Source organism: Sturnira hondurensis, unplaced genomic scaffold, assembly GCF_014824575.4.
Source record: "Sturnira hondurensis isolate 20B ecotype Veracruz unplaced genomic scaffold, ASM1482457v3 Scaffold0022136, whole genome shotgun sequence".
NCBI lineage: Eukaryota > Metazoa > Chordata > Mammalia > Chiroptera > Phyllostomidae > Sturnira > Sturnira hondurensis.
Window position 1 is genome coordinate 5,460,412 of NW_028094767.1, and position 288,358 is coordinate 5,748,769.

General features: G+C 37.7%; 1 protein-coding gene across 1 annotated transcript; it reads left to right on the forward strand.

The window, feature by feature from the left end:
- The first annotated feature begins 4,545 nt into the window (after window positions 1-4,545).
- Window positions 4,546-117,562, forward strand: LMBRD1 (LMBR1 domain containing 1). Its single transcript, XM_037034282.1, has 16 exons — window positions 4,546-4,720; window positions 13,072-13,248; window positions 20,946-21,006; window positions 40,728-40,825; window positions 43,806-43,873; window positions 49,865-49,953; window positions 53,260-53,333; window positions 65,059-65,184; window positions 73,406-73,558; window positions 80,660-80,724; window positions 81,070-81,172; window positions 81,711-81,815; window positions 83,519-83,668; window positions 87,559-87,637; window positions 116,528-116,619; window positions 116,754-117,562. The coding sequence occupies exons 1-16, from the start codon at window positions 4,646-4,648 to the stop codon at window positions 116,868-116,870; spliced, it is 1,632 nt and encodes a 543-aa protein (XP_036890177.1). The 5' UTR covers window positions 4,546-4,645; the 3' UTR covers window positions 116,871-117,562.
- The last annotated feature ends 170,796 nt before the right edge of the window (window positions 117,563-288,358 follow it).

A 288,358-nucleotide genomic window follows, 5' to 3' on the forward strand; every position in this document is an offset into this window, starting at 1 on the left:
ACTGGGGGGAAAGGAGATAATGTAGTATTAGGAGGAAAAAGCATGCTGAAACCCTCACTGGCCCATGGTGATTTTTACCCTGGATCACTGTTAAATCCTTTTGACAGAAGATTTAGTGTAGGTGGTACAGGGAGAACAACAGAGAGCTAAATTCTAAATCAACTCATAATGGATCAGGATAGACATGTGCAAAGTTACTAGGATTTTGGGTCAGCAAGGCTTAACTGTAACCCGTCTGAAGGAATTAAAATAACTAAAGAAAGAATTTGTCAATCAAAAGGAGGATTATCCGTTAGCAATAAAAGCACAGACAAAATGACAGAAATAAAAAATCTGAGGTTTTTCAAGTGTTTCATTTGGATGGACCATCTTTTAAAATTTCAACAGATAAAAAATAAGAAAACATGATGTATAAAAATTGGCTATTTTTAAAAACAACATGTTAATATCCACTGGAGTAATATACACCGTTAATTTGAATGTATAACTATACTTTCCTATGGTCTAAGTGTAATTTCAGTTCCCCCTACACGGTTAGTTCAACTCTTCTGTGACTCAGTTTTGAGGTCGTTTCTATGGGGTTCTTTTAGATTGCTGACCCCTCCACTGGGCCCTGACCCTTAGGTGTCTCTGACTCATCCTCCCTTCGAGCCTTAGTTAGGCCTCTATGTCCTATTTCCTTTATTTATTTGCTTTACCTCCTCTGTGTCCCATTGACATAGATTTTTCTTTCAGCCAACTCTTTCCCCTTAATTAATTAAAACTTTCAATTTTCTTTTTTATATTCCTACTAATTCCTACGCAAGAATATTTTTTAAAAAATTACCTCTGAGTATATGTTCTTTAATCATAATGCCACCTCTGGTTTCCCAACACCACCTCACATGGAGACATGAGAAGCCATTCTCAGGCCTCATGCTTCTCACTGCAGCCCCCCAACCCCCACCCTCCGCCTGCCACCATTTCCCATGCCCAAGCTCATGGAGGGTAACCTCCTGAGTACAACTGGGGTTAGGGGTGAGAGAAGTGACCGTCCTTAATTCGTGAACTCTGTTGAAAAGTTTTGGCATCTGCGTGCATGTAGTTTTTTTTTTCCTGGTTTGGGTGTCAAGGTAACCTTTCTGTAGGTCATTGCTGTCTATGTGTTCCTGGTCTGGGCTAAGAAAACTCTTAGGAAGGCTGCCTCCAGGAGAGGCTGTTGCATTTCTTTGTAGCCCTGCATGGGAACACAAACTCCTGGATAGGGTGGTTCTCGGGCGCAGTTCACCAAAGCTTTCAGGGTGAATTTAATGGGTTAGAAGAGGAAGATGGGGAGGAGCTAATCCAGACCCTTTCCAGGCCAAGATGTTCCTTAGCACAGGTCTTTATGCAGACTCAGCAAGGATGGTATCCTGCAGGTCTCATGCAGGATGGTACCTCTGTTGAGTCCACCATCTTCAGCACTCGTAGCAAAATGCTGAACCTCTTCCACAACTCAGGTCACGCTCTTTAACCTTATAGGAGATTCTTCTGTGTTTGCTCTTCCCAATAGCCTTAGGGAGGACTACTGAAATGTGATGCACAGAGGAATGAGGGGAGGATAGTTGCTTCCGTACAAACATTGCTTTCGCTTCTGGCCATCTCAACAAAGTCAAAGGGTCTATGTTTTGATAGATTTTCTGCAATGTCTTCTTATTAAACCTCTTGCAAGTGGTGGTAACTTCTTTGAACTTAAAATGGAACAGAGTCCACAGAAAACTTGGTAACTTCCTATGAGTTGTTGAGTGGGGGGCTGTAGTAACTCCAGGTGTCTTAATCTGTTTGGGCTGCTACAACAAAAATATCAAAAACTGGTTGGCTTATAAACAACAGAAATTTATTTTTCAAAGTTCTAGAGGATAGGAAGTCCAAGATCAAGGTGTTGACAGATTGGGTGTCTGATTACAATTCTCTTCTTGGTTTATAGCTGGCTGTCTTCTCACTGTAAATTCACATAGGATAAAAGGTTAGGGAGCTCTTTGGGGTCTTTTCTATAAAGAGGGTTCCACCCTCATGACCTAAGCATCTCCCAAAGGTCCCACCTTCAAGTACCATCACCTTAGGCTTTGGGATTTAATATATGAAGCTGCTGATGGTTGGGGGCACATACAAATATTCAGTCTGTAGCATCCGTAGGGTAGAAAAGGACTGTTTATTGGCTTTCTGCATCTTCATGGGATACGTTATAATGTGCACACAAAAAACCTTGAGGCTCCTAAGGTTCTTAGGCTGAGGAGAATTGGGTCAACTTATTAGGGCCATTTTGGTTTCTAAATTATTCAAATTTGAAAATTTTATAAATAAGTATGTATTCTTTTATCATCATAAATAATTATTATTTTATCATCAGTAAAGATTATTATTATTTTTAAATAACTTTGGTCTGTAATTGGAAGCTTCTTAGATTTAAGAACATCATTCAGGAGAATTTACTCAGTCCTTGCTGGTTTGTTGTATAAATGAGTAATATATCCTGACTAGGTAGAAGGATGAAAAAAGTATTGATATGCACATCTGTATATGCCCAATTGCCTCACTTTCTCTTTTCCCTCTCTTTCAATTCTCCTGATTTGAAGTCCTACTTTCCTTGTAACTAGTCGCTTTCATCAGAAACACAGGTTTGTAAGGCTTTTCAATCTGGTAATCAAGCAACTGCCCAATATTATCCCAATGCTTAGGTGTTCAGAGTCAGCAAAAGGATGAACCCACTTTATTAAATGAGCTTAATTAAATAAAGAGTACATCAGATACTACAAAGGTTCAGTTCAGTCATGGTAAAAGCTCCAATTTTATATAAAATTCAAACTGTGTAGAAGATTATGGTCTTTAATTCTTTGTCTCACCCCTAATCACGAATTCTGTTTATGTGCAAAATTAAAAATGAATGCCAGAGGAGTTCATTCTATAACTCTTGAGCACTTCAGCCAAATAAAATATCAATAAATGGGTTGGAGTAGAATAAAAACTGGAGAGATTTCTCTCAGGAGAATTGTTGCTGGTCTGGGGACCACTACTTCTAACCCCGAGGAGTGATGTGTATTTAGGCGCTAAGATTGGGGTGGGATGTTACCATCTAAGCCCTACCTTAGGACAGGAGGCCTCAAAGGAACTATTTGGAGAATTTGAAATACAGTCCTTGCAACTGAGAGGTACAGAGGGCTGGTGTCTGATTGAGAAGGGCAGGCTGACTCCCTCAGAGATATTGAAGAACGGCTGATTGCTTTGATGCTAGAACTAGGAGAATACAGCTACATTGAGATTGGCCTGTGCTCTCAAGGTTGTTGGTGCAAGGTTATGTATGATCATTTCTGACAGAAGAGATTTAGGTCATGTGGGGGAACAGGGGAAAACTGGCCTGAGGTTAGATCTCTTCTCCAAGCCAAGTGGGCCTCTAGGAAAGGGTCAGGAGACCTTAGGGGGTAGAGGCAGAAGTAAGTACTACAGCATGCCCTGCAGCTGGTGAAAGAATGATAAATGTCTCTATTCACTTTAAGACAACTACAGGAAAGAGGTCTCCAGAGAAGTGAATATGCCACAGAAGAATCAGGTTCAAACATTTGCAGATCCACTATGATGGTACCAATACATGTTTAAAGCTGTCTTCTCTATTTTTTCTTTCCTCCTCATTTTGTCCTAGCAGGTAGACAACTTCACTTTCCCTACTATAGGATTCCAGCCTGAAATAGGTTCTAACTAGGGGATAACTTATCAACACATAATAAATTGTAAAAAAGGTGGTGGGATTCGCTCATGAAGTTGTGTTTTGATTAGAGTTATGTTTGTTTAATTCAGTGGTTAAATACATATCCACACTCTAGCGGACCCACCCAGGAGCGCCATCCCGGGAACTACATCCTTCTGCTTCATTATGGACCTATGGCAGTAAGTATCTGTTTTGATTGCATATGAATATTATAAGAAACTGCAGTTTCATTATATGTTTAGAAATTCAAATACCTTTGGGGTATGAAGTCACCATGGAAATTCACAGACATGTATTGCTCTAGAAAGGCCAAAACATCACATGATAACTTAGCATCCAACAAAGCAGCTTTTCAGGCCAGGCGTCAATGCCAGCAAAATAGAAAGTCAATTGGGTTGCTGGTACAATAATTTTTTTCCTCAGAGTCAGCCATTCCTGTAACTTGGTGAGGAGTTCTGCTAATCACACCATTCTGCCATGGACACTGGAAACAAACTTCCTTTTGGCAGACAATGGAAACACCTAACGTTGGATCTCCAGCTACATCTGGTCCAACCCTTGTGCCGTTTCCTATCTTTTCCAGTCCCTCACCTTACACCGAATCAAATACTATTTCAAAAGGTTGCGTCGCTTTGAGACACATTCTCACTTACAGGATCGCATCACCTCCAAAGTTGCCAGCGCGGTGACGTCACGGCGTCCCCTGCGCGCTCCGCCCCCGAGCGGTCCTCCCCGCTTCGCCTCTGGTCCAGCCAATCGCCAGGGGACGCTCTTGGGCTGGGTCTCCTTGGCAACCACTTGCTCCACCCACTCTGTCCCTTTAACCTTTAGGGTGTGAGGGCGCCGCGTTCACCACGCTCTTTCCTCTTTCCCCCTCCCCTTTCCCCACCCGCCTGGACAGCCACAGCTGGGCCGGAAGTGAAGATGGCGGCCGACGCTGCCGGCGCGGCTTCGGCGGAGCTGGTGACCGGCTGGTGCATATTCGGCCTCTTATTACTGGTATGGGAGGCGCTTGGAGTTTTCCCAGTGTTTAGAATGGGGGGAGAGGGGGAGGGGCCGGCCCTGCTGCTGGCATCTCCCGGAGCGCTAGACCCTCCTCGCACCGCCCCGCCCCGCTTTTAGCCGGGACTGTGTTTGTGTGTATTGGGACGCGGGAGGCTCTGGGCGCCTGGGGCTGGGTCTGCGCTGGAGGCTGGAGAACACGACACTGATTTGCGGCAGCTGTGCTGTCTTTTTCCTGATGACGTCTAATATTGCAGGTTTCCGTTCTCGAAACTCTTGCCCTCGTCCCAGACTTGGGTTTTGCGGCAGGTGTAGTTTGGGGAATAAGACCCTTGGGGTCTAGAAGGGTGTATTGGCCTCAGCTACTCTGTACAATGGGAGCACAAGCTAGTGGGGCAGCAGCGCCTGATCTTTGCCAGTCTGGTGGGCCCTAGCGTTTTTAATTCAGAAAGGGGGCCTCTCAGCTTCTCTTTGCTCTTGGGGTTATTCATTCTACAACTTTTCTCAGCCCATTGCGTGCTTCTGCCTTGGTGATGTGAGTTGTTCCTCTGATTTCCAGGTTTCACATTCATTTCCAGTCTATTGATAGGTGTAGAAGTCTGCGGGGCTAGTTGTAGTCCTCTTTTACTGCCCACATCAGGGTATGTGTACTACCCCCATCTGACCTCAGGTGCCTTCTTTTCCCAGCCACCTTATTCCTGCTTATCCCATGTGTAAAACGTAGACCCTAATGGCCCAGATGACTTAGTGTTTACTTTTCTACCTGTGTTATTAAAGCCCTTGGGCCGTTGTATGTGGGAGTTCAATTTGTCTTTCTACCTTTCCCCATTCCCACTGTTTCCTCATTATCTTCACTCGTTCCTGTTGTTGCTTTCTATTCCAAAGTATTTTAAACATTTCTCATTATGAAACAAATTAACAACAGAAATTAAGCCAAAAAAATCTTGAACTTCACTTCTGGAAATTGACTTGTTTAATTTTACCTGTTAGATGCCACACGGTGTCTACAACCTGTGTAATATGTTTTGCTGGTAAATGCTGCAACTCTACCAGAAGCTATCAAAAAAAGAAAAAAAGTGAAAACTTAAGGCTCTTCTTGCTATTTGCTTTTACAGAAAATAATACTGCCTTTACACCGAAACATGCTTTACTCTTTTTGGTGGAGAAAATGGAAACCCTAAAGCTTGGCTCTGATCTCCAAAGCCCATCCAGTTCTATACTTGGAGAGTTCACTAGCTTTTCCAGACCACTATATTCAGTTGTTTAAGAAGAAAACCGAGCCCTGGCTGGTGTAGCTCAGTGGATTGAGCGCGGGCCTGCGAACCAGACGATCGCGGTTCGATTCCCAGTCAGGGCACATGCTTAGGTTGCAGGCCAGTTTCCGGCAGGGGCCAGTTCCCTGCAGGGGATGCATGAGAAGCAACCATACATTGATGTTTCTTTCCTCTCTCCTTCCCTTCCCCTCTAAAAAGATAAACAAATAAAATATTTAAATAAAAAAAAAAGAAGAAAACCGAGCATGTAACCAGTATTAAACTCTAGTGGGAATATCTTGGCAGTTACCGATTAATGAACATTTCATGTGTAGCAGCTATGCAGTAAGCTGTAGCAGGATGCAGGCAAAACAAAATACAGTTTTTATGAGGACCTGAAGATAAGTAGGAAAACAAGAATTCTTGAAATAGGTATTTTAAGTATTGAAAACCAAAGTATGATTTTATAAAACAGGACTTCAAGGAATAGAGAATATTGGAAGAAGTTGCAGTTGACACTCACTTTGGATAGATGAAGATGTGAACGTATTTAAGTTGGTGATTTTTATAGCAGGAACAAAATAAAATGAGACATGAATTGAGTTTTAAACTAGGTGTGGAAGTAGAAAAAATTAGTAATAAGGGTCATTGTTTAATTTTCTGTAAGTCTAGCTCTTGGCTCATTGGAAGAGAGCTGGATTCTTGTTTGTTTGTTTAATTTTTTTAATCTTTATTATATGTTTTTCCCATTACTATTTAGTCACCTTAAACTCCCTTCCCCCCCCAGCAATCAACTCTGTTGTCCATGTCCATGCGTCCTTTTTCCTTTTTGCTCAATCCCTCTAGCCCTTAATTGTACCCTCCACTATTAGCTGTTCATCTGAGTCTGTCTCTGGGAGCTGGATTTTCATGTCTGCTTTTGCCTTCAGTCTTTTGAGATATGTTATTTTAGTTGAGTTATATGAAGAAAATTCAGTTTTAGTGAAATGTAGTTGGAAGCAGAGGAGTACTTTTTAGATAATTATGGATGTTGTTCTTTAATATGACACCAAAGCTTTTTAAAGTTAGTTGCAATATGGTATCTGAAACCTTATCAATGATTTTTTTATTTTGTTTCATTAAGATCCATTGGTCCATGTTGTACATTGAATGGGTCTTTTCATCATGCGTGCCTTTATAATATGATGCTTTTGGTCACTTAGAAAACACTGGTTCACTAAGTTATGCATGTTCCAATATAGATATATTTCATTATACATTGGGTTGGCCATAGGTTTTTTTTCCCCTGTATGATGACTCCAGTAGTGATTGTCTTTAACTTAATTTGAAACAATTTTGTTAGATTATATTGTGGCAGCTGTCATATCAATGTACATTTTAGAAAACTTAGAAAAATTGGTAAATTTTTGTGCAGCCATTTTAATATTGAAGATAGAAGAAAATACGCAACAATTTTGGCTTATTATGCTTTATTATTTTAAGAAAGGTAAAAATGCAACTGAAATGCAAAAAAATATTATGCAGTGTATGGAGAAGGTGCTGTGACTGATTGGATGGGTCAAAAGTGGTTTGTGAAGTTTCTTGGTACTATTAACATTTTGGCCAAATTAATTCTTTGCTGTGAGGCTGTCTTATGCACTGGAAGATGTTTAGCAGCACCCCTGGCCTCCGCTCACTAGAAGCCAATAATGGGAGATAGCCGACATATTCAAAATACACAAATCAGTAACGCTATTGTTGAAAATGAAAAATATATCTTTTTTTGGGAAAAAAACTAAATGGACTTTTTGGCCAACCCAATAATATCAAAACTCCACATTCATTAATATCACCACTGATCTTGTCAGAAGAAATCCCAGAAATAAGTATTGAGAAACAGTCAAGTTCAGTTTTGGTTATAAGTTTTCCAAAATTCTAATTTTCATTTGAAAGCTTGAATTTTATCATTGGCAACAAAGACAGTCAGTTGTTTTTCTTGAAGTGATAGGTTCTCTTTGTTTATTTCGACAAAATCTGCCAAATATCTATGTTTGAATAACTATAGTCAGTCGGTTGCGTTTCAAGTAAAAATGGTGTTCCTTGCAGAGTGCTGAGCTTGGCTTTTAGCTCCTTGGTATTGAGGTATCACCTTTCTGGAGACAGCCATTGCACCTTGGTTCGCAGCAGAACTTAAATACATACTTCACATTTTCCCCCACAGAGTATTAAAAAGACTTAAGGGTTGAAGTTTAATAAAGTTAATTTTTATTGCTTTGTTATGCACAGTCTTAAGTTTAGTTGGCTTTTTTCTTCTGTGAGTGTGTGAGGGTGAAGAATGTAACTACTGGCACAAGTTTGGTCCCATTATCTGAACTCATGATCAATTTGCCAGCAGTTTTATCGACCATGGCTTATGCACCGTGATTGCAAATATCCACATAATGGAAAAGGCGAATGACATTTTAGTATTGTTACCAGAATAGTTTTCAAATTGCAGATCCTCAGAAAGGGTTTTGGAATTGCCAGAGGTCTGGGAACTTACCACTTTGAGAACACTGCCAGTCATCTAAAGAATCAGAACACTTGGATTGATGACCTTTGCAATCTTGGGCAAGCAGAATGGACTTCAGTTTCTTAGCCACACAAAGAGTTGCTAGATCTGGTTCCTCCAAGCTGATAATCTATCTGTGTTTACTGTATCAAATCTAAACCCTTCTACCTTGTCTCCCCAAGATCCTTAATAATTTGGCTTAGACCACCTTTCAGATTGCATTTTCCATTATGATAAAAGACAGAGTCTCCATTTCTGTACAGCAGGTTTACTGTTACTCAAAAGTGGGGGCATCACTTGGGAACTTGTTAGATACACAAAACGTAAGACCCCAGTCCTACTGAATCTCAGTCTGCAGTTTAACAAGATCCCAGGCAGGATGTGTGCTTGTTAGTGTAACACTCACTCACCTATTCTCAATCCCACCTCTGCCCCAGTGCTTCTCAACCTTGACTACTCATTTCAACCACGTAGGAGTTTTAAAAAATCCTAAAGCCCAGACCATCTAAATCAGAATGTCTTGGGAGGAACTGGGGACTGCTCGAAACCTTTCCTTATAATTGTTAATAAGTTATATGTTAGATTCTTTTATGAACTGTTCTAAGATGTTATTTTATGTGACACTTAATAATAATAATTGTTGCTGTTTGTTAACCAGTTACTATGGCCAGGCACTGTGCCAAAGTCTTTACATCTCATTTAATTCTTTTAACTTGCTATGAAAGAATTCTTTATTTTATAGATGAGGATTTTGGTTTATTTTATAATATTGTAACCCCTTATAGATCTACCCTGCATAAACAAAAGGCCTTTGGGGTTCCCAGTTTTAAAAGTGTAAAGGGATCCTGAGAGCAAAATGTTCTGGAACCTCTGGCTTAACTATTTAATATTTTGTCTGGGCTTTTCTTTCAATCGAAATGTAGCTGGTTTTGGCAAACTACTGCCTCTGCAGTAATAACTATCACTTTAAATTTTGTAAAAGTGTGGATTTGCTTGAAAACCAACCAAAATTTTATTGAATATTTTGTGTTAGGTGCTGCTAAGGAAAGAAAGATGAAGCCTAGCTTCTATGACTTAAAAAAACAACAACTAAAAACAGAAAAACTTGAGAAATGTTTTAAACATGTGTGAATTTATTTAAAAACAAACCATTAAAATATTAATGTATAACATTTTACAAAAAATAATCCCTCCTAAAGAAATTAGTAAATAGAACAGAAATTGAACCTAAGTATTTTTTCCCCTCCAATATTCAGGTTCTAAAGTCTCCATTCTCACTTTATTTTTTCCTGCTGTTCTGACACCAACTAAAATATTAGTAATATTATATATTAAGGATTACATGTATAATGCTTAGTGAGAGAAGCCAGACTCAAAAGATGACATACTGTATAGTGAATTATGACATTGTAGAAAAAGCAGAAGTGGTAGGAACAGATAACAGATAGTGGTTGTCAAGAGATGGAGATTAAAGAGAGGGGTCAACTCTAAAAAGGGGATTTTTCCCTTGTAGTGGGAAAAGTGTTGTGTCTTGAGAGGGTAGGAGAATTTGGAAGCTGCAGAATGAGGTGGATACTAGTTAGGTGGATAACTGGGACACTCGGAAAGGAAGTAACAGTTGACTCTGTTGAAAGGAGTGAAAAGATAAAATAATGACTTTGATCCAGAGTTCTTATAGACCTTAAGAAGAGTGGTTTTCAAGTTTGGCTGAGATTGGAATTCTCAAGCATTTAGAACCTGGAGGAGCCTCACGTTCTGATTAAATTGTTCTGGGGCAAGGGCATAAAGGTATTTAAAAAGTGCCCTGGTGATTCTAACACACAACCAAGGTTGAATAACTGATTCAGTATCTTATCTGCAATATCCTGTTGCCGAGTAGAGCAGAGGTTCTCAAAATGTAACTCAGGGACAAGCAGCAACCTCACCTGGGAAGTTGTTATAAATGTAGATTTTCTGGCCCTACTTGAATCTGAAAATCTGGAGTAGAGCCCAGCAGTCTGCTTTTTTTTTTAAATTGCTTTTATTTTTTATTTTAAAAAATATTTTATTGATTATACCATTACAGTTGTTCTATTCCCCCTTCATTCCCCTCTACCCGCACACTCCCTCCCCCACCATTCTCCCCCCCTTAGTTTATAACCACGTGTCTCAAGTTCTTTAGATTCTATATTTCCCCCATTATTCTTGCCCTCCCCCCATCTGTTTTCTACCTACTGTCTATGCTATTTTCTGTGCCTTCTCCCCCAACCTCCTCCCACTCCCCTGTTGCTAACCCTCCATGTGTTCTTCATTTCTATGGTTCCACTCCTGATCTAGCTGTCCTCTTGGTTTGCTTTTGTTTTAGGTGTGGTTGTTAATAACTGTGAGTTTGCTGTCCTTTCACTGTTCATATTTTTTATCTTCTTTTTCTTAGATAAGTCCCTTTAGCATTTCATATAATAAGGGCTTGGTGATGATGAACTCCTTGAACGTGCCCTTATCTGAGAAGCACTTTATCTGTCCTTCCATTCTAAATGAAAGTTTTGCTGGATAAAGCAATCTTGGCTGTAGGTCTTTGGATTTCATGACTTGGAATACTTCTTTCCAGCCCCTTCTTGCCTGTAAGGTCTCTTTTGAGAAATCAGCTGACAGTCTGATGGGTACTCCTTTGTAGGTGACTGTCCCCTTATCTCTTGCTGCTTCTAGGATTCTCTCCTTCATTTTAGTCTTGCCTAATGTAATTATGATGTGCCTTGGTGTGTTCCTTCTTGGGTCCAACTTCTTTGGCACTCTCTGAGCTTCCTGGAAGTCTATTTCCTTTGCCAGACTGGGGAAGTTCTCCTTTATTATTTGTTCAAATACGTTTTCCACTCGTGGCTGTTTCTTTCCCCCTTCTGGTACCCCTATAATCCGGATGTTGGAAGTTTAAAAATGTCCTGGAGGTTCCTAAGCCTCTCCTCAAAAATGAGGAGAAAAAAATTTGAATTCTCATTTCTTCATTCCTTTCTGGTTGGATGTTTTGTTCTTCCTTCTGGTCCATTCCATTAATTTGAGTCCCAGTTTCCTTTCCATTGCTATTGGTTCCCTGGACATCTCCCTTCATTTCAATTAGTTTAGCCTTCATATGTTCCTCTAATTTGTGACTATAATCAACCAATTCTGTGAGCATCCTGATAAACAGTGTCTTGAATTGTGCTTCTGAGAGGCTGGCAATTTCTTGGTCGCTGAAAGTTATCGGCTCTGGGACTTTGAGTTCTTCTTGCGCCATCTTTTGGGCTGTTCCTGCCTGTTCCGTAGTAGGATTGGAGCCCTAAGGTGTTCACTAGAGCAGGGCAACTAAGTTGCTGGGTTGTGACACTGTATGTGGGGGCGGGGTCAAAGAGGAACAATGATGTCCCGTCTGCCACCTGCCGCCTGCCTCCGCCGCAGCCCTCACCGGTGCTGCAGCTGCTGCTGTCACCGGGCCCACTCGTTTCATCTCACTGCATGCGAGTGTGCCACCGCTGTAAACCTCGCCCCCTGGGGCCTGCGTGGTCTGTCTCACTGTGCGCGAATGTGCGACCACGGTCAGTCTGACCCGCACCCCAACTGGTTCCGGGCTGCCTGCGCACCTAGGTCGGGGGACCTGTCCTGCCTGACCCTGCTTGCTGCTGGCTCCGCCCCTCTTACTGTCCCCGTTTAACGGTTAGATGTAGTCGGACTTCCGTATAATTCAATTTTTCTGTCCTTTGGCTGTGTCTTTGTTTCTCCAAACCTTTGTTGTATTCAAACTTGGTTGTGGGAGAAGGCACAGTGTTTCCACCTATGCCTCCATCTTGGCAAAAGTCCCCCAGTCTGTGCTTTTAATCAGTATTCTAGGTGATTCTGATGTTACCTGAAGTTAGAGAATCAGGAGACTGAAGTCCTCCTATATTCCGTTAATTAGTAGAAAGGCATTGGTAACTATTAAGAGCACCTCTCTGAGTTTTTTCCCCCACTGGAAAGTTTCTTGCATTGCATATGTATCTATTTTCAGTGAGCACTTTTTTTTTGTTTGTTTAATGCACTTTAAAGTTTGAATTATAGTGTGAGTCAAGTTGCATAGTGATTATTGGCAATTAGTCTTTAGCCAAATGGTCCTCTTGAACTGTCATAATGGGGCAGAAGTTAATTTCAACGTGAGTTATATTCTTTGATGCTTCAGTTTGATAGAGTATCTAGTTATATCTCCTTGAGGTTGGAGCGTACTATGGGACAAAGTATACAACCATGACATTGTGTAATAGTTATAACCATGACATTGTGTAAAACCATTAATTGTTGCACTGTGTTCTGTGAGGATATATGTAACTGAGCACTGTTACTGTTAACTTTTATTTGTTTTTGTGTGTGTGTGTTTGCGCATCAGTGGGGTTGTACTGCATTCATGAGGTAGGCTTTGAAATATCAATCTTATGTTTACAAGGGCTGGTGGACCTTTTTCACACATCTCAAAGAGACTTGACTTGATGTAAAGTCTCCCATTGGGAACTTTCAAAAACATGCTAAAATCAGCTTTAGAGCTTACATAGGGCAATAACAAAGCATTTCTTTTTGTTCTATTTCAGGCTATTTTGGCATTCTGCTGGATATATGTCCGTAAATACCAAAGTCATCGGGAAAGTGAAGTTGTCTCCACCATAACAGCAATTTTTTCTCTGGCAATTGCACTTATCACATCAGCACTCCTACCAGTGGATATATTTTTGGTCTCCTACATGAAAAATCAAAATGGTACATTTAAGGTAATTCCAATTTTATTCCTTTCACATTCTTGGCAGTGAAGTGTTTACGTATATCTGTACAGTGCACACTGTGCTTTCTTGCTGTCTCGGAATAAATGAGACAGCAAGTGTTTACGTATATCTGTACAGTGCACACAGCTTTCTTGCTGTCTTGGAATGGCGATGCAGTGTGGGGCTGCAAATGCGACACCCGAAATGGAAGACTAGAAACAGACTATCGAGTGGCATGGAAGTCATAATTTCAGAACCTTCAAATGTGAAGAATGCCTTCTGTTAACCTGAAAATGTATTAATTGTAGGAGGTTTTTATCTTGGTGCCTCTCATAGCTTGAAGTTTATTTGGCTTGGCTTGCATTAATGCACCAAATTAATAATTTAGAAAGGCTTTTGTTAGTGGCGTATCAGCATTGTAATCCTTACTTTATATTGAATACTTTGACTCAGTATGGTATAGTGAAAAGACCTCTAGGCTGTGGATGCCAAAACCTGAGTTTTAGTTTTGGCTTTGAACTGTCTGTCATGTGTCCTTGGCCAAATCCGTTAACTTTTCTGTACTTTAAATTCTCCTTTTTTTGGCAGAGGGAGTTCTCATTTTTAAATGAAGGGTTTTGGACTGGAAGGTTTCTTAGTTCCCCTTTTAGTTATGTAAATTACTTTAAGTTTCTTATTAGTATAAGATTCAATGAGGTGGGAACTATGTCTTATTTATTGTTGTATGTCCAGTGTGTAACACACATGTAGGTAGTTAAATATTTGAATGAAATATTATTTCAATGATCTCAATAAAGCATGGTTCCAAAATAAGTTCCTGAATTCAGCCAACTGGGCTTAAATAATTCGAAACTGTTTTGTGGTTAGGTTTAGATATATTCTGATTTTTGTGAAAACTAGTTATTTTCTGCAGGTCTTCCTTTGGCAAGTGTTTAATTGAGCACTTAGTATGTGCCAAATACTGTAAAAACTAGTATCTGTTGAGTATGTACTATGTGTCAGATCCTATTCTAAATGGTTTACATATATTAACTGCCTTTACTCTCCCAAGCAACCCTATGAGGTGGATAGTATTATCCATGTTTTTATGGGCAAGAAACCAAGGTTTGGAGCGGTGGCATTACCTATCTACAGCTTGTAAGTGCTGCAGCTAGGACTTGAAGCTCTGAAGTCTGGCTCCAGAGCTCTTTGTTCACTGCGATCTTTATCTGTATCTACAGCTTAGTATTGTCCCTTGTATAATTATTATTTGAATAAGAATTCACCTACTTAAGAAGCAAGAAGCTCTATAAAAACTTAGAACACTTGTTTTATTAAATGTCCCCTTAGAGAAGAAAATGCATAACTGTAGTCAAAGTTCTTATTTTGTATATTTTTTCACTTTTTAAAAAGATTTTATTTATTTATTTTTAGAGAGAGGGGAAGGGAAGGAAAGAAACATCAATGTGTGATTGTCTCTCATGTGGCCCCCACAGGGGACCTGGCCTGCAACCCAGGCATGTGCCATGACTGGGAATCAAACCAGTGACCCTTTAGTTCGCATCCTGTGCTTAATCCCCTGAGCTACACCAGCCAGGTATTTTATATTTTTTAAGTCTAAATATGGCACCAATGCCCTGGGTAGTGTCCCATACGTTGGTTGCAGCGTCCCATAACTTAAGGGTTGTGGGTTTGGTTCCTAGTCAGGTCACGTGCCTGAGATCTGTAGTCTAGGTAGGGGTATGGGGGGCAACCATACCCCTGCCTAGGGAATCGATGCTTCCTTCTCTCATCAGTGTTTCTTTTTTTCTCTTCCTCTCTCCTTTCCTCCCTCTCTGAAAGCAATGAAAAAATGTCCTTGGGTGAGGATTAAAAAAAAGAGAAATGTGGCAGCAATACTTAAAAGGGAAATATTCCATGTTAATTTTTTCTCCACTTAAAAAAAAACCTTTTTTCTTTTATTATTAAGGGATTTCTTTTTTTCTACTTTCCATTTACTAGTTTTCATTTACTATTTAGTTTGCTTTCAGCCAACTCAGAGCCTAGATAATGTATGCCCAATACTTTGATACCTTTCTTTTTGAAATTTTAAAACATCTTTTTTTCGGAGTGGGTGTTAGCGAAATTCACAAGTTTTCATTGAAACTGGTCTATGCTAACTCTCAGAGGTAGAACTGAAAAGACTTTTCAATAACTTTTTCTTGATAGACTGTAGAATGTATTTTCTCTAAAAGGTTATTGATGAACTCATGTGAGGTGCTTAGGGAAAGACAAGTGCAAGTGTTTAAGAACCAATCCTTCAGTCTTTATGCCACAATTGTAAGTTTAGAGTCAAAGTATGCCACAATGGCTTTAATGTCTCTGACCTGTATTAGTTAGGCTAAATGTATGTGACATAGTTTTTCATGGTGCATTATGTTGTACTCTAATTACAGTATGCATGTCTTTATCCCTAGTGGATCTATGTATTCTCTTTCTCCATTTCCATCTCAAATACTGAAGCCTCTGAACTGAGTATGGACTTGCTTATAAAGGATAATTATTTGGAAAACTCAGATGTCATTGATAACTAACATTTGGCTGAGGAGAAGGTGCCCAGGATTTTCTATGCATAGGCAGTCCACAGTATTTTCTGTTTTGTCTTAGGTACTTACCTTCCTAGCTGTCTCTCCTCCTTTTGGCAGGACTGTGTTGTAATAATGCTTGAGTTTCCTTTGACTTTTTTCAACACATGGCACTATGAATAATTGTAGCCATATAAATTTTTTTTGTTTCTAGTTTTTCTGTGTGTGTGCATGTGTGTGTGTGTGTGTGTGTGTGTGTGTATGTGTGAGAAGTAACTTCATAGAAAAAAAAACAACTTTAAAAACTAGAAGTCTCTGGTCTTCTAGAAGTGTCTTGCATAGTTGGCCAATAAGTTTGGATAGTGATATACACAAAGTATACTAACCAAAGGAAATAAAAAATTGATAGTAATGTGAACAACTATTCTTTATTGTATTTTTTAAAAAGATTTTGTTTATTTTTGTTTAGAGAGAGGGGAAGGGAGGGAGGAAGAGAGGGAGAGAAACATCAGTGTAAGAGAGAAACATCAATTGGTTGCCTCTCACATGTGCCCCAATGGCACTAACTGTCAATCGAAGCAGTGACTTTTCACTTTGTGAGATGATGCCCAGTGAACTGAACCACACTGGTCAGGGCAAATATCCTTTATTTTATACAATGTGTAAAATTAAAATTAGTAGTTAAAATATGGCATCAAAACATTTAATGTCTTTGTAGCTAAAATGTTCGTATCTTACTCTCTTGCCCTAATGGTTAATCTCTTCATGACCTGTTGTTGGTAAATATCGAGATTCAGTCTTTCCTGATGTGTCAGTTCTTTTCTCAAATGGTGGTAGTTGTTTCCTGAGCACTTTTTACTTTTCATTGCATCTAAATTAAATGAATATTCATTCACTTAATATTTATTAAGAATGTAGTATGTACCTGATAAATGTGAATATTGGAGAATAACAATGAAAACAAATGAGGCTGCCACTCTCATGGAGCTTACTGTCTGTAAAACCAGACCAAGAGCAAACAGCAAAACAAGCTAGTGCTATACCTCATAGTGCTAAAATCTATGAGGAAATATGGTAGATAGATGCGAGAGTGTAATTAGTTGTGGGTGGTTTGGATAGGATTGAAGGCCAAATTGCTGAGGTAGGCCAGACTGCTGAGGTTACTGGAGACCTGAGTGAGGAGGGGCCAGGCAGGTGGAGAGCCAGAGCCAGTGCCTTTAGTGGGAAAGCATCAGCAGATGTAGAGCCTTTTTGGCAGAGATGTGTTTGGCCTATTTGCCTAAAGTGTGGTGTTTGGGGTTGTGTTTTGGTACTAGCCGAGATTAATAGGGAGGTGGGGACCAGACTGTTTATGACTTTTAAGTCATGTAATGGGTTTAGGTTTACTTCTAACTGCAGTGTGAAATTAATGAAGGTAAAAAAAGATGAAGGTGAATTGGATTTGACTGGTACTAGTGGAGAAAAATGATTAAAATTGGTATATATTTTGGAGATAGAACTGCTTGGATTTGCTGATGGATTAGATATGGAGGGTGAAGGAAAAACAAAATTGAAGCGCTGATGCCTAGGTTTTGGTACTCTTTAAAGAAATAAGGTCCTAGCTGGGTGGCTCAGTTGGTTAGAGCATTGCCTCATACACCAAAAGGCTGTGGGTTCAATTCCCAGTCAGGGCACACGCCTGTCCTGCAGGTTCGATCTCTGGTTAGGGCACATACTAAGGTTGCAGTTTTGAGCCTTGGTCAGAGCATGTGCAGGAGGCAACCAATCAATGTTTCTCTCTAACATCAATGTTTCTTTCTCTTTCCCTTCCTCTCTCCCTAAAATCAATAAACATATCCTTGGGTGAAGATTAAAAAATAAAAATTAAAAAGTAGAATAAAATAAATAGGGAAACCAGGACTAAGCCCATATTTGCACATGGGCAACTGAGGGAATGTATTAAAATAGTTTATTTAGGGTAAGTTGCCTTTATAATTCCTCTTACATACATTCAAGTGGAGGTGTCAGATTGGGAGTTGAAGCTTCAGGGAGACTTTAGGGGTGGAGAGAAGTATTTGGAAGTCATCAGCATATGGATGTTCTTTAGAGCTATGAACTGACTAGTAACTGGGGAGACCGAGCGCTCAGAGAAGGTATCGGACCGTGGATTAGAGTGCTCCTTATGCACAGGCCGGCTGCAGGGGGAAGGCTGCAGTCTCATAATTAGGAAGATAAACAGAAGAGGGAGGCATATGACACTCAGGAGGAGGTTGTGTTTCCCTCCTGATAGCTTTTTCCAATGATGAGGGAATGATAGGTTTTTGCAGTGATGTTGAGAAGTGAAGCGAGGGAGTAGAAAAGTGAGGCTTTGGTCGAGTTGGGTCGGTCAGTGTTTTTATTTGTGGTGGTTGAGTTTGGACCTCTTTGTTGTTTAAGGGAAATTACTAGAATTTGTGTAGTTAAGCATTCAGTAGAGTTGGAGAAATTTTTGAGAGCAGAGAGAGGTTATTATTGCAGGTGCACTGCCCTTGACAAGGGAAAGGTGTGTCACAGTGAAAGGGTTAGCTATAAATAGTGCGGCCACCCAGCAGAAGAAGATCTAACACTTGAATACAGGTGAATTCTAGGTTTTAGGTCTGGTAGTAAGTTGAGTGAGCTTTTTTCTTTTGACTTCAAATTATTTTAGATATCTCTAAGTCAGTGTTTTTTAACCATTGACATTTTGTGCTGGTTAATCTTTGTGGTGGGGGGTCTATTCTGTGCATTCTAAAATAAATGTTTAGCAGATTCTTCTTGCTTCTGTTGACTACAAGCCATTAGCATACTGACCTCCCACAACTCCATGTCTCCACACCTTGCCAAATGATGCGTGGGGGACAAACAAATTCACGCCTGAGTGAGAGTACTTTTGAGGTGAGGTTATCAGGTAGAGTTGAGGAGAGTCAAATGTACAGTAGTTTTGAGTCGAGCAGAGTGTTTCAGAACATCACCTGAAGAAGGGAAAGGGAATTTTATATATGTGACCCATTATCCTTTTTTCTGTGGCATTTATATGCTTTTCCTTTCTTTTGGAATGTTCTTTAATATTCTCTATTTAGTATTAGTTCTTGATTGTCTACATTTCTTTGGGTCTTAAGTGACTCAAGTTCTTTTTGGTCTCTGGGAGGCCGTAGTTTATAAAAGTATCAAGGGCATAGTGGTTCTCAAAATGTAGAAGAAGGAAGGTTTCATAAACTAAGCTCTTTGGGCAGTACATCAGATACCTTGGAGGCAAGACAGTGTATAAAAGTCAGATACACTAAAAGTTCTTGAGTGATGTTGTATACTTTACACATATTTTTAGCTTTAAAATAGTAACAGTAATATTCTCTTATTGGCACAAGATTTTTATAAACAAAAGAGCATTGCAGGGTAAAAGATACTAAATTTCAATGACTCTTTGGCTTAAATTACACTCAATCTCTCTACATTTGATTTTTTTCCGAGGTTAGGGTCTTGTTCAATTTTAAAGTTTAACTTTTAACAGATTCTCAATGGGTACGTTAGTACCTCATGGGGTTGTCTTGGAAATGGGTAGGGAGTTTGCATAGGGATAGATGTAATTATCCTGTTTCAAAAAATCTTCAAGTGTCAGAAATCTTTTTAAATCTCTTTTGATATATAAACAGTCCCTAAAGAAACACAGCTGTTAGGATCTGAAGCTTTGTTTATGTACATATTCATTTAGATACTTGAATCATGGATGAAAAAATGTCCAATCATTGGATAGAATTCTCCCCAGTACTTTTCCATTCTTATGTGGTGAGCATTACTTACACTTTCTTTCCATTTTTCTGTATATGGGTGTTTCTTGCAGTATGTTTTCAGACAAATACTGCATGTGTTAAAACTATTGGTTGTAACTTTTTCTGTTTCCCCCCACTCACACTAACTTCATGGATGTCCATCTATGCCAGTTTCTGTAGATTTCATTGTTTTCAATGTTTGTATGGTAGCCCATGTTATGACTGTACAGTAATACATTTCACCGTTTACCTCCAGGCAGTTTGTTTTACAGTCTTAGTTGCTATTGGAAATGTAGTATTTTTATTGTGCATTGTGTGTCAAAGTTTTGCATTTGTGGTGCTAAATTTGGATTTTCAACATTTTTGTTTTTTTAGGAGTTTATCAGTAAAAAATTCACAAATGTTCTTTGTTGAAGTATTCATATGTGAAAAAGCAAAAACAAAGAAAAAAAGAAGAAACCTGAATTATTTTATGAGAATTAAATGCAGATACCCTTCCTTAAGAGTCCTTTTAGGGGGATGTTTGTTGATACTGACTTCACCTCTTAAAGTATAAAGAAAAAAGTTGACCTGCATATACCACTTTGAGCCTTGCTACTTAATAGCAATGGCCAGTCACTTAGGCGTTCCAGGTTTAATTTTTCATATGCATAAAATTTAGAATATTCAACAAAAAGACTTGCATACCTCAATCCAGATTCATTAATGTACAGATTTCTTATTTGAAAAGATTAATTTGAATGAATTTTCTAAGTTAAATTACTAAATTTAAATTACTAATTCAAAAAACACTTGTATGCAATGACTTTAAAGAAGCTTAGATTGACTATTCTTTTAGGTATTTTTAAAATATATATATTATGCTCAAATATCTTTTTTCTAAAATGCAAATCATATTTGTCACTCTGTAAAAATTCATCATGATTTTCCCATACCTTTAGGACAAAGCCCAGAGTACTCAGCATCACTTGTTCTTTAAACATGTGTCCTTCCCTTTCTCCTTCACTCTTCCTGCTTTCTTACTGGTTCAGAAGCTCCGATGAATCTGTGTTTAGTTTATTGAGTTTTTTTCAAACTCTCCATGTATGTTCTCCTCTTTCTTCCTTCCTTCCTAGTGTTTTTTTTCTTTGTCCCTGAGAATGACCTCTCTTCCTTCAGTTCTCAGTTTGGGGTTATTTTGGGATGTGATCCCTGATCTTCAGTCTGAGTTAGGCGCTTCCTGTTGGTATTTGTTTCCCTAGAACTATCTCAGCATTTACTTGTTACTTGGTGAAGGCAAGGACCATACCTGTTTGAGTTGATACATTTATAAGTGATACTCAGTCATATTAAAACTTAATTATAATGGTTAAAGAATGTATGCTTTGTTAATATTTCTGTTGTTCCCTTTTTGTCCTAGGACTGGGCTAATGCTAATGTCAGCAGACAGATTGAAGATACTGTATTATATGGTTACTATAGTAAGTATCTTTCAGTTTCATTTCCTATTTAGCTGCTAACCAAAATGTAGAATAAAGCTACATATAAACTTTTAATTTTGATATTCCAATAGAGATTACTCCTCAACCCCAGGAATAAGTAATGTAGCACTCATTCTCGTAATCCTGAAACTTCCTTTACTGCTTTGCTTTATTCAGGGTCACTTGTAGCACCTCATCATGGAGGTTCAGTCAAATGACTTTAAATCTCAGATCTCTTCCTTTGTTACCATTACCAATTCCCCACTTGTACTCTTGATTTAAAGATTCTCAATTTCCTAGCAATTTTAAAAAATATTGGTACTAGTAGAGCATTCTCTCTGAGGAATTTGTAGGATCAACTTTACTGTTCTGTACATAGCCAGTTTAATCCAGGGGGCTATTGTGGATTGGTCCTTCTCCCCCTTACTTCCTCCCTCTTTGTTCCTTAATGTTGCATTATAAAAGCTTTATAATAACCACTTAAGTATTTCCAAAAGGTTTTCTTTGTATAAACATAAGACCTGAACTTTTTTTTTTTTTAAGATTTTATTTATTTATTTATTTTTAGAGGGGAAGTAGAAAGGGAGAGAAACATCAATGTATGGTTGCCTTTTGTGCGTCCCCTGCTGGTAGTTAGCCTGCAAGGAACCGGCCTGCAACCCAGGTGTGTGCCCTGACTGGGAATCGAACCGCGATCGCCTGGTTCGCAAGCCCGCACTCAATCCACTGAGCTACGCCAGCCAGGGCTAAGACCTGAACTTTTATAAAAATGTTTAAGTGATAAGTTAGGAAAGGGATTCTTGTTTTATTTTTTAAGCACTAAGTCAAGATGTTGAATAAGATTTTAGTAGAATACTAAATTGGAAACTTAAAAAACAGCTGCAGAAGTTTCTACTGATGATAATTTTTTAAAGATTTTATTGGATTTTAATTTAGCTGCTTTGGCTGTAACATTTGCCTTTTCTCTTGATGTAAAATTTATAGAACCCATGAAATTCTTTCCTGTTGATACAGAATTTGGAAATGTTTTTATGGTATTTTAGTATAGAATTTATGTTTCTGATGAATACAATAAAAACATATTATAAAACTTAAATTTGACCTGTAATGTTAAAACTTTTGAAATGGTGCTTTTTAAATGAAATGTTACCTTTTCAGTACCAAATCTTTTGGAAGGATATAAATCGCATCTTCAGAAACAATTTTTGGGGACGGAGCCTATCTCCTATGTGACAGTAAAGTATCCTTGTGCTGTAGAACACGTGACAAGATCAGCCAACTTTTATCTTGGTGTAGTCCAGGTTCACAAAGCATGTCTTATTGAACCTAGAGGGTACTGGATTAATCTGTTATAACTGAGGTTACAAAGACTTCTAAACTGTAGCCTTTAATTCATGCAGCCTTGTCTGTTGGTTTCATGAAGTTAAGCCTAAAGGAAATGATTTTAATGAGTGTTTTCCTTAATCTTCCTCAGGATATTGTGTCCCTAGTATCATTTTAAATGCATGGGAGCTAAGTTAATCATCATAAACCATAGATGACTCTTAGGGATATGGGTCTGATTCTCTGCAGAATGAGAGTTGTAGTGGGAAATCTAAGTACCTTGGGATAAGATAGTTGAGATGCTGATCTAGGGAAGAAATTTGCATGAAAAGCCAAATTATGAATAGAAGATTTCTTGGTGACCACAGGTTTAATTCAATGATATTTTGAGATATTAAAGATCACCTTATTATTTTTTAATTTTTAGCATATATTTTCCATTACTATTTAGTCCCCTATAACCCCCTCCAAAAGATCACCTTATTAGTGAGTGGCATGGTCTAAAGTGGATATTATTTCCTAAGCTGGAGCTGCTTGTCATTAAATGAATTGTGTTTTAATAAATCGTTCTGGGGGTGTTACCTATGGGAATGCTTAGCAGCACTGAACCTCAGGGCAGTTTCAAAAATTATCTAGAGACCTTTTAAATAGTACTGATGATACATCCAGAGAGATTCTGATTTACTCTTGCATTTTGTTAATATCCTTGCTGTTCTTATTTTTTTAAGTGTTTCTATATTTGAAAGATGTTAAGCTCAAGGTGGTGGATTCAAGTTTTTTAAACATTCTAATTTTCTCTTGAAAGCTCAGGTTTTATCATTGGCAAAAAATTCACTGATTTCTTTGAAGTGTCAGGCTCTCTTTATTCATTTGTTAGAAAGTTTGCCTAACAAGTCTGCCTTCAGGTCTTGCCTTCAAGTCTGGACAACCACTGTTTGTCTGTCAGTACTTTTTTCAAGTAAAAATGGTATTCTTTGGGGGGAAAAAAGTGACTAGTGTAACTCCCACTGAAACAGCACACGTGCTTCTCACAAGTGTACATTATGTGCACTTCCCTTCACACAGAATATTGGAAAGTTGTGTATTCAAGGGTGGACATCTAATAGAGTTACTACTGCTTCAAATAGACTTCTGCTGAATAAAAGTGCTTCCCGCTGGTGAGTGCTTGGTGATGAAGAATACAACGGCTGCTAGTGAAAAGGCAAACATATTATTATTATGAAAATAATGTTCATGTTGTGATACCCTGAAAGGATCTCTGTTAATTCTAAGGTGTGGAAACTATATATTTGAGAAACTTCTGTTACATTAGTGGAACTTGGATGATTTTTTTCTGGAAAGTTTGCAGAAATCAGGCAAACAGCTGCTTCTACCAACTGGGTACTTGCCAGCTGTTGATTGGCTAACAGTCCTCAGTTTACTGAAGGTGCCTCCAAAGGAGATAGTTTCCGAAGTTTGTGTTGGAAGAGAGGGTAAAGTCTTTTGTTTCTGTACCTTTGCCCTATACTCGTGGGGACCCTATTTTCAGAAGGAGACTCCCTCGTTTGAGGATGTTTTACCTGCCACACAAACATTAAGGACTCATTCCTTTTTTCTTTTTGAATTTATATTTATTTTCTATCTGTCTTCAAATTTCTCTGATGTTTTCTTGTAAAGAACTACTTTTCTATGACTTTTTTTTCTCACCCAAGGATGTGCTTAGAGAGAGAGAGGGGGAGGGGAGAGAAAGAGAGAAACATGGGTGTGAGAGAGAAACATTGATCAGTTGCCTCCTGTGTGCGTCCCAACCCAGGACTGAACCCTCAGCCTTTTGGTGTCTGAGGCAGCGCTCCCACCAGTGCTCCAGCCCCCTGGCCAGGGCGTCTCGGTTCTGTTTTGATCTTATGCTTGAGCCTCTTATACAATCTGTTTTCTTCTATGTATGTGTTTAACATTTTATCTGTTCTATTTTTGTTTCAAAATTATTTTAACTTTTAGATTCTTACCTTTATTGTAATTTATTATGAATGTTTATTTTAATGTTTTCTTAAACCTTAAAACTTTTAGTTTTAATTTTTTCACTATCTACTTTTTAAATTGTTAAGTGAATTTTTCTTTTACCTAATATTTTTTCCTAACTTCTGTTTTGATTCTGCTTGAATGCAGGGGTTATAGAAATAGGTAGGGCCCAAACCACCAGCAGGAATTATTCAAGGCTATTGTGTTTAGGTCTTTTGTAAGTTGTCTTTTCACCACCTCCTAGACACGTTTTCTGCTCTTGACACCAATTCTAGGACTACTATTTTCTTGTGTAGATATAAGTTGAATTATATAATATGTATTATTTTCTGTTCGGCTTAATTAGCACTCAGCGTTATATCTGAGAATTGTCGGTATTGTTGCAGGTTAAAGTGCTGTGTTGACTCTCATTGCTATGTAATAGTCCATTGTAATAACAGCAGAGTTTATCCACTCAAATATTGATGATCAGTTGGGTTGTTTACTTTTTGGCTATTTGAAATACTGCTGCTATGAGGATCTTTTATAGTAAAAAAGTCTGTTGCATTGATTTCCATTGTATGGGTGCGCTTATTCAAACAGGCCCAGATTATTATGTGTCAAAGTGTATGTGTATTTATTTCTATTCCAGACTTTTTAGCACCTAAGTTTCTCCCCACTCCCTATTGGCTCATTGCTCGAAAACTGTACCTGAAGTCTTTATTGAATTTAAGGTTTGCAATCTCTTTAATTTGAGAAGACTGCTATGGGACATCAAAATCGTTTAACTTCTCTGTGATTTCTTCTCCTGTGAAATGGCAATAGAATAGTACCTACTTCATAGTGTACTGAGAGTGTGAGATATGTGGATAGTGCTAAATGGGTGCTGTCTGCTGTTGTTTTAATTCAAATAAGCTAAGAGAGCAAGAGAAATAAATCTTTCCAGTGTATAGATATGGGAAAATTAAAATATTGAAGTAATTAATCTGGCATCTCATTAAATTTACATCTTTTTGAGCCTTTATGAGCAAAATTTATGAGCCTTTATTGTCTTGGAAACATCTTTAATATATTTCATTGTTTTTTAGACAAAATAGAGAGATTGGTACCATTTTGGGACTTGTTTTTTTGATTAAGGTTTGTAAAGTTCTTTTTGATGAGCTAACAGTTTATCCTATCCTGCTTTCTCTACTACCTCCCCCTTTTTTTATAAATCATTTTTATAATCCTTCAGTTACAGTTGACCTAGCAGTTTCAGATATATACCTAATCATATAACTTACTGAGTGACCATCTTAACAACTTTTGCATCCATCCCCCCTTTTTAAAAGAATGTTCTTAACCACAAGGGGAGTTTTCTAAGTGGTTTCTGCTTAGATTCGCTTAGGAGATTCTGTAGACAATGAATGACTCCTTGAGATTTAGTGGCCTAAGAATCTGTTTCCAAGGGGAACGAACTATTAAAAAAACAAGTGCTTTCTTGAACCTGAACTAGTATGTGTTGTACATTCTATCTCTAAACACACTACTAATTTGTCAGATAAGTATCATAAACCTTCCTTAACATGCCAGAGGGGAGAGACAGATGCCCTTGGTTTTCTTTATTACATTCCTGGTTGTGCTTTTTGAGCCTTTGCCAGTTCTTCTCTTCTCCGGACCTCTTTAATATCTGTATGGCCCAGGATCCAACCCTTGGAGCTATCTGAGATAGAAATATCTCAGTTAATCCCTTGGTGATATTATATTGTTGCTTAATTATAAATACTATGTGTATGCCAAACTCCCAGATTCAAATCTTTATGCAGACCTCTCTTCAGTATCATATTCCTGTGCCCAGTTGTGAATTTGACATCTTCTACCAAGAAGTAAAAGACATTTCAAATTTAACATTTCTAAAACAGCTGACCCTCAGTCTGTTACACTGTTTACGGTTACTTGTTTCAGTAAACAGAAACTAGGAGGATGGAGTCGCTCAGGCCAAAAACCTTGGGAGTCATCATGAGTCTTTATTAATTCACATTTTGTATCAAATATGGAAGAACATTTTCTTGTGTTTCATTTTCAAAGTTAATCCTGAATCTGACCACTTATCCCTATTGTCTTAGCTTCTCTCAATTCTGGAGGCTGGGGAGTCTAAGATCAAGGGTATCTGGTCTCTGTTGAGGACCTATTTCCTGGTGTGCAGATGGCTACCTTCTTTTCTGTCCTTACATGTCAAAGAACAAAAAAAGAGAAAGCAAGTTCTTTCTTGTCTCTTCTTAGGAGCACTGCTTCCCTGTTGTTAAGATGGAATGATCTGGGGGTGTGATTTTATACTTGGCCAAGAAAGAAGGTTGGTAGATCCTCTCCCTAAAGCATGACAAAATTGATTAAAAGAACAACTTAGTGTTTTGGAAATCAACCAGAGGTGTATAACAATCCGAGAAGTGTTTATACTTGAAAACTGGTGAGGACAGTGGTAGTCTATAGTATTTTAGACTAGGTCTGTTCCCTTTCCCCTTACCATGCCTACCTCAACCCCACCCCCCAACTTGGTTATGTTTTGAACTGATGAAAAATTAGAACGCAGTATCTCAAAATTTATGAGATGCAGCTTAAGCAGTGCTTAGAGGATAATTTGCAGCTTTAGATTTCTCTATTAGAAAAAAAGCCTTAAGTTTGTAAACTTACACATTAGGAAACTAGAAAAAGAAAAGAAACAGAAGAAAGAAAATAATAGAGCAGATATCAGTGAAATAAACAAAAACAATAGCAAAAAGTCAATTAAGTGAAAAGTAGGGTCTTTGAAAAATAATAAAATTGGTAAATACTTTAGCTTGAGAGAAAGGGAGAAGAATGGGGGGGAAGGGAGCGGACGGGCAAAGAGGAGGGAAAAGAGAGGAGAGAGAGAAGGGAAGGAGGGAGAAGGGAGTGGGAGAGAGAAAGGGGAAGGAGGAGAGAGGAGAGGGCACAGAGGGGCAGGGGGAAGGGGAGCCAGGAAGGAGAGAGGAAGATGCCAATCATCAAAATAAGGAATGAACTAAGGGGCATTACCATCAACCTTACAGAAATTAAACGCATTATAAAGAAATTTTATGAAGAATCTTATACCAACAAATCAAACAGTTTAATGAAGTAGACAAATTCCTAGAAAGACATAAATTACCAAAACTGACTCATGAAGAAATAGCCCTGTAGCAAGTAAAAAACGTTAGTTATTTCAAATCTTCTCACAAAGAAAACTCCATACCCAGATTTAGTCACTGCTGAAATCTATTACATATTTAAAGAAATTGTACTGATACTGTATTAGTTCTTTACATATGCAAATTCTTTGCAAATAGGTGAGGGAACATTTCCCAACTCATTCTGGAGGCCATTATTATTCTGACACCAATATCAGAGAAAGATATCACAAGAAAAGAAGACTATGGGCAAATAGCCCTCATGAACATAGATACAAAATCCTTAACAAAATTTTAGGAAACTAAATTTACCATCACATATATATCATGACAAAGTGGGATTTGTCCTCAGAATGCAAGGTTGGTTTACTATCCAAAAATTAATTCATGTAAAATACCATATTAATAGCATAAAAGACAAAGAGTATGTGATTGTGTCAGTAGATATGAAAAATGATATATTTCTACAAAATTCAGTGTCCATTACTGAGAGAACCCTCACTTGTCACAGAGAGGAATTTTCTTTATTTGAGAAAGATAATTTATGAATAAACTACTTCTAATGTGAAAGACAGAATGCTTCTTCTCTAAGATTAGGAACAAGGCAAAAATGTCTTTTCACTAATGTGTTCAACATCATGATGTGAGCTACACAGTGCAGTAAATCTGAAAATAAAGGCATTCAGGGATTGGAAGATGGAGGCATAGGTAGACACACTGTGCCTCCTTGCACAACCAAAAGGACAGCAGCAAATTTAAAAACAAAAAATAACCAAAACTGCCAGAAAATTGAACTGTGTGGAAGTCTGACAACCAAGAAGTTAAAGAAGAAACATACATTCAGACTGGTAGGAGCGGTGGAGAAGGGAAACAGGACCAGAGAGAACGTGAGGCAAGAAGATGGCTGGAGGACTGGGTGTGCGAGGCGGCAGATGGTGGACAAAGCGATGCCACATTTGTGCACAGATAACCAATAAAAACAACTGGGAGTGAGACAGACTGAGCAACCCAGGGTTCCAGCACTACAGAGAGGGGAAATAGAGCCTCACAACCTCTGGTGGTAAAAACCTGAGGGGGGATTTCGGTAGCTGGAGAAACTTCAAGCGTCAAAGGCGAATTCATTGGAGAGATCCACAGGGTCCTAGAACATACCCAAACCCCCACACCTGGGAATCAGCATCAGAAGGGCCCAGTTTGCTTGTGGGTAGTGGGGTAAGTGACTGAAAGCCAGCGGAGGGCTGTGCAAGCAGCACTGTTCCCTTTCTGACCCTTCCCTCAGAGAGAGTATCAGGGTTGGTGGGTTGACCATCCCTGGGGAATACCTAAGGCTCCACCCCTTAGAATGTAACAAGTGTGCAGAGACAAAAAAAAAAAATATGCCCCTAATGAAAGAACAGATCAAACTCCAAAAAGAGAACTAAGTGATGAAGAGATAACCAACCTATCAGATAGAGAGTTCAAAATACTGATAATCAGGATGCTCACAGAAATGGTTGAGTATGGTTGCAAAATGGAGGAAAAAGTGAAGGCTATGCAAAGTGAAATGAAGAGAAATGCACAGGGAACCAACAGTGAAGAGAAGGAAACTGGTATTCAAATCAATGATTTGGAGCAGAAGGAAGAAATGAACATTCAACTGGAACAGAATGAAGAAACAAGAGTTCAAAAAAACGAGGAGAGGCTTAGGAACCTCCAGGTCAACTTTAAGCACTATAACATCTGAATCATAGGGGTACCAGAAGAGAAGAGGAAGAGCAAGAAATTGAAAACGTATTTGAACAAATAATGCAGGAAGACTTCTCCAATCTGGCGAAGGAACTAGACATGCAGGTCTAGGACACTCAGAGAGTCCCAAACAAGTTGAATACAAGAAGAAAGACACCAAAGCACATCATAATTACATTACCCAAGATTGAAAATAAGGAGAGAATCTTAAAAGCAGCAAGAGAAAAGGACACAGTTGCCTACAAAGGAGTTCCCATTCAACCATCAGCTGATTTCTCAAAAGAAACCTTTCAGGCAAGGAGGGACTAGAAAGAAGTGTTCAAAGTCATGAAAGGCAAGGACTTATATCCAAGATTACTCTATCAGCAAAGCTATCATTTAGAATGGAAGGGCAGATAAAATGCTTCCTGGATAGGATCAGGTTAAAGGAGTTCATCATCACCAAGCCCTTATTGTATAAAATGTTAAAGGGACTTACCTAAGAAAAAGAAGATCAAAAATACAAACCGTAAAATGACAATAAACAACTATCAACAACTGAACCTAAAAAAACAGCAAAAACTAAGTAGACAACTAGAACATGAACAGAATCACAGAAATGAAGATTACTTCATAGAAACAGAGCAATGGGTTATCAGCAGGTATGGGGGTCAGGGAGAATGGGGGAAAAGGTACAGGGAATGAGAAGCATAAATGGTAGGTACAAAATAGACAAGGGGAAGATTAATAATAGTGTAGGAAATGGAGAAGCCAGAGAAATTATATGTATGATCCATAGGTATGAACTAAGAGGGAAGGGGATGTGAGTGGGAAGGAGGACACAGGGCAGTGGGGAATAAAGGGGAAAACAGGACAACTGTAATAGCATAATCAATAAAGTATATTTTAAAATAAACAAAGCATTCAAACTGGAGGGGAAGTTAAGATTCTTATTTTCTTAGCTGATGTGAGATCTGATAGGTAGAAAATCTCAAGGAATTATATAAAGACAAGAACCAATAAGCAAGGTTAGCAGGGACACAGGATGCAAGATAAGTATGAAAATTAGAAACCGACGATTCAAACAATTCCATTCACAGAGCATGAACAGTAAAAAAAAACACCTGAGATTACGTTTAACAGAAGTGAAAAAGACTTGATAGACTGAAAAATGGAAAGCATTATTGATCAAAGTTAAAGAAGATCTAAGTAAGTAAAGATTTATTTCATGTTAATGGATTAGAAAACATAATATTGTAAAGATGGCAATTATGGCAGTTTTCCATCGAATTGACCCACGGTCTTCTATTTATTTATTTTTAAGAAATTCATAGGTAGATCCTAAAATGTATATGGAAATACAAAGGACCCGGAGTAGCCAAAAGCATTTTTAAAAAAGAATAACGTTAGAAAATTACACAATTGGCATTTTAAGCTTAATATACAACACAGTAAACAACACACTAATACTGTAAATGGACATGGGTATAAAAAGGCATAGAATTAAGAGACCAAAAATAGGTCATTACATTAATAATCAGTTGATTTTTCAGCAGCTGTGGCAATTCAGTTCATTTTAATCAGAAATTGTGAATAAGCCCTGGCTGGTGTAGCTCAGTGGATTGAGCGCGGGCCTGTGAACCACACGATTGCGGTTCGATTCCCAGTCAGGGCACATGCCTGGGTTGCAGGCCAGTTCCCAGCAGGGGACTCACAAGAAGCAACCATACATTGATATTTCTCTCTTTCCCTTCCCCTCTAAAGATAAATAAATAAAATATATATAAAAAATTGTGAATAAGTTGGATAAACACATGCTGCAACAACAACAGTGAGAACAACATTGGGTCTTACCTCAAACAAAAAGTTTACTCAAAAATCAGTTATAGAGCTAAACTATAAGTATAAAACTTGCAGAAGAAATTGAAAGACTTACCTTCTTGATGTTGACACAGAAAAAGAGTTATTACATATGACATCAAAAGCATTATTGATAATAGAAAACTTAATAAGATCTACTTTATCAAAATTAAAATTATTGTTCCTTAAAATAAAGACACAATTAAAAAATTGAATATTAGAGACTTCTAGTGGTCAAGATGGCAGCATAGGTAAACAGCTCACCTCATTGTATAACCACATCAGAATTACAACTAAACTACAAAACAGTCATTATTCAGAAGTGCCAGAAATGGAGCTGAATGGAAGTCCTACAACTACAGAATTAAAGAAGAAACCATGTTGAGAACGGTTGGAAGGGTAGAGATGTGGAACAGGCTTGTCCCAAACCCATGTCTGGGGTATAAATATCTGGAGGGAGCCTTGGCTGTTGTGGCTCAGTGGATTGGGTACCTCCAAGACCAGCACAAGTAGCAGCCAACTGCATACTGCTTTGTAGCCTATGCTGTGTGGCCCCAGAAAGGACACAGATGGTGGCTGACCTTGGCCTATACCTCCTGAAAGGCCCCAAAGCCTACATAACCAGTGGACAGCTGTGTCAGAGCACCACAGGGAACCTTTTTAACAAGTGGCACACTCAAGGGGAAGACTCAGTGGCCACTAGATCCTTGCTGAAGGAAGTACTGCTCTATAGAGTGGGCCTATAGATATGCACAGCTGATCCTCCATGGTGGTTGGAGGTTGGTGGTCAGTGGTCACAGCCGGTCCTTCCAGCTTATTGGCCTGGGTAATTCCTCCCATTGACCTGCCAACAGCAGTCAGGCTCAACTACAAGAGGGCAGTGTACATGACCCGCACAGTAGGTGCAATTAGAGTATCCAGCTTGGATACTAAGTATCAGCACCTCCCAGCTTGGGTGATAGAGGACGTTGTGTCACTGGACCCTACAGGACACCTGCTACATTAGGCCACGCTACCAAGCCAGGGTGTCATAGCAGCTCTAACTAATACATAGAAATAAAAATGGGGAGGCTGCCCAATGAGGAGGCAAAGAAACATGGCCCAAGTGTAAAGGCAGAACAAAACTCCAGAAAAAGAACTAAGCAAAATGGAGACAAGCAATCCACTAGATGCAGGGTTCAAAACACTGGTTATAAGGATGCCCAATGGATTTAGGGGAAGAGTGGCAAAAATGTTCTAAAATTAGATCATGCTGATGGTTATACAACTCTGAACATACTGAGAACAATTTCATTGTGTACTTTAAGTGGGTGATTCGTATATTATAAATTATATCTCATTAATGCTTTAAAGGAGAATAAAAGGGTTTATAGTCAGAATATGTGAACAGTTCTTCCATATTCATGACCCCTAGAATGATACCTGGAACATAGTAGATATTTGTTGAGTTCAATATATTTTATCAGGGGCAATCGTGAGGTTTTGTTTTTTAAAATTTTTCAGCTGATGTATTACATGGATAGATAGTTCTTAAACTTTCCATTCCTAGGATATACAGATTGGTCATTAGTGTTGTGGGTTGGTTATTTATTTATTTCCTTATTTATTTATTTAATTTTTAAAGAGAGGGGAACAGAGGGAGAAAGGGAGAGAAACATCAATGTGAGAGAGAAACATCATTGGCTGCCTCTTGTACACACCCCAAGTGGGGACTGAACCTGAAACCTAGGCATGTGCTCTGACTCGGAATCAAACTGGTGACCTTTAGCATTTATGGGACAAAACCCAACCAAGTAAGCCACACCTTGGGCTTGGGTTTGTATTTAAACATTTTGCTGGATTTGATATGCTGCTGTCTTGCTTTGAATTTTTTAAAATACAAATTCATAGGTGAGACTGTTCTTTAATTTTCCTTTATCTTACTCTTGTCGGATTTGACTGTCAAAAGTGTACTAGCTCTACTCAGTGAACTTCTCAAAGTGCCCTTTCTATAATTTAGAGAATACTGTGGACCAGTGACCATTTGATGCTTCTCTTCATCTCATAGTCTATGCATATTACTGATAAGTAAGTGAGCCTGGCAGTTTGTAATATTATTCCTAGTAAACTACTCACAAGTCTTTTGCTTTTTACCATGCTACTGAAGTCTGTTAGTTTAGAATTCATAGCTTTGTGAGAGTATTTCCAGCAAGGATGAATGAGGAGGTGTTATTTCTACCTGACCATTTTTGCCTCCTTTTTTTCCATTGACTGAATAGACAGTACTGGTTACCATGTTGGCTGGAGTGATTTATGTTGACTATTAAGGGAAGTAGAGTTGCTGGTATATTACACAGTAGAGACAAGGAGAAGTGTATGTTAAAGCCAGGGTATTCTTTGTACCTCATGATTACTCTGTTCATTAGCAAAAGTTAATTGAGATCTGATTACACTCACTGCTCCCAGGCAGCACCTCCACCGGCTCAGGATAGCTCAGGAGTGAATGTTTCAGTTCCCCCAGAATTCTGTTTCGGAAAATATACCTGACTGCTATTAACAGATTGGCAATACGTGGCTTAAATAGTATAGTGGTTTTTTAGTCTCACTTAAAATAAGTCTAGGTGTAGGCTGTCCAGGGCTGGTATGGCAGCATCCTGGCATAATGAGGGTCCTAAGTTGCCTCTGCTTTTTATCCTTAGCATGTGATCTCCACCTTAAGGTCACTACAAAATCCAAAAAGGTGGTTGGAATTTGTAATGTATCCATTTCAGTCAGGAAGCAAGAGAAGGGGGGAGGACAAAAAGGGGAATGCCAAGTGAAAGGAAAATGGGTATTGGATATGCAGTTTAGAAGTCTTGACCCAGATTTCTTCAGCTGAGTAGATGGGATAATTTTAGAAGGCTTTTACAGTTCCCAAAATATCTTTATACTTTGACCCTCTAAAACAAAAAGCCTTTTAAGAATTAATTATACTATCATAAATATTGACTATTACTCTTTTTTAAAAATTATAATTTATTGATTACGCTATTACGGTTGTCCTAGTTTTTCTTCCTTCACCCCCTTTCACCCAGCACTCTGCACTCCCTCCAGCAGTCCCCACTCCCTCCAGCAGTCCATAGGTCATGTATATATGTTATCTGGGTACTCCATTTTCTGTACTATAATTTACGTCCCCATGGCTATTCTGTAACTACCTATTTGTATTTCTTAATCCCCTCACCTGTTCACCCATTCCTGTAAACCCCCTTTCCATCTGGCAACCATCAAATGCTCTTTGTATCAGTGATTCTCTCTCTGTTATCAGTTTGCTTAGTTTGTTTTTTAGATTTAATTGTTGATAGATATGTATTTATTGCCATTTTATTTTTCATAGTTTTAATCAACTTTAAAAAAATATTCCCTTTAACATTTCGTATAATAATAGTTTGGTGATGTTGAACTCCTTTGGTTTTTTGTCTTGTCTGGGAAGTTCTTTATCTGTCCTTTGATTCTAAATAATAGCTTTGCAGGGTAGAGCAATCTTGCCTGTGGTTCCATGCTTTTCATGACCTTGAATATTTCTTGGCAGTCTCTTCATCCTGCAAAGTTTCTTTAGAGAAATCAGCTGACATTCTTATGGGAACTCCCCTGTAGGTAACTAACTGCTTTTCTCTTGCTGCTTTTAAGATTCTCTCTTTATCTTTAACCTTTGGCATTTTAATTATGATGTCTTGGAGTGCGCCTCTTTGCATCCATCTTGCTTGGGACTCTGCTTCATGGACTTGCATGTGCTATTTCCTTCATCAAATTAAGGAACTTTTCTTATTTTTTTTTTCAAAATAGATTTCTGATTTCTTGCTCCTTCTCTTCTCCTTCTGGTACCCTATGATGTGAATGTTGGAATGCTTGAACTTGTCCTAAAGGCTCCTTACCATATGTTCTTTTTTTTGGTTTCTTTTTTCTTCTTGTTGTTCTTATTGATTGTTTCTTACTTCCTTATGTTCCAAATCATTGATTTGAGTCTCAGCTGCATCCAGTGTACTATTGTTTCCTGTAAATTGTTCTTTATTTCAATCAGTGCATCCTTCATTTCTGACTGGATTTTTTTATGCTGCTGAGGTCTTCGTTAAGTTCCTTGAGCATCTTTATAACCAGTGTTTTGAACTCCGCATCTGATAGATTGCTTATCTCCACTTAGTTTAGCTCTTTTTCTGGAGTTTTGATCTGTTCTTTCATATGGGCCATGTTTCTTTGTCTTCTCATTTTGGCAGCCTCCCTGTGTTTGTTTCTATGTATTAGGAAAAGCTGCTATGACTCTGTGTCTTGGTAGTGTGGCTTAATGTAGTAGATATCCTATAGTGTCCAGTGGTACAGCCTCCTCTATCACCCAAGCTGGAAGGTGCTCACTCCATATGGGTGAGGACACCATCCTCTTGTAGTTGAGTCTTGTTGCTGTTGGCAGATCAATGAGAGGAATTTACCCAGGCCAGTCAGCTGTAAGGACTAGCTGTGACTACTGACCACTAACCTCTGCCCTCTGTGGAGGATCAGCTGTTGGTGTGCAGGGCGCTGGTGCTCCAACAGTCTGTAGCTGTCCACTGGTTGTGGTAGGCTATGGGGTTCTTGGGAGGTGCAGGGCAAGGTCAGCCTTCACCTGTGTTTTCTCAGGATCACCCTGCCTGAGCTATAAAGCACTCTGAGATGGCTGCTACTTGTGCTAGCCTTGGAGATTCCCAGGAAAAGCCAATCTGTATATCTTGGCTGGCTGATGCTTGTGCCAGGCCTGGGGCCTCTTAACAAGAGGTAGAGGGGCTGTAGGCTCACTGAGGCTGGTTGTTGCTTGTTTTAGAGGATTTAGGAAGTTGTGAACCATGGGCCAAGATCAGCCATTCATACATAAAAGCAGCTTTGGTGGGCTCATAAGTTGGGTGGGAGGAAGTCTCTGAATGTCTCCAGGGTGGACCAAACAGTGTAAGCAATGTTGATGGAGTCTCAGATATGGCACTAGCCTGTGGCACTGTAGCTCGGTGGCTTGCTGGGGGAGGGTACAGAAAAGGGATATTGGCCAATGCCTGCCTTTCTGTCCGGGAGAAAGCTGTCCCCCAGCTCTCACCTCCATGCCAGACACTTCAGTTCCTTCCTATATGTCATCGGTGCCTTTCGAGCTGATACCCTGGTGCAGGTGCCTTAAGGGAGTGAGTCTGAGTAAGTCTGTGTGTGGGTTCTTTAAGGGGAACTGCTTGGGACTCTAGCACTTTCTTCTACTGACTCAATCCTCACTGGTTTTTACAGACAGAAGTTGTGGGGACGTATCTTCCTGGCACTGGAACCCTGGGCTGGGGGCCTGGTGTGAGGCTGGGACTCTTCACGCCCAAATGCCTCTCTTCAATTTTTATCCACTCTACGTGGATATGGGACCAGCCCATTCTACATCTCTGCCCTCCTACCAGTCTGGATGGATGTGGTTTCTTTAATTCCATAGTCATCAGTTTTTCATTCAATTCGATTTCCGATGGTTGTGAGTGATGGTTGTTCGATATTTTAGTGGTAAGTTTTGTGTGATTGTATGAGGAGGTGAAGTTTGTTTACCTATGACACTATCTTGAACAGAATTCTGACTAAGTTAGTCTTTGTTTCTGTTTTCATTGGTAGTTGGGAGGAATAAAGAATGTATACAGCCCTGGTTGGCGTAGCTCAGTGGATTGAGCACAGGCCTGTGAACCAGAGGATCGCCGTTCGATTCCCAGTCAGGGCACACGCCTGGGTTGCAGGCCAGGTCCCAGCAGGGAGACCCATGAGAGGCAACCATACATTGATATTTCTCTCCCTTTCTCCTTCCCTTCCCCTCTAAAGATAAATAAATAAAATCTTTAAAAAAAAAGAATGTATACAGGCTAAAAGCTTAATTTATACAAGTTAGTTTTCATATATAAACAGTTTTTAAAAGGTAGATTATTTGATTTGTGTTCATTTAAAAAATCATAATAATTATGTTACATTGTTTGCCACAGTTTTTGTCCATGTTCTTTTTTCCATGGTTCTCTGTTCGCTTGTTTATGTAAATTTTTGATAAGCTTTTTTTGAAGATTTTATTTATTTAACTTTAGAGAGCAGAAAAGGGAGGGAGAAAGAGAGGGAGAGAAATACTGAGGTGTGAGAGACACAGCTATTGGTTGCCTGTCACATGCCCCTAATTGGGGATCTGGCCTACAACCCATTGCCCCTAAGTAGGAATCAGACCAGCAAACTTTTGGATCATAGGTAGCACTCAGTCTACTGAGCTACACCAGCCAGGGCAATAGTTGTTTTGAAAAAGAATTTGTTTTATGAGTTTAATTTTGTAGAGGATTTTTAAAAGGGTTTATTTAAACCAAACTGACCACATATTCTAGGAGCCAGATCTCAAATGCCCCCATGAGTATAATTTTTGCCAATGTCTGTGGACATGAGGTTTTTAAAATTTTTTCTTAACACTACTTTGATGTCAGTAAAATAATTAAACCAAATAGTCTCTTTATCTTTTATTTACTAGTAGACTTTTAACAAAAACATTTAAAACTAAGCAAACTTTATAAAGATGTCAAGATGTGAATGTGTCATCACTCATATCCTGGAGTTAGGAATAATTTTCCCTTGAAAATAGCTATTAGTTTGAAGTAGAACTTGAAAAGAAACACTTTTCTCTGTTTCTTGGTAGTGGTAACAGCACTTTTTCCACTTACAGATATATAAGCCCAACTGATGTGAAACACACACAAATGTTGACTTAATTTTGTCTTTATAGTGTAACATTTGTGGCTTAAAGGCAGAAATCTTTACAAAGGACACTGGGGAAGAACGGTCAGGTATCTGGAAGATGGCTTAGGAAGTGGTGTCAGGGAAACGAAGATTTAGAGCAGTTGTTCCGGTCTTACTTTGAATCCCAGACCACTGAGGGATAGTACAGTCACTCAGAGTAGTGTGGTCCCCGCTTCTTCCAGGTGCTGATTTCTAGAAAGTGTCTTTTTCTGACTATTCCTACTGCACATATGGGAGCATTGCTTGCTGTACATATAGTCATGGCTCCTTACAGAGAGCTGCTGCCCCCACCAACCACTTTTTTGCCTTGTGTCATGGTCGGTTAGTTTTGCCAGTTTTAGAATTTTGTTAAGTTCAAAAACAGAAAAGTTACTCTGGTGTTTAGGGGTGTCTTACTCAGTATAAGATCCATCTTTGTCTTATGTATGTGTAACTTCTTTTTTATTGCTATGTAATAGTTAGTTTGCTTTATCACTTCACCTGTTGATGGACATTTGGATCATTTCCAGCTTTTGTCACTGAATAATGTTGCTATGAACATTCTAGTGGAAGTGTTACTTTTGCATATCTTCGGGAAGGCCTGCTTGTGTGGCCAACCCTTGAGTAACTCCTGGGAACCTAGTCCTTGAGCTGTTCCTTATGTTTCCAACTGATAAGGTGGTTTTGTACAACTGAATATGAACCATGCTGTACCAGGTTGTTTAGGTTGTGCAAAACATGATTTATGGTGAATACTTGCTTTGCCTCTTAGCAAGATCTGTAGTTTTGGTCACCATAGATTGTCAGCCAGACAGATGTGCCTGTATTACAAAGTGCCCAGTAAAAGCCTTGGAATCTGCTGCTCAGGCTCAGGCAGCTTCTGTGGGCAGAAACACTTTGCACATGTTGTTTCACTTCAATACTAGAGGATTAGAATTGTTGGGTCATATGGTAATTATATGTTCAACTTGGTAAGAAACTGCTTAACAGTTTCCTACAGTGTTGTGCCATTTTATACTCTCTACAGCAGAGTACGGGAATATCAGTTGTTCTACATTGTTGTTAACACCTGGTATTATATGGTTAATTTTAGCTCTTCTTGGGGTCTGTACTATCTCATTGTACTTTTAGTTTGTATCTTCCTGATGATGAACAATGATGAACGCCTTCTAAAGTATGCTTTTTGGCCATTTTGTTTATCTTCTCTGATGAAGTAGCTGTCTTCTGCCCATTTTAAAAAGAGTTATTTGTATTTTTGCATTATAGGAATTTTATACTTTGTTATGCTAATTAAATATGGTGGTAACTTATGCAGTTATAAGATCATTTATCACATAATTTCAGGGATACTAGGAATGTTTATAAAAGTCATTAGGCTCTTTGGCTAGCTAAAGGCCAAATCCATCGAGTAGTAGAGACAAGTAACATACTGACCTTGAACCCAAACCTTAGTGCATCTGTTTATCAGAGTTTCTGGCATGTGGTTATCAGCCCACAAACTCTGTTACAGTAATTCAGGGTTTATATTAAAATACACCAATTATTTGTTTATTTTAATTATAGTAGTGGTATGGCATTTAGGGTAATTTATAATCCTGTCTCTTTTATGTTTAAGTTTTTAAAGCTTTTAGAATAGTTATTTTACTTTTTTGAATGTGTTTATTTCCATTGTCTTAGATTTGTAATGGAAATGTTAATCATAACTACTCCCTGATCTGTAGTAGAAACACCAATATTCATTACCCTTAATGATTTATTGTCTGTTAGTTTCTCAAAACATTAAAATATTGCACAAATTTCACTAAATACCTGTAGTGGCAAAATTCAGTATGCTGACAGTTATTTTCTGATTGCTTAGTATAAATGAATTCTGACCTTTCTGTTGGTTATTTAGAGCTCTGTTTGTTCTGTGATTTTTAGCTATGTTGGGTTTAGTGAGGGCTGGTTTATAACTGGCCTCCAGATAAATGAGGCATAGTGCTAGCAAGTGTTAAGGTTGTGTTTAAAATTCTATGACTCATACAGTTATTCCTTCCAACAGAATAAATAATTGCGGTTTTACTATGCATTACTAACAAATGCTTTCTTTTACAAAGGAGTTTAATGATTGTCATCCTGTGTTTGGTTTACATAATTATATCGTTGCTGTGTTTTGCATGAACTTATATATAGCAGATACATTTAAATACACAGAAGATTTGAAAAACAGGTTTCTTAGGTAGGTTTATTAAGTCTCAAAAAGTTGTTTATGCTATTATACTCTGTCTTTGGCTGTTCAAATTTTAAGATCCATATGAATTAAAAGAAATATTTTGATTTGCTGCTGGTCGAAAGTATCTCAAGTTCATTACTTTACAAGAGATAAATAGTAAATTCATATTAGTTAACGTTGAATCTAATTTTACTGTTCTATTGTACTTACTTTTCTTTATCTTGGTTTATGTAAGATAAGTTTCATAACACTGCATATTTGAAGTTTAGATCAGGGAAATTGTTTTTATTAAAACAACAGTATAATTATAGTTGTTTGTTTAACTTGAGTGAGTGGCAACTGTAACAGTTGTGTCCCCTATGCTCGATTTTGAGTTGGAAGGAATATGAAAGTTTAAGTTCATTTGAATGAGATGGTTCACAAGAAGTTCTTAGCACTGTGTTGTTGAGTACATACTAAGAGCTCAGATTTTAGCTGCCACAAGTATTATTGGCAGAATTATTGTGATTATTATTCTTAAAAACTGCTCCATAGCTTACTTCAATTATGCTTTGTTATCTAATAGTGTTATTGATTTCTTGGGACAGGGGTCAGAAAAGGGTATTTTGAACATTACATGTACACATAGATTTAAGGGAATAGGGGTCAGATGGGAGAGTGAATTTGCTATGTGAATGTATAGATATAAATAGTTTCTAAGTTCATATATATTTAGTTGAACTCAGTGTTATTTCTTTCCACAGCCTTATATTCTGTTATATTATTCTGTGTGTTCCTCTGGATCCCTTTTGTCTACTTCTATTATGAAGAAAAGGATGATGATGATACTGGTAAATGTACTGTAAGTATATTTAGAGCTCTCATTTTAGAGGAGGGAATGATTATTTCTCCTTTTTTAAAAAACGATGTGACTGAATTTATTCTAGAGCAGTGTTATCTAGTAGAAATATAAATATTTATATACACACACACATGTGTATTTTTAAATTTTATTTTCAGAGAAAGGGAGCAGCAGGAAAAAGAGAGAGAAAGAAACATTGATGTGGGAAGGAAACATCTATCCATTGCCTCTTGCACGCCCTCACCTGGCAACCTGGCCAGCAAACCAGGCATGTGTCCTGACTAGGAATCAGAACAGTGAAGCTTTGATTTGTGGGATGACACCCAACCTACTGAGCCACACCAGTCAGGGCTAATATAATAGAAGTATATTTCGAGCCCCATGTGAATTTTAAATGTTCTAGTAGCCGCATTAAAATAAGTACTCAGGAACAGTTGAAATTATTTTAATGATACATTCTATTTAATGTCATACGTTCCAAGTATTATCATCTCACTTAAAATCAAAACATATTATTAATGAGACATTAAATTTCTTTTTCACACTATTTTAAATTTAGAGTGTATTTTACAGTTACAGCACATGCCAGCTGAATTAACCATATTTTGAGTGCCTAATAGATGCATGTGACTTGTGATAATTGTTCTGGAGCAGTTCTAGAGCAGGGGCCAGCAAACTCTTCTGTAAAAGGTGAGGAAGTACTTCAGTCTTTAGAGCCATATAATCTCTGTCTCAACAACTCAGCTCTGCTGTTGGAGTGTGAAAGATGGTACTTCATGAGCATGAGTGATCCAGTAAAATAGGAAGTGGGCCACACGTGGCCCACAAGATGTAGTTCGCTGCCACCTTTCAAGGGCACAAAGAAGTGCTTGCAGATTGTTCTCACTAATCCAGGAAAACACTGATGATAAAAACCTGATAAATACAGCACATTTGCACATTCAGAACTTCAAACCAGTATCACCAAGTATTGGTATAAATATCTTAACTAAATATTAGCAAATCAAATGCAAGGATATTTTAAAAATACTCTAATAAAGTATACCTTAGTTGGACCTATCTCTGGTTTGCATGGTGTTTAGAACTAGCACATCTATATAATTTTTAATGTTTACTTTTCTTTTAAGATTTGATTTATTGATTTTAGAGAGGGGAAGGGAGGGAGAAAGGGAGAGAAACATTAATGTGTGGTTGCCTCTCTCATGTGCGCTACTGGGGGCCTGGTCCTCAACCCAGGCATGTGCCCCAACAGGGAATTGAACTGGCAACCCTTTGGTTTGCAGGCTGGCACTCAATCCACTGAGCCACACCAGCCAAGGAGCACATCTATTAATGTATAGTAATTTAATAGATCAAATAATAAATTGTATTCAGAAAGGTATTTGCCAAAATTGAACATTTTTTCCAATTTAAGGAAAAAAATAACAGCATAAAAAGAATAAAATGTCCTTTTTTTGTATTGAGTTAGAGGAATTTGTTTTACACTATGTGTTTTGTAGTTAAGTACAAAAACAAATATATTGACTCAAAGGACAGTATTATGCTTAATCATGTTTATTAAAACCTTAAAGCATTTGCACTGAGATCAGGAGCAAGTACATCAACAATATTTTAAATGATCCCCAGAGTGGTAATCAGCGTAATTTGTTAGAGGAAAAAAAAGAACATGTTTAAATATTTATAAAGTTAAAATTATTATTTGCAGATAACCATTCAACTCTGTGTTTGAAAATCCAGTGCATGTAACGTGAAGTGACTGAATATAAATATAATGTTTAAACTTAATGAGATATAAACTCTCTTGATTCACTCTTCAAAAGTGCGTCTTCTCCAGCTTTTTGGTTGATCTTAGGATCCTCCTTACCTTTACTTTATGATTTTTTTTTTCCCTAAAGACTATTTCAACTCCTCTGCAAATAAGAATTTATCACATGAAGTATGAATTTAACTTTGTTTTAAAGAAAAATTTTAAAAGATTTTATTCATTTATTTTTAGAGAGAGGGGAAGGGAGGGAGGAGAGGGAGAGAAACATCAGTGTGTGGTTGCCTCTCACACGCCCCCAAATGTGGACCCAGCCCACCACCCGGGTGTGTGTCCTGACTGGGAATTGAAATGGCGACTCTTTGGTTTGTAGGCTGGTGCTTAATCCAATGAGCCACACCAGTCAGGGTATGAATTTTTTTAACAGTCCATTTTTAGAGATTTCAGAAGACTGAGAAACAAATGTTTTTTTCTAACTGATTTAACTTCTTTGAGATTAACTTTTCTTCCATATTCAGAATGTTCAGCTTGTGTTTTTCTTTATGTTTGCATTACATTATTGGCACCAAGCAAAACACAGACTTTAAAGACATGAGTTCCTCGTTTCAGGTTCTTGTTTAATCACTTGCCAGCTGATGTGACTTACAGCAAATTATTTAAGCTCTCTGGGCCTCCACTTCTCCAAGTCAGGATGAGAACATGTGTCTCAGGGTCATTGTGAGAATGAAATGAGTTAACATGTGTAAAGTTTTTAGAACAGTCCCAGTATATAATATGTTTCATATATTTCTATATGTTTTAAAATATACTTTATTTAAATAAGTATATATATTAAGTTTTAAATATAATGTATACATATATTAAAATGGGGTGGGGATATTATAAATTCTGATTGCTTCCTGTTTGGGGGAATATTTTATTAAGTATTCTAGTAATTTTAATAAAGCTGTCTGTTGGAGAATTAATTATGCTATAAGTGGACTGCTTTTCACAAGTCTAACCGTTGAAAAGATTTTAAGTCCAGTGTAGTTTGCAAAGATACTTAAGATGTAGCGTATGCATTGTTTTTGTTTAAAATGTAAGATTTTTTTAACAACAGAAATTTTACAGAGGGAATATAAGTATACATTTGATGTGAAAATACTGTTATTTTGTAGCAATGCTATTATATTTTAAAGATCTTACTAAATGCTATACTTTCCCCCCCTTGCCATCTAGCAAATTAAAACAGCACTGAAGTACACATTGGGGTTTGCTGTGATTTGTGCACTTCTTCTTTTAATTGGGTAAGTGTTGATTTTTTCCTCCTGAGAATAAAAATAGCAGTATTTTAATAATAAAGAAGAAGAAAACAATGTAAAAAAGTGAACCCAGCGCCTTTTATGGCACTGCCAAGCAGTAACCACAATGGACCTTTTTGCTCTTGCTGCTCTACCCAGACCTTTCCTATGTGCTAAGGTACATCAGTTGCCCCTCACCCATACGTACACCCTCCGTGTTGTAAGTTTACACAGTGCGATTATATTTTATGTAATTTTTGATAGTCTACTTGTTGAAATAGGGTAGGTATCTTTTTGGAATAATGTAGACCCATCAATTTTGTCCGTATTGCATTTCCTTAGGATATAACAATTTATTTGATCTTTTAGCAGTGATTACTTGGACATTTATGATGCTTGCAGTTGTACCTTCTTATAAACAATACTTTAATGAAAATTCTTGCCTGTGCATTTTTTTAGATTTGACACATCAGTTTTTAAATTGTTGAATTAATCTTTCAATGAGTTTTTCCCTTAGTTCTTTTTCCTTAACCTTATACTAATGTTAATAAAGTTTTACACATTTTTAATACATTTAAAATTTTCTCTTTGGAAAACATTTGTCCTTTTTAATACAAGGCATTCTTGTTTAAATAAGTCTTGATTCTTTTTTATGTTAGGAAATACATGAGGTGCTAATAAGTTTTTTCAAGTTTCTGTTTAATATTTGATCTTAGAAGTTTCAGTAAATGAAAATGTTCATTTATTGAATACAGTCCATGGTGGGAATAAAACTGGTCAGTAACTTTTTGTAGTTCTAGGTGTTCTTAGAATGCAGATGTCTTGTAATCAAGGCATATTTCCAATTCCCTTTGCTGGCCTGCATGTGTCATGAAAAAGCACTTTTTGAAAGGACACTTTTTAGTGGTTACGCTAGTTATTTTAGCCATTTAATATATTTTTTAAAAGTCATTTTTGGCCTTTCAAAGAAAGGTAAATCTAGTCATGTTCCTTTGTTTTGTTAATGTAGAGATCACTTGTCTGTAAACCCAAATGACCTAAAACAGAGGTTAGCAAACTTTTCTTTAAGGGTAGAAGGTATTTTAGGTTAGAGGTTGATGTGGTCTCTGTGGCTACTCTACTACTCAGTTCTCCTCTCATAGCTCTGAAGTAGTTGCAGACAACACTTAAACAAGATGACGTGACTTGAGTTCCAATAAAGCTTTATTTGCAAACACAGGCAGTCAATTCCTGTTGCCAATTCCTGATTTAGAGTGTGACTGAGAACCATTAATAAAACCATAAATCTGTACAACGACCAGAATATCTGTCTGAAACAAAAGAAGTGCTGAAGTTTATTCTAAAATTTACTGGTCTATTTTTTTATGGGAAATTACCTTCTGTTCTCATTTATGAAGTTTACATTTTGCACAATTAGAGTAAGTTTGAACTGACTCTGTAGATGATATTTACTTATTTAGAAACAGTATATTAAAAGTGAAGCAAATGATTTCTTGCAGATACACTAATAACAGGGAGAAGAAGTTTGATTGGATATTTTGAGCAATGTAACATTCACTTATTTTTCGTATATTTGTTGCGTACCTGTTACGTTTTGGACACTGTAAAAGGTGCTGGTGGAACAGCAGTTAACAGAAAAGACAACGCCTCCTTTCATGGCTCATACATTCAGGACGGGGTTGGGGGCAGAGAAAGAAAATAGACAAAAAATGGTTTGTGTTGGGGGTATGACATTGTAGTGAAGACAAGGCTAAGAGGGTGGTATTTGAGAAGACACTTGAAGGAAGAGAGGGGGCCATGAACGTATGTGCGGGAAAGAACATTCCAGTCAGAGAAAAGAGTGACACGCTCTTAGGCAGGACAGTGTCTGGTATGTTCAAAACAAAGTGAGGAAACTAGTGTAGCTGGAGTGGAATGTGAAGGCTGGAGTAGCTGGAGGTACGGTCAGAGGTTACTGGGACTGCCAAATTTAGTAGGGCATCAGGGGCCATTGTAAAGACTTGGACATTTTTTCTGAGGGAGCTGGGAAGCTGTTGGAGGGGTTTTTGTAATTGAGTGACATGATCTGACCTTTTAAAAGGATCTCTGGGTAGTGTTTTGAGATTTGTCTTTTATGGGATAAGGGTAGAAACATGAGATCTGTTAGGAAGCTATTGTGATAACCTAGGCAAGACATGATGGTTGCAGTAGTAATTTGTGCCTAAAATTTGGAGAGATAGATAGCAGGATTTTCTGATAGGCCTGAGGGAAAGAGGAATTGGGAATGTACCTGGAATTAGCCACACTACAAAGTTTAAGGAACACTTTTCTCACTTTTGATAAACAGTTGCAATTTTGAGGTGTTTATAAAACCACTCTCAGGTTTGATAGTTCTCTAGAAGGATTCACAGGACTCGCTGGAGGCAATTAAACTCATGGTTACCATTTATTACAGGTAAAGGATATCAGCTAAAATCAACAAAAAGAAGAAATGCATAGGACACCACCTGAGAGTATTCCAAATATAAAGCTTTTGTTATTCTTAGCACATGCCACCTTTCTGGCATCGACTTGTGACAATATGCACCTAGTAGCACCAACCAGGGAAGCTCACATGAGCCTTGGTGCTCAGCATTTTTATTGGGAAGCTGTTACGCAGGCATGTCTGATTTATTGGTTGTCTACATGGTCATCTCAGCCTCCTGCTCAGCCGATGCCACCTGATCCAGTCTTCCCACCCTAAATCACATGATTAGTCTTTCTGTCCCAGTACCTAAGATTGGGTATGACCAGCCTCTGCCCTAAAGGAAGGCACTCCTTATTAGGTGTGACACAGATTAACTCTCCGAACCATAGGCAAAATTCAGACCTCTTTTTAGGAAAGGCCAAATTCTCTAGTATGTAGGAAGGGCAAAGCCATCATCACCTGAGACAGGCAAATCTGAAGGAGGAGTAGGTTTGGTGGGAGAATATCAAAAGCCTAGTTTGGTTCATGGTAAGTTTTATAGGCATTCAGGAAGAGATATTGAGTATGTTTCCAGATCAGGCATTAGGAAACTCAAATTTTAGTCTGTGCTCTTCCAATAGCAATATCTATCTACAGGAAGTTTTATGTTTTGTAAAGTATGAGAAATAGGACAATGATTGCCACATGTTACTCCCTGTGTCTCCTCCTGGCTTTCTCAATACCAGGATTCTTTTGCGCTTGAAGTGAGAATGCTGGTTCTCAGTGTGTAACAGGCCAGAAAGAAAGGCATCCAAAGCACCCATGTAGGTGCAAGGCTTTGATGCAGGTTGGAGGATAGTTCCTCTATTGTTATAAGGGGGATAAAAATGAAAAGAGGTGTAGGTAGGTCATAAGTTTGGTGCACAAATGAAAGTTCCTCTCTGATTGGCTTCTATTTTCTCAGTGGTATTCGAGGTGGAAACATCAGCTGGGTCATTAATACAAGGGGAGGGTATATGTATTCCTGTATTTATTTCACAGTCTGAAGTTTGTGAATAGAAGATTATAGTGTTTTGGGTATCCAGGGTAGTGTTCTTCCCATTAACATATGTAAATATTTGAGGTAAACGTTTAGGTTAAGCGATTGACTAAATTTCCTGTAATTTTCTTGAAGGTGACATATTCCTAGTTTTTGTTAAATGGTACAGTTTTGCTAAAACAGAAGGTAATTTAATGGCACAAATGTGTTCTAGGTTTAACTAATTAGTGCAGCTAACATTTTTAGAACACTTGTGTGTTGGGTGTTGTGCAAGGTCTTAGGGTTGTGGTCTCTGGCCTTCATGTTCACGATGGGTAGACACGCAAATAACTTGAGTTGCAATATTTAAGTGCTCTAAGGAGAGACAGATACCACACGTTTATGGTGGAATAGTAAGTTTCTACCCTTGCAGTAGGAATTCTGTCTTGCAGAATCAGGGAAGACCAAGCGATGGTAGTATTTGGATTGAAAAAGGAGTGGAAGTTAGCAGACTAGAAGAAAAAAGATGAATATAGTGTATTAGTCTACTTAAGCTGGAATAAACAACAGACATTTATTTTCTCACAGTTCCAGAGGCTAGATAGAAGTCCATGATTGAGGTGCTGGCCAGTTGGGTTTCTGGTGAGAGCTATTGTCCTGGCTGGTGGACAGCCACCCTCTCAGTGTGTCCCCAGCTGAGATTACCTTTTCTCTGTGCTGTCACTCGGGGAGAGAGAGTGCTGTCTAGTATCTCTTTCTCTTAAGAACACCAGTTCCATCAGACTGAGGTCCTACCCTGTGACCTCATTTAACTTTAACTCCTTAAAGGCCTTATATCCAGATACCACCATACGAAGGTTAGGGTTTCAGCATATGCATTCTGCTGGTAAGGGACCCAGTTAAATCCGAAACATACAGTAACTTAGAGGCTGAATATGTGCAGAATGACATAAAAAATGTGAGTCCAAACCCTCCTTTGCCTCAGTACAATAACAAAAAAAGTATGATGTGATATTTAAAGCATTTGTGTGGACAAATGACAGACCATGACATACAATGTTTAAGAAATTTTTAGTTTTATCCTGCTTGGCAATTGAAGGACAACGAAAATGTGTATGTATTTGTGAGTGTGAATTGTGAAAGTAAATATATATGAATTTGTTTTAAGAGTTGCAACACTGTGAAGGATGATTCATTGAAAAGGGTCATTTGGGAGCTGAGTTGGAGAAGTGAAATATAAATGGTAGACAGGAAGACCATTTAGGTAACCATTACCTAATCAGTTTGGTAGTCATTGTAATAGTTCAAGTGAGAGATGAGGGTCTCAACTCCAGTAGTTGCAAAGAGCAGAGAGGAAGAGACGGGTAAGCTATTTGGAAGATAAATATGATTTGGTGACTGAGTGTAGGAGGTGAAAATCCTATTTTCGGTTCTGCTGAATTATTATACTTCATATCTACTGAAATGTATTAGCCTTTCCTTTGTCTCTTCCTGAAGAAATAATTTATATTAAGGTTATTCACTGAGTCAGATTGGGTGTAAAGTATTTTTACTAAGTAGTTTTCAGTTTTACTGGTTTCGAGAGTGTAGAAGCAATTTATAATTTTACAAGCCTCCAGCTCTTATCTTGATCTAACGTGTGTTTTTGAAAGCTGAGATACTGTATTCGTTTTTTCGAGAGGGGCTGAGAGTAAGAAAATATCTGTACCTTTCTACCACACAAATCTTATTATAGTGAGACTCCTTAACCATTAACATATTGTTGTGCTTATTATTTCGTCTTTACAGAAGAGGATAGGCCTTACTGCTTTGCTTACAGTTAAAATTAGGTTGAAGAGAGGTAGCACTAGAGTTACTTATGTTTCTCTTGGATTGTCCACATTTACGATGTAAGGGATATTCAGCCCTTCACCTTAATGTCTTGATTGATAATAGTGACTATATTCTTCCCTCCTTCCCTTCCATTTTTGCCTGGTCTAAGCTCCTAGAGCAATCCTAGGAAGCCAGTTATCTCTTTTATTACCATGGTGCCCCTTCACTGGTGGATTGAAGAATAAATAGAAACTACTTTCATTTTGTGTATTAGGTAGAATCTTACAAGATACAGAAAGTACTAAGAAGAAAGTAAAAATCATCCCTAATCCCACAATGAGATATTTACTGTTTATTCTGGTATTTTTCCTTTCTGTTCTTTTCTATGCATATAAATATATTGAACTCATTACGTATATTTATATTCAGGAGCTCTTTGACCACCTTTAGTCTATGACTCCTTCTTGAGATATTTTTGTGGAAAATAACTAGGATTACAAAGGATACTATACTGAATTCAGTAATAAAACTATTAAAACAAATTTGTGATATAGTAAACAAATAGGTAAGAAACTTTTCACACCCTCTGTATGTGGTACAGATTTGATTTGCTAATTCTTTTTTGGGGAAAGTTTATCTTTGTTTAACAAAATTACTAGAAATTGAATTTCAGACTATGTCTTCTTATTTGGCCTTTTATCTTTTTTAAAACTATTAAACAGAGCTGTTTTCTCCTTTGTAGTGCTTTTGTTCCATTGAGTGTTCCCAATAACAAAAATTCCACAGAGTGGGAGAAAGTGAAGTTCTTGTTTGAAGAACTTGGAAGTAGTCGTAAGTATTCTTTAAGAAAATCCACAATAATTCATATTTCACAACCCTTGGGGCTTTTTGAGTAGCCTATTTTTGCTCTGTTAAGAATTTTTCAGCCCTTGCTGGTGTGGTTCAGGGGATTGAACTCTGGCCTGCAAACCCAAAAAGGTCACTGGTTTGATTCACGGTTAGAGCACATGTCTGGGTTGTGGGTAGGTCACCAGTTGGGGGCATGTGAAAGACAACTGATTGATGCTTCTCTCCTTCTTTCTCTCTCCTTTCTCCTCTCTCTACAAAATAGATAAATTCTTAAAAATGTATCTAAAAAATAAATAAGTTTTTCAATTTGTAGTTAAAAGTATTCTAGACAAATTAGGAAGGAGGTTTATGTTGTTAAGATTCAGTTTTAGTCATGTAGCTATTAAGTAACTAGTCTCTTGACTTCTTCATTTTAGTTTGTTGAAAAGATCTTCAAAATATTTTAACAATGAAGATATAATTACTGCAGTTTGTAATCTGTTATTTATTTATTTTGAGAGAGAGGGGAAGGGAGAAAAAGAGGGAGAGAAACATCAATGTGTGAGAGATACATCAATCGGTTGCCTCTTGCTCACCCCCAACTGGGGACCTGGCCCACCACCCAGGCATGTGCCCTGACTAGGAATGGAACTGGTGACCTTTTGTGACCTTCTGGTTTGTACTGCAGGTCAAAGCTTAATCCACTGAGCCACACCAGCCAGGGTTAGAAAAATATTTAAAGAAATGTGCTAGATAATTGGTTTTTTAAAATAGTTATGAACCCTGTGGAAGAGCCCTATATTGCTATTTCATTGTGATTAAGTAATCCTTTATAAGTGGCAGAAATTTCCTGTGAATTAATTGATATTTTATCGATTTACCTCATCAAAACATTTTGGAGTTGCTTTTCTAGAAGGTTTCTTCCTTTTTTTTTAAAATTGTCGTCCAAGTACATTTTCTACCTTCCCCCCACTCCTCCCTACCATTCCAGTCCTCCCCACTTCTCTCCCATTTCCACCCCACCTTTTTATCATCCATGTGTCCTTTATACTTGTTCCTGTAAACCCTTCACCCTTTTCCCCCATTATCCTCTCCCCTCTGGTCACTGTCAGCCTGTTGAAGGTTCCTTTACTTAATCAACATGACCTAAGTTTTTATTTTTTATTTATTTTTTTATGACCTAAGTTTTTAGAGGACAACCAAATAGGTTCAGGAGGTTAGGTTAAGGAAATTGATCACCCATTGAAAAATACAGTTGGCATTGGAAACTGATATCAAATAAGAATTTGTACTTATTACTCAGAATTTTATGTGCATTTGAACATAATAACTTATTTTTAAAGAAAACTAGAATATTTGTCTTATAAACAAGCTTAGAATTTTTATTGCTTTTGTATTCTTTTTTATAGGCACCATACATCCTTTGATCAGCATTTCTTTCTTTGTACAGATATAATATTAAACAATGATTAAATTAAGTCTTGGAATCCTTGCTGTACAACTTTTTAATATTCTTGCTTTCCACTTAAGATTTCATCTTGTAAATTGTGGTCCATTAATATCTTGCTGATACCAGCAAGAATAAGGATAACAGGCCTGGCATGTAGTAATACTGAATTGTCAGGATTTATGCACCTGATCCTATTGCTGAGAAATAAATTGCTTCTTTTCTTGAAGTTAACTCTTTCATGTCTCTTGAATAGTTATTCTACTCTTCTGCCCTAAACATTTTTCTATAAGTTATCCTAGTTTTTGAGTATCATTATAACTTGAGTCACTGATTATATAGTAGCATTATTATAATTTCTGTAATACCATTCTCTTTAGCCTTAACATTACTTTTTAAATATTAACTCTTAAGACCATATTCTAGAGTACATTTTGCTTACCACTATTAGTGACATTAACTTTAAATTGGCTGAATATGTTATCATAAAACTCCATTTTATCAAGTCTAACATGCATTATTTTTACTTTTTATATCTTTCATTTGGGGATATATTTTATATGCGATGGTAAATATCTTAAAATTGCTACCAGCCAAATGCCAGACGTCTCATAGTTATATGAATACCTTCTGTTGATATTCCTAGTAGGATCAAGAAAATAATAGCATCAATGTCTTTGATTTGATAAAATGTAGGATTTACAGTTTAAAAAAAAATTAAGGCTTAAAAATTTGCCTTGCATCATTTGTGAATGTGTTAATATGCTCTCTGCAAATGTTATATACAAATTGAAATGTGGGTTTTAAGAAGGTAGATTATTCTAATTTTAATAATGCTACCTATATAATCAGTGACTCAAGTTATAATGATACTCAAAAACTAGGATAACTTATAGAAAAATGTTTAGGGCAGAAGAGTAGAATAACTATTCAAGAGACATGAAAGAGTTAACTTCAAGAAAAGAAGCAATTTATTTCTCAGCAATAGGATCGGGTGCATAAATCCTGACAATTCAGTATTACTAGATGCCAGTATTATTATTTATGAAAAGGTTCATATTGATTCACTAGGTTAATTAATATTTTATTTAGTTCCACAGCACTGACATTTTAACTAAATCAATTCAGAAAATTAGTACTACTCCCATTTAAGAATATTCAAATTTGCATAGTATTTTATTGCATAATTTGGTATATTTGTTGTAAAGTGTCACCTCTGCACTTCACTCATTGACTTTTAATTTCTGAAATCCAACTTGTTAACATAGTTTTTTGGTTTTGGTGTTGTTATTCTAGTTTCTGTTTGTTTGCTTTTTTTTTTCCCTGCCAGGTGGGTGTGTTATCTCCTTGCAAATTAAAAAGTGAAATACACTTTTGAATATTTTAGTTTTAGGCTATATATTAAACACTTATATGACAGTTTGTAATAGAGAAACTAGGAGTATCAAGATTGAGGGGAGAAAGAGTCAGTGTCAGTGGCTTTCCTGTGTAATGTCATTTCTCATGATCTGCCATTGAAAAAGACCAAAAAATTAAAAATTTTTCCTACCTTTTAAGTATCTAATATTTTGCTAATTTTACTTTAGGCTCAAAAATGAGTGATATCCCTCTTTAATTTTAAGAGGTAAAGGAAAGAAGATCTTAGTCTGACAGATCTTTTATAAATCAATTTGTGAAGAGTCCTTTAAAAATACTTTTCTCCACTTGGAGTTTTAGCACTTCAAGGATAAGGGAATAAATACGGGGTTTATTATTTCAAGATGTGTGACAAACCCACTTTTTACATTTTTATACTGATTTGTTGCATATAAACATTTGAAGAGTATATCTCTACTTTTTTCAGTGTTTTTTTTCCTTTGCAGATGGTTTAGCTGCCTTGTCGTTTTCCATTAGTTCTCTGACCTTGATTGGAATGTTGGCAGCTATAACTTACACAGTAAGTATTGTATGATGGTGATTTTTAAGTTAAAATTTGAGAATCACTTTATGAAGCAATTATTTTTACCTTAGTCATATACAGAGTGGGGCAAAAGTAGGTTTATAGTTGTGAATATATGAAACAAAATTTATTCTTGTATTGTTATTTGTTTTTTCTTGTACTTTCCATACAAAAATTGTAAACCTACTTTTGCCCCACTGTGTATTGAGTTTAATTCCTGTTTCTTTCTTTAATATTTTAGTGTTTCCATATTCATTTTTCTTGTTTACTTAAGAAGAGGGTTAATTGTTAACTATTAAGTCACAATAATTTTATCTGTATTTTTGAAATTTAATATTCAGAAACAAATGTTCTAACTCATGAACCTTGAATGTTATATACCACGCACTAATAGATTCCGTGGTTTATAAGCATATTAAAACTCTGAACTGTAGATCAGTATCTGTTACTGATTCAGTAGATTTATCCTATTTGGGGGTTATAAGGCTTTTAAAATCAGATATTTTACATAGCTTGATATTTTTCTGGAATCCAATCTTACACTTTCAGAGACTGATTTCTTTTCAGTCTTCCTAGAAATGATAAGGTAAGAATTATATAGCCTGACGAACTTGCATATAGACTGTTCTTTGAGATTTTTGGCTCAAATTATAGAGGAAAAGCCAGTAATAAATGCTTCATTAACTATCTCCCCAAAAAAGAGTTGTGCAGGAAGCTTTAAGTTATCTGGAATCTTTTCAGAATAATGGGTTTTATGTTTAGAACATTCTTGATTCTTGCAAAGATGGAAAATACTGGTTTTAAAGAAAACCTTTTTGATATTTTTAAAAAGATTTTATTTATTTTGATTTTTTAGAGAGAGGGGAAGGGAGGGAGAAAAAGGAGAGAAACATCTATCAGTTGCCTCTTTCACATCTACAGTAGGGATGTGTCTCACAGCCTGGGCATGTGCCCTGACCAGGAGTTGAACTGGAGGCCTTTTGGTTTGCAGGCCTGTGCTCAGTCCACTGAACCACACCAGGCAGAGCTCCTTTTTGATATTTTAAAAATATATCTTCCTTTAAACATAAAACAAATGGGCTACTAGTATAATACAATCTAGTTTTTTATATCATCATGTGTCATAATTTATAATGCAGTTTAAAATACATGCATGTTAATATATTTCTGGTGCTTAGTTGGGCACTCAGTTTTGTTATTCATTGTCAGTTTTAGTTTTTTTCATGTATTATTATACAAGGCATTTGCCATCTGATACCTGGATAATTATCCTCCCATGTCACAGAATATACGTATAGCACATGAGTTATTTGTCTTTTAAGAAGCAATCAACAATTAATAACAAATTAGAAGTTAGACCGGGACCGTAATTACTATTCTGTGACAGATTTGTTATGCTGAGCTTGGGGTTTGTCTTTTAACCTATCAGGTCAGCGTCTTCCCTATTAAATGGGAATAGAAAATGCCTCTTAGGATTTTTGAAGGGCAGATGATACTGTTTGTAAATGTGCTTTGAAAATTAAAGGAGAAATGAATATATAGCAGTTGCTAAGACATTAGGAGGGAAAAAATGGAAAAGAGGAAACCAATATGTAAGGTCAACATCAAGAACTATGAAGAGTCTGAGTTTTTACCCTACTTGCAGCCTGCTGGCCCATGATGTAAGAAACAAATAAGTTTTCATTAGTTATTGCAGCAGCGGAAGCCATAGGATAAGCGTTTTCTTCATATTGTCCCCTTTCCCATGGGGCAATGCGAAGAACACCAAGTTAAGACTTTCACACAGAAGAAGGAACTTTGAGTCTTGGGAAGCTGAATCCTTTATAATAGACAGTAAACACTCCTGTTCTTTGCTCCAGAGGAAGATGTTATCTTTGTCCTCCAAGGCTATTTGCAGTACAAATATCCTTGAAAAGATATTACAGGAAAAAAATAGAAAGGTGATTAGTGTCTGGCTTTCAAGATATGCAGAAATGAGACACTCAAGGAGAATTGCTTCCTTATGGTGAAATGGTAGATGCTAGGAAGAAAAATAAGGCCATGTTAGGGGACAGGCAGTAGTGGAGGTTGATTCTGCTGTAAAGGTCAGGAATGGCTTTTCTAACATTTGAACAGATAGCTGGGTAAAATGAAAGAGTAAGGGAAGAGTAAGTGCAAGACCCTGGGGTAAGCAAATGTGTGCTGTATTCAGATAATAGCACGGAGGCAGAGCCCATCTACTGGAGCTCAGTTAACAAGGGGAAGGATGACTGAAGTTTAGATGAGAAATACCAGAGGCCATGTTATATAGATAGAGCCTTATAGACCATGAATTTTACCTTGACTGAGATTAGAAACCATTGGAAGGTGTTACTCTGGTGGCTCTGAATAAATAAGCTGTGGGTGATAAGTGGAATTGAGAAAAATGTGAAATTATTAAAAATCTTTGGAAGAGATCTTCTTGTAGGAATAATATCATTGTAAAGATATGTATATTTCAAAGTAATACCATAATTTATATTCATTGAAACTGTGAAAATTATCATTTAAGCAATCAGTTGAACCAAATAATTATACTTAGTTAAGGTATCCCTAGAAGAGCTAGAACTTTTCTAGAACTTGGAGGGCTGGACTGAAGGACATGGATAAAGCAATCAGAAAGTCTTATGGTGGGGACAAGGTAACCAGGTAGGGAGGTGCCACTTAAGGCCTAAAACCAAGGGGGAGGGGCCAGTGTAACAGCATACCAAAATCGAACTACCTAGCAGTTATATATTTAATAAGGAATAAAATTACATCCTTTTTAGTGGAGAGGCTTAAATGTTGATCCCTCTTAAGTCCATGGGTCCCTTGAACCACTTCACCATCTAAATTTACTTATTACTACAATGAGGATAGTATTTAAAAGGTTGTAAAGATTTAGCCCTGGCTGGTGTTGCTCAGTGGATTGAGCACAGGCCTGCAAACCAGAGGATTGTGGGTCAATTCCCAGTTAGGGCACATGCCTGGGTTGCAGGCCGGTTCCCTGCAGGCCAACTCCCAGCAGGGGACGCATGAAAGGCAACCATACATTGATGTTTCTGTCCCTCTCTCCTTCCCCCTAAAGATAAATAAAGAAAATGTAAAAAATAAATAAGTAAACAAACAAACAAACAAATAAATAAAAGGTTGTAAAGATTTAATTGAACAGTTCACCAAGCCTTAGAATCTCTTGGCCATTTAATAGTCACTAGTAGCTCAAATTGTTGAATATTCACTTTCCATATGGTTTAAAGTTAAGTTCCCACCTCCTTCCTCTTGCAGGTAAAGTAAACCAGATGCTAACAGCAGTTGTTTCATGATCAGTGAAACTGTTTATTAGGAAAAGATAAGTCAAAGAGGCATTCACAATTGGTTGATAGTTACTTGGGTATGTGTGGAAAGACAAGATAAACAGTATTTAAAGAACACTACAAGATATGCCCAAAATTCAGTAGAAGAATGTTTTGTTACCAACCCATCGGCTGGCCAATGCGTAGAGAGGAAGAAGGGTAGGCTAGAGGAGACTCTGCTTAAGGGGCAACAGGGAATGTATAGCTGAGCACTAGTCATGAGTGTCTTTATGTAAAATCTTATGAACCCCAGCTTCTCCATCTGTAAAAATGGGCTAAAATATGTAAACTTTATTTAAAACTAGTTGAAAATCAACTGTTTATAGGTAAATGGTTTTATTATAGGTAAGTGGTTAATAGTTCTAAGTATTGTCTCCCAACTTGTTATATACAATAAAAGCTTGAGGATTGAACTTTTCATGGTGGAACATGGAACAGGGGCCACGTTCATGGGAAGTAGATGAGGATTCATTTTAATGAAGGTACCCAAAGTGGGAAGTTAATATTTAAGATATTTCGACCCTGAGAACAAAGAATTATTAAAGGTGAAATCATGTCTGTTACAGAATCTATAACTGTTAGTATTGAAACTAGAAACATTTTTGTAATATATGCCAGTTGAATATGTATTTCTTAGATGAGTATTGTTTAGTTTATAAACCAGTTGATTGTTTAAATTTTACCAAGATTCTATCCACTGAACCATGTCTTAAGAAATAGCCAGATAGTTGGCCACTCAATTTTAAAAGAAGAATAATGTCAAACACATTAGCCGTCCTCTATTATTTTCAGTTTAAATTGAAAGAGAATCTTCTACTTTTTCAATTAAAAAAAATCCATTAGGTACCGATATTTATGTAGATACTTTAATTTTTTGTTGCAATCAAGTGGGGACATGAATAGTGATATTTTCATAAAAAATGTAATATGTGGACCAGAGGATGTATTTACAGAAGCAGTGACTGCTGAGTTTTTTATTTTATACACTTATCAGTAAAAATTGAACCTGTAGTTTGGGATATTTGTGAATTTTATTTGTGTGTATAGGTTTATATACATTTTACATAAACTGAAAATCAGTGGGTTAAAGAAAAAGTGATATATTAAGGATTCAAAAATAGAAATAAAGACAGCAGTGGTTCACAACCTTTGAAGACACTAATCTCTTTTAAAAGTCAAATTTCTCAGCCTTCCAGGTGATAGAGTGTTTCACTGAGCTTGTGACACTGGTTGCGAGATGCACCTATGTTATATGTGCCTCTGTAAAGAAAAAATCCCTGCCCATGCTTTTTTTTATTTATAATTTTTGCTTTATATTTAGTGAGTTTTTTGACTTTATGATTACTTTAAAAATCATATCTCTCTTCTGCATACAAAACAAGGAAAATATAAGTGGAAGAAATTGGAAATGTATTCCTAAAACTTGACATCTGGAATGTGAAGCTTCTGAATCACTTTTTTGAATTAGTTATTCATGTATTTATTATACAAGATTATCTTTTATGCTATCCAGAGAATTGATGACATAGCTTTTCTTGTGAGCTCCGCTGTTTTTTCTGAGATTTTCTTTGAAGATGCTAACATATCCATTGTATAAATTTAAGCTTTTTCATTGTTGTTTTTTTTATATTTATTTATTTATCTTTAGAGGGGAAGGGAAGGAGAGAGGAAGAGAAACATCAATGTATGGTTGCTTCTTGTGCATCCCCTGCTGGGAACTGGCCCCTGCCAGGAACTGGCCTGCAACCCAGGCATGTGCCCTTACTGGGAATCGAACCGTGATCGTCTGGTTCGCAGGCCCGTGCTCAATCCACTGAGCTACATCAGCCAGGGCTCATTGTTGTTTTGTAGTTGTTTCTTATTTTGCCATGTGAAAGGCTTTTTTAAATGCATTTACCTAAGTAGCAAAATGGCTTTTATTTTGTGTATCTTCCTTTCTTAAGTTCATAAAATTCTTGAGGGTTGCTTTGTGAGAAAACATAGAATTATACTCATTGTTCCAGTGAATGTTTGCTTCATTTTTTGCTCTTTTGTTCATTTTTCCTCGCACATTAACATTTTGTTTCAATGTCAAACCATAGTACTATCTTAAAAGTCATTTTCAGTGGCAATAGTTTTACCACAAAAGCATGTAATTCATCTAAAGAAGTAACTGTTTTATAACCAGCTGTGATGAAATTTGTGAATGTGCAGGTAGTGACAACTATTTCATGACTTCTGCCCAGCCAGTGATTATAAGATGCATTCAAATTTCACTGATGTTAAATGTGAGAAAATCCACGTCTTAGAATCAGTGAATATATGGAAGGGAAATCTTATTGAGTACCTGTTAAATGAATTGTTTCATTAGTCATATTAGCACACATGTACTTGAATCATAGGTGTTATAAGCATATACAAGACATTTGGTTTAAAGGCACTTCTTGATGTTCCTTCTTTGCAATAATCCAAAGCTCATAGGTAGAAACCATCATTCCAGAGAAGAGATATATGTAGGGAAAAGGTGCTGTTTTAAACTTGATAGTGTAAGAAGGTATTACAAATATCTGTAGTTTATATATATGTATGCTTTCAAAATATCTTGGGTTTTAAAATACAGGTGGTGATTTATAATTGGAGGTTGGAATAAAATTGAAGGCAATTATGGGCAATTTAAAAGCATTTTAAGTAATCTAATCTCTTTAGCCTTGTTGGTTTTCTAGTAATTCACTAGAGGGCAGTAGTAAGCAATAAAAGTTTTTTTCTGAATAGGATAGTCTTCATACATTTTTTCCCCGAAGTCTGTGGTTAAATTTAAAAGATTGTTGTTTAAAGATCTTGAAGTTGTATCAGTAAAGATGAAATGTTTTGTATAATATGTTATATCAAGCTTATTGTAATCTAAATATTATAGTTAAGTTTCCTGATAATTATTGAAACTTAAACATGAAATCCAAAAACAAGCTAAAAGTTAGGGAACCAAAACAGTGTCTGCTTTCTTTTACTTGCTCTCTTTAGACAATTAAAAATTCACAAAAAGATGCTGAATTCTGATCCCACATTACCCCAAGGTATCCAGGGACATATTTTTCTTTTCTAAAATATTTTACTTTGAGCCCTGGCTGATTTGGCTCAATGGATTGAGTGCCAGCCTGTGAACCAAAGGGGCACTGGTTCGATTCCCATTTCGGTACATGCCTGGGTTGCAGGCCAGGTCCCCAGTAGGGGGTGTGCAAGAGGCAATTGCACATTGATGTTTCTCTCTTTTTCTCCTTTCCTTCCCCTCTATCTAAAAATAAATAAATAAAATCTTTTAAAAAGTAAAATTAAGTCTTTTACATTGAGCTATTTAGGAATTCAGTTCAGCTTTCTTTTTTAAAAAATAGATTTTATTGATTATGCTATTACAGCTGTTCCATTTTTTTCTCCCCTTTATTCTTCTCTGTTCTAAACTCACTCTCACACCAGCATCCACATCTCCCTTAGTTCCTGTTCTTGGGTTGTACATATAAGTTGTTTGGCTTCTCCATTTCCCATACTATTCTTAACTTCCCCCTGTCTATTTTTTACCTACCATTAAATGCTTCTTATTCCCTGTACCTGTTCCCCCCTCCTCCATCCTTCTCTCTGCTGATAACCATCTATATGGTATCCATTTCTGTGATTCTGTTCCTGTTGTAGTTCTTTGCTTAGTTGTTGTTTATTTTTTTAGGTTCAGTTGCTGATGGGTGTGAGTTTATTGTCATTTTCCTGTTCATAGTTTTGATCTTCTTTTTTTTTTAGATAAATCCCTTTAACATTTTATATACTAAGCACTGGGTGATGATAAACTCCTTTAACTTTACATTATCTGGGAAACACTTTATCTGCCCTTCCATTCTAAATGATAGCTTTGCTGGATAGGGTAATCTTGGCTGTTAGTCCTTGCCTTTCATGACTTTGAATACTTCTTTCCAGCTCCTTCTTGCCTGTTAAGGTTTCTTCTGAGAAATCAGCTCTTAGTCTTGTGGGAACATCTTTGTAGGTAACTGTCTCCTTTTCTCTTGCTGCTTTTAAGACTCATTTCTCTTCAGTCTTGGGTAATGTAATGATGATGTGCCTTGGTGTTTGCTTCCTTGGGTCCCAATTCTTTGGGACTGTCTGAGCTTCCTGGACTTCCTGGAAGTCTGTTTCCTTTACCAGATTGAGGAAGTTCTCCTTCATTATGTTTTCAAATAAGTTTTCAAGTTGTTGCTATTTCTCTTCTTCTAGCATTCCTATGATTCAGATGTTAGAGTGCTTAAAGTTGTCCTGGAGGTTCTTAAGCCTCTCTTATTTTTCTTAAAATTCTTGTTTTTTATTCTGTTATGGTTAAATGTTTATTTCTTCCTTCTGGTCCAAATCATTGATTTGAGTCCCAGTTTCCTTCCCTTTGATGTTGGTTCCCTGTACATTTTTCTTTATTTTGTTTTTCATAGCCTTCACTTTTTTTTTTCTCTATTTTGTGACCACACTCAACCATTTCTGTGAGCATCCCAGTGTTTTGAACTCTGCATCGGATAGTTTGGCTATCCTTTTATCACTTAGGCCAATTTTGGGGGCTTTGTTCTTTCATTTGGGGCATATTTTTTTTGTCATGGCACAGCTGTTACATAGTAAGGGTCGGAGCCTTAGGTATTCACCAGGCTGGGCAACCCATGTCACTGCCTGGTGGTGCTGTTATATGGGGGAGGGTTCCAAGAGGGAATAGTGCCACTTGTTCAGCTCTCATCTGGCTTTCAGTCACTTCTGCTACCCTCAAGCAAATTGGGTTCCCGGGTGTGTGGGTTTGTGTACATTCTAGGACCCTGTGGGGTCAACAAACTCCTGTGAAGCTGAGAGTTTCTCCCACCGCAACCCCCACAGGTTTTTATAGGCAGGTGTTTAGAAGCTTTCTTTTCCTGAACTATAACCCTGGGTTGTGCAGTCTGTCTTGCTCTCCAGTTGTTCCTCCTGGTATATCCTCATGCAAATGTGGGACCACCTAGTCTGCCAACTGCTATCTTGCCTGACTGGTCCTCTAGCCACTGCCTTGCCATCCATCCTCTCCACCCTAGCTACCAATCTCCGCCCCTCCTACTGGTCTGAATGAATGTTTCTTCTTTAACCCCTTGGTTTGGACTTCCCCACACTTCTATTCTGTAGCAGTTTTGGTTATTTTTTGTTTTTAAAATTGTTGTTGTCCTTCTTTAGGTTGTGCAAGGAGGCAAAGTGTATCTATCTACACTTCCATCTTGGCAGGAAGTCCCCAGTTCAGCTTTCTGATACATAAATTTCATGTAAGGAAATAGGTTTATATGAATAAAGAATTATTTTTAATGACTTTTGGTTAGATATTATCTTCTCAAAAATATTATTTTTTAATTTAATAAATGTTTGTTCTTGGAATAAAGGTACAAGAAAAAAGAATTGAGACCAAGTCCTTACATACCAGATTGCTACTGCATTTGTTACCAGTGTAGCTGAGGAATCTGTATTTTAAAGATCTTTCCAAGTGATTCTGATTGGCCAAATTTGGTAGATCTTGTGATAAAACAATTACCTGGACAATAATATTGATGTCCAATGTTGTATATTATAATTGAGTTATAAGCAAGGCACATATACACATCAAGGAAGTCTTCTAGATGTGGTGTAATTACGCTGAGCCTGAAGGGCATTGGAATTTGCTAATGAAGTAAGGTGAGAAGATAGGCATTTTAGATAGGGCACTGCATGTACAATACTAAAATGTGGATGCTGGATAAAGCCTGAAGTTGTATAAAATTAGTGTGCTTTAAGAACAGCAAACAATTGCAGAGGTATGACATAAGGTTGGTAGGTAGGGGTTTGTATGCCAGGGTTAGATAATTGGTCTATTCATAAGACCAGTGATTTTACCTTTCACTGAAAAACAGTGCTAAATAACATTTCAAACAATCTTAGATGAAATTCTGTTATGTAAAAATGTAGATGAACAAAGTAAATTTGCTCTGAAAAAGAAGCAGCAGGTCCCTGAATCACTCACTACCTGCCTTCCTCTCTTCTATAGTGGCCCTAAAGACACCTACCCAGCACACTCTGAAGACTACCTTTATTAGTCCTGGGGAACCTTAAAGGATGTTATTTAAAGGAATGATATAATATGATTTGGGTGTTGAAGAGAGATCACCTTGGAAACAGTATAGAAAATGTCTTTGTAGAAAGTGAGACCAGCAGGCCAGGGCACAGAATTTAGATGATTTTGCATTTGACATTGGGCTCTAACTAATGGCCACTTTGCTCCTTGGACATAAGAAACAAAAGAAAAAAATGAAGAATTTTTTTCAAACTAAAGAGTAGTAGTTTTTCAAGCTACATCAAACTAAAGAGTTTCTGCACAGTGAAGGAAACAATAAGAAAACAAAAAGGCAACATACTGAATGGGAGAAGATATTTGCTAACGATGCATCTGATCAAGGGTTAGTATCTAACGTATTTAAAGAACTCATACAATTTCACACACACACACACACACACACAATCCTATAAACATTTCTCAAAAGAGAACATAGAAAGGGCTAATAGACATATGAAAAGATGTTCAGCGTCACTAATCTTCTGGGAATAAACACAAATTAAAAGTACAATGAGGTATCACATGACACCTGCCAGAATGGCCATCATCAATAAATCAGCAAACAAGTGCTGGGGGGGTTGTAGAGAAAAGGGCATCCTCATGCATTTTGGGTGGGAATTGAGACTGGTGCAGCCACTGTGGAAACAGTATGTGGTTTTCCTCAAATAATTAAAAATAGATTTACCATATGACCCAGCAATCCCAATTTTTGGTATTTATCCAAAGAACCCAAAACACTAATTTGAAAAGACATTTGCGCTCCTGTTGATTGTAGCATTGTTTTCAATAAGCAAGTACGGATACAACCTAAGTACCTATCAAGATGTGGTACATATATAGAACAGAACATTACTCAGCCGTAAAAAAAATGAAACTTGCCGTTTGAGACAACATTGATATATTTAGGGGGTATTATGCCAAGTGAAAGAAGTCAGTGAAAGACAAGTACCATATAATTTCACTAATATGTGGAATATAGGGAATAATATAAACAAACAACAGAAAACAAGCTCATAGATTCAGAGGATATTTTGATTATTGCCAGATGAGATTGTTGAAAAGGGGGAAGGATCAAGATGTATAAATTACCAGCTATAAAAACAGTCACAGGAATGTAAGGTACAGCATAGGGAGTATAATCAATAGTGTTGTGATAACTATGTATGGTGTCACATGGGTATAGCTTACTGAGGTGATCACTTTGTAAGTTCCATAAATATCTATGGAGATTACTATGTCGTATATCCAAAACTAATATAATATTGCATGTTAACTATAACTGAAAAAGTTTTTAAATAAAGACTAACAAATACAAAAGATTAAAAAGATAAAGGACACATTGTACATATTGCCTAGTGCAACAGATTTTTAAGGAAATAGTATTGAGTACTCAGGTTGGTATGTTTTGAGACCCAAATCCATCCAACACAGAGTAGCAAGCAGGGGAGACTGGCTAAAGTAGTTTGGCTGTGTGCTGTGGAGGAAATGGAAGATACTTAAATACATAATGTTATATCTGCTCCAGATCTTGTTGCTGCAACAGGAGGTGATAGTTGTCAATTTTACTTATAAAGATTTAAGGTCAGTAATGATTTAAATAATGGTCCCTTGGCAATTGCCATTGTTTTTAATTGGTACAATAAAAACTCATCATTTGGGACTGGTTAATATAGATTTGGGTAATATAAAATATGTTCTTTGTGCTGAATAATAGTAAAAATTACTTATAGAAATATTTAAAATATTTAGCGAAAAGATTATAAATATTTAGAACTTATAAATAGGTTATATATACAGCTGTGTATACAGATAATTGGTATGCTAATGAAATAACTTTTTAAAAAATACTTACATTTTACTATGGATTTACTATATATGCTTGGAAAAAATTTCTTTTTCTCATAGGAAATAATTTTGTGAATTGTTTTTATTAATTCACACTATTTTTACCTCTGATTAGTCTGAACTTACAATTTATCTCTTTGATAAAGTATTATATTTACATTAGTTTTGCAACTTGCCCTTTGAGGAATAAATACTACCTATCCTGAGAATTGCTAGTATTGCAGCTGTAGCTCTGTAAGTGTGGAATAAGCAGGGGGAGCATTAATGAAGCAGTGTAATCATGACTTGCTCCCATATACCGTGTTCTTCAGTGACTGTCCCCCTTTACAATTGCTTACTGTTTCTCTGATTACTTTAGTGACATTTTTATGTGAAAATTGTGTGTAGCATATATAAAATATTACTAAGTCATATTTTAATTTTGTTCTTTTAGGCCTATGGCATGTCGGCATTACCTTTAAATCTGATAAAAGGCACTAGAAGTGCTGCTTATGAACGTTTGGAAAACAGTGAAGACATTGAAGAAGTGGAACAACACATTCAAACAATTAAATCAAAAGTGAGTCAATATTTTATTGTAATTGGGAAGCATAAAACTTCTTTATCTTTGATGTGCTTTCTGATGTGACTTAGACATTGGGGAACACATATTTTTGACATTGTTTGAATTGTTTTGTGACATATACTTCAAGATCATGCCCATATTTTAAAAAATTTGTCTTTCTGTGAAGTATAAGATATTGTCAGTTCGAGAATTCCTGTGTGTTCTAACAACTAAAAAGTAAAAGTTCTGCTTACATGTGACGAAACTTTTGCTAATTCTCAAGCATGCTGATTTCGTGTGTAACATCAGATTTTATTGTCAGTTAAAGTTTTATGTGCTAGTTGAATGAGCTAAAGATTGTATCTGCAGGGAGAGGGGTATGGGTAGGGGTGGAAGAGACTATACATGGTAATGGAAAAAATACAATAAAAATAAAAATTATTAACTGACCAAAATAGGATTATATCTGACCATTTGCCAGTTAAATGTGCTTCTAAATATACAATAAAAGTTTTTGTCTTCATCATCTTTAAGTAACAGATAAGTCTTTATAGAACATAAGGAAAATGGAAAATGTTCTAAATAATCCTACTAAATAGCATAATCCTGATACAGAAACCAAACAATAAGAGCACATGATAAAGAAAATTGTAATATCAGTATCATGGTAGAGTGAGATGCCTGCTTTGCTTCTTCCCTCCAATCTACAACTAGGGGGACATCTAACACTCAGCAAAAATTCCTTTTCTCAACACACTAGGATGCCTAAGAGATCCACACATCTGTTCATCTGAAAGTGGGTGAATTGAATGCATAGGGAAGATGGAACTGGGAAAATGGCAGGGATTGTGCTTATGACCTTGGTTCCCCAGCCATGGCAGCTGAGCCCACAGCTCTGCTCCCACACCACAGACCCTGAGAAGGAAAAGAAAGGCAGAAACTGCATTAGCACTTGTGACTTTGGCTCTCTTACCCTGCCATGGTGGTGCTGGAAGCACCAGAGAGCGTGGTAGCAGCAGTGGATGCGGTACACAGGACTTCAGCCTCCTGGCCACAGTGGTGCCTGCAGCCGCACGGAACTGGGCAGCAGTGTGGTAGAGCTTGCAACCCTGGCTCTCCTGCTCCACCTTATTCCCTCACCACGGTGGCAGTTCCTAAGACCCAGACTGGAGCAGCAGGGTCACGTGCTTCTTGGTGATTCCATTGGTGATGCTCATGATTGTAAGCAAAACCCATGATTGCAGTGACACTGGCAGCGTCCAGGTACCAGTGACCCTGGAGGCACAAATGCAGTGTTAAGTGCAGCTGCAATGCTTCTGGCAGATGCAGTGGAAGGTGGACGTTGCTGACTCTCAGATGTAACTATAGCCAGCTCAGGTAAGGGAAATCAGAACTTTGTGCGGTATAGCCACCTGCCAGAAAACAAAAGAGAGGCCTCTAAATAACCCATCTGTGGAATTGTTAAAGTGAATGAAGCTCACCTGCACTGGCCGGGGACTATCTATCAAACACCATGAACAATCACGGTGACCTGGTACCACAAAAAGAAAATGACAGTTCTCCAGAAACCAAAGTGAAAGTCACAGGAGATTGTTATCTAAATGACTGAGAATACAAAATAGCTGTCAGGAAGAAAGTCAATGAAAAGTCAGGCAGTTTAGTCTGCTCAGGAGTAAAATTAATGAACAGCAGTACTTCAAAAAAAAGGGGACCAAACAGAAATTCTGGAGCTGAAGGACTGAATAAGGAGATGAATAATGCATTAGAAAGCATTGGAAATAGAGCAGAAAATATGGAAGAGAATTAACTAGCTACAAGATAGAAATAAAAAGATATTCAGGTGAAAAAAGAGAGAATTAAGTGAATGAATGAATGAATGAATGAAGCCTACAAGTTGGATAACTTAATGTACAACTTATCTAACTCCATTAGAAAGTACAACATAATGGTATCCCAGAAGGAGAGGAGAAGGAGAAGGGGGCAGAGAGCCAATTTAAAGAAAAAATAAATGAGAAATTCCGAAATCTGGGGAAGGAGCTGTACTTGAACTTAAACGAGTACAAGAATCTAATAGACTACCTGATTATCTCAGTGGTAAGAAAACTTCTTTAAGACACCATTATACTAAAACTGCTAAAAGTCAATGATTAAAAAAGTGAAGAAGAAGAATTCTAAAGGCAGCCAGGAAAAAAAGGCAATAACCTACAAAGAAAATTAGGCTATCATCACATACCTCAGCAGAAATACTATAGGCCAGGAGAGAGTGGAATGACATATTCAGAATATTGAAAGGTAAAATTTGCCAGCCAGGAGTAATCTATCCAGCAAAGCTGTTCTTCAGATATGAAGGAGAAATAGAGGCTTTCCCAGTCAAACAAAAGATGAGGGGAGTTCGCCATTGTGCAACCTGCCTTCCAAGAAATATTTAAAGGAACTCTTCTTCTGGAAATGAAAGAGTGAAAAGTGCCCAGATCTTTGAGTAAGGCAGTAAACACAGAATCAGGAAATTGTAACCCTGTTACAGAATAGGGTTTTAAACAGTTATAGCATAAAGATTAAATGGGGGGAAGGATTAAAAGTAATTATAGCTACTTCAGTTTGGTAACAAACACAGCATAAAAATAAGAATTGTGACAACAGAAATGGAAGAGAAGGAGGAAAAGGATGGAATTTGTGTAGATAAACGAGGATAAGATGCTATCAGAATAAAAAGAACTATTTTATCTGTGTGGTATTTTATATCAATTTCAAGGTAACCACAAAACAAAAATCTAGATCACAAGACAAACCATAAAAAAGGCAGAGAAAAGCATTATAGAAAACCACTAAACTAAAATAGAGAAACAAATAAAAGGCAACAGTGGAGATACAGAGCAATCAGAAAACAAAAGATAATTTATTAGTAGTAAGTCCTTATATATCACCACTTACTGTAAATGTAAGCAGATTGATCTCACCAATCAAAAGGGATGGGGTAGCTGCATGGATTACAAAACAAGACCCACCTATTTGCTGTCATTGGGAGACACAGCTCAGCTCCAAAGACAAACATAGGCTCAAAGCAAAGGGGTAGAAGACGATACTTAAAGCAAAAGCTATCCAAAAGAAAGCATGTGCTGCTATACTTATTCAGACAAAGTAGACTTAAAGCTAAAAAAGGTACCAAGAGACACAGATGGACAGTATGTTATAGTGGGACAAATCATCAGGAAGAGCTAACATTCATTAATATTGCACCCAACTTAGGAACAAAATATATAAAACAATTATTAATGGACCTAAGTGGAGAAATTGACAGCCACACAATAATAGTAGGAGACTTTAATATCTTGCTTACACTAATGAATTAATTGATCATATAGACAAAAAGTTAACAAGGAAACACAGGCCTTAAATGACACATTAGATCATAGGGACTTACTGGATATGCACAGGACATTCCATCCAAAAGCAACAATACACATTCTTCTTAATTGCAGATGGAGCACTCTCAGGGGTATATGTTGGGACGTAAAACAATTTTCAATTATTTTTTTGGACCACTACAATGTGAAACTCTAGATCAGTTACAAGAAGAAAGCTAGACAAATCACAGATATATGGAGATAAAACATTGGATCAAAGAAGAAATAAAAATATACGGAGATGAATGAAAATATGACAGACCAAAACCTTGGGGATGCAGCAAAAACAGACCTGAAAGGGGAGTTTATAGCAAATAGCACTACCTCAAGAAACAAAAATCTCAAACTTTAGACCTTAAGGAACTACAAAAAAAGGAACAAATGAAGCCCAAAATAAGTAGAAGAAAGGAAATTATAAAAATAAACAGAAAAGCAAAGCAAAGAAAAAAAACAAATACTCATGGACACAGAAAACAGGATGGTGATTGCCATCCTGTTGGGAATGGAGGGAGTGGAGGCTAGGGAGGGTATAGAGAGTTATAAATGGTGAGGGAGGGAGACTTGACTTGGGGTGATGAACACACAATGTACAGATGATGTATTGTAGAATTGTGTACCTGAACCCCTTATAACTTAATTAATTAATGTCATCCCAGTAAACACAATAGAAAATAAAATTTTAAAAGGCTTAAAAAAGCAGTGAAATTAAGAGCTAGTTTTAAAAAAAGATACACAAAATTGACAAACCTCTGAATAGACCCACTAAGAAAAAAAGACTAAACAAACTCAGAAATGAAAAAGAAGTTAAAATGGATACCACAGAAATACAGATGACCATAAGACAGTGATTTGAAAGGGTATATAGCATTAAATTGGACAACTGAGAAGAAATGGATACATTCTTAATGTACAACTTTTCTAGACTAAGTCATTTAAGAAATAGAAATTCTGAATAGACTGATCCTTAGTAAGGAAATCAAAATAGTATTCAAAAATTGCCTCTTCCTCCCCCCAAAACATCCAGAGTTAGATGGCTTCACTGGTGAATTCTACCAAACATTAAAGATTTAATACCTGTTTTACTGAGTCATCCTAAAAATTGAAGAGGAAGATACACTTCCTAACTCATTTTATGAGGCCAACATTACCAGACAAAGCACAAACAAGAAAATAAAATTATCGGCCAGTATTTCCGCTGAAAATTGATGCAGAAATCCTCAGCAAAATATCAGCAAACCAAATACAGCGATACGTTTAAAAGATCACACACCGTGATCTAGAGGGATTTATTTTAGAGATGCAAGGATAGCTCAACATCTGCAGGTCAGTCAACATAATATACCACATTCAAAGTGAGAAATGAAATTTTGTTTCCATAGATGCAGAGAAAGCATTTGATAAGATTCAACATCCATTCATGATAAAAGCCTCAATAAAATGGGTATAGAAGGAAAGTACATCAACATAATAAAGGCTATATATGATAAACCCACAGCTAACATCATACTCAATGGTGAAAAACTGAAAGCTTTTTCTTGCCACTTTTATTCAGTATATTAGGACCTGAGCAGTTATCTAGAACATGGGACTTTCTGTGCTAAAATCGGGATGTTGGTCATTCTTGTTATCAGAAATGTGATAAATAGAATAACTCAATACCTTTACTTTATCCTTTAGAAATCTTAAATGTATAACTTTGTCAGGTGTGAATGAGAATTTGGGGATGGTATACTGTCAGAAAATAAAATATTAAGCTTTTAAAAAACTTAAATGTTGTGACATTGCTCGTCCACACCAACACATACCTTTTAATAATTAAAAGTTAATCTAACAGTTCACATAGAAATGGATCTTGCTGAATTGTATGTATGTACTTGGACCCATGTGAATGAGGATGTTCATGCACATTGTTAATGTCCCTCCCCTCCAAAAGAAAACAACTTAAATGCCCCCAAATTAGGGATTTTGTTAAATTGAGATACCATGGTATAATATGCTATGCAATGATGGAAAGGAATGAGGTAGATTTATATATAGCTTGAAGAATACGTCTTATAAAACCAGGGTATCTCAGTTCAAGTTCTGGCTCAGCGGATTATGCATATAATATCTATGAGCCTTATTTTCCTTATCTAATCTTGATAATAGTTTTACCCACCCCAAATTTTTATTCTGAAAATTCAAGGAGAATAAATGTAACAGATCAGTTTTAGGCACAGAATTGTGTTCAAGAAATGTTAGCTATTGTGTTTTTTTTTTTTTTTGAAGGTTTTATTTATTTTGAGAGGGGAAGGGTGAGGGAGGAAGAGAGGGAGAGAAGCATCAATGTGTGGTTGTCTCTCATGTGCCCCACACTGGGGACCTGGCCCACAACCCAGGCATGTCCCCTGACTGGGAATTGAATGGGCAAGCCCTTGGTTTACAGGCCAGCACTCAATCCATTGAGCCACACCAGCCAGGGCTGTTAGCTATTGTTTACAACAAAACTGTAAGTGTATTTCATATATGCATGCATATAAATACATAGAAAATGTTTAGAAGAATACTGATCAGCATGCTTCACAGTGATAACCGCAGGGAAGGGGAGTGGTAATTGGGAATACTATTAAAGGGAATCTTTACTATTTTTTTAAAACAAATGGTATGTATTTATATACTTTACAACCCCCCTTTTTTTCTTTTTGAATTGGATAGTTGGTTAACTGCTGGGTTTCTGTACTAGTGTTTGTTTTTCTGACCAAAATTGTTCATATATTTGTTTTGGTCAGTTGCCAAAGCAGACTGGATATCCATCCTTCACTGAAGCATTCGTAAAGTAGGCACATGACTTGAGTCTGTTTATATTGGACCTTTAAATCAGTTTACTAACTTTTCTTTCTGACATATTGAAAGCCAGCAATGAAATAATAGTACCTTATTGTTGGTATTTTTTTGATAAAATACCAACGTGGTATACCAACAAAAACGAAGGTTATGGTTGAGATCTGAAGTACTGAGCCCTTTTCATACCATACCACTGAAGTATTATTACCTAGATCTGTCTTCTAGAAGGGAGTTTTTATTTTATCCCTCTGTCCTTCAGAGACTACCTCTCTGAAAGGTTCCTTTTTGTGGGATGCAATTTGATAATATCTAATGTACTTTACTTAAAGGAGTGAAGATTAAATATAGTCCAGTATGTGCATAGTATGGTCTCTGGACCAGTAGCAGCAGCATCTCCTGGAAATTTGGTAGAAATGCAAATTTAGACCCTACCTCAGGTAGGCCCTACTTACCTGAGACCTACTAAATCATATTTTCTTGGGGATGAGGTTTAGAAATCTGTGTTTAACAAATTTGTCAGGTGATTGTTATGCATGATAAAGCTTGTAAAACAGTAAGATAAGATATGGAAGAGGATGGCCAGTTCCAGAAGAGCATGGCAGTGCCGTAATTTCAGGAGATCATTATAACTGTGTAAACCTCTTTATTAAAGGGTATTCAGGTATTGTTTTCATTATATCTGTGATTTTAGTTCATGGCTACATTAGGATATGCTGGGTAGCAATAGGTATCTGCTGAGAACCTATTTAACCTTAATAAGGATATTAATATTCTCATATCTAATATCTTGACATTTTGAAAATGCAATCTGATGTAAATATTTTTGTTCCTACCAGTAAAACAAACAAATTTACATTTCACCTTTTTTATATATGGCAGTTGCCTTATTATTGTTGTTTATTATTGTATCCAGTTGAGGGAGACTTAGGGGCAGGGGAGTTAAATGAAAAGTGTTATCTGTGAGACACTATGAGGAAGGTAGGCTCATGGTTACAATAAGCATCACAGAGAAATAGATGGGAATTAGCTTATTAGGTCGACCTAAGAAAACATGACTCATTTTCAAATGTACTTGGAGAACAAGGAAGTGCTAATTTTTAGCAATTGTAAAAACCTCTGCATACCACATACAAGTATTACATCTTACTGCTGCTGGTATTTGAGTAAGGGGCTGAGAAACATTGGTTTAGGCACACTGTAATACAGTCACTTGACCAAAGAAAGAGAAGTGGGGCCACATATGTTAAGGGATAGAGAAAGTTTGGAGGCAAGCAAGAATAATTGAATGCATTACATGTAATATCCCATAAAAAAGATGTTTTTAAAAGTATTTCTGTCCACATCACTTTATATCACACATTTGGAAAACAGTGATCAAAAGGAAGTTTAATATTAAATGCATGTATACCCACATTTGGATGCTGATCTTGGTTCAGATATGTGTATTGTCACTTCACAATTGTTAGTTATTAATTTCACTGTCTCTGGTTATATTTTGCTAGCTTGCTTGTTTTGTTGATTAGGTCCACTTATAGGTGAGATCATAGTGGTATTTTTCTTTCACTGCCTGGCTTATTTCACATAGCATGATGCTCTCCAGAGACATTGAAATGAAGAACAAACTGAGAGTAATCAGAGGGGAAATGGGAGGGGATAATGAGGAAATGGGAAAAGGTTTTCAGGAACATCTCTAAAGGACACATGGACAAAACCAAAGTGGGGTAGGATCGAGGGTGGGAGGTGGAGATGGCTGGGCTGGTGGGGGGGAAATGGAGACAACTATACTTGAACAGCAATAAAGAAAAAGTTTTTAAAAAGTTGTAACTTGAATTAAAACAATTAAAATAGTAAAACATAAAAAAATTTGTCAATTATTTTCAATTTTTAAATTTGCCCAAGGAGTTACATCTTACATAAAAAAGTTTTCATTGCTTGATCTGCTAAATCTGATGGGGTACTTTATTATGCCTTAATAGTGAAAACTTTTATTTTTATTCTGTTGTTTGCAGAGTAAAGATGGTCGACCTTTGCCAGCAAGGGATAAACGCACCTTAAAACAACTTGAAGAAAGGTTACGAACACTTCGGAAGAGAGGGAGGCACTTAGAATTCATTGAAAACAGCTGGTGGACAAAATTTTGTGGCGCTCTGCGGCCCCTGAAGGTAAATGGAATTTTAAAAATTATGCTGTCACTCTACTTCCAAGTTTACATAGTGTGTCTCAGAGAGGTTAAGTTCTCCTTGTGAGGTGTTACAGCATGGTACTTAAGAACATGGATTTTGGAGTCCACATAATCCAGTTTTGAATCATATCTCTGACATGATTCAGAACTCCATTTATCCATGTGTAATGCAAGTGTTAGAGCGACAGAGTTGTTAGGAGATTTAAATCAAAATATAGGTAAGTAATGTAGTATGCTGCTAGTGTATTTTGCAAGTCATACTTTTCTGTAAGTAGGAGATCTGGGACTCATAATAAAACTCAAGAGCCCTAACGGAAATGTAATAGAACATGCTTTACTGTTAGATGATATCTGGCTAAAGCTATGTAAAACGGTGTTATTTGAGATGGAATACTATTACCTTTTTGGGGTGGCCGGGGCATCATTTGTTGGCCGGAATTCTTGGGACTGTGGTTTCTAAACATAAGTATCTCAATTGAATTGAGCGTATCATAATATGACCCTGAGTCTAAAAAGTAACTAGGGCTGCTGGCTGTAAGCTTTTGTCTGTGCCCACTCTGTGTCTGGCATTTAAAGCACCAGAATTGTTTATAGCATGGGTATACAGTGCCAGTGTGATCAGAAAGTGCGGTGAATAGACTGGTCTGAGTAAAGTTAAGCAAAATGAAGCTAATAAGTGGGTTTTGGCGAATTTTTTAAGAAAGTGTTTTATAGGACCCTATCAAAGATCAGTCAGGTTGAGTTCCATGGTGCATTGTCTTCCTCTTATAATTAGAAAGGAAATGAGGAAATACAGTGACTGCTTACCCCAAAAAGCTCCTCTTTTGAAGGAGTTTTTCAAAAGTATACCACAATCAGTTCTATGTATCATATTTTAACCCTCTGTTAGAATAATTTTTTAAAAAACTCACCCAAATTCTTTTCCCAAAGTGATTTGTCTTCACAGTACCAAAGGTATGAGAAGCCTTCCCCAACCTTATCTTAATTGTAAATTGTTTGTAGCTTCTTATAAATATTTATAACCAGTCTGTAACATTAACTACCTTGTTTTAAACATTCTCTGCTCCATTTCACTGATCATATGATATGCTTAGATGGATTTTTAAATCGACTTTATTAAGTGTGCAGATTGACTCACCAAATACAGGTATGTATATATAGAATACCCACATTATCCCAGAAAGCTACTTTGTCTCTCCCTGCTTCCTTGAGCTCAGACTGCAGAAAACCACTAATGTACTTCTGTCATTATACTTTAGTTTTATGTATTTTATGATTTTGTATAAATGGAATCATAGAATTATAACCTTTGAAAAACTTATTGGGTAGTGCATAGTCTTTGTCTGGCTTCCTTGACTCAGCCCAGTGGTTCTGAAATTCATCCATGTTGTTGCATTTTTTGAAGTTGTTCATTCTTGTTTTATTGCTTGAGTAGCATTCCAGTGTGTGTCTGTGACACTGTTTATCCACTTACCTGTTAGTGGATTTGACTTGTTTCCAGTTTGAGACTATTATGAATAATATTGATGTGAACATTTGTGCGTAAATATTTGTGTAGATGATGTTTTCATTTCATTCATATTTTTCTGGGGTAAATAAATGCCTAGGAGTAGAATGGCTAGGTCCAGTGTTTAATACACGTGCAAGTTTATAAGAGATTGCCAAAGTATGTTCCAAAGTGGTTGTGCCATTTTGCATGCCCACAGCAATATAAGATTTCTACTTTCTTTGTGTCCTTGTCAACTTTTATATTGTAATTATTTGTAATAGTTTTCCTAATGGGTGTGTAATAGTGTCTCATTATAGTTGTGATTTGCATTTCCCTGGTGACTATTGGTATTAAACATCATCCTCTATTCTTATTGGCTATTTCTATACCTTCTCTGAAATGCCTCTTTGACCATTTTGAAAATTAGGTATTTACTTTATGAATGGGTTGCAAGAATTCTTTATGTATTCTGGATCACGTACTTTGTCAAATATATGTATTTTGAAAACACATATTCATACAAAGTAGGAGACAAATATATGTTGTCACCCACTTTATGACTTGGTTTTATGTTTTCTTAACACTGTCATTCAAAGAGATGTTTTTAAAGCTTTTATAGCAAACATGTTCTCCTCTGTTTTCTTCTAGAAATTTTGTACTTTTACATCTTGTATTTAGATTTATGGCTCATTTTAAGTTAATTTTATTGGATGGTATGACCTAAAGGTAAAGGCGTATTTTATTTTTCATATGGATATCAGATCATTTTGTTTTTCTGAAGACCATCCTTTGCTCATTGGATTTCCTTGGCAGTTTTGTCAAATCAATTGATCATATATATATATGTGAGGGTCTAATTTTGGACTGTGTCTTCAGTTTTGTTGATCTATATATATCCTTATATTAAAACTTGAGTACTGGAGATTTCAAAGCAGTCATGAAATCAGTTTTTTAAGTTCTTCAGTTTTATTTCCTTTTTTCAAAATTGTTTTAGCTATGCTGGAACCTTTGCATTTCTGTTTAAATTTTAGAATCAGCTCATAATTTCACAAAACACCCATGGGAATTTCTATTGGGATTACTTTGAATCTGTAGGTAAACTTGGGGAGAATTGATATTTAATTAAATTTATTTATTTATTTATTTATTGTCGGTCCAGTATAGTTCTCTGCCTTCCCCCCCGCACTCCTTCCTGCCTCCCTCCCCTATTTCCACCCCCCTTGTTGTTGTCCATATGTCCTTTATAATTGTTCCTATAACCCTTCACCCTTTTATTATTGAATCTTCCAATCTATGAACATATGTTTGCATTTACTTATGTTATCTTAAATTACTCTCAGTAGTCACTTGTAGTGTTAAGTGAAGTAGACTTGCAAATACAGTATTTTGATAAATTTGTAAGTATTTTTTCTGTTTTTTTTTATATATTTAATCTGTATTATATTTTTCCATCACCATTGCCCTCCTCCCAGCAATGACCTCACTGTTGTCCATGTGCATGACTCCTTTTTCCTTTTTGCTTAATCCCTCCACTCCCTCACCCCCCCCACTAGCTGTCATCCTGCTGTCTATCTTTGAGTCTGTCCCCATTTTCCTTGTTAGTTCAGTTTGTTCATTAGATTCCACATGTGAGTGAAATCATATGGTATTTGTCTTTCTCTGACTGGCTTATTTCACTTAGCATGATTTTCTCCAGATCTATATGTACAGTCACAAAGGGTAAATTTTTCTTTTTCTTCCTTTTTTTTTATGGCTGAGTAGTATGCCATTGTGTCAGTATCCCATAGTTGTTTTATCCACTCATCTGCTGGTGGCCACTTGGGCTGCTTCCAGATCTTGGCAATTGCAAACAACACTACAGTGAACATAGGGATGCTTATATTCTTTCAAATTAATGTTTTGGGTTTCTTTGGATATATTCTCAGAAGTGGGATTGCCAAGTCAAAAGCAGATTCATTTTTAATTTTTTGAGATGTCTCCATACTGCTTTCCACAGTGGCTGCATTCACAACAACAGTGCAAAAGTGTTCCCCTTTCTCCACATCCTTGCCAGCACTTACTGTTTGTTGATTTATGGATGGTAGCCATTCTGACAGGTGTGAGATGATAACTCACTAATCATTAGTGAGTTACATTGCTATCAGCAATGTCTGAGATTATGTAGCCATGTTTTCTTGGATTTTTATTGTTTTGCGTCTAACATTTATGTCTTTAATTTGTTTTGAATTTATTCTTGTGTGTAGCATAGAAGTGGTCTAGTTTCATTTTTGTGCATGCATCTGCCCAATTCTCTCAACACCATTTATTGAATAAACTATGTTTAGCCCATTGTATGTGCTGGCTTTTTCTGTCAAATATTAATTGACTATAAAGTTATATGTTTATTTCTGGACTCTCTATTCTGCTCTATTGATCTATGAGTCTGTTTTTATGTCAGTATTATGCTGTTTTGATTACTATAGCCTTACAGTATAGTGTGATATTAGATAGTATGATTCCTCCAACTTTGGTCTTTCTTAAGATCACTGTTGCTAAGTGGGGCCTTTTGTGGTTCCATGTAAATTTTTGAAGTATTTGTTTTAGTTCTGTGAAATACATCATTGGTATCTTGATTGGAATTGTGTTGAATCTATAGATTGGACATTTTAATGATACTAATTCTTCCTACCCATGAACATGATATGTGCTTCTACTTATTCGTATCTTCTTCAGTTTCTTTCTTCAGTGTCTTATAGCTTTCCAAGTACAGGTCTTTAACATCCTTGGTTAGGTCCGTATAGGGAACCAGTCTGTGTGGCAGTGGTGAATGTAGCCCAGCCCCTGATTCTGAAAACCAGCAGAAGCCAGTCGGCACATGGGAACTGAGCCCACAGATCAGTTTTCCCATGGGGAACCAGGCCATTGTACTTAGGCTGCTTTGAGGCTTGCTTTTTGCTAAAACTTCTTCACCCTGAATTGAGGCAGCAGATGTTTATTACATATTTTTTAAGTAACCTCCTAAAGTCTGTGCGAATAAACCTCCCAAGGATGGAGTGTGGCCAGTACAATTACTTTCCCCTTGGATTTGCAAACATCCTTTGAAGTATTTAGCAACATCCTCCCCTTCATTATCTGTAAAAGGTAACCACCTAAAGTGAAACTGTGCATAGTAAATGAGGACCATCCTCAATGTACTGTGCCCAGAAAAGCCACAAAAGCCTGTCCACGCAAGGGTTGGAGCCCTCTCTTACTTAGAGAGTGGCTGTGCCATCCTTTTTCTCCACAGAACTCTGTAGTCCACGTGAATTTGTTTGTTGCATCCACAACACACAGACCCTGCTGGTCAGAGTCCATGTCAGGTTTATTCCTAGGTATTTTATTAGCAATTGTGAATGGGATTGTTTTCTTTATTTCGATTTTAGTTATAGTTCATTATTGACATATAAAAATGCAACTGATTTCTGGGTATTTATTTGCATCCTGCTACTTTACTAAATTCACTTATCAGTTCTATTAGTTTCTTGGTGGAATCTTTGTTTTTCTCTATATACAGTATCAGGTCATCTGTAAATAATGACAGTTTTACTCCTTCCTTTCCAATTTGGATGCCTTTTATTACTACTACTTCTTGTCTAATTGCTAAGGCTAAGACTTTGAGTACTGTGTTAAATAAAAAAAGTGAAAGCAAACATCCCTGTCTTTTTCTCAGTCTTAAGAGAAACACTTGTAGTTTTTTCCCATTGAGTAGGATGCTTATTTTTCTGGCTAGATTAGTGTGTATTTCCAGCTGCAGTCCATTTCAGCCTCCCTCTTGGAGCCTGCAAATGGAGTTGAAGGGACATGGGCCATGTGGTTGTTAGAGCCACTTGGCCGTGGAGCGAACAGGTGAGTGTACTGTGCGAGTGCAGGTTCCTGAGTGAGAGAGAAAGCTTAGTCCTTTATGAGCCCACACCACCTGCTGTGTGTGGGTGTGGTAGCTGTTAGACCCACATGGATGTGTGGTTCCAGGCAAGAGAGCAAAGAAACAAACAGGCGAGTGCATCATTGGCAGTGGGGGGGTGGGAGGGGGAGATATTGAGAGATTGATTGACTGATTGAGACATTTTTTGTTGCAATGGGAGTATAACCAGAAGCTTGGGTTTAGGACAGATCAGACGCTTTCTCAAAATAGCCAATCAACTTTCCAAACTTTTGCAGATTTTGATAGATCCACCCTCTAATTAGACTGACAGGCCTGTATGGTTCAGCACCATCCCTGTACCCACCAACATCCCGGACTGGAGGGATGGGAAGGGAGGAGTGTTAATTCCTTTGGTAGAGTAAAGCTATGATCCCCTGGTTATCAGTATCTAGTTAAATACCAGTGATGATGTTGGAACTTGGACATCAGTGGCTCATCAATACATAACCCTGTTTTTTGTGTGTTTGTATTTAAGAACAACTTATTTAAGATAATATTGTTGATGCATCAACATTGAACTTACGACCAATAGCAATATAACTCATGTCTGGACAAAGCTTACCTAGCACATGTATTTTCTTAGTAATCATGGCCTTGGGTTTGTAGACTAATTAGCCTAGTTGTCCCTGGAACTTGGGAACGTGTCAAGAAAAAAAGAGCCTCAGTTATTAGTAACAGATTTTTACCCATTTTTTGTTATGAAATTTTATTTCTTAGGGACCCAGTTCCAATAATTTGTTTGCCTGTTCTATCTTCACTAGTGTCTAAAGTTTATATAGTAAAAGGAAATGGGTTCCACCAATTACAGTACTTAACACATTTCCCCACAGAAACATGGTTTCACATGAGTGTCTTTAGTGATGCTAGTACCCTGTTTCAGGACTATTGTCAGTTATATAGTCTTTTCTGGGCTGTGATATAGTTTTATATATTTAATTAGCATTTACAGTATATATGGTACATAGAGGTGTATATATAATATGTATTATGTATATGGCATATATAGGTGTATATACTGTGGGAAAATATTCCAATTCCATATTTTAACAAGTTAATATAACCTGATGAGTTTCTTGATTTCGCTTTTTTTGTATGTGTATATTAGTCTTAATACAGTCTTTTAAAAAAAATTTATTATTTTTAAAGAGGAGAGGGAAGAAGAGAGGGAGAGAAGCATCAATGTGTGATTGCCTCTCATGCCCTCTCCCCACACTGAAGACCTGAACTGCAACCCAGTCATATTCCCTAGAATGGGAGTCAAACCAGTGACCCTTTGGTTCACAGGCCAGCACTCAATCCACTGAGCCACACCAGCCAGGGCTTACTATAGTCTTATTAGTCTTTTCAGTTAATTTTGAAGCTTATATATGAATATAACTAAAGTACACCTTTTATTTGACCTAGCAAAGAGTCTCATTTGTTTATTTACAAAGTGAAGATTTCAAAGTGTTCTGTCTGTTTTTGTGTATGTTCTCAAACAATGTCATAATGAAAATTTAGATGACAAATGCCTAAGATTATGTACTAAACTAGAATGTATCTTAGATCATTATAGTTATATTATGGTCATATACTAGCAATTTGTATGGAACATAATGATTTCATGCTTTTAATATCAACTTTTAGAACTATATTTTAATGTTTTCTTTTAGATCATTTGGGGAATATTTTTCATCTTGGTTGCATTGCTGTTTGTAATTTCTCTCTTCCTGTCAAAGTAAGTACATTAGACATATTTTCTAAAGCACTTACATAAATCCTATGATAATACACATTTTCCTTGCTGAATTCCATTAGTGTAGTTAGTCTATTCATCTTCAGGAGCTATTTTACTTGAAGTGTTCTACAGCATTAACTCAAAGAATGACTAAAAAGTTTCAATAGTAGTTAGTATTTCTTTATTCTTTATTAATGAACAATACCTGTAAGATAGTTAAGTGAGGTTTAATTTGTTATTCGAGGTTTTCTTTGATTCAGTTGAATTTGCATGCTTAAGTTATAAATTAATTGAAAGTGTGGTCATATAGTATATAAAATCCCTCTATAATTTTTTTCTATTTAGTTTGGATAAAGCTCTTCATTCAGCTGGAATTGATTCTGGTTTTGTAATTTTTGGAGCTAATCTGAGTAATCCACTGAATATGCTTTTGCCTTTACTACAAACAGTAAGTACAAAAAAAAAGTCATTTTATACTCTAGCAAACATTCTCACACACTATCAAATTATTATGTTGAAAAACCTATTAATACCTGGCAATATATGCTTGTGCCCTCTGCTGATTCGGCTTTTTATTTATATGTAACTGCCACATTGATATGTTGCTTTAAGGGTTACTGTATAGATATTTAGCTGAACTCTTAAATTATATGTAATTTGACTTGATACTATATAAACCTTAAGGTGACCTTTTCTGAGACATTCCTGGTTTTAATTTTTGATGTTTTTCCTGCATATTTAAATGTAATTTTTAGCTTTATTTGTTACAGGATTTTTCCAGAATAATGGGAGTAAACAATTGGGAAATAGTTTAGTAATCATTTTGGGGGGGTAATTTTTTTTGTATTTTTATAGTAGCCTGATCTAAATCAGGGTTGATATATTAAACATTTGCCAAAAATGAATAATGAGGTTTTAGTTAATTTTATATGACTTCTAGAGCCCTGCTTGTGTATTGTATTGAATTTAATTTTATTTTTTTCCAGGTTTTTCCTCTTGATTATATTCTTATAACAATTATTATTATGTACTTTATTTTTACTTCAATGGCGGGGATTAGGAATATTGGCATATGGTTCTTTTGGATTAGAGTGAGTATATATTACAGTATTGCTATTTTCATTATGTGTATATCATTTTATTATTGAAAATTATCTTGGATTTATAATATAGAAGTTGTAAATATCTTGATGCTAGAAGTGATGGTAAATTAGTTTTTTCACTGTATGCTGACATAAAAGTGCTTTTGTCTAGAGCATTGGTATTAAACAGGGGTGATTTTGCCCTCCTGGATATGTTTACGAATATTTGAAGACATTTTCATTTGCTAATACCAGGGGGTGCTCTTGGCACCTAGTGGGTAAGAGGCTAGGGTTTTTGATAAACATCCCGCAGTGCACAGGGAGGCGTCGATAATAAGGTCTTATCCAGCCCATAATATCAGTAGTGCCAAGGTTGAGAAACTCAGGTCTAGAATTTATATTGTTTTTCTTAGGGTTTGGCTGCGTGGAAACACAGTGAACCACAAATAGATACACTGTAAGTCAAAAGATGGTCCTTCCTACTATGAGTTAAAGATCACTATATGATTTAGAGAAAGGGTTATTTTTTATGCTTATTTTGAGGTAAATTAAAAGTTTTTTAATGAACGTGTATCAAATGGAGACTACTTCCAGCTGTGAGTGAAAGAAAAGCCATTTAAATAGTGGTTTGAACTAGTGAATGACTTTTTGCTATAGAAAAAAATGTAACATTGCTTTAGTAGCAAAAATGACATTTGTTAGCAAAAATGTCAAGTTCAATAGTATCTCTAATCCTCCTCACTTCCCCCTCATTATTATAATTTGGCAGCTGCAGCTTCGCTTATCCTGCCTATGTTACAAAAGGAAAAGGTAGATGGCAGGCTTTGTAAAGCAAGACTTAACAGAAATCCTCAGTGGACTTGAACTTTTCTTTTGATGTTTAATATTTTATCACTGCTATCTACTACTAGGTGCAAGGGAAGCTGGGAAATGTAAAATTTTAGGTGATCATATCATCAACCCATCCAGAATTAGAATTCTGTTACTCTATATAGTACTACAATCTAGTCATAAAACAGGTAGGTGCTATCTTAGTTGCTAAAATAAAAGAATGCTCTGCCACTGAAATGAAGCAAGCTACCCAGTTCCTTGTATTTATTACTGTGTGCGTTAGTTTTGCTCTAATATAGCTACATATGAAAATATGTAGTCAGATTATCATAACTAGATTTTATGGCAGTATGAGAACATTATGAGCATTTTATATTTATGAGTATATATTAACATGTGACATGTCTGTTCTTGTGCAGTAATATTACATAAGATCACAAATATATTGTTAATACTTACAGTTTAAAATAATTCTTCTAATCTTTAGATAAAATTAGAGGTAGTTCACAATTCTCCTTAGCTCTATAAACTTCTAATAGATGCTATCGCATAATAAATTTAGAATGTTTGTCTGGAAACAAACCATGTAAATACTGATATATTCTGTAGGTCCTGTGTTTTTAAGAAATCATTTGTAGGTTCCTTTAGATATAGATGCTTTGCCATGGCTATAAAATAAACATACTAAACCTATATGCTTTACATGGAGAATTGTCTTTATTATTTTTATAATTATTTGGAATGATTAAGAATTCTCAGTGTTTATTTTGAATGAAAGAAAGGCATGGTTGATTGAACTCTGTTTACTACCCACATATGAGCAGGACTGAGAGTCTTGCCAGTAAAAAATGTTTCTGAGATGCTGTCTTCTTTCTTTCCAGTTATATAAAATCAGAAGAGGTAGAACCAGACCCCAGGCACTCTTATTTCTCTGTATGATACTTCTGCTTATTGTCCTCCACACTAGTTACATGATTTATAGTCTTGCTCCCCAGTATGTTATGTATGGGAGCCAAAATTACTTAACAGAGGTAAGTGCAAAACTTAAAAACTCATTATTTTGATATTGTACTTTTTAATTGTAACTTACATTTTATTGATTGTACTATATAGTTGTCTTGCTTTTTCTCCTTTTGCCCACCTACACCCAGCACCGCCCCACTCAACTCAGGCAATCTGCACACTGTTGCTCATGTCCATGAGTCATACCTAAGTCCCTTGGCTGCTTCATTTCCTATACTGTACTATACATCCCCATGGCTATTCTGTGACTACCTTTTTGTATGTCTTAAATCATACAAAGGGTCACCTCTTCACCCATTCCCCCACCCCACTTCCATCTGGCAACCATCAGAACACTCTGTACTTGTTTGCTTAGTGTGTTTTTTAGATTCAGCTGTTAGTAGATATGTATTTATTGCCATTTTATGTTTATAGTTTTGATTTTCTTTTTCTTAGATAAGACTCATTAGCATTTCATATAGTAATGGTTTGGTGATGAACTTCATTAGTTTTTTCTTGTTCTGAGAAGCTCTTTATCTGCCTTTTGATTCTAAATGATAGCTTTGTTAGGGAGAGCAATCTTGGCTATAGGTCCCTGCTTTTCAAGACTTTGAATATTGCTTGCCAATCCCTTCTAGCCCACAAAGTTTCCTTAGAGAAATTAGCTGACATTCTTATGGGAACTGCCCTGTAGGTAACTAACTGCTTTTTTGTTGTCACTTTTAAGATTCTGTCTTTATCTTTTTTTAAAAGATTTTATTTATTTACTTTTAGAGAGAGAGGAAAAGAAACATCAGTGTGTGGTTGCCTCTCACACATTATTGTCCTCCATACCGGTTACATGGGGACATGGCCTGCAACTCAGGCATGTGCTCTGACTAGAAATTAAACTGGCAATCCTTTGCAGGCCTGCACTCAATCCACTGGGCTACACCAGCCAGGGCAAGATTCTGTCTTTATCTTTAACCTTTAGCATTTTAATTATGGTGTGTGTATCTTGGAGTGGGTCTCTTTGCATCCTGTTTGGGACTCTCTGTACTTCCTGGAGTTCATTTTGAACTCAAATCCTTTTTATGCTGTTGAGTTCCTCACTAAATTCCTTGGGTATCCTTATAACTGGTATTTTGAACTCTGCATCTAATAGATTGCTTATCTCCATTTTGTTTAGTTATTTTCCTGGAGTTTTGATCTGACCTTTCATTTGGGCCATGTTTCTTTGTCTCCTCCTTTGGACAGCCTCCCTGTGTTTGTTTCTATGTATTAGGTAGAGCTGCTTTGACTCCCTGTCTTGGTAGCATAGCCTATGTAGTAGGTGTCCTGTGGGGTCCAGTGGCACAGCCTCCTCTATCACCCAAGCTGGGTACTTGAGGTGCGCCCTTCTTTTGGGCTGAGTACACTTTCCTCCTGTAGTTGAGTCTTCATTGCCATGGGCAAGTCGACGGGAGGCATTTACCCAGGCAAGTCAGCTACAAGGACTGGTGTGACCACTGAACATCAAGCTCTGCCCTTCCTGGAGGATCAGCTGTTTGGATGGAGGGTGGAAGTGCTTCAGTATGGTCTGTAGCTGTCCACTGCATACCCAGGCTCTGGGGTTTCCTAGTCATAGAGGTGAATGTCAGCCACCACCTGTGTTTTTCTCAGGCCATCCTGCACTGCCTCAGGTATAAAGCAATCTGAGATGGCTGCTAGTTGTGCTGGGCTTGGAGATTCTCAGGTGAAGCCAAGCTGTGAACCTTGGCTGGTTGCTGATAGTGCCAGGCCTGGGACCACTTAGCAAGAAGTAGGGGTTCTGGGGACTCACTGAGATTGGCTCTTGCTCGTTTGAGAAGATTTAGGAAGGTAGAAGCACGAGCCAAGACCAGTCATTCATATGTAAAAGCAGCTTGTGTGGGCCCTTAAGTTGGGTGGGAGGAAGTCTCTGAGTATCTCTAGGGTGGAGCAAACAGTGTTAGCAAGGTTGATGGAGTCTCAGGTGTGGCACTAGCCTATGGCTCCGTAGGTCTATGGGAGAGGGTTTAGAAAAGAAATGTTGCCATTTGCCTGCTTTCTGTCTGGGAGAAAGCTGTCCCCCAGCTCTCACCTCTATGCCAGACACTTCAGTTCCTCCTTGTGTGCCACTGGTGCCTTTCAAGCTGCTACTCTGCTGCTGGAGCTCAGAGGGAGTGAGTCTGAGTAAGTCTGTGTGTGGGTTCTTTAAGGGGAACTGCTTGGGACTCTAGCACTTTCTTCTACCCACTCAATCCCTTCTAGTCTTTGCATCCAGAGGTTATGGAGGCTTATCTTCCTGGCTTGGAATCCTGGGTTGGGGAGGCCTGGTGTGGGGTTGAGGCTCCTCACTTCCGAATATCTCTCCCAAATACTTTCAACCACATGTGATGTGGGACCAGCCCATTATGCATCTCCACCCTGCCTACCAGTCTGGATGGATGTGGTTTCTTTCTGTTGTTGTTGGACTTTGATTCACATGATTTTGATGGGTATGAGTGATGGTTGTTCCATATTTTAGTTCTAATTTTGATGTGGTTGTGTAGGAAGTGAAACATGCTTATCTGTGCTGACATCCTAACCAGAAGTCGTCACTTTTTTGATATTTTAAGGATACTGATATTTAAAAACAGTTTTTAATTTGTAAAGACTGGCATAAGATATTAGCTTTATCAGATTAAGTTTAATTTTGCCAAAGCTGTTTTTTCATTCCATTTGTGAACATACTTATATTTGTTTCATACCAATTTTTAAAAAATAACATACTAAATTTTATTAAAGTAGGTTTTTAAATGGATCCCATGGTGCCAAGCTACTGTTATTAAATTTTATTAGTAAAATTTAATAAATTTTACTAATAAAATTTTATTAAAGTTTAGCACTTTATTAAAACCTCTAACATTTCCTTTAAAATAACATTTTAAGAACTTTATTAACATTTTTGATCTTCAAAAGCTTTGGTGAGCAAAATATGTATGCTCATAAGTACCATTAATCCCACAGGAGATGCTTTATAAATATTTTATTTGTGGGTAATTGGGCTTTCTTTTAACATGATGGGTATTCTCTTACCTCTTAACACTGATTTCTTGATATTGATCTTTCAGATGCCAGCTGAGGTTCCTAGTTGTAATTGGGTAGCTAGTTTGGGTTTTTTGACACTCTGAAATCTTTTGACCACATCTGATATAACCTTTGTTTAGTTTGTTTCCTTTTCCTGAAATACCTCTTACTCTACTTCCTAACAATTCAGATCAAATCCATGCTTCAGGGTCGTGTTGAAGCCTTTCTTTAATAGAGTCCTCGTTATTGATGTAGTCTGCCCAGGTCACTGCTGCTTTTAGCCTATGCTGCTTCCTCCACTCTTTTTTACTTTGACATGTGATTAGGAAGCAAAAATATCTAACTAGCACATCAGACCTTCAATTAATACCACCCATAATATTGCTAAGTATTGAAAAGTAAGTTGATTGAAAAACGTTAGGAAACAATGTGGGTAGAACAATCATGATGGAGGTACAGGAATGATCTGTGCTCAGGAACCATAGGGCTAGAAGATCACCTGAACCCATCTCCCTTCTTACACCTTTTTACTCTCTTCCTGCCTCATCCCCTGCACCTAGTTCTCTAGGTCATGCTTTTTAAACAGTTTTCTGGAAATGACAATTGTGCTGTTGCATAAACCAAAGCTACTCTTTTCTTGTTACACTGTGGAAAAATGAGTAGGCCCTTTCTCTGGGAAGAAGCTCTGTTATTTAACATAGGACCTAAAGATTGTTGCAAAAAAGTCCTCATATTAAACTTATCTTAAGACTTACCTTTTAGAATATTAGATATAAGTTAATAGAAAAGAGTATAAAGTTAATGTGCTTACTTTTGAATCAAAATATAATTTTTAATATAGTTACATTTTAACCATATTTTCACATTTCAGACCAATATAACTTACAATGACCATAAAGGCAATTCAACCCTTTCTGTGCCAAAGAAATGTGATGCAGATGCCCCTGAAGGTAAATAAAACAACTCTTACCAACTGTTTTTAGAAATTACTACTCTGTAAGAAAAGAATTGCCTTGCATTTTGCTATTAATCATTTGATGCATTTGTTTTAACACGTGGTGACAAAGGAACTTTCAGCAAGAAGAAATTACTGTCTCTTAAGTAGGATTTCTTGATGACATAATGATTTTAATTAGGGAAAAGGCCATTATAAATTAGTTACTTATGAAGTAATAAAGGCAGTTACTACTTATCACATTTAGTAGTACAAGAAGTCACTGTTAAATGAATTGTTTTTTTCCTTGAGAAAGTCAAAAGTTTTGGTGGAATCTACAATTTTTAGGACCAAGATCAAAGATCTGTAACCTAGAACAACTTTTAATTCATTCAAGTGTAGTTATTTGAGTTAATAATGTTAACAATAATAATGGTAACTTTCAAAAGTATATAATTGGGTTCCAGGCACTCTGCTAAGTATTTCATGTGTATTCTGGGAAAAACCTCTGTGATCTTGTGCTGTTAAACTGTGTATTTTTAGAAAATCACTTTCTTCTCTAATTTGTTGTGTGTTAAGGTGATTTTTTTTCTTTCAATATTATAATATTTTGTCCTGATTACAGTTTCTGTATTCTTTCAAAATTTGCAAAGTTTTCTCCTACTCTGCTTTCAAATGCTTTTATTTCAGGGTAAAGTAATATGTCAAATGTAGTATATCTCTTCATAAATCATTCATGGGCGTCATTATAAAAAAGATAAATTCTGAGGGGTTTTTTAGCAGGGTCAACTACAGAATGTGATGGAGTAACAGGAATAGGTACAGAGTTTAGGGATAGCCAAGAAGAAGAAGGCATTAACTCTACCTGGAGGAGAGCGCTGTGGAATGGTAGTCAGAAAGAAGGCTTCAGGAAGAGCTATCAGAGCTGTCGTTCAGGGTTAAAGAATTGATCTAGTACGTGCATAAAGAGAAGACTTGTAGGTGGAGGAACAAAATGCGCACATCAAATGATCTTAAACTCCATGGATACGTGTCTAAGAGAATTTAAGACATTATTGTTTCATTTCTTACATTATGGGGTTAGGGGGTTGGAGAGAGTGAGGAAATGAGATTGCATAGTTAGGTGTCAGATTGCAAAAGATCTTGGAAAGTAATTAAAGAGCCAATAGTTATAAATAATAAAAATAATAAAGATGTTCTTATCTGATTTATTTTCAGTAACTTAATTATAACACTTATGTAGAGAGTAGATTTGAGAAACTGTGACCAGAACATAGAAATCAACTGGGAGGTATTTGCAGGGAGAGTTATTTATAGTAACCCAAAAGAGATGGTGAAAGACTGAAGTAAACAGTGGTTATGAGGGTGCAAAATGAAGAAAGAAATTTATGGGGTTAATTTAAGCAATTTCTTAGAGTAGTGAAAAGGGAAATAGGAGGTTCTAGAATGGCACTCTTGTTACCGAATAGTTTGATAAATTTTGGTTTCACTAAGCTGAGATAAAAATTCATACTAAGATCAGAGAAACATGAGAAATAATTAGGTGACTTGATATCCATCAGGAACATTCAGGTGGAGACTTTATATAGGCAGTTGAATGTGTACATAAGGAATTCTGAGGGTAGATAGAAGAGGATGAATATTGGAAGTCTGAGGACAATCTAAAGGCAAAACAGATAAGATACAGAGAAAAGTGTGAAAAATGTTAATGATGGAGATAAAAACTAGTTGCATTGAATAAAAAGGAATATAAAGCAGTGACTGAGTTTACATTAGTCTTCATAGAAATTCTTTCTAGAGATTGAGAGAGATTGGATAGAAACTATAGAAGGCAAGGACTTTTTTTTAAGATTAGGAGAGACTTAGGGATGGCAGGATAAAACTAATGGAGTGGGAGTGGTCAGATAAATATATCAAAGGATGAATGAATGATGGGCCAATATAATTCACTTTTAGAGGAGGTGATAATTAAGAATATCAAGACAGAATGAGGTATTATAGCCAAGATGGAGATGTAGGTAGATACACTTCACTTCTTTCTTCATAACTGAAAAAAGAAGGATAACAACCAATTTAAAAACAAAAAGAACCAGAACTGCTAGAAAATCAAACTGTACGGAAGTCTGGCAACGAAGGAGTTAAAGAGAAAACATTCATCCAGACTGGTGTGCCAAGACAAAGAAATATGGACTGTGGCCCAAGTGGAAGGGCAAACCAAAACTACAGAAAAAGAACTAAGTGACCAGGTGATAGATAACCTATCAGATGCAGAGTTCAGAACACTCGTAATCTGGATACTCACAGAAATGATCAAATATGGTCACAAAATGAAGGAAGAAATAAAGGCTTTACAAAGTAAAATAAAAGCATATAGGGAAACAACAGTGAAGGGAATGAAACTGGGACTCAAATCAAGGATTTGAAACAGAAGAAATAAACATTCAACCAGAACAGAATGAAAAAACAAGAATCCAGAAAAAATTAGGAGAGGCTGAGGAACCTCTGGGACAACTTTAAACATTCCAATATCCGAAGAATAGGGGTGACAGAAGAAGAGAAAGAGCAAGAAATTGAAAACTTACTTGAACAAATAATAAAAGGAAAGCTTCCCCAGTCTGGCAAAGAAACTAGACATGCAGGTCCAGGAAGCTCAGAGTCCCAAAGAAGTTGGATTCGAGAAGAAGCACACCAAGGCCCATCATAGTGACGTCAGCCAAGATTAAAGATAAGGAGAGAATCTTAAAAGCAGCAAGAGAAAAGGAGACAGTTACCTACAAAGGCGTTCCCATCAGACTGTCAGCTGATTTCTCAAAAGAAACCTTACAGGCAAGAATGAGCTGGAAGGAAGTACTCAAAGTCATGAAAGACAAAGACCTACATCCAAGATTACTCTATCCAGCAAAGCTTTCATGTAGAATGGAAGGACAGATTTAGTGCTTCTAGACAAGGTAAAGCCAGTGGAGTTCATCATCACCAAGCTCTTACTATATAAAATGTTAAAGGGACTTATCTAAGAAAAAGAAGATCAAAAATATTAACAGCAAAATGGCAACAAACTCACAATTATTAACAACTGCACCTAAAAAACAAAAGCAAAAACAAAAACAAACTAAGCAAAAAACTAGAACAGGAAAAGAATCACAGAAATGGATTGGGTTATCATTGGAGAGGTGGAGAGGGGAGAATGGGAGAAAAGATACAGAGAATAAGCATAAATAGTAGGTACAAAATAGATGGGGAGGTTAAGAGTGGTATGGGAAATGGAGAAGCTAAAGAACTTACATGTATGAATATGGACTCATGGACATAAACTAAGGTGGAGAAATGCTGGTGGGAGCAGGGGTTCAGGGAAGAGGGAAATAAAGGGGAGAAAAAGTTGGGACAACTGTTATAGCATGGTTAATAAAATACACTTGAAAAAAAGAGAATACATTTTCAAGGTTGCAAGGAAGGAAGCAATGAAATGGACTCAGGGTGGGCAAGAAGTTGGCATTTCTGTATGATTGCTTCAGTTTTCTGTGGACTCTTAAGCTTGTGTCATCTGCTGAGAACTGAAGGGGTAGGGGGCATAAAAATTGAAAAAAGCAAAAGTTTTGTATAGGCTGTGAAGGTGAATAAAAGATGGATCTGACTGAAGGAAGATAAAGTGGTGATAGGTAAATATATCAAGGGACAGAGATGAAATTATTAATTTGTATTTTTGTTTAGCAGATCTGTACAACTGGTATGATTATACTCCATCAGTACATAGTTGCCTGAGGAGAGTGATTTAGGATTGAAGTAGGATGGAAAGCAAAGAACAGGTTGAGAGGTCGAGAATAAAGTGACCAACCACAGAGTCCACCATGTATAGGGAAATAGAGAAGAGGCTAAAACAGAAAAAATAGCAAGAGATGGGAAAACATATGGTAGGGATACCTCTTTTTGCCTGAAGAAATAATAGTAAAATATTTCTAGTATAAATATACTTGATTTTCCAGTTCTGCTTTTAATAATTTTAGTCCCAAATATTTTACTTTAAAATGTGCATGCACGTGCAGCACAAGTAGGGTTCATAGTTAAAATGTCGGGCTCTCATTTTTTCACTGACTGCAAATAGAATGAAAAACTACTGCTGAGTTGGTTTGTAATTTTTTTAAGTAAGAGGATAGTGATCCTGAAGATCTAAAATAGATTCTGTTTAAGTTCTTGTAGTAGTAGTGAAACTTTAACAACAACAACAAAAATCAGGATTTCAGAATTATATTGCACTTACGTAAATGTGCTTTAAAGATGGCTTTAGCTGAGTAAATTTGTACATTACGGATCAATAAGCTTTAGTCCAGTGATACTTAACAATAACTTTTTTATGAATCACACTCAGCATTTTTCTTTTTCAATCTGATCTAATTTATAGTGCTTAAAGTGACTTCCCTTGAACTGTTTAATACTTAATCATTTCAGTTGACTTATCCTTTGAAATGTTACCTTGCAGTACAAGAACATGCCCTTTAGGTTTGTGGATTTGATTTATATTTTTCAACTTTTTTCTGTTATTGGTCTTATCTCCAGATTTAATTTTACTTGTGCATACTTGGAAGAGAATGATAGAAATATGGTAATTGAATTTGGAGTGGCAAGGTAGATTTGTGTGTATGTGTGTTTTATTGTTATCAGCATTTTAAAATATATATTTTATTGATTATGCCATTACAGTTGTCCCATTTCCCCCCTTCATTCCCCTCCACCTTGCACCCCCCTCCCACCCACATTCCCCCCCTTTAGTTCATCTCCATGTGTCATAATTTCTTTAGCTTCTACATTTCCCATACTATTCTTGCCCTCCCCCTGTGTATTTTCTACCTACCATCTATGGTACTTATTCCCTGTACCTTCTCCCCTCTCTCCTCCTCCCAATCCCCTGTTGCTAACCCTCCATGTGATCTCTATTTCTGTGGTTCTGTTCCTGTTCTAGTTGTTTGCTTAGTTTGTTTTTGTTTTAGGTGTGGTTATTAATATCTGAGTCTGCTGTCTTTTTACTGTTCGTATTTTTTACCTTATTTTTCTTAGATAAGTCCCTTTAACATTTCACATAATAAGGGCTTGGTGATGATGAACTCCTTCAACTTGACCTTATCTGAGAAGCACTTTGTCTGCCCTTCCATTCTAAATGAAAACTTCGCTGGATAGAGCAATCTTGGATGTAGGGCCCTGCATTTCATGACTTGGAATACTTCTTTCCAGTCCCTTCTTGCCTGGAAGGTCTCTTTTGAGAGAGACCAGTCTGATAAGAACTCCTTTGTAGGTGACTGTTCGCTTATCTCTTGCTGCTTCTAGAATTCTTCATTTTAATCTTGGCTAATGTAATTATGATGTGCCTTGGTGTGTTCCTTCTTGAGTCCAACTTCTTTGGGACTCCCTGAGCTTCCTGGATTTCCTGGGAGTCTGTTTCCTTTGCCAGATTGGGGAAGTTCTCCTTTATTATTTGTTCAAATAAGTTTTCCACTTGTTGCTGTTCCTCTTCCCCTTCTGGTACCCGTATAATTCAGCTGTTGGAACGTTTAAAGATGTCTTGGAGGTTCCTAAGCCCTTCCTCATTTTTTTGAATTCTTGTTTCATCATACTTTTCTGTTTGGTCATTTTTTTCTTCCTTCTGGTCCACCCCATTGGTTTGAGTCCCATTTCTTTCATTTCACTTAGCGTAGTCTTCATTTTTTCATCTAATTTGCAACCAAATTCAACCAGTTCTGTGAGCATCCTGATCACCAGTGTTTTGAACTGTGCATTTGATAGGTTGGCTATCTCTTGGTAGCTTAGATGTGTTGGCTCTGGGGCTTTGACCTGTTCTCCTCTTTGAGCCATTATTTTTTGGATCTGCTCTCACCTGCTAGATAGTGAGTAGCCTTAGGATCCTTAGGAGCCTTAGGTGTTCACCAGGGCTGGGCAACCCAGTTGCTGGGTTGTGACACTGTATATGGGGGCGGGGTCAGAGAGAGAACAGTGGTGCTTGCTTCCCCCTCTGTCGGAGCTCAGTCTCCTCCGCCGCTTGCCCCAAGCAAACTGGGCCCTTCTGGTGCTGGTTCCCAGGTGGGTGGGCTTGAATATGTTCTAGGACTCTGTGGGTCTCTCCAATGAACTCTCCATTGAGGCTGGAAGTTTCTCTTGCCAACTCAACCCCCACAGGTGTTTTCAATTGGTGCTTTTAGGCTTTATTTTTTGGTGCTGGGGCCTTGGGTGGCACGGCCTGTCTCACTGCCTGTTTTCCCCTGGTTTGTCTGGAAGTGAATGTGGGGCCACAGTCAGCCAGCTGCCTTGCGTGTTTCACTGGGTCTGCCCGTTGCCACTCCATGCCTGGGGTCTGCCATCCAGCACTTTTTTTCTGCCGAGACCCCTCTCTGCTGGTCTCTGAGTCTGCCCCTCCTACTGGTCTGGATGAATGGTTGTCAAACTTCAGTACAGTTCAGTTTTCTGTTGGTTCTGGTACTTTTTTGTTTCTAAATTCTTGTTGTCTTTAGTTTTGATTGTGTGAGGAGCCACAGTGTGTCTACTTATGCCTCCATCTCAGCCAGAAGTGGGTGGATTTTTTTTAAAGAGAATACTTTAAATAGGAGCAAATTAAGGTACAAGATTTGATATATGGGTGGACTGAAAGTGAAATGTGTGATGGACTCAGCATGAGTCCATGATGAACTAGGAAACCTCAGCATTCAGAGAATAAAAATCAACACTATTATTTGTGACACTTTGGTGGGAATATTTGATTTGAACAGATGACGCTATAATATAAGTACCTCTGGCACTGGATGGCATCTTTGTTATGTGTCTGTTGCAAATAACATAATTTTGGAGAATATTTTTAGATTTAGAAACAAAAGTTATAATTTACTTACAATTCACTTATAATTTAAGTGCTATACTTAAATTATTTCTGAAAACTATTAAAGCATGATTTCTAAAATTACATATATTGATGATCTCTTACCAGTTTTAAGTACATTTTAGAGACTTTTTAAGTAATATGTTTATGTAAATACTTGGGGTTGTCTGACATTTATTAAACATATGGAAAATATTACTGAAACCCTAGTTTTCAGTGCATAATGTTTATCATTCAAAAGAGAATTATTCATCTAAAAGTAGAGGTTCTTTGTGTTTAAAATAGTATCTTAAAGACTAGAATAATTTAGCAAATTTATAAAGAATGCCTATTATACTGTCTTTACAAAGTTCTCTTAAAATGAGAATACTTAATTTACTTTTGACAGGTAATGCATAGTATATATGTAAAAAGTGAGTCAACTGGGGAAATTAGAAATTATTTTAAATTTTATATGTCATTATAGCAAAAGGACGTTTGCATTTATAGTTTTATATTCTCTAATTGCTACTTAATCTGTTGTGTTAATGGGAATAAAATAGTTTTAAAAACAGTTATTAAAAATAACATAAATAGACATAATTATTTGAATCAAAATAGGAAGATGGAGGTCATTATTCCCTAATGGGCAAACATAACAGCTATTGTAAGTACTGGGGTGGATTTTTGGAGAGAAAGTGTGAGAGGAAACACAGCTTCTACCTTCCAAAAGCATGCAGCCTAATGGATTTAGATCTGAAAATAAATAATGGTAATAGCAGGAAAAGTAAATAGCAAGCTGTATTGAAATTATAAGTGAAATAATGTAGGAAATAAAAAGGGGATAACGATTTATTCTGCCCAGAAGATTTTAGCTGAGCCCAGAAGCATAAGATAAATCTAAGTAAACAAACTGAAAACACCGAGGATATTCTAAGCAGAAAAGAAACCTTCATTAACAAGGCATACAGACGTGTATATATTTGACAAGTTATTGTAACAATAAATTGTGGTTGGAACATTAGATATTTGGGGAATACAGTGAGGGACAAAGCTAGGTAGTATGTTCTGAATGATCATTTTTTAGAAATTCATGAATCCAAAGTGTTCTGTTCTATTTAATTCTTTTACCTTTTTTTGAAGTAAACTTGTCTTTTGTTTTTTAAATTTGTCCATTATAATTGACTTAGCATTTATATTAGTTTTAGGTGTACAACATGGTGACCAGGCATTTATATACCTTATGGTTATCACCCTGATAAGAAACTTGTATTTTCTTATTTGTATATTAAAGTGGAAATGAAATGGTACGTGTATATCAAACTTAATTTTGATAATTAAGGGAGGTTAATTCTGGGGAGGTTATTCTGATGAAATGTATTCATTAATATGTATAGATAGCCTTAGCAATAATCAGATGATATATAGCTTTAGATTTTAACTTTAAGATCTAGTTTTACAGGGACAAACGTTTAAGACGACTCAAGTTAGCAGATGATGCTTAAATGAAAACTGATGTGTTGAAGTACGTGAATTATTTAAGCAGACAGAAAACTAAAATGCGAGAGCAGGATTATAATCATATATAGGAAGTACAAAGGGGAAAAGTGAGAATTATTTTAAATGACTGTAGTGTTAAGGAAAAAATAATAAAATGCACATCAGTGTCTTACTTGGAAAAGAGTTGAACACTGAGTTCTGGAATAAACAAGCCCATGAGTGATTCAGAATACATTTCTCTATAAATAAAACTTGTTTGCCAGGTTGTTTTACTAGTGACAGCAGTAAACAGGTTGACCTGTTTCCACAGAACCTCTAGAACCTATCCTCTTGAAAATATTGCTCTGAGATACTATATCAGAGATGGAGAACCTTTTCCCTCTCATTTTCTGTATAAGAATGATAAAACTGGGAATAAAGGCCATAAAGAGATACACAATTTGTAAACAGTTTTAAAAATATAAACTAGAATGTGAAAACAAGAAAACAGAACCTAGAGAAGGCGATTTGAACAGTTGATCTCCCTTCCGTCAGATGCAGAAACTAAGATCCTAACACAGAAATTAAAAGTGCACAGATATGAAATTACTTTAATGTAACTGTCCTAATTCTGTGTCTTTTTTCTGCATTTAACATTTTAGTCTTTTGTTTGCATCATCTGTCCTTTAAATTTTAAAAATAAAATGGTATTACTGCTTTTTTAATGTAATGGAGGTAATCATTTCAAGCCATGAAGGAATGAAATTCACTGATAATGTAAAGGCAAACTAGAAGTCTACCGGTCATTGGAAAAACATAAGAGTCTAGGAAGCAAGAGAGAAACCAGAGTGCTGTAGCATTATAGTGTCCAGGAGTGGTGTGTGTCCGGAGGTCAGCAGTGTCAGGGACTCAAGGACAGAATTTGCAAGTAGCAAATCTTAAACCTTTAAGAATGAAACTTTTAAAAAAAATTGTATTTTATTGTATTTTTCTCCATTACCATTTGTTCCCTTATACTTCCCTCCTATCCCAGCAATCACCACACTATTGTCCATGTCCATAAGTCCTTTTTCCTTTTGGCTCATCCTCTCCATCCTTGACTTCCCCTCACCCCTTAGCTGTCATCCTGCTCTCTATCTTTGAGTCTCTGTTTTGCTCGTTAGTTCAGTTTGTTCATTAGAGTCCACATATGAGTGAAATCGTATGGTATTTGTCTTTCTGTGACTGGCTTATTTAACTTAGCATAATGTTCTCCAGATCCATCCATACTGTCACAAAGGATAAAATTTTCTTTTTTTACAGCCAAGCAGTATTCCCTTGTGTAAATATCCCATAGTTTTATACATTCATCTACTGATGGACACTTGGGCTGCCTCCAGATCTTGGTAATTGTAAATAACGACGCAATGATCATTGGGGTGCTTATGTTCTTTCAAATTAGTGTTTCGGGTTTTTTTCAGCTACGTTCCCAGAAATGGGATTGCTGGGTCAAAAGGCAGATCTATTTGTAATTTTTTGAGATGTCTCTGTACTGCTTTCCACAGTGGCTTCACCAATTCACATTCTCACCAGCAGTGCAAAATGGTTTTCCTTTCTCCTCGCCAGCACTTATTGTTTATTAATTTATCGATGATAGCCTTACTGACAGGTGTGAGATAACTCACTGTGGTTTTAATTTGCATTTCTCTGATGATGAGTGTCTGTTGGCCCTCTATATGTCCCCTTTGGAGAAGTGTCTATTCAGGTCTTTTGCCCAAGTTTTAATTGGGTTGTTTGTTTTTTTGGTGTTGAGTTTTGTAAATTCCTTATAAACTTTGGATATTAATGTCTTATCAGGTGTATTGCCAATTAATATTGGACAGAGGAAGCAAGCACATGCAATGGTCTAAAGATAGTTTATTCAATAAATGGTGTTGGAAAATTGGACAGATATATGTGCAAAAAAATGAAATTAGACCACCTTTTTACACCACACACAGTAATAAATTCAAAATGGATCAAAGACTTAAATGTTAGACCCCAAACCATAAAAATCCTACAAGGACACATAAGCAGCAAAATCTCAGACATTGCGCATAGCAATATTTTATGGGATATATCTCCCCAGGCAAGGGAAACAGAAGAAAATATAAACAAATGGGTCTAAACTAAAAACTAAAAACTTTCTGCACAGGAAAGGAAAACATCAACAAAACAAAAAGACAGCCCACACCATGGGAGGATATATTTGAAGAATGAAGTTTTAGTAGAGTAGTATGGGTTGTAGTAGTAGAGAATTAAGTGAAAAGATTTAACAATGAGGGAAATTCCTTATCTTCATGTAGTTTTTGTCTGGGATTTTTACCAAGCTTTCTAAATAGCTGTTAAGAATCCCATGTGTTAAGTGGCCCATAAACTAAAAACACATATATATTACTTTAAATTGCATATAAATGTACTTTTTAGTGTGAGATCATACTAAAATGCATTCAGAAGCTTGCTATTGGGCTAAGTCCTCTTGAGTCTTTGCAAATTGAATGTTTTTTTTTTAAAGATTTTATTTATTTATCTTAGAGGGGAAGGGAAGGAGAGAGAGAGAGAAAAAGAGAAAGAGAAAGAAATAATCAATGTATGGTTGCCTCTTGTGCGTCCCCTGCCCGGAACCGGGAACTGGTCTGCAACCCAGGCATGTCCCCTGACTGGGAATCGAACCGCAATCGTGTGGTTCACAGGCCCGCGCCTGTAGCTCAATCCACTGAGCTACACCAGCCAGGGCTGAATGTTTTCTTAATTCTACATATCTTTTTTCCCTAATTCATGCATTGAGGGAGGACAGAGTTCAGGTTTGAATATTTTTGGTTGAGTCATTCATTAAATATCCAGGTGGATGTCTTATGTTGGCAGTTGGATATGGAGGTCTGGAGAAGTTTATGCCGGATTGGTCAGGGGAAGACGGGGCAAGTAAAGCTGTGAGATTAGGTGAGAAACTAGGGAGATAACAAGTTTAAGTGAAGAAGAACTACAAGGATGAGTTCTGTGACTGATCATTGTTAAGAGGTTAAAAAGAAGAGCAACCAGCAAAGGGGAAGTAAGGAGGAACAACCAGTGAGATAGGAGGAAAAACAGATTAATCTAGTTTCCTGTAAGCCCAGGGAAAAATGATCAACCATTTCAAGAGCTGCGGTTTGGCAAATGAAAATGGAGAGATTATCCAGAGACATTATTACAATAGGAAAGGGGGGACTGTTGCAATAGGGAGAACTCTCTGACTGTGAGATCTTCCAATGTTTCAGAGATCAGACAGAAAGGGGCTTTTCTTCTTGAGGGAGGGGTAAACAAGGCCAGAACCAGGTGTTAGTTAATCAGTGAATGTTCTTCCCTGAGATCAGCCAGGAGGGGTTGTTCTGGAAGGGGTTCAGACTATGGGCAGGGCAGACTTCAGGGGCCTGGGGAACAAGAGACTTTAACAAAAGTTTAAGTCAAATCAAGAATTATGTTTTAATTGATCAGTGTGGAGAAATAGTTCAGCTAATCTTTCACAAAGCAAAGAATGAGAATTTAGAGAGCCTGTGCCCAGCCTTGTTCCAAGTAAACAGCCGGGGCACTCATGAATCTTATGTGCATCATATTGGCGGGGGGAGAAGGGGGGAGCGGTCTTTGCGGTACGCATGCAAAGGGTAATGGCGCGCACTTAACTCTTTATTATGGTGTCTGGGATCCCTGGGCTCTGGTCAAATTCAGCGTTGTCAGAATAAGTGGACTCAAACCAGCACTAAGAATTGACCCTTGTGGTGGTTAATTGGGTGACAAAAATAATTCTGATGGAGCATTGATGGAAGAAACTTAATTAGAGCAAGTTCAAGAGGGAATGAGACTTGAATAACCAAGAATTTAGGTGATATTTATGGCAAAAATCACACCCCATTAAAAAGCCAAATAAAATATCAAGTTTCTTAAAAGTATCAAAGTGCTGATAANTTTATTATGGTGTCTGGGATCCCTGGGCTCTGGTCAAATTCAGTGTTGTCAGAATAAGTGGACTCAGACCAGCACTAAGAATTGACCCTTGTGGTGGTTAATTGGGTGACAAAAATAATTCTGATGGAGCATTGATGGAAGAAACTTAATTAGAGCAAGTTCAAGAGGGAATGAGACTTGAATAACCAAGAATTTAGGTGATATTTATGGCAAAAATCACACCCCATTAAAAAGCCAAATAAAATATCAAGTTTCTTAAAAGTATCAAAGTGCTGATAAGGTATTAAATAAAAAATCTAGTTCATTTGCTTTTAGGCACCATTACTGGATCAGCAGCATCTGGGAACTTGTCAGAAAGGTCCATTATTAGGCCCCACCCTAAGCCTACTGCTCAGAAACTCAAGGGATGGAGCCCCACAGCCTGTAGTTCAGTGAGTCCTCCGGGTGTATCTGCTGCTTCTCTGGCCTGAGTGAAAGAAAGTACTTCAGGGCAAAAGGGGTATTTACCAAAGTTAGTGTTTTTAAATCCAGTTTCCACAGCCTTTTGAGGCAAAAAAGGAACAAAAATAAAGCCTAGAGTAGTACTGTTTGATGGAAATATAATGTAACTCACATATGTGAATTAAAATTTTATAGTAGTCATATTAAAAGAAAAAGAAACAGATGACTTTGATGGTATTTAATAGCATCATGTTTAACCCAGTATATTCCAAATATTATTTCAGCATGTAACTAACAAAATTTTACTGAGATACATTATCGCCTTTTAAATATTAAGTCTTTAAAACCTGGTGTATATTTTATACTTAAATACCATCTTAATTCAAACACTACATTTGTATCATTAAACGCAACTATTGTAGTTCTGTGAAGTCTAGTTCTACGAAAGCAGTAAAGTGGTGTTTAACAAAAATCTTTTACACTGCTTTAGTTTTCTATTTAAATAAATTCAAATTAAGTAAAATGATAAATTTAGTTTTTTATCTCAGTAGTCACATGTCAGCTATTGAAGAGCCACATGTTACTAGTGGCTGTCATCTGGGCGGCACAGGTCCAGAGCCTCCCTGCCTGGTGGCATGCTGGAGGGGATGTACCCTCTTGCAAAGCGGAGTCCCTCCCATCCCCCACCCAAGGATTGTCCTATCGTGTGAGGGTGTAGCAAGTAAATTTACATCGCTTCCAGAAAACTGACAGCAATGTTGGCCTTAGTGTCAAGAAGAATAGAAAGGGAAGAATCACATTCTCAAGCAATTGTAACTCCAGACAGAGTAGCTCTTTGTAGATTAGCCTTCCAATTACACATCACCAGAGTGAATTTGTTTCTCACTGGAATCTCACTGGAGTGCTGTAGGCACAGGGCCCAGGTAAATAAAAATCCTCACTAGAGAAATGCACTACCTTAATTCTAGGCTTTAAGGTATTTCCACAAAGGAGCACAAATACGTATATCAGGGCCAAATATTCAAGCACACAGGGAAACAAAGAGCCATGAAAAAGAACTATTAACCTAAAGAAAAAATAACATGACAGCAGAGACAGACTTGCAAAGATCTGATATGGAAATTACCAGCATGGATTATAAAACAGCTATGATAAGAGGAATATGACCTGATCAGAATATTGCAGGAAACAGCAATTTGTTACAGAATGAATGAAATTCTAGCAGATTTATAAATAAACCAAACACAATACATAGAAATGAAGATATAGTAATTGAAATTAAACTCAGGGAATTACAGGTTAAGACCATAATGAGGTGTCTCTACAAGATTATTAGTTTGAAGAAGTGGCAGTAGCTCTTGTAGATGTGTATATGTGCCATTTCCTAGTATCAACCAGATATCTATATCTATATCTATATCTATATCTATATCTATATCTATATCTATATCAGAGAAACGGGGCAATGTCTGCACCGGGTGAACAAAATAATCACTGTAGAGCAGTAGTGCGCCCGTCACATGCCTCAGGATAGGACATCCTGAGAAGAGTGGAGAACGTCTGATTATGAAAAAATATCAGACAAACCAAATTGACAATTGACAAAAAGTATAAAGTAACTGGCCTGTGTGCTCAAAAATGTCAACATCATAAAGGACAGAGGCTGAGGAATTGTTACAGATAAAAGATAGTAAAGAGACATGACATCCAAACAGATACTTGAGCCTGGATTGGCTCCTGTGCTGGAGGATGAAGTCACTGTACAGAGTGTACTGGGACAAGCGACAGAGTTGGAATATGGACTGTAGAGTAACATTTTAAAAGTGTATTGTCAGTGTTAAATTTTCTAAGTTTAATAAGTGTACCCCAGTTATATGAAAGTTAAAAGGTTAACCACATAATATGTGGTTCAGCAAACATAAAATATGTACACATTGAGAAAATGTTAAAGGAGGAAAGCCACTACGCACCACCGAATGATTACTCTTTGGCTGATGCTACTGTTTTAAAAACTGATAGTGCCAAGTAAATCCAGGATATGAAGCTACTGAAGATGACATTTCTAATGACTGTTGGGGGTATTATACATTGTATTATTTGTATAATACATTATTTATATATTTAAAAGTTTGCACTTACCTATGTTATTTTTCTTAAATTCTATAAATTTAAGTTTGTATCCTCAGTGATTTAGTGTGATATATTTTGCCCTACAAAATGACAACACATTTTGAACATAAGAGTTAGTGAAATCAATACTATTTGGTAAATTCCCTTAGAAATTTAGATGAAAAGTTACAAATTTTTATGAAAGTGAGTTAACCTTTTATGCTTATTTTTAATTTTTAATCTACAAAATAATTCATCTCTCATAATTCCTATCACTTCTGGTATAAATTTCTAGCATCAAATGCATCTTGACATAATTATAGATCTATTTAATCATGTAAAGTGAGTCATCCTTTTGACTAGGTTATGTGAAGCTTTTGCTTTGAAAGCTATGAGCTGAAACAGGTGGATTTTGTGATCTTAGTAGTTTCTTATGATAGTGTCAGCAGCCTAGATTTCTTCTTTCTGGTTATTTTCCAGATTTACTCTGTGAACTCCACCATGTTGTCCATTTCAGAGTAGCATATTTTACCAATTTCTAATAGACTGTCTAAAGTCTTAAACTATTCCCTAATACCGATCAGTAAATGTTAAAGTGTTTTAGTCCTACAAAAGGTGGGACTAAAGGTGGGAACTGACACCAAGATAATGTTGCTGATTTTGAACAGTTCTGGACATAGACACAGTTCCCTGTCTGTGGGTTAATTATACTGAGAACAAACAAAAATCATTTATCTACTTACTCCAGGAAATAAAAAATAGTTTACTTATCAAGATTACTTGCTCAATAAGACTTGTTTCAAGACATCTTGTTACATTGTGTCCATCAATCCAAAACTTGTAAATTTAGCTCAATTCTAACCAGTTCCCCACCTTGTAAGATACTGATTAAAGTGGTCCAGCCTACTCCAACCTTATAAGCCTTATAAGTATTCTGTTTTTCCTTATACTCCCTCGTTGCCATCTAAATAAGCTTGGCTCTGCCAGAACAGTGAAGATTTCTGGTGGTGGTTTGCAGAGTTGACAGTTGACAGTTAATAAGCCTAACTGTGCTGCCGAACAAAAGGGGATTCAATAATTTAATCAAATATAAGAATCTTAAATTTCTGTCTTATTTTCTAACGGCCAGCTGGTTTAGCTGTGTGGAAGTGCATGTCCTGTCAACCCCTCAAAACCAAGACTGAACTTTCCTTTCCTCCCCACTTACCCTCATGTCAGGGGGTGAAAAGAGAAGTTCTGTTCCTTTTCCTCCTCCTTTACCTCCTGCCACCTCTCCCCCTGGCAGTCACCACACTGTTGTCTGTGTCCATGAATGTTTTCTTCTTTTTTGTTCAGTCCCTGTAGCCCCCCACCCAGCCCCCCAACCCTACCCCTAACAGCTGTCTGAAATCTTCATATTAATGAAAGCCAATTTTAACAAGCTAAAAATGAAGATGGTCAAGGGGTTTCATTAGAAACTGAGCCTTAAGCATTGAGATTAAAAGGTACTTCAGTGCTTTGTGATACAGTATTTGTATCTCCTATGGTGCTATGTGTCCAAATGGATGGTCCATAAAGATAATTTGAAATAAAAACAGTCCTTGACTCTGCGTTTGTTTAAAAGACGGGTTTAAATGTGGATTATTAATTTTATACCTCCTACCTCATATTAAGTGAAGCTAATAATTTTAACTTTCTAGAACTTTGTAACAAGAAAGTCCAGTTCAGAGACTATACATCATCCTTTCCCTCAAACTCAAGAACATTGGGCAGTGGTCGTTAAAAAGTATTGTATGGTCTTTTGTTTTAGTGTTTAAAAAGTACTTTAAAAAGTACTGTATGGTCTTTTGTTTTGCAAATTTGGGGGTGGACATGGGAAAGTTAAAGATAGATTAGTTTATGAGATGAGGATAAATCAGCTTTGTTAGAATTGTGATAATTTTTGATAGCCTTGTTTATTTAGAAAATTACCCTGTTTTAGGAGGACAACATTTAGTAGTGGCTGTTGCAGTGAAGCACCACTAGAAGATATTTACGTATCTTAGTAACACTGAGAACCACAGGCTTGAAATTCTAAGTTAAATTTATGTCTTAATTTCTAGTAACCCATATGATCATTCACTTATCTGTTATTCTTGTGCTTTCTCATTTAACAAACCTTTTTTTCTGTCTATACTGTCAGGCCCTATTCTAGCTACTAGTGGGACAACAGTGAACAAAACAGTCGAATATCCCTTTCCCCGTGGAGTTTACTTAGTAGAAAGAGACAAATAAGTACATGCAATGGTAACTCTTGGGGAGAAAAAGAGCCAAAGGACAGTTACTGTTGCCCAGAGGAGGGATGGTTTGAAATTTTAAGTAGCATAGAAAGGAAATTCTTATGGAGAAGCCAGCATTTGAGCGAAGTGATCTCAACAGGTAAGGAAGAAAGGCAGCTGAAGCACTCCAGGCCGAAGTAACGGCAGGTACAGGGTGGGAGTCCACTGGAGGAGGCAGAGGAGCAGTGAGTAGTCGCGTTAACACCTTCAGCTTTTACTTGCAGATAGAAAGAATCTTGATAAGATTCTGAGTAGAAAAATGACATGCTGTGATTTATGTTCTCCAGGAATCACTTTGAGTACTGTGTAATATATAGACCAGTGATAGGCAAGCTTTTTCTGACAGACTAGGTAGTTAAAAAAAATATATATATATATTCTATATATATTCTCTGTATATATTTTATATATATTCTATATGTATATTTTATATATAGTCTATATATATATTCTATATAGAATATATATATAGTGGTGCATGCATTGTTCCCCTCTGCCGTGCAACACAAAAGCTGCTGTAGACAGTACATTGTGGATGTCTGTGGCTGTGTTCCAGTAAAACTTAGAAAAACAAGTGCAAGGCTAAATCTACTCTTTTGGGTTATAGCTCGCCAACCCCTGGGACAGATCATAATAAACCAAGGGCAAAAGTAAGTTCGCAGGAGGCTGTTGCAGTGTCCACGGGAGAGCTTACAGTGGTGGTGACAGTGGCAAGCGGTGGTCAGACTCTGGATGGGCTTTGAAGGGAGAGTCAGTACCTGTGCCAAGGGGTTGAGGACAGGACGTGAGAGAGATCAAGGGTGATGCCCTGTTTTTTTAGAGTTTAGATGCTGTGTTTTTTAGAGTCTTAAATAGAAAATGCTGCTTAATATTTTACGTTCCACTTTTAATATTATCTAGAATAATTGTTTTTAAAATCTATTTGCAGCTATTAAGGTAATACTTTGTTTTCTATTTTTTAAAAAATTTTGAGCCTGTTGGCCTTTGTTTTGTTCTTGGTATTCTTTCATAAATTGAGAACTAGTAAGATAACGTAATAATTTCTCAGTCCCATCATTGGTTATTGCACACTTTCTCATTAGATTTCCCCATTAGAGCTGAAAGCATGTGCATAGTTGTAATATGTGGTATGTAGGGTTAGGATACTACCTCATGGTCAAGGACTAAGGCAAAATAAAGATGTTAGCCTGTTAGCTATGTATGGGTAGCCCTAAATGACCCCAGTCTCATGAAAGTAATATACAGAGCCTTGTCTTATTTTGGTTATGTGTGTATGAAAGTGTTTAAAATGCATAGTTCTTGGGGAAGACAGCACAAAATGACTTTGGAGTATACTTACCGACTTCACTGTTTCTTTTACTATTCCTCAAAGCACAGTTACCCTCATTAATTCTTTCTCCACACCTAAGCAGTGTCTAAGGGATGCAGAGTCCATTTCCACAACAACCCACACATCGCATCTGAATCACATCTCACATGAATTACTGTGCCTTTCAACTAGTGCTCCACTCTAATCCACTCTGCACGGTGCTGTTCGCTTAACTGTTGTGAAGCAGTGGTCATCAAAGCATATGTATGGAAAGCCAAATTTATTGTCCCATAGTTTCTAGATGGGACGCAGTCAGAAAAAGGATCTCATTGATACTGACTGGAATTGTAACAGTGTTCAGCCAAGGGGGTGGGGCACAGAGAGGGATTTGGAATGGGGTCCAGAACTCAAGGTGTCCAAGAAATATTAGAAAGATATATTGGATGTCCTCCCCCCTTCCCCCCACAGGTGTGAGTTGGGGGAAGGGACACATGGAGCAGGAACATGCAGAGCTGTCTTGTACAGCAACAGCTTTGCAGATAATCCTTTGGATGGTCATTAACGTATCTGTAGCCTTTAACTGGTTGCATGGATATGTTAAGTAGCGGCAGTCATGCTCTGAGCCAGGAGGATGGAAAGGGACATTCCCCTAAAGATGTAACTGATGGCAGGTCCCCCAGGTGATAGCGCCTGTGTGAGAGTTTGGACAAGATTGGCTCCATGACATGGGTGACACCTGCCCGGACTCATGGCAGTCCAGTAAACTTGGAATAATACAGGAATGCTGGCAGGTATAACCGATTGTGGGTGAAGTTGGAAATGGGGGTACAGAGGAAGATTGGCTCAGGGATTTAAACCCAGACTTGACAGCCATTGAGGAGAGATCCATGCAGTTCGCCAGAGTGCAGACCCCTGCAGAAGTATGAGAAGAGGGAACCATGCAACTTTGCCAGAGTGGGGACCCCGCAGCTTGGATACAGCGAATCACCATGCAGCTTTAGCAGAGAACCACCACTCAGCTTTGGCAGAGTGGCAACTGCCCCCTCCCCCGCAGCTTTGCCGAGAAGAACCATGCAGTTTTGGCCAGAGTGGGTACCCCTGCAGCTTTGGTAGAAGAAGACCACATGGCTTTGGGGTGCTCCTTTTGGCCACGTGGCCTGGGAAGCAGGAGAGACTTTGCCTGGAAGAAGGGTGAAAGAACTCTTGCCAGTAGGCCATGAGGAGGTGCCAAATGGCTTTGGATTAATTAGAGATCCTGCCTGGATGGCGACACAGCTGATGGTGCTGGCAACCTGAATCACGGATGCCTATTTCTTTTTGTGAGGTACGGCACCCCAAATTAGGGCAGGGGGAGAAGGAAGCACTATGGGTGTCTTAAAGGATTTTGATATTTAATGAAGACATTAGGTTACTATTTTATGTCTGTATAGCATTAAATAAACATTTTGTTTCCTTTTCACAAATCTCTGGCATTGAGAGACCTCTTTCCTAAGGCAGTGGACATTTGAACCTAGTGGGGGATCCTTTTGGTAATAGTATGTTATACACCCCCCCCTTTGGCCTTGCCTTGTGTGTCTGTTTCTGTAACATTTTTTGGCATCTCTGGGTGGAACCCCCCCACCCCGGTTCCTGTTCTGTAACAGAACCACTGGTTGCAACAGCCTGATGTGTTGTGTCCTCTGTCAGGTGAGGCTGCCATGCAGACCAGAAAACTGAGTATTGATCAGAGCACCATTTTTCCTGCCTTTTCCTTGAGATCTAGAAAGTTACTCAGTGTTGAAGTTCTTTGCTAGCTGACATTTTGATTGCTTTGCTAAAAGTTCAACTAAGACAGTAGCGTGAAATTAATTAGGTATAAGTTTCCAAATTTTCTGGATTTTCCAAAGCCAACCCAGGTAATTTTGTGGAACTTCTCAGCCACTTACTTGTATTTATAGGTTCTTGCTTAAGGTTACTAACTCTTAAAAACATCCATGTTTTGTTTTTTTTTAATCACATGTAGATTTCTCTCAATTTAATTCTCAGAAAGCCAGTCTATCCTGTCACTATCTACCATAAGAATTATGTCAATATCACTTATAAAGACACCAATACTTAGAAGTTAAATGACTCACCCAGAATCTCACAGTATATAAATGGCAAACTCAAGGATGAAATCTCAATTTTCTGTTTCTAACTTTAATATTCTCTACCAAACCCCTTAAACTACTGTTATTTTATAAAACAATAAAGTAACAGAAAATAATTGTTTGATATTTGACTGGCCTACGACAGCTAGAATGATAAATAATAAATCTCATTAACTTAGAGTTCACTGATACAGTTTGTGTTGCTCCTGTAGGTGATGTGCTAGTGCCTGCCTTTGTGACTCCCTTCTGTAAGTTTTAGGTGGCCAGTTATAATAGATGTAATTAGAAGTATTTTTAAATATATTTATTGGTTATGCTATTACAGTTGTCCAATTTCACCCCTTCACTCCCCTCCACCCTACACACCCCTCTCCCACCATTCCCCCCCTTTAGTTCATGTCCATGTGTCACAAGTTCTTTAGCTTCTACATTTCCCATACTATTCTTGCCCTCCCCCTGTCTATTTTTTCCCCACCATCTATGCTACTTATTCTCTGTACCTTCTCCCCCCTCTCTCTCCTCCTCCCACTCCCCTGTTGCTAACCCTCCATGTGATCTCCATTTCTATGTTTCCACTCCAATCTATCTGTCCTCTTAGTTTGCTTTTGTTTTAGGTGTGGTTGCTAATAACTGTGAGTTTGCTGTCCTTTCATTGTTCATATTTTTTATCTTCTTTTTCTCAGATAAGACCCTTTAACATTTTATATAATAAGGGCTTGGTGCTGATGAACTCCTTTAACTTGACCTTATCTGAGAAGCACTTTGTCTGCCCTTCCATTCTAAATGAAAACTTCTCTGGATAGAGCAATCTTGGATGTAGGTCCTTGCCTTTCATGACTTGGAATACTTCTTCCCAGTCCCTTCTTGCCTGGAAGGTCTCTTTTGAGAGAGACCAGTCTGATAAGAACTCCTTTGTAGGTGACTGTTCCCTTATCTCTTGCTGCTTCTAGAATTCTTTTCTTCATTTTAATCTTGGGTAATGTAATTATGATGTGCCTTGGTGTGTTCCTTCTTGGGTCCAACTTGTTTGGGACTCTGAGCTTCCTGGATTTCCTGGAAGTCTATTTCCTTTGCCAGACTGGGGAAGTTCTCCTTTATTATTCGTTCAGATAAGTTTTCCTCTTGTGGTTGTTCTCTTCCGCTTCTGGTACCCCTATAACTCGGCTGTTGGAATGTTTAAAGGTGTCCTGGAGGTTCCTAAGCCTCTCCTCATTTTTTTGAATTCTTGTTTCTTTATACTTTTCTGTCTGGTCATTTTTTTCTTCCTTCTGGTCCACTCCATTGATTTGAATCCCAGTTTCATTTCCATCACTGTTGGTTTCCTGTGCATTTCCCTTCATTTCCCTTAGTTCAGCCTTCATTAGTTCATCTAATTTGTGACTAAAATCAGCCAGTTCTGTGAGCATCCTGCTCACCAGTGTTTTGAATTGTGCATCTGATAGGTTGGCTATCTCTTGGTTGCTTAGAAGTATTGGCTCTGGGGCTTCGAGCTGTTCTTGAGCCATAAAGTTTTGGTCTGTTCACACCTGTTATATATGAGGGGCGGAGCCTTAGGTTTTCACCAGGGTGGGGCAACCCAGGTCACCTGTTATGTATGTGGGGGCAGGGTCAGAGAGGGGCAATGGTGTCTGTACTGCTCTCTCTCAGATTTTGGTTTGCTCTGCTGCTTCCTGGAAGAAAATCAGGCCCCCCTGGTGCCAGATCCCAGGTGTGTGGACCTGTGCACCCTCCAGGACCCTGTGAGTCCTTCCAACAAACTCTCTGTGAGCCTGGGAGCTTCTCCTGGCACCTCGAGCCTAAAAGTTTCTCCAATTGGTGCTTTTAGGCTTTAACTCCCATCCTTGGGGCCTTCATTTGCGGTGGTCTGTCTCGCTGCTCACTCCTTTACCTGGTTTATCTACACGCAAATGTGTGACCTCGGTCAACCAGGTGCCTTGCGCCCTCACTGGGTCTGCCTGTTGCCATCCCACACCTGGGATCTGCCAACTGCCGCCTGTGTTCCTTAGTCAGTCGGCAGATTTTTCTTGCCCAACCCACTTTGCTGCTGACTCAGCCCCTCTTACCTGTTTGGCCGAATGGTTCGTTGTTGTCGGACTTCCGTACAGTTCAATTTTCTGTGTTTTGGTTGCGTTTTTGTTACTGAAACTTTGTTGTCTTTAAACTTGGTGGTGCAAGGAGGCACAGTGTTTCCACCTATGCCTCTATCTTAAGGAGTATTTTTTTCTTAAAGAAGCAATATGTATTTCAGCACTTTAGAAACAGTGTATTTTTTTTTAAAGATTTTATTCATTTATTTATCTTTAGAGGGGAAGGAGAGAGGGAGAGAAACATCAATGTATGGTTGCCTTTCGTGCATCCCCTGCTGGGAGTTGGCCTGCAAGGAACCAGCCTGCAACCCAGGCATGTGCCCAGACTGGGAATCGAACCGCGATTGTCTGGTTTGAAGGCCCGCGCTCAATCCACTGAGCTACGCCAGCCAGGGCTTAGAAACAGTTTAAATTTAACTTTCAGAGCCAAAAGCAAAGTATGCTAGCTCTTAAGTATAATCACTGTAAAACTCATTCTTCAGTGCAAAAAATCTGGCTAGTGCTATTTTTATTGACCTGATATAATTTTTATATTTATATTGGGTGGCCAAAAAATCCATTTAGTTTTCTCTGTAAAATAAAAGACAGATTTTTTGTTTTTACCTATATAATAAAACTATTTCTTCTAGATTTCTGTGATTTTTGATATTCACCAATCTTTTCTTTTTACCCAGCTTCTACAGTGGATTTAACAAAACATTGATTTAACTGTATGCTATTTGTTAAATTTTAAGGTAAATATACAATTTGATATTTATTACATATTTTAATTTTTTATTTGCACTCCCTTTATTTGGATGTATGTTGCTAGTTTCTCAAATCTTTTTATGTGTATATATTTCATAGGCTGTAAGTTCATTTGACAATAAAACCTGTGATTAACTGGGGTTTCACTTGCGAACACCTCTCAGATCCAACCTTCTGCTCTATTCTGACAGCTCGTGTTTTCACTTGGATTGTCTTCTGATTTGGTGGGCCTCTTACACCTAGTTCTCACTGTCGGTCTACATTCCATTCATGTAATTCCCTTTCTTAAAACAGAAATTATTTGATAAATAGTTTCTAATCATGTCACAATATTGTCCAAATTCTTTAGCCAGTATAGAGCTAAGATTTATATGTCTGTTACAAATATTCAGCAGGAGCAAGACCCTGATCAGAAACCAAAGTTCACATAATCATGGACAAGCGTGAGAAATGAAGTGACATTCTAAATAGTCCAGTTCTTCCTGCCAGTTTGTCACTCGTCAAACAAAATATTTGCTTTAAAGTGTATTTGCCTTGGCACATGAGTTTTCTCAAGTGCCTCTCTGTATATGCATATGTAATATAAGGATTGATTTTATAAATAAAGCACAGATATAGAGTATAATTCTAAGTTGATTTCAAGTGAAGATATAACATGATGATAACTTAGTTGTAGCTTAAAACAACACAAAATGCTGTTTTTAAAAATATATTTGAAATAGGTGTATTTATCGTACTTAATAACTAAAGGTGTCTCAGTAGCAGTCAGAATGCATCAACAATGACATACTAGTAGTCTAAAAGGAAAAATGAACTATATAAGATAACATTTACTAGGTATATTTATAAAAGCTGCTATTACCTGAAAGTAATGATTTATTTGCACTTTGTTACGTATCTAGTTTGATGATAAGTGAGAAGAAATGGAGGAAGTGTAGTGGCAGCATGATTCAAAAGTCTGGTTTTATTCATATCTTCTCGATGCACTTTCTAGGCTTTTAAAGTTTTTAGTTTTATTTTGTATGGCTATTCTTGTCAGTTAGAAAGGAAATTTTCTGTCTGAGCTCCTGTTTTTAGTTTTTCCATTGTTAACATGTACTCTAGTTTAATTGGAACTTTTGTATGTTTTGTGGAGCAACAGTCAGAAGTCTCCTGAGCACTTCTGATTTTAGAACACACTCCCTAGATGAAACGTCCAGCAAGTTAAATGTACTTTGAAGGTCAAAGTTCATAATACTCACTTAATAACTTTATCTAGATAACTGTAGAAAGACCTCCTAGATATGTGTGGTTCAGGTAAGCAGCTGGAAGATGGCAGATGGTAGGGAGGAAAGCTCCCCTCGATTTTTCACTGTAGAATCTTTGCTAGAGTATAAAGTATATGCATGGGGCTTATTAAGCAAAATTCTTCAATGGGCATGACACTAAATGTAAACATATGCACATATAAAAGTAACTATGAAGAACTGTTACACACTGGGTGTGTGGATTTATGGTCTAGTGTCATTTTTTCAACAACAAAGCAGAACACTAAATGATTTTACCCTTTTATTTTAGAAGGCTTATATTAAATCTATAATGTTAAAAATGATGAACATGTACTAGAAGAACCATGTGACAGAAAAAATATTTAGGGTGTGTGTGTGTGTGTGAGTGGTGGGAGAAGAATCGGTGGGTCTGAGGCAATTTAGCATGTCACCGAGTGGCTTATCAGACCTCTGGGGAAATCACTGGAGTTGACTCGCTGTGCTGGCTCCGTCTCTACTTGTAGTCCCCCATCCGGCCCTGAAATTTTGAATTTAGTCAATCTCTGACTTCCAAAATACTGTTAAGTATGAAAATAAGTAATGAAAAATTTACGTTTAAAGTTTATGGTGTTAGCATTGTTTAGAAGGGCGAGTAACTTTTTTCAGACAAGTTTATTCTTGTATAGTGGAGCTCATGTAATGCTTAAGCAGTGGGAGATAGTGTTCTTGATTTTTAAATAATTGTAAATGGGCATTTTTGCATTAGCCCCAGTTTGTCTTCATTTTTGAAATGTTCACATTGGTTATTTTTACTTAAAGTTATATAATAACTATTTAGCAGATTATCCATTACTAAATTATATACATTTGAATTTCAGTAAATTCATTTGTATCTGTTTTTACTGTAAAGAAAGAAAAATAATGAACATGTGCAAAATAGTCATGATACTAATGCCTAAGTAATTATTTTCGATACTGTTCTTGGATGTGCACTTTTCAAATCTTCAGATTAGTTGTTTTTCTTGCTACCATTTGAGCATCTTTTGAGAATTGTGTTAACATGGGTTAGTTATACCCTGAAGGAATAAAAAAGAAAATTAATCTTAACTGTCACTTTGCATGAGGATGTTGATATATAGTTGGCCTTATTTGTATTTTCGTATGTATGGATTCAACTGTCCGTAGATTGAAAATATTTTGTAAAAATATCATAGAAAGTTCTGAAATCAAAACCTGAATTTGCCATGCGATGAGCACTGTGCAAAATGCATGTGAACGAAGTGAGGTGTGGGTATAGCCTGCCATGGCCTACATGCAAATGCACGTTATATGCAGTACTGTGCCATTTTCTCTAAGGGGCTTGAGCATCTCAGATTTTGGTATTTGCAGGGTTCCTGAAACCAGTCCTCTGTGTTTACCAAAGGACAGCTGTACCTTGTTTGTTCTTTAGAATGACCCTGTAAGGAACTCTGGTGCCTGCTCGCAGGCCATTAAAGTGGCCAAGTGGTGTCAGACACCAAGCCTGTCACAGTCTGAGCTCTTCAAAGACCTCACTGTGCTGGACGTTGTATACTTTCATTTTTGAAACATATGCAGATGTCTTGTTTTGACACCCATGAAATCTTGTCAGTTTTTAGTCAAAAGAATTGGAAAATATATTATTTAGCAATATAATTTTTAAATAAAATACCCCTATTTCTTTTTCATTTTTTTGAATTTTTTATTGTTCAATTACAGTTGTTCCCATTATTTCCCCATTACTCCTCTGGCCCTACCCACACCCACCTGTCACATTCAGTCCTCTCCCCCTTCCCTGTTGTCCTGCTCCATGGTCCTTTGTACATGTTCTTTGACTTGACCTCTCCCCCTCTTTCCCCTAGTCTCCCCTGCCCTTCTGGGCCCGCCCCCTGTGGTCACTGTCAGTTTGTTCTTTAGAAATTTGGTTTGCTTCAATAATAATTGCATGTCAGTCACTCTGATAGGTTCTTTAGAATACACAGGCTTATCTAATTGAAAAAGTGTTTCTTTGAAGTGGCATATTACTATGAAGAAGGGTCTGTAACGGAGGTGAGAATAACATGCGGTGGGAGCAGGATAAATGCCTGATGAGTGTCCTGTCTGGGAGTCTCTGCTGCTGGACGGAACTCCCAGCGTAGTCTTGGGTGCTAGTCACTGCAGGAGAGGAGGGACACATTTGTTCAGCCACTGCTACATCAAGCCTTTTTGATTTTTCTTAGGGAGCTTTGAATATTCATTCTAGACTTTCTGTTGAGAAAGAGAGCAAAGAATATAAAGGAGGCCCTTGAGGGATCAGTAGGTCAGCATTAGATCCGTGGTCCTTGCGTATGAGAAGAAGTTCTCTATTACACTGTTTTGTACCATTTGATATTGAGCAGTAGAAGTAAATACTGAAGTACAGTAGAAGGAGTTCGAATCGGTAATATTTAGAGTTTCTAAATATTTCCATAATATCTAAAGCTTTACATAGCAGGTCTTGTATTTTGAGAGAATATAATCTAAATGTTACTTTTCAGAAAACCATGTGACAGCCAAAAAGTAAAGTGTGTTAGATCCCTTGTGTAATGAACTGGACTACAAAATTCCCAGTTCAATTTTGTTTTAAGAGAAAATAGTATTTATTTATTGAAACTAAGAAGAGATTCCTAAAATTAGGAATCAACAGTGCATTTTCTTAGCAATAAGATATGATGTTGGTTTCCTAATTACATATAAAAATTTTTGCCACTGTACATTTTGGATCAAAATATGCAGAAATTATAATCTCCTCTGTAATTTTTTTAAGATTTTATTTATTTATCTTTAGAGAGGAAGGGAAGGAGAGAGGGAGAGAAATATCAATGTATGGTTGCTTCTGGTATGTCCCCTGCTGGGAACTGGCCTGCAACCAAGGCATGTGCCCTGACTGAGAATCCGCGCTCAATATACTGAGCTATGCCAGCCAGGGCTTTCCTCTGTAATTTTTAAAAAAATATTTTATTTATTTATTTTTAGAGAGAGGGGAAGGGAAGGAGAAAGTGGGAGAGAAACATCAATGTGTGGTTGCCTCTCATGTGTCCCCTACTGGGGACCTGGCCTGCAACCCAGGCATGTGCCCTGACTGGGAATTGAACCAGCGACCCTTTGCTTCACAGGCCCGCGCTCAATCCACTGAGCTATACCAGCCAGGGCTCTCCTCTGTAATTAATAGACTGAAAAGAAATTGCTTTCTAAGATAAGGATTTTCTTCTTCTTCTTCTTTTTAAAAAGATTTTATTTATTTTTGGGGGGGGAGAAAAAGGGAGAGAAACATCGATGATATGCGAGAGAAACGTAGATCAGATGCCTCTCACACATGCCCAATGCGGTGTGGGGGACCTGGCCTATAACCCAGGCGCGTGCCCTGACCAGGAATTGAACCCGAGACTTTTTGGGTCACAAGCCACTGAGTCACAGTCCACTGAGCCACACCAGTCAAGGCAAGGATTTTTTCTGTAATGAATAAAGGCCTTTTGAAATGTGTGAGGTTGGAATCCTATATTCAATGCAGCATATATGATTTCAAATCAGTTACATTATATTGTGCCAGACCTTTATGAATGGTTTTAATAAGCAAGTATTTTCTTTGTAACCTGGCAGAAACAAAGTACTCAGGTAAGACCAGTATGGCATCTGACACAAATATCAAAATAACCAGCCTGCCACTTTTCCTTTAAGAGGTACATTTTTTTTTTGGAAAGACAAAAGTATATGATTTATTTTTAATTCAAGCTATAGTGTTACTTAAAATTCAGTATATAGTACTTTTTGTATTTTTTAGGAGAAAAAAAAGCTCAAAGAACCTTTCAAGTTTGAGCTGTTCTGAAAATTAGAAAAGTGCAGCTCACTACTAACCACATCTGATACTCTTTCTTTTAATGTTCATTAGGAAAACTATCTGTTTTGTTTTAGAACATGTCTGTCACTCCTGGTTGAAACACTATTTCTATTTTAAATGAATTGAACTAGTCAATATAATTTTTTTATATGTAAGAGCCAGGATTACATTGGTGGCATTACTTTTTAAAAATATACCATATTAGTTGGTAATTTAAACTATAATAGAGGATTAAAAGAGGGGCTTTGGTGATAGACCTCGATTTCAGTCCCATCTCTAATACTTTCTGACTGTTGTACCTTGGTTATTAGTTTTAATAACTTTTCACATATAGTATTAATAGCCCATTTCAAAAGAGAAATTGTTTCACAATAGTTTTTTATTTGCTTTTATAGATCAGTGTACTGTTACCCGGACCTACCTATTCCTTCACAAGTTCTGGTTCTTTAGCGCTGCATACTATTTTGGTAACTGGGCCTTTCTTGGGGTAAGTATGGGTATCCCAGGTGTTACCTGACCCCTAGCTTGTTTGTATCATAGTAATGCCATTGGATTTAAATTCAGTATTTTCTGCATGACTTTACATTTGGGAAATAACATACAGATTATTTAAACTTACAGGTCTTCTTGATCGGATTAATTGTATCCTGTTGTAAAGGGAAGAAGTCAGTGATTGAAGGAGTTGATGAAGATGATTCAGACATAAGTGATGATGAGCCCTCTGTCTGTTCAGCCTGACAGCCTCTGTCTTAGAGATTTATAAAGCTGCCTGCAATATCTCATGCATTTTTAAAGTGTTAAACTACATCAGGATGAACTGAATAGCTTTCATCAAAAATGGGAGCATGGGTATTAAAAAAAACTATATTTTTTATGTTTTCCGAAGTAACATTATTGTATTATAGATAAACATTTAAAATTGCTGTAAAGCACTGTGTAAATATAAAACTACCAGCTTTGTGAGGGAATGTTTGTGGAATTTTTTTTCTCTAGTATATAATAGTGTTAAATTGATTAAAAATCTCCCAGAACGAATATTCCCTTTTGTCACTTTTTAAAAACAATAAATCACTTGTGTCTGTGCCTTTGGATCTCTGAGTAATGTGAAATTTTAAAGTGTCCATATCTGATTGTCTAAAAATAATATGCACAATATAGCTGATAAATAAATGTTTCTCTCCTATGCATCTTGTTTTCTATTTTCCACATTAAAACACTAGAGTGATTCAAATAGATTTTGTGAACAGATTTCAAGCTACTTGTTCTCTAAGGTTATGACATTCCGAGATGTGTAATATTTTTATTGTTTAGCTATTAATCAATTAGATATTTTCTTACCACCTCTACAGTATATAAGGCATATACATTGCTATAGATAACTAACCTCAAAATTTGTATCCCTATGTAAATGAGAGTATTGTGAAGAATAATTAACCCTGAAAAAAATCAGCTTACTGATGAGTTTAAGATATGGCATGGTATTTTTGCTTTAAAGATCTTTTTCATTTTAAAGATTTAGTATTTGCAAAAGGAAAGGTACATGTTATCATTAAAGAATTTTGAGTACATTCTAAATAGGGAGAAATCATCACAAATGATAGCCAAGTTTACTAACTTAAGCAAATTAGAATTCATGAAAAGCAAGTGTTATTTTCTTTGAAATAAAATACCATTACGTTTCTGTAAAAGACTTAGGAATTAGCAACCATCTCTTACTTAATTCTTCTCTCACTTAATGTGTGTGGCACTTTGCTCTATTTGGATGTTTTGTCTCTCTAGATACACCCTCACAGACCCCGGGTTCGGCTTCTCCAGATGGTGCTCACCGAGGTGACATTCCCTGCTGCTCTTACTCTGCACTTTCTTTCGGGACAATCTCATATGCCCCTGGTTTCCATTTTACTTTTCCTTTTAACTAGAAATTACTACTTCAATTGCAACATGTTGAAAATTGAGCTTTTAACTTTCCTAAGCACACCAAGCCTCCTGTATTCATGTTTTTTGTTTTGTTTTGTTTTGTTTTGTTTTGACAAACAGTACCAGCACATACCACATTGCCTAAACCAAAAATCCAGATCTCCTTATGTCCTGTGTGTACCTGACTTGTCAACCAGTCAAGTCACGTTGATTTCTACTTCTTAACTGTCCTTCCATTTGTCCCCCCTTCTCCAATCTTACTGCCACTCACTGTGTTGCAGACTGAATTGTGTCCCTCCAGAATTCCTGTGTTTAAGTGCTGACCTTCTGCACCTGAGAATATTACTATACTTGGAGGTAGGGCCTATAAAGAGGTAATTCAGGTAATATGAGGCCATTAGGTGGGGCCCTAATCCAATATGACTGGTGCCGGTCTGTGAAGAGAAAGAGACATCAGGGATTTGCGCGCATAGTGAAAACACATGAAGAGGCAAGGGGCCGTCTGCAAGTGAAGGAGAAAGCCCTCTGGAGAATCCAACCCTGCCAGCAACTTGATAATGGACATCTTGCCTCCAGAACGATAAGAAAAACCAATTTCTGTTGTCCAAGCCTTCCAGCTTGTGGTGTTTCGTTACAGCAGCTCTCAAAATGTTGGTTCTTAAACTTCCCCACTGGACTTTCTGCCAAGTCCCAACTCCTTTCACTGTCCTCAGTGATGAAAATACAAATCAGAGTACTTCGTTACCTTTGTAGTGAGAAGCCTTCAGTTACTTTAGATGCAGTCTGTAAGCCATCACATCACGTATAAGGTCTTTCTGATGTGTTTTTTACCTGATCATCCAGCTTTCTCTGCTGCCCCTCACACTGTTATATGAGCCAACTTAATGACTGTCTCACTGTTATCCAAATGGCTCTGATTTCTCCAATCCCCGCTCTGCTGAACTGTTCCTTTTGCCTATGATGTCCTGCCCTTCCTCTTGTGTCCTAAGACAATCCTTGTTTTTCATATGTCAACCTTAGCATTGTCCCCTCAGGTATCGTGAAGATACCTCCCAAAGTTAGGTAGTTTATCCTATTTATAGAGCATCCTGTACAGTGTTGTGGTTTATTGCTTTCTTTTCTGCCTCCTTCCATGCCTGTAAGTCCTTGAACACATCTGTTTCATCACCTTGGGCCTGGTGCCTGTAGTAGCTGGGCACCAGGCCCTCAGTTGACAGGTGAACCTGCTAGTCAGAAGCTTCTAACCTGAATACTTGGGTTAAGCCTATACAAACTGCATTTAGATGAAAGGAAATGTATATTTAGCCTGTTTTAAGATTTACTTTGCACCCTAGAAATTTAGGAATGTTACCATATTTGTCTTGAATACTACATGTACATTTCATTACTTCTAGGAATAGTTATTTTTATTCGTTTTTGTTAGAACAGTCTCTTACGTTTTTATTTTGCTATTTACTTTTTACGTATATTTTTTCTTCTTAGATTTAAGCATATGCTTCCTCCTATTTAGAACTATATTTTCATTCTTTTTTTTCCCTCATGATCATATGGAATGGCTTTAACTTTTTATTTTCATGAAGCTAATTTAGGTATTGTCACTTCCACTAACGAGTATCTTTCCTTAGAAGTCCTCTCTGAAAATGCCGAATCTAGAGATCATTCAGAGTGATGGCTTTCTGAAAGGTCAAGGTCCTCGTGTTTCATGCAGACTTCCAACAGTAACTAGTTTCTTCAGCTGTGCAGTAAGGCACTGCCCAAAGGAGGACCCTGGAACTGACTTCTACTTTAGTGCCACTATACCAAAGGAAGTGAAAATGCATATTGCATAAAAAACAACAACAAGAGCTCCAGGAAAACAACAAGCAATACAAGAAAAGGATGTCTTCAAGGTGTACTGCTGCGTTCTTCAGTTAATGGTATGTGCACAGTTATAGTAATACACTGTGTTAGAATTCATCCATAGAGCACAGTAGACATTGATTATAGCACTGACTGTAAATACCAACATTGGCAAAATAAAAAGATGGGATACAAATTGGATGATTGAAGGAGGGGGTGTAAGAAGACAAGGGGAAAAGGGTAATATCCTCACTATGTGAAAGATGAGGGGAGTCAGGAAGAGAGAAATCAAGAAGAAAGGAATGAGCACATTGAAGTTATGAAAGGAGCCCTGGCCGGATTTCTTAGTGGGTTAGAGCGTCACCCCCTACTGCACGTGGTTGTGGATTGGATTCCTCATCAGGACACACACCTACCAGGTTGTGGGTTTGATCCTGGTGGAGGTGCGTGCAGGAAGCAACGAATCCATGTTACATCAATGCTTCTCTTTAAAATCAATAAAAACACATTCTTGGGTGAGGATTAAAATACAAAGTTATGAAAGTAAGCTAACAAAAAAAATAAAAATAAATAAAAAAATAAATAAAAATTTTTTTTAAAAAAGAAAGTAAGCTAACAAAGCATCAAAAATAGTAATGTGACAATGTCAGGAGATGGGGAGAAGAATGGGCGTAAGGGAAACTGTCAAGCAAGCAAAACCTACAGGAAATCAGTAGACATTTAAAACGGATGAGCTTATAAATGGTAATACATCAAAATGTAACAAAGACATTAAAGATAAAAAGATCAGATATTATTTAAAGGAGAACTTTTATCAGAAGATAAAGTAGTCATTGCAATTATATGTAAATATGGATTTCCTGGCAGCTGAGACAAAAAAGGAGACTATGATAATAGTTTTTACTTTTGTTGAAAGCACTCAAGTTGCTTAGAGATAATTTTTTTGACACTAAAATTTAGAAGGAAGTTACATTGTGAAATCTTATTAAAAGGATGTTAACAAGGAACAAATGTCTGCTAAAATTTAAATAGGAATGTATATTCACAGAGGCAGAATTTGGAATCTCCAGGAGAAATCTGGTTGGCTTTTGAGAAGTCTCAAAATGAATTGAATATTAATTCCATTCAGCAAGCATCTGAGCTCCTACATATCCAGGCATTAAATAGCAGCTAGTGATTTTCTAGGACTGAAAAGTTCTACTGAACTTGGTAATATCTGATGTCCTCGTCAGTTCCAGTTTTACATTCTGCTATGTTTCTCTGAAGCTTTTTAAAGACTTCAGGTTTGTATGTGTAAATATTTATAAACACACCTAAAATCTTAATTGATATGAGAAGACAAGTCTGCCCAGTAAAAGCGTAAGGAAATTTAAGTTTATTCCTGATGTGTACAATAACTCAAATGTTGACTGACAGAACTTTAAGTATGAAAAGCTTTCTCTCGGAGGGATTAGTGATCCATTAGCTTGAGCCAATATCTGAGTATGTAATATGCATTGGAAACTGCTAATGAACCAGAAACACATAGATAAAAAAAACAAAATGGTGCCTATTCTCAAATAGTACTATAGAAACCATGGAGCAAATAAATTAAAAAATAATGAATTATAATGTAACAAACTTTAAAGAGGTATTGAAGAATTCAGTGAAGCTGAGAGTGTTATGTTATTAAGCTTAAGGAAGAGTAAGACTTGAGGAAGCAAATGTTAAGGCAGTTAGTTACAGGCAATAAATTGTTCAAGCATAAAGAAACAGTCTTCTGTGTAGTGAGTCCATAAGGGCCTTAGACCTTAGCAAGGAAGCAGTGGTGGGAAGAGTCCTGAAGAGGCCGCATGAGTGGGATGCAGGGCAGTGTAAGAGGGACCAGTAACCCCGGGAAAAGAGAGGCGAGGGTCTGCCTTGGCAGTACCAGTGTGTGGTACTCTGACCATATTTCCCCGCCAAATTGGACTCAGCGCTGGGAGAAAGAAGGAAACCCTGAATTGACTTTAACTTTCAGTTCCAAGTAGAATGAGCTATAGAAATTAAGTTGTTATAGAAATACATTCTATTTCTTATATTCTTGAGGTTACAAAATATTTTCACCTGTGAAAGCTAACTACACTTAGTTACAACGTCAGTAAACTTTGATTTGATGCCATTTAATTGTTCTTAATTGTTCTGTAAATTAGTTACTCCATTAGTGGAATGGAGAAAGCAATCTCCTGGTTTTGTTGTGTAAGTAAAACCTTATGTTGTACTTGCCATTTCAGTGTTTATTTCAGGGGTTGACAAACTTTCTGCAAAGGCCAGATCCCAAATATTTTAGGCTTTGCAGGACCACAGAAAAGACTGCCATGCCATTGTCTCTTACATTCCTTTTACAGCCCTTAAAAGACATTCTTTGTTTCTGTGTGTCCTGTAGTTCACCATCCCCTGACTTACTCTGTTCATCATTTTGCTTAAGGTAGTTATGCTAAACAGAACTTAGCTAATGACATGAAAGGTATGAAATTACAGAAGAGAGACTTTTAACCAACATGAAAAAAAAACTTTCTTCAAATGTTTTTTAGCATGCTGTTTCATGGTTTTTTAACGATTAAACTAACTATTATTTTGAGTTTAAAAATGGTATATACTTAGAAAAGAATTCAAACAGCTCAGAAATTGTGACTGACCGAGAGATAATGAGTAGAATATGCAGTGATCTCTGAATTTATTTGACCAGGGATTTGTTTGTCCCTTACCTTCCATATGGGGTACAGGTGGAGAAATGATGGACAAAATGATCTCTAAAGGTAACTTCCACTTATAATATCTGTACTCTGTTTCTCTCTTTTGGTCAAAAAGAATTATAAATGTGGCTTCAGGGTTGAAAATTATGAATACTAGTGATTTTTCTCTCTGTGTCATAGTTGCATCATTTGTAAAATTGTGATAATAATACTATCCCCTTTGTGGGATTATTGGAGGCATTAAATAAGAATAAAGCGCTTAGTATAGTGCCTCTCAGGTGGCAAACTCTAAATATTTATTTGTCATTATTGTTATTTCTAAGATACTTTCCTTTATTTCATAGTGCTCTTTTAATCATCAAAGCTCCAAACACTTTATGTTCAAGAAATACTTCTGTACTTCAACACCTAGGTTAAGTACCTAAGAGATTCAAAACAAGCATTTAAGTTGTACTGTGAGAGCCAAGAATGTAGGAAACCCTAGAGAGTAAATATTTCCGAGATTAAGAAAAACTTTTGTAAATTATCACTGTTAATTCCTCCATTTTTTTCTGTTTAGATCTTGTTTTCTTCCAATTGTATTTCAAAGCTCCAGAGAGTGAAATCCAAGAGTAAAATCCCAATGGTTTTGAGCATAGACGCAGTGGGTTGTAGTTAGAACACTAATTACGAAGCATGAGCCGCCGAGTCCCACCTTCTTCACATCACTCTCTTGCTGAGTCGCCTTGGGAAAACGGCCGTGAAATCTCTGCCTTTCATGTGTCTGCTTTTCTGTTCACTTAAGTGTACAGAGTGAAGAAGTTCCCTTCAGTTCCTCATGGGAATGTTGTGAATTCAAAACCTAACATTTGTAAAACTTACATTTTTTAGGAGTGAATAAAAAAAGTGCGGATATACCATCATTGTAGAGCACAAGAATAAGGTAAAATTAAGTGAAACGTTTGCTGCCATTTTAGAGGCTGGACTTTGCAGTTTATTCTGTAAGCTTCTGTTTCTTACACTCACACTCCCAACAAGCTTGCTTCTGTCAACAGTGTGGTGAAAGCGGGAAGAGGAGACAGACGTGGGTCAAAAGCCAACCTGAGTTGCCATATTTTCGGACCATAAGACACACCTAGGTTTTAGAGGAGAGTAGGAAATTTTTGAAGCAAAAAGTGTGGTAAAATATTTAATAACATAAATAACATAATATTTCACCAATGTAAATGTAAACGGAACTCAACAGCATCATTAACAACCATCATTCCTCCCAAATTGGTTCGGGGGGAGTGTGTCTTATAGTTTAAAAAATACAGTATTTAGTAGCCATGTGAATTTGGGCAAGTTATTTTGCTTCTATAAGCCTGTTTCTTCATCTGTAAAATGGGTGCACATTACCTACCCTGTGGAGTTGTCAAAAGGGTTTACAACACCTAGAACATAGCAGATAATTAGCCGGTATTACCAAGGACCTTTATGCATTCCTCCAGCTTTAGGAAGGCACAGGGTCTTGAACCTAAAGTGAATTTGAGTGCTTTGGGGAGGGACATACATTCTCCAGTGGCCACACTTCCAAGCATTTGCATCACACATTTGCAGATACATGCTCCAAGGAGGCTTTTGAGTTTGGCCATGGGCCCTGGGTTCTGTCCCTAGAGTTCAAATGGATTTCTTTCCCTAGTCATTTGGTGAGACTCCCTGTGGGCTGCCTGGGAACAGAACCGGAGAGCTACATAGATGTATAAAGCATAGCCTCTGTCCTGAGAGCTTTGTCATTCAATGATACTTTTTTCTAAAAGTTGGAATTCAAGTCCCATAGTCTATTATGACCAGGGCAGATAAGTATGGCAAAATTTAAGGGCATGTAAATACCAAACTATAATGGATTAATTTTCTGTGTTACCTGTAACCCTTTTGATCTTAATCTTTTCCTGTTTCTCCTAATGAGTTCAAAACTGAACCTCTGTTTCTTTGATCTTTGCTACTTCAGGTGTCAGTTTTCAGTGGAAGAAATACAGGTGCAGACTATCAAAGATTAATGACCCCTGGGCCTGTCTCAACATGGTAGCTGCCTGCTATCTCGCCCTCTCCCTATTTAGTTGTTGAAGTAATTTCCTCAGAGGATTTTGTGCTTCTCTCTTTCAAACCTATTTTTCTCTTCCTTTTGGTTTGACAGAAAAAGAAGAAACTTCAGCGACGAGGGCTCTACATTTCCCAGCATGACTACTCTTCTACTCAGTAAAAGTGATTTCTCGCTGTTTCTAGTCACAGCCCACTCTCTCTCTCTCCCCCCTGAATGTTTTTATAGCCATTATAAACTTTTGCCTTGATACAGGTTGTTCGTATGTGAAAGGGCCATGGTTTCTCCAGTATAGTAAAACAATATTGGAAAATGAATTTAAACAGCTCAATACATTTTAAACCTAGATTGAATTTCTCTCCATATCATAAATTTTTGGATGAATTAATCAAAAACCAAACAAAAAAACTGGGTTTGCTCTCAGTACAAAAAAAATAAAAATCACAGTAACTTCAAAGGTGCACTGTCTGTTCTGACTGCCCTTTTGAAATAGAGGTAGAAATGTAATATATTTGTAGGATGAAGTCCTCTTTATAATCATTAAAGAGAAATAATTAGAACCTATAGAAATTTCCCAGAGACCCTATAAAAGGGAGGCTGGGGTCATGGGAAATCCCCAGTTACAGCCTCAGGAGCCCCTGGGGAGGAGGGGGTGGGCTTTCCAGTTCTGCATAGCTATCAACAACCTGCTCCAGGGACTTGACTGATTTTTATTAAGGAGAATGGGTACCTGTACCTTGTCATTCTTCTCAGACCTGGTTTTTGCTGAGCCCCCAGATCAGTCTCCATCTTTCTCATTTCCCACCCATTCCCAGCATCTTATCCCCATCGGTTGTTAGCTGCTGTTCAGCAGCCTTTCTTGATGCCCCTGTGCAAAGCCCCTTGGCTTTGCTGGATCAGCACCAGAGCGGTCCACCGCCAGCCTGCAAGCAAGGATTCGGGAGGTTGGCAGACCCTGGGCTTCATTCTGCTCGGTTGCTTATTAACTCAGTGATCTGGGCCGCTTGCTGTGAGAATTAGCAGTAGTGTGTGGAAAGTGCCTAGTATGACACCTGGCTTTCAGTAGGCATTCAATAAAAAGTAGTTGCTATTATTTTACACTCTAGTGTTTCTGAAACAACTAAATGTACCCCGCCATCTCTCGGCCTTAGTACTTGGAATAATGGCTTGCTAATTGATTTCATCCATCCACGTTCCTCCACCCCCTGGCTAAAAATCATGACTGTGGGAATGTTTCAGCATTCAGGCACAGCAGATGTTTTCTGTGAAAAGAAACTTTCCAATTGTTTCAAGGGTTATATAATTTTTGAGTGTATAGGGACCTTGCTTAGGCAGTTTCTTGCTCAACCTTCAATTAACAGATACTGAGGAGGCAAATCATGCTGTGGCCATGTTAACATTTCAAGATGAATCTTTCTTTGCCTTTACAGCAGCATTGCCCGAGAGTGGCTATTATTACAAGGAGTCATGGTGACTTACCAAATGCAAAGCTCTTTCAATCAGAAACATGTTGTGAAATTTTACTGTGTGCCAGACCCCAGGCGGTGCTGAAATTACACAGACAAATACTACCCGCAAGACAGAATTCTTTCACGCCTTCGAGAAAGTCACATTTTATAAATGGGCTTTACTCATGAGCTCTCAGAAAAGCAGATATTGTCTGACTCAGAATGACAAGAGCGTGCGAAGCTGATAATATCAACAGCCCCAGGGGCCAAGGCTTCTGTCCACCTTTGGTTGGTGGTTATAGACATTGCTTCCAAAATCTTCCAGCATCTTCTTCATAAATAATTTGTGAGCTATGCTCCAAAAAACTTGTTTTTTTACCTGATTGTGAGGCACTTGATCTGTACTAGTGTTTTCCAGCAGTCAACAGGCATTCTAGAGCCCGCCTGGTAGAGCACATGTATCCAGCTCTGTTTAAACTCATGACCATGCCCAGCGAGCTAGTAATGGGCACTTCTGATTTAGTTCATTCCATTTTATTTTGGGGGCCAGAATAACAACTGTGGTTGTTTATTCCACCTCACTTGTAATGAAGCATGAAAGAAGTTGGGATTTTCGCAAATAAATTAAAGTTGAGCATCCCTTTACATACAAGAAACCTGAGGTAAACACCCTATCAAAAGTAAAGGATTAGGAAATATTAACGCCGGGCTTTGATTTATGGTGCTAGGATTGTAAAAATAAATATTTACAAAGGGTGAAAAGATTCTTTCACACCATGGGGAAGCATGCTGCAGGAATTGTAAGCGTGCTGCAACCTCTGTGTGCCCCCTTCTCTCAGGCTTCTCAGCTCCCGGGGCTTTGTGACTGGTTCAGTGTGGCCTGTGCTTTACTATAAACGGTGCTAAAAAGATTAGTCAAATCTACTTTCCAAAAACACACCTTTTTCCTATGTGTTCAGTCTTGTATTTCATTTTTCTTAAGACTTGGAATCAACATTTTTTAAGTGGAAAGTATTGTCGGTGAAGAGAGTCAGTATTGTCGGGGAAAATACACTTTAGTTCTCAGGAATTCACTATGGACACATTTTGGAAGGGGTTTTTTTTAAGCTGTTTAGGGAGATGCATCTGGTCTACACATCAGCATCAGATTTATGCTTTTGACTTAAGAAGTAGTAGAATCTTGCCAACTTGGATAGAAGTCTTCATGTCAAATTTCTTGTAATGTGTCCTCACTTGAAAAATGAAAAGATTGGTTGGTATGGTGAAATTTGTTATTTTCATGATGAAATTTATTTCTATGATCTTTCTCAGTTTAAGGATCTTTACATTTTTACTTCTTATGTATGGATTTTGTGAGTTTTTATTCTTAAAAACGGAGTAACATTTACAAGGAGGAAGAAGCAGCTTTTGTGGTACTTTTTTGGCGCTCTGAGTTTTCTGGCTTTGCATTTCTCAAAGCTTGGTTCCCAGGCCAGAAGCATCAGCATCATAAGAAAAACAATGGCAGAAGGAAACTCTAAAGAAGACAGTTTGGGTCCAAGACAGATGGACCCAAGAAGATTCCCGCACTTCTCAAGGTTCAGAGCAGTCCTTCCCCAGTTTCTTCCCTTCCCTCCAGCCCTCTGTTTCTGTGCTGTATTTTGGGCTATTCTTTTCTTTGTTCCAGACTGGTAAACCTCTTCCCAGTTGCGACTATTTTCTCTTTTTATTTGTCTATTAAAAATTTAACTATTTATTATACAATAAATAGTTAAAATAGATGTTATGCAGTGTTATATAATAATTATATAATTTTAGTTCAATTATATATTAAAGTTTAAATGATTTGGTAAATATATTAAAATCTTTTAAAGGTGCTTATCTCAGCAGCACATATACTAAAGTCATTTAATCAAATTATATATAGTTTTTCCAGAAGTCTACTTTTATGCTTCAATATCATCTAAGATTTATTTTTAATTCTTTTATGTCTTCTGTTCTTCCTCAAAGGGAATGCTTTGTTCTATATGATGCCTTTGACCTTTCTTTTGGGGGTTACATGGTTCCTTAAGTACCTTGCTTTACTTACTCACTCATATTATGTTCCGTCAATATCCAGATTGTTCTATATTCTCCATCACTGTCAGCAGTGAATAGCTGTTCTTCTGGGTCTGTGGTGAAGGAACTGACTGATTTTTACCAGTTCTGGGAGAGAAGGGTTCTCTGCCAAAAGGGACAGGAAAGGAGGCAGTTAAGGCCACCAGGTAGTTTCTGCCCTCAGTTTCCCTCAACAAAGCAATTAAAATGTGGCAAACTCTCATAAGACCAAAGATAGCCAGCAAGGAAATTGAGCCCCGTACTGGCTGCATCCTGTGCCTCGCCTGGAACCATAGAAATACTGACATGCCCAAGTCCTGGAAAAGACAAGGCCTCTGAGCCACCTCTGGTACATCAAACTGTCTTAGACATCAAGGATAACAATGTTTTTTTCTAATATTTTATTTATTTATTATTAGAGAGAGGGGGAGGGAGGAAGAGAGAGGGAGAGAAGCATCAATGTGTAGTTACCTCTCTCATGACTCCCCCTGGAGACCTGGCCTGCAACCCAGGCATGTGCCCTGACTGGGAATTGAACCAGCAACCCTTTGGTTTGCAGGCCGGCACTTGATCTACTGAGCCACACCAGCCAGGAAAAGGACAACAATTCTTGTACCTGCCATCTCAACTGGGGATCATGCCCGTCAGATGTACCTGCATCCTTCTTCCAGTTTGACCTCCCTGCTTGTCTGTCTACCAGAAAAGAAATGGAAGGAAAATACAGTCAAGTCACTAGAAGGGCCACATAAAACAATTTTAATTGTAATAGCTCTTTTAGCAGATTATTTTCTATTTCCTATTATGCAAAAGTAAAATCTATATGTAATAATATTTTTTTCTTTTTATGAACAAGGTCTGAGTCATTCATTTTACTACTTTCTCAAAACAACTGTGGCTATTGGTCCTATATGCTTTAACTTGAACCCAAGTTTTGGATCCCACTTAAACAGGTCATTACAGTAAGAAGAAATGAAGACTTTGCATTGTATTTCTATGTAGGGATCAGATTTATGCCTAAGAGTAAGACAACTTTAATATATATTATTTTACATATAACTCAGAATTCCATAAATATAATCTTAAATACCTCACTGTTAAGTAAGAAATAGTTGTCACTAAGAGTCTCTCCCTACTAAAAATTGACTGACCTGGTTTATTAAAGAAGTAATAGTTTCTTATTTTATTTCATTTTTATAGGATTTTGATGTAGATATATGACCATATGAAGTACAGCTACATCCCATAACCACTCATGTTTTTGCCAGCCTCCCTGTGCTTGTTTCTACATATTAGGCAGAGTGGCTATATTACTCCCTGTCTCAGTAGTGTGGCCTAATATACTGGGTGACCAGTAGGGACCAGTGGCACAGCCTCCCCTCCCCTGTCACCCAAGTTGTGCTCAAAGTGTGCACTTCATGTGGGCTGAGTACATCTTTTTGTAGTTGAGGCTTGGTTGCCTTTGGCAAGTCATTGGGAGGAATTTACCTAGGCCAGTCAGCTGCAAGTACTGTCTATGACCAGTGACCACCAACCTCTGACCTCCTTGGAGGATCAGCAGTACAGCATCAGGATGGTGGTGCTCCAACATGGTCTATAGCTGTCCAATGGGTGTGCAGGCTTTGGGGTTTCCTGGGCGGTGCCCACCAAGGTCAGCCCCTACTTGTGTTTGGCCCAGGGTCACCCAGCATGAGCTATGAAGCAATCTGCAGATGGCTGCTACTGTGCTGGCCTTGGAGCTTCCTAGGTGAAGCCAAACTATAAACCTAGGCTGGCTGCTGCTAGTGCCAGGCCTGGGGCGACTTAGCAAAAGGTACAGGGGCTAGGGGCTTGCTGAGGCTTGCTGTTTCTTGTTTGAGTGCATTCAGGAAGGTGTGAAGCATTAACCAAGACCAGCCACTCATATGGAAAAGCCACTGTTAACCACTTGAGTGGACCTGAAATTTGAGTGGAGTGAAGCCTCAGGGGATCTCCAGGGTGAGGCAAACAATGTTAGCCAGGTTGATGGAGTCTCAGATACGGCACCAGCCTGCAGGCTCTGAGGTTCTGTGAGCGGATGATTCAGAAATAGAAAAATGGCCTCTGCCTACCTTTCTGCCTGGGAGAAAGCTGTCCCCCAGCTTGCACCTTGATGCCAGATGCTTCACTTCCTCCCTGTGTGCCACTGGTGCCTTTCAAGCTGCTACCCTGGTGCTGAAACTCAGAGAGAGCGACTCTGAGTAAGTCCCTATGTGCGTTCTTTAAGAGGAACTGCATGGGACTCGAGAAGTTTCTTCCACTGATTCAATCCCTGCTGGTTTTTGCAGCCAGAAGTCATGGGTGCTTATCTTCCTGTCACTGGAACCCTGGGCTGGGGCACCTGGTGTGGGGCCGAGGGTCCTCATTAACGAGATATACCTCCCGAGTTTTATCCACCACATGTGAATGTGAGACCAGCTCATTCCATGTCTCCGCCTTCCTACTAGTCTGGACATATGTGGTTCCTTTAATTTTGTAGTTGACAGACTTCCATTCAACTTGATTTCTGACAGTTCTGAGTGACGATTGTTCTATAGTTTACCTGTAATTTTTATGTGGTTGTGTGAGAGGTGAGCTGTATTTACCTATGCCCCATCTTGACCGCAAGCCCTCTCCTCATTTATTTGATAAATCTCAACAAATCAGCTGGCATATCTCTGATTTATTTGTTCTTTTAAAAGCATTTTGTTTATTTTAAAGTTTTAATCATTTTTAAAATAAAACTTTCATCTGTGAAATGTACAGATCTAAATGTATAATTTAATGACTTTTGGTAAATATACACAATCTTGTAATCAACATGTCAATCAAGATATTGAACCTTTTCATTATCTTGGAAGTTTCCTGAGTGGTACCTTCAAGTTCATTTTTTGGCTATTACTAATAAGGCTGCTACGAACATTCGCATATAATTCTTTGTGTGGATAAATGAATTCATATGTCTTGAACATGTGTATCCATTTATTCAACAACGCCTAGTAGTAGAATGGTAGGGTCACATGGTAGTGTCTGTTTAACTTTTTGAGAAGCAATCAACCTGTTTTCCAGAGTGCAACATTTTCATTCCCAGAAGTAGCCCATGAGAGTTCCAGGTGCTTCTACATGTTTTGTTAACATGTGGTATGGTCAGTCTCTTTCATTTTAGCCAATTAAACTCATATGGTGATTTTCATTTGCAGTTTCATAATGACTAACGATGGTGAGCAAATTTTCATATGTTTACTAGCCATTTGAGAGATCTTTATATATTCTGAACACAAGTTCTTTATGTGATTGGCAAACATTCTGTCTCACTCCAGTGTCATTTTTATTTATTTATTTTTAAATTTCCATCTCCCCAACCCTCCCCTTTGGCAACTCTCAGCTTGTTCTCTGTATCTATAGGTGTGTTTTTATTTTGCTTATTCATTTTTTTGTTTTTTTCAGATTCCCCGTTTAAGTGAAATCATATAGTATTTGTGTTTCTGTCTGACTTATTTTACTTAACTTAATACCTTCTATATTCATCCATGTTGCAAGAAGCAAAATTTCATTCTTTTTATTGCTGAATAATATTTAATTTTGTTTTCTTCAAATAAACACCTGTGGTAGAACTGCTGTATCATATGACAGCTCTATTTTTATTTTTTTGAAGGACATTCCATACTGTTTCTCATCATGGCTGCACAAACACACAGTCCTACCAACAGAGCATGAATGGTCCCTTTCCCTGCATCCCCGTTGACACCACTTATTTGTCGATTTGGTGACGATGGCCATTCTAACAGGTGTGAGGTGGTGTCTCATTGTGGTTTTAATTTACATTTCCCTGGTGATTAGTGATGTGGAACATCTTTTTATATGTCTGCGCTTTATCTCCCTCTTTGGAAAAATGTCTGTTCAGACCCAGTTTTCCATTGGATTGTTTGTTTATTTTGATGTTGTGTGAGTTCCTTATATGTTTTAGATATGCACCCCTTATCAAATATATAATTTGCAAATATTTTCTTCCATTCAGTAGTGTTTTTTGTTGTTGTTTTATGAGGGTGCTTTGCTGTGCAAAACCTTTTTAGTTTTTAGTTTGATGTAGTCCTATTAGTTTTTTTTAATTGCTCTTGCTCAAGGACACATATCAAAAAATATACTGCTACGAGCGATGCCAAAGAATTTACTACCTATGTTTTCTATAAGGAGTTTTATGGTTTCAGGTCTTATACTTAGGTCTTTAATCCATTTTGAGTTATTTCAATATGGTGTAAGAAAGTGGTCCAATTTTATGTTTTTGCATGTGTCTGTCCAATTTTCCCAACATCACTTGCTGAAGAGACTGTCTTTACTCCACATTGTATATCTTTGCCCCTTTGTTGTAGGTTAGTTGACCACATAAGTGAGTCATTTTCCTATCCTTGTTTTTTAAACAGAACTACTTAATCTTGTTGAAATCTCATTTATAGGTCTGTTCTTTTATATCTTAAATATCATACCTGAGAAATCTTTACCTAAACATTTTTAATGAACATTTTCCCTATGTTTTCTTATGAAAGTTTTGTAAGTTTAGATTTTACATTCAATTTTATGATCCATTTCCAGTTAACTTTTCTATATGGTACAAGGTATGAATTAAGTTATGTTATTTTGCATATTCAGTTCTTCCAACACTATTTGTTGAAATGGCTATTGTTTAGCTACTAACTTGCCTTTGCATCTTTGCAAAAATTCAGTTTTCTTACATGCTTGGGTGTATTTCTGTTCTCTGCATTCTTTTCTATTGAACTATTTGTCCATCTTTAGGCCAGCACTACACTGTCTTGATTATATGAGCCTTGAAGTAAGATACTGTAAGTTTTCCACTTTGATTCTCTTTTTAAAAAGTTTTAGGTCCTTTGTTTTTACATAAATATTTTAGAATCAGCATGTCAGGTTCTACAAGGACATCTACTGGAGTTTTCCTGATATTGTACAGAATCTATAGATTAATTTGGGGATGACTGATAGCTTAATAATATTGAATCTTTTGACCTATGAACACAGTACTGTCTTTCCAATTATTTAGGTCTTTAATTTTACTCAGAAATGTTTTATAGTTTTCAGAGTATAAGTATTCTGATACATCTTCTCACCCATCTATCCTTAGGTATTTTATATTTTTAATGCTATTGTAAGTGGTATTTTTGTTTAATTTCAATTTCTCATAGTTCATGGCTATACAAGTGATGTTTTATATTAACCTTGAATTCTTCAACCTTATTTAACCCACATAATTGTTCCATGAATTTTTTTAATTCCATCTTGAAAGACAGCTTTATTTCTTCTCTCATCTGGTACACAGGTGTACCAGCATACTTTATTTCATCTGGTACACAGGTGTCCGGGGTGCACATGTGCACAGCTGCTTTCTGCAATTGCTGTGTCTGGGTTGCCTCAGTGTCTTCTTGTTTACTGAGCCCCCCAACACCTGTGTACACAGTTTTGTGAGTTAAATTTTCTCTGTTCAAATAATCAGTGCATTTCATCCTTTCCAAAATGGATCCTAAGACACAATCTTGTAAAAACTTCCAGACCTTGATTTTTTAATGTATTCCCTAAACACTAGTTTGTACATATAGATTTTCCTATAATACTTAATTTTCTGTACATTGCAGTCTTTATAGTACACCTGAAATTAGTTTAGTTTGTCCTGAAATTAGTTTTAGGATTATTGCATTAGGGAAAGATCAAATTTTCATTTTATTTGAGAGAAATACTCATTTGAAATAATAGCCTTTCATTAACTAATACATCCTTTTGCCAATGAGTTATAATGTAACATTATTATGTTAATGATCATGTACACTAAGATGTATTTCTGCAAACTGACTAATTTTAGAATACTTCTGCTCATTCCATATTGCGTTATTAGAGTAGTTTTATAGTTCAATATGGTATTTTAAAATTTCCCTGTTCTAGTTCTAGATACTTATATCTATAAAGGTTATTGATATTTTAATATTTATCTAGTATTCAGTTTTAAAAATTAAGTTCTTTCTAATTTTAGGATTTTTTTCTAGGCTCTTTAGTTGATGGGCTTACAATGCACAAAGTTCAATTTGTATGAAAATACATATTAAAATTGTTAAAATAATGCTTTTGCTTTAAAATTTATTTCACCTCGTATACATTTGTATTTGTAAACTTTCTTTTGATTGGTGATTTTCTAGTATATGTTTGTTACCATTTACTTTACAATTTCTCTGTCCCTTTTAATATGTGTATGGCTGGATTTTTAGCTTATTTTTTGTCAGTCACTACATCTTATCTAATAAAAAGTTCAAGTTCATTTATATATAGCATGTGGAGTTTTCCTACATAGTTTATTGAGATTTTTATTTATCTTGATTTTTTGTTGTTGTTAATTTTGTTTCCTCCTCCTTACCTTCTTTCTTCTCTCCTTTTACCCCTTCTTGTGAATTGTTTAGGCTGTATTGCATTGGGAATTATAATCTCTATTCCTACTATTTTAGCTTATACACTGGAAATGTGAAGTCTAAACGTAGGCAATATCTTTATGGTTCCTTTAAAGCAGAGATGGTTAAACTTTTTTTGTAAGAGCCAGATAATAAGCATTTTAGGCTATTCAGGCCGTGCGATCTTTTTCTAATTACAGCTCTGCCATCATAGCGTGAAAGTCGCCATAGATACCTCATAAACAAGTCGATGTAGCAGTGTTCTAATAAAACTTTATTTGTGCCCTGGCTACTGTAGCTCAGTTGGCTGGGTGTTGTCCCACAAACTGAAAGGCTGTGGGTTAGACTCCTGGTTGGGGCCCATGCCTGGGTTGCAGGTCCAGGCCCCAGTCTGAGTGCCTGTGAAGGGCAACCAATTGATGTTTCTCATATCGATGCTTCTCTCCTTTTCTTTTTCTCTCCCTTCCCTTTCTCTCAAATCAATACATGTGAAAAATTTCTTTAAAACAAAAACAAAACTGAGGAGGGGCTGGGATGGGGGTACTTGAACAACAATAAAAATAAAAATAAAGCCCCAAAACTTTGTTTATAAAGATATCGATAGCTCTGGCTGGCGTAGCTCAGTGGATTGAGCACAGGCTGCGAACCAAAGTGTTGCTGGTTTGATTCTCAGTCAGGGCACATGCCTGGGTTGCAGGCCAGGTCCCCACTTGGGGGCACACGAGAGGCAACCACACATTGATGTTTCTCTCCTTCCCTTCCTCTCTCTCTAAATATAAATAAAAATAAAATCTTTAAAAAAAAGATATGGATAGATCCCGAGCTATCAGCGAGAGCCCAAGGGTGGAACAACAAGTCACAGACCCTAGTGAGTCGAATTCAGATATGTTGAAGTCCTGTCTCCCAGTATCTGTGAATACGACTTAAGCTGAAAATATTGTCTTTATGGATGCAACCAAGTTAAGCTGAAGTCATACTGGATTAGTATGAACCCTAAATGTAATAATGCCCAGTCTCCGTATAAGAAAGCTGTGGAGAGACACAAACAGACTTACAGAGGGGAGACAGACATGTGAGGACAGAGGCAGAAATTGCAGTGGTGCCACTACAAACCGAGAGCACCAAGACTTGCTGGCAACTAGCAGATCTCACAGGAAAGAAAGAATTCTTCCCTAGAACCTTCAGAAGTTAGCAGAGCCCTGACAACTCCTCCATTTTGGATTTCTATTCTCCAAAATGATAAGAGAATAACTTGCTATTGTCTAAAAGTAAAAGAAAATAGGCTAGCGAAATCTGACCAGGGCTATCATTTGCCATCTCTGTCAACATGAAGTGTCTTAGAATGAATGCCTCAGTTCTGGTTGTCCCACAGGTCTGCAGCTAACATTCAAATATTGTCAGGCAATTAAGGTATACTAAAATTTTTTCACAAATTGGACATTATTATATGATTTTATTTTATTTATTATTGTATTATTGCTTTATATCAATAGGTAATTTAATTTATCCATATGTTTACCATTTTCTTATTCACTATTTTTATTTCCCAGATCTTACTTGTGAGGTTGTTTTCTTTATCTTAAATTATATCTTTAGATTTTATTCTAGGGACTATCTTTGGTGAAAACTGATTTTATCTGAAAATGGTCTTATTCTACTCTCATTCCTAGAAAGCAGTTTCATGGCTCCAATATCTAGGTTAAGAATTAAAAGTTACTCCATTGCCTCTGGCTTCTGTTTGTGCTGCTGAGGACTCAGCTGTCCATTAATGCCTTCTCTCTCCAGCTGCTCAAAATGTCTTCAGTAGTTTCACTCTGATGTGTCTGATTATAGATTCCATTTACTTAACAAATATGTTGCGTATCTACTTTAGGAATTGGGACAAATGAGGAAAGAGTGAATACAGAGACCTTCAAGGAAGCTTAGAGGAGATATAAAAATACAAAATAAGCATCATGACTAGCACGTCAGGTAAGTACTCTGGGGGAAAAGCAGGTCATAGTAAAGGAGGTCAGGGTTTCTGGGAGGTTGGGTCAGATTGCAGCAGAAAATAAGGTAGAGTGTGCTCACTGAGAAGTAATAGCTAATGATGGAAGATGTGAATAAGTGCATTGGCTAAAGGCACATGTAGGGGAAAAGCATTCTAGGCAGAAGAAACACCTGGATTGGTCTCAGGCCCAAACATTCTTATTTTATTGGGGTAATGACAATGAAGTTCAAGGGTGGGATAGAGTAATGGGAGATTGGTTTAGAGAAGTACAGAGGGCAGATCATATAGGTCCATTGTGAAATTTGGTATTTATTCAAGGTTTTGAACAAAGGAATGGCATGAAGAGACCTGTTTTAAAAGGATCACTGTAGCTGCTGTGTTAAGAATAGGTTTGGGGGTGCTGAGGGTAGAAGCAGAGAGAACTGTATCAGTAAACTCAGTGAATCAGATGAGAGATAATGGCTTGGATCACCGTTTGCAGCCGTGAGAGGGGTAAGATGTGGTCAGAATCTAGATACACTGTGAAGGTAGGACCAACAGGACTTCTATTGGATGAGGTGTGGACTGTGAGAAAAAGAGGAGTTGAGGATCTGAGTAATCAGAGGATGGATTAGCATCAGTCCAATTCATGGGACTTCTTCCAAATGAAGATTAGTATTGTAAGCAAATTTTGGGAGATACTCAGCCGTTAACTTTTTATTTCCTCTTTCTGGAACACTAATAAAAGGTACTCTGCATCCCTTATACTATTCTCCAATGGCTTTGAATCACTTATTTATATTTTTAATCTCTTTGTTTCTCTGGGCTCCACTATAGATAATTTGTTCAGGTCCATAATTTACTTTATTAATTTTTGTTAACCCAGGTCTAATCTGTCATTTAAAGTATATACACTAGGTTTTAATTTCATATTAATTTTTTTCACTACTGAACACTCTCAAGGTGTGATGTGCTATAATTCTAGAGATAGAATTTGTTTCCTGGCTCTCAGAGATCACTATCCTTTATTTTCTGATGTCCAGTATCTTGAAAATTATTGTTAGTGTTTTGTCTGTTTTGTCTTAGTAGGAAGGTAAATCTGGCCACTGTTACTATAACTTGGTTAGAAGCAGATGTGACCTGGAGGATAACATTTAACCTTTCCTCAATAGCAAGCACATTCCAGACAGAGGGTACAGCAAATGAGAAGGTTTGAGATGGAAAGGTGCTTGATGCATTCGGATACCAACAGGTGTGTTCTAAGAGGGCAGTGAACAGAGTGCAGGCGAGGAGGGCTGCTACTGGTGAAGGTGGACAGGAGTGCAGGCCCTGACTGTGCAAAGACTTTCGTCTCCATACATTTGTAATATAGAAATTGCATGCATAGGTTTGGGACTATTGTATCATCTTCATGAATTGTGTGTTTTACTTTATATTCTGATCTTTAATTGTGGTTGGCCCTTTCAGCTTTGACTAGAATTTCCTTATTTGTTGCTCTTTATTTGTAATATACCTTTACATTTTTAATAAACAGCACTTGGCCTGGATTTATTTTTTACACAAATCTAATCTTTTTGCTTTTAAATGCAGTTTTATTTTATTTGATGATTTGTTTCATATTTTGTTTTGTTTTTTCCCCTCTATTTTTGAAGTTTGAATCAAGTTGCTATTCATCTTTTAATTTGGAAGCTCAATCATGCTTTTCCATTCCATGAATTGATGAACTGTTATGTTACTTTTATCTGAAGACGTTTTTATTGCCTCACTTAGTTCTTTTTGACACTTATTAGATGAGACCTTGATAATATCTTAACTTCCCTCTTGTCTTCTTCTCTAATTCACTCCCAGATATATGGGGCATGTGTATTTTCTCCAATGTATCAAGTTTTAGGTTTTACTAATACCTACTGAATTTCCTTTGTAAAACCTACTGTGTTTAGGGTATTCATTTTACATTTATGTAACACTAACATGACTAATAATATCATATAATTTAATGTCATGTATGCAATATATAACATACTAACAAGACATATTAAAAAGACAGTTTTGCAGAAGGTCTAAGAGAACAATCCAGACTTATCCACATTCTCCATTGTTTCTCTTCCACATAGACACTTACCTTGAGGTCTCTGATTTGCTTCATTTTTTTTTTTAGTTTGAATAAAGTCTTCCTAGAGTATTTTTCTCAGTTGGGGGAATGTGAGATGTTTTCTAAATTCTCAAATATGTGTAAATATGTTTTAGGCTCTCTGGTGAACAGTTGTTTGGCTGGGTATGGAATTCTCAGATTGCAATGCTTTTTCCCATTAGTTCCCCATAGTTTGTTTGGGGGGAATGTCCCAGTTTATCACTGGATTTTCATAAGCAGGGATGGTGACAGGGAAGATGTGCACTCTCAGAGTCTGGGTTCATTCCGCTGCTTTCTACCACCACTAGTATGCATGGGGAGTCCAGTCCTAAAGAGTCTTCTTTCATCAGAATAACTTATTTTGTTCAAAGGCTTTTTTCTTCATCATAGTAGCTTGAAACTTACACCAGACTATGCCTAGATGTCTCCTTTCCCACTAACCCAGCCTGAACTCATCAAGTCATTTAATCTATGGGTCCAGGATTTCTTCAGTTTAGGTCGTTATTTTCTGATTACAAGCGTAAACAAGTTCTTATCCTCCATATGTTCTTTTGTCTCCTACTGGAAACTACTGTGCTTTTCATGTTGTATTTTCTGACTTTTTATTCAACTCTTATCTTTTTATTCCTCTTTCTGTGGTAGACCAAACAATGCCTCCTGTCAAAGGAGTCCATGTCCTCCTCCCTGGCACCTGGAAATATGTTACCTTGCAGCTAACATTAAGTTAGGGAACTTGACGTGAGAAGATTATCCTGGTGAACCAAGGTAACAACAAGGGTCCCTTTACAGGGATCTTTGTAGGGACCAGTTTGTCTTGGCCTGGCAAATGTGACTCAGCTCTGTATGGAAAACCTACAGAAGCGAAGTGGTGGGCAGGAGCCAGACCTTCAAACCGAGTTTTCCCGTGGGAATCAGGCCTAGAAAATGCATACAGATTGTTATGGCTTGCTCTTGCTAAAAGTTCATCACCCTGGTCTAAAACAACAAATGTGTATTGTCTATCTTCAAGGTAATATCCAAAGCTGTATGAGTTCACCCAAGGACAGAGCTAATCAGCTCATTGCCATTCCCCTCTGTATGTTATTTTCATTTTCTTGATTGTACCTAAAATGTAGACAATGATATTCTATGTAATAGATAATAAATCTTTCTATGATGAAAGACCCTAGGAAAACAATAAAAGCCTGTCTGGGCAAAGGTCAGGGTGCTCCCCTCTTGAGGGAGTGGCCGAGGCACCCATAGGCACTCTCCCTTAGAGAGAGTAGTCATGCCTGTTCCTTTTTCCACACAGGATTGTTGTCACCTGTGCATTGATTCTTGTCATAAGCCACAACAGGCGGACTCTGCTGGACAGGCGGACTCTGCTCTCCACTACAGATCTTCCTTTTTATCATGGAAGCAGGATGTCAGAGAGGAGAGAAGATGCTATGCTTCTTGCTTTGCAGGTGGAGGAAGAAGCCATGAGCCAAGAAGTGCAGGTGACTCTGGAAGCTGGAAAAAGCAAGGAAGCACATTCTCCCCCACAGTCTCCAGCAAGAATGCAGCCACGAAGACCTGTTATAAATCTGCAGCCTCCGGAACTGTAAGGTCATGAATTAGTTTTGCTTTAAGTCACTAGGTCTGTGGTAATTTATTACAGCAGCAACAGGAAATTAATATACCATCTTTTTATATTTTGTGGTTTGAAATATTTTTTGCAATGATTGTCCGTGCCTCTACTTCAAGGATCAGAACTTTTACCCTTTCCTTTACTTCTCTTAATGAATTATTTAGTTGAAAAATGTGGTTTTGTATAGCTCCAGAAACCCTTTATGTGCACTTGCGAGACTTGTTAAGCACACTTGCTGTTATTTTATTCATGTTGCTGTATGTGCCCCCTTAACTATTAAGCATTCTGTCCTGACTGATAAATTTTTCCTTCTGGTCCTGGTATGGCGTATTATTATTTTCCTTTGCAAACTCCCTGGGAATTCCACTGGTGGTGGCACGTAATCTGTTTCTCCCCTGGTCCGATTGTGCAGAAGTGGGAGGTCTCCGAACCAAACCCCTGGAGGAAGCTTCCCTGCTTCCTGGTCTCTCTGTATTCTTTCAAACTCTAGGCCAAAGAGAAGCCAGGCCATCATTTTGGCTCCGTCTTGGTCTCCTCAGGGCCCGAGGTTGTCCCCACATGCTTGCTCATGTTGCTGTTGACTTTCCACTTGGGATTCATAGCAACCTGATTATGGTTCTCAGCCTGAGGCTTTCTGGTGCTAGTCTACAGGCACCAGCCCAGTCCAGGGGTGAGCCTCGTACCATTTCTCTCACCGAGGATGCTCACTGACCCCAGGCTTTGTTTGGATTTGGTTGCCTGTGGGCACCAGCAGTCATTTGACCCAAGTTGGGCAGAATGATTGACATTGATGCTAAAAAAAAAAAGGAATCTACATTCAGGTTTTTATCTTCTTAGGACCTCCCGGTCCTGGATTTTTTTATCCTTTTGAATAATTATCATAGGTCCCATTTTTTCATTAAATTTAATTTATATCAGCACTAATTATGTTTTTAGTGGTAAATTCATAAATGTATTCATGTCCCGTGTTCTAGAATATTGTACGTCCTCACTTGGCTCCTCTAAAAAGGTTAACACATTTACACATACTCCGCATGACTAGGAATGTCATTTTGCTGACTTTCCACACAAGCAACACCTCGGTCTGTTCCTTTCTCCAGCTATAACTCCTTCGTTCTGACCTGATCCAGAGGACAGAAATGTTGCTCTGAATTTCTACTTTCTATCTCTCTAATGTAACACTGTTTTCAAATTATATGTTTGCAAAGTTATTTTTACTTGTAGCAAATTATTTTTTATTTTATTTTTATTTTTAATTTTTGTGCTCAGTGGTTAGCTCTTTAAAAATTTAATCCTTATTGTATTTTTTCCATTACCATTTACCCCCTATACCTCCTCCCTCCAGCCACCACCACACTGTTTCCGTGTCTCTGAGTCCTTTTTGCTGTTTGTCTAATCCCGCCACCCACTCACCTCCCCCCACAACCACTAGCTGTCATCTATTCTCCCTCTCTGAGTCTGTCCCCATTTTCCTTGTGAGTTCAGTTTGTTCATTAGATTCTGCATGTGAGTGAAAGCATATGGTATTTGTCTTTCTCTGACTGGCTTATTTCACTTAGCATAATGTTCTCCAGGGCCAATTATTTTTTAAAACCTGAAACATAGCAATGACTATTTTTAAGCTTAATGACTAAAACTTATGCTTGCAACTTTTTCTTAATTTACATTTTTCATTAGTGATGCCAGCATCCATTCATCCTGTGTTCTTTCGGAAAACACTAGCATTTATAGTTTCCTATGCTCTATTCTCTCTGTTTGTAATGTTTTTGCAAACTTTTAATATTTATATTTGCTACTCGTTGACCAGGATATAGTTTTTGTTTTTGTCCTCTATCTTGCTGATTGAGTATTTTGTCGTGGGGCCTGCTTTCTTAAATGGCTTTAGGTGAAAGGTTTGACTGCCGACCACGTGCTGGGAATAGGTACAATGACATATTATTTTTTTCCCCAGCAGAATTTCAGCATATTGCATCATTTTCTTTACGTTCCCTAGGGCTGTACAATGGGGTGTTTGTGACTAACCTAGGACATACCAATGACCTCATTTTACCTATGAAGAACCTTACATTCAGAGAGGCTGAGTGGTTTTCTCATGATCACTCAGTGAACAAATAGCCAAGCCAGTTTTAATCTCAGATCTCCAGACTCCATCTTTTACCCTCTGCCCACTCTATCATGCAACAGCTTTCCGTAGTGACCAGCTCTTGGCAGGTTCCAACAGTGATGACAGCGAGTCTACTGTGGATTTTATTTTGCTTTTATTTTATCCTGGACTGTTATTGTTTAGTAGATGTCCTATCCCTGTTTATCTCTTTGAGGATAAGTTTTATATTCCTTTTCTAAAATATTCCTGCAGCAAATCTACTTGGGGGGTTATGCTTTTCTCTGAGCTCCCACAGTTTTATTGTACTTGAACGTTCAAAAGATTTACCGTGATCCAGATTTTTTTTTTCTGTTTACTTACATTACCTTGAGTTCTTGAATGACAGGTGGAGCTTTGTGTTTCTGCTGAAAATGACCTTTGTGTGGGCTATTTCACGGTCATGTACATATATATGGAACAGAGGTGTAGCTATCTATAGTTTTTGCTTATTTGCCTATTTACTTTAGAGAAATACGTACCTCATAACATGAAAGATCCACAAGCTTATATTAATATTTTGGTGGTTTTAGAAAGGATGAAGAAACAGTACTGGTTTTTGCTGACTATCCCTCACACTGCCCAACTCCGTGTGGAGTAGAGTCACTTTCCCACATAGTACTTCACATCCTGGGATTTCTAACGAGTTCTCTTATTATTATTATAACCACTACTATTTTAATTCTACATTCTAAAACTCCCCTTCAAATAACAGGGGTCAACTTGTTTCTCAAACTAGGTTTATTCTCAGTAGAAGTCCTCAAATTACCATGAATAAAAAAAGTTGCTCAGTACCTGCAAAATACCCACTGACCTGACATCTCTTCAACATGGACGTGGTTTATTTTATTAATTTCCTGCTTTTAGGGTAATACCAGATGAATATTCCATTTGTTCATTTACACTACTTTGTTTTGAAGTGTTTAGCTTGGAGGAAAAAAGGAACTAAATTAGTAAGAGTTGCATGTTCCTGTCCAGTGAGTCAGTGAAATGAAATTAATGGCCTAGTTGTACATTGTACAGATGGCTCATGCTATGGAAATAAACTCTGTGTGTAAAAATTTGCTTTAACTAAATATGTAAGGAAAGGAAAACATTTATCTACTGTTCTCAGACGCGGTTGGTTTATGATGCAGCCCCCACTTCTGCCGTCGAACTGTTCAAGCTAAAAACCATTCAGAATAGTTCACATGGCATCTTTGTCATCTACATTTATAATCTGTTAGATCTGCTTCATTGATGAGTAAGGGGATTAAATTTAGGGCTGAGTCATTTTCAACAAAGTAATTCAAAAGTTATCGAGGTCTTTCTACTTATGCTTGTTCTTCCAAACAATATTCCAATAATTCATTCAAAGACATTTTTTAAGCAAGATCCAATTTTGGTATTTAAATTCCTCTCTCCTTCCTTCCAGAGACATATAAGTAGTGAAATGCAGTTTCAACAAATCTACTGAAGTGCATTATCTACCAAATGCGTGAAGCAGATCACCCAGAAATGTCAACTAGTTGGGCAGGCAGGACAGGGATCTTAAGTAGATCTATTAAAAGATATGATGAGAAGTAAAGGTGGAAAAATAGCAGAATAAGGGCTGAGAGGTAAAGAGGAGCAAACTTCAGAATAGGAACAAAGTAACTGATAACATGTTCATTGATAACAGTGTCTGCAAGAGGTCGCTTCTGTCTCAACCCCCGGTGAGCTTGCCTTGTGAATCACTGGACACAAGCAAGTCAGTCCCGTAGAACTGGATGTTTGCAGTAGGAAAGGCATCAAGTGTCAACAAGTGATTCAGATACCTCTGATACTTAAGTATATTGATAAAGGCAGTTTATGTGGGATGAGAAGACTGTACACAATTGAGGATTTCTGAAACATGGAATTAATGAAGAAGAATGTCTGTTATAAGAAGTTTAACCATATAACTTGTACGGAGCTAAAAATCACCTTCCCCACAGCAGTGAATTTAATGTGTATGCAATTCAACTCTGTGCTGCTTCACTAAATGATGCCCTTTCTTTAATAGTATTGGCTATTGTTCATCACTCCTCAGGGATAACTTGAAAAAGAGAAAAAAAATTGTGAATAGAAGATGGAACTAAAGGCAATGGCAGAGAGGAAAAAATATGTCCCTTATGTATGATAAGATGAAGGAAACTGAAGTTCCCAGAACTGCATTGAGATTTAGCAGCATGGCCAGGTCATTGTTATGGAGACAAGCTAAGCTACATATCTACATGGTTTGGAGAAGACCCCTGAGAAAGTACTCTTAGAATATCCCGAATATCTAAATGGTTACCCCAGTCTTTCACTATTTGTCCATTACTCAGAGGTACCATGCATTTGACCATTGGGACAAGCCCCCTTTACCCCTAAGGATGTCAGTAAATGAATAAGAATCAGTGCAGGCAGCAGAATTTCCACAAGCCCTTGCAGTCCTTAAACACTTATCTTTCACTTTTAAGTGGCCTTTTCTAGTTTCTGAGCTCATTCGGATTTGTTCAACTGTTTTCAGGTTTGGCAACATTCTTATTCCTTCATACCAGAATTGTAGCCTGAAATCCTCCCTCTTTCTGGCCACTGTGCAAGTCACTGTGCATTTCTGCATTTTGGACGGTAAGTTAGGGTGCAGGAAAAGTGATTTCAGAACCAAGATATCATATCAGAAAGGAATTGCAAATTGGGAAATAGGACTAGGAAAAAAATATCTCTTAGAATGCATTTTACCTCGTTTTAATTTCCAGCTGTCTTAGATCCAAAATGAAAAAAAAAGATGGAAAACATATGAATCATAGACGCCCACAGCCATATATTAAACTCTGAATACCATGGGGTAGTGCTCTGGGGAGAAACCTTTGCTTTTGCCTTTAAATCCCCACCATCAGTCCTGGTCTATACGAAGCTAGAAAGTAGATATTTGCTGCCCTTGAGAAAGGTGTTGATTCTTTCTGCCTAGAGTCCTCAGGCTTTCCTTCAGATCACGCCCCTTCACTGGGTTCTTTCCAGGGCAGTTTCTTCATATGGCCTTTGCCTAAAACTGATGGCAAGGGATCTGAAATTTTTCTCAGAGCCCAAGACTTGATAGTTACCCTAGAATTAGGGGCTGTAGGGGGTTTTGCTCCCACTATGTGTGCCTCTCTCCTTTCCTTGAAAATGTCACTCCCCCACAGGCTTCGTACTTGCTCTCCCCTTTTCTCAGAATGCTCTCTGCTTCCAGTGCTTCACACAGCTAGGTCCTTCGCCTCAGGTTGAACTCAAACAGCCTTCCCCGACCACCCTGTTGAAAGTAGCAGCCAGCAGCTGTTTTCTATGTCACTAAACTGACGTATTTCATTCATAGCAGTTATCAAAATTATTAGGTTGACTTAATTATATTTTTGTCTCTGTCCACCAAATGGTAAGCTTCATGAGAACAGGACCTTAATCTATCCCGTTTGTGCCTGGCATTTAATTAGTGTTAGCTCTTATGAGAGGGTTCCTCTTCATTTCAAAGTCTTGATAGGGTATAGTTGCTAAGCTTTCAGAACTAGCATAAAATTATAGAAAATATTTATTTTTATCTATTTATTTATTTAAATATATTTTATTGATTATGCCATTACAGTTGTCCTATTTCTCCCCTTCGTTCCCCTCAACCCTGCACACCCCTCCCCCACCATTCCCTCCCCTTTAGTTTATGTCCACGTGTCTCAACTTCTTTAGATTCTATATTTCCCATACTATTCTTGCCCTCCCCCCATCTATTTTCTACCTACCATCTATGCTACTTATTTTCTGTACTTTCTCCCCCCTTCTCCTCCTCCCACTCCCCTGTTGCTAACCCTCCATGTGATCTCCATTTCTATGGTTCCACTCCTGATCTAGCTGTCCTCTTAGTTTGCTTTTGTTTTAGGTGTGGTGGTTAATAATTGTGAGTTTGCTGTCCTTTCACTGTTTTTATTTTTTATCTTCTTTTTCTTAGATAAGTTCCTTTAACATTTCATATAACAAGGGTTTGGTGATGATGAACTCCTTGAACTTGACCTTATCTGAGAAGCACTTTATCTGTCCTTCCATTCTAAATGAAAGTTTTGCTGGATAAAGCAATCTTGGCTGTAGGTCTTTGGATTTCATGACTTGGAATACTTCTTTCCAGCCCCTTCTTGCCTGTAAGGTCTCTTTTGAGAAATCAGCTGACAGTCTGATGGGAACTCCTTTGTAGGTGACTGTCCCCTTATCTCTTGCTGCTTCTAGGATTCTCTCCTTCATTTTCATCTTGGCTAATGTAATTATGATGTGCCTTGGTTTGTTCCTTCTTGGGTCCAACTTTTTTGGACTCTCTGAGCTTCCTGGGTTTCCTGGAAGTCTATTTCCTTTGCCAGACTGGGGAAGTTCTCCTTTATTATTTGTTCAAATAAGTTTTCCACTGGTGGCTGTTTCTTTTCCCCTTCTGGTACCCCTATATTCGGATGTTGGAACGTTTAAAGATGGCCTGGAGGTTCCTAAGCCCTTTCTCATTTTTTTGAATTCTTGTTTCTTCATTGTTTTCTGTTTGGTCATTTTTTTCTTCCTTCTGGTCCACTCCATTGATCTGAGTCCCAGTTTCCTTTCCATCACTATTGGTTTCCTGTGCATTTCCCTTCATTTCAATTAATTTAGCCTTCATTTGTTCCACTAACTTGTGACTAAAATCAACCAGTTCTGTGAGCATCCTGCTCACCAGTATTTTGAACTGTGCATTGATAAGTTGGCTATCTCTTGGTTGCTTAGTGTTATTGGCTCTGGGGCTTTGAATTCTTCTTGAGCCGTAATGTTTTGGTCTGTTTGACCTGTCACTTATGTATGAGGGGCAGAGCCCTAGGTATTCACCAGGGCAGGGCAACTCAGTGGCTGGGTTGTGACTCTGTATATGGGGGCGGAGTCAAATAGGGGCAATGGCAGCCCCCTCTGCTGCTTCCCACTGCTGGGGCCTGCACAGTCCATCTCACTGCTCGCTCTGTCACCTGGTTTATCTGCACGTGAATGCGTGACAGCGGTCAACCTGCCACCTTGCACCCTCACTGGGTCTGCCCGTCACAACTCCATGCCTGGGATCTGCCAACCGCCGCCTGCACTCTCGGGTCCCTGGGTCACTCTGGCCTAGTTTTCCTGCACAACCCTGCTCGGCCAGTCACTGGCTCCTCCCCTCTTACTACTCTGGCTGAACAGTTTGTTGTTGTCAGACTTCCATATAATTCAATTTTCTGTGTTTGGTTGTGTTTTTGTTACTAAAACTTTGTTGTCTTTAAACTTGGTTGTTCAAGGAGGCAGTGTTTCCACCTATGCCTCCATCTTGGCCGGAAGCCCCTTCATCCTTTCTTTTTTTTGTTATTTTTTAATCCTCATCTGAGAATATGTTTTATTGATTTTTGAGAGAGATAGAGAAAGAGAAAAACATTTATCACTTGTCTACTCTATATGCCCCAAGCAAGGATGGAACCCATAATCGAGGTATGTGCTCCTACTGGGGATCAAGTCTGCAACCTTTTGGTGCACAGGATGACACTCCAACCAGCTGAGCCACCCGGCCAGTGTGGGAGCATTTTTCCATATTCTTCATAGGGAGGCAAAAACTGTATTTTCTTTGCAAGTGCCCACTCCTCAAGTCTAACACTAAATCCATTAACTTTCTAGCAGTCTAGGGAATGTTAATACAAAGATCAGTAATTTACATATACCTGACTTTTATCCAGTTTTTCCTGGATTATAAAATAAAAGCCCCTGAGCATATCAATTTAAAAATCCCCAACAGATTCTGATATGTGTGGATGTGTGGATGAGTCTATGCTGCAGGAGCTGCCAAAAAAGCCTTTTGATTTAACATCTCATTGAAAGAATAGGTGATTAAGATCCAATATCAGGTGGTAAATTGAATAAAAGTTGTATAGAAGTGTAGTTAATTTGTGTAAAGGGTGTCCTTTGCCTGTTTTAGTTGATACAAATATAGGTAGAATTTTCTTGGTTCACTTCCAACGTCAGTCTCCTGAACTCTAACACCTCAAGTTTCTCTGTCTTCTAAGGTAGGTGTTTGCAGAAGTCTGTTCAGGCACTAGGACTGCCAGGCTCTTGCTGCACAGACACAAGCAACCGCCCCGCACAGACGCACGGCTGCCGGTGAGATGGTCGGCAAGGGCAGTGACCACAGAGGCCAGGAACCACCAGGGCTGATCAGGATGTGGAGCCGCGAGCGGAGAGGGAGGTGGAGTGGAGGGAAGAGTATTGAACAAGTCTTGAAGTCACAGAACAAAAAAAGAAACCATGACAATTAACGATCTACAAATGAAATTAATTACTAATATTTAAAACTCTTTGAATTCCTAAAATATAGTCAAATGTTGATCTAGTCAAGGTAGTAAGCATATTCTAAAGCAAATAAATTGGAAAATTTTAGGAAAACAAGAAATATGAAATATAAATGAAACTTTGGTGTGACTATACTCAGTATTTGTTGTATCTACAGAACCAACAATGTACATGGTATTTTTTTAAATGACACGCAAATACATACCCTGTGCCAAATACAAAAGGCCATAGCTCAATAAATGCAAAATCACATATTATTCCACTTGTGACTTTATACAATACATATTTTAAAATGTTAGCCTGCAATTTGACTCAATTTCATTTCTAAAATTCACATTTATACAAATAGTAAGTACATTTAATTCTATATAATTACAGTGCAAATATACTTCCAGAAAAAAATAAAATTCATTTTTGTTGTATAGGACACAGTTATTCCTCTGTATAGAAAACATAAGAGCACAATTCCTTAATAAAAAATATCAAGCTCCAATTTTAAAAGTTATTCTGTTGTCTGAGAGTAAAAGTTCCCCATTTAATGAGCTGTTTGACACCCAGGTTTTAATGTTCTTCTTAAAGTTTCAAGTAGCTACCCTTCCATAATATAAAATGAAGGATTATCTTGATATATTCTGGTCGGAAAAGAAAACAGAGATCAAAAGCTGAATATCACAGTTTTTTTCTGTCCCCAGATTTCACCCGTTGCTGAGCATCTGCTCCTTCATACTGCTAACAGGTTTGAGCAAGTACATTTTCCCTTACACCTGTTTTCGTCATAAGGATCTTATGTTTTTCTGAGTTGCCAGCATTTTGTTTTTTGATTGGGGGTTTACTTCCTATCGTGTTATTCACACATGCACCCTTTCCTCTGGAATGATGTCAGAGTCATTTGCTAGCTGATAGCTTCAGCTGGACTTTTTGGAGTTGTGACTCAAGACAGATTTTATTGCTATCTAACTACTTGGCTGCAAATTAAAGTCTTGATTGGACCTTCTATCCTTTGCCTGGAAAGAAAAAAAATATCATTAATTTCCCCATTTGAACATAGGGTCTTGTCATTTTGCAGGGACAATTCTTTTTATTTGTGCAGTTTTCTAGAAAAACCCAAGTGTGGGCCATTTGCTCCCTCTCGTATTGTAATTACTAGACTTGAGTGCATCCAAAGTTGTGAGTGAGCCTTTACAAAATTAGTCAGAAATAGTCTAACCCTAAAATGCATTACTAATTCAACTGGACATATACATCCCCTTCAGAGAACTTAGAGATTTAGGGGTTTGAGTTGTTAGTGCCTTCCTGTACCATGACCTAACTGTTACCTGCCTTTACCACACACACAAAATTAACGCGACCTCCTATCGGGGTTCGCCCTTGGCACACAGATGCAGGAGCGAGGGGCTTTGAAGTAGGAAACCAGTTCACCCAGGGCAGAATTTTCCAAAGTATGTTTGCCTATGGGGTTCTTTGGTGTTCAGAGGCAAAAATGGTTTCATGTCAACTTAATGACTTTGAGGCCTGGCCAATTTGCTAGACTTCTCTAAGCCTCCATTTCCTCCCTATGAAAGAGAGATAATCATGTTACTTGTGGCATTGTATAGTTTTGTGGATCAGGTAAGATAATTAAAAGGTTTACTATGGACCTCCCAGAATGGTAACTTGGTAAATGGTAGGAGTCTCAGGGCCTCTTGTTTTCCAGTGGGCAGTGAGAACTTTTGATGGAATGAAGTAAAATTTTTAATATTTCTTGACTGTATTTGACAATAGCATCTCTTATTCTTCACTGGGCATCTGCAGAGTTAGCACATTGTGAGATATCTTTGGAAGATATTTCTCCAGGACAGTGTTTTCCATATAACATTATAAATCTGTACTATAATAAAAAATTAATTTCACATAAATAAAATTAAAACAAATTCATTAAAAACAAATAAGTAACAAAAAATTAACAATAATGTCAACTTTCTCTCTTAAGCCAATTCCTAATTGTCTCAAAAACTTAAAATACAACTACTTAAATATGTTAATATTTCTTTGTCAAGCCATCGGAAAACATTCCTCCTTGCTTTGGTTTCTTCTGGCTTCTCATAGCCCCAATCTCTATCACAGATGGGCTTTCATTCTTGGCCACTTCTGCCATTGACTAAGGGCTCTTTCTTCCACTAATTTAGACTTTTTGACATTATCTCCAGAGTCATACAAATAGTCATTGTGACTTTATGTATGTTTATTCAAAAACACTCACATTATCTCCAGAGTCATACAGATAGTCATTGTGACTTTATGTATGTTTATTCAAAAACACTCATCAGTGATATATAGAACTTTTGTATCTAATTTTATATTTTTTCCATTTCACAATATGCTAGGAGATGGGAGGAGGGAATGGAGGTGCCCAGGCCTCTCCTGCTCTAAGCTGCTTGGCCTTTGCCTCCCACTGATGGTGTCGGTGCCTCAAGTGTGTTGTGTCTGGACCTGACCTCACCTTCGTTCCTTCTAAACACAGCCCTCCTCCGTAAGGCCCGTGGGGGCTGCATCATCCTCTTGAGAACAGAGGATCAAATAAGGGTTCTTTTCCCCACTTCTTATTCACCTTCGTCCCGAGCATTAAATCAGTTGTGAAATGTTGTGGAGTCTGTTCTCTTATCTGCCGCCCATCCCTGTTACTGTAGTCATCAGGCTCTTTTAAGATCCTTTTTTTTCCCTCCCTAGGACTTCTACCCTCTTTCCTGGTCTCTGATCTCTTCCTATTCTTTCCCTCCATAGTGCTAAATGACTTAATCTATGTTACATATCAACATTGTGTTGATTTCAAAGTGTTTAGCACCACTTTTCCAACCCTGTCAGTTTAGACAGTGAGTGCAAAGAGAATGTGCAGGTTTGCCTCTTCTCTTTCATGCTTTTTCACAAATCTTTCATTAATGACTCTTTATTGTCTGGAGGCCCCAAATTTGGTTGTGGGTATTTTGAGCAAGTACAGGAAATGCTTTATATGTTAAGGATTCAAGCATTGTTTCCATCTTAGGCAAAGTTTCTGAAGGTCTGCGTTGGATTGAGTCAACTTCCCTCACTGGAGGGATCTTTAAACCCAGCAACCTCTTTATTTTACGGAGGAAAGATGGAGGCCCAGAGAGCCGACTAACCCAGGGCTATCCAGCTCTTTGATTACCATCAGACTCAGCACTAGTATCTGGGGCTACTGACTCATGTTTTAGTAGCCCTTCTTGATGGGTGAAGACGCCAGACGCCATTTCCCCTGGTTTTGCCTAGGCCTGTCCTGAGTGTGCAGTGCTAATTCTGGCATGAGTGCTTCTGCTGTAGAGTAATACAGAGCTTGAACTGGGATGTTGTGCTCTTTCATTAAATGTAAGTTTCTTCTGCCTCTTGACTGGGCAAAGTTGAATTCCTTCTTTTTCTGTTAGATTGAAATTGGTTTATATTCTAAGGGGTTGGGGTCAGGTTAAAAGGAGAAAAATTGTAAGGCAGAAGATTAGAAGAAATAATAATAGGTTCCAGTCAAAGCACCAAAGAAAAGTTAAAGAAACTAGACCAAAAGGATTTTATTTTAGCTACACGAGGAAAGGAAGATTATTCCATCTACACGATAACTAGCCAGATCTGCTTTAATTATAAATTTTGATTCACCTTCTGTGAAAGCCCAACCTCTGATTTATGAACTAAGTGGAACCAAAATAAATTTGCCCATATCAAACTTGCCTTAATGAGATTTCTTTATATAAAAAGATATTACTGGCATCACTCTCCCAAGAGTTTAAAGATTACCTTGAAGTAATATGAGCAGTAGCCATCTTCTATTTTTTGTTTGTTAGAAAATTGCTCCTGATTCTTTTTGATATTCCCTCATTTATAATATATGAAGCACCAACTATGTATCAGTTCTGTCTGAAAAAGGACACAACACCTTAATACTCAAAACTTGCTGAAAGACGGCAGCTAGCCTGACATTTGTCACCTATGGACAAACAACTGAACACAGTCATGTCATTTCAAAGCTGGTTTCTCTTCCTTGTGTCCCCATTGGTGACATAGTAAGCCTGTATCTTTCTTCTTCTCTCTTTTTATCCCAACTTGTTTTCATGGTCCACTGTGTTTTCTCTGTATCCCTTGCTTTTTTTTTTTTTATTCTGTTTGTTTGTTCCAATTCCTTATTTCTTAAGCTAAAGTTCCTGAATCACTCCTCTCAGCAGGGAGGCAGGCTGCTTGCGGGAGAGTCAGAGGCAAACTACTGAAAATTCTGATGGAGTTTTAATTTAAAGGTTGACTAGGTCACCCTGTAGCAAAGAGGTGTGTTTTTTGTTTGTTTTTTCTGTGTTTTTCTTTTCATAGGTTCATGAAAAAGAGGTGGACAAGGTGGTTTCTGAAAAGGAGAAGAAAACTGCAGCAATCATAAGCCCTGGGCACAGATTATTAAGAAAAACAATGAGAGAAAACCTTGCCTTAAGAAGCAGATGTGACCTGAGCTGCAGGAGTTAGGTTTGTCCTTAACTCGGGTGATTTGGCAAGCCTCCTGCCACAGTGACTGCACAGCAACCACCGTCTGCAGATTGGCCTCCAGCCATCAGTGAGCAGATGGGAACCTGGGTCACCACCATTCCCGTTTCTGCTCTACTTTCTGGGAGCTCAGGGTAGGTGTAAATTCTCCCTTGTCAAAGACCCAATCAATTCTCATCGCCTCATTTGCAATGGTGAAAATGGAGAGCTCTCTGTAGGAGAAGGGGCATTGCCCTCGAGCCTGCCCTAGCCCAGGAGCTGGAGACCGTGTGGTGAAATGTGTGTGGGAATAAGGAAAAGAAGGAAGCTAAAGAGGGGAATTCATGAAAAAAAGTGGCAAATGGGTGGGGAATTGGGCTTTGGGGAGCAGGTATGGGCGATGAACCCTACTGTGCTAGCTGCTGTAGCAAGTACACCACACATTTCAGTTGTTTAATACAAGAGAAATTTATTTCTTCCTCACAGGAAGTCCAAAATAGGTGTTTCTGATTGGCAAGTTGCTGTTTCCTAAGTTATGACCAAAGACCCAGATTCCTTTCATTTTGTGGCTCTATCATCTTTAATGTGTGGCTCCTAAGCTCGTCAATACATCAGACCAGAGGAGGAGATGAGCCTGGAGGGTCAAGTGTGAGGCTTGCATGGTCCAGGCCCCAAAGTGTCACACATCTTTCTCTCACATCCCATTGGCTAGAACTCAGTCCTGTGACATGCCTAAGGCAATGGGAGTTTGGCAAACGTAGTTTAGCTTAGTGTCTAGGAAAAAAAAATGAGTTGGGTGAACCACTAGTCCATTTAACATCACCCATTTAATATTTCACAAAAGAAACCCTGTTTATAACCCCAACGTATAGGCATGTGAGTTGGCATTGTGATAGGTCTGCAATTAGAGGACTCCTCAAAGGCTGGATAAAACCTGGAGAAAGTTTGGATGGTACACGTGGCCACCTCTATCTTTTGATCATCTTAGCCCGATGGCTTATACCCAAGGATTTTGGCTCCAATTTCTGGTCATTAAAATACTGCAGAATCAAGGGCAGGAACCTATTATGTGCACTGAAACTTGACTGTGTTCTTTGCTTAAGAGGGCCAAACACTCTATTTAATTATGAGCAACAATGCTTTTTAAATATAAAAATCACCACCACGTATGTTTGCAAGGCTTTAACCTATTCCATGTCACTCTACCTTCAGCACATCATGCATATGTTACCAACATATTGTTAAAATGATTTTAAAGATAAAATGATAAAAAGTTATGATGGCCTAGGAAAGCTAATTTGGCATCAGATTTAAAGGTATGCCCTATTATGTTCCAGGAACGATGTCACCAGAGATATGTTTCTCTTTATTTAGTAAGTTTGTTTAGGCCAGGGTGGAATGTTGGAGTCTGTTTCTAACTGGCATTTTCACTGGGTGTCAAATTCTGGGCTGAAACTTCTTTTTCTTTCAGCACTTGGAAAATACTGTGTCATTTCCTTTTAATTCTCATGGTATTTGATGAGGAATTTTCTGTCTTCCATTTGAATTTTTTCTTCCTATATGTAAGGTGTCATTTTTCTGCTTTCAAGATTTTTTTCTGTCTTTAGTTTTCAAAAGTTTAATTCTGATGTGTCTTGGTGGGATTTCTTTAGATTATGCTCTTTAGGATTTGCTCGGTGTCTTGGATGTGTAGGTTTATGTCTCTCGCCAACTTTAACAGGTTTTCAGTCATTATTTCTTCAAGCACTTTTTCAGCAACAGTGAAAGTCCTGACTCCACACTAGGACTAGCACTGTAGCAAGGAGGGAGGGGCCACCTCATTTCTGCTGGAGGGACTGAAGTCCAAGCTGCTATGTGATTGCCACCAAGACAGTAAGAGGTGGGGTGTTACCAAATGGTGAGGATGAGAGCTCCCTGGCCTTCTCTGATAAAACCCCAGTGGGAGTGTTGAGATGCCTTGTTCTGTACTTGCAAGGGTAGAGGTCTAAACTCCCACCTAGTTTGCGCTGGATAGATGGAGCTAGCACCACAGTTTTTTTTTCTGTAGTGTTTATCTGGAATAAAGTGATTATTTTCTAAAAGTATTCTGTCTTCCTAGGCTGCACCTTTTGAGTAGAGAGAGGCTCTTTTTGGAGCTTTTCTGTTTGTTTGCATCTGCTGACAATTCTGGGGCACTAGCTTCTTCAGCATCAAGTCTGAAACATATATAGTAAAAGAAAATTCAAAAAACTTACTACTATGTCATTTTTCAAGTCAAGGTTCCTAACTAGTCTGCCTTCTTCTCTCTACCTTTCTAGTCTTCTTTTTTTTTAAATACATAACATAAAAAAGATTTTAGTTGTACTTAGAGACAGAATAGGGGAAGTTTGTTTACTCCATCTTCTCAGAAGTAGAAGTCTAACCTTCATGTATTAAAAAAAATATGATCAGATCTATGTTCTAACGGACCACTCTGGTTTCTCTTAGGAAGAATTGATCACAGAGTGAGGGTGGATAGAACAATGGAAGCAGGGACACCAGGGAGAAGGCGGTCACAGGCCTTGGGTCTAGAGGTGACACGTGACTCAGATTAGGATGGATGTGGAGAAAATAATAGGAAGTGGCCAGATTAAGTTTATATTCTAATTCTAGAGCCGACAGTACACATGAATGCATACACACATATATTTCCAAGGCCCTGGTTGTTCAACATTTTGTAGATTACCTGGAATACCCCAGAGTACATGTAATAATTCCCTTTTTGTTACGTGTAGCAGAATAGGGCTTTCATTCCTTCCTCCTTTTAATCCCATTTCTAGAGGAGCCTATTGTATGATTGAAAATAGGGAAGAAAATTTTATTTATAAAGTGATTCAACATTTATGTATTGAGGACAAAATGAGCATTAGCAAGGAAAAGTTGGCTTGTCTTGCAGATACTCATTTCCCAAACTTGGAGACTCAGGCTTCCCCTTGGAGTGACAGGGTGAATAGGATCCCAGTTCCATCAGGTGCTTTTTCAGTCTTGATCGGGAACACAGTGAAGTGCTGGTAGATATCTATCAAGAGTCCGAGGTAGGTTGTGACTATCAGATTGTGAAGAGAACAAAGGGACAGAAAAGTTGAGAGTAAGAGAAAAGTCAAGAAAAAACCCTGTGTTACAAACCCATCTGAGGCATGTCCAGCCCTGGATTAGCATTTGGGACTAGAGTGTCCCCGTCCTTGTCCTGCAAACTCTCTGCAACAGTAGAGTTAGGGTGGAGACAACTGAAACATTCCTTACAGCTTTTGTAACCATTATTATAAAAAACAATGAACACTAAACAAATTTTTAAAAGTAAATTTGTAAACTGGAAATTCTCTGAATTGGCTGTTAGTGAACTGAATTACAAGTGTTCCATGTAAGCTAGGCAATATGATATAGTAGGTACAATCTTTAGGAAAATCCAGTAACTGATTTGCTGAGACGCTTATGTCAGTCCTCAGCTAGAACTAACAATTTAACTCTAAAGTCTAAGGCAGTAAAAGAAAGTTTTTTCACATTTTTTATTGTTGTTCAAGTACAGTTGTCTCCATACCCCCCGTCACTATTATGTTAATAACCATACACTAACGTTCATTTATCACTGAATATGTTCAGTTAATGTGTGCATCGCTTTTCACTGCCTGTTACCAACCACTGAGAGCTGTGGTTTAGGACATTTGTTTGATCACTGAATCCTTTGAGAATCTGGCAAAAGTCATAAAAACTATTTAGAGAAAAACACGTAAGCAGAGTTGATGTCCATGGGGACACTCCGGGATTGCACACTGGCTGGCAGCTGTTAGGACGGGTTAAGCGTGCTTTCCCATTGGATGTGCCCAAGCCATACTGGTCGTTAACTAGGTTAAATGTCAGCGCTGCGTCATTAGCACCTGATTTTGTATGAAATGTAAGGAGGTTCCTGAGCTTCCTTCACACTGACTCCTGGACTACTCAGATACTATGGACCTCGAATTAAGAGCCCCTGGTCCAGATATGTGTGAACTGCTTTTCTTTCAAACCATTTTTCCATAAATATCCGTAGTCTGACCCCGGTTTCTGTTACTTATGTCAGGCAAGGGTTATATGCAATTAGAGATGCCTTCAGTGCGTTCTCAATCACTATTTAATCAACTTTTGGCTATATTCCCAGCTGTAAGCATAATTTGCTTTCCCTGATTCTCAAGGCCCTTCTGAGACTTGAGTCCTTGACATTCAGCAACTTCTCTTAGTATCAAATCTTATACAGCATCTTCTATGTAGATTGCTTTACTCTGGTCCCTTGCTTCTCAAATAATGGTATACGGATCAGCAACATTGAAATTGTCTGGGATTTTGTTGGAAATTCAGAATTCATTTTTATTGAAGCAGAATCTGCATCTCACAGGATCCCCTGCGAACACGTGAAAAGCTTTCTCTGGTAAAGATAGCTTTCCTCGGCAGGACCGTGGCCGTCCTAGGGTATAGGAGAAAGTCACTAGCACTTTGTATAGGATGCCAAGTTTCCCAACAACAAAGTGAACCCTTTTCCCAAATATGCACCTGTAAAACCAACTAAGCTGCTCTGGTGGGTTTGCTTCTCAAGTGAAAATTTGTTCTTGAGATGGATTCTGAAAGAATGTTTGTCATTGGCTATCTCTTAACAGTGATCCCCCTGAGATACCACACCAGCCATCGCAGTTTTCCATTCCGCAAGAACAGAACTAACTGAAATGATGTTACAAATCTCATGTCCTTCATAAGTTTCAGAAGCTTTATCTCTAATGTTGGTGGTGAGAAGGGCGAAGGTTGCCAGATAAAACACAGAATATATACATGTGTCCCAAATATTTCATGGAACATACTTGATTATTCATGGGATATGCTTACACTAAAAAATGACTCACTGCTTATCTAAGTTCAAATTTAACTGGATGTCTTATTATTTTTATTTGCCAAGTCTGAGAATCATAGGGAGGGCAGAAACTTTTTAAATGAGGCAAATTAACGGGAAATCAGAAGAGTGTATTTGAAGATCAATGTTTATGTTTTTACATAAAACATAAAAGCACCCTTTGAGCCTCCTGAGATCACTTTCCTAGTGTCAGGACAGCCGAATTTATTCCTACCAAACTGGCGAAGAAAGCACGTGGAAGAGACTTTGATTTTGCATTAATGTGGGATTTGCTTTTAGAATGTGTATACTCTTGATGTAGTACATCAAGCGCTAGTCCAAGTCTCAAGTCAGTCAATATGACGTGAAAAACCCAGGTATGCTACCAGGCAATTAGCTGTTGGCAGATGCTAAATTCAGTAGAGAGTTCTGCAGCTGTGTCCTTTGAGATGTCAAGTTCGGTAGCCTTGACCGCACAGCTGTGCTGGGCAGGGCAACTCCAACACGCAATAATCAACTCTCCTGTAGAGAACACACCTGTGTTGGTTCTTGGCTCTTAAGGCACAAGAACTAGGGAAATGTTTGTTAGTTAATTCTGCCTTACAACTCACCCTAAATTAAATTTGACAAGTATTCCAAAAATACATAATTTTCCAGGTAACCAGTTCCTTGCAGGTTAGAAGATAGAAGAAGTAATAAATTGGATGGTAATTAATTCCATGGGTAAAGTATTCCTATGAATTTAGACTATAGCTTGGGCTGTGAAGCACTCCTGGGTAATTGTAAAGTGAATGCCAGGGCAGTGTTCTGCATCAGCAGTTTTTTAAAAAAATAGAATTAAATGCTGCAAGCAGACTGTTAAAGGGACTAATTTATTTGGGCACACCATATTTTGTATCTAAAGACAGGGAAGTTTTGTTTGGGGTAGGTGGCAGAGTGGAACACTCAATTGAGAAATCCTTACTTCAGTATGCCTTAAGAATTTTTTAAAGCTCAGTTTTATTTTATTTTTTCAATTACAGTTAACATACAGGTATAGGAAATAGTGGTTTGATATTTATATAACTTAGGAAGTGATTGCCCTGAGAGGGCCAGTACTCATTCTCTTCTGTTGGTTATTTTACCATCATTATTTTCATTGAAAACACTTACTCCGAAACTGTACTACAAGGCCACTGTAATCAAAACAGCCTGGTACTGGCATAAAAACAGGCACATAGACCAATGGAATAGAACAGAGAGCCCAGAAATAAACCCAAATCTCTACAGTCAATTAATATTCGACAAAGGGGGCAATGACATAAAATGGGGTAAAGATAGCCTCTTCAACAAATGGTGCTGGGAGAACTGGACAGCCACATGCAAAAAAATGAAACTCGAGCACCAACTTACACCATACACCAAAATAAATTCAAGGTGGATAAAAGACTTAAATATAAGCCGGGAAACCATTAAAGTCCTAGAGGAGAGCATTGGCAGGAAAATCTCAGACNCATAATGCTTTCCAGCTCCATCCATGATATCACCTTTAACAGGAATGTAAACAACAAAACAAACAAGCAGGCAAAATGTAACCAAAGACACTGGTTGGTGGGATTGCAGACTGGTACAACCACTATGGAAAGCAGTATGGAATTTTCTAAGAAAACTAAAAATGGACGTGCCTTTTGACCCAGCAATTCCACTGCTAGGAGTATATCCTAAGAACCCTGAAACACCAATCCAAAAGAACCTATGCACCCCGATGTTCATAGCAGCACAATTTACAATAGCCAAGAGTTGGAAGCAACCTAAATGCCCATCGGTCGATGACTGGATCAAAAAACTATGGTACATTTACACAATGGAATTCTATGCTGCAGAAAGGAAGAAGGAGCTCCTACCCTTTGCAGCATCATGGATGGAGCTGGAAAGCATTATGCTGAGCGAAATAAGCCAGGCAGTGAAAGACAAATACCATATGATCTCACCTTTAACAGGAATGTAAACAACAAAACCAAAGACACTGAAATACAGAACGTGCTGACAGGGTCCAGAGGGTAGAGGGGAGAGAAGCATAGAGTAAAAGGGGATGGACTCACATGAATAAGTATGAAGGACACATGGACAATAACTAAGGTGGGGGGTGGAGATGGGAGGGGGGTGGGGAGCACTGGGGGGGTGCAGGGCTGGGAATACAAGAAAGAAAACTGTACTTGAACAAAAGTTAAATAAATTTAAAAAAAAAGAAAACACTTACTCCTCTTTTTAAAAACTTTTAGTATGGAAAACATCCACAATCACAAAAGTAGAGAATATTATGATAAACTCACAGGTACCCATTATCACAAAATCTGCTCTCTCTCCCCTCTGGGATTCCTCTGAAGTAAAGCCACATCATCTCTCACCGGTGTGTATTTCAGAATGCATCTGAAAGACAAGGGCTTCCCTTTGAAAATATACCCATTGTATTATTATCACACTTTTCTCCAGATAATAATTCTTTAATATCAAATATCTAGTGGTCATATTTCCCCTATCTCTCTATAATCATCCCATGAATATTTATTTTTATAGTTTACTTGATATCAAAACAAGGTCTCATTTCATCTGTAGGTGCCCCATCCCTTTTCCCCTTGCTTATTTTTTGTTGTTAATAAATTGGGTATTTGGCCTATAAAACTTCCTGATTGTATTCCTGTATTGTCATTTCCCATGTTCTTCTGATTCTTATTTCCTGTAAATTGGTAGTTAGATCTAGAGCCTTCGTCAGAGTAAGGTTTATTTATTTTGACAAAATTAGTTCATAGGTGGTGCTGTGCGCTCCACCAGGAGGAACATAAAGTCTGATTGTTTATGGTTCTGTCATGATAGCTGTAAAATAGTGACATGAAAATTTATTTAATAGCTGGAATAGTAATACAAAGAGAAACTTTCCCTCATTAACTATTTGCTGAGGTATAACACATATGAGGAATGCAGAATACTGTATTCTTTCACTTTATTTACCAGTTTTCAAAATTATGCTTGCTTTCTTTGTATACACCAAAGATGATCTATGTGATTACAAAATAATTATAATTGTATATCCATAGACAAACATATTTTATACATTTTAATTTATTTCAGTAAGTATCCTTCTGATGCTCAAATTTTTCCAGTGAGAGCCTGTTCAAGTTGACTCCTGAGTCTTTTTGACATGATCCTAGTTGTCTTCGGTAACTCCATTTTGTTCTGTTTTCTGGGATACCAAGACACTCCAGGGATTTTCTAACACATTTCCTGCCCCAGACCTGGAAGAAGCCAAGGAGTCCTGTTCTTTTTAGTGGGAAATGGCATTGGAGACAACAGTCTGGATGCTAAACATCACAATCAAGTGAATTACTAATCATAATTCATGAAGGCTTCACTTTCTTCACTTATACTGTAAATAGTTTTCACTATATACTAATTTTTTATAAAACAATCTTTAATGGCTGCCTAGTATTCTAGTGTATGAACAAAACGATTTATTGTTACATTTAGTAAATATTTTTTATTGTTGGGTATGTGAGTTGTGTCTAATTTTTACTACTACAACCATACAAACTTACTTGTTTTTTACTTTATAGTAATGATGTATGTATATCACTAACTCGCCCTTCACATGTTTTTTGAAAATGAATTTAAAAACTCAAATGCAATTTTGAAGAGAGAACTTGATTCCCTCCCTTAGCTAATGTGATACACTTCTGTGTTTTCACCTGGAACTGTATCTACCATGTACAACATTGCTTCCAAGGGAAAACGTGCTTAAATATTATCCAATTGAAACTCTACATGCTTTACTATTTAGTTAGTCTTATCCAATTTAAATAATAAATGCTAGGAGCTCTTTCAGATATGTGTTGATACAGCAGCAGCTCTGTGGTCAAGATGCCTACATTATTTTAGATGCACTATTGTACACGTTTAACTGTATTGCGAGGCAGAGTGTTATAAATGTTTAATGGAAGCATGGCGCTTACACATTAGGCATTCAAATAGTATGTTGAAATAAACTGTATCAGGTATAATTCTGTGACATAAGCTAAGGAGTAACCGAGTAATTCCGACAGAGAGAAGCCTGGAGAAGGCTCCACACAGGAGCCGCCCGCGACACGGCCCTGCTGCAGGAGGCGCCCCGGGCCGCAGCATGCCCGCAGGCTTAGGTGCGGAGACTACGGGGCAGGACTGCTGTAGCTGTGGGCTGTGCCACAACACAAGCCCGACAACACACTGTGAGCATCCGAAGGACTCTGTTCAGGTAGGCAAACTCTTTCTTAAAATCTATGTATATATGTGTTCTAGTTTAGTTAGTAGCTATGCTCCTGAAAAAAATAATGTGGAACCTATTTTTTTTTTTTGCAAATTAATGGTTAGTGTAGAGAGAACAAGCATGCTAATTCTTTGTGTTAAAAAGAACAACTGGTTTTCTAAAAACATTTGTTTCAAAAATCTAGATACTTACTGAATAGTGTGGCTTAAAGGGAGCTACATCCACGATATGCTCTCCAATGAATTTAACAAAGGTTTTTTCCCTCTCTTTCTAATACAGCCTTACACACTAATTTATGCTTTTGGACTTGGAACATATAATTTGTATAAAATTGTTAGACTTGAAAGAACATTAGTTATTTTCTGGAATTTATAAAAATGACCGCTTAGATATAGGAATATAACATCATCTTTAGTAAGAAGGAAAAAAGAGAAACAAAAAAGAAAATCTCTGCTTTCCATTATGTTTTTCTCCATCACCTCAGCCCCTCTGTGATGCCTGGTGGGACAGTGCACTTGGAACCTGCTGGTTTCTTGCTTCCCTGTGTTCGGGAACGCATCCACCTTCACCCCTTCTCAGAAAGCCTCCCCGCTGGTATCCCAAGTGGAACGGACTCATTACCCTATTACCTGATACAGCAAGGCCAAAGCCACTGAGGGTTAATGCCATTATTTATAAAGCACTTCAGAAATGAAAAATGTACTACAAATACCAAGGTTATTAAGGCATTTGGCAGCATGTGGAAATTTTTGTGCTTGCTTAAATTTTGATTCATCTTCAAAAGAGAAGGTGTCAGCCGCTCAAATTTCAATTTAATTCAACAAATATTTACTGAGCGCAGGTTTGTAGACAAATACGAATGCAACTTATTCCCCCTCTTAAGAGGTTTACTGTTTAGCTGCTGGAGAGACAGACACACCGTTCCTTATAATACATGAACTCCAAAATTCCTTAAAGAGCCACAAACTGGGTCTTTAGATGTAGAGCGAGGAGTACTTCCAACTGGAACTGGAGGTTGAGTTAGGGAGGAGGGGACACTTAGGTCTAAGCCCTGAAAGATAGTATACTTTTAATTGGACAGATACTGGGAAAGGGACATTTTAAGCAGAGGAAACTATAAGTTTAGAGGTGAGAAAGAAATTTCAGGGAAAATGGAAGTAGCTCAATTTTGTGTATCATAAGCAAAGATTGGGTTGAGAAAGTAGGATGGGGCCAGGTTACAGAAGACCTTTATTACCAGCCTAAAAAGGGAGGCTGTGAAGGCTTTGAGAAAGGGAAGTGAGGTGCATGATACCCAGAGCATGGTTGTGCAGAAAAAATAGGCACTCAGCGATTATTCAGGGACTCATCCAGGGGATTACATTTTTTTAGGTGCATTCTATCACTGACAACAGTTTCCCAGGTTCCTATTTTTATTTAAGACCATGTGGCAAGTTTCTACTAAAATCAAAGTTGTATTTTAAATGCACATGTGGTTCAACTTACAATGGAGTTACAGCCAGGTAAATCCATCATAAATTGGAAATTTTGTAAGTGGAAATGCATTTAATACAACCTAACCCACCGGACACCATTGCTTAGCCTACCTAGGCTGCCTTAACTGTGCTCAGAGTTCTTACATTACACTATAGTTGGGCAATCATCTGGAGTTTCATCTCAAGAGTAATTTTCTTTCTCTTCTCACCAGACACAGGAGACACAGGTATGTGTTTTATAGCCACGATGGGCTACAAAAACTGCCGGCAACATAGCACACTGTATCATATAGGTTGTTTACCCTGGCGACTGTGTGGTGAGCTGGGAGCTGCACTTCCCGTTGGGGGAGAAGAAGAAGGGAAAGAGGGAGGGAGAGAATGAATCATACAGAATATTGCTAGCCTAGGAAAGGATCAAAAAACAAAATTTGACGTATGCCTTCTACTGAATGTGTATCGCTTTCTAACAATCACCAAGCTGAAAAGTCGTTAGGTCCAACCATCCTAAGTCAGGACTGTTGTGTATCTGTCCTCTTCCTTGCAGGAACTTCTTAACCTCCCTCCCTTAAAGCACCTTCCAGTCTGATCCCCCGCCAGCCTTGCTCAGCATGGCGGCTCCTCCCACTCCCTTAAAGAGAAGGCCTCTCTACTTTTCACTCTAGTGCTGGCATCTCCTTTCTGGTTACCTCTTCTTTTCTTACTGATACTAGGTTCTATTGTTTCCCTCCAGCTAGTGAAGGCCTAGGTGTACCTGTGAACGTTCATGATTCTGTCCTTAAAATTTTCAAGCTTGGTGTGAATCAGTGTGGGAAACAAAAACAAAACCCTGAGGGAAGGTGGAGTAGAAGAGAGAGCTTCGAAAGCATTTAAAACAGCAACAACAACAATAATACCAGCTATTAAGGAAGATAATATCTTGCTACCTCAGTTTGTTCAAGTGTCAAAAGGAAGATAATAGTGTGTACTGCATGGGGTGGTTAAAACATTTAAATGAGTTAATATTTTGAGAAAAATGTTTAGCGAGGTGACTTGTATATGGTGACTACTCAGTAAAGGTTTCCCTAAAAAAATAGACTAAGACATAATAGATATCCTAAAATAATTTTAACATAAAAAACAAGTTTTACTTTTCTACTATCCTCATTCTTTTCCATGTCCTCACATTCTCTTTCCCCTATACGTTGTTCCAGATTTCTGGAGTATCTACAATCCTGAGACATACACCATAGCCTGTTGTATAGATCTCCTGTCTTCCAAAAATCACTGGTAGCCCTTGAGTGTGGATCAGTTGGTTGGACTGTTGTCTTATAAACTGAAAGGTTGTGGTTTCGATTCCCTATCAGGGCACATGCCTAGGTTGCAGGTTCCGTCCCTGGTCGAGGCAGGTAGGAAAGGCAACCTATCAATGTTTCTCTTCCTCTTTCTCTCCCTTCCTTCACCTGCCACTAAAATCAATAAGTATGTCCTTCGTGAGGAGAAAAAAAAATTTTTAAACAAAACCAAAAATCAGCTGGTAGAAGAAAAAGGCCAAGTGGTAGCTCTGAGGAGACGACCCCCTACACTAAATAATCGAGTTGTACTGAACGATCTCTTGTTTCACTCCAGATATTGCCAATTAGTTCTTATAGATGAATCAATGGGATGTCTCTGCATATACTCTATCTGATAAGGCTCACCTATTTTACTTCACCAGTTTTAACTAGAGTCAGTGGTTCTCAATCAAGGATGATTTTGCCCCCCAGGGCATATTTGGCAATGGCCAGAGGCATTTTTGTTTATCACGACTGCAGACTGCTGCTGTCATCTCATTCATAGGGGTCAGGGTCTGCTAAACATTCCACAGTGCACATAATGGCCCCACGACACAGGATTGTCCGGCCTCAGATATTAATACTGCTGAGGTTGAGAAACTCTAGCTTTTATTGAGAACCTCACTCTCAGCTGTCACTAATGGGTAACTGATTTGACCTAAGCCAGAGTTCATACTGAACTCTGAGGAGATGGCGCAGAGGATGAGCAGATGGAAAGGTAAGCTGACCACCAGGTATAAATAACTGAGGAGGGGATACCGGGACCCGAGCAGGTAGAAGGAGGACCCTGTGATCCAGGAGGAATGGTTGGCAGGCAGAGTCGGAAAGAAACTTTGCTTATTTGCCAATTTGGTTGCAGTATACAAATAGAATATCCAGGGAATGACAAGTCTGCAGGGCAGGGCTTAGGTAAATTACGGCTTTGTACTTCTTCTGTTGGAGAACCTCCCTGTAGGCATGAATGGTGACACGACAGGTTGAGGGAGTGTCCAGCCGGATTAGCTCAGCTGTTGTGGGCACAGTGCTGTGGAGTCAAATAGCAGGAAGAAAAAATGACATGGAGCCAAAACCATTTCAAATACTTACAGTGGGACAGATGCAAGTGGTAGACTTAAAATACACCCAAAATTCTTTGACATTTCCTTCCAAGGGTGGAAACCAGTTCTCTTCCTTCTGAGTTTGCGTTGAATTTAGTGACTCACTAATGATGGGCTAAAGCAGAAGTAATGGTGTGTGAGCTCTGACTCGAGGTTACAGAAAACACATGGGTTCTGCCTCGCTCTCTCTTTGGATTACTTGCTTTAGGGAAAGCCAAATGTCTCTCAAGTAGTCTTATGAAGAGGCATGTGTGGCAAAAAATTGAGGCCATATGAGCATACTGCCTTGAAGCAGGTCCTTGGCTGCAACCAACCATTCAGAAGATGCTTCAGAGAGACCTGAGACACCCTGAGCCAGAAGCCCCCGGCTAAGCTGCACCCAAATTCCTGATCTTCAGAAACTCTGTGATAATAAATATGTGTTTGTTGTTTTAAGAAGGCAAATGTTGAGATAATTCATTAAGCAACAATATGTAAGTAACACTTAAAAATATTCAGTAGTGAGTCATTTATTTTAAGGTCTATTATAGATAGTATGTGTGCGGTTTGAGTGTAGCTTTTTAGGGAAGGGTTCTCGTCATTCATGGGATAGGATTTTGAGAATTGTGTGGGTAAAAATATGGGCTTCGGAGCTCGACAGCCAGGGGTCTTGATGCTAACTCTCACTCACTAAATCTGTGACCCTGGATGATTTCCCCAGCTGGTTGGCTTCAGTGTCCTCATTTGTAAAGTCCTCACAGTATACATGAAATAAACATCAGCTGTTATTATTTCTGTAGTTGTGTTACCTTACATTCAGATGTTGACTGAAGTTTATAGAACACTCTGCATGCATTATCAGACAGCACAGAGCCTGGTTTGCAATGGGGCCCGTGAACGGTTGGGGGCTATCTTCAGCCAGACCCCTGTTGCTCCCTGCTCCGGCCCGTCTCCATCATTTTAGGGCCACGGAGGGAGTTGCTTGTGAAACACTGTCATAAGAACACCTGAAATACATTTGTGTGAGAAGCATATTTATGAAATGTTTGTATTTTTGACAACTTAGCTCTGAGTGAATATTCTTTCCCCTAAACTCTTTAAAGAATTTATCTAATTTTAGTACCAGGTAGTAAAGAAAGAAATTTGATCTCAAATATTATGTGTCCTTGCCTACGATAAACTTTTACTTAATGTCAATGATGACTTTTCTATGAATTTCAAGTCTCTGCTACAAATCTGAAACTTGAGATATGAAAGTGCAAAATGAAACAGAATTTATAGAAATTCTTCTCAAAACTACCTTCCTGTTTCAATGAAAAGTGTCAGTCCTGGTCCCGGTCTTTTGCTGTCTGTCGCTTGCACCCATGATCTTTTAGAATAAACCCAGCTCTGTGCATTGAATGTTTGTGTCCCCGCTAAAACTCACATGTTGAAAACTTACCCCCACAAGAGGACGGTATTAGGGGGTGGGGCCTTTGGGAGGTAATTAGTATTAGATGAGCTCATAAATGTGGAGGCCTCACGAATGGGACTAGAGTCGCAGTAGAAAGCTTACAGGCTGGGCTCTGCCCTCTGCCCTGTGAGGATATAAGGAGGGGTCAGTTCTCTGCATCCTGAGGAGGGTCCTCGCCAGAACCAGACTGTGCTCCCTCCCCAATCTCAGGTTTCTAGCCTCCAGAAGGGAAATGAATTTGTTTGTTGATAAACCACTCATTTTATGATATTTTGTTAGAAAGCCTGAGTTGACTAAGACACTCAGGCATAGTTTCCTGGAGAACACCACTCTTGGGTGAATTGTGTGCCAGACAAGGAGAAAGGAAAGCAGAGCAATCTCCCACTTTGGAATAATTTTTTTCTAGCCTTAAAATAGCATGATGACTGGGGAGAAATTTTAGAAAATTTTTCTGGAGAAATAAAATGTAAGAAAATATACGAAAAGCATGTCTTTCCTGCTTAGATTAGGAAATGGCAGATTTGCATCTTGTGTATTAGAAGATAGGAAGAATAAAATCAAAACATTTTGAACTATATGTACTTTTAAAATATAGAAAAGAGCTACACTGTTGAAGAAATGTAGTAAATAAAAAAAAAAGAAAGACAACTTGGCGCCTTTTCTTGTGTGGGAAGGAAACTTGTCCCTCATTAAAGCTAACCTAACACTATTGAGAAAATCATAATGTCACCTTCAATCATGGTGCATTTATGTGGGGCTGACCCTTTCACTTCAAAGGTTTAACTGAGTCTGTGTTTTGTCATTTTTGGTATGATACAGCCTTTAGCAGCAACTGCATTTCAGGGGTTTTTTTGGGGGGGCGGGGTGGGATGTAAATTGTAGAAGTGATGGAAAGGAGAGGGAACCATTTAGAAAAATATTCCCCTTTTTGTAAAGAGAAAAAGATTATGAAACAAATTAATGTATATTGTTTTTCTATAAATAGAAATAATAGTAGTTTCAACTTTCTAGGGTTGTTTTCAAGATGAGTTATCATGAGTTAATATTAATAAGGAATTTAGAACAGTGTCTTGAGCATAATGTGTGTTAACTTCATAAATAAAAGAATTCTTAGGATGAAATCGTTTAGGGTAGAAATAAATGTTAATGATAATGTGCCTCAAGATAGGTGACCAGAGGTATAATAGGAAGGTAACAAGCACCAAAACACTTACTTGTGTGATGACCTATGCTTGTTTCTTTGGAAGAAAGCTGAGCCAAGCCATTCAGACAGGTCTGCAGAGGTCTTCCAGACAGAGTGTAACACCAGACAGTTTTCTTGAATGTTGAAAATGCCTTGCTCTTTTTTCCTTTGTTATTAAGACTTCACCTCTAGTTGCTTGGTTCTAAGTGGGTATTTTAGATTTTCCTTTGAGGTCTTGGTGTCAAATTTCTTTCATCAGAATGTTCTCTAGCTTTATTATGTTGCCTACTGAATTAGTACAGTACAATTTTAACATGGTGTCTGTTGCCCTGGCTGGTGTGGCTCAGTGGGTTAACCACTGGCCTATGAACCAAAGGGTCACTGGTTTGATTCCCAGTCGGAGAACATGCCTGGATTGGGGCCATGTCCCCAGTTGGGGGCACATGAGAGGCAACCACACACGGATGTTTCTCTCCCTGTCTTTCTTCCTCTCTTCCCCTCTCTCTAAAAATAAATAAATAAAATCTTTAAAAAATGGTGTCTCTCCCCCCCAAAACACATACACACATATATTGGTACATCACAGGAACAACCACTAGCATGAATGCTGGACAAGTTTCTACTAAAGTTTGGATTTCTTGGTTGTCAGATTTCATTGGTTGTCCTCCTGGGTGCTTACTCAATTAAGGGAAGGAATGGTTGGATACCCTGGTTCTTTCTGAAGTAGGCTTGGACTTATTTGATAATCTTACAACTCATATTTACTTTAGGCTTTACAGTTTAAAAAGCACTTTCTTGAAATCACTTGTATCACTTAATTCTCTTAACAATCCTATAATGCATTGTTTTTTTATTTGAGTCTCAAAGATTGAATTACCTATAGCAATCTCACTACTACATATAGAATTAAAAGGTTCTAGACCTATTTTTTTCCCAACTTACCTTCGATCCGTCACTGAAGGTCTTCAAAAACAACCAACCAAACAAACGAACAAAAAAACTAGGATCAATTCTAAAAATTCAAGATGGTAGCAGTTTCCTTACTCTTTTTTATTTGATAAATATGTTTAATCTCTTTATAGTTGCTTGAGACAAATTTGAATATTACTTAGCAACATGTTAATATCCTTAGCCTGTAATTTTTAGATCCTGTTGGTGGGGTGACAGAGTTCTAAAGATGTCCCCCTCCCGCAACACTCCCATTCTTTAGGAATTCAATCAAACATTGACATAGGTACTTCTGTGAAGGGACCTTACAGATGAACTTAAGGTTATTAATCAGTTGACTTTATTAATTTTTAAAATTTTGAAATTACAGTTAACAAAATATTATATTAGTTTCAGGTGTATACCCTGGTGGTTAGACATTATATTACTTACTAAGTGATCATCCAGATAAATCTTGTACCCATGTGGCACTATACGTAGTTATTAGAATGTTGACTATATTCTCTATGCTGTACTTTACATCCCTGTGACTGTTCTTTTACAATCAATTTGTACTTCTTAATCCCTTCACCCTTTGTACCCATTCTCTCACACCTCCCTCCCATCTGGCAACCATCAAAATGTTCTCTATATCTATGAGTCTGTTACTATTCTGCTTATTAATTTATTTTGATTTTTTAGATTCAATTGTTGATAAATACATATTTATTGACATTTATTGTTCATATTTTTTATTTTCTTTTTTCTTCTTCGAGAAGACCCTTTGACATTTCATGCAATATGGTTTGGTGGTGATGCATTCCTTTAGCTTTTTCTTATTTGGGAAGCACCCTATCTGCATTTCAATTCTAAATGATAGTTTTGCTGCATAGAGTAATCTTGATGGTAGGTCATACCTTTTCATCACTTTGAATATTTCTTGTTAATCTTTTCTAGCCTGCAAAGTTTCTTTTGAGAAATCACCTGATGTCATCTAATGAGAGCTCCCTTGTAGGTAAGTAACTGCTTTTCTCTTACTGCTTTAAGATTCTCTCTTTGTCTTTACGCTTTTGCATTATAATTAAGATGTGTGTTGGTGTGGACCACTTTGGATAAATCTTGCTGTGGATTCTCTATACTCCCTGGACTTGTAAGTCTCTTCGCCAGGTTAGGGAAGTTTTCTGTCATTACTTTTTCAAATGGGTTTTCAATTATTTGCTCTCTCTTCTCCTTCTGGGATTCTCACGGTGAAATTGTTGTTGGGCTTGAAGTTGTCCCAGATGCTCCTTACACTATTCTCATATTTTTGGATCCTTTTTTTCTTTTTGCTGTTCTGATATTCAATATTCAATATTCAATATTGAAAATATTCAATATTCTGATTGAATATTTTTTGCTTTCTTATATTCCAAATCACTGTTTTGGCTCTTGGATTCAGCTTCTCTACTGTTAATGCCCTGTAAATTATTCTTTATTTCAGTCAGTGTATCCTTCACTTATGACTTTTTCTATGGTTTCCATATGCTTTTGTATGTTGTTGAAGTTTCCAGTAAGTTCAATGAGCATCCTTAAACTTGTGTTTTGAACTCTGCATCAAATAGATTGCTTATTTCCATTTTGCTTACTTCTTTTTCTGGAATTTTGTTCTGTTCTCTTATATGGGCCATGTTTCTTTGTCTCCTCATTTTGGCAGTCTCCCTGTGTTTGTTTCTATGTATTAGGTAGAACTCCTATGCCTGCCAGGCTTGGTAGAGTCACCTAATGTAGTAGGTGTCCTTTAAGTTGCAGTGGCACAGCCTCCCCTTTCACCCATTCTGGGCACTCCAGGTGCACCCCCTTGCCCTGTGTGGGCTGGTTTCACCCTCTTGTTGTAGTTGAGCCCTGATTGCTGTTGACATGTTAATGGAAGGGACTTACTCCCAAGCAGATCAGCTGCAAACACTGGCTGGGACCACGCATCTCTGACCACCATGGAAGATCAGATGTGCAGGGACCTATTCCACAGAGCAGGACTTACCTCAGTGAGGCTCTGGTGCCTGCTGAGTCTACCCCGTGAGTGTGTTATTTATGGAGGTGGTTGAGTGGTGATGCTTTGATGTGGTCTTAAGCTACCCACTGGGTATGCTGGCTCTGGGCCTCCCAGATGGTGAAGACCAAGGTCATCAGCCTCCTGATTTCTTCCCAGGGCCACATGGCATGAGCTACAAAGTGAGCTGCAGATGGATTGCTCTTGTGCTGATCTTGGATGTTCCCCAGGAGAGGCCAAGCTGCAAACCAAGTCTGCTGGTGCTGGACCTAGGGCCATTTTGCAAGAGGTGTGGGGCATACTGAGGCCATGTTCTGTTCATTTGAGAGATTTTAGGAATGTCTGAAGCATGATCCAGGGTAGGGCATTTGTAAGAAAAAGCCACTGGACATAGTTTTGGTGGGCCCACAAGTTTGGGTCTCAGGGAATCACCAGGGTGGGAGGAGCGCTCAGAAAAGAGACAATGGCCTCTGCCAGCACTCTGGAAGAAAGCCAGTCCTCTAGATCTTGTCCTGATATCAGATACTTCAGTTCCTCCCTGTATGTCTCTGGTGCCTTTTGAGCTACTGCCCCAGTGCTGGAGCTCAGAGGTAGTGAATCTGGGTAAGTTCATGCATGTGCCTTTTAAGAGGAACTGCCTGGGATTCCAGGAGCTCTCCACTCCCCTCACCCACAATCCCTGCTGGTTTTACAGCCAGAAATTATGGGTACATGTCTTCCCAGCACTGCAACCCTGAGCTAAGAGGCTTGGTATGGGGCCTGGACCCCTCGATCCTCAGGGAGGACCCACTGCAGCCAAGATACACCTCCCAATTTTTATTTGTCACATGTGGGTGTGGGATCAATCCATTTGCCTCCTACCTGTTTCAATATGGCTTCTTCTTCATCTCTTTAGTTGTAGGACTTTGGATCATCTAGATTTCAGGTAGTTATGAATTATGGTTTTCTATATTTTATTTGTGTTTTTGATGTGATTGTGGGAAGAGATAAGTGCCACATTTACCTACGTGCCATCTTGACTGGAAGCCCTAATCAGGTGACCTTAAAGTTGGGGCATTATCCTAGATTTTCTGAGTGGGACCATTGTAATCATATGAGTCTTTACAAGCCAAAAAAAAGGAGAAGAGAAAGCCAGAGGAAATCAGAGCATAGTGACTCAATGTGCTAATGCTGGCTTGAAGGTGGTGGAAGCCATGCAGGAAGGCTGAGAGAAATTCTTCCAATAGCCAGTAAGCTTGGAATAGAACCCTGAGTCCACGGTGAGGACTGCAGTCCTTACTGATACCAATCCAGCCATGCTATAATAAACTTTTGGCCTACAGAACTGTGAAATAATAAATGAGTGTTATTTAAACTGCAAAATATGAGATAATTTGTTATGCAGCAATAGAAAACTAGTACAAATCTGTGTATTTACAGTCTATACAATCCAAAGGAGAATATGTATATATACTTTATTTACCATGTTTTTGGTCCCAGTTATGTGAACCTTTTCCTGAACACTGAGATGAGAGAGCAGCAACTGTCTCCTTTTATCATTGTCAAAAAGGACATGACTATAGGGGAGCCTAAATGGCATTGTCACATCTTTTCTAGAGACTTTTACTACTCCCTAAGGAACAATAACATTGCTCTATCTTGTAAAAAAAATGGAGTCTGCACGACTTCAAGCCATACATTTAGGTAATTCCAATAGTGATGATGTTATCCGCCAAACTGACTACATGCTGCTGCTTCTATCTACACTGACCAGGGCCACACTTTTCTCACCACAGGGACTCTGTGGTCTCATATGTTTATGTGCTTATTTGCTTCATTTTGTGTGATTCTAACTGACCCCTGGCACTGGACAAAATATCCCTACCTTCTTTGTTGGAAAAAATACAGATAGTATTTAAGCCCCATTTATTGGGCATTTTGTTTGGACCATGAGTTCTATTTCTAGTATTATGGGTTGATTTGTGTCCTTCAAAAAATCATGCAAAAGCCCTAATCTTCATTACCTCAGAATGTAACCTTATTTTGAATAGAATGGTTAGAGATGTAATTAATTAAAATGAGATAATATTGGAGTAGGGTGGACCCTCCTAGTCCATTTTTACTTTCCCCTGTAAAAAGGGAACATTTAGAGATAAATACACACACAGTGAGAGAGGCAAGTGGACATGAAAGCAGAGATTAGGCTGATGCAGCAGAAGCCAAAGAATGCCAAATATTGTAAGAAAACCACCAAAACCTAGGGGAGAGGCCTGGAACAGATCCTTTCCTCGTTGTTCTTAGAGGAATCAACCCTGCCAATTCCTTGATCTTGGACTTCTAGCCTCTGGAACTGTGAGACCATAAACTTCCATTGGGAAAGCCCCCTAGTTGTTGGCACTTTGCTGTGGCAGCCATAGCAAGCTAGCATGCCAGGTGGGATGGGAACCATCCTCAGTGGCACCTCGTTGTAGCTGAAGAGTGGCAGGGGCAACCTGTCCCACACGCTTGTGCAGTATTGTAATTTTGACCTTGGGGCAAAATTTTCCTGACTCTCACAGTGTTCTACAATCTGGTATCACCTTTGCCCCCTTTTCGGATCAAGTCTGCCTGTACAATCATAGGTTCATCAGGTACCCTGAGGGTCCACGTGAAGGGACATCGAGTGACAGACCTCGGATAAGCATGTGCCTCACTGATGTGACATGGGCCAAATATCTGAGAAACTCTTTATTGCTGGTCATAAAAAATGTTAAATAAGACCACAGAATAGATACTCAAAGAATTATCATAGTCTCATGAATAAGTGAAGCAATAGGTTTACTGACATTAAAATCAACTCACTGGTCCTTTACATCATTATACAAATTTAGAACAGGAAAATATTCATGACTAAGCTTTTGCTAATTATAATAGCTTCTTCTATCAAAAGCCCAAAATTGTGAAGTGCATGTAATAACACTTGTCTATCAAATAGAACATGAATTTAGTAATAATATGTTTTTCTTATCTATGTAGTTAGCATCCTTAAAGAATTAATAACAGAGAAACACATGAAAAATTTAAGATTTGGGAAACATGGGCTCCATATCTAATTTCCTGACTTTATGGGGACTTTGAGCCACTGGCATTTTGAGCCAGCCTCCTCTGCCTGGCTCTTCACTTGTAAGTCTGAGTGGATGGGCTGCCATTATATAATTCCCTAGGATATTATGATATAATAGCTGTGGAAGTTCTTTAAATTCTTTGAGAAATATGTTCACTATATATTTTCCCAAAGAAATATGAAAACTATTTCTGTATACGTGTGTGTGAGAACTCATCTGTTTCTGTGGTTTCCGAGTCAGTAGCTTATTGGAATCATTTTCTATCACAATTTGGTTGAAGAGAGAAGAAAGTGAGCAGGGCATGGAGGCTAGAGATGATGGAAATAGTGATGGGTCAGGCCTTTGTCAAAGCACCAAGACTGGAAGGAAAATGGGGAGGGTGCAATCTAACTAATATGAGGTTCTTTATTTAGTGTTAATTTTGACACTATCAATGCCATATAACATTTTGCAAAAATGCTAAGGTTGGGGTGACTCCATGAATATATGTATGTTAATTTATGTGTATATATATAATATGTATACATATAAAATGTATTATATATACTTTGAAGCTTTATAGAATGAGGCGAAATATATCAAGTACCTTATCTAAAGACTGAAACAATATGAAAAGGACATACATAAGAAGGTCCAGTTTTGAAAGATTTATCTAGCAATAGTTAGCCTTACATTAATTAAGTTGTATTCATAGATTCAAAGCTTTAAGAAACCCTGAAAATACAAGGTCATGATGAGAAAGTCAAGTAGGGCAACTGAGGCAGATTGATCTAAAAAGCTCATTGTAAAATCTTATCCATTCTTGAAGGCGTAGTTAATTTTCTTTATAGTGTTTCTGACCTCCCATCTCCCACTTTCCATTTCCAGTGCTCCCTGAACAGAATTTATTTCCTGCACTCCAGTAAAGTTATGTACGGTATTAGCTCAAAAACTGCTTTCTCCCTTCCTCACACACATTCTTTTTGGTGCAGCAGGCACAGCAGTGAGAGAGCCACTGGCATGGACTGGACCTTCATCTCTCCTCATCTCCACGCGGAGTGTCTGGAGCTTAGAGGCGGTCGATGAACATGTTTGAGCCCATTGACTTGTGCCTGTCTTCAGATCAAGTTCTACTTTCCACCCCTAGTCACTTAGTGCAGTTTTTTATAGGAAAAAAATCTCTCGTCAAAAGTCAAAATATAAAAGTCAAAAATCCCCTTAAACTTTTATAGTCAAAGACCCTCTGACTTCCTATTTTTAGTAGTTAGACTATGATCAAGATCCTTAGCATAAGGCCTGTCAGAGTCAGGGTCAATAACTATCCACTGAATCAGTGAATGAACTTCTACACAATCTGCTGTTTTGTAGTGTCTAGGAGCTCAGGCTCTGTGGTCAGATTTGTATTTACACTCTATTTTGGCCACATATTAGCTTTGTGATTGTAGGCAAGTCTCGCAATCTCTGTAAGCATTACCTATAATATGGAGGTAACACTCTTCATCTTCTAGGAGAAGTTAGTTAGTTGGAGATAAAAATGAGATAATTTTTCTGATATATAGTTTTCCTTATGACTTTTGTATTCTTGTTTATATCTTCAGAATCTAGACCAATTCACCTTAATTTGGCTATGGGTAATTTAGTGTTGGATAAATGGCAGGTCACTGGAATTTTTAAAAGACTTCTTTAAAGGACAGTTTTAGGGTCACAGAAAAACCTTTTAAAGAGCAGTTTCAGGTTCAGCAAATTGAATAGAAGGCATAGAGGTCTCCAGTATTCTCAAAGCTCCCAAGTGCATGGCCTTCCCCATTATCAAAATCCTCACTAGAGTAGGATGCTGTTACAACTGATGAACCTACACGACACATCATATGATGGGTCACTGAATTTTATTTTATAATGTCCTTTTCTGCCTATTCATATTTTTCCTGCTGTACCTGTCTTAGGCTTTAAAACTTGTCAGTATTTTCCCAAATCTCTTGCGAATAATGTCCAAGAAATGCAAACAAAGCCTTGTAATGAGAATCATAGAATCTTTCTTGTGAATCATAAATCACTCCAGTTCTTATAAGTAGGAATGCTTAGGTGGGCTGGAAAAATCAACCACTGGAAGAGATGATGAAAGAGAGACTGTAGGCTGAATTTTCTAGAAACACCTTCAGTAACACACCACAGAACTGGCCTAGAAAGGCAGCTGCTGCTACCGCTCTGTCAAAGTGCCACCACTGGCTACTGATGTGGAACCAGAGAGCAGCTGCTGTGACTGCTCCCAAACCATGCTGCTTCTCGTTCCACCCTACCCAGCAAAACAGTCCTCTTCCACCACCCCTTTTAATCACTTTCTAAAACGAAGCCTCATGCAAGTGTGCTGATTGCAGAATTTGTCCCATGCTTGCACTTTTGCAGTAAATTTAGGTCTTTGGATTCCATATTGGGAAGGAATGATTGGAAGAAGACTTGAAGTGTTAACAGAGCTGGAAGACACCCAGTAGGCTGAGGTAAAGGGAGTGAGGGAGTGAGGCAACCATGAGTGTAGAAGCATTGCCTTATGTGCCAGGAATTTTGCTAATCTACATAAAACACATTAGGATGAATATTCAATCTTCCAAAGAATGGTCCTGGAAACAAGGAAGGAGGGGAGGACAGAGGGAGGGAGGGCAGAAGGAAGGAAGGGAAGGAGGGAGGAAAGAAGGAAGGGGGGAGAAAGAGAAAGAGAGAGAGGAAGGAGAAGAGCAATGGAGGGGGGAGGGACTCTACTGGAAGGGGATTTGGAACCTGCTTACTGCAATGTAAGGTAGCTCTCCTGATTTTCATTTGAGTTTCAATTGCTTATTCCTCAGAAACACCATAAAGACAGGGGAAATGGAGTGTTCGATTTTAAATAAAAGTATAGGTGGGAATGGGAAAAGAGTCTGCCATGCAGAGAGGACATTTTTTGACTCGAATCCTAGAGAAAACATGTTTGGATCTACTGATTTATTCCAAGAAGGGGAAGGGTCTCGTGAATTTTCTCTCAGAGGTGTCAACAGATGGTCCTTGCCACCAATGCAACGCCAACAGGAATCCCCAATTTTGAGTGCAATGAAGCAGGAAACTTTACTCAGTGCAAAACAGCTCAGTTTTGATACAACACGCCTGTGAAAAAAGTATGCTTGTGGAACAGCTCTGGGACCAGGCTGGTCTCCATAGACAGCTCTGCTCTGCTTCTCTGTGCTCACCTGCTTTGCACTGCACCTGTCTGCACCTCCTTGCAAGCCTCTGCTTTGGCAAGACTCCTCAGTGTTTCAGCTCAGCCAGGAAGACAGTCTTCAGTCTCCAGTGGAAAGGGAAAGTGCACTGCTGAGCTGCAGGGGGCTGGCTTACACAGACAGAAGTTCCCTCCCCTAGTCTCTGATCTGTCTGTCCACATACAAATGAGGACGCCAAATCCTGGTGGTTTAGTTGGTCCAAAGGTACTCTCTCCTGATTAGTCGGAATATAGCCTCTCTGACTGGCCAGAACTGCACAGCTGTGATTGGATGATAAGGGCTGGCTCGGATGGCAGAAACACAGTGCAGGCAGGCTGGCCAGTGTAAAGACAGGCAGTTCAGTGCAGGCATAGGGGGTTCAGCACAGAGGCAGGCAGTTCAACGCTGGCTTCTCACTCAGGGAAGTGCAGTTTGTGAACATGAGGGGCCCATGTGCAGAGATGGCTGCTAGGCTCTGTCTGCTTTTTTAAATTTGAGCCCATTTAGCCACCAGGAACTCTTCTTAGTAGGTGTTTTATTTCCCCCCAAGGTGCACAGAGGTTCGTGTCAGGGCATGAGTTCCCGAAACTGGGTGAACATTTCATGTTCCTTCTTCTCTAGGCCAGGTCACTCGGACTGCTCGTTCCCAATAAGACAATGGGCTACCAGCCCAAGATCCACATCTGTCTGACTTGCAATAAAAACATCTCTGAACTTCTTCCTCTGAGGGGAAAGAGCATCCATCAGCAGTCTGTGAGATTGCTTTTTCAAAAATCAGATATAGGTTTTGCTTTGCTGGCCAATTCAGTGCTCCTCAGAACTTACTGAATTCTTAAAAAAATAGTATCTTCTAATAAACGGTTTTATTTTACTACGATATTGAAAGTGGCTTATGAACTTCTCAAATGTGAAATTTTAGCATTTTTATATAATTACAAAGTAATATATACATGTATGGAAGTCAGAAAATATATGAAAGAGCTGAAAAGACAACAAAATGACAGTAGTCTGCATTTCTGGTTATATATATTAATAACACATAATATGCATATTTAAATGTATATAATTTTTTGAGTTTTTCTAAGCACTCAAATTTATTGTCTCATTTTATTCCTATGGCACCTCAATAAGTTAAGTACAATTATTCTTTCCATTTCACAGATGAGGAAAATGAGGCTTAGAGAGATTAAATGATCAAATTTATATAGAAAGTTATGGGACTGAATTTGAACCAGGGAGTGTGATTTGCTATTTTGTTCTTTTCTTTCTGCAACCTGTGTGTGTGCATGTGCTTATGTATGAAGACATTTAGGGTCATATTCTATATAATCCATGGAAACCTGCTTTTTAAATCAATTAGTTGTAAATATTTTCTGATAAGTATTTTTCTATGACATAATTTCCAGGTATGACATAGTTATTGTAAAGCATAATTTGTTTATTTCAAACCATGTAGATAGACATTAAAGAAATTCTTTGATCAATATCAATATTCATAAGCATAGTAGTTTCTATAGAATATATTTCTAGAAGGGAATTGTTTGGTCAAATAATATGCATATTTTTAAAGGCCTTTAATATATGTCAAGCAAGGTGTTCTACAGAATTGCTGGCAACTTTTTTCTGAACCAGAGGTCTGTGACTTATGGTCCATGGGTCCGATCTGGCCCACTGGCTATATTTACAAATGGAGTTTTATTGCAACACATTTGGGTCCATTTGTTTATGGTTGCATTTTCGCTCCCACAGCAGAGTTGAACAGTTGTGACAAAGACCATATAACCCACAAAGCTGGAAATATTTACTACCTTTTACAGAAGAGATTTACAGTCTCCACTCTAAATAGTAGATGATAAAAGCACAAGTTTCCCTGTGTTCCTGCTAGTCTTAGATGTAAACAGAAAGAGAGGGGTACACATATTGATAATCATAAATTTTATAGGCTAAATTAGTATTTCAATATAGGAAAGGAAATGTCAATGCTTACTGGCCATTTGCCTATCTTCTTTTATATCCATTATCATTTTTTTACTATTATGCCCTATTTAATCATTTGTTATTTTGTTTGTTGAGCTCCTCATAAATTAAAGATATATTATATATATCTTTAATTTATTTTCCTGAGAGGTATATATATATATATATATATATATATATATATATATATATACATACCTTTGAGTATCAGTTTCTTTTTTTAATATTTTACTTATTTATCTTTAGAGGGGAAGGGAAGGAGAGAGGGAGAGAAATTTCAATGTATGGTTGCTTCTTGTGCATCCCCTGCTGGGAACTGGCCCCTGCTGGGAACTGGCCCCTGGCCCCTGCCGGGAACTGGCCTGCAACCTAGGCATGTGCCCTGACTGGGAATCGAACCACGATTGTCTGGTTCACAGGCCTGCACTCAATCCACTGAACTACACCAGCCAGGGCTGAGTATCAGTTTCTTATTTGTAATGACTCTTGATATTTAAAATGTTTAATTACTTTGCAGTGAAATCTACCAATGTTTTAATTTAAGTTTTCTTTTTTTTTTTCAATTAAGTTCTACTTAGGGACCCCTGTTTTTCTTTGTGCTTTGTGCATATTCAAATGTGTTTTCCACTTGGCTGTTTTATAGTTTACTTATTTATTTTTTATTCATTGCTGCCATTTCTTTAATTTGTCTGGACTCTATTTTGAATGAGGCTATAAAGTGAGGAACTAGTTTAAAATATCTAGGTGGTTAGGCGATTATCCTAGCATCATTTATGGGACAATCTTCTTAGCTACTGATTCAGAATTCCAATGTCATGATATACTAAATTCTGATTTGCATTAATATCTACTTCTGGCTTGTGTGATAGTTCACTCATTCTGTCTATTCTCATGTTATCCACTAAACTTGGACTCAGTTTTAACTGATAAAAAATTCTTCATTGCTTTTATATAATTCTTGACTCTTCAATTATATTTATTGTTTTCGCTGAATGAACTTTAGAATCACTTTTGGAGTTTTCAAAAAATCCATCAGGATTTAAGTTGAGATTCATTAGAACAAAACATTAATTTGAGAACAAATGAAATATTTACTGTACTGTCTTTCCATTTACTCAGGTTTTTTTCGTTTTGAGAACTATTTTGTAGTTTAAACAATATAGACCCTGCATACATTTTCAAATATTTATTTCTACATATACTAAATTTTCTTGTTTTAATAAACTTTCATCCATTACATTTCTTGATGGATATTTTTTAGTATTTAAATAGCTATTATTTTTAGAATAATAGAGTAGCTATTATTCTAACAAGTCACATTTGTGTATTTTCTTACCACTTTAAAGTTATCCTTCATTTGACTTATTTGGGTTTTCTAGGTGGATAATGTTTCAAGTTATTAAACTTCTGACTCGTTTTTTTAATTGTGTCAGTTGGACATTTCAGATAGTGTCAGGCAATGGCAGCAGCTCTGTGTGCCTTATCTGTGCCTTGTTCCTCACTTTAGAGTAATTCTGCACAGACTGACAGCTGTCAGAGGGAGGGGCTCGGGTGGCTGAGTGAAAAAACTGAGGGGGTTAAGCAAAAAACTCACAGACACAGACAACTGTATGGGGATAACCAGCGGGAAAGGGCTGTGTGAGAAGGTAGAAGACGGTAGAAGAGGGTAAAGGGTGGGGCTGGGGGATGGTGATGGAAGGAGACTTGACTTAGGGTGGTAAACACACAATACAATATACAGGTGATGTGTTATAGAATTGTACACTTGAAACCTATATAATTTTATTAACCAATGCCACCCCAATAAAGTCAAAGAAAATTGTAAAAATGATAAAAAGTAAAGTAGTTCTGCAAGTATTTCTCATTTATATATAAGGTTGTCCTCTGAGTTAAAATATGTTTTCTGCATCATGTTAAGGAAGTATGCTGCTATTCCTATTTAATTAGGGATTTATTTGCTTAAAAACCAAGAGTATCTGTTAACAATTAGCAAATGACTTCAGACATCTGTCAATCCAGATTTTTACTTTGAACTTTTATTTTTGACACCTTTATAGGGCATATATTAATAAGTGCCTAATGTTAAACCATCTTTGCTTCATGATATAAGTTTTACTTGCTGTGGAATGTCATTTTTTTATAGTGCTGAATTTGACTTAATAGCATTTTATTCATTATTTTTATGACTATCTTATGGTGATACTGGACTGTGGTTTTACTCTTTATCTTTTTAAGGTGTTGTTGTTAAGTTTCTACTAGTTTGATAAAATAAGCTCAAATGACAGCATGAATTTTGTTGTTGTGGCAAGAACGTTTAACAGTAGATCTACCCTCTTGAATTTTAAGTTTATAATACAGTATTGTTAGCTACAGGTATGATGTTGTGTAGCAGGTCTCTAAAACTTAATCATTTTGCTCAACTGAAACATTCTACCCATTGAACAGCAACTCTTATTTTTGTTTACCCCCAGCACCTGCCACCTCCTATTCTATGCCTTTGGCTATTTTTTTTTAATATTTATTTATTTATCTTTAGAGGGGAAGGGAAGGAGAGAGGAAGAGAAACATCAGTGTATGGTTGCTTTTGGTGCATCCCCTGCTGGGAACTGGCCCCTGCCGGGAACTGGCCTGCAACCGGCCTGCAACCCAGGCATGTGCCCTGACTGGGAATCGAACCGTGATCGTCTGGTTCGCAGCCCGCGCTCAATCCACTGAGCTACACCAGTCAGGGTCTGCCTTTGGCTATTTTAGATGCCTCATATAAGTGGAATCAGACACTATTTGTCTTTCTGTGACTGGCTCATTTCACTTAGCATAATGCCAAGATCCATCCATCTTGTCACATTAGGTAAGATTTCCTTATTTTTAAAGACTAAATAATATTCCATTATATATTTATACCATATTTTCTTCACCCATTCATCCATCGATGGAAATTTAGGTTGTCTCTATGTCTTGGCTATTGTAAATAATGCTGCAATAAACATGGAAGTTCAAACATGAACTTCTTTGAGGTCCTGACTGCAGTTCTTTTGGGTGAATACCCAGAAGAGGGATTGCTGGATCATATGGTACTTCTATTTTTAATTTTTTGTGAGACCTCCATACTAGTTTTCATATTGATTGTATCATTTTACATTTCCACCAACAGTGTAAGACAGGTATCCACATCCTCCCCAATACTTCAGTTTAAGAAATAGATATACTAACAGGTGTGGTTTGATATCTCATTGTGGTTTGACTTGCATTTCCCTGATGATTAGTGAAGTTGGCCACTTTTATGCCTTCTTTGGCATAAAAAAAAGTGTTATTTAAAGCTTTTCCTTTTTAAAATAAAGATTCTGGAACACTTAGTTTAAGTAGCATGATAGTGACCTTAAAGTTTAGCAAAAATTACTAATAAATTCCATGAATCTAGTGATTTTTATGATTGCCAGTAAAACTTTTAAATTGTTTCCTTCTGGTTAGTGATTTCTTTCCATTTTTTAAGAAGTTTCAGATAAATTTTAAAAGTACACTCAGTCAGAACATGATGAACTTCCTGGATGCATGGCTTGAAGAAAAGAGGACTTGTATGCACATAAACTTTTTCTTAATATTTTGTTTTCAGAAACACCTTCCTGCTCTCAGAGTTCCTGGAATCTGCCAATTCAGATACCCTCTGCTTTACTCTGCAGAGATAAACCCCTGGTCTTCTGCTGGATGGAAAAGGAGGGATTTGTGGGTTCCAACTGGAGAAGGAAACTGTGGATTTGCTTCTTGGGTAGTCTTTTATATCAATTTCTTTTTAGAATTATCTTCAGCAGTAGCTGGTGCTGCCAGTGACTGGACCTTTTGGGAGATTCAGTAGCATAAGCTAGCTGGCTCTTTGGATCTGTTAAGTTAATTACTATTAAACCATCTACTTCCTTGTTTCCCAAGTTCTGGTACTTCTGCTGATCTCTTTGTCCTTGTGGATTTTCTTACAATCCTTTGTATTTCTTTGGTGTCAGTTTTTATTTCTCCTTTTTCATTTCTGATTTTATTTATTTGGGTCCTTTCTCTTTTTTTCTTGATGAGTCTGGATAATGGTTTGTCTATCTTATTTATGTTTTCAAAGAAAAAGCTCTTGGAGTCATTGAACTTTTACATATATATATGACTCTATTTCATTTATTTCTGCTCTGATCTTTATTATTTCCCTCCTTCTACTCTGGGCTTTATTTGTTGTTCTTTTTCGAGTTCCTTTTAGTTTGAAGTTAGATTGTTTATTTGAGGTTTTTTTTTCCTTTGTTGAAAAGATTTTATTTATTCATTTTTAGAGAGAGGGGACAAGAAAGAGAGAAGGAGAGAAATACCAATGTGTGGTTGCCTGTCACACATCCTATGCTGGGACCTGGTGCGCAACCCAGACATGTGTCTTGACTGGGAATGGAACTGGTGACCCTTTGGTTTTCAACTAATGCTCAATCCACTGAGCCATACCAGCCAGGGCTTATTTGAGGTTTTTTCTTGTTTTTTTGAGATAGGTCTGGAATGCTATGAATTTCCCTCTTAGGATTGTTTTCTTTTTAAAAAATATTTTACTTATTTATTTTTTATTTTATTTTATTTTTTAAATTTTATTTTATTATTTTTTAAAGATTTTATTTATTTATCTTTAGCGGGGAAGAGAAGGAGAGAGGGAGAGAAATATCAATGTATGGTTGCGTCTGGTGTGTCCCCTGCCAAGAACTGGCCTGCAACCCAGGCATGTGCCCTTACTGGGAATCAAACCGCGATCGTGTGGTTCGCGGGCCCGCGCTCAATCCACTGAGCTACACCAGCCAGGGCTTATTTATTTATTTTTTAGAGAGAAGGGAAGGGAAGGAGAAAGAGTGGGATAGAAACATTAATGTCTGGTTGCCTCTCATGGGTCCCCTACTGGGGACCTGGCCCGTAACCCAGGCGTGTGCCCTGACTAGGAATCGAACTGGTGACCCTTTCCTTCACAGGCCCATGCTCAATCCACTGAGGTACACTAGCCAGGGCAGGATTGTTTTCTGAGTGTCCCACAGATTCTGGATTGTTGTGTCCTCATTTTCATTTGTTTCAAGGTATCTTTTGATTTCTTCCTTAATCTCATTGTTGACCCATTCATTAATAACATGTTATTTACCTTCCATATTTTTGTGTGTTTTTCAGTGTTCTTCTTGTGATTGATTTCTAGTTTCATAGCATTGTGGTCAGAGAAGATGCTTGATATAATTTCAATCTTCTTAAAATTGTTGAGACTTGTTTTGTATGTTAACATGTGGTCTATCCTAGAAAATGTTCCATGTGCTCTTGAAAATATGTATATTCAGCTGCTGTCAGGTGAAATGCTCTGGTAATAACAATTAAGTCCATTTGATTTAGTATGTTGTTTAATATGATCTAGTATGGATATCTTCTTGTTGATTTTTTGTCTGGAATATCTACCCATTGAAGTCAATGGGGTATTAAAATCCCTGACTATGACTGTATTTCTGTTGATCTCTCCTCTTGTGTGCATAGACATTTGCTTTACAATTTAGGTGCTCCTACGTCGGGTGTGTAAATGTTTACTAGGGTTATATCCTCTAGTTGGACTGTTCCCTCTAACGTTATGTAGTGTCCTTCTTTGTCTCTTACTATAGCCTTGGTTTTAAACTTTATTTTGTCAGATATAAGTACTGCTACTCCACCTTTTTTTTCTTATCCACTTGCATAAAATATTTTTTTCCATTTCTTTACTTTTGTCATGTGTATCATTCAGTCTGAGGTTGGACTCTTGGAGGCAGCATATATGTGGATCTTGTTTTCTTATCCATTCAGCTACACTATGTATTTTGGTTGAAAAATTTAGCTGTTTACATTTAAGGTGATTATTGATAGATACATATGTAATGCCATTTTAATGTTAGACTGTTTTCTTTCTGTTGTTTTTCTCTTTTTCTTCTTGTTAAAGCAAGCCCTTTAACATTTGTTGCAGTACTGGTTTGGTGTTAGAAAAACTCCTTTAGCTTTTTCATGCCTGGGAAGCTCCTTATTTCTCCTTGAATTTTAAATGGAGCCTTGCTGGAGCCTTTGTTGTAGGTCCTTGCATTTTCATCACCTTGAATATTTCACACCTCTCCTTTCTGGCCTGTAATATTTCTGTTGATTAATCAGATAGCAGTCTAATTAGTGCTCTCTTGTAGGTAACTACCTGCTTTTCTATTGCAGCTTCTAAGAGTCTCTCCTTGTCTTTAAGCTTTGGCATTTTAATTATGATGTGTCTCCATGTAGGCCCCCTTGGGTCCAATTCGTTTGGGACTCTCTGAGTTTCCTGGACTTGTGTATCTTTTTCCTTCACCATTTTAGGGGAGTTTTGTCATTATTATTCAGATAGGTTCTCAATCCCATGCTGATTCTCCTCTCACTCCAGTATTCCCATGATACAGATATTGTTCCACTTCATGTTGTCCAAAATGTCCCTTAAGCTCTCCTCATTTTTATAAATTCTTTTTTCTTTCTGCTGCTCTGCCTGGATGTTCTTTTCTATCTTGTTTTCCACATCACTGATTTGATCCTCTGCTTCATCTAACCTAGACTTTATTCCTTCCAGTCTATTGCTTATTTCAGATATTGCATTCTTTATCACTGGTCCTTTTTATGGTTTTTATGTCTTTTTCATGCTTTTGAGTATTCCTATAATTATTAACTTCTTGTCTCTAGTTCATCAAGTTCTTCTTCTGGAGAATATTCTTGTTCTTTCATTTGGGGTCTCTTTTGTTTTGTTTCCCCATTTTGGCTGCTTCTTTGTATTTTCTGCCTTAGTCGTTCAACTAATCACTGTTGACTTGATCAGCTGTTAAACAAATCAAGCTGTAATCAGCATCCTGGTGTAAGCTCCAAAGCCTAGGGAAGAGTAATTTCTGCAAGTGGGGCTGTTGCTTCCCCTCAGGCTGATGCCACTTGGAGAGGAGTGCTCTGCCTGAGAAAGATGCTTCTGCAGTATGGGGAGTGACTCATCACAGGGTACCTGGTGGCTGTTTCTTCAGTTCTATCCCTAGAGCCACCAACCCAAGAGTCTCCTCAAGAGTCTCTAGTCCACTCTCTCCTCCTTCTGTCCAAGCCCAGTGTAAGTGGCTATAAGTGAAATTTTCTGTGTTGGCCCTTTAAGAGGCTCTCCCTGGCAGACAGAAACCCTGCTGCTTTTCACAGCTGGATGTTACCTGGGTTCTTTTCTAGCTCTGGTGCTGGGGGAACCCACCTTGGGGTTTAGACACCATACTTCTCAGGAGGAATCCCCTGGCTGCTGAAATATCCCACTGACACTTCAGCTGCTACCTGTGAGAGCCCATCCAGCCTTCTTGTGTCTCCATACTTCCTCCTAGTCTCATTTTGGTGAAGTGGTTTCTTCTGTCTGTCCATGGTTATAAGGCTTCTCTCTAGCTAGTGTCTGTCTTTGTGGACTTACACTGTTTAAAAATCACATCAAGTTAGATTCTGAGAGGCAGTGAAGGTACCCACATTATCTACTCCCCTATTTTTGGTTGTCTGATTTATTTCAGCTTTTATATTAAGAAATTTTAAGTCAATGGAATGTTTCAAGAACATTAACTCTAGATTTATCAATTGTTAACATTTTTTACCATCTTTGCTTTATCTCTCTATGTATCTGTTGCATGTTATTGTTATTTTCTCATGATCAGTTAAAGAGTAAATTGCGGATGCCATGACCCTTTACTCTTAAAAATTTCAGTATCTATTTACTAAAATGAGACATTCTCTCCCATATATAATATAATTACAATACTCAGGATATTTGGCATTGTTACAATATTGATAGGATGTTATCTAAAAGTCTGGATGCAAACTTTGTCAATGGTTCCTGCAGTGTCCCTTATAGCAACCCAGGTTCTTATTACATCATATCTAGTGGTTACGTTGCTTTAGTTTTCTTTAATGTGAAACAGTTACTTTTATCTGGAAAGCTTCCTTAATCAATTTTTTGCCTTTTATTTACCTGACTGATTCCTCATGAATAATTCAGATTATGGTTTCTGTGAAGAATGCTACGGGAAAGATATGTTGTCTTGCTCCTCACATCTAAGGTTGTGTGCTATCAATTTTTCCCATTATTGGCAGCATTAAATTTGACCACTGCTGTAGACTGAGCTGTGTTCCTCCCAAATTCATATGTTGAAGTCTTAGCACCCAATGTGACTATATCTGAAGGCGGGGACTTTAAGGAAGTAATTAAGGGTAATTAATTACTCTTGTAATTAAGGGTAAAATTACTCTTGTAATTCATTACCTTAATTAATTAATTACCTTGTAAAAACAAGGTCAGAAGAGTGGGGTCCTGATTCTATAAGACCGATGTTCTTAGAAGAAGAAGAAGAAGAGATGCCAGGAGGGTATGTGTATAGAGGGAAGGCCACGTAAACACACAAGAAGAAGGTCATGGTCTGCAGGCCAAGAAGAGAAACTGCTAGAAATCAGCCCTGCTGGCACTTTGACCTTTGACTTCTAGACTCTAGAGCTGTGAGAATATAAATTTCTGCTGTTTAAGCCACTGAGTCCACGGTATTATTTATAGCAGCCCTAGAAAATTAATAAAATCAACTAGTCAAGGTATTGTCTGCAAGAAATTTAGGAAATCGAGGAAATTTTTATTCCTCTTTGTAATCAACAAGTACCATTTGAGAAGATACTTTGATATTGTGTAGATAACTTATTACTCAGCAAACTTTCTCTAAATAATATTAACATTCATTGATGATTTTCAGTTGAAACAATTATTGATATGGTGGTTGCAAGTGGCGATTTTATAACTCTATCATTCCTTCTACCTTTAAATTTGCAATCTTATATTGACCTTATTATCTATTTATTCAGCATAGTCTTCTGCATATTTATTTTAATTCAATTCATAATACTTTTTACTGCCATTATTCTTTCAGATGATCAATTGTCCTAGGTCTAGCCTGCATGAGCTCCTTCAGGCTGATTCCTTACTTTCTGGCACGCAAGGTGTTTATTCCTGCGTTGTACCTGATAGGTCTTTTTTTTAAAGATTTTATTTATTTATCTTTTAGAGAGGAAGGAAAGGAGAGAAGGAGAGAAACATCAATGTATGGTTGCCTCTCATGAGTCCCCTGCTGGGAACTGGCCTGCAACCCAGGCATGTGCCCTGACTGGGAATCGAACCTCGATTTTGTGGTTTGCAGGCCTGCACTCAATCCACCGAGCTACACTAGCCAGGGCTGTACCTGATAGTTCTTACTTCATACCTTGAACTAGTTATTTCTTCAAGAACTCATATTCTTCTTAATGGGGTACTGAGTATGCAAATTGCTACTTAGGTTTCATTGTTTCTATGCCCATTCAGGAGACAGTGCCAGGAAATATGTATTTGTGTATATGTGTGTGTGTGTGTATATATAATATATATTCTTTAAAAATAATGACTTTATATCAATACCACAAATTCCAACACAGTACCATACATATTTTTTATCATTTCAATTTGTATTTTTGTATTTTTATTTCTATTGCTGTATTTTTCAATAAAAAAATCAGGTGAAGTTCAGCTGAGATCAAAGAGGTAAAAGAAATAGCTGAAGTTTTGAGAAAAAAGAAATGTGAAATGTAATCAGAGAATGAGGGAGTAAATTGTTTACAGGAATATAATAGGATTGTGAAGTATGCCTGAGGGCTCACTTAAGGTTTGGAGGAATATATATAAAATGGACCTAGTGTGCATGTCTGTGTGTTTTGTAAGCCAGGGTCTAGTCTCAGAACAACCCTGGAGTAAGGAGAGAATTATATTGATATGGTGTATAATGAAGAGGCGAGTTAATAACTCACCAGCAGAACCCAGGGGAGTTGGGAGTGAATGCAAGAGAGGGATTTATATGATCACATAGAATCTAAGCTACGTAAGTGGAGCAGGTGAGTAGGGAGATGGACAGTGAAAAGTGTTAAGGTAAAAAGGATTGGACAGTATAAGAAGATCAAAGGAAGATGGCTGGAAAGATTAATGGTGGTGATGAGAGAGGTAGATCCTTGAGGTGGACAGTAGGAACTACTGCTGATGTTGGCAGTGTTACAGTTTGGCTGTGGGAGTGCGTGGCTGAGTGGACTGTGTGGAGGAGAAAAGGTAAAGACATCGAGAGTCCATGGTGTGGAGTGGACCATCTGCATGGATGCAGAAATAAGAAAGACTCATGATAGGAGCAGTAAAGAAGAGTAAAGTAAAGTAAGGTACTAACAACTAGAGGGGGGTTGACTAGATAAGAGGCAGGGAATTTGTCCGAAGGTGTCAACAAGGAGCAAGGACACCTACCCTACCTCCAGATCTGAAGTATGTACAGCAGTGAAGAAAGAAGGTTGTAGGTACAGTTCCCAGGGTAGTGCCAGACTTCAATTTCAGCAAAAAGTGAAGCAAATGCTCAGTTATGAGTTTGAGGATTATAATTCATTCATGAGTTATCAGTAGTTTGCTGATAATAAGCTGCAAGTTGCAGAAGTCCCAGTGGAACAGCTTAGAATTCTGAGTGGGACAGATTAACACGAGGGGTCTACAGAGCTGCGTATGATGACTGCAGGTGATGAAACGTAACCTGGGAGGCTTGGACTGAGGATGGAAACAGGGATGCAAAGCATAGGACTAGTTCCAATGCTTTTTGTGGGAAGCAGGGAACTAACAAAGCTTACCTTTGCATGGAAGGTTTTTAAACTTATAAAATCATGTATTTACCTTGCTGGGCATAAAGAGAGATGGTGATAAATACAGGTGAAAATTTAACAATGAAACTGAATTTTGACAACATTGGAAAATATTGACATTACATGTTTTTGGACAAAAGTCATAGAAGTATGTAAAAATCTTATAAACTCTTGAACATTGAGCATTAAGTCAGTACAATGGAAGTCACTTGAAATTGTCATTTCAAAGTCGGCATTCCCTAACATAAAACAGAAACCTTTATTATGATCTATTAATTATTCTTCTTAAATGGTATTAAATTATTCCATTCAAAATAATTTAATAAAGTAAAATGAAAGAACTGATATTTAGTGAAATCAGATTATGCTGATAAAATGAAAGAATAATAGAGAAAACAATCAAATCTGGAAACAATAAGTTTAACATTTTATTTATGGATTTAAAGAAGAATCAGTCCCCTCGAGCTTTGCCTGCCAGGAGCTCCTCCGCTCCCGGCAGCCAGAACAGAGGAGTAAAGCAGCCCCTGGGGACCTGGGGGACGGGTGTCTGTGCCCGTCCTGTAGCTGTGGGAGGAACAGGAAAATAAAAGGAAGTAACATTTAGAAAAAAATTGCCTTTATTTGTCTTTTTGGGGGAGGGCAGTTTTTCTATGTCTTGTGCTGTTTTTGTGATCCCTAAGTCTGATACATTTTTGCATTTTGTAACACACTGTCCCGTCAGCCTTCACTGTGGTGTTGAGGTTTATGGAGCTGGGGCTGGAGTGAAGTGAGAGGGGAGTCTCATCCTCATCACCCATTCCATTTAGGAATACAGCCCTTTGCTGATCCTCCTGTTTGCCATTATTAGACTTACAAGAATCCAGTTGCCACCTGTGAATGCCAGATAAGCTTCCACACCGTGTTTCACGTTTTCTCTGCAGAGATGGCGCGCCCGGGAAACAACCAGCTTAGATATGTGCAAATTCACACCCCTAAACTGCTGAGAAATTCTTTAGCTCTAATTTAGTAACTGTCAGAGTGAGCTAGCTATATTTGCTCTCCCTGACTGACATGTAAGAGGAGTTCAAGAAGTCACTTATTTTTCATTCCATTGTTACAAATGTGACTAAAAATACTAATGAAATGCAGGGGTTTTGCTCCCGAGCCGGAAAATAATCGTAGTGAGCAACACCAGCCACACAGAGCATGGCCATTAGCGTGGAGGTCCCAGCTGGACTCTCCTAGACAAGTGAGGGCACCGACAGCCAGACTGGGTGAGATTATCCTCTGAGCAGAAAAGCCAGCCAGGAAAGGCTTTCCTTTAACTAAGAGGACTCACCAGCCAACGTGCGTGTCCTAGATAGTTTCAATTGGCCAGGCCACTCTTCTGCACAATTTTAATTCAGTTACAGCCTCCAAGATATTTCTTCTGGCATTGACATTTCCTGGGAGTAATTTGAGAGTGGAGGCATAATCAAGGAAATGAAAAATTTCTATTTCACTACTAACTTTAGAACCGTAGAGGGAATAGATGCCAAGGCTGAAACCTTGCAGGAAGGCTGCATGTCCCAGAAGTGAGGCAGTTGCCACTTGATGAGAACAAGAGAGAAAGACTCAGGAAAATGTCACCTAGCCACAGATGTCACAGAACTGATGCCAGGGCTAGGTTTGTCGTGGGCCTCAACACATTACTTCCACATTGAGTTTAGATTTATTTCTTGGAATGCAATGTGGTCAGAATTTAGTCCAGGATTTAGGTGAATGTGTATGGAAGCAGCTAGATCTTACGAGATTACTCATTTTCACTTTATGGCTTAGCATTTTGACAGCTCACATCAGACAACCAGACTTCAGCCGAAGTAATGGTGGGGGAAGAGAGTTTGTGAAATGAAGAGTATCACAGGAAAGCGAGTGATGTCTCTGAAATAAATGAGTATTTTTCAGAACAGTTATGTTGAATTCGAGCTGCTGTATTACACGTAAAAACAGCATTGAAACATTGTCCATTCACTCCCTCCCTGCCTCCCTTCCTTCCTTCCATCTTTTCTTCAGCTCCCTTGTCAGGAAGGTCATGATTTGTACTGTTGCAGGGGTAGGTGATTCTGTGTGTGGGTTGATCTCTGGTGCAGCATTAACTCAGGGTCATACTGGTTTCATTTTCTGATAAAGGATGAGTGTACATGCTTCATTTCCCATTCTTTCCATCTGGTCTCCTTCCAAATATGGGATAGTCTTCTATTTTCTTTATTTTTCTCCCTCATCTACAAGGTTGCTCACTTTATTTAACAAGAGCCACACTGTTGTCTAAACCAATCTCTCTAAAGGAGTGTTTTTTAAACTATAGGTCCTGACCTATTAGTGGGTCTTGAAATCAGTTTTGTGGGTTGTGTTTAGAAATCAAGTAGAAGAGAATACATGATATTAGAATACATTGCACATAGGAAGAGTCTTGTTTCAATGGAACTGGTTTGATTATATATGTATGGGTGTACTCGCATACTGCATGAAACAGATTCCTTAATGTGGGGCATAGATAAGAAAGATTGAAAAACACTGCCGAGGGATGGTGTGGGTTCACTGGTGGCTTCTGTGGGTGTCTTCAGGGGTGGGGGGTCATTGTGTCCTGCAGACATGCTGTCTGGACTGGCTGAGGAGGTGTGTTGTACAGATGTTTTTCTTCTGCTTCCTCGTCCTCTTGGGATTGCATTCGTTTCTGTTTTCCAAGCTTTGTCCTTTAAACAGTTTTATAAGCTCCCACTGTCCTCCCAGTAAATTATTTTGCTGCCTAAGGGAACCACAGTTGAGCCACTGTGGCTTGCAAAGGTCTTCGAATTATGTTGTAATGTGGGAGAGTTAAATATTAATCTGTCTGATATTGATGCTACAAGACTGCTGAGATGGGGAAGGCCTGTCATAACTGGTGTCATGAATCCAAAATTTATGGGGTTTACTTCCTTCCTTTTTTTCCTTGCCCAGGAAGTACAAAGAAAGCTAAGTTGAGCTCACTAATTAGGGTCAAGCAGAACCTCCAATAAAGTGATAGTCTGATGATTGGTAATGTCATTTAGAATTTTACTGAAATTAAATATACCACATCACTCTTAATTAATGTTCACAGAGATCCTACTGTTAAACTTGGCAGTTAGAGTTGGAAAGGACTGTAAAGGGAGAAATGACCAGAAAGAATAGTTTCAAGTATGACAATGTGTCTCTGTGTTAATATTTCAACCAATATATTTAATATTTATAGGGTTTAGGATCTAGTGGAGTCCTAGGCTAGCACTATTTTATATACATATATTCTTTTATTTATTTATAATAATATAATTGTGAGGCAATCTAAATATTTATCAATAGGAAATTTTAATAATCTGTTGGGTATTTATACAATTGTCTATTATGCAATGAAATAAAATATTCCTTATGTGCTGAGATAAAACATGTGCTGAAAAAAAATGAAGTGAAAAAAGCAAGATACAGAAAGATGCATATAGTAAGCCCCATTTGGTTCAAAAAGAGAGAATATTACATATCTATCTGCTTGGGCATCGAGATATTTATGGGAAGAACCATAAGCAACTGATATCTTTGGCCATGGAACCTGGGGAACAGGGGAAGCTTTTTTTTCTCTATTCTAAATAGTTAGAGACATTCTGAACTTTGTGTATAAAAAAATTAGTAAATTTAAAATAAAAAAAACCACCTTTTGACATGCTGATCTTTAACCCCGGCTATGTAGATTATTATCTCCTTTTGGTTGTTTTATCCAGTGATGAAAATTATAGATGGCTGAAACTCCCCATTTGAGATAATGTGAAATTAAGGTGACTAATTAGTCCTGATGAGTCCTGAGATACTTTGGACCCTGTGGCTTGTGATTTTCTGGTGTGAAATTTGGCTCTTTTTACTTGGACAAAGTGTGCCTTGGCATATTGTGAGTGAGCAAAAATGTCTGTTTTATTATTTTGCATGGAGTATGACCACTTTTGCTTTCACAAATGGCAGGTATGTGAAACGTAACACCGGTTGTGCACAAGTGCAAAATCCCCAGTGATAGGCTCTCAATGGCTGTCATAACTTCTTGGTGCTTCTGAAATTGACCATTTAGTGACATCCACAATACTATTTGGTGAGGTTAAACCCTGGTACTGTCTTCTTATCAAGGCAGTGATGTGAGTATATATAATGAACAAATTTTTATTTTATATTTATAAAACAGATGAAAATATATGATGCAATGTGCTGAATTTTTTTAAAGACACCATAAACCTACAGGCAAAAAGAACACAATTTTACCATGGTATTTTACAGAACCCAAGAGAAAAGAAAATTAGATAACTTTCAATAGTCTGTGCATGCATTAGTTTAATAGTAAAAGACCTATGCTTCCCATCATTTCTATTTTTCCATTTTCTTTGAATTTTTTAAGTACCTAGAATAAAATAAATTCAACATGGCTATTTCTCTCTGAACTCTTACTTACATGAATGATATTAGTACATTTGATCTATGAAAATATATATTGTTGTATTCATAGTATATTTCAAGAACTTGAGCTGACTGACGTTCTTGAAATGTATTGGCTAAGTTGCATTAACAATATCCTGTATTCTGCCGTCTTGTTAGTAGAGATAAAGCTGTCAGATAAAAGGATTTTATTTTTTATGTTTATGGACTTATACTTTTAATATATTTTATTGATTATGCTATTACAGTTGTCTCACGTTTTTATTCCCTTTATTCCCCTCTGCCCTCTACCCATGCTCCCACCAGCATTCCCCCAACTTAGTTCCTGTCCACATGTCATACATATAAGTTCTTTGGCTTCTCCATTTCTCATACTAGTCTTAACCTCTCCCTGTCTCTTTTGTACCTACCATTATGCTTCTTATTCCCTGTACCTTTCCCCCCATTCTTTCCTCTCCCCCTCCCTGCTGATAACCCCCCATGTGATCTCCATTTCTGTGATTCTGTTCCTGTTCTAGTTGTTTGCTTAGTTTCTTTTGTATTTTTTCTTTTTAAGTTTCAGTTGTTGTTATTTGTTGTCATTTTACTGTTCATAATTTTTATTATCTTCTTTTTCTTAGAGAAGTTTCTTTAACATTTTATATAATATTGTCTCGGTGACGCTGAACTCCTTTAACTTGACCTTACCTGGAAGCACTTTATCTGCCTTTCCATTCTAAATGAAAGGTCTGCTACCTTGCATAGAGTAATCTTGAATGTAGGTTCTTGCCTTTCATCACTTGTAATACTTCTTTCCAGCCCCTTCTTTCCTGTAATGTTTCTTTTGAGAAATCAGCTGATGGTCTAATGAGAACTCTGTAGGTAACTGTTTCCTTTTCTCTTGTTGCTTTTAAATTTCTGTCCTTATCTTTAATTTTGGATAATGTAATTATGATGTAGCTTGGGTCCAACTTCTTATGGGACTCTCTGAGCTTCCTGGACTTCCTGGAAGTCTATTTCTTTTGCCAGATTGGGGAGTTCTCCATTATTTTTTCAAATAAGTTTTCAATTTCTTGCTCTTCCTCTTCTCCTTCTGCCACCCATATGATTTTGATGTTGGAACATTTAAAGTTGTCCTGGATGTTCCTAAGCCTTTTCTCATTTTTTTTGAATTATTGTTTCTTCATTCTGTTCTGATTAAATGTTTATTTTATTTCTTCTGCTTCAAATCATTGATATGAGTCCCAGTTTCTTTCCCTTCACTGTTGGTCCCTTGTACATTTTTCTTTATTTCACTTTTTATACCCTTGACTTTTTCCTCTATTTTGTGATCATACTCAATCATTTCTGTGAGCATCCTTATTACCAGTGTTTTGAATTCTGCATCTGATAGGTTAGCTATCTCTTTATCACTTAGTTCTATTTTTGGAGTTTTGATCTGTTCATTTGGGATATATATATATATATATATATATATATATATATATACATACATACATATATCAGCACAGCTGTTACATGGTAAGGAGTAGGGCCTTCGGTATCCACCAGGATGGGGAAACCCACATAACTTTGTTGTGGCACTGTATGTTGGAGAGGGGTCAGAGAGGGAACAGTGCCACTTGCTTGGCTCTCAGCTGGCTTTCAGTCACTTTCCCTACTTCCCACAAGCAAATTGGTCCCTTCTGGTGCTGATTCCCAGGTGGGTGGGTTTGTGTACATCCTAGGACCCTGAGGGTCTCTCCAGCAAACTCTCTAGTGAGGGTGGGAGTTTCTCCTGCCACTGCAACACCCCCCCAAGTTTTTACTGCCAGAGGTTTTGAGGCTTTATTTGCTCATGTTGGAACCCTGGATTGTGCAGCCTGTCTCACTCCCCAGTTGTTCATCTTGGTTATCTGCACACAAATGTGGAACTGCCTGGCCCTCCAGCTGCCTGCTTACCACACGTCCTCTCTGCCCAGGCTTCCCATCTTCACTCCTCCTACTGGTCTGTGTAAATGTTTCTTCTTTAACTCCTTGGTTGTCCAACTTCCATACAGTTTAATTTCCTGGCAGTTTTGGTGACTTTTTGTTTTTAAATTTGTTGTCCTTTTGGTTGTGTGAGGGGGCAAAGTATATTTTACCTGTGCCTCCATCTTGGCCAGATTGAATAGATTTAAACTTTCAGGTTCAACTCCATATCTAATTCATTGTATGTGTTTTAAAAAATGTCATATTTTCCAGTGACACAACTTGTATGCCATCTGTTTGGTGAGGGGATAGCCAAAGTCATGCCAGTTGGCAGCGATAGTTATTGTTCAAGCTGAAATTTGGCCCTTAATATCCTCCCTTCTCTACTCCTGGTATTTGTACATTCGCCCATTATAGTGGAGAGGGTTCAACTGAACTCTAGCTGATAGGATTAAACTGGTCAACCATCCACAGTGAGTCCCTCTCCCTCTCCCTCCCCCTTCTGCTCCCCCCTCTCACTATGGAGTGAGGTTCCAAAAGAAAGCAATAGGCAGTATAAAGCAGTGATATTAGGAATGTTGAGAATTCCAGGCTGAAGGGAACTATTGATTCTAGAGAAAATAAGAGAGAAAGGAAGAAAGAAGTCATTTGCAGGTTAACACGTCTTAACACTGAAATAGATCTTGGATTTGGCAAGAGTTTGTAAAAGCTTCAGAGATAACCTCTGCTACCAAAGTTGACATTATCTTTCCTTGTCTAGCAGTTGGCCAACATTAGCAATATCAGCACTTTGGGCCAGAAATTTGTCAAGAAAGCTGATTTAACTCAGAATATAGATACGAAGTTTTAAACAGAAACTCCCTTAGGCTTTATCTGGTTATAAAATTATTTTAAATAATGCAAATGAAAAATTTAAATTGAATGTTATGAATGTTATTAAAATTTCAATTTCTTCTTAATAATAATAATACATGCCTAATGATGTTTTACTGGTTCAAAGTGCTTTGTTTTTTTTTATTTTATTATTTTTGTGCAGTTACAGTTGCCCGCACTGCTCCCACAGTCAACCCCCAACCCATTGTCTGTGCCCACGAGTCTTCCATTCACGTTCCTGGATGTGCCCCTTCCCCTTCTTTGCCCCGTCATCACCCTCCCCCCTTCCCTCTGGTCACTGTCAGTTTGGTTTTTATTTCAATGTCCCTGGTTTTGTTTTGCTTGCTTGTTTGTCTTGATGAGTAGCTTCCACTTCATAGGTAAGATCATAATGGTATTTGCCTTTCACCGCCTGGTGTATTTCACTTGGTATAATGCTCTTCAGTTCCATTCAAACTGTCCTGAAGGGTAGGTATTCTTTCTTTCTTTCTGCTACATAGTATTGTTACTTGGTCTCTGGCTTCCTGAAAAACTGTGCTATGTAAGGCAGAGCATTATTTAAGCAGGATTATATTTAGTCCTTTCCCATTGAGATAGCTATTAATACATTTTTATTTGTATTTCCAAAACATAAGCTCTCATTGTATTATCTCATTAGAAAGAGTAGTAGGGGTATGTCCTTGAATTGATTTGCTGTAATGACCTTAATTTGAGACTAGACTTAGAGAAACAATGTACCAATTCATCAGTTGCATGCATGAAACAGTGTTTTCCTCAGTTTCACTATTGATAGTGACACACTCTTACTTCTATGTTGTATATCTATATAGAGATATACAACCCATGTATATCTATACAGAGAAACATGTCAATACCCACAGAGTGGGAATTTGAAATTAAAAGCATGGGTTTGGAATAAATTAAGTTTTTGGTTCAGATATCCACTCATTAGTTTCATTGGCTAAATAAACTTGGTCAAGCTATTTAATCTCTGAGTATGAGCTTTCACCTGCAGTTGGGAAAAATCATTATATCTCCATGAAAGGTAGAATCAAGTGGGTTACAAGTGATTTGTATTTTTCTTCTTTAGCCAACTAATTTACTATGCTTGTTTTTTTCCTAACATCTTGATGTTTTACTTATTGACTTACAATAATGTTTTGAATGTAATGGTAATAACTCATTATTTGAGTTGTTATGAAAAATTATTTCTAATTCATAGCCTTACATTTTGTTTATATTTGAAACGTGCAAGTTTAGAAATTTGATGTTGGCAAAATCACCTCATTCTTCACAATTATTTCCCTTATTGTGCTTTATGTTAAGAAAGTCCTCCCTTATCTAGACAGCAGTTCTCACAGATACACATATTTCTTGATTTTAGGCTTCAGTTTTACATTTATTTCTTCAATTAATTTATGATATATTTAGTGTATAATGTCAAATGATGTCCTAGGTGAATATTCTTCCAAATAATTAGTTAACTTATTTAGCAGCATTAATTGAATAATCTTACCACTTTTTCATATTAAAAATAATATATTAAGTTCTTGTTTTCTTAGGATTGATTTCTAAACTAATTTTTCTGTTATACTTGTCTCTGTTAATTCTGCTGGTTCTTCACTGTTTAAATTTTTCTATGTTTATAGCAGGCATTACTATCTGGCAGGGCCAATCCTCCTTCATTAGATATTATTGAATATCAGAATTTGGGAGGTTTTTTCTCCTGTTTTGCTATATGTGGTTTAGAATTTGTGTGACATTTTGAATAATTATTTTCTTTTATGTTTTTCAAAAATGGTAGGTACCTGTACATTGCAAAAAGACAAACAATAAAATGGGAAGTGGAAATGCCTCCTAAACCCCACCCCTGGTTTTCTTATCCAGAAGCAAATTACCTTGAGGTTCAAAACACTGGTTCTGGAGACTGGCTTCAAATCACAGCTTGCAATTACTAGCTGTGTGACCTTAGCAAGATTACTTAACCTCTCTGTGCCTTAGTTTCCTCATTTGAAAAATGAGGATAATAATTATATGTAAACATGTGAAATTGTCTTGATGATTAAGTAAACCATTTAGAACAATGCCACATTCATTGTAAGTGCTCTGTAAAACTTAGTTCTTGCTATCAGTAGCAGTTTCTTGTATACCCTGCTAGAGAGAGTCTATGAAGATAAAAACACCAACTTGTTTGCTTTACACAAACAAATGGAAGCAAAATGTGTGCATTCTTCTGCATCTCTTTTTCCTAAAAAATAGTATCATGGAGATCATGTTATATCAGTATGTTTATGTATCTTTATCTTCTGTTTTTAATTATTTCATAATATATTATTTTGTAGATATAGTATTCATTTAAATAATGTATTGCTAATAAATAGTTTTCAGTCTTTTGCTACTGCAAACAGTGTTGCAATGAATTATTTTAATCTTTATGTGTGTATACAGGTGTATTTGTTGACTAATTTCTAGAGGTCAAATTGTTGGACCAAAGCACATGTTCATATTAAAGAGTAATAAATCTTACTTGACCTTCCTAGATAGTGTCTCAACTTGTACAGCCATCAGTGATGTGGGTTGGATACTGTGTCAACGTACTGCTATTAACACAAAAGATTATCATGCTTGGTCTTTGCTGGTTGAGAGGTGAAAAGTGGTTTTTCATAGTTTTAATTTGCATTTGTTTCACTATGATTAAGGTTAATTTATTTTCAAGTGCCTTAAAAATTATGTTTATTTTTATTTGAGCAATCAATGAATGCATTTTGCTCATTGTGTATTGAGGTTTTGGTGTTTTTATACAGCTTTGTAGTAGCTTTTGTGATATTAAGACTATATGGTCTTTTATATATATGTGGCAACTATATTTTCCCATCTGTGCATTTGTCTCAAATACTTTATGAATTCTTTATAATATATAAGTTAAAGTTGCTATGTGGTCAAGTTTATCAATATGCAGCTTCCGGATTTTGTTACTGGCTTCTGACTTCTCTTCTGAATCATGGATTTGGTAGTAGGTCCCATCTGTTGTTCTCTGGATCTTCTCTGTGCTGTTCAGAAATGAGCTGAAGAGAATCAAGGGTTAGGAAGATGTTCGAATGCTGATGGTGATTCACCCAGTTTAGTAGGTTTTAAGGCATGACACCAGAAGATAAAAGTAATGGAGTCAGAGAAGAGAAATCAGACCTGTGTCCTGGAAATAAACTGACTGTCTTCCTTTCTAGAGGAGGGCTGCTTGGGGGCAGTGCGCAAGCCATAGGTCATGAGATTTAATATCTCACTTTGTTTTTCCTGATGACTTCTTTTGTTTGGGCAAAATAAAGTAAATTTTGGATTCAAGAATAGATGCATTTTTTAAGGCCTTTGACCCCTATTCACTTACTATCATCCATAATTTGTAGAAATTGATCCCAACAGTGGGTGAGGGTCCCCTTCCCTACAGCCCTTGTCAAAATTTTAAAATATTTTCCAATTTATAGTTGAAATACATAATTCTATTTATGGCATAATTTGTATTTATTTGATTGCTAGAGAGGTTAACATATTTTTGCTGTATTTATTCTTTTAGCAAATGATTATGTACTTATTTTTATTTTATTTTATGAGTATTTGATTATTACTGACTTATAGTATTCATTATATACTAAGGTTATCAGTCCTTTGTCATCTAGTACACTAAGTATTCAACAATTCAAAAGTTCTCCTGGATTTTGTTAATATATATGTATCTAACGTACTTAATTTTTATATATCATTTTACCCATTTGCTTTTTACATATAAATACCTATTTAAATATAAATACTGCTCTAAATATATAAATACATATTATTTCCTTTTAGATTTTAGATAACAGTGTACGTCAAAATAACATTAATTTGCTGTGCCATATTATCTCGAAACTTGTTTGGAAAAATTAGTATCAATACAAGCCTCTTTGTTAAAAGTATTATGTAATTTTAGAAATTCTACCCTTTTAAACTTGCATTGTGGGTCAGGGCCGTTTTTGCCTCTGTGGTGTTGCTTCAGATGCATCCTTTTATTAAGAACTTGCTTGAACAAGACTGTCATATTTTGAAGTATGCCTCTTTAGTTTTTTTGTGGGTGAAATCTCTGCTGCCTTTTGCTCAATGACTTCAATTTACACAGGATTTTGAAACTGGAAGATGTTATGAAAGGAATTCTTTAAGTCAGCGAGGACATGCAATGCCCTTTGAAAGCAAATCACCATGTTGGAAATCCTATCACTTAATTGTTTATCTATTTCACAAAATCTGATTTACTGATCAATTCTCAGTAATTTTCCTGTGTTCTTTTTGATACTTTCCTCAAAGTTTCAAGGGTGAGTTTGTCAAACGTACCAGCAAATGCTACCACTACTAATACCCAGTGTGTATCACTCCCTACACGGTGCCAAGCAGTGTTCCAGGTCATGTTCAGCATGGTGGCCTCTCATTCTCACAAAAACTTTGTAAAGTAAATTATACTGATACCCCCATTGTATAAATTAGGGAATTCAGGCACAGAGAGGGTAACCAAAGGGAATGAAACACAATTGTATTTTTATGTAAAACCTCCAGACTTGTTAATGCTGGCGGCTAACTCAGATACATTGTAAATATTGTGTGAGTCAACAAAATGCAGGCCAGACACCCACAGCTGCAAGCTGCCCTCTGCGACTCCAGACTTAGAGGATTCCTTGTTGATTTACATCTCCTAGGTTCCCCTGGCTTTGCTCCCTCTGCTACCTTTTCTGGATCATTCCATGGGCCATTTATCATACTCTGATATCTTCATTTATTAAGTTAGACTGGTTCAGTTGTTTTTTCTGACATTTCTGTGAGTAATTTAAAAAAATAAATAGCACCTCTGAATGAGTAAGGGGAGGGTGGAGAAGTGCTGTCAGCCATTGAAGTACAGTGGAATAGAAAGACTTTTGAAAGTGAGTTCAGGAAAATGAAAATAATCTTTAGATGAACCAGGCAATCTCATAGAAACCTGTCCCTTGCTTCTTGTCCTGAGAGGTTCTATGAACCTACACACTGCAGTGCTCTGTCTCATTAGTGAAGTGCACCATGTCTGTCGGAGAGTTATGTTATCTCTCACCTCCACCCTCCTGTCCTGTCCAAAATCTCCTTTTAGAATTCGAAAATTCCTCATTGGAAATTCCTTCACCATGCTGTTTTTTGTGTGGCATCGGTCACATTTATGCTCTTTCCTTTTTCCTTTTTTTTGCATGTACGTACAGCTAGTGGTGCCAGGCTTCACATTTCAGCTGTAATTTAATTGGGATATTTCATTTGAATCTTTAAGCACGTCAGTTTCACACTGTCTTGCTCACAACATCCCTCAAGGAAATCAGCTCCATCAGTTCTCTCCTCTCTGAGCTGACGTGGTTGAAATACTGTACAGGCAAGGGATGCTTTTATTCTTGAAATAGAGGGAAACTTCCTGAACTGAAGGGCTGGCGTATGACCTGCAAAACCAAAAATGAAACTGACTAAACTGGGACACGTCTGCCTCTTCCGGTGGCACTAAAATAGAAGGCATTCAGCTGACTCCACCCGTAGTCTGGTGTCTGAGAACTCCTGTGATAAGGGCTCCGTAGTGACAGGGAGTAAAATCTAAACAATCGCCAGGGTTCTTAAAAATGTACTTATGGCATTTCTTTGATGATATAACTGATGCTGCGTTATAATTTTCTAAAAAAACTATGGTTGAAATTTATTCTGTTTGCAGTTAAAATTTTTTTCGCCCTCAATTTTTGGAAGGTACTTTTTGAATCATGTATAATGCTAAGCAACCAGATATGTAATTAAAATATATTTTCTGTATTTTTCTAAACTATACATTCATATTTGCCTGATACTTAAAAACAGACTTTCTAAAAATATTTTATTTATTTCTAGAAAGAGGGGACAGGAAGGAGAAAGAGTGTGAGAGAAACATCAATGTATGGTTGCCTCTCATGTGTCCCCCACTGGGAACCGGCCTGCAACCCAGCCCTGACTGGGAATCGAACCAGTGACCCTTTGCTCCACAGGCCCGTGCTCAATCCACTGAGCTACACCAGCCAGGGCTAAAAACAGACTTTTAAGGCCAAAGAAAAGCAGATGGGGGCAAAGTAGAAAGGAGGGTGTTTGTCGAGGCCGCCTTAACTGTTTGTCATCTACAGGGCTGTACAAACAGCCAGATGATGGCTTTCCTGTGAGCGAAGTATGGTTTTTATGTTTTTAAATGGCTGAAAATATTCTAAAAAAGAATATTTTGCGATATGTAAAAATTATATAAAATTTAAGTTGCAGTGTCCATAGTTTTATTGGATTTACGCGTAATCTATGGCTGTTTTCTATGGCTGTTACAATGACCAAGTTCAATAGTTGCAAAAGTTACCCAATGGCTAAATCTATAGTATTTACCATTTGGCCCTTTACAGTAATAAGCTTGTTCACCTCTAAATTGCAATAATAGTTTTTTTGCCATAATATTTTATTCTGAATTTACAAAAATCAATGTATTTTATGGATCACCAATTTACTCTTCCAGTTCACCTAGAATTTCTTCTTCCAAAACATTAATCCATATATATTTGCTCTGCAAAAACTTTTTTCAGTCTTGTCTTAATTTTATTGAGTTAAGCCCTTTATTCCTATTTCTGTCTATATTTGTGCACAAAAAATCTTGAAGCTGCACCCGGACTTCAGCAAAGTGTAAACTGAGACTGGTTGTAGGAAACACTCCCCAGCAGGTCCCAGTACGTTCTCCTACTGAGCCTCCCCATCACCTGCCAGAAGCTTCCTGAATTGCCAACTTGCTGCCCAGCAATAATGAACAGCATTTATAGAGTGTACAGTGTAAATTCCATCCTCCTTATATAGCCTACAATCTTCCCCAACCTGTCTCACTTCCTAATACTCTTCTTTAGGTACCCTTTCACAACTAAACTCTTATTCTTCCTTAAAATGCCTTGCTTGATCTCTATTATTTGCCTTCCCTGGACCTCTCTGCTCACCATTGTGATCTCTGTTTTTTTTTTACCTTAAATTTATTGGGGTGACATCAGTTAATGGGATCACATAGGTTTCAAGTGCACATTTCTATGATACTTGATCTGTGTATTGCATTGTGTGCCCACAATGACTTTGTATAACCACACAAAGTCAAACCATCTTCTGTCACCATATATTTGGCCTCCTTTACCCCTCATCACCCCCAGCCCCTTCCCTGTGGTAACCAACATACTGTTGTCTGTAAATGACATCTGTTTTTGAATCTACTCAGTATTTGAGGTGACATCACTCTGTGGTCCAGATCATATATGAATTTGATTCATTTAAAACTTCAATGATATGAAAATTTCTTGTCCTCAAGATCAGAAACTGGTCAAGAGTTTTAATCCCTACTTATTACTCATTAAATAACTGTTCAAATCATACTTACATATCCCTCTCCCAAATTCTCTGTCTTCTGTCTAGAGCTATAAAACTGAACAATCCTAGATCTCAGCCTGGTTGGGCTTGTGTCTGGGTCATGGAATACAGTGTATACTGAGAATCAGAGAATTGCAGGCTCACAACTCCAGCAACTGGAGATGATGTCCTTGGTTTTCTTGTTTCAGGGGCTAAAAGGGCTGATCCTATTAGTTCCTATAAGGATGCAATGTTTTAAGTGAATCCTTAAACTAATAAGAGGGAGATTAGCCAACAAGGGCCTGGGAAACGAAACGTCAGGCAAGAAAATTTAGTTGTACTAGTCTTCCTTGCTTAGTGTAAGCATGCAGATATCCCACAGAAAAGTAAATGGTTGTAGTAGTAGTTGGCATGCCCTATTTTAAAATAATGGCCATATATTTACTAATATTATTTATTATAATAAGAATAAAATAATTGTATAGCAGAGTGGTTTGGGATTTTCTTTAAAATTTCCCATAGTAATATGGCAAATTCTACATTCAGGTTTTATTATGCTCCCCAATTCTGCTAGGCAGAATTAGTTACTTATCTTTTATGCTCCATAGAATTATTTATAATAGTTAGTACATTGTATTATAATTTATTTTTCTGTCTCCTCAAAAGAACCATGAGCTTCTAAAAGAATATTTGGTATATATCTTCAAATAAAAGGGCCCCACAAAAAAATATTAAAATGATTAACTTTATATAGTGAGATTATTTGTGATCTTCTAAAAGAATTTTTTTGTTTCTGTTTATTTAAATTTTCTGATTTTTCTAACATCATGTCATTTTTCAGCAAGTATGTATTTTTGGCAGTTATTGTTCTAGGGATTAGGTAATATGTAGGGAACAAAATAGAGCAAAGTTTCTGTTTCCATGGAACTTACATTCTTGTGGGAGGAAACATGCCAAAAATGTAAAGTATGAAAAGAAGAGAAGGACAAAAGAATAAGAGGACAAAAGAGGAAAATGAGGAGGAAGAAGAGAGAAACAGAGGGAGAAAAAGTAAGAACAGTAACAATAAGGAGTGATCACTAATGACTGGAGTTCATTTGGAGGTAAAAGGAAGATAAAGGATGAAAAATCTTATTAAATAGGGAAGATTATATGGAAGGTGTAAGTATAGTTGTGTGCCACGGATTCCATAAACATCCTCTCTAGCAGTGAAAATTTCTTTTCAGAAAAATGTGCAATGGAAATCTCACACCCATGATGTGTGAAGCCTGTCTGCTCTGTGGATAGTGGGGATGGACAGAGGTGAGATGGGGCCCTAGCCTCCCAGTCTCCTCCTGAGAACTCCGCCAACTGCCTTGGCCCCTACAGAAACCTCAAGAAGACTATTATTTTTATAGTTACCAGAGATGGTGGTAGAATATATATGTACCCCCATATATCTATATATATGGTATGAAAGAGGAGCTATTAATGGATCAAACTCTTGATTGAGGTAGGTTAGGATGTTTAGAACACAACTTTGACAAGGAGGCAGAACCCGCTTCTTTGGCAGGAAGAGATACACGTGACTAAGTGGTAAGTCTGCAGAAATGTTAGGATGATGGCAATGGTGATTGGGAGTCATTTTAGCCCTATCTCCAACCTCCAGAATGATCATGAAAAGCACCACAAGCAGTCATCATCACCACCATCTTTAAGATGAGGAATTGCCTTTTATTAATATTATGTAAAATGAGAATAAATTATATTTAGAAACTTTTATGTTTATTGGTCCAGCACCATGCGATATAATAAAACCAATGTGCTTGCTTGCGGATGCATTTTTAAGACCTGGTCCTTACTCTTGAAACCGAGTCTCTTCCAGCCACTCCTGCTTAGTAGTCAAAGGAAGTGGGAAAAGAGAAGTCACATTGGATGGCTTCCCCTTTCTCAAGGAAGTTGAATATTGGCTCACAGGTTAAGATCTGTGAACTTGGCAAAAGCTATCTGGAGTAGCAATGAAAGGTATCACATAAATAAAATGAATTTGAATAATGAGGCTCATAAGTATTCTTCACTCTCATGTGCAGATACTTTTTAACTCATTTTCTTCCTTACCAATAGTAATTAGTAATCATCTTTGCTACTCCCCTGTGAAATTTACTCGTTTTATCTCAAAATTATAATTTAACTTTAATCTTGAGCTATTGCTATTATTATTGTTTGTGATATTTTTATTTGTATACGTGACTATTAACTTACAGCAGCAACAAAAGTATTCAGGACGGAACCACCTGGATCAACACCAGAATTCTGATGAAGGAAAATTTCAAATATAGGGTGGAGATTATTATCAGGTTTCTCTAATACACTGAGAAGTCAAGAGTTGAATGTGATAAAGTATTTAATGTTCTAGGTAGGCTATTGCTGTTCGAATTGATTCTGTACTGGGATCAGGATGATAAACTATTTATTACCTGTCCATCCAAGGAAGATAATTGTTAAATCTAATGATTGCTCTAGGGAAAGATAGGATGACAATTCTTCGGTGAAATTAGACCTGCTCCTTTGATGCAGGTCTGGGAGTAGAAATTTAGTAGTTGTGACAGCTTGTTTGCTGGAGAATGCTGCTTATTAGCTCTCAAGCCAGAAAGTCATTGAAAGAACCAGGTAACATTGGAGTTCTATTTTTTCATTTAGTGAGAGAGAGAATTTAACTGCTTCTGTTTGGGGAAAGGACAATGTGATTTTGTCAACTGTAAAATAAATAAATAAATAAATGGCTAAGCCTAAAATAAGAGGGAAATTAAATATAACAGTAAGGTTCATTTATATAAACTCCCCTCATATTTGGAGTTAGACACCAGCCCTTCCCACTTCGTGGTTATCGCCTTCCGCATCCCTGGTGAGACAGCGCCCTCAGTGGCCCAGAGAGCAGCCATCCCTCGTGGAAATGCTTACCTTCAGAACTGCCATTCCTAGGAAACTTCTAGACCTACTCTGCTTCCTCCCTTATCAAGATTATCGGAATTTCTCTCATCATGATGTCATTCTGGGTGTCATGGGCTGAATTGTGTCTGCTCTCCCCAAATTCATAGGTTGAAATCCTAACTCCCAGTACCTCAGAATGGGACCTTACTTGGAAAAAAGGGTCCTTGCAGATAGGGAAGTTAAAATAAGATCACTAGAGCAGGCCTTAATCCATTATGACTGTGTCCTTGTAAATAGGGGAAATTTGGACTCAGAGATAAAGACATAAAGAACACTATGCGAAGATGAATAAACAGATTGAGTGATGCATGTCTAAGTTAAAAAAAAAACACAAAAAACAAAAAGCCTCCAAATTGCCAGCAAACCACCAGAAACTGAGAAAGCGTGAAAACAGTCTCCTTCACAGCTGTCAGAAGGAACTAACCCTGTTGACACCTTGATCTCAGACTTCTAACTTCCAGAAAGGTGAGATAACACTTTTCTGTTGCATTTGTGGTATTTGCGATAGCAGCCCTAGCCAACTAATACACTAAGGAAATGAATTCTGAAAAATAATGTGAACATGTAACAAAGGTGTTACTCAGTACTCTCCCAGGTCTTTCATAGTTCTTGACAACTGGAGACATGATATACACATGGAGATGGGGGTTAAAGGGGGAGAAAAAAATAGAAAGTATGGTTGAAAGTCTGTAAGAGCCATTTCAGCCCCCCAGGTCACTGCTACCCCCTCACACAGGTGCGCAGTATCCCAGCTGAAAATAGAAAGAAGACTTAGTGTCCAAGCAGTTGACCCACAGAAGGTCTGGACTGAAGGACAGGAAGTACAGCTGATGGCAGGGATGAGGCACTATATTAAAAATTTGAAGAGTAAGTAAAAGTATACGTATTGGATGGTAAGACAACTCCATTTCCTCAAAATTCTTTCCTTCCTCAGCTCTCAGAAGGCAGGCATTTGGCATGCATCTCCTTTCAGACAAGAGACTGTAGAGTTCTCTTTGGAATCTGTTCATCTGAAGAGAAGATACCTACAGTGTCTTATGCTTTTTGTACAGTTATAATTTCTAGACCCAATGATGTGGCTAAGTTTCTAACATTATAGTAAAGTTCTTAAACAATTCTAAGGAATTCCAAGTAGTTCTTTAGGACTCACTCCTTGAGTTAATGGGAAATAAAGGATCATCAGACATTTGAGAAAAACCTCTGATAAGGAAAGCAAGAAACCAAAAGAAAAACAAAATCAGAAAAACAGAACTTGTAAAACAAACTCCAGAGATAACACAGGGGCAGGTGGATACATCAACAGATTCTACACTGTCCAGAGAAAGATCTTAGAAAATGTTGCTTTTGTTAGAAAGAATTCTCAGAAATTTAAAACACGGTAGCAGAGAGAAAACAAAATTCATGGAGAACATTGAAGACATTTTTCAAAAAGTAGAAACAAAAGACAAAGTAGGAACAAACAAGATGGAAAACAGAAGAGAATATATATATTTTTAAATTAGAGGATGTATCCAGGGTGTCTAATACTTGACAGATAGAAGATCTAGAAAGGGAAATCAAGGAAAATGAAAAAGAAGAGATTAACAAATAATACTTGCAACTTTTCCCCATCTATGGTATAGCTTTCTGACTGAAGACCTAATTCACAGTCAAACCATCAGTCAAATGTGCGAACAGAACAATGATCTTTTAATACATGCAGGGTCTCAAAAAGTTATCTCCTACATATTTTCTTAGGGAGTTTCTGGAGGAAGCACTCGACCAAAACAAGAGTGTAAACAATACAAGAGAAAGACTGGGGATCCAGAGGACAGAGAATCCCGACAAAGGAAATGGCCAAGGGAACTCCAATCAGGAAGGTGAAGGGAGACGCCAAGTCTGCAACTGGAATGCAGGGCTGGACAAGTCTAGAGCTGAGCAGGAGGGTGAGGGATACCTGAGGGCCGTCTCCCAGGAAGACCGGAATGAACTGGTAAAATACCTGCCATGTTTGCGCTGAGACGAACCTGAGAGTTTGTTAGAAGATTTACAAAGAAGTAAATTAGTGATGACACACAGACAACTGAGCAAGAAATCAAACACTGAAATCAAATATAAACTCTAGGAAAAAGTAGATGAAAAGTAAATGTTATAGGATAAAGCAAATATAATCATGTCCACCATTGTGGGTCAGTTATAAACATGCATATATAATAATAATTTTATTAAAATGTATAATTGACTTAATAAAATTATGATATAACTACATTGTGAGGCTGGGTTTAAGTAAAATGTGTTCTTGGTGGTACAAGAGATTTAAGAAATGTAGGGTGCCAATTGATAATATCTAACAATATATTATTTTATATTAATAAGCCTGCTATTTGGAAATGAATAGTAAAAACTAGAATAAAGAGGTAATATAGTTTAAAATGATTATGTTTTAGAAGTGGAAATAATTGGTGAGAAGGGATAGGGCAGGATATTGTTTGTTTGTTTGTTTTAATTCTCAGCTGAGAATATGTTTATTGAATTAAGAGAAAGAGGGAGAGAGAGAAATCAATGTGAGAAAGAAACATTGATCAGCTGCCTCCCATCGGCCCCTGAATGGTGTTCAAACTGGCAACCTAGGTATGTGCCCGGAGTGGGGATTGAACCCGCAGTCTTTTGGTGTATGGGGCAATGCTCCAATGAGCTGAGCCACCCATCCAAGCTAAGATATTGGTGGTGGTTGTTGTTGTAAGCCTTACTGTAACATTTGACTTTTAAAATGTATGCATGCATTATTTTGAAGAAGGAAGGTGGGAGGAAGAAAGGTAGGAAGAAAGAGGGAAAGCAGACGGGAGGGAGAAAGAGAAAAGGAGAGAAAGAGAAAGAAAGGAGGGAAGGAAGCAGGAAGGGAGGGTGAAGGGACAGCTAGAGGCAAACAATGAGATAATGCGCACTTGAGGGCTGTGGAATACAGGAGCTATTCCTGCCTGGGTATGTGTCGGTGAGGAAAAGATGATCTGTCTATGTCTTTTCCTCTTAGAAGCTACTAATTCCCAAATCCTTGTTAACACAATGAGAGTTAAACCCCCAGCCTCACTTTCAGGGGGACTGAAGAATTACACACTCCAGGTATAGCCTGTGTATTTCATAATACTAGACAAGGTGATTAAGGATCACCTTAAGGATGGACACATCATTGATATAGATTGATATGAGTACTCGGGAGAGCGTATATCTTCCTTTTCTCTGGGTTTCTTAGCTTTAACTGTGGAGATGCTGAGAATCATCTTGCTACCAAATGATTGAGTTTTTCCAGAACAAAACAGATGTGGGGAAAATCAGAGGATAGAAATAAATACAACTTCAGACATGTGATGATATTGCACCTGGATTCTATCATGTCTGAAATGGGTGAAGGATTTAATTATCTGTGCCAATACATTTCTTTTTTTTGAAGTTTATTTTTTACTGTGGATTTCCCATTACCATTTATCCCCTTTGTACACTCCTCCACCTCTCCCATCCCCCCACCCCATAATCACACTATTGTCCGTGTCCGTGAGTTCTTTCATTTTTGCTCACTTCTGCCACTCCCCAACACCCCCACTCCCAGAGCCACCAGCCTGCTCTCTATCCATGCATCTGTCTCTGTTTTGCTCATTAGTTTAGTTTGTTCATTTGATTCCACATATGAATGAAATCATACGGTATTTCTCTTTCTCTGACTGGCTTATTTCACTTAGCATAATACTCGCCAGATCCATCCATGCTGTTGCAAAGGGTAAATTTTTCTTCCTTTTTATGGCCAAGCAGTATTTTATTGTGTCAATGTCCTATAGCTATTTTATCCCCTCATCTACTGATACACACTTGGACTACTTCCAAATCTTAGCGATTGTAGATAATGCAGCAGTGAACACAGGGGTGCATGTATCTGTGCCAGTGTATCTCTGTGCTTTGCCTGGTTTGAGTTGTTTTCTATCACCTGCCACCATGTGGTCTGTGTAGCACATTATGTCTATTATGCTGAGTAGAGCATTATCTCTATTTTCCAACCCTTTTTCTCTTTGTCCCTAACTTGTTTACATCAATAACTTCAGGTGCCCATAGTTCTCCCATTGTGAAAATTTACATTCAAAGAAATTTGCATAGAACTTGTTTTAAAAATAAATTAATGTGTCATCCTACCTGGGAATATTTAAATGTTGATACGGTATAAAATAGAAGTCACTATTATTGTCTTCTAATTCATTTTGTGTTCTTAGAATATTTTATTGATTTATTTATATTATTTATTTATATTTCAAAGAATAAAAATTGTATATCCTTAAGGTGCACAAATGATGATTCAATACCCATATATTTAGTGAAATGCTTATTATAGTCAAGCCAATTAATATACTTTTCCTAACATAGTTATCATTTTGTTTGTTTGTATGATGTGAGCACCTGAAATTTACTCAGCAAATTTCCAGTGTTCAATACATTATTATTAAGTGCAGTCGTCCCGCTATACATTATTCACCCTAGATACATGCAATTTCGTACTCTGTTACCAGCACCTCCCCATTTCTACCACATCCCTGCCCCTGGTAACCACTGTTCTGCTCTCTGCTTCTGTTTATTTGACTTTTTTAGTTTCCACATATAAGTGAGATTGTGTAGTATTCTTCTTCTTTCTTTGGCTTTTTTCACTCAGCATAATGTGCTCCATGTTGTTGTAAATGGCAGAATCTCCTTTTCTTAAGGCTGATAATATTCCATTATTTTTATAAATAATATACCACAATTTTATACCATATACCTCACAATTTCTTTATCCATTGGTGGAAACATAGGCACTAGTGTTTCTATAGCTCGGTTATTACTAGTCTTCAGAAAATATGGACATGCAGATATCTCTTCAAGGCACTGATTTCATTTCCTTTGAGTATAACCCAGAAGAGGGATTACTGGACTGTATTTTTAGTTTTTTGAGTAAAACTCCTTACTGTTTTTCATAACAACTCCACTAATTTACATCCCCACCAACAGTGCACGAGATTCCCTTTTCTCTACATCAGTGCCAGTACTTCTTGTTTACGTATGTATGTATGTATGTATGTATATATGAATTATAATGACTGTCATTTGGATAGGTTAACTATCTGGCAGTCTAGCTGATAATTAGTCAAACATTATCTTTCAAATTGCAATTTTGAAATTGTTTATAAAAAAGAAAGAAGTATGTTTTTATTTGTGCAAAACAACCACCACCACCTTGAAATAAGTTAGCAAAAGCTGAGGCTATCTCTAAGGCATTGACCTATGGTTGCATTTAAAACATAGCTTAATTCAGACAATTGTTGGCATTATTTTTAGAACTAAAATCATATGTCTAAAAATTTCTATATAGCCAAAACTGATTTTTTATTTTTAAAAATTAGACATATGTCTCACATAATTTATATAACTATATTTGTAAAATATTTTTCTTCTCAGTCATCCTCCCATTCCTCTCCTTCTTTCATTACTAGAAATTTTAAGCAAACTGTGTTGGGAACTGCTCTGCCTGGTTTTAGTAATTGTAACAGTCTAAGGCTGAATGAGCAACCTCCAGAATGCGAGCCACTAAGGAGACAAAGCTTGTCTCTGGCAGCAGGTGCTGCTTCTGTTTTGTCACTCTTCCCCCAAAGCATGGTCGGCTTGGCAGAGACGGGTACAGTCCCTCAGAGGAGGGGCAACCTAAGCCAGATGTGATGACTTGAGAGGCCATCATGGAAGGACTGGGTGGGGGGCTGCAACAAAGAGGGAGTGATAGACCCTCACCCCCTGGCTATTGTGACATAGCCCAGTCCCCATGTCCTCTGGGAGAAGCCCTTCCTGGCTCTAATCCACTTAAACCTGAAAACCTGTAACGGGAAAGATGGTACAGCCCTTTTACCAGCTAGAGCAGGGTCCAGGTAATCTGGCAAGAGAAAGAATTCTTAACAACCCTGTGAAACCTGCTTTGCTAAGAATGCTTTTAGTTAAATGTTTTTATTTTCCCACAGTTTTATAGCCTTTTAGTTGATAGACCCTGATTTAGAAGAAGCCCTACTGGTTCTTTGTATATTATCTACTGTTTATTGCCTAACAACGATGAATAAATTGTACCTGAATTCCTGTGTGAAAAACCCAATAAAAGCCTGCCTAGGCAAGGGTGCATGGTGCTCTCCCCTAGAAAGAGTGTCCTGCCCCTTTTCTCCGCAGGACTCGGTAGTCCATGTGAATTTGTCTTGCTCATCCGTTACTCTGCAGGCACTGCTGGTCAGTGCCTGCATCAAAACTGGAGATAACCTTTTTGTTGCTTCATAGTTTTTTCCTCCCTCTCCTCTTTCTCCAGGATAAGCACCTTGATTCTGAGAAATGGTGAGGGGGTATGGAAGGCGTTTTTGGATCCTTACAATGTTTATACCATAGATCAGTTTCCTAAATGAACTTTTCTGGCTAAAATCAAGCAGAAATAGTACTTAAAGGATCATTAAAGTAGAAGTGTTTTGTGATTCCTGGGCCCACCATGTTAATCAAAAAGAAATCACTGACTTGAGACTTAAACTTTTTTTTTAATTGGAAAGGTCTCAGAAATCAGCTATAACAGAAATTTTCAAAAGGAAAAACTGAAGATCAGCAAAGTTGAAAAAACATAGATGTGATTATTTTACCCATTCTGATTATAATTGTAAAATATCTGCCATAAATAGGGTGAAATTTTGGGTAACTTGCATAATTATACGTGTTTACTGCTGACAGTGTCTTTATTTAGATTTTATGAGCTCTTTATAATTTTTAATGACTTTGCCTGAAAGAACATTCTCTTTGTGAATGAGTTTATCAATTCACAAGCATAACATTTTTGCAAACAGTGCTATTCGTTATAACAACATCTCCTTCCTGTGATAGGTAAAGGTCAAGTTTAGGAACTTTCTGTGGCTATTATAGATATTATTGTGAGTGTGCCATTACAGGGAAAGACGAAGTTCGGACTGGAACTGAGCCATCACACACTTTATGCAGAAGGAAAATGTCAGAACCAGACAGGGGATAGAATTTACACACATGTTGTAAGGGTGACCCCATCACTTTGAATGGTACTACAAATTGATAATGAGGACACCTCTGTGTCTAATTAATGCCAATTCCTCAGCACACAATATTTGTGACATATTGAATTTACGGAGTTCTCCATCTTTAATTTTCCCTGGGTTTAAATTTAGTGATGGCTGCTCCTACCTTCTCACTGTCAGGATGCAGTATTGTGTCTGACTTGACCTTCAGAATTATGGAGGAAAGAAGAATGAGAAAGAAATGTGTTTTTTTTAAAACAACCTGTAATCATAGAAAAGGTACTTCCCTTTTTCATCTCCTCAGTTTTAAATATAGCTCTCTCGTTACGTCAAACAGATTTCTAATAATAAACATTGTGTCCTAAAATAGTCAGTATTCTATCTGCTGTTAAAATACAAAGTTGTTATTATTAAGGAAAAAGTTTCCCAGAGTCACTGCAAGTAGGGTCAAAGAATCCTAATTCTTCAGGGACACAAACAGCTTGGAAAACTTCCTCTGATAGCAAAGCAACCTGAGACAGATAACCATGTGGCCTATTATGAGCCTCTCTGAGGAGAGAGCGATTGTATGAATTTCTGCAGAAGCCTCTTTTGAAACGTTATAATGTCTATGAGCAGAGCTTCATGATCTCTGGCATAAATATTTTTTCAAACACAGTTTAGACCCATTGCCTGCCCTGTAAAGCCCTCCCAGCAAAAGCTGGAAAGCACCCTTTAAAGTGGCTGTCATCCCATGGTCTTCATTTCTGCAGGTTCAATAACCCCACATGATTTATCTGTGCTTAACAGGCTTTGTTGTTATTCAATCCATAATTTGGTCCTGACTTTTTCAAATTCTCCAAATTTCTCTTACATTACGGAGACCAGCAGTAAGCCTGTACAAGTACAGGGGAATTGTTGCCTGTTCTCATGCGGACAACTCCTCTCAGGATGAGCTTTTAAAGAACACAGTATTGACTCATAATAAACTCATGGTCTTTTATTCATTTCCACTTTTGAAAAATGTGGTCCTGACCTCTAGCCAGTGATGTCCACAGCTCAGGTAGTGCTTAGCTTAGAACTCAGAAGATGGGGGGTACCTGGTGAAGTCCTCCTTTTATTCTGGCCTCACATTAATGATATTTTGTACCCCCCGTTGGGGAACTGTCAAATTTTTTTATTCTACTTTGGTGACCATAGTCTTGTTAAGAACATAAAATGCTTAAATATTTCAGGAATTGGAAAGCTATTTGTCAGCCAACTTGACATTACTATGTAGAGAGACCTTCTCAATCTATACCTGTCAGTGGTTATGTTTAAGAAAAATTGCTAACCTGAAACTCTAATCAAACTTCATATATTTACCTATAATTTGTACATTTGCACATTAGTGATAATACATATGTGTACTTATTGTATATTCTCTGTTCTAGGCAGTTTGTAGAAGGAAAGCACAACTCTGATCTCCATTACTTTGCAACATTGCCACATATCACAAGTAGAATATGTGTCTGTATAAATATGGTCACATGTATTAAAATTTATAAATGCTATAATTTTGTTTTTCTGTGTAAAAATTTAGTTTTGTCTTACTTTTCTTATTAAGTAACCCAGGCAGACAGAACATTGTCAGACGTGTGAATCTAAATATGAGACATTCCATTCCTCTCCAGACTCATACTTTTTCAGAAATGAGCTGGAATTTAAGAAAGATTTTTAATGAAGGAGAAATGATGGTTTAACAGATGGCAGATGGAAGCTTGTTCTAGGTGTTTGAAATAGCACAAACTGTCCCATAACGCATCTATACAAGGAGAGAGACAGAAGGGGAAATGGGTGGTATTTCTTGATTAGTGTGTTGGTTGCAGGTGGGGAGAATGATGGAGGTGATAAATGTAGGCAGGCTGGGAAGAGAGGTGGACACCCAGACTTCTTGGCAAGGCAGGATGGAGCACCGCTGAAAACCTTTGCAAAGGGAGCTAATTTTTGCACAGCAAAGGAAGAACTAGCTATTTGCTAAGTGATAAAAGACAGAATACAGATAGTAAAGATAGGACTTAGCATATGGTGAACATTCAGCCCAATTAGAAAGCATTCCAGGAACCCTCTGTAACTTTGCATTAATTTCCCACACCTAAGGGTAGGCCTCTGAACTAAGACTAATTAGAAGTTTAGCTGAAGATCCTTTCTTTTTTTTTTAGAGCTCCCAACAATGTTATTGTCTGTTACTAGAGTTGTCTCAATTTTTACCCCATTGCCCCCACCACCTATCTCACCCCTCATTCCCATAATCAAAGCCCACACCATTGTCCATGTGCATGGGTCATGGGAATAGTCAAAGTATATATATATATATATATATATACTTTGACTATTCCGTTCACCTTTTTTCAACAAGATCCCACCTCCCCTTGCCCTCTTTCAGCTGTCAGTCTGCTCCATGTTTCTATTCCTCTGATTCTAGTTTGTTTTGTTCATCAGATTCCACTTGTAAGTGAGATCATATGGTATTTGTCTTTCATTGACTGACTTATTTCACTTAGCATAAAAGACCCCAATTCCATCCACGCAGTCGCAAAAGGTAAGAATTCCTTTTTTACTGCTCTATAGAATTCCACTGAATTCCACTGAATTACACAGTACATTACACTGTGTAATGTACCACATCTCTTTTATCCACTCATGTACTGGTGGGTACTTAGGCTGTTTCTAGATCTATAGTAGATAGCACTGCTCTGAACATAGGAGTGCATCTATTCTTTTGAATTGGTGTTTTGGGATTCTTAGAATATATTTCCAAAAGTAGAATCACTGGGTCATAAAGCAGTTCCATTTTTAATTTTTTGAGAAAACTGTATACTATTGTCCCAAATAGTTGGACCAGTCTGCATTCCCACCAGCAGTGCACTAGGATTCTGTTTTCTCCACATTCTTGTCAGCACTCGTTTTTTGTGGATTTACTAATGATAGCAGGTGTGAAGTGATATCTCATTGTAGTTTTAAATTGCATCCCTGATGGCTGCTGATGTTGAGCATTTTTTGGTGTGTCTCTAGGCCATCTGTTTGTCCTTCTTGGAAAAGTGTCTATTCAGGTCCTTTGCTCGTTTTTTTAAATTGGATTATTTGTCTTTCTGGTGTTGAATCATGTAAGTTCTCATATATTTTGAGATTAAACACTTCTCCAATGTATCATTGGCAAATATGTTCTACCTTATAGTGGATTCCCTTTCCATTCTGATGATGGTTTCTTTACCTGTACAGAAGCTTTTTAATTTGATACAGACACTTTTGTTTGTTTTTCTCTGTGTTTTCCTTGCCCGAAGAGATGTATTGGCAAAAATATTGCTATGCAAGCTATCTGAAGTTTTACTGCCTATGTTTTCCTCTAGGATTTTTATGGTATCACAACTTAGATTTAAGCCTTTTATCCATTTTGAGTTTATTCTGGTGTATAGTGTAAGTTGGTGGTCTAGTTTCATTTTCTTTGTAAGTACTAGGCCAGATCTCCCAATACCATTTATTGGAAAGACTGTCTTTACTCCATTGTATGCCCTTGCCTTCTCTGTCAAATATTAATTGACCATAAAAGTGTGAATTTATTTCTGGGCTCTCTATTCTGTTCCATCGATCTCTGTCTCTGTTGTTATGCCAGTACCAGATGGTTTTGGTTACAGTGGGCTTGTAGTATAGTTGATATCAGGTATTATGTTTGTTTCAACTTTGTTGTTCTTTCTCAAGATTGCTGAGACTATTCGAAGTTTTTTTGGTTCTATATAAATTTTTGGAATATTTTTCTAGATCTGTGAAATATGCCATTGGTATTTTTATGAAAATTAACTTGAATCTATGGATTTCTTTGTATAGTATGGACATACAAATTAATGATATTAATTCTTTCAGTCAGTGCTTCCATTTATTTGTATCTTCCTCAATTTCTTTCTTCAGTGTCCTATAGTTACCCAAACACAGGTCTTTTACCTTCATGGTTAAATTCATTCCTAGGTACCTCATTTTTTTTGTTATAATAGTAAATGGGGTTGTTTTCTTAGTTTCTCTTTGTGATAATTCATTTTTGATGCATAAAAATACCATCAATTTCTGGGTATTGATTTTGTATTCTGTTACTTTTCCTCATTCTTTATTAGGTCTACTAGTTTTTTCCATGGAGCGTGTAGGGTTTTCTGTGTACAATATCATGTCACCTGTGAATAATGACAGGTTTACTTCCTCCTTTCCAATTTGGATACCTTTTATTTATTCATTCATGTCTATCACTGTGGCTAGGACTTCCAGTACTGTGTTGACTTAGAGCCTTAAAAGTGGACATCCTTGTCTCATTCCTGTTTTTAAAGAAATACTTTTAGTTTTTGGCCATTGAGTANATTGATTTTGTATTCTGTTACTTTTCCTCATTTTTTATTAGGTCTACTAGTTTTTTCCATGGAGCCTGTAGGGTTTTCTGTGTACAATATCATGTCATCTGTGAATAATGACAGGTTTACTTCCTCCTTTCCAATTTGGATACCTTTTATTTATTCATTCATGTCTATCACTGTGGCTAGGACTTCCAGTACTGTGTTGACTTAGAGCCTTAAAAGTGGACATCCTTGTCTCATTCCTGTTTTTAAAGAAATACTTTTAGTTTTTGGCCATTGAGTATGATGTTGGCTCTAGGTTTTTTGTATGTGGCCTTTATTTTGTTGAGTTATGATCCATATATTTACACCCTGCTGAGAATTTTTATCATAAATGATTGCTGGATTTTGTCAAATGATTTTTTTGCATCTATTGATATAATCATGTGATTTTTATCTTTCATTTTGTTTATGTGATGTATCACATTTAGTCATTTGCAAATATTGAACCATCCTTGCAACCCTGGGATGAATCCCACTTGATCATGGTGTACTATCTTTTTAATGTGCAGCTGATTCTGGTTTGCTAATGTATTTTTTAAAATATATTTTATTGATTATACCATTACAGTTGTTCTATTCCCCCCCTTCATTCCCCTCCACCCTGCATACCCCTCCCCCACCATCCCCCCCTTTAGTTTATGACCATGTGTCTCAAGTTCTTTAGAGTCTATATTTCCCCTACTATTCTTGCCCTCCTCTATCTATTTTCTACCTACCGTCTATGCTACTTATTCTCTCTACCTTCTCCCCCCTTCTCCTCCTCCCACTCCCCTGTTGCTAACCCTCCATGTGTTCTTCATTTCTATGGTTCCACTCCTGATCTAGCTGTCCTGTTGGTTTGCTTTTGTTTTAGGTGTGGTTGTTAATAACTGTGAGTTTGCTGTCCTTTCACTGTTCCTATTTTTTATCTTCTTTCTCTTAGATAAGTCCCTTTAACATTTCATATACTAAGGGCTTGGTGATGATGAGCTCCTTGAATTTGACCTTATCTGAGAAGCACTTTATCTGTCCTTCCATTCTAAATGAAAGCTTTGCTGGATAGAGCAATCTTGGCTGTAGGTCTTTGGATTTCATGACTTGGAATACTTCTTTCTAGCCCCTTCTTGCCTGTAAGTTCTCTTTTGAGAAATCCACTGACAGTCTGATGGGAACTCGTTTGTAGGTGACTGTCCCCTTATCTCTTGCTGCTTCTAGGATTCTCTCCTTCATTTTCATCTTGGCTAATGTAATTATGATGTGCCTTGGTGTGTTCCTTCTTGGGTCCAACTTCTTCGGGACTCTCTGAGCTTCCTGGACTTCCTGGAAGTCTATTTCCTTTGCCAGATTGGGGAAGTTCTCCTTTATTACTTGTTCCAATAAGTTTTCCACTCGTGGCTGTTTCTTTTCCCCTCCTCGTACCCCTATAATTCGGATGTTGGAACGTTTAAAGATGTTCTGGAGGTTCCTACGCCTCTCCTCATTTTTTTGAATTCTCATTTCTTCATTCCTTTCTGGTCGTTTGTTTCTTCCTTCCTTCTGGTCCACTCCCTTGATTTGAGTCCCAGTTTCCTTTCCATCACTATTGGTTTCCTGTGCATTTCCCTTCATTTTAATTAGTTTAGCCTTCATATGTTCCTCTAACTTGTGAATCAAGCAGTTCAACCAGTTCTGTGAGCATCCTGATCACCAGTGTTTTGAACTGTGCATCTGAGAGGTTCGCTATTTCTTTTTCGCTTAGAGTTATTGGCTCTGGGGCTTTGAGTTCTTCTTGAGCCATATTTTGGATTGTTCTTGCCTGTTAGGTATGAGGAGCGGAGCCCTAGGTGTTCACCAGGGCAGGGCAACTCAGTTGCTGGGTTGTGACGCTGTATGTGGGGGTAGGGTCAAAGAGGAGCAATGGCGGTCCCCTCTGCTGCTTCCCATTGCAGGGGCCTGCGTGGTCTATCTCATTGCACGTGAATGTGTGACCAGGGTCAGCCTGCCACCTTGCACCCTCACTGGGTCTGCCTAATGCTACCCTGGCTGCCTGTGTGCTTGGGGTCGGGGGACCCTTCCTTCCCAACCCTGCTCTGCTGCTGGCTCCGCCCCTCTTACCAGTCCAGTTGAATGGTTCATTGTTGTCAGACTTGCATATAGTTCAGTTTTCTGTTCCTTGGCTGCATCTTTTTTACTAAACCTTTGTTGTATTCAAACTTGGTTGTGGGAGAAGGCACAGTGTTTCCACCTACGCCTCCATCTTGGCAGAAGTCCCCTGGTTAGCTAATGTTTTGTTGGGGATTTTAGCATTTATATTCAGCAGGTATATTAACCTATAGTTTTTTGTTGTTGTTGTTGTTGTGTCTTCCTGGTTTTAAAATTAGGATACTATTGGCATCATGAAAAGAGCTTGGAAGTCTTCCCTCTTCTTGAATTTTTTGGAATTGTATGAGAAAGACTGGTGTTAATTCTTCCTTGAATGATTGGTGAAATTCACTGGTGAAGGAATATGGTCCAGGACTTTCGTTTGCTAGAAGTATTTTGATTGCTGCTTCAATTATTCATTGTTACTAGTCCATTCAGGTTCTGCTTCTTCCTAATTCAGTGTTGGCAGAGTATACTTCTAGAAATTTACCCGTCTTGCCCAGATTGTACAATTACTTGGCCTATGGTTGTTCATAGTATTTTCTTACAATCCTTTGTATATCTATGGTATCAGTTGTTACTTACCCTCTTTCATTTCTGTTATTAGTAATTTGGGTCCTCTCTTTCTTTCTTGATGAATGTGGTTCAAGGTTCATCAATTTTGTTATTCTTCTCAAAAATCAGCTCCTGTATTGTTTGGTCTTTTGAATTGTATTTTTTTGTCTCTATGTCATTTATTTCTGCTGTAATCTTGATTATTTCCTTCCTTCTACTCACTCAGGGGTTTTTGTTGTTTTGTTTCTAGTTCTTTTAAGTGTAGGATTAGATTGTTTATTTGAGATTTTTCTATCTTCTTGAGGTCAGCCTGTAATGCTATGAACTTCCCCCTAAGGGCTGCTTTTGCTGTATCCCATAGGTTATTGGTTGTTGTGTGTTCATTTTCTTGAACACAAGGATTTCTTCCTTGATCCCAGTGATAACCTATTCATTATTTAATAACATGCTATTTAGCCTCCATTTTTTTAAATAAATTTGAGGGTTTTATTATTGAGGTTGATTTCTGGTTTCATGCCTTTATGATCTGAGAAAGTGCGTAATACAATTTCAGTTTTTTTGAATTTGTTGAGACTTATCATATGTTCTACCATGTAGTTTATTTTTAAGAAGATCCATGTGCACTTGAGAAGAATTCTGCTGATTTGGATTAAAATGTTCTATAAATATCAATTCAATCCATTCAATATAGTGTATCATTTATGCTCACTGTTTCCTTGTTGATTTTTTTTGTCTGGAAGACCTATCTTGCGATGAGAGTAGGTTGTTAAAATCCACTACAATGACTATATCGCTGTTGATCTCTTCCTTGAAGTCCTCCAAGATTTTCTTTATATATTTAGGTGCTCCTATATTGGCTGCATATATGTTTGCAAGGGTTTTATACTCTTGTTGGGTTGATCCCTTTAGTATTTGTAGTGACTTTCTTTGTCTCTTTTAATGGCCTTTGTTTTGAAATCTATTTTGTCAGAAATAAGTATTGCTACCTCAGCTTTTTTTTTATCTCTATGTGTATGGAGTATTTTTTCCATTTCGTCACTCTCAGCCTGTGTAAATCATTTGATCTGAGGTGGATCTCTCCTAGAGATATACATATGGGTCATGATTTCTTATCCATTGTGCTACCCAATGTCTTTTGATTGGAACATTTAATCCATTCACATTTAAGATTATTATTGATATGTTCTTATTCATTGCCATTAATTCCTTTATACCTATGTTCCTTTTTCTCACTATTTCTTGTTCTTCTTAAACAAGTCCTTTTAACATCTCTTGCAATGCTGGTTTGGTGGTAATGAACTGCTTAGCCTTTTTTTTTTGAGGGGGGGATGGTCTGGGAAGCTCTTTATTTCACCTTCAATTTTAAATGATAACCAACATTGTTGGATAGAGTAGTCTGGGTTGCAGATCCTTTCTTTTCATTATTTTGAGTAATTTGTGCCAGTCCCTTTTGGCCTGAAGTGTTTCTGTTGAAAATCAGCCGACAGTCTTATTAAAAAAGAAAAAAAATTGAAGAAATAAATTAAAATACTATAACAAAAGAAAAATAATGAAAATAATGTAAAAGAATGAAGTGGAAATTGTCTCAGCCAAGTTTAGTGCTTGCCCGCTGGGTTCTCCTTTTGGATAAGGCTCTGCTGTTGTCTGAAACCAGTGTAAGCCAACATCACCATGTCTAGCTCTCAGCAGCCTGTTTGAAGCTACAGGTGATCCACCCTTCGGCTGTCTCTTCTGGGTGTGGCTGCACCCAGGGTTCGTGTGTGCACTGCAAGGCTGACTTTTATCAGCACAGGACCTGGAGTTGGGTCAGCTAACAAGTGAAGGCACCATAGGATTTGCCTCTACCGAATGGTCTGCTGTCAGTCTTAGTCTAGCCACCTACCTGACTATTTCTGAGAGGACTTCTGGTGGAATCTGGAGCATGGGATTCCTGGATCTCATGGTGGGACGTGCTGGTAAAACTTCAGGAAAGATGGTGGGTGTGTCCCCTGATGCCCACACCACTTATCTGAGTCTGTCCCAGATTATTTCCCCAAGCTCAACAGGCTAGAGCCCCTACGTGGAAAGCAAATAGGGCCACCAGAGCCCAGAGTTCAGGTCTGCCAGAAACCAGGCGTTTCTATGGCCCTTTTATGAGAGGAGAACACTCGTCTGGTTCTCGGGAAAGTGTATGGAATGGGTGCACCCTAAAGCCAGTCTGACAACCCCTGCATGTACCTGTCTCCTCAGCAGGGGTTAAGGTGTAGGATGAAGAAAAGTAAGGGAAAAAAAGAAAAAAGGGTCCAGGGTGGGGTAAACAGGATCCCAGAAGGTGGGGTGGTGGTTTCCTAAAGGGTAGATAATTGGTTTACCCCCTGGGAGGGGCTTACTCTTCTTAAGAAAAATGGCTGTGGCAGTGAGGAGGTATGTCCCTGCATTGGGGTCCTAGGAACAGTTCCCCTACATCTCTCTCCAAAGCCTCCCCTCCCAGACTTTCCACAGGTGACTCCAATCCACACTGCCCTCCCTTCACTCAAGCCCATGGTGAGTGGCTATGAACCAGAGACCTGTGCTTTGGTCCCTGAGGGGGAAAAATAGTGTTTTTGTCTCCAGTAGGCTCTGCCTCTCTCTGGTGGACAAAAACCTTGCACTTTTCACAGCTGGATGCTACGTGAGTGGCTGAGTGTGGCACTGGTGCTCTCTGCTTGGAATCCAGGTTCAGGGTCCAGACTTCACTCCAGGCTTCACTCCTTTCAGGGGGAGCCTCCCACAGCTGTGCAGTAACCTCAACCCACTGCCTGTGGGAACAGAACCATCCCCTGCAGGTCCCTACCCTTCCTACTCGTCTTGAGGTGGTTTCTGTCCATCCTTGGCAAAGAATCTTCCTTTTCTTCAGTTGCCTATGTAAGGTGTCTATTCCCATGTTTATTTTTATATTCAGTTTGGTTCTGGGAGGTGATTCGAGATAGATCCTCCTACTCCACTGCTGTCTTGTGAACCCTCTCTCTACTTTTTAAAAACACACACCCATGAGCTTCACAACACATGTATGATGCAACTACATGGTACTGTATTTACAATGGTGAACAAAATAGTGATGGTCTTAGTCCTGTGGAGCTTATAGTTTGAGGAGGAATACCAAAAAAAAATAGGAGCAAACAAGTGAATATCTTATGAATTGTACTAGGTGCTATGAGGAGGAAATTGCAATGTACAGTGAGAGAGACTATTGGGAAATGTAAGGGGAGAACACTGCTTTAGATAACACCATGTTAATAGAAGTTTTCCTGCACAGGTGATATTTGAGATTAAATGTGAAATCAGAGAGGTTGACACTCTGATGTCAAGAATATTTCACGCAGAAAGAGCAGTGTTTGTGACACTCTTAAGGCAAGAAAGAACTTAATGTGTTTGAGAAGTTAAAGAAGGTCAGTGTGGCTGAAACACAGGTTACAAGAAAAAGAACAGTGGAAAATGAGACTGGGCCTAATCCCACAGTTTTGTAGGCCATATTAAATTATTTTATTTTATTCTGTGTAAAATGGGAAGTCATTGAGGGCTTTTAACAGAGTGTGGCAAGGCTGGATTTACATTTCTATAAGATTCTTTTTTGGCTATTTTGTTGAAAATGTATGGAGCCAGATAGGAAGGATTATAATTAGACATACTAATTCAGGCACAAGGTGATGGTAAGTTTAATTATAGCAGTGGCATTTGAGATAAAGAGAAGTGAATGAAATCTAGGCATTTTTGTATTTGAGTTGGCAGGAGTTGGAGGTAGATTAGATATGAGCGATGAGATAAAGGAGGAGGAATCTAAAGCAGTCCTTAGGTTTGAGCAGCTGGGTGAATGACGCCATACCATCCATGGAGATGTGAAAGGCACACAGCAATACTGTTGGGAGGTTGAGAATTAGAAACACTTTTTAAATTTTATTTACTTTTCAATTAAAGTTGACATACAGTGTTATACTAATTTTAGGTGTACAGCATAATGGTTAGACATTTCTATAAATTACAAAAGTGATCAGCCCACTAATGCTAGTACCCCTTTGACACCATATATAGTTAGGATATTATTGACTGTATTCCCTATGCTCTACTACTTATCCCTATGACTATTTTGTACTGTTATATATACACACACATGCATATATATATGCATATATGTGTATATATATGAAATTTGAGGTACTTGTAAGACATGCAACTGGCAATTTCAAATGGCTGCTTAATGTGTGAGTCTGATGTTCAGAAGAGATGTCTGAATTAGATATATGTTCAGAAGTTATTGACATATTCAGAATATATGAAATATTTATATGGACATACATAATATAGTATGCACCTATTCTGTGGATATGAAATATCCAGGATACAAATGCAAATATATTTTACCATACAGTCAAATTTGCCATCTTTGACATCTCAAGTCATATAAACTTCAGATTTTGCTCTAGAATGGGCTTTAGTACCTAGCTCTATTTCACTTAGAGTTTTGTATACATTTCAGGATATACTTGAAGACAGTTGGCTTAATGGGTTTTGAAGATTATATTCTGCCAGACAAAAGGTGAGAGAATCCATTTAGGATCTCCAGTGGGAAACCTTGGCCCTCATCAGTCGTGTGTTGGCTACCATGCTTCTGTAATTGGGCCCCTTGGATGTGTTCTTTACCTCTGTCGCAGATGGTGCAGGACATGTGTAGGAAGTCACCTGTTAGGGTTACAGTATTGCTTTCCTTACTTTGGGCTAGAATAATCATCATAATGAGCATTTTTGAGTACTCTTTTATATCTTCAAATTGTTTTTAAAACATGAACCAATTATTCCTAAGTGCACACTTGTGTAAAAGGAAATTATCTATGGATGTAAGAATGAAAGAGCAGGTAAAGAGATACCATCATGACAGCTGTTGTTTATTCAAATGATCACTGAAATTGTTTGCTAGGGAAATGTATTAGCTGGTGAGCGTACTGTGTTGCTTTTTAAAAAACAGAGTGACAAAGAATGAGTTGATGGTCGCAAGAAAGTTTAACTTCAGTTATCCTAAAGGCCAAGTGGCTGAATCCTGGATTAGCGGGAAGACAGTCTGCATAACTATGTAAATATATAACTATATATAGCCATATATGTATATAATTCTTTTATATATAAAGTCACATACATATAGCTTTATAAATAATAAAATAAAGCTTTATAACTTTATATTATGTCTATAACTACATATAACTTCATATATATAATTTTATATGTAAAATTAAAGGTTTGCCTTTTTATCAGATTTGGAATGTCCATCATGTTACATAGAATATTTTGAAAAATTTTTATCACTTTAATCAGAGCAAAGTTAATATAATTTAATAGCTGCTAGCTGACTTAGGTTCATCATTTAAACATTTAAACACTGCTGTATTGCACTGCAATAGTGTGAGGCCCACCTCCCAGAAGCGATGGAGGGTTTGTCTTCTGATGTCTCCGCAACAGGGCCACAGACAGCTGGACACTTGCCTTTATCTGCTGTCAGTACTTCTTGCCCCCTGTTCCTGCCTGTAACCCTCACTAACTTCTGTTTACTTTACTTATTTCCATAGTGTCATCAGACTAAGCAATACCTGAGGAACTTTATTGAGTAAAATCCACAACTTCTAAGAACATGTAAATGGGTTTGGCTACTTTTTAATTTACTTGGGTTTTATTAAGCTCTTTAGCTTTATTTGGATAAGTGAGTTATAATCAGAGTAGTATGATCATATTACTCATTTTTCATTTTCAGAATGATTCTATATTATGCACAGATTCTTGTTTGGACTCTCCCATGGTACTACAACCCCAAGATGAAATACTAATATAAGAAATGTCTGGAAAGAATAAACTCCATAAAGTAATTGACATAGCTAATTTAAAAATTTGCCATATGGGTTCATTTCAGCAATACAAATTTAATAGTTTTTTAAAAATTAATAACTAGCTCGCACTACATTGATAGATTAAAGGTAGACGAATATGATCATCTTTGTGGCTGCAGATAAGTATTTTTAAATTTCAATATATGTCCATGATTAAATTTCTCAGAAAACTAGGAATAAGGAACAACTTTCTAAATATTTTAAAGGCTAGCTACCAAAAGCCTACAGCAAATATCATACTTAATGGTTAAGTATTGAATGCTTCCCCTGACATTGGAAACAAGACAAAGATGTCCACCCTTATCACTTCTATTTAACACTTGTGTTAGGAGTCAGTCAAAAAAGAAAAAGAAAAAAGGTATAATGATTAGAAAAGAAGAAAAGACTGTTATTATTTGCAGTGATGTGATTACATTAATAGAAAATCTAAAAACAAACCAACCTACAAACCACAGGACTAATGAAATTAGTGAGGTTGCTGGATAAAAGGTCAATACACAAAAACAATTATATTTCTGTTTACAAGAAGCAAACAACTAGCCCTGGCCAGGTAACTCAGTTAGTTAGAGCATCATCCTGATACACCAAGGGTATGAGTTCAATCCTAAGTCAGGGCACATACAAGAATCAACCAATGAATTCATAAATGAGGAGAACAACAAATTGATGTTTCTCTCTGCATGTCTCTCTGTCTCTCTCTCTTGTTCCCTTAATCTCTCTCTCTAAAATCAATGTGAACATAAGATAAAAAAGGAACAAACAAAAATCAAGAGCAATATCACTTACAATAGCGCCAGAAATTATACAGATGAAAACAAATCTAGTATAAGTGCACCAAATACTATAGAATACTTTGGAGAGAAGGCCAGTTAAATGGATTGATTTACCATATTCATGGATTGGAAAAGTTAATATTGGTAAATGTCAGTTCTTCATAAATTGATCTGTATATCCAATTCAATCACAATCATACCCTAACTAGTTTTTTTGGTAAAAACTGAAAAGCTGATTCTAAAATTTAGGTGGAAATTCAAAAGACCTAGAATAGGAAAGGCAATCTTTCCAGGAACAAAAGTAGAAACCATATGAATATGTTTTTCCCAAAGAAACAATACTGAAAAATACTAATACTTACATATTATTTATCTATGTCAAGGTTAAGGTAAGGTAACTAACTAGTAATCTGGACATAGGTAACTACTATGTCAAGACTTATAGTAGTTACCTTTCAGGGATACTGACTGATAGGGGCCACAAAGATGTGGGAAACTGTAGTTTGTCTCTGAGCAACACAGGTTTGAATGTTGGTTCACTCTTATGTACTTTTTTTCAATAAATACATTGAGTGCTGGAAATGTATTTTCTCTATGATTTTTTAATAACATTTTCTCTTCTCCAGCTTAATGTAAGAATATGGTGTACAGTACATGTAGTATACAAAATACATGTTAATCAACTGTTTATATTATCAGTAAGGTTTCTAGTCAACAGTAGGCTAATAGTTAACTCTTTGGGAAGTCAAAGTTATATGTGTACTTTTGACTGCATGGTGGTAAGTGTCCCTAACCCTCACTTTGTTCGTGGGCCAACTGTATATTTTTATTTGTGTCATGGAGATATATATGTAAAAAATAATCAAGTTAAACACTTAACATTTCTGCATTTTAATGTTTATAAACTATATCTTAATTTAAAAGTATAATCAAATTGGTCATTGGGAAGCCATAATCTGTTTTTTTTTTTTTATGGATCTGGTCATAATCCTCTTTTGTGTGAACGAGGAGCACACAGAAAAATTATGAAGCACACAACAAAAATGCATCATCAGGAGATGGAGAATTTGCTCCCAAAGAAGAGGAAATAATAGAGCAATATGAAAATAATGTTAAAATAACCATGTTTATAATCAAAAGGTTAGATCAAAGATTTATCAAAGAGATAAAGCAATAGAATACATAAAACAATGATAAAATATTCTATGTAAGTATGTTTTTATCTATTTATTTCTCTCCCTCCCTCCCTTTCTTATTGTCTATTGCAATCTAAAATCTGTACTTTGTTTTCTGCCTCTATAAACCATTAAACTAATTAAAGAAACTATTTCAAATCCCATTTTGTTATTGAAGTATTTAGAGTCAGATTAGTGAAAGACAGAATTAATAAATGTAGATTAGAATGCTGAGTAGTATTAAATCAAAAAGTATGTTTACTTTATATTTATTTTTGAAATTATTTACTTATAATATGATCATAAAATCAAAAGAAACTATAAAGTGCAAATATTTGTGCAAACATTATGTTTAAAGTTATCTTGGTATTGGTCATGATACAAACTAATGAAACAAAAACATTAAATATTTTAAAATAAAAATACTTGAATCTGAAACTCATAAAAATTAACTTCTTTTCTTCTTAAATTATAGTCATTTGGTACAAGCCTACAATTGCAAGTTGATTTTATAATTGTGTCAGTTTAACATAAATCTTAATCTTTTTCCAGAAAAATAATAATATAGTGGACAAAAACTATAGATATGGTCAATATAATATTTTCCCACTTCTGATACCTGTACTCCAAAACACTTCATCTATTTTGGTGTTCTAAAGCCGTATGTGTAACCTGAGCTGTACAAAAAATAAAAAATAAAAAGGCTGTAGAGTTAGCACCTTTTAGTTGTTCTGAAGGAACAGAAATAAAAATGTTTGCAAGATTCCAAGAGTTTATTGCTTTTATACCAGTATGCTGGGTGCTGGATTCTGGGTACACAACAGTACAGTTAAAGTAGCTAGAAAAATGAGTCAGGATGCAGATATTGGCCTTATACCCAGAAAATAAATCACTTAAAAGACCCAGCAGTATAATCTCTGACAACTCAAAGAACTTGTCAGGATGGATTCCTGTTTTACAGCACAGACAGACCATAAATTCAGACCAGAGACTATATTTTGCCTTTTGTTTTGGCAATTGTTACTGAGGGAGATTTATGAAGAATGTTTAAGCTAGATGAATTTTTTATATTAGTGACACATTTTATGATATGAAAATATGGAGTATAATTTAGTTGCTTTATTTTGTCTCCTGAAGATTTTGAGTTGGGTAAAGCTACTCTCGGATCCAGAAGGATATAGTTAATCTGATAAGAGCTGAGGTCGGTGCCCTTCTGTTTCTTCCTTGGCACTTTGCCTATGATTTGTGTGAACTACTCAGCTGAGCCAACTGTGGTGCATCACGGCAGGGATGGTACCACTCACCCCAGGAGACTCAGCAGGCAAAAGGCATCTAACATGGATGTAGTCCTAAGGAATTTTACTCCTAAATTTGGCAAAATCAGCCCAGTATTAGGCTGAATAAAGGAAGCAAAGGCTTCTTGAATTAATAGTTGACATTGTTCTATCTGGCTGTCTCACAGTAAAAAAGAGACGATTCATTTTCATTTGTACACATTTTGGGAGGATAATCAAGGTTGAACAATTTCTAGAGGCCTAGTCGCATCTGTGGGGCAGGAAAAGGGCATCTATTTTGGAGCTGAGACTTGGTTTTCAGACCAGGAGAGTGATACCCAATTAGGAACTTCTATCTTCACTGCCCACATTATTCAATTACTTTTGAAAACACACTGCTTTGTAATAATATCAACAGCAATAGCTATTATTTGCTGAGCACTGGAAAACTTTGTCTTAAGCTATTGATTAAATGAAGTTAATCAATGTGGACTTGTTTCTGTTGCATTTGTTTTTTGCATATATTTATAAAGCATATTCTATTTTTTGTTGTGAACTTATATAAAATCATGTCTTTAAAAATGTACAGTAGTTGTGCTACATTGATGCACTTTAATTTAGATAAATGTGGTCCTTTATGCCCTGGTGAAGGCCAGGCCGGTGTTGTTACGTTGGAAACTGCTGTCACATTATTAGTTTTGTAATCTCGGGTCCATCACTTTACCTCCCTTAGCCTCACTTTCTTTATTTACAGAATGACGATGATAATTGTGCCTACTGTGCTGGGTTATTGTGACACATTTGGTAAACACATGACAAGGAATAATACACAGCAACAGACAGCTGTTAAAATTCTTCTTTTTAAAAGTTTAGCAAGGTTTCATTTTCATGAAGTTTCCAAAGGTCAGGGACTGTATTTATTGAGAAATATCATGGATAAATTCCCAATACTGCACGATGTGCCTGAAGGCTTATGATAAATGCTGTTTGGTTGCATGATTATGAATGATCAGGTGAAAAAGACTCAGAATTTAGAAACGTTCTGGTGCTACAGATAAATGAGTCAGTAGAATATAAAGTGCTAATAGGTTCAAAGATTCCATGGCATAATTTAGCAGCCTTTCAATGATCTCCTGACAGCTGTGGTAATGGTGCTGTCTTGCCTTAACCAAATTTACTGTTGACAATAAGTGGGAAATTAAACTCCTGTGATTATCAACATCCTATTGCTTAGTATCAAAAGGACAGGTCTGTGTTTGGTTGTAGTGGGTTTCTCATAATAGACGTGACAACTTGGAACAGGTAGGAACTGCCACTTTGAGGGGAACAATGTAGAAACCCTGTATTGATCATGGAATATTTCAGTGCCATTCACTGATAATATTATTCCTTTTTTTGGCAAAATAAGCCATATACATGTGTATATATATTATATGTGTGTATATATGTCACATGTATATTAAATGTGCATATATATTACGTACATATTATAAATGTTTATATTATGTATAGATACACACACATATACATACATACACAATTTTGCCCTTCCCAAATAAGAAAAGACCCAAGTCATTAGATGGCATGGAAGGGAAGGTCCTGATAGTACACAGCCTGCCTCAGAGATATTGAGGGTTTGGTTCCGGATTATGGCAATTATGGCAATAAAACAACTATCACAATAAAGTGAATTACACACATTTTTTTGTTTTCTAGCACATATAAAAGTTATGTTTTCACTATACTGTAGTCCATTAAGTGCAAAATAGTGTTATGTCTCAAATATGTCCATATATTAAAAATACCTTATTGCTAATAATGCTGTCTATCATCTGAGTCTTCAGTGAGTCATAATCTTTTGCTGGTGGAGGGTCTTGCCGTCACGTTGATGGCTGCTGGCTGATCAGGGTGGTGGTTGGTGAAGGCTGAAGTGGCTGTGGAAACTTAAAATAAGACAACAGTGAAGTTAACTGCAGCAATCGACTCTTCTTCCACAAATAGTATCTCTGTTGCATGCCATGCTATTTGATAGCATTTCAGTCACAGTAAATTTCTTTCAAAACTGGAGTCAACCCTCTCAAACCCTGCTGCTGCTTTACCAACTAAGTTTATGCAGTATCACAAATTATGCGCTTTCGTTTCAACAGTCTTTGCAGCATCTTCGCCAGGAATAGATTCCACCTCAAGAAACCATTGTCTTTACTCATAAGAAGCAACTCCTCATCCATTCAAGTTTTATCATGAGATTGCAGCAGTTCAGTCACATCTTCAGGCTCCACTTTGAATTCTAGTTCTCTTGCTATTTCCACCACATCTGCATTTACTTCCTCCACTGAAGTCTTAAACCCCTCAAAGTCATCCATGAGGGTTGGAGTCAATTTTTCTAAACTCCTGAGAATGTTGATATTTTGACATCTTCCCATGAATCACAAGAGTTATAAATGGCACCGAGAATGATGAATCCTTTCCAGGTTTTCCATTTACTTTGCCAAGACCCATCAGAGGAATCACTATCTAGGGTGGCTATAGCCTTATGCAATGTATTTCTTCAATGATGAGACTTGAAATTAGAAAGTACTCCTTGATGTATGGGCTGCAGAATGGATGTTGTGTTAGCAGGCCTGAAAACACTAATCTCACTGTACATCTCCATCAGAGCTCTTGCATGACCAGGGGCATTGTTAATGGGCAGTTATATTTTGAAAGGAATCCTTTTTTTCTGCCCAGTAGCTCTCAACAGTGGCCTTAAAATATTCAGTAAACCATGTTATAAACAGGTGTGTTGTCACAAAGGCATCCAGGCTTTATTGTTCCATTTATAGAGCACAGGTTGAGTAGATTTAGCATCAGGCCCTAGGATTTTCAGAATGGAAATGAGCACTGGCTTCTACAGCTGTATTAGCCTTTAACAAGAGTCAGCCTGTCTTTTGAAGCTTGACGCCAAACACTGGCTTTTCTTTAGCTATGAAAGTCCTAAAAGACATGTTCTTCCGACTACACTGAAAATCTGTAGTGCAGCCACCTTCATTAGTGATCTTAACTAGATCTGGATGACTTGCTGCAGCTTCTACATCAGTACTTGCTGCTTCACTTCGCACTTTAATGGTTTTGAAATGGCTTCTTTCCTAAACCTCATGAATCAACCTCTTCTAGCTTTGAATGTTTTCTCTGCACCTCCTTCACCTTTCTCAGCCTTCATAGAAATGGAGAGAACTGGGCCTTGTTCTGGATTAGGCTTGGCTTACAGCAGCAATTTTCAATCTTTTCCATCTCATGGAACACATAAACTAATTACCAAGATTCTGCGGCATACCCCAAAATGTATTTTTTGCCAATCTGACGCATGAGAAAAGACAGGTATAATTTTGTTTTTAAAAAAGATTTATTTAGCCCTGGCTGGCATGGCTCTGTGGATTGAATGCCAGCCTATGAACCAAAGGGCCACTGGTTCAATTCCCAGTCAGAACACATGCCTGGGTTTCGGGTTAGGTGTCCAGTGGGGGGCACATGAGAGGCAACCACACATTGATGTTTCTCTCCCTGTCTTTCTCCTTCCCCTCCCCTCTGTCTAAAAGTAAATAAACAAAATCTTTAAAAATATTTATTTTATTTAGTTTGAGAGGGGAAATGAGGGAGAAACGGGAGGAGAGAAACATCAGTGTGTGGTTTCCTCTCGTGTGCCCCCTCCTGGGAATGTGGCCTGCAACCTAGGCATGTGTCCTGAATGGTAATCAAACTGCAACCCTATGGTTCACAGTTTGGCACTCTATCCACTGAGCCACACCAGCCAAGGCAAAAAATAAGTATAATTTGGAGTGATTTACAAAAAATAAAATATCAATGACCTACAGTTTTTGCTCCAAAGTGACTTTAAAATAATCAGGTACCTGTACTTGCATATAAGGATTTATGGGTTTCTGGTACCAAAAATTAACCACCCAGACACAACCTTATTACGTGACCGGTAAGATGCAACTCTACTTTATGATCTGTATCTTTAGAATCAGGACATGGAACTCATACTGGATGGGTATGAGTTGCATTGGCTGTTGTCATTTTTTTATTTGATGGTTTCAGTGAAAAGAGGTCAGTGGCCCTGACTAGCCAAATATTGCATATTTTAAAATTTCTTGTGACACATCACTTGTAAATCACTGGTTTAAGAGAATGTTGTGGATGTTGTGGCTGGTTTGATCATCTATCCAGACCTCTGAAACTTTCTTCAAATCTACAATAAGGCTGTTTTGCTTTTTTATTATTCATGTGTTCCCTGAAGTAGCACTTTTAATTTCCTTCAAGAATTTGAACAACGTGGCTAGCCTTAAGAGGTCTTGCTTTCTGCCTCTCTTGGCTTTTGACAGGCCTTCCTCACTAAGCTGAATCATTACGAGCTTTTGATTCAGAGTGAGAGACCTGCAGCTCTACCTTTCACTGGATCACCTAAGAGGCCATTGTAGGGTTAACCGTTGTCCTCATTTCAACTTCTGGTCAAGATGGAGGCACAGGTAAACATGGCTCATCTCCTCACACAATCACAGCAATAATTACAACTGAACTACAAAAACACTGTCACCCAGAACTGTCAGAAAACTAAACTATGTGGAAGCCAAACATCCAAGGAATTAGTCACATCATTTCAGACAGGTAGGAGGTGCAGAGACATAGAGATGCAGAATGGGTGGTCCCACAACCACTTCGGGTGGATAAAAATTGAGAGCCATATCTCAGGAGTGAGGGCTTCCAGCCCTACACCAGGCCCTCCAGCCCAGGGTTCCAGTGTCAGGAAGGTAAATCCCCATAACTTCTGGCTGTTAAAACCACTGGTGTCTGGGGTGGGGGAAAAAAAACCCTGCAGGATTATCAGGTATCTCCTCTTAAAGGGTTTGCAACAGACTTAAGACTTACACAGACTCACTCCTTCTGGGCTTCAGTGCCAGGACAGCAGCTTGAAGGGTACCAATGACACACAGGGAGAAACTAAAGTATCTAGCATCCAGGTGAGTCCTGCAAAACAGCTCCCTCTCAGGCAAAACTTTAGAATCCAGGCAGTGGCTACTATCCCTTTTCTGAACACTCCCCTGCACAGATCCATAGACCAGTGACACCAATCAGAGATTCCATCAACCTGGTTCGCACAGGTTTCCCCACATTGGCAATTACCTAAAACTCCACCACATCCAACTTACCAGTGCACTTTTCTACAACAGGCCATGCTACTAAGTTAGGGAGTCATAGCAGCTCTACCTAATATATAGAAACAAACACAGGGAGTCTACTAAAATGAGGAGACAAAGAAATATGGCCCAAATGAAAGAACAGACCAAAACTCCAGAAAAAAACTAAACACAATGGAGATAAGCAATCTATCAGATGCAGAGTTCAAAATATTGGTTATTAGGATGCTCAAGGAACTCACTGGGTACTTCAACAGCATAAAAAAGACACAGGCAGCAATAAAGTTTACACAAAGTGAAATAAAGAAAAATGTCTAGGGAATCAATAGTAGAGTGGATGAAACCAAGAATCAAATCAATGATTTAGGCCCTCGCTGCTATAGCTCAGTGGATTGGGTGCAGGCCTGTAAACCAAAGCATCTCTGGTTTGATTTCCAGTCAGGGCACATGCCTGGGTTGCCGGCCATATTCCCAGTATGAGGTGTGCTAGAGGCAACCACACATTGATGTTTCACTCCCTCTTTTTCTCCCTCCCTTCCCCATCTCTCTAAAATAAATAAATAAATAAATGAAAAAAATCAGTGGGTTAGAACTCAAGGAAAAAAAATTAACCAGAACAGCAAGAATAAAAAAGAATTTTTTAAAAATTTTATTTAATTATTTTTCAAGTACAGTTTTCTGTTTATTACTCCCATCCCATCTCACCCCCTGTGCTCCCCCCTCCCTCCCATTTCCACCCTTCTCAGTTGTTGTCCATGTATCCTCTATATTTGTCCCTCTAAATCCCTCCCCTATTTCCCCTGAAATTCCCTCCCCTCTCCCCTCTGGTTATTGTCAGCCTGTTCTCTACTTCAGTGTCTTTGGTTATATTTTGCTTGCTTGTTTGTTTTGTTGTTTAGCTTCCTGTTAAAGGTGAGATCATATGGTTTGTCCTTCAACACCTGGCTTCTTTCACTCAGCATAATGCTTTCCAGTTCCATCCATGCTGTTGCAAAAGGTAGGAGCTCCTTCTTTCTTTCTGCTGCATAGAATTCCATTGTGTACATGTACCATAGTTTTTTGATCCATTCATTTACTGATGGCTACCTAGGTTGCTTCCAACTCTTGGCTATTGTAAATTGTGCTGCTATGAACATTGGGGTGCATAGGTTTTTTGGGATTGGTGTTTTAGGGTTCTAAGGATACCTAGAGCAAGGAATATAAAGGAAAGAATAAACAAATGGGGTCTCATCAAAATAAAAAGCTTCTGCACGGCTAAAGAAAACAGCGTTAAAATAAAAAGACAACCAACTATATGGGAAAACATATTTGCCAATGATACCTCAGACAAAGGTTTAATCTCCAAAATATACAAAGAACTCACATGACTTCACTCTAAGAAGACAACTAACCCAATTAAAAAATGGGGAAAGGACTTGAACAGACACTTCTCCAAGGAGGACATACAGAGGATCCAGAAAAAAGAATTTAAAAAAATGAGGACAGCATAAGGAGCCTCTGGGACAACTTCAAATGTGCCAATATCAGAATCATAGAGATGCCAGAAGAAGAGAAAGAGCAAGAAATTGAAAACTTATCTGAAAAAATAACAAAGGAAACCTTTCTAATTTGGTGAAGGAAGTAGACATACATGTCCAAGACGAACAGATTCCCAAACAAGATGGACACAAAGAGGACCACACCAAGACATATGATAATTAAAATGCAAAAGGTTAAAGAGAGAACCTTAAAAGCAGCAAGAGAAAAGCAGATAGTTACCTACAAAGGAGTGCCCATAAGAATATCAGCTGGTTTCTCAAAAGAAACTTCGTAGGCAAGAAGGGACAGGCAAGAAGTGTTCAAAGTGATGAATGAAAAGCAAGGACCTACAATCTAGATTAGTCTGTCCAGAAAAATATCATTTAGAATTGAAGGGCAGATAAAGTGCTTCCCAGACAAGGTAAAGCTAAAGAAGTTCATCATCACCAAGCCATCATTAAATGAAATGTTAAAGGGACTTATTTAAGAAAAAGAAGAGGATCAAAACTATGAAAAATTAAAATGGCAATAAATTCACAACTATCAACCATTGAATCTAAAAACAAACAGAGCAAACAACTAGAACAGGAACAGAATCATAGATATGGTGATCATTTGGAGGGTTATCAGTTGGAAAGGGGGAAGTAGGAGAAAAGGTGCAAGAGTTAGAAAGTACAAGTTGGTAGGTACAAAATAAACAGGGTGATGTTAACAGTGATGTCCAAACTGTGGCCCATGGGCTGCATGTGGTCCAGAATGGCTATAAATGTAGCCCAATGAAAAATTATAAATTCACTTAAAACCTTTTTTTTGGCTCATCAGTTTTCATTAATGTTTGTATGTTTAATGTGTGGCTCAAGGCAACTGTTCTTCCTCCAGTGTGGCCCAGATACACCAAAAGGTTGGACACTCCAGAGTAGTCAAAGAACTGAACGTGCATGACCCATGGGCATAATCTACAGATGGGGACTGCCAGAGGAAATGGGGGTTACTAGGCGGAGTGAGGCAAAACGGGAACAATTAGCACAACTGTAATAGCTAATCAGTAAAATATAGCTTTTAAGAAAATTGTCCAAATTTCAATATAGTTCTGTCTTGGGCAATAGGGGGGCCTGAGGAGAGAGATGAGGAATGACTGAGCAGGCAGTGGAGCAGTCAGAACACACACATTTATGGATTAACTTCATCATAGCATGTGGATGTATTTCGTGGCACCCTAAAACAATTGCATCAAAGATCACTAACTACACAGATCACTGTAACAAATGTAATAATAGTAAAAAAATGTGTAATGTTGTAAGAATTAACCAACATGTGGCAGACACAAAGTAAGCAAATGCTGTTACTCTGATAGACTTGCTTGACACACGGCTGCCATGAACCTTCAGTTTGTTAAAAACAAAACCCCAAACAAAAAACACACAGTATTTGTGAAGCACAATAAAGTGAAGCACAATCAAACGAAGTGTTATTCAACTTTAGCTCAGAAAAGATAGAATACCTTCACGCTTTAATTGAGCATTTCCAAATTGTTCTCTTTAGAGTAAACATTGTGGTTCAGTTTAAACTCATGCCATCTTTTTGGACTTTCTGACCACCCTGTTTACTCAGAAGTGCTAGTGTAACAGTTAGCTAATTTGTAGTTTACATAGAAAGTTCTTGTATCTTCTTATGGCTTCTTTAGTTATATAACTAGATAAGATCAAATAAACTCTTTAGTGTTAAGGTTGTCAGTTATTCTCTGTGCTCCAACTTTTCTAAAACCATGTGCCTGAAATAAAGTTTAAGTTTTAACTTCAAAATAAATTTAGAATCACTTGGTTTTAATAATTTTATTTTGTACCCTTGAAATTATTATGGAGAATGACTTATTATGATGTGAAAACATATATACAGGTGTGGGCCAAAGTAGGCTTACAGTTGTGAGTGACATTCTGAGTTAGACCTATTGTAATAATCATAACCTGTATGTCTTTTTCCATAAAAACATTTATAAACCTACTTTGTCCTTCTGCTATATATATGTCTGTATTTAATTACATGATTTATATTAATTTCTTTTTAAATGTCTATATATTAAAATATTAATACTCATATCTATATAGCAAATCCATGTGAAAAGCAAGAAATTTATTAAAGGTCAAGTATTATATAGAAATACTAACCACATAGAGTAGGAGAACAGATAGCACTGATTTATGTGAGGTGCAAATTACACATTTTGGAGATTCTAGCCCTCTCTGTTTTGGTCAGGGTGAAACAGAAGAACTAGACTCCAATGGCCAATATTTGCTCTCCTCTTCAGATTAACCTTAACTTTTGGGAATCCTTGAAAGAGATAAGGAAGAGTAAGTGGCACTTCAGGATTTATAGTCTTTCATATTTTTCTTTCTCCATTTTTCTTTGACTTTATTTTTAGAAAGTGGTATAGGGTGTATTTGCAACTTTGTATTGCTGGTAGTTGAGTCTATTGCTGAGCCCTCTCTTTTCCCCTTAAGGCCTTCAGAATAACCTTTGATTTCTGTGGTTCTAAACTTTTTATCTACATTTGTTTTCCTCCATTTTAATGTTTGTGTGATTAATGTCTTTCTCATATGGGTTCTCTTTTTGTTGTTCTGTCGCCATCATACTTTTTATTATAAGTGTAGAGAGAGTGCTAATCGCCTACTCGAATGCCTTCCTTTACAACTTCCTTATAAGGAAATGTGTAATTACTCCAAGTAGCAATTATGTCTAGGTGAAGTCTCTGACTCCCAGCTTGTACATAGTGGTAGCAACGAGATGTTGTTGGGTAGGGCTTCCAGGGAGGCTCCTCAAACAGCTCTCACTTGGCAGGAGTTGTGCCCTTTGCCTATCCTCTTTCATCCTTCTTCTTGCTGGGAATGCAGACAGAATGGCCTAGAAGGTGACTCCAAGGAAGGGAGCCATGTTCTGTGGTGGAGCAGAAAGGTTGGAGGAACCTAGGTCACTAGTAACTCAGAAGCTGTCGTACCAGTTCCAGGCTCCTTTTCTCTACACCTCTGTTAAGTCGTGGGGCATGTATTTCGATTTTCTATTGTATGTAGCTGAATCAACCCTGTAGACACACATATACAGCATTATTTCTGGCTGCATATATTGAAAATTCAAATACATTTTATATTTGAAAAAGAATTATAGTAAATAAGATATATGTACACACATATATGTGTATATGTGCAGGTATATTGGGTTGGCCAAAATGTCTGTACCTTTTTTTCTGTAAAATAAAAGACACATTTTTAAAATTTCACCAATAACTTTATTGATTTAGATATTTTGAGTATGTCAGCTGTCTCCCATGTGGTATAATGTTGATTGTTTTCAATTGATGTTTTGATTTGATCACTATAACTTCAACTGGTCTACCTGACTGTGGAGCATCATCCAGTAAAAAATCTTTAGTATGAAATTTTGTAAACCACTTTTGCCACATTTGGTCGTTCACAACACTTTCTCTGTATATTGCACAAATCTTTTCCTATGTTTCAGTTGTGTTTTTACCTTTCTTGAAACAATAAAGCATAATATGCTACAAATGTTTATTTTTTTCTGTCTTCAATATGAAAATGGCTACACAAAAATTCACCAGTTTTGATAAGAGTTTTTACATGCATGCTGATATGACAGCTGTCACAATGCAATCTAACAAAATTGTTTTGAATGAAGTAAAAGACAACTAAACAGTATTAAAGCTGTCTCATGAGAAAAAACCAACCAACTTTTTGGCCAACCCAATATACATGTGTATATATATATGTTCACTGTACAAAGTTTCAAAAATATGAAAGAGTATGAAAAATTAAGTATAATCACTCATAACTCTTAAGATAAAATTACCTTGAGACATACATTGTTAAAAATGTGTTTCCTTCCATTCTTACTGTTTGTGAATAGTTTTTTCAAAATTAATATAATCTTTTATATGTATATTTTTTAAAGATTGTATTTATTTATCTTTAGAGGGTAAGGGAAGGAGAGAGGGAGTGAAATATCAATGTATGGTTGCTTCTCATGCGTCCCCTGCTAGAAACTGGCCTGCAACCCAGACATGTGTCCTGACTGGGAATGGAAACCGTGATGCTTTGGTTCGCAGGCCTGTGCTCAATCCACTGAGCTACACCACCCAGAGCCCTAATCTTTTATATTTTTATATGCTGCCTTTTTCCCCACTTACAATGATATTATGAACATTTTATCATATCATTAAATATTCTTCCAGAATCTAATCTTAATAATCACACAGTCGTTCATCTTTCGATCCATTGTCACTGATTTACCTAATTCCTGATCGTTAAATATTTAAATTATCTCCAACTTTTCCCTAGACTAATTCTATATCAATTTTTCCATACATCTATTACTATTTATTTAGAATAAATATAATGGAAATGACCTTGTTAATCATAGTTTAAAATAGCACTAGCATTTCTGAAGTTCTTGATGACTTTCGTCAAATGGTCTTCAAAACAGAACATTCTTGCAATAACTAATATAAAGTATGCCGTGTAAAGGACATTGTGTAACTTGGTTGATAAAAGTGATTTTTCTTTTTTAAAAAGTGTTTACTTGCTTAATAACAAAATCAAATCTTTTAAACACATTTACAGCAAATCATCACTTTTTTCTTTTAAGTGTATGAAATTACTTTGCATATTAAGAATGTTGACATTTTTGTTTGAATTTACATTGTATTGCCCTGCACGATGCTGACACCTTATTAAGTGCTTGACCAATGTTTCTTGGTTGTTGGTATTTCTCTTTTAATATTTAGTGACAGAAACATAGGAAATAAACACCTTTTGGTTTGTTGTAGAAAACCAAGAAGAAAGAGAATGTTCTGTTTTGGATAAGTTGTTCTGGGGTGTCGGCAGGACATGTAGTTGGAGATGTCTGCTTACTGCAGCTGTCTACAGAGGAGGGCGTGGGCACTCATGTAGGACAGTGATATTAGAACTTCTCTGTGTATTGATTCTTAGTTATTAAAAAATGAATTAAGCTTTGCTAAGTGTCCCCATTGAAAGGCACTGGCTGACACATGGGTTTTGTACCAGGATGTTTTATGTACAGTGATTTTTCCTGTAAGTGGAGCTTATTTCTGCACCAAGAATGAGCTGATAGTGGCGCCCTCTTGTGTCGAATTGGGGTCCTACCATATGGTAACATTAGGTGAAAGGATTTACAAAATTCAGTACTGAGTTTTAAGTAAATGTACTTCAGGAAGTAGAAAAGAGGCTTACAATGTGAATATAAAGATTATGGTTTAAAATAATAGCAATCATATAAGCACAAGAAAGTGTTAGAGCTGACACTTCTCCCAGTAGAGGCTCTTTGTCAGCCACATTCCCTGGTTAAAAGCAATGATCATCTGCTCAGCTCTGAGAAGGTCCAGCAAACACATTCATAGTTACCACAGGTAAGGTTTGCATTAACAGAAAGTTATAAAATTCTGCCTTTTGTACTACAGAAAAATACAGGGGTTGAATAAGTAGGTTTATAGTTGTGAGTACATAAAACACAGTTTATTCTTATATTATTATTTACTCATTTATTATTGTATTTATTCGTATTATTGGTCTTATTCTTTTATTATTGTTATATTTTGTATCCTTATTTATGATTTATCTTTTAGGCAATGATGGCTGGTAATTTAACCTACTTTTGCCTACCACATATATTGAAAATGCACATTTGAAAATCTTTTTTATCATTTTAGCAATATGTGTGCTATTGATTAAAAGTCATATTTATACACACACACATACACACATTTAGAAAACATACAAACAACTTTCTAAGCTGTTTCAATTTTTTTATGTTTTATTGGCTATTTAACCTATTTGTTAAAAATATAAACAAATGACATCATTTAGTATTTTCAAGGACAGTTGACTGAAATCAGGGAAAATGCATATTTATTAGCTGAATATTTGCTTTTGGTGGCTGCCACAGTCAAATGAAAGATGCCTCACATAGGTATCCAAATCAACTGAACTTAGAAACGGACCTGGAATCTAATTAATGTAAAACAAAGTGTTAAACCAAGACCTTCAAAAGTACAGTAGAAAATTCAATCACATAGCCCTCAATATGTTTGGGCAATGTGTACAGATAAAACTTTGTACTGAAAATGTTATTTAACCTCATTTTTGAATTATTCTATCTTTAGAGAAGTGTTATAATGTGCAATATGTTAATATGTTAGTATAAAATTAGAAAACATAAATATACATATACTGGTGCTGCATGATCGAAAATTTTGTACTAATAGGGGAATATGATAGTAACAGCTTGGAGACTGCTGACTGAGTGGAATGTCAGAAATTAGAATGAGGAGGGATTGTCCGTTTGAAAATAACTGGGCAGTTAAAATCATCTGGCGACTGCATGTTAAGTGAGAAAAGGGAAAACCAGAGAGCTCTGTCTCATGACCATTTAAAATTGAATTATTGATAGAAAACAATGGGAAACATAATCCCAAAAAGCTACACGAGAAACCAGAGTGAAATGCAAAGGTCATCTTGCCTAACAGTCTGTTCTGTTCCCACTATTTCCTTGTGTGATTTGGATAACTTGTTTCTCAGAAACTTAGGCTCCATGTACGTAACCTGTAAATGATACCTAGTACTGAGAACTACTCCAAGCGTTTCTGAGATAGTGTGTGTGGAATACTTAGCCTCCTGCGTGGCACACAGTAGGAGCTCAACAAATGACATTTCACAAGTGGGTTTTCAGGAGCACCTTTACTCAATGAGACATCACTGAGAAACAATACCCTTGTAATTATCAGATAAAGCTGAATTTCCTTTGTTTTCATGACCACAATACTGTGAGCTGGTATGTACCCCCATTTTGCAGTTTTGGGTGGATGAATATACTTTTACTTGGTGGATAGGGTTTAAAAATTTGATATTACCTGTGGTACTCTCGGAAAGCATTGATGTTTAATTTTATCTCTGATCACTCCACCTTGCATCTTAGATCTTTTTGTTACATGTCACATCTCTTTGATTTCCCCCTTTTCTGTTTATTAAATCCTATTAGTTTGTAAAATATCTCTGTGCACTTTCATCTTGTCCTCCCGTCTCTCTGCTCAGCCCCATTGTGCTCAGGACGCTACTTTTAGACCATCTGTTCTTTAGACGGAACACCGCTGCCAAACGGTGCTGCCTCCCTACCAGGGCATCTTGAAAAACATCTTTTGTAGCCTTTCCAGTTTATCTGCAGGTGCTGAGAAATTTATGTTTCATCAGCCCCACGGGTCCAAATGCTATTCAGGAAACCCAGCCTTCAACCAAGCTTTGTGCTTAATTATTGCTGTCAGTCACCTGTGCCCACCTTGGGCTTTTCAACCGTAAACTTAAGAGTCTGGATGAAGACAGTCAAGAGAATGGGGCAAGAATAATACCAGGCTATCTGAGTCTTCATTTAGAGATCCCTGGATGTCTCCTTCCCGCTCAGATCTTTCCCATCTCCAGAAGTGTCCCAGTGACTCTCAGACTCCTGTGGTTCTCATCCGTGCCTGCCTCCCCTGAAGCACTGGAGTCCTGCCTGATGTACAGCCCTCAAGCCTCATGACAAAGGTGGGAGGGAGGAAGGAACTGTCTGCAGCAGCAAGTCTCCTTCCTTTTGTTACTATGGTTGTTGTTATTACTGTTGTTAAGCTATGACTGACATATAACATTTATAAGTTTAAGGTATGCAATGTGTTGATTTCATACACTTACACATTGCAATATGATTGCCACTGTAGCATTAGCTAAAATCTCCATCATGACCCATAATTATCTTTTTTATGTGTGTATAATGAGGACATTTAACATCTAGTTTCTCAGCACCCTTTAAGTATAAAATTCAGTATTGTTAGCTATAATCACAATACTGTGCATTGGATTTCCAGAACTTGCTCATCTGCTAACTGCAAGTTGGTGCCCTTTGACCAGCTCCCATCCCCCACGCCAGCCCTGGTGACCACTGTTCTGCTCTCTTTCTGCAAATACTGTGTGATATCACCTGTACGTGGAAACTAAAAAAAGCAGCTCTCTTTTCTACGATGGGAGAAGATTTTTTAATTCTTAAAAAAAAATCTCTTTTTAAGTGGACTGAACACTATTTACTAATTTGTCAATAAACTACCAATATTACATCTTTTATCTCTATCTCCTGCTTGCCAAGATCTTAGTGCGAGCTCTGCAGGGCAGACTCGTGGCGAAATGAGAGATGCCCACGTTGTGATCCCCCAAGCCAGTGATTGCTAAACCTGCTGCACAGTAAAGTCATTGGGGCAAGTTTCGTTTTGTTTTGTTTTTGATTATATGCCCTGGACCATGAATTTAAGTTCCCCAAACTTGCTGAAGTGACTTTTCACTCCCGGCTGACAGTCAGTGTTTCTGAACTGTGTCCAAGAACCGTGTCCTCCCCTCCCTCAGAGGAAGGTCGGTGCAGCTTGTCTCCCTGAGTTCTCTCCACAGCCTCCTCCCCGGAGCTTTTCTGTAACTGGCCTCCAAACCTCTCCTCCCTCACTACTCACAGTCACCCCAGGTAGGATGAGGAAAGGAAAGTTCTGGAATAATTGTGAGAACAAACACACATTAAGAGGCCCAATTCTCTCTGTAAAAAATAAGGGAAGAGACTTCCCCTTCTTTTCCTTAGAGCATTTACTTTAGAAAACTTGTAAGTTCTTTCTTTCATCTTTAAGATTTTATAAATCTTTTTGAAAGCTAGACAGGCCTTTTGTGAGCTTTATGACCTAGGAATGTGACCAGGGAGCCGTTCCTTTGAAATGTAAATATCAAGGGAGATAGCACCATCCCCACCCCCCCAACCCCTGTCCCAGTGTTTGTGGGAGGGTTGAGCCCAATGCTGGTGGGTACTTGCTCCAAGGTGCCAAACTGCCTCCAGTCACAGACGAGAGGAGTTTGTTTTTCCTCTTGGTAAATGGTGCTGCCAAGTCCTCTTACTTGAGGACTGGTTATTGTTCATCTTGAAAACATATATGGAGTAGGTGGTATTCATTCGACTATATAGAAAGGATGGGATTTCTACCTTCGTAATCCCTTAGTGGACTTCCTGTGATGCCCATCCCATTCTGCTTCAATGCTTATTCAATAATAAAAGTGTTTCCTTTCTCCACTACCTTTGTGGAGAGGACTTCTGGGTTGGAGATTTTGTTGTTAGTTATATTTCCCCAACATAATGGGTGAAGAGGGAAGAGTGTTTGCAGTGAATAGGATGAATTTAACTGCTTGGAGAAGACCCTGAAAAAATAGGGAGGAGACTTGTGGAGGGTTGGGGTCAGGGGTACTGTAATAGCTTATCTAGGAGTAAATAGGGCAGAAATGTGGAGGTCATCTAAGAACTCTTGTGTTGCAATGAAAGGCAGTGCCTTTTGCTCCCAGAGTTACCTGGGGGTAACTGAGAGTTCAGAGTTGTTCAGAGTTGCCTGGGGTTGAGGGGTAAGGAGGGAAGCAAGCAGGCTGCAGCCTTTCTGAGGGCAGGCGGAGCTGGACTGAGGCAGGAAGCCAGGTGAAGGAGCCACATTTCTTTCTCAAACCAGGGCTGGTGGAAACGATGCAGAGAATCAAAAATTAATGGCATAGTCTCCTCGTGAAATAGAACATTTCTGATAAGAACTTCAAAAAGGTAAAAACAACCGAAAGAGAAATCAAGGAGACTGAATTGAATGTTCAAGTAAAACTGGGAGAATAAGCCTTTGGGGATATGAGCAGCAATAACTTAGCTAAAACAAACAAAAAACTTCAGAGCCAGTCTGTTCCCAAGACATCTGACTTCTTCCTTAACTCACTCCCCTCTGCAGATCGGCAGCTATCTGCTTCCCCAGGGGAAGTTGGCTGCAGAACACCTCGTATGCTAAGTGCAAGGAATTGAGAGCAAGCGACCTTCCTGCACCTCGAAAGTCAGTGCTCATATAGCTCTCACTCCGTCATCTCTTCAATCTCCCGATACTTCTCTGTAGGTGGGCCTTTGGCTGACACTGGAATTGATTGTTTATAAGAATGTTCGAAGGGCTCCGCTGGGAGGTAATGTGAATAGACAGACTACATATCCCTATTTAAGAAATTCAGGCTGGGTTTGAGTAAATGGCTCTCACATCTTGTAAATAAATAAGATTAGTCTATTTTCTGTGGTTCCCCAGGGAGCAAACGCCTGGATGTTCATTCAGGAAACTTTTGAGCTCTGACATTTGAGTCCTTGACAAGCCAGGGCACTTCTGTTTGCTTTGTGAACTGGGACAAATACAGACAGTATCTCAACAGCTTTTGGTTCTTTGGTTTAAATATATCTAATGTCTTATCACTTACATAGAAGGTATAGCTATGTAGTTCCCAGGGCCTCAAAATGTCTCATCAATAATAAAGAACGTGAATGTGGAATTAGACCCACTTACTTTGTTGAGAGTGTTACAGAACAGACACACCAGGACCCGGACTCCAGAGGACAGTCCACTAATATCGTTCAGACCACCTACTGGGCTCCATTGTCCGCCCCCAGTTGGAAAGACATCTCTCAATGCCAGAGATTTGTGAAAAGGGAAGGAAAGGTTTATTTAATGCTATACAGACGTAAAGTAGTAACCTAATGTTTTCACTAAAATATCAAAGTCCTTTAGGATATCCACTTACACACACAGCACTCCCTTCTCCCCCTGACCTAATTCAGGGTACTATAACTCAGGAAAAGAGCACACAGGCGTTTTTCCAGGCCGCTGGCACCATCAGCTGTGTCGCCGTACAGGCAGGATCTCTAATTAATTCAAAGTCATGTGGCACCTTCTCATGGTCTACTGGCAAGAGTTCTTTGTACCCATTTTTCCAGGCAAAGTCTCTCCTGCTTTCCAGGCCATGTGGCCAAAGGGAGCACCCCAAAGCCGTGTGGGCTTCTTCCACCAAAGCCGCAGGGGTCTGCACTCTGGCCAAAGCCGCATGGTCCTCTCTTCTTCCACCAGAGCCAAGAGGGGGTCCTCACTCTGGCAAAGCCGAGTGGTTCCCTCCTAATGGCTGCTGTGTCTGGGTTTAAATTCCTGCACTAATCTTCCTCTGTACCCTCATTTCCGACTCCTCCCACGATCAGTTACACCTGCCAGCATTGCTGTATTATTAAAAGTTTACTGGGCTTCCACTGTGAGTCTGGTCAGGTGTGGCCCCGTGTCCTAGAGCCAATCTTCTCCAAGCTCCACGCAGGTGCTGTAACCTGCCCCTGAGTTGTATCTTGGGGGAAGTGACTTCATCCCCCTGGCTCCAAGCCTGGCCACAGCCATTTAACATATCCGAGTGACCCACCAAAGGCTATAGATATGTTAAATGACCAGGCCATGGATTAGCTGCAGGGCTGTGGCTGTACAAAACAGCCCTGCATGTTCCTGCTCCATGTGCCCCTTCCCCCAACTCACACCTGTGGTGGGAAGGGGTGAGGACATCTTATATGTCTCTCCAATATTTCCTAGACACCTTGAGTTCTGGACCCCATTCCAAATCCCTTTTTGGGGGCTGCCCTCTTGGCTGTACCGTGTATCTAGAGCATGACACAACTGTCAAATTTATTAGACATGGTGGTAATGTGCATTGTCTCATGATGGCTTTACGAGGCAGCACATAAGCCTTTGCGTAAGTGTCCATCATATGCAGTTTCAACTGACCTATCATGGGACGGATCTTCTTCTGGCTGGTTCACACATTATGATTCAGCATTGGCAGATATTCTGCGTGTAAAGAATGAGAATGAATAAGTATGCTCACTTTAGCCCAAATTTACTCAACTAAGTTTACCAATTATTTTGTGGTAACCTATAGTATGGCAACTCTGGAAAGAAAGATAAGACAAAAAAAAAATGATCCTAGTCCTTACTTTTTAAATTTAATCTTTATTGTATTGTTCCATTACTATTTAGTTCCTTTATACCCCCTGCCCCCAGCAATCGCCACACTGTTGTCCATGTCCACGAGTCCCTCTTCCTTTTCCCTCAGTTCCTCTGTCCCCCAACCTCCCAATCCATAGCCGTCATCTGCTCTCCATCTCTGAGTCTCTATTTTCCTTGTTAGTTCAGTTCGTTCATTAGATTCCACACATGAGTAAATCATATGGTATTCATCTTTCCCTGAGCGGCTTATGTAGCTTAGCATAATGTTCTGTAGGTCCATCCATATTGTCACAAAGGGTAAAATTTTCTTGTTTTTTTGTTTGTTGGTTGGTTTGTTTTACAATTTTTACCCTGAGTAGCATTCTACTGTGTAAGTGTCCCATAGTGGTTTTATCTACTTATCTGCTGATGGCACTCAGGCTGCCTCCACATCGTGGGGACTGTAACTAACTCTGCACAAAAGAAAGTCTGTATTCCCACTGAGCACAAAGGACCATAACACACGACTCAGAGAATATAGTGAAGTATGCAATCTCAGTAGTCCAAATGTATTGCACTCAGTTATTAATTGGGAAAAGAGAATAAAAATGCTTTAGGATGTGGATAGAACTTCCACTGCTTTGAGTAATTTGTAAAATGTGTTCAAGGGGAGTCTAGCCTGAGCCAGCAGAATGAGTGAAAGAATGGGGGTGAGTGAACAAACATAGCTAATTCACCAAGTTATAAAGCTGTTGACTTGTCAGCAGCAGAAATTTCCTGTTGGCGAGGGAAAGAAAAGTAATGAGGAATAAGGTACTTTGAGTGAGTTCTAGGTCACAGCTGTGAGAACTTTTTCTGAAGGACTAGATAGTAAATATTTAAGGCTTTGTGAGCCATGCAGTCTCTGATGTAACCACATATTCTGCCATAGACAGTAGAGCGAATGCAGCCACAGCACTAAGTAAGCAAGTGATCATGAATATGCTCCAATAAAACTAAATCTACAAGCAGATAGGGAGTGAAAGTGGTTATGGACTATGGTTTTCTGACCCCTGGTTTAGATTATAAACTTGACTTCATCACTAACAGTCTTTGAAGATTTTGTGCAAAGGGCAATGTGAAGAGAGCAGGCTGCGGTTCAAGGATCACTAAGCTATGATTTTGGAGATCTGGGGTCCTGCTCTAGGCCATCACAAATTAGATTTGCAAATTTGAGAAAGTCGTTTTGCCTCATGGAGTAGCAGTTTCCTCATTTTGCTAATGAGGGGATTAAACAGAAACTCTCTAAATTTGCTTTCAATTCTAAAAGACTGCGGTGATACCAGGATTAAGATGCATAATTGGAAAATTGTTGCAGGGATCCTGGTGTGAAACAGTGAAACTAGAGCAGTAGCAGGAAAAATGCAAAGAAAATTTCAGACATTTTAAAAGAAAAATAAACATAAAATAATTGTGATTCATTAGATAACAAGTTAAAGTCACAAAATGCCTGCTGGGTTTCCAGCTGGGGGTGGGGGCACTGAGAGAATGTTGGTCACATAGCAAAGACAGGACATGGAGGGAGGTTCCATCTCCAGTGAAATCCAAAAATCCCAGGAAGAATGCTTCTCCCTGAAGCCACATTTTTCCTTCATTGTCAGGGGGATAAGCACTATTTTTCCTTTTTTGTAAAGGGCCACATAGCAAATACTGTAGCCTTTATACACCAGTCTCTGTCACAACACTCGACTCGGCCACTGTAGCCTGACAGCATAGACAACATGCAAACAAATGGGCAAGACCGTGTTCCAATAAAACTTTATTTATGGACACTGAAGTTTAAACTTTATGTAATATTCATGTGTCACAAACTAATATCCTTGTTTTCCTTTTTTAACCACTAAAACATTTAAAAACTATGTTTAGCTTGCAGTCAGTCTGAAAACATGATGGTCCAAATTTCGTCCCATGGGCCACTGCCTGCTCCGGTTTATGTGCAAGCAATTCTCAGTGGTACGAGTTCTGACCTCTCATTGACTTTCTCACTCTGAGATTCTGGAGAGAGGAGTCTGGCTTGTGTAGCTCTAGCCCTTCTGTTCTTTGTGCTGTTAGGAACGAGGAGCGTGCTCCATTCTGCTCCTCCAGAGAGAGGCTCTGTCAATCTGTGCTGTAATTCCACAGCAAATCTGTGCTGTAATCTGTGCTGTCAATCTGTGCTGTAATTCCACACGTATTAAAAAGAATTGCTCTGATCCAACAGAGGGTGTATCTATTGAATTCTTTGAATTCTGAGATTCAGTATTGAGAAATTCACTTGTTCACAAATATAAACTACTTCCTCCAATCCAGATTTATCTGAGTGGCATTTGGACCTGCAATATATTTGTCTTACTGGGTTCAGAATTAGAACAGTAAGAGGAGAATTATTTATCAGGTTACCTCAAAGATCTTGGAAATTGATATTTGTTCCCAGAAGCCAACAAATCATTTTTTAGACATGGTCACCAATATTAGTGACTGGAAGAGGGCCAGAAACATTATTTAGTGGGTAAATGAATGGTGGGTAAATATTGGGTGGGCCAAAAAGTTCATTTGGTTTTTTTTCCATAGGATGGCTCTAGTAGCACTTAGTTGTCTTCAACTTCATTTGAAACACTTTTGTTACATTGTATTGAGACAGCTGTCATATCAGTGTGCATTTAAAAAACTTATCAAAATTGGTGACTTTTTGTGTTGCCATTTTAATATTGAAGATGGAAAAAAATAAGTGACATTTTGGCATATTCTTTATTATTTCAGGAAAGGTTAAATGCAAGTGAAATGTAAAATGCATTTGTGCAGTATATGGAGAAGCTGTGATTAATTGAATGTGTCAAAAGTGGTTTGTGAAGTTTTGTGGTAGAGATTTCTTGCTGGACGTTGCTCCACATCGGGTAGATGAGTTGAAGTTGATGGCGCCCCAACTGAGACATGAATAGAGAACCATCACCATTATCCCAGGTGGGAGATAGCCGGCATACTCAAAATATCCAAATCAATGACGTTATGGGTGAAAATAAAAAATGACTTTTATTTTTTGAGAAACACACACAGACTCCTGCGGCTAACCCAACGCTAAAGCATGGAAGGGCAAACTGGATAACAGGAATGAGGTTCTGGGTGGAGGTGGGAGACAGAGGTTAGCTGACCGCCGAGGTGGGGGCAGAACACCAGCAGTTTGAAACTGCCAGTAAGCTGATGCATGCAGTTGTCAATGGTTCCTCCTGAAACTATCAGGATTAATAAGAAAGACTGAGACAAGTGAGAAGTTAAACCATTCGTCTCATCCTATTACATAAATATTGAATACTTTAGAGATATACACATAACGTATACATTTTTAACTTTTGCGGAGCTGTTTGAAAAAAATAGTTCATTTCCTTTTAATAAAAAGTATGTCTCAGAAGCAGAGAGAGACAATGAAAGAGTGAGAGAAGCCAAGAAAAAGAGATTTATTTGGATTTCTGATGAGTGATATAAATACAACATGTACATTGTTGCATTTACTGGAACTCTCATCCAGATTTAAAGAAATACTAAAGGATTTCACATTGAAGCTTTGTAAGCAACCTGTCCTCTCCTTTTCATTTACTCCTTTAAGGTTTCCCCTCTTCTAGACAAGCTGGTCTAGGAAAGACACTATCTCACCTTGTGGCACCTGTGCATAGTATTTGCCTCTCTTTGTACATCGTACATGCCTGTCCCAATGCATCCTTACCATGCAGCTCAAGTTCTACCTTCTTTAAGAGGTCTTCTCTGAGTACTCCAGCTCGCGTTCATTTTCCCCTTTCTCTGAACTCTCACAGAATGAAAAACCTCTCCCCTTTGTTCCACCAGATAGATACTGTTAACACGGAAGACCTGCTCCCATTGGTCATGCACAGATCTTGAGAAAACCACAGGGAAATATTTTCTAATTCTGCAAGCTCATTTTGTTCCATAATAGTACTTATCAAAATCATTTTATATGTACTGAGTGTAAATGACACAGTGGTGTTACAGAACAGACACACCAGTGTCCTGACTCCAGAGGATGGTATACTAATACCATCCGGACCACGTACTGGGCTTGATTGTCCGCCCCCAATTGCAAAGACATCTCTCAATGCCAGAGATTTGTGAAAAGGGAAGGAAAGGTTTATTGAATGCTATATGGACTTAACATAGTAACCTAACATCTTCATTAAAATATCAAAGTCCTTGAGGATAACCACAGACACACACAGCACTCCCTTCTCCCCCTGACCTAATTCAGAGTACTGTAACTCAGGGAAAGAGCACACCTCCATGTTTCCAGGCCGCTGGCACCATCAGCTATGTCACCATCCAGGCAGGATCTCTAATTAATCCAAAGTCATGTGGCACCTTCTCATGGTCTACTGGCAAGAGTTCTTTGTACCCATTTTTCCAGGCAAAGTTTGTCCTGCTTCCCAGGCCACGTGGCCAAAAGGAACACCCTAAAACCACATGGGCCTCTTCTACCAAAGCTGCAGGGGTCTGCACTTTGCCAAAACTGTGAGGTTTTCACCTCAGTGGCTGCCGTGCCTGGATTTAAATCCCCATGCCAATCTTCCTCTGTACTCCCATTTCCAACTCCTCCCACAATCAGTTATACCTGCCATCATTCCTGTATTATTTTAAGTTTACTGGGCTGCCATCATGAGTCTCGGCAGGTATGGTCCCATGTCCTGAAGCCAATCTTTTTTAAGCTCCTACGCAGGTGCTGTAACCCAAGGGACCTGTCCCCCAGTTACATCTTGGGGGGAAGTGACTTCATCCCCCTGGCTCCAAGCCTGGTCACAGCCATTTAACATATCCAAGTGACCCACCAAAGGCTATAGATATGTTAAATGACCATGCCATGGATTAGCTGCAGGGCTGTGGCTGTACAAAACAGCCCTGCATGTTCCTGCTCCATGTGTCCCTTCCCCCAACTCACACCTGTGGTGGGAAGGGGTGAGGACATCTTATATGTCTCTCCAATATTTTCTAGACACCTTGAGTTCTGGGCCCCATTTCAAATCCATTTTGGGGGCCCCCCTCTTGGCTGTACCCTGTATCACTGGTAAGAGTATCTCTTTGAGCAGTAATTAAGACAAATTGTGGGTTAGGTTCATTTTTTAGGGTTTTAGTGTAACTCTATTCCCTTTTTCCTCTATTTAAGAAAAACTAATAGAGGAAAAAAAACTGAGTACAAGTAAAAGTTAAGCTTGGCATTTTATTTATTTATTTATCTATTGCTAGAACAAATCAGCCAAATTTAGAGGCTTAAAGCAACAATATTAATTCTGCTCTCAAACCTGCAATTTGGGCATGGCTTGGTAAAATGGGTGCGCTCACTGTCAGAAGTGGCGGTTCACTGCGGAGGTGGGGGGGCGCTCGAGGGTCTGCTTCCAAGATGGCCGACTCACAGGGCTGGCACATTGGTGCTGGTTGCTGCCTGGGACCTCAGCCAGAGGTGGGAGGTGTAGGAGGTCTCAGTTCCTTTCCACATGTGTCTCTCCATGGCTGCTTGGGCTTTCTCATAGATGATAGTTTCTAAGAGCAAACATCCCAAGAAAACATGGCAAAAGAATGTGGCTTTTTAGGACATTGCCTTACAAGTCACACGATGTCAAGCTTTCCTGTTGTATTTGTTGAAGCCGTCCCCAAAGCCTACTCTGGTCCAAGGAGGAGGAAGACAAATGCTATCTTTTGATAGAATGTGGCAAGGTTCTGGCAGAGGATATGGGATAGGAGGCTGTTGTGGCAGTCATCTCCAGATGCCTGTGAAGCAGTCTGCCACAACAGATTTTACTTTGAACGAAACTAACCACTGATGGCAAGATATTAGTATTTTAACCACACTTTTGGAGAAGACCTGCTGATACATAATTGCATTCCAGAATTAATTTTAAATTGGTCTGAGGTGAGTTTTTCACTGTTTTCTGCATGCATGCTTTATACCCCAAACTATACTCAGGGGGAGGGGTCATGTCTTACAGTTTTTAACTACTCACAGTGCTTGGCAGAACGTTGGACACATAGGGGGCTCAGAAAATACTCACTGAGCAGAGAAAGGTTTGCACCATAAATTCTGTCATAATAAAGAAATGAGATGGGTGTTTTAAGCAAAACCTGAATTAAAGATTCAATTGAGTATTGTCAGTAATCTCTGAAGGTTCACACTTTTTCCAAGGTGAATGCACTTGCTGATAACTTGCTGAATTTTAAAATTCTCATTAGAGGTTGCTTCTTGGACTGTAGCCAATGACTGAGAATGGCTTGAGGTTTGGGGGCTGGGGGCTGGACAGCAGCATAAGAAGGAAGAAGTTTTACTGAAAATCAGTCATAACTTTGCCTATGGCCTGACCCAGATGCACCACCATTGGCCATCCAAGCCACACATATACATGTGTGTACATGTATCTATTTGTACATAGAAAGATAAGTAGATAAATGGATAGACAGACAGAAAGGTAGATAGATCTAGACAAGTAGGTGAACTGGTCATGAATCTGGTCCCTTCTCTGCACTTATGCTTCTGTCCCACCAAACGCCCATCCTCTCTCACCAGGGTGCGGTATTCTCTGGCTTACTGTTTTCTCTGTTTCCTCTCTTACACTCTTACTATGAGTTTACACCATAGCAACAAACATGGTCTTTTAAAAATATAAATCAAAATTCTGATTCATAATGCATAGTGGATGAACATTGAAAACATTATGCTAAGCAAAAGAATCCAGGACCCAAAAGAGACATCATAGGATCCCTGGCCACTCACCCTCTGACCTCTCCACTTATCACCCCTCTGCCTTTTCTCAGTGGGGCTCTGGCCTACAATGCCTTGTGTTGTTCTTTGAATAGGTTCACAGTGTTCCTGAGGACAACGTCCCCTGCTATGCCCTCATCTAGAATACTTCCCCCAACCCCAGAATTTTCCATCTCTCCTTATTTCCTTCATATCACTGCTCAACTGTTATCTTCTTTAACAGAGAGAAGACCTTTCTTCCTTACCCTACTTCTGATAGATACTCAGCATCCCCCACCACTTTACAGCTGTCCATCCCTCTGCCCAGCTTTATATCTCTTCCTAAAAAATAGCCACTGACTGATATCATATTGTCATTGCTTTTTGTTTATTGTCTGCTCATTAGAGTTCAAACTCTCTGGATGAGGGGCCTTGTGTGTCTTGCTGCCTGCTGTATCCCCAGCACCCAGAACACTGCTCAAATGGATGAATAAATACAATTTAAATTTATCCCTATAATTTAAAAATTACTACAACACATACCCTCAAAATAACCCAGGAATACATCCAAAGACAATCCAGGGGGATTGTCAGATGTATGTACCTTAAATAGAATCACCAAGGACAAATATTTAATATTTATTATATTCTGATATATGGTTATAATTATTAACCTTTATTATATATGTACAATGTTCTAGGTACTGAGGTAAGAGCTTTATATGTATAATCTTATTCACTTAAATGTATAATTTACATAAAATATTTTCATTTTTAAGTGAGAAAATTGAGATTTAAAGCAATGACTAGACCAATGTTACTCAGGTAGTGGTGTTTCTCTGAACCCCAATGGCTTCCCACTGTACTGATCACAAACCAGGTGCTGAAAGTCAGGGGTTCTCAAAGGTGACTTGAATCAGAATCACTTGGGAAAATTAAAAATAATCTTCACATAAGTGTTAGATTAATAGTTTGAACTAATAACTAAAGAATGCTCTGGCCCAATTTTTTTCTTATGTTTTTGCCTATTGAGTAACCTCTGCATTAGGTGAGGGCCCATAGGTCCCACAGCAAAGAAGTCACTTAAAGCCCTCAACAGATTCTTTTACTTCAAAACTGAACAATAATCAGAAAAACAAACCCTTTTGATGTGCTTTTGATTTCCAAAGCCAAGCCAAACCAACCCTAAGTCCTTGATTGGCAATATTAGGATCAATATTCGTTCAAAGGAAGGTTATCAAATTTGACTATAAGCAATCAATCAGGGAGGAAAAAGACAAGGAGCTTGTTTTCTACCTGGAAAGAGGTGGAAGTCCTCCAGGACTGGCTGCAAAGAGAAGCTGGCCCACATACTCTCTCACCTCTTGTCTATCATGGGTTTGTCTCTTATACTCGAACTGCAAAGTGGTTCAGAATTGGGGAAAGTATTGGGTTGGCCAGAATGACCATGTGTTTTTTTCCCATAAAATAAAAAACACATTTTTCATTTTCACCAATAACTTCATTAGTTGAGTATTTTGAGTATGTCCCATTATGGGAAACATTATACCCAGTATGTTATAATGTTGATTGTTCTCTATTAATGTCTTGATTTGATTACTATCAACTTTGTCCCATATGGTATAATGGGACATACTATGTCCCATATGGTATAATGTTGATTGTTGACTATGTCCCATATGGTATAATGTTGATTGTTCTCTATTAATGTCTTGATTTGATTACTATCAACTTTAACTGGTCTACTTGACTGTGGAGCAATGTCAAGGAAGAAATCTCCGCCATGAAACTTCACAAACCACTTTCGACATGTTCCATCAGTCAGCCACAAGCTGTGAGTTGCTCCAAACAGATTGCTCAGGGCCAGTCACAAGCAGTATATGGCACAAGACTGCACCAGAGTCTTTGCAGATCTACTTAATACATAGAAACAAACACCAAGAGGCAAACAAAATGGAAAGACAAAGCAACAAGTTCCAAATGAAAGAACAAGAGAATTCTCTAGAAGATCTAATTGAAATGGAGGCAAGTTTATCAGATGAAGAGTTTAGAGTAATGATTACAAGGATGCTCAACAGCATAAAAAAGAGAAAACCATAAAAAAGGGCCAGTAAGAAATATAGAACCCCTTATCTGAAATAAATACTACACTGAAAGGAATAAACACTAGGTTAGATGAAGCAGAGGAATGAATCAGCAATTTTAAAGACAAGGTAGAAAAAACACCTAAGCAGAGCAGCAAAAAGAAAAAAAGAATTTAAGAAAATGAGGGGAGTTTAAGAAATTTGGGGGAGAACATGAAGAGTAGTAACATCTTCAATGTGGGGATAGCTTAAGGAAAAGAGAGTGAACAAGGGATTGAGAACCTTTTGGAAAAAATAATGGTCTGGAACTTCTCTAAACTGGTGAAGGAAAAAAAAAGATACACAAGTCTGGGAAATTGAGAGAGTCCCAGACAAGATGGACCCAAAGAGGCCTATACCAAGAAACAACATAATTAAAATGGAAAAGCGTAAAAACAAGGAGAGAATCTTAAAAGCGACAAAGAAAGGCAATTAGTTAGCTACCATGGAGCTGCCATTAGATTGCCATGTGATTTCTCAACAGAAATATTTCAGGCTAAAACAGATGGGCATGAAAAATTTGAGGTGATAAAAAGCAAGGACCTAGACTTCCTGTCAAGGCAGAGGTGCAGGTGGACACACTTCACCTCATCACACAACCACAAGAAGAATCACAACTAACCTCAAAACAAAAAAATAGCCAGATCTTCCAGAAAATGGATTGTATGGCAGTCTGACAACCAAGGATTTAAAGAGGCCATATGCATCCAGATGAGTAAGAGGGGTGAAGCCTGGGAGGCAGAGTAGAGAGGACACAGTGTGGTGTGGAGAGGCCGTGGTGGCAGTGGAATGGACAGTCTTACATTCACATGTGGTGGGTTAAAACTGGGAGGGATATCTTGGGTGTCAGTGATCCCAGCTCCAAGCCAAAACTCACAGCCCAGGGTTCCAGCACTGAGAAGATAAAGCCTCATAACTTCTGACTGTAAAAGCCAGTGGGGGTTAGGGTAGCAAAAGAAACTGCCAGTTATTCAGGAGAATCCATTTAAAGGGCCCACATGGACCTAGAACATATGAAAACCCACACAGTCTGGAAATCACCACCAGGGCAACAGCTAGAAGGGTGCCAGTTGCATATGGGAAGTGGGTGAAGTGAATGGAAATGGGGCAAGTGCAGGGCAAGCCTCCAGTGGCCAGGCAGCAGCACTGTCCCTTCTCTGATGCCTCCCCACCACACAGTGCCACAAAGTGGTGAAGCAGGTTGCCCCACCCTGGCAAATACTTAAGTCTCTGCCCCATATACCTTCATGGTGTGCTAAGACAGGGAATCAAAACAGCTCTATCTAATACACAGAAGCAAATACAGGGAGGCTGCCAAATAGAAGAGACAAAGAAATATGGCCCAAATGAAAGAACAGAACAAAACCCAAGAAAAAGAACTAAATGAAAGGGAGATAGATAGCCAACCTCTCAGATGCAGAGTTTAAAACACTGGTGATCAGAATGCTCAAAGACCTGAATGAGTATGGTAAAACATAAGGGAAGAAATGAAGGCTACACTAAGTAAAGAAATAAAGAAAAATCCACAGGGAACCAACAGTGTTGAGAAGGAAGATGGGATCCAAATCAACAATTTGGAAGATAAGAAAGAAATAAACACTCAACCACAACAGAATGGAGAAACAAGAATTCAAAAACATTTAGAAGAGTATAAAAAGACTCTGGGGCATCTCTAAAAGGGCCAATATCTAAATCATAGGGATACCAGAAGGAGAAGGGAAAGAGGAAGAGGAAGAAACCAAAAATTTTTGAAAAAATATTAAAAGAAAACTTTCCTGATTTGGTGAAAAAAATAGACATACAAGTCCAGTACCTACAGAGAGTATGAAACAAGTTGGACCCAAAGAGGACCACACCAAGACACATCATGATTAAAATGCCAAAGGTTAAAGATTAAGAGAGAATCTTAACAGCAGCAGGAAAGAAGCAGACAATTATTTTGAAAGGTGTTCCCATAAGATTATCAGCTGATTTCTTAAAAGAAACTGTGCAGACAAGGGACTGGCAAGAAATATTCAAAGTGATGAAACCAAGGACCTACAACCAAGATTAGTCTATCCAGCAAAGCAATCATTTAGAGTCGACAGTCAGATAAAGGACTTTGCAGACAACTCAAAGCTAAAGGATATCATCATCACCAAGCTATTGTCACATAAAACATTAAAGGGACCCATTTAAGAAAAAGATAAAAATTATGAACATTAAAATAACAACAAATGCACTAGTATCAACAGCTGAACTTAAAAAAAAACAAAAACAAATTAAGCAAACAACTAGAACAAAAACAGAATCATAGGTATGCAGATCATTTGGAGTGTTATCAGTGGGGGGCAAGGAAAGGGGAAATGGGGGAAAGGTAAAGGGATTAAGAAGAATAAATGTAGGTACAAAATAGATGGGGGCATGTTAAGAATAGTACAAAAAATCTCAGATATTTCACGCAGCAACATTTTTACTGATAGGTCCTCTAGAGCAAGGGACATAAAGGAAAGAATAAACAAATGGGATCTCATCAAAATTAAAAGCTTCTGCACAGCTAAAGAAAACAGTATTAACATAAAAAGAGAACCAACTATGTGGGAAAACATATTTGTCAATGATTCCTCAGACAAGAGTTTAATCTCCAAAATATACAAAGAACTTACATGACTCCACTCTAAGAAGACAAGCAATTAAACAGTGGGCAAAGGACTTGAACAGATACTTCTCCAAGGAGGACATACAGAGGATCCAGAGACACATGAAAAGATGCTCAATATCACTAGCTATCAGAGAGATGCAAATTAAAACCACAATTAGATACCACTTTACATCAGTCAGAATAGCCATCATAAACAAAGCAACAAACAAGTGCTGGAGAGGTTGTGGAGAAAAGGGAACCCTAGTTCACTATTGGTGGGATTGCAGACTGGTACAACCATTATGGAAAACAGTATGGAATTTTCTAAGAAAACTAAAAACGAATCTGCCTTTTGACCCAGCAATTCCACTACTAGGATTATATCCTAAGAACCCTGAAACACCAATCCAAAAGAACCTATGCACCCCAGTGTTCATAGCAGCACAATTTACAATAGCCAAGAGTTGGAAGCAACCTAGGTGCCCATCAGTAAATGAATGGATCAAAAAACTATGGTAGGTTTACACCATGGAATTCTATGCAGCAGAGAGAAAGAAGGATCTCCTACCCTTTGCAACATCATGGATGGAACTGGAATACATTATGCTGAGTGAAATAAACCAGGCATTGAAAGACAAATATCATGTGATCTCACCTTTAACAGGGAGCTAAACAACAAAACACACAAGCAAGCAAAATATAACCAAAGACACTGAAATAGAGAACAAGCTGACAAGGACCAGAGAGCAGAGGGGAGAGAATTTCAGGGGAAAGGGGGAAGGATTCACAGGAAAAAGTATAAAGGACACGTGGACAAAAACTAACAGGGGTGGAAATGGGAGGCAAGTGGGGAGCACTGGAGGGGTGGGCTGGGCTGGGAGTAAAATACAGAAAACTGTACTTGAACAATAATTAAATAAAAAGTTTTAAAAAGGAATAGTATAGCAAATGGAGAAGCCAAACAACTTATATTCATGACCTATGGACATAAACTAATGGGTAGGGATACCTGGAAGGAAGGCGTAAGCAGTGGAGAGGAGCAAAGGGGAAAATTGTAATGACTGTAATAGCATAATCAATAAAATATACTAAGAAAAATAAGCAAGGACCTACAACCAAGGCTATTTTACCCAGCAAATCTATCATTTAAAATTGAGAGAAAATAAAAAGAGTTTTCCAGACATGAAATAGTTAAAGGAGTTTGTTAACACAAAAGCAGCACTGTGACAAATATTAAAGAGCTTGCTTTAAAAATAAGAAAAAAAACAGAGGAACATAGTTAAAAAAATAAAACAGCAACAAATACATATCTATCAAGAATCACTTTAAATGGTCCTGGCTGGCATAGCTCAGTGGATTGAGCACGAGCCTGCAAACCAGAGGATCTCGGTTCGATTCCCAGTCAGGGCACATGCCTGGGTTGCAGGCTGGTTCCCTGCAGGCCAACTCCCAGCAGGGGATGCACGAAAGGCAACCATACATTGATGTTTCTCTCCCTCTCTCCTTCCCCTCTAAAGATAAATAAATAAATAAATAATCTAAAAATTTTTAGAAAGAGACTTATTAAAAAAAAGAATCACTTTAAATGTAAATGGCTTATATGCTCCAATCAAAATACATAATGGGTAAAATGAATGAATAAAACACACACATACACACACACACACACACACACACATGTGTATTCCCTGTCTTCAAGAGATCCAACTCAGAACAAAAGGTAAACACAAACTAAAAGTGAAGGGATAGAAAAATATATTTTATGCAAATGGAAAGGAACACAAAAAGCTGGGGTAACAAGACTTAAATCAGATAAAATAGTTTAAAACCAAGGCTGTAGTAAGTGAGAAAGAAAAAAACTACATGATGATAAAGGGAACAATTCAACAAGAGGATATAACCCTAGTAAATATTTATACACCCAACACAGGAGTGCCTACACATGTACAGCAAATCTTCATGGACATAAAGGGAGAGAGAGAGAGAGAAATACAGTCATAGTCAGGAATTTCAACACACCATTAACTTCAGTGATTAGAGCTCCAGATAGAAAAGCAACAAAAAGACAATGACCTTAAGCAACACACTGGATCAAATGGATTTATTTAATATCTACAAAGTATTTCACCCCAAAGCAGTAGAATATACATCTTTTTTCAAGTGAACATGGAATGTTTTATAGGACAGACCACATGCTAGCACACAAAACAAGTCTCAATAAATTTAAGAAGATTGAAATCATATCAAGCATCTTCTCAGACTACAATGCTATGAAAGTAAAAATCAAGCACAAGCAGAAAACTGAAAAATACACAAAAACATGGAAGCTAAGTGACATATTATTAAACAATGAATGGGTCAACAATGAGATCAAGGAAGAAATCAAAAGATAACTTGAAACAAATGAAAATGACAACACAACCCCCAACCTTTGAGACACAACCATAACAGGGAAATTCATAGCAGTAAACCTACATTGAGAAACAAGAAATAGTTCAAATAAACAGTCTAACTTTGCACTTGAAGAAACTGAGTGAAAAAGCAACAGCCAACAAAGCCCAAAATGAGTAGAAGGAAGGAAATGATAAAGATCAGAGCAGAAATAAATGAAATAGAGTTTAAAAATATGATACAAAAGATTAATGAATCCAAGAACAGTTTCTTTGAAATGCTAAACAAGATTGACAAACCTTAAACCTGACTCACCAAGAAAAAAAAGAGGGGGCAGCATAAATAAAATTGGGAATGAAAGAGGGGAAATAACAACAGACACCACAGAAATACAACTTTGTATCACAAAAAAAATTGGACAACCAGGATAAAATGGATAAATTCCTAGAAACATACATTTATCCAAAACTAAATGAGGAAGGATCAGAAAATCCAGATAGAAAGATTACACTTAGTGAAATTAAAGCAATAATTTAAAAACTCTCAAAAATCAAACACTTTGACTGGATGGATGGCTTCACAGGTGAATTTTACAAAACATTCAAAGAAGAATTCACACCTCTCCTTTTCAAACTATTCCAAAAAATTTAAGAGGAGAAACAACAGGCAAGCTCATTTTATTAGGCCAGCATCATCCTAATTCTAAAACCAGGTAATGACATTACAAAAAAAGGAAATTGTAGAAAAATATCACTGACAAAGATGCTAAAATCCTCAACAAAATATTAACAAACCAAATACAACAATGCATCAAAACAATCACATAGCATAATCAAGTGGGATTCATTCCAGGGATGCTTGGTTGGTACAACATTCACAAATCAATAAATGTGATAGACAACATCAGTGAAGGATAAAAAAACCCCACAGGATCATATCAATAGATGCAGAAAAAGCATTTGATAAAATTCACAACCCATTTATGATAAAAAAAACTCTCTCAGCAAAGTGGGTCTAGAGGGAGCATACCTAAACATGGTAAGATCATATGACAAACCTGCTGCCAGCATCACACTCAGTAAGCAAAAGCTACAAGTGTTCCCCTTAAGACCTGGAACAAGGTAAGGATGTCTGCTTTCACCTCTCATATTCAATATAGTACTGAAAGTCCTAGCCATAGCAATCAGACAAGAAGAAGAAATAAAAGACATCCAAATTGGAAAGGAAGAAGTCAAACTGTCATTATTTGGGGGGGACCTGATACTGTACATAGAGGATCCCAAAGATTCCACCAAGAAACTAATAGAACTGATAAATGAATTCAGAAAAGCAGCAGGATGCAAATTAATATTCAGAAATCACTTGCATTTTATATGCCATCAACAAACTAACTAATATGAAAATAAAGAAAACAATCCCATTTAAGTTGCTACAAAAAGAATAAAATACCTAGGAATAAACCTAACCAAGGATGTAAAAGACCTATATTTGGAAAACTATAAGACACTGAAGAAAGAAATTGAATGAGATACAAATAAGTGGAAGCACATAACATGTTCATGAATCGGAAGAATTAACATCAGTAAAATGTCCATCCTACCCAAAGCAATCTATAAATTCAACACAATTCCTATCAAGATACCAATGATGTAAGAAAAATCTCTTCTTAGAAGATTCTTTCTTGTTTTTTGACTTTGTCACTGTGATGAAGCAAGCTACCATGTAGAAGAGGCTCATGTGTCAAGAAACCAAGGGTAGCCTCTGGACAACAGCCAACAAGGAATTAACGCCTGCCATCAACCAAAGAATTGAGTTTGGAAATAGGTTCTTCCCCAGGTGGGCATCGAGATGGCTGAAGCTTGGTATCACCTTGATTACAGGCTGTGAGAGACCCTGATTCAGGGCACATAACCAAAGTACCTACAGATATTGTGTAATCATAAATTTTGTTGTTTTAAGACACTAAATTTGGGGGCAGTTACATAGAAATAGATAACTAATACACTATGATAATGAAAGAAAATCTTTTTTTAACATTTATGTATTTTTGTATTTATTTTTTCATTGTATCTTCCATTACCACATATACCCCTTGCACCCCTCACCCCACTGCAGTCTGCACACTGTGGTCCATATCCACGAGTCCTTTTTCTCTTGCTGAATCCTTTTGCCCCTTAGTCTCCCCACCCAGAGCTGTCAGCCTGCTCTCTATCTGAGTCTGCCTTTATTTTCCCTTTCGTACAGTTTATGAGATTCCACATATGAGTGAATCTTAATCCTAATACCTACAAGAAAATGAATTGCAATTCTGCTTTGGAGACTATAGTAACCACCCACGTCAGGTGATCTCTAAGCAACTAGATATTTCTTTTCTTTTTTTTTTTTAAGATTTTATTTATTTATTTATCTTTAGAGGGGAAGGAGAGAGGGAGAGAAACATCAATGTATGGTTGCCTTTTGTGCGTCCCCTGTTGGTAGTTAGCCTGCAAGGAACCAGCCTGCAACCCAGGCATGTGCCCTGACTGGGAATCGAACCTCGATCGTCTGGTTCGCAGGCCCGCGCTCAATCCACTGAGCTACGCCAGCCAGGGCTAGATATTTATTTTCCTTTGCATGACCTGCATTTCTTTCTTGAAAGGTGCTCATCAGTAAAAAACTGGTATTGGATTAAAAAAATAAAATATAGTGGGTTTAAAAGTATTGTTTTCCAGTACAAATAATTTCAAACTTTGTGCACTGAGCACCATGCTCAGAGTTTGTGATGTGCCAAATTTTGGTAAATGTTCCTGGTAGCATTTTCTTTTTGCTATGCACTGAAAATTTAAATTAACGTTTGACCACAGTGATAGTTCTGTCTGTAAGTCTGTGTTACAAAAGAATGCCAGTTGAACAGAAAGCAATAAATGCAACAACAAGAACATATAATTTTTGACCTAGGTCATTTGAGCTAGAAATTTATCTCATGGGTACCTGTGAATGTGTATGAGTGTGGAGTCCCCATTACAACAAAAATCTGTATTTCGCAAAGATTTTATTTTAACTCCTTGTGGAAAACTTTCTGCCAATCCGATATGGGAGGAAAGGCAATAAAGTGCCTCATCTTATTAATGCATTGTAGTCTGGTAATATTAAAATTATAATGATCTAAAATCCCAGTTACTCATTATTTCTCACATATATTTGTTCTTGCAAGTGAAATTCAGGTTTGCCAATTAGGTTTTATTTAGCTGCCTTTGTTGGGATGAAAGATAGCTTCCAATGTGACAAGCTGCACATAAAGTGAAAATCCCCGAAAAAGCGAGAATAAGTTAGTTTTCTACAAACGGTAGGTAGCAGCTTGCAGTGGTCTTTGCCTCATACAGATTTTTTAATAAATAGGGGCCTTTCATGGTTGGGAACCTTCATCCTGTGCGATTTGTACCAGATTCATATTGTTTAACAGTCTTACTCTATGAAACTAGATGTTTCCTGGGAGATAACTGTTATGAGTGAGTTATTAAGATAACCTCACAGGAAAGATAAAAAAGCCTGATGGCTCTCAATGATGACACATTGTTTAATGGGGCAATCTTTTTCCTCCCAGAACCTATTGCTTTCTGGCTAAGGGTAAGGAGTGAGCACAGGCTGTGCTGCAACCAGACATCAGTTATTTTCAGGGTGTAAGAGGTGGGAAATAGCCCCCCAACATCAAATGTAACTGACAGTGAAAATAAAGTTGCTGCGTTGGAATGGCTTACAATTTTTTGTTTGTTTTTACTGAACCAATATGCACAGCAAGATATAAATCAATGCAAAGGCTGGACTGAGTTTCCAGAATTTGGTACAAATATATATATATATATATATATATATATATATATATATATATATATATATATATGAAGAAGATTAATTTGCCTTTGTATTACATTTGATTAAGTAGGCTTTTTCTTTCAGCTCTCACAAGAAACTTTAACATTCATCTTTTGAGTAATATAATATATTGAGTTCATTAATAGCTGTTCATCCGGGGAAACTGGGAGAATATGGAAGTGCACAAATATGAAAGCAAAAATGACCCATACTCCTACTGCTCCGTAGAAAAACAGCAACTAGTGTGTTATTTTCTGGTATAAATCTGTGTGTCACGGATCTATGTGTCCAGCTGTGCCGCTTCCAGTCTAATCTTAGGCAAATTAGAGAAGTTCTCTGTGCTGCAGCATCTCCTCTGTAAAATGATAATGTGATATTTTCCTAGGGTCATTGTGAACATCAGATACGTTTATACACATGTGTGCCTGGCAGAAGACTAGCAAATGTTATATCATTCATATATATTTATATATAGGTTGATTCAAACTGAGATGATAGTATACATATGACTCCTAAAACTTGAGCAATATCTTAGGGAAATTTGTTCTAGTTTTTGAGGTTGTCTTTTATGATATGAGTTTAAATGGCTACATAGTAGTTGCCATATGAACGTATCAAGATATATTTAACAAATTTCTTCTTACTGAATGTGTTATTTTTGTCATTATAAATACTGCCATAGTCAACCTCCTTTATCTCCATCTTTACTATGTCTGATTGTTCAAAATAAAGATATAGAAGGTAAATTCTTGGATCAAATGGCATTTACATTTTAAAGACTTTGTAAATATTGCCTACCAACTTACCCCTCTCATGGGAAATCTTCAGAGTTCATTTTCCCTGCACCTAAATAATATTTAAAAAAATTGTCTTTCCCTCCTCATTCCTTAAAAAACAAAAACAAAAGACAAAACCCAAACCAAAAACATCTATCAAATTTATGTGTGTAAAAACAGTATTTTAATTTTCATTTTTATTACTAGTAAAGCTGACTTTTAAAATGCATTTATTGATAATTCCTATTTTTTCTGGGTGGTCATTATTAAAACTTTTATTTAATCACCTTTAGATATAAATTTAGGGAGACCGATAACTAAGAAAAGTAGTAGGAAATATTCTCCTTTATACTTTGATTAAAGAGATATAGTCAATGCCATAACTATTTTATTAAAATACAAGTAAATTAAGTTTTGAAATTTCTCAGCTTAACTGAAAACTGACAGAGGTGATTAAATCAGTTGATGTCTGAACTGATCTGGTTTAAAAAACAAAATGTAAGTGAGGTTTTACTTGACTTACTTCCACATGAGTGTTCTCGATGCTGCTGGACTTTATTTCTGGAGGGCTCTTTTTATTAGAGAAGATGCTAAAAATAAATATTTCTTTAATAGTCAGTGAATTCCATTCTGATGGTTAACCAGACTATACCTTGGTCTTTAAGATTGTTCTATATTCATGTACAATATAAAATAAATGTCCCGGATTATGTGATTAACTACATGGAAGATCCCAGAGAATCTACAAACTATTAAAACTGAAAAATGAGATCAACAGTATGCTGAATACAAAAATCATTACACATAAGCCAGCCAGAGAAAAACAAGTACCATATGATTTCACTCATATGTGGAATCTAATGAACAAGATGAACTAACAAGTAAAACAGATAGACTCATAGATGGAGAGCAGGCTGAGAGCTCCCAGGGAGGGGTCTTGGCAGGGGGACAGATGAAGCAAAAAAGAAAAAAAAAGAGAAAGAACTCTTGAACATGGACAATGGTGTGGTGATTCTGAGGGGGAGGTAGTAGGTGGAGGTGGAAGAGGGTATAGGGGGATAAATGGTGATGAAAAAAAAAGTGTAAAAAACAAACAAAAAATTGCCCTGGCTGGTGTAGCTCAGTGGCTTGAGCACGGGCCTGTGAAGCAAAGGGTCGCTGGTTCAATTCCCAGTCAGGGCACATGTCTGGGTTGCAGGCCCGGTCCCCAGTGGGGAACACATGAGAGGCAACCACACATTAATGTTTCTCTCCCACTCTTTCTCCTTCCCTTCCCCTCTCGCTAAAATAAATAAATAAATAAATATTTTAAAAAAGATTTTATTTATTTATCGTTAGAGGGGAAAGGAAGGAGAGAAGGAGAGAAATATCAATGTATGGTTGCTTCTCATGAGTCGCCTGCGGGGAACTGGCCTGCAACCCAGGCATGTGACCTGACGGGGAATTGAACCAGCGACCCTTTGCTTCACAGGCCCGTGCTCAAGCCACTGAGCTACACCAGCTAGGGCTAAATATTTTTTTAAAAAAACTCAAACCAAAAATCATCTCAAACAGCAATTGCATTTTTATATAGCAAAGAGTATATATTGTACAACAGTATATACTTTAAAAATATACATCTTTAAAAATATAAGTTAATGCACACTAAAATTTTCAAAACTTTCTTTGAGCATACAGTGATTTGAATGGGGCAGCACCACACAGGAAATGGCTAGGGCCACTCCACTGACAAGCTAGGGGAGAGGTTTTTATAAAGAAGGTGAGGAAGCAAAGCAAGGGATTGAATTAATTGGTTATAGCTTAAGCAGTTGATTTATTCAGAAAAAGGTTACTTGGATATTTGTGATTAGTTGTTCTTATTCTACGTGTTCTTTTATTCAAGTGTATTGACTCTGGCGTAGGTTCTGGTTGCTTAAGAAAGTTGCCAAGGCGATAGAGCCTCCTGAGTCTAAATGGCCTTCCTGTTCGATTACTTTAATAGTCTCCAGGGATAAATGTAACAAAAGTCATTCAAGTCAATTTTAGAGAAATTCTTAAACCTTAAGCTAAGATAAATACAGAGAAATAGGCTGTGTGGAAAGACTCAACTTGTAACTATTTCTATTTTGCCCAAATTAATTAATAAATTTAATACTCTTCTGATAAATCCCAGAGGTATGTTTGTTATAACTTTTTAAGATTATTCTTAATTTGAATGGAAGACTGAAGGGCAAAAATGGCTAAGGCAATTTTTTGTTCATGTGCCTGTCCTAACCTCCCCTGCTATGCACACTGCAGGGGCTCATGTCTGTTGCAAATCTACCTCAGCATTTAACGATGACGATAATCAACATCGTGAGAATCTCTCAGCAGCACTGGGTGGCCTAGGACACGACTGAACACCCAGGTCCACTGGCGGAATTTTAATTTCTGGCTGGGCAATCTATCAAGGTCTTCTTTATGATCAATTTTAGAAATGTTGCAAGTCTGTTCATAAAATTATGCATTCTCCACTTGGGATAAAAACATGTTAGATGATTTGACCCTTGACATACTTGTTTTCATTCATTTGGTCTGTTCCAACAGAAATATGTTAACCTCACCTGTTACAATAGCACTTCTCTTTCTCTTGTTGTTTTGCTAAAATCTTTTGTTTACTACATTTGATACTTTTATATTCATCATAGAAAGTACAAACCTGTCATATATCCATTGCTGATTTTTTCTTTTATTGAAATAAATGAGTACTGTTTATCATATCAACCTTGGGTTTCACCCTATCCTTGATTTAAGGCTCCCATTCCTACTCCCTTTTTGTGTGGATTAATCCACAAAATCTTTGTCCATAGCCTGTTTTTTTTTAGATTGATTGTGTACAATAATGCACTATTTAGATTTTATTTTCAACCCAATATAAGAATTTGTGACTTGAAGTGAGCTTATCCTAATCATTGCAATAACATGACTTAGATGATTAGGTTTTTATAGTTTATTTTTATTGTATTTTTCCATTTCCGTTTATCCTTTTATACCCTCTTCGACCTCTACCCACCTCCTTCCCCCCAGCAATCACCACACTGTTGTCCATACCCATGAGCTCTTTCTTTTTTGCTCTGTCCTTCCTTTCCCGAAAGCCCATCCCCTGCCCACTGCAGCTGCCATCCAGCTCTCCATCTATGAGACTGTCTCTATATTGCTTATTAGCTCGGTTTGTTCATTAGATTCGATGTATGAGTGAAATCTTGTCTTTCTATGACTGGCTTATGTGTAATAATTTTTGTATTCAGCAAACTGTTCGTGTCTAAGTTTTATTTCTACTATTTTGATTTATGTTTTTAATACAGCATTTTATGTTGACTACAGTTATTATTATTATATTCTATCCTCAGTGAGGACATGTATTCATTGCCTTCTAGAGAGAGAGGGAGAGAGAGAGAGAGAGAGAGAGAAACATCAGAATGAGAGAGAAACATCAAACATTGATTGACTGCCTCCCACACACGCCCCAACTGGAGATGGAACCTGCAACCTAGACATGTGCCCTGATAGGGAATCAAACCTGCACCATTTTGGTGCATGGGACAGTGCTCCAACCAACTGAGTCATGCTGGCCAGGGCAACTACAGTTATTTTCAAAAATTTGTATTCCCTCCATTCCCTCCCTTTTGGCCACAAGCAGCTATTGTCTGTATCTATAGGTCTGTTTCTGTTTTGTTTATTCACTTTGTTTTTTAGATTCCACATGTAAGTGAGATCATGGTATTTGTCTTTCTCTGAATGGTTTATTTCACTTATCATAATATCTTCTAGATCCATTCATAATTGTTGCTAATGGCAAGATTTCATTCTTTTTTATGACTAATATTCCATTTTGTGTGTGACAGTATGTGTGTATATACATCATATAATTTTTATCCATTCATCTATTGATAGACATCTAGATTGCTAACATATTTTGGCTATTACTAGGAATGCTGCAGTGAACATAGGGGTGCATATATTTTTTCAAATTAATGTTTTTAGAATTGCAGGGTCATGTGGCAGCTCTACTTTTAATTTTTTGAGGAATCTCCATACTGTTTTTCACAGTGACTGCACTAATTTCCATTCCTACCAACAGTGTAGGACTCATTTTTCTCCACAATCTCACCAGCACTTATTTGTTGATTTATTGATGATAGCCATTCTGACAGGTATGAGGTGATAATGTCATTGTGGTTTTAATTTGCATTTCTCGGATGCTTATTGATGGTGAGCATTTTTTAATATGTCTGTTGGTCATCTGTATGTTGTTTTTGGGAAATGTCTATTCAGGTCTTCTGTAGCTTTTTCAATTGGATTTTTGCTTTCTTGGTATTAAGTTGTGTGAGTTCTTTATATGCTTTGGATATTAAACCCTTATCCGATATATCTTTCACTGAGGATTAGCTTCTCCCGTGGAGTAGACTGTCTTTTCATTTTTGTTGGTGGTTTCTTTTGCTGTGCAACATGTTTCAGTTTGGTGTAGTTTCATTTGTTTATTTTTCTTTTGTTTTTCTTGCTCAAGGAGATATGTTCAAAAAGATATTGCTAAGAGTGATGTCAAAGAGTTTACCACCTATGTTTTCCTTTAGGTGTTTTATAGTTTCAGATCTAACATTGAATTCTTTGACCCATTTTGAGTTTATTTTTATATGTGGCATAGGAAAGTGGTCCAATTTCATTTTGGTTTGCACATATCTAGTCAGTTTTCCCAACACCACTTGTTGAAAAGATTGTCTTGATGCCAGTGTGTATTCTTGCCTCCTTTGTTGCAGATTAATTGGCCATATAAGCTAGGATGTATTTCTGGAATCTCTGTTCTATTTTATTGACCTACATGTCTATGTTAATGCCACTGCCATACTATTTTGATTATTTTTGTTTTGTTGTATAATTTGGTATCGAGAGTAATACTTTACACTTTGTTCTTACTCAACACTTTTTGACTTTGGTGTGCTTTTTGGTTCCATATACATTTTAAGATTTGTTCTTCTAATTCTGAGAAGAATAACATTGGTATTTTAGAAGGGATTGCATGAATATATATTACCTTAGGTCATAAGAACATTTTAAAATATTAATACCTTCAATCCATGAGCAAGGTATAGATATCTATTCACTCATATCTTGTTCAGTTCCTTTTTCCAGTGTCTTATAGTTTTCACAGTGTGTGTTTAAGTTCTTTGGTTAAATTTATTTGTAGGTATTTTTTGCTTTGGATTGTAATTATAAATGGTATTATTTTCTGAATTTCTCATTCTAATTGTTCATTATTGGTGTATAGACACACAACAGATTTCTGAATATTGATTCTGTACCTTCCAACTTTTCTGAAGTCACTTATTAGTTCCAGCCAAAACAATTTTAAAGGAAAAGAAGGAAGAAAAGATGAAAAATGTTTATTTATTCTACCAGATTTCAAATTTATACAACTGTTTTAATTAAGCAATGGATATTGTTACTGGACTAGATAAATAGGCAAAATTGAATAGAATAAAACATTTAGTAATAGGCCCATGTTTACGATATCTTGTTAAAGGACGAAGATAAGTCACAGACTTAGAGAAGATATTTTCAAAACAGAGACCTGACAAAGTATCCTAAACACATAAAGAACATGTTACCTCACCCCCTGAGAGAAGCACATATGTATATCATCTATTTATTTTCTGCTACCTACTTATGAATCAAAGAAGAAAGCTGAATAGCCAATAAACATATGAAAATATGTTCAACCTCACTCATTATACCAGTCAGGATCCACTCAAGAGACATTAATCACGCTAATAATTTGTGTAGGGAGTATTTAACATATAGAATTAACTAGTAAAAAGTAGTTGAGTATTTAGAAAAGCTGAAAAGGATTCTAAAGGAATAGAGTGATCAATGTACTGAACAAGAAAGGACTTGAGAATTTAGAATACTCTTGTTTACCCTCTCTCCTAAAGCTTGTAATGGGCAGAAACCTGCCAGAAGTCATGGGCTGGAACTGATCCCTAGGAGCAGGCAGCCAGGTGGCTGAGAAGCTTGCCAGAGGGCATGGGTATACTGGAGATGGACCATGCAGGCCACTGAGATGAGTCCACGCTCTGAGGCGTCTTGCATATCAATTTGTTGCCTGCTGTGTGGGCAAGAAAAACCTACTGGATTAAGGAAGGAATGCCCTAATCTCTGGCTATGGCATTGCGCCCCCTCCCGTGTCCTCTACTGACAGAACCTAACACAAAAGGACAAATGTTTATAGGACACGATTCTAGGGCCACAGGGCAGGACAGAAGGGGTGGATTTGGATCTGAGAATCAGTAAATTGATAGCTAACACACTGGTAATCAGGAAAATACTTATGAAATAGTAACGGGATGTCACTGACAAAACTTAAATGTGGAAAAACAAATATTGTCAAAGGGAAATGAGAGTAATCACCCATGGCTGGTGGGAATGTAATTAATAAAGCTATTCTGAATAAAAAATGGGCAATTTTAAGCAAAGCTGAGGATGTGCATACCTTGTAGTCCACAGCGCTACATCTCAGTATATACATCAGAGGACGTCTTGCACATGTGTACTAGGAAATGTGGGCAATGATAACTATTTCAGATATTTTTAATGAGCACAAATTGGACACAGCCTAAATGTTTTTCAGTAAGGATATTATACAAAAAATTGTGGCATTTTCCAGTGGTATTTCAACTGTGCAGCAGTTTACCAGGATAAATTATATTTATAGATGTCAACTTCAATAATTTTCAAAAACAATGTTGAATGATAAAAGGATAGTTGCAGAAGGTCTCTTTAATATGACACCATTTATATGAATTTAAGAAACACACAAAATAATACTCAAATCAGGGATTAGTAAATTTTCTGTGAGGGGCCAAACAGTAAATATTTTAGGCTTTGAAGTCCAGTGTCAATCACATGTATTCGTGTTTTCAACCCTTTAAAAATAAAAAAACTGCTCTAGCTCACAGAGCATGCAGAACAGGCCATGGCATCTTAGGCACATAGGCTATAGCCTGCTGATTTATACCCTATATTATTTATGAAAACATGTCTGTGAAAACATGGATGGGAAGGCTGTACATCAACTTCAAAATGGTGCCTACGCCCAGAAGGAAGCAATACAATCCAATTGGAAGATTATGATAGAGTATTTTCTGGCTTTGGAAAGAGTACATATATCTTTCACTTACTGTCTTCTGTATTATTTGTATATTTAATATATTTCATAATTAAATATAATTATTTCAAAAAAGTATGATAAAACCATGGACATATATAATTTACATATTAGATTAGTAAATTGTAAGTATATCACTTAGTTGGAACAGTTGAGAATTGCTTTTCTGTTAATTTTTATATTAGTCATATCAATACCTACGAGGTCTGTCCAGAAAAATTGCAGCCATCATTAATATAATGAGAATGGTTTGCATGACATTGATGTAACCTGGCAGCCAAGGAGAGTGGACTGGAATGTACATGCATGAACAATGATGACTTCACTGTACTAGTCAGAGTGGGTGGTAGATGCTGTTGAGTAAGTATGTGTACTGTGTGGCCATCGCATTAAAAATGCCCGAGCAAGTGGAACAATGAATCTGCATCCAATTTTGCAGGAAGCTTGAACATTCCTCCATGGAAACTACTTACATGACTCAGAAGGCCACAGCTGTGGGCAACTAGTGACTGGCAACTTCATCACAACAACATGCCCACTGATGCTTTACGTCTTGTGCAGAGTTTTGGGGTGAAAGCTCAATTCAGCCAGGTGACTCAGCACCCCCTATAGTGCCCTGTGACCTCTGGCTTTTCCCAGAGCTAAAATCACTTTTGAAAGGGAAGAGATTTCAGACAGTTGGTGTGATTCAGGAAAATGCAACAGGGTAGCTGATGGCAATTTGAAGAACTGTGTGAGGTCTCAAGGTACCTACTCTGAAGGAGACTGAGGCGTCACTGTCCTATGTGCACAGTTTCTTATATCTTCTCCAATAAATGTCTCTATTTTTCATACTACATAGCTGGATACCTGAAAGATCTTGTATATTTAAAAAATACAGCTGTTATGTCTCATTAAAATATTAGTTTATGGTTGCTTTCCATACTATTTAAGAAGAGGTAAGGAAAAAACTAAGAAAACAACATGAAGTTGCTAAGAGTGAGGTCTAGAAATAAAAAAAACATTTGAGGCAGATATTGTCTTTGTGATGAAAAAAAGATGAGAAAGGCATATTATTAGAGAACCCAGCTTTTTAAAATGATTGATTTAAACTTTGAGGCATTAGCATCATAAACAAGGCCCATAACATGTATTGGGGGATAAGAAATTTGTTCCTATTCTTAAATCCTTATCAGAAGCAGTAATATTTGAGCTACAGAGTAAAAATCATGACAGCTTTCATTTAACAGTGGTCGCTGTCTGCATTTAGAAATACCTTGGATTGCAGTTGTTGCTGTTATTAGTTTGGTAAAGACAAAATTGAGGTCACAGAGAGCAGTGCTTTACAAAAATGCCAAGGAGACAGTCACAGCCCCTTTTCGAATGGCTGGAATTCTTAGGTTTCTGTTACATCTTTGTGGAAGGTCACAGCGCATCCTTTGCTTATGTGTAATATAATGAGTTTAACATTAAAAATGAGTAGTCTTCTTTCATTTTTAACTCACCTAATATTTTATTGCAATATCCACCAGGGAAGTCATTTTAAGGTAATGTAAAAAATATGACCAAACTGAAGTAAAGATCATTATACAAAGGCTAGCATACATTCAAATAGGTCAAAACTCTCTCAAAACATTAATTAAAATTTGTAGTTCTCCAGAGGAGTAAAGAAATACTTTGTTTCCTGTGGACAGGTGTTCTTGACCAAACAGAGGTTTGTGTTGGTGTGAACTTTAGCTCAAAGTGAATGGTGAGTCATTATCTAGGATGTGGCGAAAACTCAGGATTCTCCTTACTATTGCCTTAAAAAGCCTATGGCACAACTAAATCTCTAAGTGCTAATTAAGAAAATCAAGTAAACAAAGAACAAAGAAACAAAAAGACAAATGAAATCTAGAACCAACTATGACATTAATGTAGGAATAAAGGTATTTTAATTACAAGTTATTCATCTAGTTTAACCACCATTGTTCTATGTGACTGTCAATTTCTGAGTATAGTTTAATGATGATTATTGCTAAGTATTTCATAGACATTCTCAGTTTATGTCATCATATGACGTACTGAAAACATCTCTAGCTTAGGGACAGAAACTGATTCTAGAAACATGAAGTTCCTTTGGGATGATGAAACCAATGTATACATGAATCATGTGTAAGTGAATCACCCATTAAAAGAATGTGTATGGTTATGTATATAGTAATGTGAAAACCATTCCTAATTAGGAAGTTTAACAATTTACATAAACACTTGAAAGATAGAATCTTCTAGAGCATTTAAAATTCCAGATAGTTATATTTTAGGAAGAAAAGGAATATTTTATTTCAGTTTCTGTGGTACATGGTCAATAATCACTCAGCATTATTACTATGTGACCATATATGTAATACTGTAAATCTGTTGTGAACTTCTAGAGTTGGCACTATAGGACAAGATAAATATTGACCATATGTTTCTCATTGGCAATGGAGATTTCACAAGGCTCTGATAAATGGCAATCACCTATTATAGTTCTTGTACCTGATGAGTTGATTATTCATGTTAAATATTGTATGAGTAGATTTTGTTAGAGGCTTTATTCAACATATTTCTTAATAAGGTGTTACTATACTTCCAACCAATTTAGAATCTGTCTATGAAACCCAAAGAGTAAGCTCAAGAAAAACAGTCATGTTAGAGCACAATTTAACAAATTCCCTATTTAATTAATTTCATGGAATATTGCTAGGCTTGCATATTTCCTCTTTAAGCATTCCCTCTTGGGAATATTGAAAAAGAGGATAGCTACACTTAATGTATGGTTATGATAAGTGTAATTAAGATAAAACAACATGAAGTCAATGGTTTGACATGAAGTTGGCAATCCTCCTCTGTGCTGCCAAAGTCATGGTCTCATGAATGACTCTCTGTCAGCTGCTTAAGAAAAGCTGAGTGTGAGGAGTTTTCTTTCCAAGCTTCCTTGAGGAAGGTGTGCTTTTCTTTAGTTTGGGCAGTCTTCTTGTTTATTCAAGGCAATTACTTCTAAACCTCTTGGGACCAGTAAAGTCCCATAGTTACCATGTCAGCCTCACACTTACATTGCTAATCTAGGCTCTTAGAACAATGAACAGTTCACAATTTTGCCACAAGATGAGGAACTTTGCACATTTGACCTGAAATCCCCATTATTATCTTTTATTTTTCTTTAGAATATCTCACATTCTAAAACTTTAGTTACTGGCAGAATGCTTTATTCAATGATGAAAGGGTATATTTCTTTCTAACCAACCATCAACCATCTCTCCCTAAGGCATTTCCCACAGTGTTGTTGACAAATTAGGCTTTACAATTGCTGTCCATCCAAGCACATTTTGCCAAGTTTGAATTGCTAAGAGGTGTTCAGATGTACAGATGTATTACCTGGGCATGGAACTGAAGCAAAAGACAATAATCTACCCCAATATTTTACCAATTTACTGATCAGTGAAACACATGCCCCTCTTCAGACTATAGTCTATGGATGTTTGGCACAAATAGAACCAAGAATCTAGATTTGTAAAAACACATGAAATCAATTAACTCCAGACCTATTCTCTTTGCAGGAATGTCCTCTCTGAGATCCCTCATAGGTGAATCTCGCATTAGTCAACCTTTGCAGTAGCATATAATCCCAAAACGTATATATCATATTTATTTAATACTGGTGGTTGTGGTTATGTAGCATATGTCTTCTCATTCCAGGACAAAGGCTAGAAAAGTAGCGCAAATGTAGGACGTGCTGGCTTTGTGGCAAAGGGTACATCTTTTAAAAGCTTTCCCACTAAGGTCAGGAACACAACAAGTATGTACACTTTCACCACTTCTATTCAACATAGTATTGGAAGTCCTAGTCACAGTGATCAGACAAGAAAAAGAGATAAAAAGCAACCAAATTGGAAAGGAGGAAGTAAAATTGTCACTGCTTTCAGATGGTATGTTTGTGTACACAGAATACCCTATAGATTCCACCAAAAAACTACTTGTCCTAATAAGTAAACTTGGCAAAATAGCAGGATTCAAAGTCAATATTTAGATATCAAAGACATTTAAATACACCAGCAACAAAATACCAGAATCAGAAATCAGGGGAAAAAATCCCATTTACTATAGCAACAAGGAAAATAAAATGCCTAGGAATAAACCTTACCAAGGAAGTAAAAGACCTGTACTCAGAAAACTACACAACACTGAAGAAAGAAATTAAGAAAGACATAAATGGAAGCATATACTATGTTCATGAATTGGAATAATTAACATCATTAAAATGTCCATATTACCACCCAAAATTTATAGATTTAATGCAATTTCTATTAAAATACCAATGACATATTCCACAGATATAGAACAAACATTTCAAAAATTTATTTGGAACCATAAACAAGCCTGAATGGCCTCAGCAATTTTGAGAAAGAAGAATAAAGTAGGAGGGATCACAATACCTGACATTAAACTGTACTACAAGGCCACTGTAATCAAAACAGCCTGGTACTGGCATAAGAACAGACACATAGATCGGTGGAACAGAATAGAGAGCCCACAAATAAACCCAAGTCTATATGGTCATTTAATATTTGACAAAGGGAGCAGAAGCATAAAATGGAGTAAAAATAGCCTCTTCAACAAATGGTGTTGGGAGATCTGAACAGCTACGTGCAAAAAAAAAAAAGAAAGAAAGAAAGAAAACTTGACCACCAACTTACACCATACAAAAAATAAACTCAAGATGTATAAAAGACTTAACTATAAATTACAACACCATAAAAATCCTAGAGGAGAACATAAGCAGGAAAATCTCAGCTATTCCATGCAGCAATATTTTCACTTATATGTCCCCTACAGCAAGGGACATAAAGGAAAAAATAAGCAAATGAAATCTCATCAAAATAAAAAGCTTCCCCATGGCTAAGAAAAACAGCAGTAAAATAAAAAGGGAACTAACTGTATGGGAAAATATATTTGCAAATGATACCTTGGACAAGGGTTTGGTCTCCAAAATATATAAAGAACTCACATGACTCCACCTCAGGAAGACAAACAACCCAATTAAAAAGTTGTCAAAGGACCTGAAGAGATGCTGTTACAAGGAGGCCTTACAGAGGGCCCAGAGACATATGAAAGGATACTCAGCATCACTAGCCATCAGAGAGATGCAATTTAAAACTACAGTGACATACCACTTCACACCAATCAGAATGGCCATGACAAATCAACAAACAAGTGCTGGTGAGGTTGTGGAGAAAAGGGAACCCTAGTGCACTGTTGGTGGGAATGCAGACTGGTGCAGCCACTGTGGAAAACAGTATAGAATTTCCTCAGAAAACTAAAAATGGAACTACCTCTTGACCAGGCAATTCCACTGCTGGGATTATACCCTAAGAATCCTGAAACATCAATTCAAAAGAACCTATGAACCCCAATGTTCATAGCAACACAATTTACAACAGCCAAGTGCTGGAACCAACTTAAGTGCCCACAAGTAAATGAATGAATCATTTAAAAATGGTTCATTTTAATGAAAATTTAATGATTTCATTTTACTGAAAATAAAAAAACTATGGTATATTTACACAATGGAATACTACAAAGCAGAAAGAAAGAAGGTGCTCCTACCCTTTGCAACAGCATGCATGGAACTAGAGAGCATTATGCTAAATGAAATAAGCTAGGTGGTGATAGACAAATACCATATGATCTCACCTCTAAGTGGAACTTAATCAACAAAACAAACAAGCAAGCAAAATATAACCAAAGACACTGAAATAGAGAACAAAACTGACAGTAACCAGAGGGGATGATGGGGGTGGGTAAGAAGGAGAAAGATCATCAAGGAACATGTAGAAAGGACCCATGGACAAAGTCAAAGGTCAGGCGATTGAGGGTGAGAGGTGGAGATGGGTGGGGCAGGGGAAAGTGGTAGGGGGAAAATGGAGACAACTGTACTTGAACAACAATAAAAAATAATAAATTTAAAAATTAAAATTAAAATTTGAGTCCATCATGCTATAAAGTAAGTATCACACCCAGTTTCAATTTATCTGTGGATATATTTAAGCAAGCATGCATCTGGGGCCTAAAGCTTAATATAATTCTAGGGATTCTTTTTTTTAATGAAGTGTTTTTTATTTTATTGGATTCTTTCTAAGAAAAAAAGGCAAAATACTTTAGTCTTCAAATTTCTCAAAATTTTTCCAAAGGCTTTGATCGTGATGTTAAGCATCATTAGTTTCATAGTAATTCTGCTGTTGAATTTGGGATATGATCCATGTAAAACTGAGGAGTTGAAGCGTCACACATGGTAGTCCAATACACTTATAAAGAAAGGTAGCTCTAGAATGATATATTACAGGAAAAAGAAAAAATAATGTGGGTAGATAGCAGTGAAAGAAAGGTAACCATAAACTCAAATCAGGAGCCTGAGTGAAATGAGCTGTTAAAGCAGATTAATGCAGTGTGCTTCCTATATTTCCAGATTCTGAATAAAAATCATAAACTAAACAGAGACATTAGAAAATTCAGTATGTAGGTGCTGGTTAAGGAAACCAATAAGAATATATGTGTATGTGTGTATACATATATAAACAGTTTACACACACACACATATGTGCGTGTTTGTATATATATTCTCTTCTCTCTTTTATTCATTTAGATTTCGGTTACTGAGGTCAACGAATCTCCTGTTAAACATGTATAAACTAAACTTTATGCAATGCAATTCATCCTTGTCAAAAGTTCATCATTCTAATGCCATAAATTTTTATAAAAATATACATTCTGTTTTTAATTCATTATAATTATTACTTTCACCATATCAGTCAGGGCTCTTTAGAGAAACAGAATCAAATATATATACATGGAGATAGACAGAGAGAAAGAGAAATCAAGACATAAGAGGAAAGGAGATATTTGCTTAGGGAAGATTAATTTTGTTTTATTAAGACCTTCAACTGATTGGATCAGGTCCACCCATGTTATGAAGAGCAATGTGCACTACTCAAAGTTCACCTACCTAAAAAAACACCCTCACAGAAACATCCAGGACAATATTTGACCAAATATCTGGACACTGTGGCCCAACCAAGTTAACACATAAAATTAACCATCACATTTACTCTCAAAATGATTGACTGAAAGAGCTGAAAAATCTGATTTGTGCCCCTAACTGTTGTCTGCTGTTCAAGACTTTGAAGTCTTAAGAACTGTGGTTCACATTCCAAGGATGGCCATTTCTCTCATTATGGGAATGAATCCAAGCTGTTGACAAGATTCATGAAACCCACATCTTGAACTTTTTCTACTGATTCACATAGAAGATAAAATTTTATTATCTGAAGGAACCAATAATTCTTTGATGATATATAAATATGAAAGGAAATGAGACTGATGAGTCAAGGTCTGGGCTTTGTGAGTTTTGTCCATCTCTCTGGGAAAGTTTGGATTTGTTCTCACAACAGGGGGAAGAGGCTTATAGGAGAAATTTTCTGGGAGCCCAGACCATCATATATACAAAACCATGTAAATAACGGGAACGATTTGGAGAGCTGAGACTCGTGTGGTATAATAAGTAATCCTTGGTGGATATTGGTTTGAGAGGTCGAGGCATCAGTGCGGGGAAGTTGGTAAAGGTGGGTGGGAAGGTCAACTAGAGCAAACTTCCAAAGAACACTTGCAAAATCTAAAAAGCAAAAGTTTCTGTAAATACACAGACAGATTAAGATCACAACTTGTTTGTTAGACTGCACAGTGGGCAGGAAAAAAGCACAACAGAAAATATTTGCTAATGTTTCATTCTTCACCCTGAGCTTTTTGGGACCCGCCCGAAGAGCTTGATTTATTTTTTAAAAAAATTTTGTGTATCCTCCAGTAAGGTTTGCATAACATCTGAATTCTTAGACCCTTTGCTATGAGTTTCCACACATCTTTCTTTTAATAGGGTTTATATTTTAGAATGGTCAAGATACTGGGCTATAGCCATGTGAGGTAAAAAGGAATTATTTGCTTCCCTCAGGATAATGCTTCTAATGGTACCCTTCATAATTATCCCTCAGTTGAGAGTTTACTAACTCATGATTTAGCTCTCCATCTCTGGAGTGGCAATGAGAATCTCCAACTAGTGCCTGGGTGTTTCACTTAAATACTGCACCCTTCCTTGGCCAGTGTGGCTCTATTTGTTGCTTGCAGGTTCAATCACTGGTCCAGATATGAACTGGAGGCAACCAATCAATGTTTCTCTCTCTCCCTCCCTCTCTCTGCAAAAGCAATGAAAAAGTGTCCTCAGGTGAGGATAAAGAAAAAAATACTGCATTCTAATAATTTTAGAACATGTGTATTTACCTTCCACAAGCCAAACTTCATACTTTTTTTAACTTGTGATTGTTTTCTTCTGAATCACCTTAGTTTACTCTCTAACTTCTTTACACTACCTCTGTTTTCCTCCACTCTCTCAGAATAATTTTCTTCCTTGGTTTCCTTCTCTCAACGAGTGGGACCTCTTGTTTTTGTGATGCATGTGATAATTGACGATGTGATTGTTATCACTAATTACTGTGTTGAATTATAGTAATATTTATTGTACATATTTGTACATACCACTCACATGTTTGCTCTATGACAGGCACCATTGAAGCACTTAATAAATGTCATCTCAATTCAAGACTTACGTCAATCCTGGTGAGTAGGTATTATTTCTCTCTATTGACTGATGAGGCAACTGAAGCAAAGAGAGGCTCTATCAAGACTAGTGATTTTAACAACATTAAGGGACACAAAACACAAGAGCAAAGTCTTCTTGCGCACTGCTTTTTATGCTGACTAGACAGTGTTATCTGGCCTCCTCATTTGTAATATTTATTTTTAAGGTGACCACACCAGTACATGTCTCAAGAGTAACATTCCTTTCTTCAGCTGATGTGCCCCTGCTTCAAGGGCTGTCCATGGTGCTCTGTAAAGAGACATCTGGTCACTGCCCCGGCACAGATTTCAGACCTCTAGAGTGACTATCTCTTTACAACGAATTCTGTATCAGATAGATCTCTGTGTAAAAGCCCAAATTCACTTTCTTTCTATTGTAGGTGACAGTCTCCATTCAAACAGAAGTTTCAGAATGTTCACATTGCATTAGAAGGGGTAGAAGATCTAACTGAGTTTGAATGCTTGCATAGTATTGTACTCTTTGTCACTGTGTGGTTCAATCTCTAAAGCTGCCTGCCATGAAGGACCAGTGGGTCTTTGTTCTGTAGCTGTGTGCAGGCTGTTGAGCTTGGCTGACTCAGCCTGTACTTGGCTTTATCACTACCTACGAAACTCAGGTAGATTACTGAGCATCTCAAAGTCTCAGGTTCTTCCTCTGTCAAGTGGGGAGCATGACTGAATCCACCTCATGAAATTATTGCGTAGATTAAATGAAATATGCAAGCATTCAGCGGCCCATTGGAAGTGCTCAATATGTATTAGAACCTATCGTCATCATTAATAATAATATATTCCTATACTCCTTTATGTAAGGCATAGCAATTAAGAGCATGGGCTCCAAATCTAGGCCCATATTTGCTAACTGTGCTACCCTTAGCTAATGGCCTGGCTCTTAGCTTGCTCTTCCATTTAATAAAGATAGTAGAGTACATACTTTATAAAAGTAGAAAATGATTTGAATTAGATAATCTACATAAAGCACTCTCTTAAAAACTGAATAGCTATTGCTATTATATTATTATTGTTATTCTTATGAAGCTTTCCTTTCTGGATCTACCTATTGGTGATGGTTTTCTCTTGTAAATACACAAAGAGTATAACATTTACTTTAGCAAATAGTACGTGCTGAGTGGCATGATTTACCTTGTTACAGAAGGGCCCTTCACCCCATCTAGGTTGAAAGTCCCTGTGTGAAAAGGTTGGTATTAACACTCTCATTATGTAAACTGCCCTACAGCTATCTCCACTTAACATATATTTGCATTTGATTGACCTCGGGGTGCATATAATCTATGAATGCTCAGGGAGATGCACAAGTTGTGTTGAGAGAGTAGTCAAATCCTTCACTCATTTAACACACATATTGGGAACCCCTGTTTTAGGCTCTGGTGCTATCACTGCAAATAAAGACATTCCATGTCCAAGACGGAGGTTTTGTATTTTTCACTCTCTGGCGATTTGGGGTGAGAATATGATGGTGAAACGCGAAAGTGGAAAGTGAAAAGATGTGGCGGGAGCATCTTTGGTGTTGAGATGATGAAGTAATCATATGGGAGGTTGGGCTGTTGATAATCCCAGGCAGGCTGCAGTTCGGCCCCTGGCCCCACCTGTCTCCTTTGTCCATCACTCACGCCTATGGTACTTGCTGAACTTCTCACGGTGACGCAGATGTCTGCTTAAATCATTTCTCTCCTTCGATATTTGTTGGGTATTTTCATGTGGCAGAGAGAAACAGCTTATCAATTCTTAAGATTGATAATTATTGATCAGAGGTCATCTATAAAAGAAAGGAGAGGCTAAGATAATAAAAACACTGCATATGCTGTTTTTTTAATATAATAACCATCTGAATAGCTTAGGAAGATTAATCTGTGCTTTAAGTGCCAAATAAAGTACATAGCACTACATGTAGATCATTTATATTCCCTTACTGTTGTTTTGTAGGGAATGGGGGTGGGGAGGATAGATTATAAAGTCATGATACCTTCATCTGAAAGCAGATAAGTAAATTTCTGGTGAGTCATGGATTATAGGCTTTTCCTCTTGTCAAAGTTATAAAAATTCCAAAATCAGTGAAAAATCTTCATGGAGATGCTCTATTTTGAAGCAAGACTTTTTGGCAAACACATCCAAAACAATGATTCTGTCTCCCTCTGATTTTATCATAGTCTTCCCCTCATCTAGCAGCATCTGTTTCTCAAATTATTTTTCACTCATTTCTTTCCCAGTGCTGGTGCACTGGGATATGATGTTCAAGGATCCACTATTACTCACTGGGAAAGTTAATAGTGCTGAATGACATCCCTGTGGCTGTCTCTGAGGTGTTTAATGGCAGAAATAAGAGTACCAGATCAGCTGCAGTATCAGTCAGCTCCTGTACTTCCTTCTGACCCATTACAAAAGGGATGAATCTTAAAAAGGCATCTCTTTCTCTCCTAACCCATCTATACTCCTTTTGAACCTGAATAATATCCCTAAAAGGAAAAAAAATCCAGTATGTTTTTTTAGGTGCATCTTTCTTGCCTCAATTTAAACCCTCCTAAATTGAATATGTTGCCATTACCAGACATATAATATATCTTTGAAAAGCTGAAACTCTGCCTATCTGTAATCTTGAATTGTTCCATTGGACTCACAGAAATCCCACAGTGGGTTATCAAGCCAAGAAGCTTAATTAAATAAGAAAAGTAAGATAAAAGGGATAGTGAGTGACTGTATATTAAACATTTGCTGCAGCCAAGTCTTGCACGTTGCCAGTCATTAGATACTTTCAGTATGGCCAAGTCTACCAGCTCGTTGAGAGTCTTAGAAATAAAACTACGGAATAAACTTAGGGGTTTGGATTGGAGTGGGAAAGGGTAGGTGCAATCTTGGGAAGTCTTGAGATTCTATAGTTGACTTTGAGGAGTCACAATAGAGATGTCCCATCAGGTCCTCCAAACCAAGTCGGTTCTCCAATTAAAATTTTGAAGGATTAAATTACTTAGTGAAATAATTATTTGGGGTCCTAGCTGGCTGAATTGACTGATAACAAAAATATGTCTGATAACTAATTTTTTACACTTTGGTTCACAACTAATATTTGTTTATTTTTGTGTTATTTTTGAGGCAATTGTTTAGAATTTATATATATATTTTAATACTAGCCAACCTAAGTTTTAAAAGCAAAAATTTAAATGAACTTCAAGTCATCAACAAAGGCCTTCTCTGCCTGAAGTTTGGTGGAAGTTTGGTCTCACTGCTTCCACAGCCTAGGGCAACACAGAGAACACCAGAGCCCTGTAGGCAACAGTTTCAAAGCCACTGTGCTGGGATTTAAATTTCTAATAGTCTACATGGACTGTGGCCAAGAGTGCAGGCTCTAAAGACGGATGAATTTAGGCTCAAATCGTAGCCCCGGGATTTATTGGTCATGTAAACTTGGGAAAGTCATTCAACTTTCTGTGCTTCATTTTACCTAGTTCTAAAATGAGGATAATAAGGACTTCCGCCAAGATGGAGGCATAGGTGGAAACACTGTGCCTTCTCCCACAACCAAGTTTGAACACAACAAAGGTTTGGAGAACTAGGCCACACCCAAAGACCAGAAAACGGAATTATACGGAAGTCCGACAACTACGAACCATTCAACAGGTACGGTAAGAGAGACGGAGCCAGCAGCGGAGCTGGGTCGGGCAGGACAGATCCCCCGACCTTGACGCGCAGGCAGCCCGGAACCAGTCGGGGTGTGGGGCAGACTG

Coding starts and splice junctions, on each gene's coding strand:
- LMBRD1 (XM_037034282.1), top strand. CDS start 4,646: ATGGCGGCCGACGCTGCCGGCGCGGCTTCGGCGGAGCTGGTGACCGGC. Junction 49,954..53,259: donor TGAAGAACTTGGAAGTAGTC/GTAAGTATTCTT, acceptor TTTCCTTTGCAG/ATGGTTTAGCTGCCTTGTCG. Junction 80,725..81,069: donor ATTTCTCTCTTCCTGTCAAA/GTAAGTACATTA, acceptor TTTTCTATTTAG/TTTGGATAAAGCTCTTCATT.